Source organism: Monodelphis domestica, chromosome 5 (genome assembly GCF_027887165.1).
Source record: "Monodelphis domestica isolate mMonDom1 chromosome 5, mMonDom1.pri, whole genome shotgun sequence".
Taxonomy (NCBI): Eukaryota; Metazoa; Chordata; class Mammalia; order Didelphimorphia; family Didelphidae; genus Monodelphis; species Monodelphis domestica.
The window spans coordinates 226,424,207-226,709,909 of record NC_077231.1 but is presented as its reverse complement, the minus strand read 5'-3'; the positions used below and the strand labels follow the sequence as shown (position 1 = coordinate 226,709,909).

Genomic DNA, 285,703 nt, shown 5'->3' with positions numbered 1-285,703 from the left:
AAATTTGATTCTGTTCCCTATATACTTGAGAAATTAGACCATTATCAGAGAAACTTATTATTAAAATAGTTTTTCTCATTTCCTGCTTTCCTTCTAATTTTGGAGACACTGGTTTTATTAGTTTAAAATGTTTAAATTTCATTTCATCAAAATTGTTAATTTTATCTCTTCTGTTCTTCTTTATCTCTTATAGGATCATAAACTCTTCATTTATACATATGTTTGAAAGACCTTTTCCAGGTGTGCTTAATTTGCTTATGATATCACTCTTTATGTCTAAATTTGTGGGCCCATTTTAGCTTTAACTTGTTATAGGGTGAGAGATGCTGGTTTGTCTCTAGTTTCTGCCAGACTGCTTTCCAATTTTCCCAGCCACTTTTGTCAAACTGTGTGTTCTTGTCCCCCAAACTTACATCTTTGGGTTATGAAAATTCTAGATCACTGTTGTAATTTATTTTTGTATACTGTGTACCTAATCTGGGAATAAGCTTTCAATACACAAAGATCCTTGACATGCTATATCTATTCTACTGCAATCAATACTGGATCATTTACATTGGAGGCACAAATTTCTAAGAAACAAAAATCTTATTCATATATACTTAATTTTAAAGAGTATCAAACTTTAGAGACCAGATATAATGAAAGCATCAATTAAGGTTACACCTGCCACTGTAATATTTATTGGGAAAGGAAATAGGATTGGAAAAATGGGGGATAATGGGAGGTTTGTATGGGGTATGGAGGAGTTAAGGGGAGAGAGGGAATACTGCTTGGTGATGCAAGGGAGGGTGATGCCCGCTGCTGAGAGGAAACAGCAGGGGTCCAATAAGGACGGTTTGTCCTGGAATGACTGACCTGAAGTTCAGCTCCCTCTATGACCAGAAAAGATAGTCCACTTATCTGACTGTGAATTCAAATAATATAAAGTTTAATAACCAGTTGGGATTGGAGTTTTTTTTCAGCTTCAGACCTAAGGCCAGGCCCCAGAGGCTGGCGGAGTGTTCTCCCACTCTTTATCAGTCCAGTTTTGTCTTTTAGAATCTTAGCAGTAGACAGAAAGCAAACAAGCTTCTGACCTTCAGAAGCCTATGTCTTCCAACTGAACCAAGAAGAGCATGCCACTCCAGACTGAGCTGACCAAGCTCCTCTCTCCTCCAACACCCGGAAGCCAGTCCCACCCCAGCAGGAAGGAAGTGCTAGTCACAAGACCCAACTGCCACTCCCAGTGGCACAGTCCCACAAACTGTCAGTCTAATTTCCTTTCCACACCACAAATTTTCAGTTGATTTTAAGTATGAAAGAAAATGGAATCAAGAAACAATGAAAATTATCTAGGCAAATAGGATATTAACCAATAACTATGGGCATGAATCTTCCCAGAGGATATTGGTGGGAGAATTGCTTTAGTTTCTTTCTCAACAGAAAATCAAAGACCTTTTGATGGAAATGATTATAGCTTTTCTCTTTGAGGATTCTAATTATGAAATCTTCATTCAGAATTTTTAGGAGGAGAAAGAAACTTCACAACCACACAAAGATCCTAACATGGAGGAAAAGGTCTTAATTATTAATTATAGCTGGGTATAATATGGCTATATATAAATGTATATATCTACTCATGTGCTTTCCAGCAAACAATAGTAATTCATTCATTTTATTCCCCAGAGGAAGGGTATGTCAGCTTGGGCTCCAATGGCATAGCCTTCAAGAACCCAAGGGTCAACATGTCATGCTGGGACCTCTATACAAGGCTTTATCAAATCATCTATAAAACCTAGTCATCATTCTTCTTTCTTGCTTGCCTCCTACAGATCCAAATAATAGTGGAGGAGACATAAGGAAGCCAGAACTCAGAATTGTCCTCTTGGGGAAAACAGGGTCTGGGAAAAGTGCAACAGCAAATACTCTCCTGGGCAGGAGAGTTTGAATCCAAGTGCTCAGAACAGTCAGTGACCAAAGTCTGCAGGAAGTCCTGGACCAGAAGGAACAAGAGAGACATTTCTGTTATTGATACTCCAGGCATTTTTGACACTGACACCTCAGAGCAAGAAAATTTGAATGAAATAGCTCATTTAATGACACTGTCCTTTCCAGGACCACATGCCCCACTTCTGGTGTTGCAAGTGAGTCATTTCACCCATGAGGAGAAGGCAGCCATTTACAGGCTTTTTAAGATTCTGGGAGTTGAAGCAGTAAAATTTTTGATTGTTGTATTCATTGGGAAATACAGACTAGGAGAAGAAAGCATAGAGGAATTCTTAGGAACCATTCATGACTCATACTTCTGGGAGCTGTGGGAGAAGTGTGAAAATCGATGCTGTGCCTTTGACAATAATGCTAGTGGAGCCCAGAGAGATGCCCAAGTATCAGAACTGATGGTCATGATTCTGAACATGGTACAAGATAATGGGAGCACCCACTACACCAACAAGAGACATGAATTACTGGAAGTGCTCCTCCAGAAGGACAAGGAGACACATCTCCAGTGCTACAAGGGTCTGTGACAGAAAGAAAGAAGAAATCAGACAAAAGTATAAGTGGCAGATAAAAGAGTTAGAGAAGAAATGGGAAGAATTGGAGAAGGAAAATGAACAATATAAAAAGAAAAAAGAAGAATATGAGAAGCAAATGGAAGAATCTGAAAAGGGAAAGCAAAAAATTGATAAGAATCAGAAAGAGTCAGAAGAAGAAAAAGCTGAATCCTGGAAGTATTATTGCAACGCCTGGAGGAAGGATGAGTATCATCAAAGTACACTTTACAAAATTCTGAAGTGTCTTTTGTCCATCGTGATATCAGTTCTTATAAATGCACTTCTCTGGATTTTCTGACAACCAGATTTTCATATCTAGTTTCCACTATGGGCTGCAATGTTCAAGATGCAGAGCTCAGTGGCAGGAAGCCTTCACAAACCATTTATTCCTGACCTTCATTTTCCTAATAAAATTCCAGTTCTTCTCTATGATTACTCATCATTAACCCAACCCTCTGGGATTATTTCCACTTTATCCAACATGTGTCTTCTTTGCACAAAGTTGCCTGCATGTCATCTTTTATATTAGACTGGGAGTTCCTTGAAAGTAAAGACTGTTTTTGCCTTCCTTTATATCCCCATTGCCCACACAAAATAGCCTTTATGTAAATGTTTCTGGGTTTGACTATTTTGTGCTGTGATTTCATTTTCATATGACTGCCCGAGTCCAGTTACACCTGGTTAGACAAAAGGGACTTTCGGGACATCTATGGGTTTCCTCTAACAATTGCTAACAGTAGACAAATCATGCTCCTTGGGGTAAAAAGAGGACTCATTTTATTACCTCAATCCACAGCTACATGGTGACCTAATATTACAACAGCCCCTACTACTATTGAAGAGTAAACAAATACAACAAACTCTCCAAGGACATGGTCAAGTGGACATCTCCTATACCAGTACAACAACTATTTGTTTTCCTTGGATAAGAGACCCTTCAGTTTTGTCTAAAAGGACTTCTACACTTTCACAATTGTAAAAGTATTTAGTACTTAAATGGGAAATATCTTCTCATTTGAATAAGGCCTGCCAGTTCTGTGTTAAATATTCTCCCAGAATCTTTCTCTTTTTTCCTTGGAATGATGGTCCTTAGTCTCAAGCCTAAAACAGAAGGTAAGGGTTTGTAAAAGAAAGAAAAATTGACCAGGTCAAGAAAATGAAATTTTTATCTCTCTTTCACCCTGTCTCTCACCATAGGAACAAGCAAGATAATAAGGAGGTGGTCACATTTTAGGGGGTGAATAATGATATAAATTTATTAGCAGGCAAAGTAATGGGAAAGGGTTACCTGAGTGGAAATTGAACTACATGAGTGGGGAAGTAAGAAATTTTTGGCAAATCATTAAATTTTATTTAACATCATTTATGTGCCAAAACATCAACAGAAATTTTAGTGGGGTACATAAAATCATCTAAGACATGGATTAAAAAATTGTAGAATTGAAGGAGGCAAAAAAAGCTTTAAGAGAAGAACTGGAGCAAGAAATAAGATAGATGAGGCATTAGGACCAATGAGAAATGAGGAAATTAAAGGGAAAAGTCGTGTTGTATAAAAATGGAGATTTTGAACCCTAGACTTCAATCCCCAGAAGTCCTTGGTGTTTCCCAGAATTCCCTATAATCTCACCTGAGTCTCCACCTGAGCAAGATCACAATTGGTATCTAACTGGCGATAATGCCTACCTCTTCCTCTTCCATTTGCAACAATGTAGTAAGTAAGTTAAGAACCAGGATTTTTGAATGGGCTATCAGCCATGGGCACGTGGTTATTATTTTGTATCCTTAATCCTTAATAAACCTCATAAAATATAATATTTTATTACTAGACATAATTTAATTTTTACAGTTGGCAATTATGAAACTCAGATTTGATTTGATTGAAATAAATCCCAAATTAAGGATTATCTCTTATTGGGGAAATTATGGTAACAAACAAGGAATAGCCATTTTAAATTTTTGTACTTAGGTTAGCTGAACTTGGTGAGCTTAGAGTAATTCTTGAAATGATTAGGCCTTGTAAAAAATAAAGTTAAATTCTTGAAATTATTGCTTGAGTATTCTGTGTGATATAATTTGATACAGGTATAATGGGAGTGATTTTTAGGATTAGGATAAATCAGATTGTTCTCTACTATTTGTCATAGTGTTTAATTGTGAATTATGAAGTTATATCTGCAGTAGAATTATAATCTGGAACTCTATGTATGTGTGAGTATATGTAATTTGGAGATTAATTTCTTGACTACTTGTGATAGATTTTACAGCAGGGCGAGTTTAACCTCTGGGAGAGAATGTAAGTAAAATTTCTAGGCCTAGCAAACTTTATTAGTGCAACATTAGGTGAAAAATAACAAGTTATTCCTAAACTGTGGTTAGTGAAAGTTGTTGTTTTAAGTGAAATCTTACAGGACTATAATTGATATTAGTCTGAGTCTGATTCCAGGTATGATCATCAGGAATGCTATTGAGCCAACGATTCACAGGACCAGCAACTCTATGAAGGTAACATCTGTGAAATGCAGGTGGAGTCTGTTTTAAGACAGAAGCTGGGTTAGTAACTTTAGCATGTGATATGGTAGGACCATCCTGACTTGACTTTCCTAGAATGACATTTACTCCTGAATGGAAAATATTCCTACTTAGCTGATTCTAAGCCTAGCTTATGGAATTTTTTTCAGTGTTATTGACTATCTCTATGACTCTTGCCAGGAACTGACATAAGACTAGGGGACTATTTCCCCCTTACTATAGCCATGTCCCTCTTTTTCCTTTTATAGCAACTATCTATAATCAGGTGAAAAGATCATTGAAATAAATGGACATAATATTAAATCTTTATATGACAGACTAAAATTGAAACACATCTAAACTACTTGTTTGTAAGATCTAAGCCAGCAATATTAACCTATGGCAAATATGCCAAAAAGGGCACACAGAGTCCTCTCTGGGGGCATGTCTGCAGTCAGCCACCAGAGTTCATTACTAGAAAGCCAGAGGGACTCAGGGCACAACTGTTCTCTTCCCTCTCTCCGTGTACCTGAGGATACTTCTCACTTCACCTGCCCAGAAGCCCAGAAGCCCAGGGGGAACACTTCTTCCCTCCCCTGTCTGGGGTAAGGTGCTGGGGAAGTGGGGGGGTGGGTGGCTCACATGCAACACAGATAGCAGCCAGTTGAGTCTGTGGTGAAAGTGATTTCCATGGTGGGGTTGGGGAGGAGCTAGGTCTGAGGGGACTATAGCTCACAGCATGGCACATAGCTGGAGGGGAGCAGAGCTAAATAGGAATGGAGGACTGTGGCCATTCTCCTCCTCTTCTCCATATTCACCTCTCATCACCCACTTTCCTGCACAGAAGCCCAATGGGAGTGCTTCCTCCCCTATCTGGGGTAAGGGGGGGTGGAGGGCAAGTTGAGGGAGGGTGCAGGACACAATCTTGGTGGGGGGAAGGGCCCAACACTCCATCTCTAAAAGGTTTACTATGATTGATCTAAGCTATCCAACCTAAAATTGTTGTACTAGAAACAACTAAGAAGGTGAGTATTTATTTAGCCTATGAGGATTTATTTTTCATATGCTGTATTTTAAAAATTCCTATATTAGAGAGAATTATTATGTATTCCTATGTTAAGATTTGGGTCAGAGATGCCATCTAGTCTGGTGCTTTTTGCACTTTCTTTGTCTTTGGGAATCCCAAGGCATGCCTTCCTTTTAAACAGAATTTGATTAATAAATGAAGGGAGAAAGGGTTTTTCTGGTCTAAGTGCAAAACCTCACCTGTTAATTTGGGGAAGAGCTGAAGGTCTGATGTACCACCTCTTAATTAGCTATCACCAATTAAAGATGTCTTTGGATATTCAAGGGAGGAGCTGAATAATGAGCTCCTAAAAATCTATTTAGTAGATTGCCTACTCCCAGCACATGTTGTCCCTAGTGTTAAAAGGAGATGTTTATACAGATTGGAAATGGAACAGGGCAAGAGACATGATTGACAGACAGGGAGTTGGAACATTGGAGAGGGGACTTCTGGGAAGGGTACCAACTGACAGAGGTTTGTTTCTGAGCCTTGGAGGGTGAACAGTTTTTCCTGAGCTCTGGATTTTGAATCCCATCTGTTTCCCAGAAGTGTCCTCAGTTGACTTCAATGCCCTTAGTGTCTTTTGTGAAGACTGGAAGCTATCTCCTGATTGTAACAATGAAGGTACTTAACTCTTCCTTTATTGTGATGATTAAATTGTAATCCCCTATCTATTTTTAGATTTTAATCCCCCAAAGTGTTAACTCAGATCTACCCATTTTAATCTACAAAAAAGTAACTAACCACTAAAGGTGCGGACTAACTACAAAAAAGTGTGATATAACCAAAAAAAGGTATAATCTAACCAAAAAATGCGTGAACTAAAGAGTAGGCAGTCCTGGAGAGAGTGTCTGCTGTTATTGGTAGGTGTGAAATTTAGGGAAAGTGGCACAAGAGGAAAAGAGCTTTAAATAGAGGACCACAGAGGCTAGAAGAGATAGATCGAAAAACTCTGACTCGGTGTTGGACTGGAGGATCAGTTTCTCGAGCTTGGAGTGAAGAAGAGTCACTTACTTGGAGGAGAGACTGGAAGACTGATTCTTGAAGAGCCTGGAAGACAGACACTCAGACATGACTATGGAACTTGACCCTGGAGGAGCTGGTGCAGGAGACCTCAGACTGCTTTTCTTTTAGATGGTCACCATAGTGAGTGAAAGGCTGACTTAGTTTCCCTGCCTTTATGGAGGTGTGAACCTCTGAGAAAGGCCCATCATCTCGAAACTCCTTTTCCCCCATTAGAGCCTTAGAATTTCTACCTGGCTCAGAGGTAGCCAGAGTTCTCTCTCTCTCTCTCTCTCTCTCTCTCTCTCTCTCTCTCTCTCTCTCTCTCTCTCTCTCTCTCTCTCCTCCCTCCCTCCCTCCCTCCCTCCCTCCCTCCCTCTCTCTCTCTCTCTCTCTCTCTCTCTCTCTCTCTCTCTCTCTCTCTCTCTCTCTCTCTCTCTCTCTCTCTCTCTCTCTCTCTCCTTAATATCTTCCCTCTATTATAAATAAACTACCATAAATTACATTTTACTTTATTAATTCATTTGGGATTTAGTATCCCTGGTGACCATCAAATCACATATTCAGCACAACCAAATAAATGTAACACTATAAACAATTCTGATTCTCATCTTATCAAGATCTTAGTGGACCAGCTGGACATTTCAGCTTAGCCCAAAAGGGATTGTTCCCTGGAAGACAAGCTGTGTGTCAGTCCTGAAGATAAAGTAACTGCCTCTGTGACAACATATCTTAAAGACTCAAGCTACTATTTAGACATTATTTCAAGATAGTATAGCATAAGAGAAAAGGAAGAATTTGTTTCCAGACTAGTCCCGACTGTTGGCCAAACCAGGGGACTCAAGTCCAGTCTAGACATTTAGCTTAGGGATCTCCTGCTTCCCTTTTTCCCCAATCATTCCCTTGCTAATTATATATTAAAACATCTTTGAATTAATAATCAAATGCAGTCAAATAATACTTAGAAGGTGAAGGGGGTTTGGGGAGACAGAGCTTTAGAAGGGAAACCTTTCTTTAGCCCCAAGTAAAGTCAAAATTTGGGGTGTCTGACACTGTTTTCCCTCTGCAGATCTGTTCAGAGGAAGAGGTCATCTAGGGAAGAACTAGGTAACCTCAAATTTCCTAGCCAACTATTACATCTGTACAGGTGGAAAATTTGCCACGTGCACATTTTTTTTCTCTGTGACAATCTGCTACTCCTTCAAGTTCACCATTAGTGATCTAGGCTGGGATCAGCTCTCTACCCAGATAGGGAAGGAGTTTCCTGGGGGGTTAGTTCACCAGCTCACATAAACTAAACTAAATATCATCAACCAAGGAGTTCTCCTCATTTCCTTTCTTACACTAGTTTTGATGGATAACCATAAAGACCTATATCAGTTATGAAGTGGGCCTAACTAATAAAATTGATATAATCAATAAACTTATATTCTTACCCAAAAATCAGTTTCTTAAGGTAATTTTAATCATAACAGAACTTACTATGTGCCTGCTACTTATTATATATTTGTATATCGGAAGACCTTCAAATATCTTGGAATGCAGAGGAATAATTAAATAGCTGGACAATGATGAGGAAACATGCAAAACCAGGATATAAATCTGCTATTTAGTGAGGTTACATCAGAAACATTTTCTGTTCTGTGTTAAGATAATATTTTATCTGAGAGAAAAATGATTTATTGTCTATTTTTTATTATCTCTAAGACATGTAATTCTACTTAAGATTTCTTATTTGTTATAAAACTAACATTGGTGTATAGGATATATTCTGTAATGCTAATAAATTATACAAGGATTAGGAAAGGATTTAAAAGCAGTAGTAATGAGGTAATATTTAGTTTATTTGAACATGTTTAGTAGCAATTTATTTTACTACAGATAACTTATTTGCCCCTTCCCAAGTCTGTTGTTACATGAAGAGAATAAGCATTTTTTGGATCAGTTCATCTGTGTAACAATGAACCTTGGGCATAGAAGCCGCTTGTTTGCAAAAAAAAAAATGTTATCTATATGCTTATGTGTAAGATTATATCCTTAGCGGTATCTCATCCTTTGAAGGGGGTGAATGGGAAATTAAAAGTGAATAGAGTAAATAATTAGAGTAACAGGTTTTTTAAAAAGATTAGATTACTGCATGTGTCAAATGTAATTATTTCCAATGAGATACAAAGTCATTGAGCATATTCTAATACTAAATTGTAAAAATTAGGTTTATATCAAAATTTTTAACCAAAAGAACTGATGCTAAAGGATAGATCCTTTTATAATCTTATAAATTCTCCCTTCAGTCTGTTATTGGTAGTTGCCAAAGCAAGTGCCTGATTCAGTGAGAGATAAAGAGCATCAGAAAGCATAGGAAATGTAAATTCTCTAGTACAAAGCTTCATAATTGAAATTCCTTATTTACAAGATTAGAACCATAAGGTTTGAGTTGCTCTCACTGTATAACCTACCTATTGGCAAAGCAGAATTTCAATGACTATTAAATTGTATTAAGATATATTTTTCAAGAAATTTTAGAGAGAGACATTACCTATGACCTGGACCAGGAAAATCAGATTTGCCAGAGAAACTGCTCTGAGAAGTAACATGATTCCAGAAAGCTTAAGAAAGGGAAGATGACAGCAACAGAAAATGTCCCCAGAAATCATGAGACTCTGAGTCCTAGATGTAACAGATCGAACAAGGAAGATTGGGGTGCCTATCCTTTTCATTTCTTCCCCATGCACCAATTATTATATTTGTAAAATCTTTGTCTCTTATATAGAGAGTCACCCCGTCATAGCTCTCTGTCGATCCATCATTTTTTAACGTCATGTTAAGAAATACCTAAGCACCACAACCAAACCCCACATGGAATATATAGTACCTTCAGCACCTCATGTATCCTGGTGAGCCAGTCTTGAAATTTATAAATATCATATCTGTAATGATTCATTGGGAATAACTGAAGAGACTCTCCAAGTATCAGAAGGGTGGATGAGAGGATTTATTTTTAATATATTGACTCATTTCTATTTCTGAGGTTTGTATTAAGGCTCAGATTCATCCCTCAGCCTCTGTATTCATTCTTTGCTTCCTAGGAGCTTCAAGGAATGCCCCACTCAATGAATTTCTTCCATTGTAGGATAGATAGGAAAGCAATATTATGAGGTCTATCTTGTTCAGAAAATATAAAACAGCTTAAACCAGGCATGTCTCCTAGCAGCATAACCACTTCTTTGAATCTCTCATTGAGAAACATTGGAGAAGATCACTCTTACTTGGCAGAACTCAGTTTCTCCTTAGACATTGGGGGTATGGGACCAGACATGTGAAATTCCACCATCACTTTAGGAATTGGAGAAGGACTAAGAGTTTGATGTACCCCCTCCTCATTTACTATTTACCAATCAGAAATGTCTTAGTATGTTCCAGGGAAGACTGAATAATGAGCTAAAATGGTATTTATGGATCCCTGAATCTGTAATTGGGGGGGGGGGGGGCTTTGATAACTGAGAGAAATCACTAACCAGTTAAGTCATTGATTATGTCTAGCCTAATCAATAAATTGATTTTCTAACCCAGAAGCCAATCTCTTGGGATTTTTAATCCTCACAGTACATTTCAAAAGTGTACACTGCATATACAGTTCCCAGTCACTTTCTTTTTTTCCCATTTGAATTAGTTTATTTAGTCAATTTAGAACATTATTCCTTGGTTACAATAATCACATTATTTCCCCCCCCCTCCACCCACCCTTCCCACAGTCAACTCACAATTTCATTGGGTATTACTTGTGTCCTTGATCAGAACCTATTGCCATGTTGTTATTTGCACTAGGATGTTCATTTAGTTATGATTACTAGCTGTGTATTTCTCAGCATTTTGATTTCTACTCCTGGTCCTGCCTTTTCTTCTTTCACTATTTCCTTCTACACCAATGTTTGTTTGTAATCAGTTCCCCTAGTTCCCACCCTTATTTTACTTCCCTTTTTATTCCCCCCCCTTATTTTCCCTATAGTCTTTCTAAAACTACCCCCCACTCTCTCCCTCCCTTGTACTTCTCCTTTCCCCACGAGTCCGTTTGTTACCCTTCTACGCCCCTATAGGGTGCAAATCTATTCTCTGCCCCAATGCTTTGGATTGTTCTTCCCGCTGTGGGTCAATTTCAATGCATGTAAGAGTTAAGTATTGCCTATCTCCAACCTCTTTACCATTCCAGTGTATTGATGTTCTCCCCCCTCCCACCATGAGCTTCTTTGTGACAAATAAATTTACCCCCATTTGTTTCTTTTCCCATTTCTTTTAGTATTAACCTCTTTTTTTAGCTCCAGTTGTGTATATATATATATATATAGAGAGAGAGAGAGAGGTGTATGGGGTGCTCAGGGAGGGGTAGTATCTCTGGTATGGAGGGCTTGTCGTGCCCTCCTAGGGCAGCTCTCCAGCCTCTGACCCTCCACCTGACACCCAGCTCTCACTTGTGGCTCCCAGTAGCTGCTAGCATGCGGCAGCGGCCACAACCCGGGCAACGGCTTTGACAGGCCGGCCAAACCTTGTGAGGGTAGCCATCGGGTCCTCGACCTCTGGTGAACCAGGGCTTTGCTCACCCAGCATATGAAGACTGCTTTGGCGGAACAGGCGGAAGAAACCAGTAAGAAGGTTCAATGGCTTAGAGGGCAACGCAGCAAAGCACTGTGGAATGCTCAGGGCGTGTTGGAGCACAAAAGACAACACGGCCATCCAATGCAGCTGAGGAAGTCTCCAGGTGTAACAATTTTTTGTGCCACTGGACCCAGGCTTCCAATGCTGAGAGAGTGGGACTGTCTCTGTGCATCGACTTTTCCACTTAAATCTCCTTCACACACAAGTGTTTTTGTGCACACTCATCTATCCCCACCCTCTTCAAGCCATATGAGGGTACATCACAGATGAAAGCACACAAAGACAATTGTCATTCTTGGTTACCAAGAGACTACTACTATACTATACTACTATATATATACATGTATATGTATTTATGCATGCATATATCTATATACCTATTTATGTCTTGTCCTTTCATCCTAGACAGTTTGTCACTGTTCCCTCTAAGTGTACTTCTTCTAGCTGCCCAGGTGATAATAACAGTTTTTAAGAATTATCAATGACCTCTTTTCTTATAGGGATATATAACATTTTAACTTATTGAGTCTCTTTAAAAAAGGGGGGGGGGTGTTTGTTTTGTTTTGTTTTTCTTTTTTCCCTCTTTTTTAAATTACCGTTTGATGATTCTCTTGAGTTCTGTGCTTGGGCATCAAATTTTCTGTTCAGGCCTGGTCTTTTCTTTACAAATTCTTAGAATTCTTCTATTTTGTTGAATGACCATACTTTCCCTTGTAAGCATATAGTCAGTTTTGCTGGGTAGTTGATTCTTGGTTGTAGACCTAGTTCCCTTGCTTTCTGGAATATCATATTCCATGCCTTTCAGTCCTTCAGTGTGGATGCAGCCAGATCCTGCATTATCCTCACTGTGGTTCCATGGTATCTGAATGACTTCTTCTTGGCAGCTTGTAATATCTTTTCTTTGATCTGATAGTTCTTGAATTTGGCTATAACATTCCTGGGTGTTGTCAGTTGAGGATTAAGTACAGGAGGTGATCTGTGGATTCTTTCAATCTCCACTTTTTCCTCTTGTTCTAGAATATTGGAACAGTTTTCTTGAATAATTTCCTGTAGAATTATGTCTAGGCTTTTTCTTTTGTCATGGTCTTCTGGTAGACCTCTTAAATTCTTAAATTGTCTCTCCTTGAATGATTTTCTAAATCCTCTGTTTTGTGAATGAGATGCTTCATATTTTCCTCAATTTTTTTCATTCTTTTGGTTTTGTTTTATAGTGTCCTGTTGCCTTGTGAGGTCACTTAATTCTAGTTGTTGTATTCTGGTTCTTAAAGACTGGATTTCATTCCTGGCTTTTTGATCATCCTTCTCCTTCTGGTTTGATTTTCTTTGGAGGTCATCTTTCATCCTCTTTACCTTGTCTTTCATCTCCTTTGCCTCATATGTCATCTTGTTTGCCTCATCTTTCATCTCCTTTGCCTCATTTGCCAGCTGGTTTATTTTGACTTTCAGGACATTATTTTCTTGTTTTAGTTCAAGTGTCTTTGTTCCCAGATGACTTATCTTCATTTTTAAGTTCTTTTCCCAATTGTCTTAAACCTCTCTTAATTGTGTTTTGAATTGAATTTTGAGTTCTTCCAAAGCCTGTATCCAATTCACTGGGATTTCTGATTTATCATTTGCTGATCCCTCCCCCTCTGTTCTGTTTGCTCTTTGCTCGTTGCCTGTACAGAAGCTGTATATTGTAATTTCTTTCTTCTTTTTTGGTTGTTTGCTCATATTTATCCCTTCTTTGATCCCCTTATTTGTCTGTGCTCTTGTTCCTCTCATTTTTTTTTGGTTTTGGGGTTTCTGTCAGTCTCCTCTCTTGGAGCTTTGACAGATGATCTCTTGGTGCAGTCTGTGGGGGAGGGTTGTTGGATTTTGAGCTTCCCTGTCCTCTGGAGGCTTTTGATTGGATTAAAGTTCAGCGGTCAGTGAGGGAGGGGTGTTGGACGATAGGATTAAGTTCAGCTGGTTAGGGCTGGGTGTGCTCTGAGGCCAAAACTTCCTGGAAGGCTGGAGCAATATGAAGGATCTCCACAGCTCTGACCAGGCTTCTAGCTCTATGCTCCCTCTCCATCTGCTCCTTTCCCACCATCTGTGTTTGCCACTCTGAGCTTGGCACAACCCTGCCCGCAAGGTACACCCTCCAGACCAGCGCCTTTGCTCGCCTAGAGGTTCTCACTGCCGCTGGAGGTTCAGCACTCTAAATTGGGGGAGGGGGGGTCCTGGGACCTTCCCTCTGCCTTTCCCCTAAAGCTGAGTGTTCTCAAATTCTGGCTTTTGGGGGCATATCTTTTGAATTGAGTCCAGCAGGAGGGTTCCCTTGCTCTTTCTTGTTGTTAGGTTTGATTTTCAGTCCCCTAGGAGTGTTCAGATTGTGATTGGTAAGGAAGGATATTCAGAGGTCTGAACTTCTGCTCCTTCTAGGCCTCCATCTTGACTCTGCCTCTCCCAGTCACTTTCAATCATTTTGTTTAATTCTTGTGTTTCAGTAAAGGCAGTTGGAAAGAAGGATTTACATTTTGTTTTGTTTTGTTAAAACATAATTGATCATTTTAGGTAATAGGTACAATAGAAGAGGGAAGAGCTCAAAGGTAAATTCTTAACCTTGACCAAAGAATAACAAAGACACTCCCATTCACAAACAATTCCCACATAACTCTTAAGCATCAGAGTCTAACTCTACTGTTCCCAACAGATTAAGGCTTGTGGTCTGATAAAAAAGCTTAAGAAGCCCAATTTTACAATAATTCTGTCTTTCAATATGTTATTATAAAATATATGAATGGTTTGGGATTGTGCCTTCAGATAAAGGAAACTCTCTTATACTGGACAGGAAGTGGGAACCTAGTGATGCACTAAAGAAAGTCACACACTTTTTCCTGAGTGGCTTCCAAGAGCTGCCCCAGGTCTTCATGGCATAAACAAAGGTTCATAAAGAAAGCAGAAGAAAATAATGTTGACCTATTTTATTAAGGAAAAATAAGATTAGATCAGTCATATGTATTTTTAACAGAATAAATAGAACATTTGATAAGAAATAAGTATTTGCCCCCTAATGCAAGGCAGGCATGGATCAAGGTCCCTGTTTTTTCCCATTCAGGATCCCAAACACCTGAGCAAGCATTAACTATATATATATATATATATATATATATATGTATGTATGTATGTATTCCCTACAGGAATGAATCAATGAATGTTTGAGCTATGTTGGGAAATTTTCTGTGCCAGGAAACCTTCAATTTGGAGTCTTCCAGTAACAAATTTGTAATTTTATCAATGAATCAATGAATGAATTATTGATCTATGTGGGGGGAATTCTCTGGACCAGAAAGAATGGAACATCATGGAAGAATACTAGTTATCAGGGATCTTATGATCATGGGTCAAAGTTAGGAGGTCAAACTAAAAGCAAAGAAATTAATTACCATGCTAAGAAAATGGCTGATTATAACTTCAACCCTCTAGGCTACAAGTTTAGTTTTCATAATTTTTCAGGCCCAAGTAGAGTATACAGTCCATCAATAGCAACCTACTCCAACATAGGTTAGAGAAGTCAAGCATTTCAGTGGAAAGGATGGTAAAAGAAAAGGTCAATCATTCCAATAAACAAAGAGGAATCTGGAAAAATGTTTGCTATGTAGCAGGCAGAATTATCAGGAGTGGGGACAAGAGGATGTTACTACTTTTACAATACAAAAAGAAGAGCTTTTAGACAAAAGAGGAAGGTCTCTTATCCAAGGACAACAAACAGTCTGTCATAAAAGTGAGGTGCTAGAGGGTGAATTAAATAGCAAGAATTTTCACAGAATGGCTAATCCTACCTCTTCCTCCTCACACAAAAAAGGGGATTGTAATATTCAAAGGAGGTAAGCTTTATTGGCAATGGATAACATTCAGTACTGAGCTATACATACATTTGACAAAGTTTTCATTCACGGTAAAAATTCTGGCAAGCTGTGTCTCCCAGGGACTGTGGTTCAAGTCAATTCTCAGGCACAGGTCTTATTTCTCAGCATCCTATTTCTGATCAGCTATTGTTTCATGCAATAAAATATTTAGGAATATCTATGTTTCATATGTGAAGGTAAAAACTCTTCTTTCTTAACTAGTATTCAGGAAAAAAAAACAGGAAAATCAGAGGAAAAAATAAGCAGAACGTTGACAGAGTTTGAAAACATGGTATGTGCACCTATGGACCTCCCATCTTTACAGAAGTGCAGGTGGAGAGTGCCCTCTTAAATTTTTTCCTTTTGTAATATGCTTGTTCTTCATAATTTTTGGAACATTCACTCCATTCCATTCAATTTCCTTTAATTTTCATAATCACTTTATATGGTTTTCTTGGTTCTACTTACTTTATTCCATAATAGTTTGTGTAGATGTTTCTACATTTGCCCACATTCACCACATTGATCACTTTTTATAGCACAGTAATATCCTATTATATTCATATAGCACAATTTTTAAATCTTTCCTCTATCAAAGGGAATCTATTTTGTTTCTATCCCAACCATCATAAAAAAATGCTGCTATAAATATTTTGTAGTGTGTTGTAGAGAACCATCACACCCCTGCTGTCTGACAGAGTCACAGTCTGGGGAAATGGAGAATGCAAAGCAGCCCCCAGAAAATAAGGCACCCACTGAACCCCCTTCTGTGTGACTTCTCCCTCTAACTTCCCCTACTAATGCAAGTGTTATGACTATTATTCTCTCCCCAATATAGGAGAAATCATATAAGAGCAAGTACTTATAAGGTTAGCACATATATCCTACCTTAATCCTCCCAGATTATTACCCTAAAAGATTACATTCATAGAATTAAAACCTAAAGATTATTACCTATTACCCCCCCCTTCCTTTCCCTCTCCACAGAGTTACATTCACTCCCATTACAAGCCAGGCAAGCCAAGGGCATCAATCACCTTCAGCTCCACTGATTTGTTACATAACAACCAAGCAACCTTGCCAGGTGCCTGAATCAAGCACAAGAAATATACAACTACCTAGTTAGGAAATGTTTTGTTTCTCATCTCCAAAGTAATTGTGATTGATTATGAAAGCTGACCAAAAGTAACAATGATTGCCCTAACTGGTCATCCCTTAGGTCAAGAGGGATTAACCTCCAAATCACCCTGCTCAGGTCATTTATCTTCATCTCTGTTGTAGCAACGTTTCACTGACTATCTCCTTAGGTTTAACATCTGATGTTAGGTTCTATGGAAATATGTATGTTAAAAAATGATTGTGTGCCAGATAAGCATGTACTCACTGAATCTATAAAATAAACCAATCTCTGTCCCATGTCAGAGCACTGTTTTATGCCTATGCACGTAGGATTGAGCACACAGCACCTCTCATCTATTATTGGACTGACTGCACCACCTAGACAGAATGACCCTACCCTCTGAGAGACCGTTGGCTCAGCTCTCAAAGGTGTATGGATAATTTGTTCTTATTAATGGTCTCACTGGACTATATATCCCAAAAAGGGATCTCTAGGTCAAAGAGTATGGTTATTTTAAGTATTTGCATTTATTTGTAGCATTAAAAAGGGCTTTCCAAAATGGCTGTGCAATTCACAGCCCACCAACAATGCACCAATGTGTCTGTTTTCCCACAATCTGCCATCTCTTCTTATCTTTTCCAATTTACAGGATATTAGGTAAAACATCAGGGTTGTTTTGATTTACATTTCTCTTATTATTAGTGATTTGGAGCATTCTTTCATTTAGTGCATACATACTTTATACATGTATGCATGTATATAACTGTTAATTATTTATATATCTTGGAAACCAAAGAGAGTGACTTAATTATATATCTTGGAAACCAAAGCAAGTGACTTTTATGTTTACTGTTATGCTTGGACTTAGTCTATGAATGGACTAATGAGCATGGACTTAGTAAGTTAGTTCAAATTGATTTGTATGCTGTTTTCCTCAAGTTCTTTAATAATATAGGATCTTCCTATATTATAGGATCTTCCTATATTATCAGCAAAAGAGTAGAATAGCAAATTGTCCACTAAATGTCTCTATCAACTCTGGGATACATTTGAGTCTCTGAATAATTTTAACCACACACTGCCTGGTTATGAATTTAAATTAGGGGTTGATATAAAATATGACTCAAAAAAGTTTTTAAAAAAAGAAACAAGAACTATGAAGTTCTGCTTCCATGTTTTCCCAATATCTGGAATCTCTCCATTCAGTCCAAATATCTACCCTAATACCAACAACATTCACAGGCTTCAAGCTGTTATTCAACATACTATAGAGCTTATTAGACATAGTGAAAAGGAAAGGAAAATTAAGCCCTCCTACAGAAAGACTTCCTCTTTCAATCATCTCCCAGAAATCTTTTCATATCCACCAAAAGGAAAGTTATATGTCCAAGAATAAGAGGATACATACAGAGGTACTTGTGTTAATAAGAGTAATCTTGTCCAACATGAGAGTAAAGGAAAGTGATAAACATTGGAGGGTATATGGCAAAATTAGGACACTTTGTTGGTAGAGTTGTGAATTGATCCAACCATTCCAGAGGTCAGTTTAGAACTATGACCAAAGAGTTATAAAATTGTGCATACCCTTTGAATCAGAAAAACTACTATCAGGTCTGTGTCACAAAGATTTTATATACATTTATATAAGGGAAAAGGACTTGTGCATTCAGATAAAGCTTCTTGAGATGAGAGAAGCTTTAAGGTAGGAAGATAGAGGAAGGATAGAAGTTCTGGATACCATGAGGGGGATGGCGGAGCCAAATTAGAGATATGAGGTGGCAGGAATGAGTCAGAAATGCAGGCCTTATTCATTATCAATGAGCCACAGCAAAACTCCGATCAGTGGACTACTCAGAAGGCTTGTACCCGTCCAAAGGTCCAAAGATCCAAACTTAATACCACACAGGTTGGAGAGATGATAGAGAAAAGAAAGTGCCTGGCCGAAGGCCAGGTCCCAGGTGAGAGAGATAGAGAAGGAATGGAATTAAAGATGGAGCTTGGCTAGAGGCCAAGCTCCAGCAAGGACAGACATCGGTGGTAGCTGAGATCCAAGAGGAAGAGAGAGAAGGCGGAGCTTGCTGTGGCTGCTTTTAATGTCTTTGATATGCAAATATACACGATACATAGGGATGATTATCATTGGTTAACAACAAGTTATAGGTGTGGTTTCTCTTAGCCAGGTGAGCACAAAGAAACCTGTTTTCCCGCCTAACCTGGGGGAAGCTGGGGTCAAGGGTCAGAGGCTTTCCTAGCCATGCTCAAGACTGAGCATGCTCTCTTCTAAGCCACTCTGTACACACTAACTGTTTCCCTTGCCCATAGCTAGGGGTGGACTGCTACATCAGAAATATTTATAATAGTCCTTTTGCAGTGGCAAAGAATTAGAAATTGGAGAGATGTCCATCAATTGGCTGAACAAATTGTGGTATTTGATGGTGATGGAATGCTATTATGCTATAAGAAATGATGACTAGGATGATTTCAGAAAGTGCTTGGAATGACCTACATGAACTGATGCAGAGTGAAGGAAGCAGAACCAAGAGAACATTGTACCTTTTTAACAAAGAATTATGAGACTTAACTACTGTCGGCAATACAACGATCCAGGATAGTTTTGAGAGTAAGACAAGGAATGCTATCCAGCTCCAGAGAAAGAACTGTTAGAGTTAGAGTGCAAATCAAAGGACACTGTTTTTCACTTTAACTTATTTGGGTTTTTATTAGAAATTTGGTTTTAGATGAGTATTCTTTTACAATAATGAACAATATAGAAATACTTTTTGTATGATAATACATGTATAGTCCAGATCAAATTGCTTACCTTCTTTGGGAAGGGGGAGAGTGTAATGGGGAAATTTAGGCCTCTGTGAGAGGGTTATGATATTGTAATGGCTAAAATGTGGCTACAAGATTTCTGTAATATTGAACAATGGCCGCCAAGGAATTTACTTATGAAATTCCTAAAATGAACACTCAAGTCAGAATGAAGTTTATGGAGGTTTAATCACAACGGGAGTAGGGAAAAGGAGAGGGAGAGAAGAGAAAAGGGAAAGGGGCTACTCAACCTCTGACCAAGGCAGAGGGAGCTTTAGGCCTAAAGGCCCAGGTGGAAAGAATCAGTCCTTAACTCACGTGACCGATCTGAAGGAAAGCTGTCTGCGGGCGTCCTCTCTCTCCAAGCTCCTAACACCAACTCCCCTCTCGCTCTCTCCACAGGAAGTCCCGCGAATTCCAGAGGCTGTTCCCTACCTCACTTCCTGTGTCTCACAAATCCAATGGTTGGCTCTAGCTTGGCTTAGGACAGCCCAGGTGGGCAGTTAGTTATTTCTGATTTGTCATTGACTAGCACATGCCCGTGTAGTGTGGGTGTGCACCATTTTGGGGTGTTAGACCAAGATGGAGACTTTTAAAATTCACAATCCCCCCTGATGATGATTGGGAGACTAGTCTCCCCAATTGATCACTAAACATAAGCATACTACACCCCAAAAATTTCTAACTATAAGTGTATACAAATTTTTTTCCACTAAAAGGACAATTATAATAGTTGTAAATATGGGGAAATAGAGGAGAGAGAAAGACAGCAAACCAATGTTTTGATGGGCGCATTGACAAAAGCCAATTAGGGGGCAGTCCCCTTTGGCATAAGAGTGTACATTAAAAAATGTTCAATCAACCACACCCCAAGGTTCATTCTGGATCTTCCTGTAGTGAAAAGGTTTAGATATCTTTCTGCAAACAGTTCATTCTCTGGATTCAGTTAGTTAGCAAGCTTCTTCTCTGAAGATTTATCTCGAACAAAATTTAAATCTTGGATTTGATGAAATACAATCCCCCCTGAAGAAAGTGTTGAAAAAAACACTGAGTCCAGCTGAGGATTCAAGTTTTAGTTGTGGGGGTGTGTGAGTTAATCCAAAAGAAAAACAAAACAATATGAAAATAAAATAAAAATTCAAAATCAAAAGAAGAAAAGGGGAAAAATTAAGGGAAAAATATAAACCCTTTATATATACATATCTATATTAAAGAAGAATTCAAAATCAGTATCAAAAATAAAAAAAATCTATGTATACAAAATTTTAGAAAGCAAGAATAAAAAAAAAATTTTTTTTTCCCCCACAGGCCCCTGTATTAGGGTCCAGTTAAGTAATTTCTAATCCCACAAGTCTGTAGGACAGAATGTAGTATATTTTACTTCCCCATTTGCAGCCAAGGCTACAGGAAGTTGCCATACTATAGGAGAGAAAAAAGAGGACCAGATTTTTATTTTATATCTAGGGAAGTGTTATTCCCTCGTCTGATTTTACCTTCGTTCTCAGGAATGGATGGAGCCAGGATGGTAGCCAACCTTAGGTACTTGTCTGTAGGTACTTTTACGAAGAGTGTGGATACAGGGAAGGCCTACATCTTAACGTCTGTCAAGTGTCGCAACCCCGAGTCTCACACTAGGTTCAAGTCCTTAGTATTGGCTTAGAAATGCATTAATTCTTCCTGGATTGGTCTTTTGATTTTTAGACCTGTGAGCTCGTTTGGCATTATCCAGGTTATCTCTGTGCTCCTTTTTTGATCTCGTTCCTAGAATCAGACACAAACATTAATCATAGTCCCACAACAATTATCAATAAATGGCAGGTTCCCATAGTCTAAAGCTGTTTGGGTGCGTATTAATAATAACAACAAGTATATATATTTAAACTAATATTGTAGAATAAAATTAATATTGATCATATGTACCTTAAGTACATAGAAATGAGAAAAAGGGAAAAAATAAAATAATGTAAAAATAATAATAATAATAAAATAAGGAAAAGAGAAAAAAGGAAAAAAGGAAAAAATTAAATTTAGGAATTCAATGTGTCAAAAGCAGAATAAAACAGTTCCACTTGTCAATGTATAGTTATCTCCAATGCATGTATAGGATACAGTCAATCAGTCTCAACAGAAGATGCTCTCTTTACATGAGAGCAGTGAATCCAAGAGTTCTTTTCTCCAACCTTTATAGATGTTGGAGTAGTTAACAATATTTGGAATGGTCCTTCCCATGAAGGTTCAGTTGCTCCAGTACGCTTGAAATTCTTTATATACACGTTGTCTCCTGGGTTCAGGTCGTGAAGTGAGAAGTCTAGTGGTCCAGCTTGTACTGCAGCTCCGGATTCATGTAGCTCACGCACTTTGTGCTGTAATTCCTGTATATAGGAAGCAATAGTAGTATCTCCCCCTAATAGCGATGTATAAGCCGGGGAGAAAGGCTTAGCCTGTATAGGCGGATGTCCAAAAAGCATCTCAAATGGTGAAATATGTAAGTCTCCTCTAGGCCTGCTTCTAAGATAAAATAGGGCCAGAGGGAGAATTTCAGGCCATTTTAAATGGGTCTCAGTGCATAATTTTCCAGTCATAGTTTTAAGTTCTTTATTCATCCTCTCAAATTGGCCTGAGCTCTGGGGATGATATGGAACATGGAATTTTGGAGTTATCCCCAAGCAAGAATATATCTGGTTTAAGACAGAATCGGTAAAATGACTCCCTCTATCGGAGTCAATACGTGCTGGTAGGCCAAAGCGAGGAATAATTTCTTTTAAAAGCACCTTAGCAACAAAAGCTGCTGTGGCTCGGGCTGTAGGAAATGCTTCTGGCCATCTGGTCAGTTGGTCTACTATGACCAAACAAAATTTATATTGTCCAGCCTTTGGCATCGTTATAAAATCTATCTGCAGGTGCTCAAACGGTGTGTAAGCCAGAGGACGTCCACCAAAGGCTTTGCCACGAAAGGCATGTTGGTTATATGCCTGGCAGGTAGGGCAGGATGAACACACTTTAGAGGCTATGGTAGTTATACCAGGGGCTATCCATACTCTCTTAACAGAGTCCACGATGCCCTGGGTACCAAAGTGGCCATTATTATGAACAGATTGGCAAATTTGGTGATAGAAACTTCTAGGGAGCAGGGGTTTTCCTTCAGATGACACCCATACTCCATTAATTTGTTTTGCTTTAAATTTTTGTTTCCATTTTTCCACTTCCTTTTCATTATAGGAGAGTGATAAATTTAAATTATCAGTGGTTGTTAATGTTAAAATTAATCCAGGTCCTTCTATGGCTGCTAGTTTTGCAGCGGCATCTGCTCGGTCATTTCCTCTAGAAACAGGGTCAGAGCCACCTGTATGGGCAGAGCAATGAACTACAGCTAGGGCTTTAGGCAGTTTGAGAGCAGAAAGAACTTCATTAATAATTTCTGCATTAGCTATGGATTTTCCAGCTGAGGTTAAAAATCCTCTCTGGAGCCATAGCATCCCAACTGAGTGACAAATGCCGAAAGCATATCTAGAATCCGTATAAATTGTTGCCTTTTTATCCTTGGCAATTATACAGGCATGTTTCAGAGCTATGAGCTCTGCTCCTTGAGCGCTAATGTTAGAAGGTAGTGAAGCTGACCATTCAGTGGCAAATTCTGAGACTACGGCAGCTCCAGTGTAACGTATGCCATCCCTCATAAAAGAGGAACCATCGGTAAATAAAATCAGATCTGCATTGTCTAAGGGAGTGTACAAGAGATTATCTCGAGGCTTTTCTGCCATGGACACTAATGTTTCACAGTTATGTAGTGGTTCTCCTGAAGTAGGTAAATCTGGAAGCAAGGTGGCAGGGTTAAGAGTTGAACAGCGTTTCAAGGTAATATTTTCACTATTTAATAAGGTTATTTCATACCTTGTAATTCTCTGATCCGAGAATGCCTGTGTTCTATGTTTTACCCATAATGCTTCAATCTCATGTGGGCACATTATTGTTAATGGACATCCCAATACTAAATCAACGGTTTTTGTTACTAGTAAGGCTGTAGCAGCTACTCCTCTAAGGCATGGTGGTGCTCCTGCTGCTACTGGGTCTAGCTGGGCTGAATAATAAGCAACTGGACGCTGAGAAGGCCCCAGAGTCTGAGTTAAAACGCCTGAGGCTACTCCTCTTCGCTCATGTACATACAAAGTAAATGGCTTGTTGTAATCTGGGATGCCTAGAGCAGGGGCAGATAAGATAGCCTTTTTTAGCTCTGATAGAGCTGACAGGTGTTCAGGCTCTAATTTGAGGGGTTCAGGGACTACATCCCTTGTTAGTGCTATAAGAGGTTTAGTAATTTCCCCATAGCAAGGAATCCATTGTCTGCAAAACCCTGTTGCTCCCAGAATTGCTCTTAACTGTTTTTTAGTGGTAGGAGCACTCAATTTTTGAATATTCTCAATTCGCTTGGGAGAAATAGAGCGGGCACCAGCTGTCAGAATGAACCCCAAATATTCTACTTTGGGGAGACACCACTGAACTTTGTCCTTCGAGATCTTATGACCTCTTTTGTGCAATTCCAAAAGAAGGTGTTTGCTATCTTCTTGACATGTTTTTGCATCTGTTGAAGCCAAGAGTAGATCATCTACATATTTGATTAATTTGCTATTTTTAAATGTTATATTGTCTGTGTCTTGGGTCAAAATTTGCTAAAATAAGCTCGGACTTTCGACATAACCCTGTGGCAGCCGACACCAGGTATATTGTGAGCCCTTCCAGGTGAAAGCAAAAATATGCCTGGAGTTCTCATGTATTGGTATGGAAAAGAAAGCTGAACACAAGTCTACTACTGTAAAGTATGTAGCTGTGCTAGGAATAGATGAAATAATAGTATGTATGTTAGAACCTACGGAGTGTCTCTTTATAACGTGATTATTTACTGCCCTTAGATCCTGTATAAATCTATAGATGTGCTTGCCATCGAGCCCTTTTTTTGGTTTTTTAATTGGCAGGATGGGTGTGTTGTATTCAGATTTGCAAGGGATTATTATTCCCTGTTCTATTAATGAGTTAATAACTGGTGTAATACCCTCAATTGCCTCCTTTGAGAGGGGATACTGAGGGATAGAAGGAGGTGGGCTAGATTTAGTTTTTATCTGCACAGGAACAGCAGATTTAAGTAAGCCTACATCAGAAGATGTGGCCCAAAGAGACTCAGGTATATCTTTAGGTATTTCAAAAATGGAAGGCTCTTTTGCATCCTGGTTTTCCGAGAGAAGTACAGGGAGTAATTTTAAAGATTCCTCTGGTACTTCTAATGATAATGAGCCATCTGGGGAGCAGGTTATTGTGGCTCTGAGTTTGCATAGAAGGTCCCTCCCCAGCAAATTTAAAGGGGAGTCAGGCATCAAAAGGAAGGAGTGTTGTACCTCTAGGGGTCCTACAGACACCATTCTAGGAGGAAGTCTTTTAACTCTTTGGGTTATTCCTGATACTCCCATTACATTCTCTGAGCCAATAGAATAACATTGTAAATCAGGTTTTCTCTTTAATACAGACCAGGAAGCTCCGGTGTCTAATAGACAATCATAATAGGTGTTACCCACCTTTAAGGTAACATGGGGTTCATTAGTATGGGGAGGGCAGTGGATAGGGACAACGGGTAGTAGGACATCAGGGTCCGGGAAATCAAAGGTTGTATCCTCTGATTCCTGTGCCCCAGCCCCCCCCCAGGCACCATCATTGTGTTTGGGATATTCCTTGGGCACCCCCCTGAAGGGCACCTCTCTGAGGGTCATTAGTACCTCGAGTAGTTTTTGGACGAGCGCCATTTCTCATATATTGTTGAGTATTATCATTAAAATTTTCTTCAATTTGAGCATTGTCATTAATTTCCCAGTTCCTATTTCTATAATTCTGGTTTCTAAAGTTCTTATTTCTATATTCATTATAGTTATTATTTCTTTTTTTTTTAAATATATTTTATTTGATCATTTCCAAGCATTATTCGTTAAAGACATAGATCATTTTCTTTTCCTCCCCCCCACCCCCCATAGCCGACGCGTAAGTCCACTGGGCATTAGATGTTTTCTTGATTTGAACCCATTGCTTTGTTGATAGTATTTGCATTAGAGTGTTCATTTAAAGTCTATCCTCTGTCATGTCCCCTCAACCTCTGTATTCAGGCAGTTGCTTTTTCTCGGTGTTTCCACTCCCATAGTTTATCCTTTGCTTATGAATGGTGTTTTTTTTCTCCTGGATCCCTGAAAGTTGTTCAGGGACATTACACCGCCCCTAATGGAGAAGTCCATTACGTTCGATTATACCACAGTGTATTAGTCTCTGTGTACAATGTTCTCCTGGTTCTGCTCCTCTCGCTCTGCATCACTTCCTGGAGGTTGTTCCAGTCTCCATGGAACTTCTCCACTTTATTATTCCTTTGAGCACAATAGTATTCCATCACCAACATATACCACAGTTTGTTCAGCCATTCCCCAATTGATGGGCATCCCCTCGTTTTCCAGTTTTGGGCCACCACAAAGAGCGCAGCTATGAATATTTTTGTACAAGTCTTTGTGTCCATTATCTCTTTGGGGTACAGACCCAGCAGTGCTATGGCTGGGTCAAAGGGTAGATATTCTTTTGTCGCCCTTTGGGCATAGTTCCAAATTGCCCTCCAGAATGGTTGGATCAGTTCACAACTCCACCAGCAATGAATTAATGTCCCTACTTTGCCACATCCCCTCCAGCATTCATTACTTTCCTTTGCTGTTATGTTAGCCAATCTGCTAGGTGTGAGGTGATACCTCAGAGTTGTTTTGATTTGCATCTCTCTGATTATAAGAGATGTAGAACACTTCTTCATGTGCTTGTTAATAGTTTTGATTTCTTTATCTGAGAACTGCCTATCCATTTCCCTTGCCCATTTATCAATTGGAGAATGGCTTGATTTTTTGTACAATTGATTTAGCTCATTATAAATATGAGTAATTAAACCTTTGTCAGAGGTTTCTATGAAGATTTTTTCCCAATTTGTTGTTTCCCTTCTGATTTTAGTTATATTGGTTTTGTTTGTACAAAAGCTTTTTAGTTTGATGTAGTCAAAATTATTTATTTTACATTTTGTGATTCTTTCTATATCTTGCTTGGTTTTAAAGCCTTTCCCCTCCCAAAGGTCTGACATGTATACTATTCTGTGTTTACCCAATTTACTTATGGTTTCCTTCTTTATGTTTAAGTCACTCACCCATTTTGAATTTATCTTGGTGTAGGGTGTGAGGTGTTGATCTATTCCTAGTCTCTCCCACACTGTCTTCCAATTTTCCCAGCAGTTTTTATCGAATAGTGGATTTTTGTCCCAAAAGCTGGGATCTTTGGGTTTATCGTATACTGTCTTGCTGAGGTCGTTTTCCCCCAGTCTATTCCACTGATCTTCCTTTCTGTTTCTTAGCCAGTACCAAATTGTTTTGATGACTGCTGCTTTGTAATATAGTTTGAGGTCTGGGACTGCAAGGCCCCCATCATATGTGTTTTTTTTTCATTATTTCCCTGGATATCCTTGATCTTTTGTTCTTCCAAATGAACTTTGTTATGGTTTTTTCTAAATCAGTGAAGAAGTATTTTGGTAGTTCAATGGGTATGGCACTAAATAGATAAATAAGTTTGGGTAGGATGGTCATTTTTATTATATTGGCTCGTCCTATCCATGAGCAGTTAATGTTTTTCCAATTGTTCAAGTCTAGTTTTAGTTGTGTGGCGAGTGTTTTGTAGTTGTGTTCATATAGTTCCTGTGTTTGTCTTGGGAGATAGATTCCTAGGTATTTTATTTTGTCTAAGGTGATTTTGAATGGGATTTCTCTTTCTAGTTCTTGCTGCTGAGCTGTGTTGGAGATATATAGAAAAGCTGATGATTTATGTGGGTTTATTTTGTATCCTGCAACTTTGCTAAAGTTGTTGATTATTTCAATTAGCTTTTTGGTTGAATCTCTAGGATTCTTTAAGTAGACCATCATGTCATCCACAAAGAGTGATAACTTGGTCTCCTCCTTGCCTATTCTGATACCTTCAATTTCTTTATCTTCTCTAATTGCTACTGCTAGTGTTTCTAGTACAATGTCAAATAGTAGAGGTGATAATGGGCATCCTTGTTTCACTCCTGATCTTATTGGGAATGCATCTAGTTTATCCCCATTGCAGATGATATTAGCTGTTGGTTTTAGATATATACTGTTTATTATTTTTAGGAATGACCCTTCTATTCCTATGCTTTCTAGTGTTTTTAATAGGAATGGGTGTTGTATTTTATCAAAGGCTTTTTCTGCATCTATTGAGATAATCATGTGGTTCTTGCTAGTTTGCTTGTTGATGTGGTCAATTATGTGGATGGTTTTCCTAATGTTGAACCAGCCCTGCATCCCTGGTATGAATCCTACTTGATCATGGTGAATGATCCTTCTGATCACTTGCTGGAGTCTTTTTGCTAGTATCCTATTTAAGATTTTTGCATCTATATTCATTAGGGAGATTGGTCTATAGTTTTCTTTCTCTGTTTTTGACCTGCCTGGTTTTGGAATCAGTACCATGTTTGTGTCGTAAAAGGAGTTTGGTAGAACTCCCTCTTTGCTTATTGTGTCAAATAGTTTGTATAGTATTGGGGTTAACTGTTCTCTGAATGTTTGATAGAATTCACAGGTGAATCCATCAGGCCCTGGGGATTTTTTCTTAGGAAGTTCTTTGATGGCTTGATGGATTTCAATTTCTGATATGGGATTATTTAAGAATTCTATTTCCTCTTCTGTTAGTCTAGGCAGTTTGTATTTTTGTATATATTCATCCATTTCTCCTAAATTGGTGTATTTATTGCCATATAATTGGGCAAAGTAATTTCTAATGATTGCCTTAATTTCCTCCTCATTGGAGGTGCTGTCCCCCTTTTCATCTTTAATGCTGTGAATTTGCTTTTCTTCCTTCCTTTTTTTAATTAGATTGACCAGTACTTTGTCTATTTTGTTTGTTTTTTCAAAGTACCAGCTTCTTGTCTTATTTATTAAATCAATAGTTCTATCACTTTCGATTTTATTAATTTCTCCCTTAATTTTTAGGATTTCTAATTTGGTTTTCTGCTGGGGGTTTTTAATTTGATCGCTTTCGAGTTTTTTCAATTGCATTTCCAATTGATTGATCTCTGCTCTCCCTTGTTTGTTAATATGAGCTTTCAGGGATATGAATTTGCCTCTGATTACCGCTTTGGCTGCATCCCAAAAGGTTTGAAAGGATGTTTCGCCATTGTCATTTTCCTTGATGAAATTATTAATTGTTTCTATGATTTCTTCTTTAGCTAAACGGTTTTGGAGTACCATATTGTTTAATTTCCAATTGGTTTTAGATTTGGTTTTCCATGTACCATTACTAATCATTATTTTTATTGCCTTGTGATCTGAGAAGGCTGCATTCATTATTTCTGCTTTTTTGCATTTGTGTGCTATGTTTCTGTGACCTAATGTATGGTCAATTTTTGTGAATGTGCCATGTGGTGCTGAGAAGAAGGTGTATTCCTTTTTATCCCTATTTATTTTTCTCCATATGTCTATTAATTCTAATTTTTCTAAGATTTCATTCACTTCTTTTACCTCTTTCTTATTTATTTTTTGATTTGATTTATCTAAATTTGATAATGGTTGGTTTAAGTCTCCCACTAGTATGGTTTTATTGTCTATTTCTTCCTTCAATTCTCCTAGTTTCTCCATTAGAAATTTGGGTGCTATATTATTTGGTGCATACATGTTGATTAATGATATTTCCTCATTGTCTAGAGTCCCTTTTAACAAAATATAATTACCTTCCCTATCCCTTTTGATCAGGTCTATTTTTGCATTGGCTTTATCAGATATCATGATTACCACTCCTGCCTTCTTTCTATCAGTTGAGGCCCAGAAGGTCTTACTCCATTCTTTAATTCTGACCTTGTGGGTGTCAACCCGCCTCATGTGTGTTTCTTGAAGACAACATATGGTAGGGTTTTGGATTCTAATCCATTCAGCTATTCGTCTACGTTTTATGGGTGAGTTCATCCCATTCACGTTCAAAGTTATGATTGTCATTTGTGGACTCCCTGGCATTTTGATTGCCTTCCCTAATTCTAACCTTTTCTTCTTCGGCTCTACCTTTTAGTCCAGTGATTTACTTTGAATCAGTCCCCCTTGTCCCCTCCCTTGATGTTTCCCTTTTTAGTCCCTCCCTTTTTGTTCCCTCCCCCTCCCCCCTCTCTTTCCCTCCCTTTTTGTTCTCCCTCTCCCCCTCCCCCCCTTGGTTTTCCCTTCTCCTTACCCTTGTTGGGTAAGATAGAATTCAAGATCCCAATGGATCTGGATGTTTTTCCCTCTCAGAGTTGATTTCCCTGAGATTGAGGTTTAAGTAAACCCCCCCCCCTCTTCCTCTCCTTCTTATAGGAGTTTTCTTCCCCTCCCCTTCCCCTGTGAATCTTTGTGTGAGAACCATTATTCTATTTGGTCTTTCTTTACCCCCTATTTATACATTACATTTTCCCCACATATTAGTATACATAGGTTGATATAAATGTAGTCCTTATAGAAGAGAGTTTGAGTAAAAGAAGATAACATTTTTCCCCTTTCCTTAATATTTACCTTTTCAGGTATTCCTTGCTCTTTGATTTTCGGTATCAAACTTTCCACAGAGCTCTGGTCTTTTCTTTGCAAAAAGTTGGAAGTCTTCTATTTTGTTGAATGCCCATACTTTCCCTTGGAAGTATATAGTCAGTTTTGCTGGGTAGCTGATTCTTGGTTGGAGACCCAGCTCTCTGGCCTTTCTGAAGATCATGTTCCATGACTTACGATCATTCAGAGTAGAACTTGCAAGGTCTTGTGTGACCCTGATTGGCATTCCTTTATATCTAAATTGTCTTTTTCTGGCTTCCTGTAGGATTTTTTCTTTTGTTTGATAGCTTTGGAATTTGGCAATTACATTCCTGGGAGTTGTCTTTTGGGGGTTTAGTGTAGAAGGTGTTCTGTGAGCTCTGTCAGTGGATGTATTGCCCCCTTGTTCTAGAATCTCTGGGCAATTTTCTTTGATTATATCTTGTATCACCATGTCCAGTTTGGTGTTTATTTCTGGTTTTTCTGGGAGTCCAATTATTCTTAAATTTTCTCTTCTCCCCCTGTTTTCCAGATCTATCACCTTGTCGGTGAGATATTTTATGTTCTCTTCTAATTTCTTGGTGTTTTGGCTTTGCTTTATTAGTTCTTGCTTTAAAGCCTGGTTTTCTTTTACAGTTTGGTCAAACTGGTTTTGTAGATGCGTGAATTTCTTTTGCATCATTTCCCACTTTTCCTCCCAGAGGGCTTCCATCTTTTTGGTCCTTTCTGATTCAAATTCTTCATGGGTTTGTGGAGAGTTTCTATTTCCTTTGGAGGATTTTGGAGAATTTTCTTGTATATCTTCTTCTATCTGCTCTGTATTTTGTATTTTGGCTCCATAGAATGTGTCCAGAGTCGCCCCTTTCTTCTTATTTTTCTTGGTATTTTGGGGCTTCGGTGCTTCTGTGGAGTTTGTCATCTCTGAACGTGGAGGATTGGCTTTTCTTGTCTTTGTCTGGTGATCAGAGGCTTTAGTCCTGGGCAGATGTTGGTTCTATGAGCGTTCCCTGGGTTAAACTGAATATGCCTCACTGGAACTGGAATGGAAGGGTCGGACCACGAGGCCACACTCTCCCCCTGGCTCGATTTCCGGAAGTTGCCTTCAGAATCGCTGGCCGTGAGGCTGTTTCGTCGGCCTGCGGGGGGATGGGCTGCCGCTTCCCCAAGCTCGGAGAGCACAGACTTTCACTGAGACTTGGATAGCAGGATCCAGCCCGTGAGGCTGTCTTGCCTGCCCTGAGGGTTGCTGTTGTTTTGACCAGCTCTCTGCAGCGGAGGCCCCAGGCAGTAACTTTCACCCGGACCGACCAGCTCTTTGCAGCGGAGGCCCCAGGCAGTAACTTTCACCCGGACCTACCGGCTCTCTGCAGCGGAAGCCCCAGGCAGTAACTTTCACCCGGACTGGGACTTGGGTAGAAGACCCTGAGGGTTGTTGTTCCTCAGACCCTGCTCTCTGAGCCCGGAGCGGCTACCGCTTCCGGGAGCCTTGGACTCTGCGCTCCTACCCCTGAGGTCCGAGGGATCTCGGGTTCTGGCTTTTAAGGGGAGCCGTACCTTTTGAACCGGGTCCAGGTCCAGGAGGAGGGTTCCCAGGGTCTGTGCTGTTGATCGTTTTGAATTTCGGCGCCTTAGGAGCTTCTAGTTTGAGATCGGTCGGGAAGGGTTTTCCGGAGATCTGAACTTCAGCTTTCTCTAAGCCGCCATCTTAACCGGAAGAAGCATAGTTATTATTTCTAAAACTGTTATTAAACTGTGTATTCCTTCCAAACATCTTAAGGAAGGTTCTACATTCCATCATTTTGTGGCCCTTCTTCTCACAGAAGTGGCAAGTAATGGATTGATAATTGGATTTCTGGAGAGGGGCAATTGTCGTTGGTTCATTATCATGCCCACTTTCTAATTTAGTTATCCTATCTATTAAATATCTCATTTTTTTTCTTCATTTCCTCCATGTCATCATTATTTTCTATCTCCTTTTCTTCGTTTCCCTTTAAAACATATATAGCTGTTTTTCGCAATTCTTCAAGGTCCATATCTGACCATCTTGGGCATTGTGTTTTGAAATAATTTTTAATTGCTTTGCAAGAATTGTTTACAAAGATTCTTCTAACTTGTCTTAAACTACTCTCTTTAGTTAAGTCCCAATCTAAGTATCTGTCCACAAACTCGATAATTCTGTCCATAAATCTGGAGGGTGTTTCTTCTTCCTTTTGCTTAATTTTTTCCAGTTCCATCCACTTATCTGTATTGTCTGCACATTCCTTCATGGACGTGAGGATGGCCTCTCTACAACGGTATAGTTGTAGATAATCATCAGGATTGTTATACTCCAATTTGGGATCCTGAGATGGCCAATGTGCTGCATTACGCCCCCGGGTTTTGTTGACATGAGCAATTATTTTATTTTTTTCACGTTCACTTAAAAAAGCCTGTAGTAAGCTCTCAACGTCCTTGTAAGATGGATTATACTGAAAAAATATGTCTCCCATCTTTTTTGTTACTAGAAAAGGATCTTGTTCATATGTGGGGATATTTCGTGTAAATTCATTTATTTCTTGGGGAGTAAACGGTATCCTATGTCTTAAAGTCACCACATCCCCATTTCGTCCTATTTCAGGTACTTCTCTTAGAGGAAACAGGCCTCTAGTTGAATTTTGCACCTGTGGGTCAGTTTGACAAGAACAGGTTTTTCTAGGAGGACAAGATTTCTCTTGCATTGGAATTTGGTTTTCTGTAGGAGAAGGAACATGAGAAGCTGGGATTGCAGGGGAAGGGTTTTGGGGATTAAATTCAGACAAGATTTGCACTGCACGAGAGAAGCAGTCTGTTAACTGGGCTATAGGGAAGGTGCTTTCCATCTCTATTTCAGGGAAGGAAATTTCCTCATTCAAAGGTTCAGAAACAGGTCTGTTTCTGGTAGAGTGGTTGTTTTCCAATTGATCTTGTAAGAGACTTTTTAGATCTTCTAATTGGGCTTGCATTTTATCCTCAATTTTTCTTATTTTTTCATCTCTAAATATAGTATTGAGGATTACAAAAATGACAGTACCTATTAATATAAAAATTTGGAGGTATCCTTCATTCCTCAATGCCCCTACTTCAGCTGCCGTATAATTGTCAAAGAATATAGTAGTCATTTTTATATGTATATTTTGTAATTTCACAAAGCAAGTGGGGAGCAGGGCAAAGCAACAAACAAACTTTCCACAGGCTTTTTCTTTTTACAGTAGGTGGCTCTAAGTCTACAACCCTATACAGGCTAAGGGCCTATTGTATTGTAAATTCTCCTTCTTTACAAAGTGTATGTGGGTGGGTCCCAGCAATCTTCTTTGGCCCTCAGGCTAAAGCCGCTAGGACCATGTGCTATCTTCCTTGAGCAAAGCCCACTTAAATTTTTAAGACTAGAAAGGCCAGGAAACAGAAAAAAAAAATGGGTTTTAAGTTAGCTCCCTAGCTGTATTCAGCTGTTTTTTGCGGGCTAGGAGCTCCTAAGAGCTCCTTCTCCTGAGGTTCCTCGTTGCTTAGTTGATTAGGTAAGCCTGGCCTGCCTCTCAATCTACTGAGCCACCTCCTTAAAGTAAAAGGAGATGGAAATGAGAGACAAAGAGGAGAAGGAAAAAAATCCTGTTGGCCCCAATTTAACTTAAGGGGTAAAGGGAAAAGAGAAAAGGTGTTTTATACTCACCTGTTCTGGCAGCTGTGTCTTTAAGCCAAGGTATTTGGTAACAGGGCTGACGGAGTGAGCAATAAGTGGGTTGAAAAGGCAAGAAAATTCAGGAAATTTATTGAGGTTCTAGAAACCTTCCAAGCACTAAGGCAGGGCCAAGAGCCAGAGGGGGTAGCCGGGGTGGGATTTCTCCCAGGTGATAGTAAGGAGATCAGAAGACTGATAAGGTTCTTTTTCCCGTAGTGGTTAGCCAAAACTGTAATGGGGAAATTTAGGCCTCTGTGAGAGGGTTATGATATTGTAATGGCTAAAATGTGGCTACAAGATTTCTGTAATATTGAACAATGGCCGCCAAGGAATTTACTTATGAAATTCCTAAAATGAACACTCAAGTCAGAATGAAGTTTATGGAGGTTTAATCACAACGGGAGTAGGGAAAAGGAGAGGGAGAGAAGAGAAAAGGGAAAGGGGCTACTCAACCTCTGACCAAGGCAGAGGGAGCTTTAGGCCTAAAGGCCCAGGTGGAAAGAATCAGTCCTTAACTCACGTGACCGATCTGAAGGAAAGCTGTCTGCGGGCGTCCTCTCTCTCCAAGCTCCTAACACCAACTCCCCTCTCGCTCTCTCCACAGGAAGTCCCGCGAATTCCAGAGGCTGTTCCCTACCTCACTTCCTGTGTCTCACAAATCCAATGGTTGGCTCTAGCTTGGCTTAGGACAGCCCAGGTGGGCAGTTAGTTATTTCTGATTTGTCATTGACTAGCACATGCCCGTGTAGTGTGGGTGTGCACCATTTTGGGGTGTTAGACCAAGATGGAGACTTTTAAAATTCACAAGAGAAAGGAGGGAGGGAGGCAAAACTTATGCAGAAATTTATTAGTACATATAATTGGTAAAATAAAATTATCTTTTAAAAAATAAGAGATTATTTGTGTTAATAAAATTAGGTTATTGGATTTTAGAAAAGGAAGTAAATAGGTATAAGAAAATCTATTTCCCTAAGCACAAAAGTAAACACTAAAAAAAGATTCAGAACTACCAGGGATATGCAAAAGAGAATTCTCTTTAAGGAAAAAGACACATAAAGATATGAGGGGAAAAAAACTTTTTCTGACAATTAAAAAATATGTATTGAAATAGGGCAAAGACAGAATGTCAGAAGGAGAATATAAGAAAAGGACATCAATTGCAGTAGCAGGAAACATAGCTGGCATTTTCTGAAGATATAATGCAGAAGTGGATATAATAAAGATCTGGAGAAATTTTGAAAACAAAAGAAAGAAATATAATTAGTAATTTCAGGAAATGAAATAAACATCTACCTAATCTACTGTGAAAAAGAATTTAAACTCTCTTTGTCTATTTTAAGTTAATCAATCAAGAACATAGAATTCCCCTCCTTTCACATTTATTCATTAACACTTAGTTGGTAAGAACCTTTTACTAGAAAAGGAAGACCACAAGCACTGCCCCTCCCTTGGGCAGTGCTAGGCAAATTGGGAGACTGTGATGGATTCTTGAGATATGACAAGGAGAGTTGATGGGTGTAGAAAACTGTATATAATTCGGAGCTTCTGGGACTCTGGGGTTCTAGTGTAGTCTTTTGCCTCATGGGTGAGAGCTCTGGTGAGATTCTTTGAAGTCTTTTGGCTCCTTGGTGGATTGAGCTCTTGGATGGCTCAGTGTCTTTTGAGGCTTCAGATTTCAGCTTCCTGATTTGGACTTTGGATTCTGGTGAAGATTCAGCTTTCTGTCTTAGAGACTTAGGCTGAAGAGGGATGCTTACTTGGTTGAAACTTGCCACCTTGACATGAGAGACAGCCCTTTGTGGCTCAGCCTCTTGGTGGCTGTCTTCCGTTGCTGAAACACCTAGCTAGAGATACTCTTGTGGGCTGGTGAGATTTGCATTCAGATTTGCATTCTCAGTCTGGAGGCACTCCAACGAGGACTTAGGGTATTTTTAGCTTGGCAATATTTTCTACCTCCTTCCCTCCCCCCTTCTTTTACTATCACTATTTTGCTATAATAAAGTTACTAAAGCTACTAACAGTCTCATAACTTAAGATTTAATTTTTATAAATGGCAACCACAATGTTTTAAAATTCTTATATATGTCAAACTGATTTTAATTATTATACTACTAGCAAAACAATGAACTTTATAATGGAAACTATGAATTAGATGCAAAAAGAATTGAGCAAGTCAATAATGTAGATTTCTACTACAGTTTATGGAATATGATAAATAAAAGAGCTAAAGAAAAAAATTAGCTAGCTAAAAAAACTAAAAGTTATCCAAAAGTATATAGAATGGAGTGAGAAAAGTAGGGAATTCATTTTCCAAATACACATGGGAGATCTCTTAGAGCACAAAGAAAATATATTTTGAAGTCTGAAACTTTAAATATGATATTTATCCAGTATAGGAAGTGGACAAGAAAGAACTTCCCAGTGAGGAAACTCCCTCTCTGGGCCAATTGGCATCTTCTCTCCAACTTAGAATTTGAGAGTTGCCTTAAGCATTGACAAAAACCATAACTCTGATGAGGGATCATTGAATTGGAAACAGGAGTACATGGGTGACACATTTTTTAAGTTGAATATGCAGTAACATTTTCTCTGTCAATTTTGAGACAATCAACAAAATAATTTATCAAGTTCTAATTTGTAGCATATTCATACTAGAAATCTAACAATCAGCCCTTGTGAGCAACTTCAAATTTCCTCTTGTAAGGATTATTAGAGGTTTATCCATTTCTAACCCCTCATTTTATAGGTGAGAAAACTAAGACCCAGAGAAATTAAAGGTTTTGCTTTTATTATTTCAGAGATTTTCTGTCAACACAGTATATTCTGATAAGACTGACATCAAAGAAATGGATCCCCAAAGCTTGCTCTCTTCCCCTACTTCTATCCCACCAAAGAATGCTGAGGTTGGCTGCAAACTCTAAATTCAAGGCAAAAGTTCATGGTTATTTTGAAATATGGAAATAATTCCAGACTCCAGTCAGTGGTTAAATTCCATAAATCACTTCCCACTGGGGAGAGAGAACAATTTTTCCTAGTCTGGTATTATGTAAGACACTAAAATCCTGTAAGAAACAGAGAAATCTCTGGGCCATCATTCTGAGCTGAAGAGCCAAACTTTAATTGTGGTAAATGAAAGCTGGAGGCCTCACCACAGCCTGTGGCAAAGACCTCCTTTGGATGTTCAACAGTGGGTTTTACAGGTTTTGAACAGTTAATTAGCATAAGGCAGAAGGTACAGAGGATGTTAAGAAATATGTTATAGTGTTTGGTAACAAGGGTTTGGAACAAACATTTGATACAAAGTCCCAAGTTCCAGTACAAAGTTAAAATAAGAAAAATGAATTAATCCTCCAGAATTCTCATACTACTTCATGGAGGGAGTAGCCCAAAGTAGCCTTTCTTAGCCATGACACTCTGGGGACCCTGAAGAGCATAAACCTTCAAAGGATCCAGCAACATCTGGGCAGGCCCACATTGTTTCATATGATCTCATCAGGTCAGCTGTGCACTCACATTCCAAATGAGCACAGCTTTTTCCTACTGCATGACTTTCAGCTTTCCCAGATAACTACACAGACCTGAAGTTTTTATTCCTCCTACAGAAGCTCTTCATATAGGTAGGTAGTGGCTATAATATTCTAATATACCAAATTATACATGTCCTAATACTTTGGTTAATATTATATTATTATGATCATTATAATTATAATATTTATAATAATAATTATGACAATTCTATTATTATAAGTGACACTAATTGCATCTAATTTTTTCTAAAAATCAGAGTTTCCATTATCTACCTAAAGGATTATATGTGATCAATACTATCAGGACAAATAAGCAATTTTCCTTTCAGTCCAAGGAATACAGAGGAAAATGGGATTACATCATTTGGCTTCACAAGGTTAATTAAACTCAGAATTTATTTTACATTTTAGGGAAATCTAGTTGTTGTTCAGTCATGTCCAACTTTTAGTGACCCCTTTTGGGGTTTTCTTGGCAAAGATACTGGAGTCATTTGCTATGGTTTTTCTCCAGCTCGTTTTACATATGAGGAAACTGAGATAAATAGGATGAAGTGACTCACCCAAGGTCACAGATCTAGGACGTGTCTGAGAGTGGATTTGAACCCATGAAGAGTAATTTTCCTGATTCTGAGCCCAGGGCTCTCTCCACTGCGCCACCTAGGGGCCCCAGAGAATTATAATGGGAAACACTAAAAAGGTGGCTGGGGGAAAAGGGGGGGGAAAACCATGTAAAAAAAAACATAGTTGATGGCAAAAGCTGTTAAATATTCCAAATGAATGTTTAAGGAATTGCAATTTATCTCTTGCTGCCTAAGGCCATCTGGGTAGATGAGGGGTTCTTACCTTTTGTAGGCCCCAAAGGCCCCATTTGAGATCTGGAGTCTCCCAACACCTCAGAAATTCATTGTTTATTTTTTCCCCCACAATTGAAAGAAATGCTTCAATTCAAATGCAGGAAGTTTGGGGAGAGCTTCCCTGGGTAACATAGTCCCTTGCTTATGTACTTTCATTTTCATTTTTTTCATAAGAGGCAAAGAGGAACTTTTAGTCAGCTCTGCTTTAGGGCAGTCCTCATTCACTATAAATTCAGCTCCCTGAATCCCTCTGGAGGCCCCATTTGGAAGAGTGGAAGGGAGAACACTGCTTTTTAAAGGTAAGTGGAGAGAATCTTTCCCTTTCAAGTTCTTAGAATCTGTCCAGAAAGCTCTTGGGGGTCTGTGGGCCCCCCAGGAACAACTTCTCCCTCAACTGTGTAGTCTTTGGAATGTGGCTGACATGGAAACATTTTTTGCACAACTTGGTATGCATGATTGACCTCAAATTGCTAGCCTTCTCAAAGAGGGGGGAAGGATGGGAGGAAGGAAGGAAAGAAATTGGACCTCAAGATTTTTTCAAATGGATGTTTTAAAAAATTACGTCGTCATTGGGAAATAATTAACCAAAAAAAAAATTTTAATGGAATTCTGTGGCCATGCTAGCAATAAAAATAACTTTTGCTATGGGGAGATTTTCTAGGGTGGGGGAAGGACAGAGAACCACCCTGCCCACCAACCTGCCCCCTTTCTTGTTCTCCTTTTACTCTCTGGTTCCTTTTACACCTTGACACAAGACAGGGACCTGGAAGAGCTGCACAAAGCCAAGTTCCACGGTATAAAAAGGAAAAGCTTTCCCTTGGCTTTGGGGTCTGTCCCCAGTCACTAGGATCTTGGCTTCCTGTTTTCAGCTGGAGGTAAAGTGGGGGTGCTTTGGTATTGGAGTCAGAGGACCTAGGTGAGAATGCTAGCTCTGCAGCCCTCCTGAGTTGGGTGATTTGGAGCAGATCACTCACTCCCCCTGGGACCAGTTTGTTAAAGTACTGAATAAGGGGAAATGATCTAGACAGTTCCTTCCAGCGCTCAGTTCTGCTGTCCTCGGCCATCTTGGAGTTTTCATAATTGACAGACAAGTAAATGACTCAGAATCTCCTGGTCTCTGGTTGTTGCTGTCTTCACAGAATCTAGGCCCCCTCCATTTCCACCCTTCTTCTCTCCCCATACATGTCTCTTAAGAAAACAGCATGATAAAAAAGCCTTCTCGAAGATCTTGGTGCAAAACCCAGTTCTGACATTGACTATCTGTGTGGGCCTGGGGAAGTTACTAGCCTTCCCTGGGCCTCAGTTTCTTTAACAGTTTAAATGAAAGAGTTGGATTGGAAAACCTCCAACGGTCTAGATCCACATCATATGACTATCTGCCTGTCTGTCTCTCCCTTTCTCTTTACATTTCCAACCTCTACAGCTTAAAGGTTTGGTTAAATAAAGGACATACAGGAAGCATTTTATCTGGGAAATCATCTCCTCCAGGCTCCTGGGAATTTCAAAGGAGATGTTGAAGTTGGGGGGTGGGGGGAAGACTTCATAAAGCAAGTCCGGACACCCAGAAGTACAACTAATGGAACCAATATTATTTAATAGTAATACATACCTAACTGGTCAGGGCAACGTTCCTAGTGAAAGCTGCACCGGACTGAAGTTACAATGGAGTTTTTATAGGGTGTAAGAGACAAAGCCAGCATTGTTCATTATGAGACATAACCTTGATGGATAGGCAGCCTTATCGTCTAGAAGCTCTATTGGTCAGTGGCGTTTAGGGCACAGGGCATTCCATTGGGTAGCTTATCCAGCACGAAGGGAGTTATTTTCTCCTGGATTCTAACTATTCTGAGCTGGCTGACCTTCCCAGGAAAGCTCAGTTCTGAGTTCTACTTTCCCAGGGGGAAAAGGGAGTCTTCTAGTCAGTGACTTAGTTTACCTCACTTCAATCCCTCCTTTTCTTGTGTGTGGGTGAGTCAAACCCTTGACTCACCTTCAGTGAATATGGAAGGGTGGTGAGACAGTCTGACTGTCTTGTGCATGGGTGGATATAGGACATGAACAATTAATTAATTAAACAGGGGCCAATGAGGAAGCTCAGATTCAGACACTATAGGGCCACCAAGGGCTGTGAGCAAAGTTGTCAGCCAGGGAGACCAGGCAAAAAGGGTGCAGTACCCATGGGTGGCTTGTTGCTTGGTACGCTCCTGGTCGTGAGTTCTACCTCAGAGCACAGCTAGGGAGTTTTGTAGAGCTCCATTCTCCCAGGGCCACACAAAGCACCCTGCTTGAGGACTAGGACGTCCAGCCCTCTTCTCTTTGGAAGTCCCATCTCAGCCAGGGAGGACAAGGATTTCTCTAAGAAATTCACCGAGGTCTCTGAGTCACTGAGGTCCATCCGGGTCAATTTGCTGTGAGAGAGCCGGAAAAGGCTGACTGCCTTGAACCAGGGCAGTCTTCCGTGCCCAGGGCTGCACTATCAGGATTGGGATGAGAACGGTGCCCGGTGGCCCGAACCAAACTAGGGAGGTTGTTATTCAGTGCTTCAAAGCATGCTCTACCCTCTTCACCAGAAGAGTAATAAACCTGGGGAACAATATGGACTAGGATGCATAGCACAGGTTTCCCTGCAGCATCCAGGACTGCAGTGGTCTTGGGGGAAAGGCAAGGTGTAATGCCTATAGTACAAGCAAACCATGTCCCCGGAGGGGCTTTCCAGTACCCGGCCTCTGGGGGATCCACGGGGGATCCACGGGAGATCCTGGGCACACAGGCAAGGGAGAGAGGCTCGGAGCAGGAGCTGCGCTGGCAAGGCAGCCCTCCTTGGGGCCGAGCAGATTTGTCCTGTAAAACAAGCTTTGGAGGGTGCCCTAGTTTCCCGGATGCCATTCCCCGGACCTCAGGAGCCGCTGAAAGGTCTGGGAGGGAAGCCCCCCGGCCCGCTTCTCCGCAGAGTGAGCTCGGGGTTTGTCTGGCTCCCCGAGTCAGGGGTCTCCCGCCCCCAGGCTGTGCAGTGAAAGTTACCAGGCACGTTGCAGGGAGTGGGCCCTGCCGATAGACCAGCATATACATGATCTTTAACCAACCTCAGTTCCCCGGGCATGTCACCGACCAGCCCCGGTAAGAGCCGAGCCTGCAGCCATTCCAGGAGGCTTCATTGTCCTGTCTCAGTTCTCCCTCTACTGGTCGTGGGGTTAAACCTTTGACTAGGTGGCAGGTAAAGGTCTATAGTGAGAGCAAAAGAATTTTCCTGCCTATAGTCCCCCTGAAAAACGGCTACACCCTGGGGGCACAATGTCCCATACCATCCCCCTCCTCCAAATATCTCGGGAAACGGGGGCGATGGTGCCAGTCTTGTGTAGCTTCTTCATAGCTGATAAGGGGCGCAGAATCCCTAGGAGGAGGGGCGAGGGGGCACAGGGTCTCCAGGGCGTGTCTGCAGCGAGTGCTCAGGTCCTGAAGGCTGGGAGACCTGAAGGATGTGTCCAGTAACGGGTACCCTTGACCGGCAGACAGCTCACGAGGGGGGCGTCAGTCCCTAAAGCAGACCTATAGAAACTAGGATCTGGCCCAAACTAGAGCAACAGATGTAGACACAGAGAATTAGTACAATGGAAATTGACATTAAACATTAATATTTGGGTATCCTGGCCAACAGACGTCATCTCCGTAATTCACCGGAGTTGATTCCTAAGTTTCATTTGCAGAATTGACATGTGATGTTTGTGTTAAAGAATATTCCTTTGCAGAGCCCACATTTACATAGCAGCCACAACCCCCTGACTAACAAGATTTCAAAGATGTATTTCTTTCCCCTTGTGATGGAGGAATGATCCAGAGACTGAAGGACAGAGCCTGGAAGCCATGCAAAGGTTTCAATCCACAGCGGGGAATGGTGGAAGAGGCTTGGAAGCTTGAGGGAAGAGGAGATTCCAGGGGGAGACAGTTGGTCTCTATCTTGAGACAGCCAGGGTGACAGGCTGATCAGAGATTTCTCTCCTGAGCCATACAAAATCCCTCATTGAAACTAATCACCATTTCCCCCCAAAATACCAAGAATTGTGGCAGAACCTGAGAAGAATAAGAAGCAGCATAAGATCTCACACAGCTCCTGTGGCACCCTGGGTCTGGACATTGGCTCTGCTGTGACAGACCAGGGGTCACAAACCTGAACCTCTCAGAGAGCAGGCTGGCAAGCCTGAGTCTCTCAACTTCAGAGGGAGGGAAAAAGATATTTTAGACAGACAGGGACTTCCTTACCCTCTTTCCTATGAACTCCAACCTGCAGACATCTTGCTCATCTCACCCCTAATCACAATTTGTTAGAATAAAGTTGTCAGTTACCCCAAATTGGCTTCCTTGTCACATTGGAAGAGGGAGAGAGCTGACTTCTCTCTCTTTCCCCAAGGGAAGAGGTTCACCCAATAAATCAGTTATTAGAGGGGAGTAAAGGCAGGGTTAGTGGAGAGACATATCTGAGGAAGACTGAAGGGGGAAATCCATCTCCCCCTCTTTCTACCTTCTGGGCATGTAATCTACTTTTTCTCCATTGTGCCCAAACCAACCCTTTAATACACTCTAGATCCTAAAGGAAATCCAGAAAGCTTTGGGTTATTTCTTTTCCAAGCACAAAATCCAAACTTTAATGGTGGTAAATCAAGGCTACACATACAATCTATTTATTAATAACTCTGCCTAGTTCTCAAAGTATGTTCCCTAACAATTTGATAATTTCAATTAAACTAATAGGTAATTTGGGGAAATGGAAACTTTTATTTCTACAATTTGCATTATGTGCTGATTATGGGAACTTGTCACTAAAGAGAAAGCAGACAAGGAAAAGATGTCCTCACATCCCAAGGGACACATAGTGAGGGGCTTCACATACAGGCCAAAGCTGTCACTGGCTCATGCCATCATTGTGTCACTGAAGGATTAATAGCCTAGATGATTAGAAAAGGTCCAGTCCAAAGTGAGCCTTGAATTGATTCTGTAACCATCCCAGGACATTTTCTGTTCTTCGTCACTATTAGATCCCAGAAGCCTTCTTTTTCCTTAAAAGACAAGTCTTACCATTACAGCTCAGAGAAATTCTGCTTATCTATCGGCAGCCTAGAAACAAATTTCCATGCCCTCAAACAAAGGTTGATCACTCAGTTATTCCTACATATTTTGACAATAAGGAACAGGAGTGCTGAATTGAGTAGCAAAATAATAAATATAAAGAGTAAATATAAATCAGGGCTGGATCATCTTCCTGGACCTAGGCCATCTCTTCAGACTAAGACAAAGCCATACAGGAATCTCTTTAGTGAAACTTTCCAGAGAAATTCCAGAATCATTTGTGATTTACCAACACCACATACATTAATTTCAGAAGTTATCCCTAAGTCAGGGATCCAGTTATAAGAGCAGAACATCTGTTTTCTTTCATGCTTTCTCACTTTCCCCACTCTCTTTCCTACTCCCTCTCTCTCTCCAAACCTGCATTTTTAAGCTTCATGGACTCCAGAGCAAAGCTCTTCTTTCTTCCATATTCAACATACCTCTGCACCTTCTGAGTTGCTTTTTACCATCATAAAAATAACATTCCATTTGGTATCCCTGCAAGAGTTAATCAAAAACTCTAGTATATGTGCTGCCAAAGCAAGCACTAATCAAAAACTCTAAAGAATCCTTAACTGAAGGATTAGATTATCTTTAGCATAGTGCTCATCCATTATAAATTTTAGGTCATATTAGCATCAATTCACAGCACAGTCATTAATTGTGGGCAAGCACATATACCATTTCCAAATCCTGCCTGTCCCTTGGCTACTGTTAGGTCAATAATTAATCAAAACAACAACTAACATCTGGGGGTCTCTCAAGTTATTTTGCCAAAGTTTGTGTGAGGTAACTCACCGATTACATATTACATAACTGATCTTATTGTTTGGGACCTGGAATGTTTGCATTAAGATTCTATAGCTTCAAGCAAGCCATTTGGTAGGACATGCTGGCAACTTTGTCTTTTGAACATCTCCTTAAACTTCTGAAGTATATAATTAAAATATTGATATTTTAGTCCCCCAGTAACAATGTGAAACAATTATAAGTACTTCTTTCTCCCTCCTGGGTTTAAGGAAGGGGTTAATAGCTTGTAAGCAATTCATCCTAAGACTGCTTGGCTTGATTTAGGTGTTTATTACTTAACAACCTTGTTACTTATCCCTCATTAACAAGTGGGCTTACCACAATTTAAAATTTTGAATATATCAAATCCTTCATAATAATTTACTCTCAGTAGAGTTTAATTTGAACTCCACACTTCCAAATAACTTTAAGTCCTTTAGCAATCTTTCATTATTTAAACAAACTGAAGTCCAAAGTATCTACCCTGACTCCTTTCAATCCTCTGTTTAAAGCGGAATAAAATCTCCAGTTCAGTTTCCTTGTACCTCAAAACATTGCTACATACTGGATTAAATTCCATCAACATTATTCTGATTTATAATTTGTGATGTCTAAATCACACTAGAATTCACCCCTAGGATTTGTTTATTTTATTTTTAATTACTCTTAGTTCTTCTGCCTTCTCCTTTTTACTGTTATTGCAAGTAGAGGAAAGGTACCATAATTAAAAAAAAACCTTCTTGATTTCAGGGCTGGTCAATTTTTTCTTGTTAAGGGCATACAGTTTGCATATGATATATCCTTAATCTATGCAGGTGGAAAACAATTCACTTTATAGTACAAAGGCATGCATGTTTTATATTCCCTCATCATTACTTGGCAATTTGTGTCTGAATATATGTTAATCCCCAGATCATGGATTCCTTCAGATATTCTTAGTCAAATATAACAGTGATTTTAAAAATCCCTTCTATTGTAATATACCAAATTCTTCATTCCTGTATAAAATCCCATGCACAGGTTAACCACTTTAAAAACTTCTTGTGTGTCATATGATCACTTGTTGCTAGTTCTGACAGCACATACATTAAAATAACATCTCATTTGAAAAATCCAAGTTTAAATTCTAGACTAAGTTCTTCTCAACAATATTACAACTTTTTCTGAATGACATTTACATCTACAAGGTAACCAGAACATTCCCTCTCTCTATCAGGCTGGCTATTAATCACCTTTAGACAATTCTTAAATTCACTGAAACCATTATGCATTGCAAGGTGTAACAAAACAAACTTTTAACCATGAGTTTTTGTGTTCAATAAAATCTGGCTAAAATTTCACATTTATCTGACAAACAGTGACCACAATAAATGAAATTACATTGTACTATATCAAAATCATTAGCGAGTTGCATACATCAACCATTAATAAAAAACAAAATTTTAAATGAAAAATTATCTCAAATTGTGGAGTAAACTCTCCCTTTTCTGCTCTGAATTTTTCTGCTTTTGCTCCCTTGGGTGCCCATCCAAGGACAAAAGAGGACAAAATCATGGAACAGGGATTTGCTTGGAAGCTTGCTGCTGGAGCAGGCACAGCTTCTCCCGTGTAGCCTGCTGTGCTGGAGTTTGGAAGGTTTGGAATGTAGGTAGAGGGAGTGGGGAACAGCCACTACGAAGAAATTCCCCTTTGTGAAACTGCATCTTAAACTCTTTTGGCCCCTTCCTTATAATCTTACAGCTAGCCACACAAAAACAAGGGATTCTGCTATTTCCAAGTGTAATGGATGTAAATCCTCCCCCATCCAGGTCCTGCCTGACATAAGGGCAGTTGGGAGGTCATGATTGTTTTTCCCTTCAGCCTGACTTAAATCCTGAGTAGAATTATCATGGGTGCCCTGCCAGGTATGAGATGGTCTAGTTGTGGGAGGGGCCCCTGTTAGGAGAGGGGGTACAGAGGGCTTGATGGGGGCACCAATGCTGAAGACAGAGGGTTTGGAGAAGGGGATGAAGAGGGTGGGAAGTGTGCGGGGAAGGGTGGAGAGGGTGTGGGGGTTTCCTATTGACATAGCGGGGTGGCTCCTCAGGGTCCTCTTGGAGCACAGGAGGAGGAGGCTTGCTTTTTTTCTCATCAGGGAGGCCTGCTCTTATCTTCTTGGGAGAGGTTTGCTCTTTTGTCCTCGGAGACTGAGGTGGCCAGCATAGCAGCCTCTGTTTTAATAGAGTAATTTGACCCCAAAAAGCAGCTTTTCAATTTCTTTGGAGTGTCAGTAAGCAAATCAATCCAAATATCTATGTAGGGGATCTGATCAGGGTGGCCTGGTGTTCCATACACCTTTCTCCAGACCACATAGGCCACAGAGAAATTTGTAGTCCCCTCTGGAGGACATTTAACCCTGAATGAGGGACACTCCAACTCACACAAGGTGGGGAGCATACCAGGGAACTCAAAATCAGCTGCTGCCTTCTTAAACCACTGCAAGTTCTTAAGAATGCATGTTAGGGGGATCTGAGAGTCCAATGATAAGGACTGACCCATTATAAAAAACAAAACAAAGACAAAGACCCAATGTCCCAATGTCCAGGACACAAACTCATATGCCTGTGAACCCAAAACAGTTCCCTGTGATTCTAAAACATGTCTCTTCTTGGAACCAGGGCTCTAGGCTTAGTGCTGTATCCAGCAGCCCACCAGCCTTGACTGGATCCAGATTTCCAAAACAGACCACTGGAGTAAAAACAGATCTCTTAGGGCAATACCAGCACTCCTGGGTACAAACCCTTTGGGGCTCTGAGAGCAGAACCAGAACCAGAGCTCTCAGGTACCAAAACCTCAGAGCATGACAATTTACCAGAAAAGATGGTTCCAATACTTATCAGAATTTTGTCCACAATATCAAATACCAGAACAAGGGGGGAGGGGGGGGCAGAGAAGGTACCATTCACTTCCTTGGATTTCTGATCCAATCCCTTGCAGGAGTTGGAAACTGCATACTCTCCAAGTCCATACTCAGAAACACCCGCGAAATTGGATAAGGGTTCGAGACTCCTTCACAGGCTCTAGCTTAGCAAAAGCTGCCCACATATGATTTGGGTTACAATCCCAGCCGTTTAGCCATATGCTGTGAACCTAGAGATCTCTCCCCCGACTCAAGCACACACACACACACACACACACACACACACACACACACACACACACACACACACACACACTCTGTCTCACAATAGCCCTCTCCGAGGTCCTTACTTCCCAGTCCTGGGCCTCAAGATTTCGACTTCCATCTGAAGTGGGGGACTTCAAAAAGCAAGTCCGGACACCCAGAAGATCAATTAATGGAACCAATATTATTTATTAGTAATATATACCTAACTGACCAGGGCAACCTTCCTAGTGAAAGCTGTACTGGACGTGCTGTTATGACGGAGTTTTTATAGGTCACAAGATACAAAGCAAACAATGTTCATCATGAGACATAATCTTGATGGAGCAGGCAGCCTTATTGTTTAGAAGCTATATTGGTCAGTGGCATGGGGTACAGGGCATTCCATTGTATATCTTGTCCGGCATTAAGGGAATTACTTTCTCATGGATTCTAACTATCCTAAGCTGACTGACCTTCCCAGGAAAGTTCAGTTCTGATTTCTACTTTCCCAGGGGAAAAAGAGATTCTTCTGGTCAATGACTTACTTTACCTCACTTCAATGTCTCTGCTGGATATTAGATAAGAATTCTAAACCTTCCACATGCCACATGAAATTCTAACTACTCCTAAACATTTCATTGCAGGTCTCAAGGGGTTACCCAGGAACAGCACACTGAGGAAGTAAGACCTGTGCCTAAAGATCAGCAGAACACATCCTGTGCTACAGTCCCTGGGAGACCAAGCGTGCCAGAACCCTTTGCTTGAAGGAAAATGATGTCCACTCAATGTAGGTATCACTCTGAACTCCACTCCTGATGAGGTTTTCCTCCTCTGAATGTTCCAACATCAACGAATTCTCTGATAGGGAGAACTGTGGAGGGCCCCCTAATCCCTCCAAATCTCTACTTCTCCCATTCACTCTCTGACATCCTAGAAAATACTAAGAGTTTTCAACATCTGAGAAAATTCCCAATGAACATAGGAAAGGCGACAAGGCAATACCTGCTGTATTTTACCTTACTCATCCATCTCTGCCATGACTGTACCTAACAATCATGTCATTATCCACAATTGTGTATACAGGGGGCCTGAGAGTTAGTGGGAGTCCTCTCATTCATAGAAGTTGTTTTGACAGGAACTTCCAAGCTATGTATTGCTCCTGACCTCAACCAATGACCTAGAATGGACTTAGCTGTCCCCTAGGGCCAGGGGTAGCCTCAGTCCAGGATAGTCCAAGACAGTAATACCATTTTAGACCTGGACGTACCCTGAATGGGCTTCTTGGGTCAGGAGTACAGAATCAGGGCAAAAGCTTCTCTTCCCACTTGAAGAGAATGTTTCGGTTGGGAGGGGATAGCATCAGGAAGCTCAGTAGTTTTCTCCTGAACAATGCCATCAGAGAGAAAGGATAGAGACCTTAATATCTGGCTGTGAGAAATGGCTGAAAAAGCCATTACAACTGAGAATGCTAAATGATAGCTGCAAGGACACCTTCATTCCAGGTAGATGTATACATTTACTCTGAAGGATTATAGGTCCTATTTGGACAAATTGAGTGAATGTTAAAGTAAAACATTTGCATCTAATTTGTAGCATTGAAAAAGAAATATGGACAATTGCTTGACAAGTTGTTGATAGGTCTGGTCCCATTGCAGAAGGAAAATATTTGGTGAGGTTCAGAGTCAGGTCTTTAGTGCAACAGTTTCAGACATTGGGTTCCATTCTTTCAAGCAAGTATAATCAATTTTTCAGGGCTTGGCCATTAGATTTGGAGTTATGAACTAGAGAGGCAAATGATTAATATGTCAAGAGAGAAGTGACCAGAACACTTCTTAGTATTATAAAACTTTTGGACAAGAAGGGGGTTTATTATTTATTTATTTATTTATTTTAAACCCTTACCTTCTGTCTTGGAATCAATACTGTGTATTGGTTCCAAGGCAGAAGAGTGGTAAGGGTTAGGCAATGGCGATTAAGTGACTTGTCCAGGGTCACATAGCTGGGAAGTGTTTGAGACCAGATTTGAACCTAGGACCTCCCGGCTCTAGGCCTGACTCTCAATCCACTGAGTTACCCAGCCACTCCCAAGAAGGGGATTTTATTTTATTTTATTTTATTTTTGAAATTTTTATTTAATTAGTCAATTTAGAACATTTTTCCTTGGATACAAGAAACATGTTCTTTCCCTCCCCTGCCCCCAACCTTTTCCATAGCTGACACACAGTTCCACTGGGTTTTACATGTGTCCTTTATTAAAACCTATTTCCATATTGTTGATGTTTGCAAGGGGATGTTCATTTAGTCTACATCCCCAGCCATATCCCCCTTGACCCATGTAATCAAGCCATTGTTTTTCTTCTTTGTTTCTACTCCCACAGTTTTCCCTCTGAATGTAGATAGTGTTCCTTTTCATACATCCCTCCAAGTTGTTCTGGATCATTGCATTGCCACTAATGGAGAAGTCCATTACGTTTGATTGTACCACAGTGTATCCATCTCTGTATATAATGTTCTCCTGGTTCTGCTCCTTTTACTCTGCATCAATTCCTGGAGATCTTTCCAGTTCACATGGAATTACTCCAGTTCATTATCAAGAAGGAGATTTTAGACTGGTACAGTGTCCTCTTCTAAGGAGGGGAATCTATGGAGAAAATACAATAAAGAAAAGAACATTCCTTGGGGAGGCTGAGAAATCTATTTCTTCTTTATATTTAGGGATATCTCTGCAGAAGTAACTGGAATGCTCCAGTCAGAATATTCCTTTCTCCAATAAACAAGGCTTGAGGCAACCAGACAAATTTTTCCTAGAGGCATAAATGTGTTGCACTGGGTAAAGAGGTGGACCTGGAGTTGAAAAGACAAATTCAAATCCAGCTTCAGATCCTTATAAACTGTGTGACCCTGGGAAAGTGTCTTAATCTCTGTTTGCCTCAATTCATTTATCTGAAAAATGGAGCTCATGATAGTACCCATCATATCATCAGAGATGTGGTATGGCATAGAGTTAACATTTTGGTTAAGAATCCAGGGGTACAATTCTATTTAAGTAACTCAAAATCCATGAGTATTTTCAGCTGCCATGTCACTTTGATGCTCACTGCATTGAGGCCCATGTGGGATGGCCCACTAATACTCCTAGGTTATGAAGGATTTTCTAGTCTTAACTGGTTTTTCCTATATTCACATGTAGTAGTATTCACATCTCTCTAAGGGCAAAGACATTCATCATTGTCTTTGCATCCCCTTTAAGCCTGGTTTTGTTTTGTTTTTTAACCCTTACCTTCCATCTTAGAATCAATATTGTATATTGGTTCTAAGGCTGAAGAGCATTACTGGTTAGGCAATGGGGGTTAAATGACTTGAATCTAGGGCCTCCCCTCTCTAGGCCTGGCTCTCAATCCACTGAGATGCCCAGCTATCCCCTTAAGCCTAGTTCTTGATCAATTTGAATGAATTGAATTTGTCCAGATGACTTTTTTCCCAGCTAAGCAAATAGTTCACTTTCTTGATTCAGGAAGGTAGCAAGTTTCTTATCCTAAAATTACTCTCAAACAAGAAAAATTTTTATAAAACTAGAATTTTATGGCAATTATACAATCCCCCCTGAGGAGGGTATTAACAAACACGCAGATCACCCAGGGATACATGTCTGTGTTACAAGGTATGTGAATCAATTGTAAAAAGGAAGTTAAAAAAGAACAAATAAATGAAAAGAAAAAATCAAAATTAAATAGTATATAAAAATTCTTAGTAAGAGAGAGTAAGTCCATAATGAGTCCTGGAATCAGGGCTCAATGAAGTTATTTATGTCCTTCAATGGTATGTACTTGCCCAATCAGTAGCCAGGACTACAGAAAATTGCCAAACTATGAAAGATGGAAAAGGAACTAGATTTTAGCAGCAAATGGGAAATATTCTCTAGTCTGATTTTACCTTTGCACTTAGGGACAGGGGAGTCATAATGGCAGCTCTACTGAGGTACATTGTCTGAATCTGGCATATTGTCAAACGGCCACTTCCTCAAACCCCAATACAAGTTCTCTGTCTTGGCACAGATTCTCATCTATCCCACAGGGATTGGTTGGTCTCCTTGACCTTGTGCTACTTAACACTGTATAATAGCTCTTTTGTGATCCCTTCTCCTGGAATCAGACAAAATCATTAATCAAAGTCCCATAATATTTAGCAATCAATGGCAGGTTTCTGTAGTCTAAAAGATTTGGGTATGCATTAATATTAGGGCTAATGGATATTGTAAACTTATATTAGCTCAGAATAAAAAAAAACCTTAATATTGGTAATGTGCTTCAAGTATGAAAAGTGTGAGAAAAAAAGAAAATTCAAATATTGTATTGCACATACAAGAAAAAACAATGATAAAAATGGTTTTTAAATCAAAAATATATAGTTCACAATCAATGACACACTATGTTTGCCCAAGGAGAAGCACAATATAAAGGTTTCTCACCCAAAAATGAGATCCATTTCCTTTATAACTTGGCTATGATCCACAGTGTGAGTGCAAATAATTTTTTACCAGGTAACAGCTTTATAAAACAGTAGTATAATAGGTAATGCACATTCAAAGAAGTACCAAAATACCCCAAATCACAAGAGCCCATTAAATGACATTAGCAAACAAACCCACTATCATATAGGATTCACATGAGTTGCTGTGTGACATAAAAAATATATTTTTTTTGAAGCTCATGGATACTTGTTAGAAGTTCTCCAGATCTAGCCAATTGTTCAACCTTGGCTGAGATATTTTTAACAAAGCCTATTACTACCATCATTCCAAAATGTGGCAGAGAAGTCAAGCAGAAAACAAACCTCTGTATTGCTGATTTTGGGGTCTAAACCTTTTGGGTCTAAAATGTCACCAAGAATCTAGATCATTCTGGTGGAAAGGTAGAGTAAGCTGAAGACTTTCAAATATTAAAAAAAAAAATTCAGAAGTCACTAGGCTTCATGGCAAATGCTCCCTCTAATAAGCCCTCTAGAGGTACCCTGCCACCTAGGAAAACCTTACCCCATCCCAGATGAGACTGTAACAGCTGTAAAAGGCATGTCTTTCTATGCCTCATTCATTACATTTTTATAAATGTGGAGATGGGGATCATAATAGTGCTATTCACTTCAACTACTAAATGGACCCTTTACCTTTAGTTACAAACAACTCAAAGATAGGCAAATGATCAGTCAGAAGTAGTGGTGCTCCTAGATATCCTGAAAAATCATTTAAAAAGAATTCACTTAAATTTTTAGGTCATTAGATTCTCCAAAGGTTATATAAACATTGTGACCAGTTTGATGGAGTCCATCCATCATCATCTATGTGACAATTAACAAAGGCAAAAAGGAACAAAAGGCCATTTAGGTAACATGTGACCTCAATGGATCTAGTGACAAACCCAGCATCCATAAGGACCTATGGTTTTGCCATGGAAAAGGGTTTGCACAAGTTGTTTGTGGATTTTTTATAATAGTATTCTCTCTAGTCCAGTAATAGAGGAAGATACAAATAAATGTAATGTAACAGTACATATAGCTAATGGCCAAAATACAGTAACAGAAAGTGACATAGTGTTACAGAATATATTAGATTAAATGAATATATGAACTTAAAAAACAAAATTAAGTCTTAAAACAAACAGCAAATACAATATATGTGACAGGATATAGGCAGTGAATTCAAGAGTCCTTTTCCCTAATTCCAATAGGTGCATTACAGAGACTTCTTCACTATTTGAAGGGGAACAAACTAAAACAATTAGCATTGGAGTCTGAAAAGATAAAAATTCACCTCCAAACTCTTTAAGGTTCCTTTCCCTCCCAAGTATCATCATCCATCTAGATTCCTTGGGTCACACCTTTGGGGTTCTCCATAACCACACTGGAAATAGTGTGGATGAATCACATATTAGGTGTACTGCAGAGACTGGGCAGGCCAAAATGGCAAGGAAGCGTAGGGAAATGATTCTCCCCCCTGAATCTCAGGATTACTTGAGCTAATCACAAGGAAAAGTCCACCAAGGAATAGTAGTAATAAAAGACACCCTAAAACTTTGAGTTATGTGAGCTCTGTAATGCTCTCCCAGAATGGGAGCTGTTTGATATAAACAGGAAACTGGACCATGCTTGCAATTCTACTTATTAAATTGGTTGCAAATCTACTTCCTTTTAGCAGGTGGTGCTAGCCTAGTATGTACTGGCTAGGAGTAAAGACCTCATAAGGCTAGTAGATGGAGACATACCTCAATCAGCCTTTGAATGGAGGGTGGCTGAAAGGCTTTAGCCAGAGGCTAAGTTAGTGAGGAAAAACCAATTTTTTCTTTCTATTTTAGGCACAGTGAAGGTAAAAACTCCTCAAAGCTATTTAGTTGAGCTGGTCTGGGATATCAAAAAGGGTTTAAGTGACTACCACACTTAAGACCCATGTGGGGATTTAGGAAAGCCCTAAAAAAATATCAAATTTCTAGGAGTAAGATAAGGCTAAACTTTCTTAATTCAGCTCAATAATTAATACCTTCTAATAACAAGAAAAAAAATAGCTGAAATTATTAACTTCCTCCAACACTCTGGGATTCTGAGCTGCAAGACGGTAGGTTGTTGGAGGATCAGGGTTGCTACCATCAGGTGAAAGGAGTCAGGAGGGTTAGAGGCTAATTGCTGCTGGAAAAAGACACACACACCTGACTTATCAGGCCACAGTGAACAATGGCTCTCCAGCTGCAAAAGTGGGACTTAGATCTCACCCTTCCACTTCCAAATGATTCTCAGGTGGGCAGTCAGCAGTGGGAGTCATCTGCAGGCTCAGCAAGGACCCCCAGGCAGTTAACAAGGGAGACAGAAGCAGGATGCAGCAGGATGCAGCAGCAGCAGTAGCAGGAGTGGCAGCAACAGTAACAGTAGCAGCTGGAGTTCCCTGGATGGGAGGGGAGGTAGTAGGGGGAAGGAGGTTCAATAAGGCCATAACAGGAGAGAAATGCATTTTTTTTTCAAACCAAGCTACTCACTTAGTAAGGGTCCTAAATTCCAGACTTCTGTTTGCCATGAAAATAGGATTTAAATTAATGTCCAACACTACAAGTATTAATTTTATAAAGTTTATTAGTAATCACTTGAAGTAGAAGGAATAAAAAGAAAATAGAAGTATAAAAACCTAATTATCTAATGAAAGTAAAGCACATGAGCAATAGTCTCCTGGCTCTCACCTCATGCCACCTCCACCAAACCCAATCACAGGAAGAGAGAGCAAAAGGCTGGGCTACACCAAATTTATATCCTCCCTACATCAGCACATAATGTGAGGAGAGTAGAGTGCTGGGAATTGTAGTTCTGGAGTTCTGATTCCAATTACACAGTAGTTTTGTCAAATATTGAGTTCTTGCCCCCAAAGTTTAGATCTTTGGATCTATCAAACCCTAGATTATTATTGTAATTTACTTCTACATACTGCATTCCTGGTCTGAGAATAATACACAAAGATTCTAACAAAAGGAAAATAGATTTACATATTAATATAGGCACAAATATGTGTGTTCTTATTTACATTTTATAATCAATACTGAATCATTTACATTCCTACATAAGGAATGATAGCGCTTGCAGGGGCAAATTTATAAGAATCTAAAATCATATTCACATATACTTAATAAGAAGAGCTATTGAACTACAGAGACCAGACAAAAGTATCAGTTAGAGTTTTGTTGACACTGTCATAAGTTTTCTTTAAGTTGGCTTTAGGGATGAAAGGAAAAGGAATCAAGAAACAGAATAGATGAAGTCCAGACACAGATTGAAACATACCATTCTTCACTTTATTTCCTCCATGAATTTTTCTCTACTGTAAGCAATATATCTCTGTGATATATATATATACTATATATATATATATAGTATATATATATAATGATGAACAGGGAAATATGTATTATATGATAATATATATTCAACTTATATAATATTACTTGCCTTCTGGGAAAATTGAGAAGAGTATGAAGGAGGCATAAAAAAGAGACATGGCTTATGTGAGAATTTGTCTTGGATAGATTTATTATCATTTATTACATATTTATAACAAATATATATTACATTATTATTGTATGTTATAATACATTTAAAAATTAATGTCTATGATTTTTTAAAAAGGAAATACTACAAGAAGACAAATTATTATTTTTCAGTCTTAAAAGAAAGAAGAGTAAAAACATTAACTATAGAATATTGTCCTGACCAGCATCACTGAGAAGCAAGGCCAAAACCCACCCTAATGTTCAAAAGTTCACTGTAACCTCATTTGATTGTCCATGGATCCTCTGGAACTAACATCACCCTGAGATGTTCCTTCTTCTTACATTACTCTTATATAAAACTGACTAGTAATGATAGTCAGGATATAGTTAGGTTGAATTCAAGGCAACAAACATTAATTATGCACCATATGCAAACTACCATGCTAAGCTTTGGAAATACCAAGGCACAAATAAAGTAGAACCTATCTTTTAAAAAAAGAAGAAAAAGGAAAAAGGAAAACTACCTAGGCAAACAGAATAGTAACTAATTAATCGCCCGTCAGTCTTCCCAGAGAGTACTAGAAGGATGGCGTTGGGTTTTTTCTCAAGGGAAAATCAAAGGTCATCTGATGGAGGTGATTATAGCTTTTCTCCAATTATGAAATTCTGATTCAAAATATTAGATAAAAATCTTGACATGGATGAAAAGGCCTCAATTATTAATATAACTGGGTATAATATAACTTTTAAAATATGGACATGAATATATAAGTTCTCCAACAACCAGTACTATTCATTCATTTTATTCCCCAGAGGAAGGGTGGCATTTATAGTAGTACAAGTCTAAGAAACCCCATCTTCTCCCCACTGGCCTTCCAAAATTATCACCTAGTGGTGGTTTCTTTCCTTCTGGAGATGAAGGATCTATGAACTTCACTGGAATAAAAGAGAGCTGGCCCATACTCAAAGCTTATTGAAAGTCTTAGCTTAGATTCCATTGGCATAGACTTCAAGAACCCAAGGGTCAACTCCCAGGTCATATTAGGATTTTTGAACAGGGTTTTATTACAGTCATATAATAAACCCGGTCATTCATTCTCCTTTCTTGCTTGTTTCCTACAGATACCAACAACAAAAGAGGAGACCCAAGGAAGTCAGAACTCAGAATGGTCCTTGTGGGCAAAACAGGGGCTGGGAAAAGTGCCACAGGAAACACCCTCTTGGGGAGGAGAGAATTTAAGTCCAAGTGCTCAGCAGGGTCAGTCACCAAGGTCTGTAGGAAAGCCTGGACCAGTAGGAATGGAAGGAGCATCTCTGTTGTTGATACTCCTGGCATTTTTTACACTGATGCTCCAGAGCAAGAAAATTTGAATGAAATAGCTCATTTCATGGCACTATCCTCTCCAGGACCACATGCTATATTATTGGTGTTACATGTGGGTCCTTTCACTCATGAGGAGAAGACAGCCATTGAAAGTCTTTTTAAGATTCTAGGACCTGAAGCTGTGAAGTTTTTGATCATTTTATTCACTGGAAAAGATAAACTAGAAGACAGTATAGAGGATTACTTAGAAACTATTCAAGACTCATACTTCAAGGACTTGTTGAAGAAGTGTGAAAATCGATGCTGTGCATTTGACAATAATGCTAGTGGAGCCCAGAGAGATGCCCAGGTTTCAAAGCTGATGGCCATGATTGAGAGTATGGTGCAAGATAATGGAAGTACCTATTACACCAATAAGATATATGAATCTGTGGAAGTGCTTCTCCAGAAAGACATGAAGGCACTCCAACAATGTGATCAGGAGCAGTTTGAGAGGAGTATTGAAGAAATCAGGCAGAAATATGAGAAACTAATGGAAGAGTTGAAGCAGAAAAAGCAAATGTGGGAGGAAAAAATGGAAAACTGGGAAAAGAAAATGGAAAACTGGGAAAAGAAAATGAAAAACTGGGAAAATAAAAATGAAAAGTTTGAGAAGCTAAATAAAGAATATGAGAAGGAAAAGGAAGAATATGAGATGGAAAAGAAAAAATATGAGAAGGAAAAGGAAGAATATGAGAAGCAAAAGGAGGAATATGAAAAGCAAAAGAGCAACTTTTCTGATAAAAAAGAGTCAGAAGAAAATGAAAGGTACTGGAGATATTATGAGAATTATCAAAATATCTTTTTAAAGGTTGCAGAGCTAATTGTCCCTTTGATATCTGAATTCATGAAATTGTATTTCAAAAAATAATTTAAGACCTAACAACCAGGATTCTTTTATATCTAGTTTCTGCTATGAACTGAATTCATAAAGACATACAGTTTTGCTTTGTTTTGTTTTGTTTTTAACCCTTACCTTCCATCTTATAATCAATACCAGGTATTAGTTCCAAGGCAGAAGAGTGGTAAGGGCTGGCAATGGGGGTTAAGTGACTTGCCCAGGGTCATACAGCTAGGACGTGGCTGAGGCCAGATTTGAACCTAGGACCTCCCATCTCTGGGCCTGGTTCTCAATCCACTGAGCTACCCAGCTGCCCCCAAGACATACAATTCTTAAAGAATGTAGAGCCCAGTGGCAAGAAGCCTTCCCAAATCATTTATTCTGACTCCCATTTTTCTCATCACCTCCTGAGAATCTTCTAGGATTACCTCATCATTAACCAAACCCCAACCAAAAAATTAGTGTGGAAAAAATGAAATAAAATATAAAGTCAGAGAATTTAAGATTTAGTAGAAGATACAGAGAGATGAAAGATAAAATATGGAGGTTTTTTATCGAATTTTGGGAAAGTCTCAAATATAAGCTATTCCTTATTTTTAAAGCATCCTTTACAGATTTAGAGTCTCAGTTTGGTAATATAAAAATATATTGTATTTAAGTCAGTTTGTTCCACAAACTATCATTTAAAATATTTGGAGATGTGAAAATGAGAAAAAAAAAGTAGAAAAATTTAAGAGACCTAATTACTTATCTTCTCCCCATTGGGAAAAAATTACCCTCCTCTTTTCCCCCTGGCCTTTTTTTTTCCTTTTCTAGACTTCCCCCAGTGGAGACAGGAAGTAGGCAGTGAGGGACAATAACAGAAACAGGAACCTCATGTTCTGGAATTTTGTATTTCTCACCAGTTAGCACTAGTTTAACATAAATTGCAAAATCTGTAGTTTCAGCATTAGTCAAGCATAAATTGCAGACTGTATTAATAATCAGTGGACCATTCTGTATTGTTAACCACCTATTCATATGTTCTATCCAAGGCCATCAGCTTTGTGCTGCTCTGCATTATTATTTACTCAGACTGCGATGCATTTACTTTAGTTCTGAACTGTTAGGCATTATTAATTACCTACAGTCATCATCTGTGGTATTGTATCCCCCTCCCATGTTCTCACCTCCAAATGAAACATTCCAGAAGAGTAGTAATATCTCTCCCACATTGACAAATAATGGCAAGCGGGACAATGGGAGGAACATGTGCACTAAGGACTCTGGTAGTGCAGGGGAACCACCCAAACCTGCACGTGTTCCTTATTCTCTTTCTGATGTCCTCAAAGTGTCAACTCCAAAACCATACCTTTGCCTGAATTTGGCCCTGCCCATTTTCCAGGGTTTTCAGGGCTGTAATGAGAAAAGATGAAGATGTCCCTGGAATGGAAGGTGACAAGCCTCTAGACATTAATAAGTGTGCACCCTGGTCCACAGGGCTATGGGACTGCTATTCCATACCTGGATGGGCTGCTCCACACCTGGAACTACTACTCCATCACACCTTAGGCTACTCTGTTAGTCCCAGGGCTAACCCATCAGCCTCAAGGCTATCTGGTTGGACCCCATTCCACCAGCTATTAGGCTATTTCACCTCCTTAAACCTCTCTTTTTAGTAAAAATTTCTTCTGGATTGAACAGAGTTTTATCCTCCCACCCTTGGGGTCAGACCCCACTACAAACTTGCTGTGTTGGTGGTTTTATTTTGTCACACATACTCTCCCCCAGACTCATTCAACAAAGTTTAGGGACTCCTTGCCTCCAGGATCCACTATAAAATCCTTTACAGCCTTTCATAGAATGGTCCCTTCCTACCTTTCCAGCATTCTTCCACCATCTTCCCCTCCATGAACTCATGAGTGCAGGGACACTGACCTTCTTCTGGTCCCAGCTTTTTCACTGGCTATCAGCCCTGCTTGGAATCATCTCCTTTCTCATTTTAGCCTCCAGACTTCCCTGGTTTCCTCCAAGTTCCTCCAAAGGTGCTAAAATCTCACCTTTTGTAAGAAGCCTTTCCTCATCGCCTTAAGGCAGGTGCCTCAGTGATTATCTCTACCTTACCCAGTGTGTGTCTTGTTTGCACTAAGATGTCTACATGTTGTCTCCTATATTAGACTGAGAGTCCCTTGAAAGCAGGAACTGTCTTTTGCCTTCCTTTGCATCCCCAGTGCTTGGCACAAAGTAGGCTCTAAATAAATATTACTGGATTTGACTATCTTGTCCTGCAATTTCATTTTCATATGGCTGCCCAAGTCCAATTGTACCTGATTAGATAACAGTGACTTTCAGGTCATTGATTTCTCTTGCCTAATAGTTGATGACAATAAACAAGTCGAGCTCCTGGGAGTTAAAAAAAGGACCCACAATCCCTTTGTTTCCTCAACCCTTAACAACATGGTGATCTAATATTAGTTCCCAACTAGTATTGAAGGGAAAGCATATGTAACAAATTCTCCAAGGGCCTGGTCAAGTGGATGGTCGCTCTACCAGTACAACAAATATTTATTTTCCTCAGATAAGAGACTGCAGTTTTGTGTAAAAGGACTTTCACAGTTTTATAATTTTAAAGTATTTTGTCATTTCCCCTTATCTCCTTATATTCCTTGATCAGGAAATGTTTTCTCATTCTGATAAGCCCTGCCAACTATTTCCCATAACCTTCCCTTTTTCCTTTGAATGATCAGTCTTTTCTCTAGATAAGGGTTGCAGGCTGGACTTTTCCCCTAGAGTAAGCTAATCAGGAGCTGTCAAGAGAAGGAAAAAAGAAAGGGAAAAAAATGGAGAGAGAAAGGAGACATTGGAGCATGCTGGTCCCTCCCCCCACAACTTTCCCTCACATCCCAAATCAGCAGTTCCCCTCCTCAAACCTGCTTCCTGGAACTCTGGAGGGATGAAATCGAAAGCAGGAAATTATTTGGGGGGGGGGCAACTTATTTTTGTCGTTTATGATGAGCCTTGAGGAAAAAAAATCGAAAGAAACATAAGTAGGACGGTTCTCCATCCAAGCCTGCCCTGCCTCACAAGGGTACAAATGGCTCCCACTTCCAATCACATTTTATTTTTCCACTTAAAGACTCACCTGAATGATCTAATCCTATTGACCCTGGACAACCTAGCTGACCTTGTCCTTTGTTTTCCTTATGACCCTTTGCTGTCCTGGGACAGCTCTGGAAACCACCCAGGAGAAAGTGAGCAGCCCCCTCAAAGGCATCACTGGGATCCCACCCTCTGCCCATTTATAGAGTTTTCTCTCTCTGAGTGGGACATAATCCCAAGCCATTCATATGTCTCTTGACTACATTTCCAAGGGCAGAATTATTGCATACAGGTGGGGGTTTGGTTACATTGGCACCTTAGTTTTATTTACTTTAGATGCAGAGTACACCCTGTGAAATGCCAGTCTGGGCAAATCAAAAGCCAGAAAGAAGGGTGCCAAGACAAATATTCACAATCTCAGCCATGCAGACCATCCCACCCAGATGGTAGCAACTGAAGAATTAAGAAGCCACTTGATGTAGGTGAAAGAGGGGAATTTAAAGCTGACTTGAAGCTTAACATCCAAAAAACCAAGATCTTGGGAACTGACTCCATCACTTCATTTATCTTTTCCAGATTATATGTCGACATAATTTTTAATATTTTTTGACATTTTTCAATGCACATTCTCTTGCTCTCCCTCCCCAAAAAGGCAGGTAATATGATATAAATTGTAATTATCATACAATACATATTTCCATTCTCTTCATGTTGCCAAACAAGACACATATTGCTTACTCGAGAGAAAAATTCTTGGAGGAAATAAAGTGAAGAATGGTATGTTTCAATCTGCATTTGGACTCTTGTCTGTTCCTTCTATGGAGGTGGATACCCTCTTTTGTCATGAGTCCTTTGGAGTTCTCCTGGGTCCTGCCTTGTTGATAATAGTTAAGTCATCCACATTGACAATCCTACACTATTGTTACGGTGTACGACATTCTGACTCCGCTCTCTTCATTTGTACCAGGGTTTTTTGTGATCTTGTCACAATAGCATTCCATTACAATCATAGACCACAACTTGTTCAGCCTTTCCCTAATTGATGGCTTCCCTTTAGTTTCCAGTTTTGCCGCCACAAAAAGAACTGCTATAAATATTTTGGGGCAGGTGGGTCCTTTTCTCCTATGTCTAATCTCTTTGGGATACAGACCTAGTAGTGGTATTGCTGTGTCAAAGAGTATGCACAGCTCAGAGAGAGCAGGGTGGCTCACAATGCTGGAAGAAACAGAAAAAAAACTGTGTATTATAAGTTTGGAGGAAACATCTACTCCTCAGAAAAAGTAACTTTGGAAACGAAAGCCTGGTTGGTTCTATCTTCAAAGGTGCTTCCATTATTTTAGAGATTTTCTGCCAGCATAGTATGTTCTGATAAGGCTGACATCAGAAAGATGTTTCCCACAGGAACAACTCAGGCCTTTAACACCTCCTGCATTCCCAAACCTTGCACGCTTCCCTTATTTCTAACCTGTCAAAAAATCCTATGATTGGTTATATGGAATGCTTCATGAATGTGTGTCATCTTTGTGTAAGGCCATGCCAGTCTTCTTTGTATTGTTCCAATTTTGGTTTGATATGGCTGAAGCAGGCACTGTAGAGAATATAGAGTTTGGTCAGACATCAAAGAGGCCATGGTCATCCACTGCATCCCAGACCATCACCAGCCATCTGGACTTTTGTCTTGTCACTGGACTTGGATGCCTCTGAAAGAGAGTAAGGCCAACAACTCTGTCCAACTCAGCCTCATTTAATCTAACTCACCTGCAAACCAAGATATCGTTCTGGTGCACCACACTACTTTCTAAAGAGCAATGCCTGTCACAAGAATGGGTCATGATATTTTGTGGTGATAGATATAACGTCCTTATTTCTTACGTTCAGGCCATGCTGAGGACATTGTCTCTGATAGTTTGTCTCTTGTTTTTTAAACCCTTACCTTCTGTCTTAGAACCAATACTAAGTATTGATTCCAAAGCAGAAAAACAGTAAGGGTGAGGCGATTGGGATTAAGAGACCTTCCCAGGGTCACACAGTAGAAAATGTCTAAGAGTATTTTTGAACCCAGGACCTTCCATCTCCAGGTCTCTATCCACTGAGCCACCTCGCTGCCTCACATTCTGTTTTCAAAAACATCCAAAAGTCTGATGATAATCCTGAAGTTTTATCAATGACCCTAACTGACTCCTTTTTCTGTTTTGCAACCTTTAGATTATTTTTTCTCATAACAGCTTTCTGTTACAGTTATGCACAAAATTTGGCACTTAAGCTCATACCACAACCTTCAAGAAGATATGTAAGAAGATGTATTAGAAACCAGTCCAAGGATTTGGAATAACTCGAGTGCAATACTGGAGTCATCCCAAGAGGTCACTCAAAGTCTGAGCTGATGCTTTTAATGTTGGTCAGTCATTTTAAAAGAATTTTTTTCCCTTTAACTTTTCAGCATGAAAAAGTGTTTTCTCCTAGGCTATTTCCTGAGTTCATTGGTAAACCTGATTAAAAGTTGCCAAGAAACTAGAGATCCTGGGTTCAAATCTAGCCTTAGATACTTCCTGGCTATGTGATCCTGGGCAAGTCACTTAACCCAACAGCCCTCTCTGCTCTTTTGCCTTGGAACCAATAAACAATGTTGATTCTAAGAAGGAAGGTAAGGGTTAAAAAATTTTTGCTAAAATGTAATAATTGCTGCATTTATCTTGGTTGCACCCCTACCCCTTGAGATACCACTCTTGAGTGTATTCAAACATCCTAAACAGATCACTGGAGGGTGTTTGTGTTTTTTTTTTTAAACCCTTACCTTCCGTCTTGGAGTCAATACTGTGTATTGGTTCCAAGGCAGAAGAGTGGAAAGGGCTAGGCAATGGGAGTCAAGTGGCTTGCCCAGGGTCACACAGCTAGGAAGTGTCTGGTGACAAATTTGAACCCAGGACCTTCTACCTCCAAGCCTGGCTTTCTATTCACTTAACCACTTTAGCTGCCCCCTACAGTACTAATAAATATGAAATTAATATAAACATGAAACAGATACACTCTCCTCTCCATTTAGATAGATAACATTTCTTTGTTTTCTTTCCTATCCTCAGCCTCTTTTCCATGCTGAGAAATGTTCCCTAGCATCTACCCCTTTCCCCACCCTCAACATGCACAAATAAGGATTTCCACAGCATCCTGTTGGGAAAATTTATTAGCAGAAACACTAATAAGGGAAACAAAGTCTTGAGGCCAAAAAAGAAATAGGTTTATTGAGAGAGAGCCATCGTCACAATAAAGACCAAAGACGCAGAGCCTTAGGAGATGGTCTTTTCTGTGCACAGAAATCTGATGATACAGCGTCAGATTGAAGACAGAAAGTAAAATTAAAGCACCCAAAGGCAGCCCTCCACCCCCTGACTGGTTGTCTTGTGTCCAACATGCAGCAGGGTGTGGTGGACTTGGTAGGAACTTTTGGATGAGAGGCTTAAGGTCAAAGTGCCTGTCAGCAAGATTTGATACTACTCTAAGCTATATTTTTCTTAGCGAATGTTTATAATTTATATGAAGCTAACTATACTTCTTGACTGTTAATGTAAAACTAACAGTTGTGTTATTAAAATAATCATAAAGGCTAATACTATTATGATCATAAAAAGGGGTAGGGGATTCACACTCCCAGGCTGACTGATTTTCAATCCTAAACAGGATTTGCAGTAGATGGCAATCTGCAGCAAGCTCTGTGAGACATCTCCTTTCCTAGGCAATTAGGTTTGGCCCAAGTTGATGGGCTTAGCCCCCACACTCCCATACCATCTCTCCCTCTTCTGGTGATGATGATGAATTGTTTGTCAGCTCCAGGAGGGAGGAGGGAAAAAGGGAAGGAGAAAATATGAATCATATAACTTTGGGAAACTTATGTGGAAATTTGTTATTAAAATAAAAAAAATTAACGTGATGGTGAAAGTTCTACACCCTCTGGAAGCTTCCAAAATGCCATAATTATGTTTTTAAATCTGCCAGAAATCCTCTTGTCCAAAGTAATCCAATGATTGTCACCTGGAACTTTGGGTTACGTGCAGCCAACCCCAGGCTTTAGGTAAGGGCTCAAATTCACCTGTGAGTTCTTTCCTCTTCCTCTTTTTGTTAATCCATATTAAGTAGTTTAGTTTAGAGTCAGATAGTTTTGGGGGTCCTAGAGAAGAGTAGGGAGATATTAGAAGGGCTTGAGAAGACAAGAAGATTGAAGCCCATCAGGGGATGGCATAGATTGGGGGGAGGAACTGTAGCTGGATAGATTTAGGACTGTAATAAACTTGTTTTTAATCATTTTAAGAGTTGTGCTTTACTGGCCTTAGGGAGGTTCTTAGGTGGGTTTTATCATCTCCTATCCATCTAGGAAGGTTCCTTATTTCAATAGACAATTTAAAAAGAAAACAATATGTTTCTTCCCTCACTCTGTATGTGATAGAGAGTTCTTATCTCTCCCTTTACAAGAACCAATCCTACAAAATGTGAATAATTGCACTATAATCAGTTGCCCCAGTGTAAACAGAGAGAAACCTGGGGGAGAAAGGGGTGTTTTTAAGCTTCTCAAGCCAAAGAAACTATTGGGAAAGGAAGGGAACACACTACTGATGCCATAGGGAAAATGGACAACAGTATACAGGCCATATTGACACCAACTGGAATGGAGGATGATTCATGAATTGGAAGAGTAGGATGTATTCCTGCCTCCAGAGAAGGCCAAAGGTGGGGAGAGAGGGAAGGAGAAGGGTCATAAGATAGGAACCAATGCAAGAGAGAGGTTTTAGAGGAGAAGTACACAGATCTGGCACTGTGTTTGAATCATAACATGGGAAGAACCAGTGTCTCATGCAACAAGAAAACTGAAACACTGGGTTCTCTAGTGGGAGAGAGACCACCCACAAAAGCAAAGAACATGAGCAGTGTTATTACTCTGCTGGCAACCGCAAAGAAATACAGGAATGAAGATACTGCTTTTGGGAGCTGGGAAGGTCTGCAGAGGTGACATGGGAAGCATGATCACAATTTATCAGAAGCATTGCTTCCAGAAGTGGGAACCCTCCAGAACTGTAAGTGGCTGAGGCTATTTGGGGCTCTGGGGAAATATCCATCGTCAGGTGGCATTCGATGAGCTCCAATACGAGTTCTATTTGCTCTCCGATTTAAGTTTTGCATGTGTTTGCAAAGAGATGTCAAATGGTGCAATTCCCCATTTTCCTGAGTAAAAGCAAATAGCCAGACACAGGAAAAATCCCCCCAAATGAACCCAGACCTGCTATGGCTACAACTTGGGAGTTTTCTCCAGTGGAAAGCTTTGACTGCTTGACACAGGGTTAACACAGGTCAGAAGAGCAGAAAAGTACAACCTTGTCCAACTTCACCTATGTTAAATGGGCATTAAGACCACTTAGCCTAAGTCACTCCATATTGTAGTCCTATCATTATAACTATAACATCAAATAATATAAAGAGGACAATTTTCACACTTCTTTTGTCTCTAGGAGAAAACCCAAATTCTTCACCCTGGGAATTAAAGTCCTCCATAATCCTGCTCTTATCTGCCTTTCCATGTGTATTTTTCCTCTCCTTCATATAGTCCATATTCCAGTCAAATGACTTACTCTTCTCTGAAATTGACATTCCATCTCTTATTCCTAAGTCCTTCTTCTCCTAGGTGGAACACTCTTCTTCCTCACCACTGCTTCTCGGGATCCTGAGCTTCCTTCAACACTCAACTCAGGTGACACTTTCTCCAGGTGGCCTTCCTTTGAAGGTGTTTTCTCCTTCCTCAGAGGAGAGAAAAAGGGACTGGATCTGTGATTTCATTGGCACAGAGAACTCTCAGCAAGTAAACTCCCTCTACCAATTCAGGCTGGCACCTTTTCTATAACTCAGTCTTAGAAAGTTGCCTAAAGAATTGGAAATCAAAGGGATGACTCTCAAGTGGGAAATGGATGAGGAAGTTGCGGTTGTGATGTAATACTATTGTGTTGTAAGAAATGAGGAAGGGTGTCATGAGTAAAATTCAGCAAAAAATAGACAGAGGCATGTTGCCTCCTAGTAATTTAGCAGTTTTATTAGCAGGGGTACTAACTGTTAATAAAGCAGGTCTAATGATTTGCCTCAGTTTCTAGACAAAGAATTGAAGATGCAACTGCTTTTTTATGGGCATAGAACAAAGAACAGAAGATATGAGAACATCATACAACTGGTTTTAGGGTTGATAGCATCAAGGGGGGGAGCGATCATGAAGGGTTACATTCAGGGAAGGAGTTTACACATAGAGAAATGGGATTAGGACCACCCTTCTCTGTTTTAAGGGAATGCCTTAAGAATCTATAGGACCCAACTGCATCCCAAGGCCATTGATAATGGACAAGGGATAGCAGGCTCACTGGTGCCTAGAAATGAGATTACTTTTAATTGGGCAAAAATGAAGTTAATGATGAACAGGATAAACTCAGAAAGAGCTGGAAAGACCTATATGAACAGATACAGAATGAAATAAGTAGATTCAGGAGAATATTATACATAGTAACTGAAATATTGGGGGGGGGGATCAATTGTGAGAGACTTTGCTACTAAGCAATACAAAGATCCAATATAAGGATTGTATGAAAAAGAATGCTCTCCACCTCCAGAGAAAGAACTGTTGGAGTGGAAAAGCAGATGAAAACATGCGATTTATCACTTGTTTATTTAGGTATATGATTTGGGGATTTGGTTTTATAAGATTATTCACTTACAAAAATGAGTAATATGGAAATGTTTTGTGTATAATCCAGAATGAATAGCTTGTCAGTTCTGGGAGAGGGTAGGGAAGAAGAGAGGGAGACAACATGGATCTTTGGAAAACTTATGTGGAAATTTGTTATTAAAATAAAGATAAAATGTAAAAATAAAATGAGGCTAAGGCAGAACAAGGTCAGCTTGTCTGCTCTCAAGGATAGCACACAGATGTCATAGTTTCTCAGGAGCTGAAGTTATGAGGGATAATAAGCTTCCTTGGCACAAAGTGACTTATAGGAGATGCTAGAGTAACAGTTCCCTTACAGTTAAAGAGTTTTATCTGAATATTGTGGTTCTAAACTTAGCTCAGTTTTTCTTTCACTACAAGTCATTGTAAGCAAGCTAGGTGGCTCTGTGGATCAGGAGACAGGCCTAGAGATAGGGGGTCTTGGGTTCAAATCTTGCCACAGAAGTTTCTTAGCTATGTGACCCTGAGCAAGTCACTTAACCCCCAATGCCTAGCCCTTACTGTTCTTCTGCAGTGGGACCAATACATAGTATTGAATCTAAGATGGAAGTTAAAGGTTTTTATTTTTTAAAGTAATGAATAAGGAGAAAAAACTTGGCATCTATCAGAGAGGAAGACTGGACTTTTTAATTCATACTTCTTCACTCAGACAAAGAAGAGGCTTAGATTTGTCACATAGAATACAAAATATGGTTACAATATGGCTACAGAATAAAGTCAATTACACAGTGAAATAAAATATAAAATCCAGGATCAATAATTAATTCTCACAAGAGGATGGTTTCAGAAAAAACTGGGAAAACATGAACTGATACACAGTGATGTGAACCAGCACAAAATGGCCATTATACAGTCATGGCAATATTGTAACAAAAAATCAACTGTGAAAGACTTAGCTACAATACAATGATCCGAGACAATTCTAAAGGACTCGTGATAAAAAATGCAATCCAATCCCAGGGAGATAACTGATGAACTCTGAGTGCAGATTAAAGCCTATTTTTTCACTTTATTTTTCTTACCTTTTTTTATAGTATGGTTGATATGGAAATGTTTTACATGATTTCATGTGTAGAATGAACATCCCATTGTTTGACCTCTCAATGGATAGGGTAAGAAATGGAGGGAGAGAAATTAGACCTCAGACTGTTTTTTTAAGAATTTAGTACCTTTTAAAAATGGAAAAAAGAGTTTTCCAGTGCACTCCCAGGACCTGTCCAGCTCTACCTCAGAGAGGGTAATTTGCTCAACATCAGCTAATATTAGAGATAGGATTTGATCTCAAATCTTCCTGGCTTTAAGCCTAGATCTCTATTATACCAGGCTGCTTCTCTTCCTCAATTACCTATTATTTAATCATGCATGTAGCTTCCAGTAGAATGTGAGCTCCTTGAGAACAGGGAATGTTTTTGCTTTTCTCCTCAGCACTTGGCACAATACCTGACACATAGTAGGCACTCAGCAAATGCTTGTTGGAGTGATTTGGCAAAAAAAAAAAAAACAGTTCTGAATATCTGCAGAACATAGGAACATGTCGCAGTGACTAGATATGTTCCTCCCCTTCCCAGAGAGATAACAGGGGCATAGGGATGCATGTGAGCAGAGGTCATTGTATCAGCTGTTTTTGTTTCACTTTTTTCTTTGTTACAAGAAGGAACTCCCTAGAGGGGGAGGAATAATATCCAGAAAAGACTGATTAAAAAAAGGTATCAGTCAAATGATTCATGTCCAGATTTATTAAGCATTCATAACATCCACTGCAATAATAATCATTGATCTCTACCACGTACAAGAGAGCCACCATGGGGCACTGGTGATCAAAGTTGTGTTGCACACACCTTTCCAACACTGTCTGCTCATGACTTCTCCAGAACTGCTGAGAAGGAGGAAGGAGAACAAGCCTACCCCCTCCCCAGGGACACACATCAGGTTCTTCCTCTCGGGCCAGGTATGTAGCCACTGGAAGACTGTGGCTATACCAGCTGCTGCTGCTGTCCCTGCTCCATGTGGGCTGCAGCGTTACAGCTCCCAGAATTTCAGCTCCCAGGATGTTTGCCTGTCCTTAGCCAACACCTAGAAGATGGGAAGCTAGGAGGGACCCGGAGAGGTCCTCATGCACAGGCTACGATGCTGCCAGCAAACATCTTGATTTGTCCACCAATCAGATCACTAAACAAAATGGGAGCTAAATGCAATTAATTTAGTTCAGGACAACACAGACCCAGGGGCCAAGTGCAGGGAATCCGAGAGCAGAGGGATGCTCCTGGAGTATAGGTTTAGGGAGGGGAGTGGAAAGCTAGTCAACATCAGGACCAGAAAATGTGGACAACATCCTGCATATTCTATAAATGCCCTTTAAGTGATAAATAATTCATTTCAAGTAGACAAGCAAACCAACAAACAAATAGGAGGACCAAGTCCTTTAGGAGCCAGTTTGGTTCAGGTCCAAAGGACACTGACCTGGGGAGCTAGGTGCTCCGAGTCCTAGCCTTAGACCCATCACAAATTGGGTGTTCATCCAATCAAGTCACAAGTCTGGCTTCTTGAGGTCAGCTTGTTTTTAAAATGAGGAAAAGGGACTAGATAGTGGCTAAGGGCACTCACAAAGTGCTATCTTCCCTAATATTAATTATCCCCTCAGGAAGCTTGAGGCTGTTCCAGGTCTCTATTGCTCAGGACATAAAAAGATCCAGTGATCTATCTCAGGAAGATAGGAAGTTCCCTAGGGCACAGAAACAGGAACATGCCCCTGCTTGGAGGTGGGGGAATGTGCTTTCTCAAGATTTTCAGGGGAGGGGGAGGGAAAATAGCACCTAGGATACTCAATCTCCCATCTGTCTCTTTCTATTCTTCAAATGTCAACTCCAGGCATTTCGTTATATCTATGTGTGTCATCAGCACTCAACTGGAAGGATCCAAGATTCAGGGATGGAAAAGATCCTTAGAGCTCCACTGCCCTCACTTTAAAAAGGAGGACACTGGCTCAGAAAGCTAAGATGACTTCCCTGTGGTAACACAAGAAGTCACCAGCAGAGCCAAATGTTAGCTTCAAATCCAGCCAGATCTCAGATTCTAAATTCAGGGCTCTTTCCACTGTTGTTATTGTTGTTCAATTGTTTCAGTCACATCTGACTCTGTGATACCACTCGGGATTTTCTTGGCAAACATACCGGAATGGTTTGCCATTTCTTTCTCCAGTACATTTTACAGATGAAGAAACTGAGGCAAACGGAGTTAGGTGATTTGCCCAGAGTCATACACTAGCAAGTGTTTGAAGCCAGATTTGAACATAGGAAGAGTCTTCCTGACATCTGACCCAGCATTCTATCCACGGAACCACCTAGCTGCCCCTTTTTACTGTACCACACAATTATTTACAAGTTGTTATGGGAACATTCTCAAGTTTTCCCCTTCTTCCATTTTGTCTCTCAAGCCAGTTTGTGAGGTAGCAGAGAACCCAAGATCATGTCTTCTACATCTTCCAATGTCCCAATTTTAGGGTTCAGCAGCCCACTCAAAGAACTGGGATGGCAGACCAACAGGATAGCCAGCATCTATCTGATCTGGAAGAAAGGGAGCTGAATGTTTTCAAGAACTCTTTGGCTAATGATTAAGAAAAAGCTATGTGCACAAAGGGTGTTGAAGGAACTGTCTTGTTGTTGTTGTTGTTGTTGTTACTCTATAAATGAAGAAATAAAAATGTACTGATCTCTTTCATCTCATTTTCCAGCTTTATTCCAGACCTTTACTCTTTGCCAAAAAATGAGCAAGTTCACTTGACTAGCAGACCAAGGTACATGTGATAATTATACTTATACTTTCCTTAGCAAAGTGACTTTAGCTCTGAAAAGAACATTAACAATTATTTCACATAATTCAGTTTTTACACCAAACCTAGGATTTTCCAAAAAAGAAAGTCACAATCCATCCCCACCCATTCCCATGGCTTGCAATGTCCATAAATTTTACATCAAAGTACGTCACAGAATCATAAAAGGATAATAAAAGTAGTGTGGAAGGGATCTCAATGCAACTTCCTTATTTTACACATAAGGAAAAGCAAGGTTTAGACAGGTCATGACTCATCCAGGAAGATTTCAGGTCTCCACACTCAGGATCCAAGGTACTCTCTAAACTATACTGCCTCTTAGCCAATAAACTCAATCCCAGGCCTTAGGAACATTGGACTAACTCCCTTGGATTAGGAAGGGTCTCTGAACTCAGTAGAATTTGTAGAAACATCACACATTTGGTGAGGGTCTAAGTATGACTGGGGAGAAGCAGGGAGGGAGTGCCAGAAGCCAAGAGTCCTTTGGCTCTGGCCTGCTGAAGAGGTCCACTCCCTCTGGGCCCAGGTCTCCCAGGGAAGATCAAGTCCAATGGGAAGGTCTGAGTCTAAGAGTGACCAAGCAGAAGGGATGAAAGAGTAATACCAAGAACACAGGGATGCAGAAATAGGAGGGCCATCGGGGTTGACTGGGCCTGAAATCAACAGAAGGGCAAGAGGACTGAAGAAGCTGAAAAGACAAAGACAAAAATGGGTGTATAGACATGTGCTTGTTGGTTCTCAAAGCAGCAAAGACAATTGCATTCCTCTCCCATCACTTTTCCCCACCCACCTGGCTCAGGTGCTTCCCTCTCCCAGGTGTTAAATGTTGTGTCTCTTTTCCTACCTCCCACACCACCCATCCTAGGAGAGGAAGCACCCAAGATCAGGGACCTGGAATAGAGCCCCCCTCTGCTATCTAGTGTGCTTCCTTGATCCCCAGACCCAGTAGGGACCTGTCATTAAAAATCCTTCTCTTCCCTTAATTCAGATCAACAAATGTTACTAAGCAACTAACATGTGCTAGGCTCTGTGTAACATGCTACGGGCGCAAAGGCAAAGATCAGAGTCCAAGCTCTCTGGGAATACAACATGGTGATAAGTGAATAGAAAGTCAATACAAATGAATGCAAATTAATTTCCTTCTCTAGTGTAGGGAGGGGAGGGAAGGAGGGAGGGAGATACCTGGGACTTTAATGTAACAAATTAATTTTTAAAAATTAATTTCAAGAATTACTAATAACTGAGAAGGGGAGAGATTGGAGAGGAGGAGGAAAGGTTTCATGTAGGAAGTAGTGCCTGAGCTGTGCTGGGGAAAAAGCTGAGGAGTCAGGAAGTGGAGGTAGAGAGGAAGTGAATCCCAGATATGGAACATTTGTTCTAAGGCAAAAGAAGAGATGGGAAGGAAATCAGGTAGCAGGGAGCAGCTAGGTGGCTCAGTGGATAGAGCACCAGATCTAGAGATGGGAGGTTCAAATGTGACTTCAGATATTTTTGAGCTTTGTGACCCTGAGCAAGACACTTAACCCCCCCCCCCCCTTGCCTAACCCATTGGGTTCTTCTGCCTTGGAATCAATACTTATTGATCCTAAGACAGAAGGTCAAGGTTTTTTAATTTTTTTTTCAAATATCCAACATATGGGGGATGAACTAGAAAGGAAAGAAACTGGTAGCAGGATGGCCAATTAGGAAACTGAACATTAGTTCAATTAGACTGAACATTAGTTTAGAAGTCATGAAGGTCTGAAATAGGATGGCAATGTGAGGGGCGAGAGAAGGGGAAGAAAAAGATGCAAAAAAAGTTCCCAGCCTGGGTGCCACCTACTCTTTACTTGAGATCCTCCTCTCCTCAAATGTTCTCAAGAGTGCCTGCCCTGGACTTCACCTTTGCCTCCAATCACACTACCCCCTGCCTCAGTGTCAATTCTAGTCACTCCTTTATGACAGATTTCCACTCAGCTCAAATAAATTTTTGTTCTCAAAGCAATCTGGAAATCGCTAAACTCTATGAACATGTTGTATTCCCAATCTGACCAAGAGCTCCTTAAGGAGAGAGGGCCAGTGCTGCTCTTTCTCCTCCTGCCCTCAGCACAAAGTACCTTGGACATATGGTTGTTGAACTGGGTTGCCTAGACCAGAGTCTCTGAAAGTCTCAGAAAGCAGGGCTCAAACGGGGTTGTGCTAGAGCCAGCTCACAGGGGCTTTTGAGAGGTCAGAGCATTTATACTTCTAAAAGCAGCAAACACTACAAATCAGAGCTGGATTTGCTCTGTTGATTGCACAAATTTAATCCAATAATAGAGGAAATGCTAACAATGCAGACTGAATTTAAAAATAAGTCCTGCTTTTTAGAAGGTTAGTTTACCAGCACATCCCCGGGTTCCTCAAGCCTACTCTAAACAGTACAGACTTGTTCACTGTGCCAAGGCTTTAATTCTGGGCGGTCCCTTTGGCATGACCCATTACAGACAGCCTAAGGCCAACTCTGCTAATGTGAGAAAGACTATCTATGCTACTCCTCCCTACCTATACCACTCCCTAGTTCCTTCCTCTCCCAAACCTATACTTCTAGTTTGCCTGGGGCCTGTAATAGCCAGCTCTGCTAGGGTTAGAATTTTTGTTGACCTTGCAGTTAAGCAATCCAAATGGAAATGCTTCTCTAGTGACTGCCTGAACCTCACCCTTCAAGCTATGGAGTTCTTGTAAGGGGTTCATAAATTCTAGTGCACACCATGCATTGTCATTTTGAGCTTTCTTTAGCTCCAACAAAATGGGCAATGTGAATTCATTACTATCATATGAAGGCTATCATGTGAATTCATTACTATCATGTGATTGATGTCATGTGAATTAATTACTATCATGTGATTGATGTCATGTGAATTCATTACTATCATGTGAAGGACATCTGAAAAATGTTTGATGTTTAAAAAGGATTCTTATACTAAAAAAAAAAAAAAAAACCCCTGGGAACCAACCCAATGGAGGGCATCCTACAAAAAAGGGACTTCCTTTCTCACTGATCAAAGCCCATGTTTTAGGGGTATCAGACTTCTTTGCCTAGAGAAGGGGAGGGGAGAAACACCTAAAGGGTCTCCTAGTAATACCTACCCTAGTAGTACCTGGGGCAGGTGATGACGGCTGGTCACTCCCACACGAAATTGATATACCAGATGGTCTCGTTATTCAGCATCGGCCCAAACAGAGGATTCAGCTGGGCCAGGATGGTAACCAGCCAGCTACCAGAGACAAAGACGAGAGGATAAGTTTGAAAGGGGTCGGAATCCCACCCCAAACCTTGGACAACAGCCTCCATCTATAAATCATTGCTCCCCTTACATGGATAACTGGCCCACAGGCCAAGCCCATACAAGATTTTGTTCACATTCATGCCAGCACTGACCAAATGAACCGAATGATCCAAAAATGACTTCATAGTTCTTGGCATTCTTTAGCAATCTAAAAACAAAATTGAACGTACAAACTTGAGCTCCAGGCATGAAAGTGAACTTAGACTCAGCTCTACCCCCAAGTAGAGCTATCATTGGACAGTCATTCACCAAAAGCTTATTGAGTGCTTAAGATGCTGCCTGCCACAATGCCAATTTCTGGGCATACAAAAAGAAAAATGAGAGAAGCTTATGTTAAACCACTTCCTTTCCTGGGTCCTCGGTTTCTTCAACTGTAAAATAAAAGAATTGGGCCAGATGCTCTTTAAAGCTCTACATTTGGGACAATGAAGTGGCTCAGTGGATAGAGTGCCAGACCTGAACTCAGTAGAACCTGGGTTCAAATCTGGCCTCAAGACACTTCCTAGTTGTGTGACCCTGGATGAGTCACCTAACTCCAACTGCCTAGCCTTTATGACTCTTCTGCCTTGGCATCAACACTTGTATCTATTCTAGGACAGAAGGTAAGGTTTTTTCAAAAATAAATAAAGTTTTATAATTATAATTCTTCATCTTAAATACAGAGAGTTCAGCTGAGCCAGCTGGTGATGGGCCATCTACTGTAATAGAGAAAAGATAGCTCTTCATTTTTTTTTGTAGATTTGGGGAAAAAAGGTTGTTGCTGGAAATTTGGGAGATTGGGGCTGAGACTAGGAGTTCATCCTTCCACCCTATCCTATTAAATCAAGTTAGGTTTCCTAAAGGAAGGAAATAATACTAGCTCTTTAGAGTTTACTACTTCTCAACCTTGGGAGATAGGTAATAGGTGCCTTACTGACTCCATTTTATAGATGATGAAAACGGAGATAACAGGGGCATTTACATAGTGCTTTAAGATTTTCAAAGTGCTTTGCAAATATTATCTCATTTTACCTTTATACCAACACTAGATGGTAGGAGCTATTGTAATTTTCATTTCACACTTGGATAAACTGAGGCTATAAGAGGTTAAACAAGTTGCCCAGGGTTACACAGCTGATACACATTTAAGCCTGGATATGAATTCAAATCTTCCTCTGGCTCCAGTCCCAGTGTCTCATCCACTTCAACAACTAGCTACCCCAGATCAACTGACTTGTTCCAGAGCATAGCTAATAAGCTGTGGGGACAGGACAAACATACACACAGGTCTTCTGACCTGGGTCCAGGGTTTTTTCCATTTAACCAGAATGCCCAAGAGGAGACAGGTCAGAATTATCCGTGGATGAGAGGTGATGAAACCAAAGCAGTGAGGAAGATGGATGAACTTAGCTTGGTTATTGAACTACATCGACAGGAAAATCCCTATCCCCAATTTAATCAACTCTCAGTACCCAAAGACAGTGCTTTTCCTTAACAATCACTAAGGAATGGGCTTCTTCCCATTTCTCTCATTAAACAGGTTGCTGATAATTACCGCTGTCTCTATTACCCACACCTCACTGTCCTTCCTTAGCAGAGAACTATCTGCTTTATGTAACTCTTTTGCTAATTATTCAGTCAGTATCCAGTTCTTCATGACTCCATTTGGGATTTTCTCAGCCACGATATTGGAGTGGTTCACCTTCTCCTGCTCATTTTGCAGTTGAGGAAACTGAAGCAAAGAGGGTTAAGTGACTTGCCCAGGGTCACACATCTAAGTGTCTGATATGAACTCAGGTCTTCCTGATTCCAGGTCTGATACTCTCTATCCACTGCATCACTAAAAATCTGTGTAAACTGAATTTTTTTAAGCAGATCACTTCCCCACTTGCTTACATTTTAATGTCAAGACCACTTTACTTTTCATTTTGTCCTATTCCTCACTAAAAGCAAGAAAACAATCCATTCAATCCACCTTCCCACTTGCCTCAATATTTACAGATCGATGTCCTCACGATAACAAAATAACAATCACCACCATGATGCCTGGTGTATAGGTAGTCCTTTAAGATTGACACACTGTTTTACATATATTATCTCCTTGAACAGCCCTGGGAGGTAGAGAGGATGATATTATTATTATTCAAGAAACTAAAGGTAGGTAGCAAAGTGGAGAGAGAGCCGGAGCCTGAAGTCAAAAGATCTGAGTTCAAATCTCATCTCAGACATGTAATAAATAGCTGTATAACCCTGAGCAAGTCACTTAATCTCTCAATCTACCTCAGTCTCTTCAATTGTAAAGTGAAGGTAATAATAGCACATACTTTCCAGGGCTGTCGTGAAACTCAAATGAGATAATATCTGTAAAGCATTTGGCCTGGTGCCTGGCATATGGTAGGTATTATAGTAATGCTAACTATTGCAGTACTATTAAAAGTGCCTTTTCCAAAGCAACTCCTGAGAAGTGCCGAAGTCTGGACAAAAACTTGGGCCTCCTAATCACTAGTTCGGTGTATTTTTTACCATATTATGAAGCACTTAGCCCATCAAGCCCTCCAAAAAGTAGTTATTCTATGCTATCCACATCAAGAGAAAGAACTGTTGGGCTAGAAACTCAGCAGGAAAACATTTGATTTATCACTTGTTTATATGGGTATTGAATGTGGAGGTTTGGTTTTTAAAAGATTGTCACAAAAATGAATAATATGGAAATAGGTATTGAGTGATAATACTGGATAACTCAGTGGAATTGCTTGTTGGCTCTGGAAGGGGGGAGGGAAAAGGGGAGGGAGAGAACATGAATCATGTAACCATGGAAAAATACATCACTAAAAATTTTTGTTAAAGTGGTTGTTCTACAAACTACGCCATCCCTAGCAAACAATACTTCCTTCAGGTATGCTCTTTAACTCCCATAATGGTTTTTTGCTGCTTTTTTAAAACCCTTCCTTTCTGTCTTAATATCAATTCTAAGACAGAAAGGCAAGGACTAGGCAACTGGGATTAAGTGACTTGCCCAGGATCACACACAGCGAGGAAGTATCCATTGAGCCACCTAGTTGCCCTCGTTGTTTTGTTGTTTTTGTCTTAAGTTCTTGCTTTCTGTCTTAGTTATATATATATATATTTGAAACCAAGACCTCCCAACTCCAGGCATGGTTCTCTATCCACTGTGCCACCTGGCTGCCCCACTTTCATAATGTTTTAAATGCTCAATAGAAGCGAGTGGGAAATCTGGCAGAGTTGGGGATGTGGGGAAGGGCAGATCAGGAAAAGAAAGGGCTTGGGGACGTACAGTTCCTGGAGTTACTTACAACATGTAACAGCAAACGGCAGTGGTGATCAACATGGTAATGATGACCCTGCAATGAGAGAGAGGAGAGGTCAGAACCAACAGAAGCAGACACATCAAGATCGGACTTGGAGAGGGAAGGGATTCAAGATCCTTGGCGCCAGCCTCCTTCCTCACTGCAGCCCACCAGTCAGGGAGGGCCTGGAAACTGCAGAGGTGGAGCAGGGATGTCCAAAGGAAGACTTAAAGCTGAGAAAGGATTTGTAAACCTGTAGAAATAAGAGTCAGCTCTGGAGTTTGGAATTTAAAGAGAAAAAGGCCATAGAAATAAGAGGCCAGGCAGGAATCTGAAAGATATGTAAGGAAATAGGGGGAGCAGAAGAGACACATGAAGTGCAGTGAATTATTTTACCAAAATCCCAACCAGCTATTTTTGATGTCCACATGGGACACAAGAAAGAGGCCCTTAAAACTCATCAAGGGAGATTTTAATCACAACAGAGAAAAAAAAAACTTCAGATCTATCAATCAATAAACATTTATTACGTGCCTACTATGTACCAGGCACTGTTCTGAGAGATTCTAGAAGGCAAAAGTGATTTGGCCCGAAATAGGTTACAATGAACTGAGGAATCTTCCACTTCACAGGAAATTGGTTCACAGAGAGTTTTTTCTAACAGCTCTGTGAAAAAAGAAAGGCAGGTGTTAAAAATAAGAAAGCTGAAGCCCAGAGAGTGTCAGCTTCTCCAAGGCAACCACTGGATAATTTTTCATTTTTCTGTCCCAAATGATTATAGCATGGCCTTGAACAGAGTCACTTACTTATGGTTTGTCAAGTTTGAAATGCCTCACACAAGGTCACAGAGCCAGCAAAGCAATGGCAAAGCTGGGTCTTCTCCATTATGCTATGATGCCTAAAAGGAGAGTCCCAAAGAGAGTCTGCTTGGTCTGGTCAGAGGTGAGAGGTGGATCTTGCTGGTAGTCTTCTCTTGATTCAGCTCCCCACCTCTCCAATAAAGTCACTTTACAGAAAAATGGCTCATTCTGACTGCTTGTTCTCTTAAATCTTACAGCAGTGACAATCCATCAAGGAGTTAGCAACTTAGCTGTGAGACCCTCAGCAATTTGCTTTTTTTTTATCCCTTTTGTTGTTGCTTTGGATTTTTTTTAAACTTTTACCTTTTTGTCTAAGAAACTAAGTATCCGTTTTAAATCATAAGAGCAGTAAGGGCTAGCAATTGGGGTGAAGTATCTTGCCCAGGGTCACACGGCTGGCTGCCCTAGCTGTTCTGTTGTTGTTTTAACTCTTACTTTCTGTCTTACTAACAACTCTAAGACTCATCACTTTATCCTGTTTGTCTCAGTTTCCTCATCTGTAAAATGAGCTGGGGAACAAAAGGAAAAAACTACCCCACTACCTTGCCAAGAAAATGGGAAATGGGGCCACCAAGAGTTGGACACGGCCAAGGAACACAACAAACATTTTCTCTGCTAAACGAGGCATTCTCCAATGAACTGTAAGCTCCTATTGGGCAGGTTATCCTGTCTTTCAGTTCTCAAACGCTTCCTAGGTGCAGAGCACAATATTAAGCGCACAGCCTTTAGAGCAGGCACCGCGCCTGCCTGCAGGAGGCTGACCGAAGAGACAACCTTTTCCTTTGAATCCATCTCCACAGTTCGTACGCCAGGGATGGGAGCACAGCACCAATTCAATAAATAGTGGCTGAAGTGAAGAAATAGCCCGGAGGTGGGGGCACGTAAAGGCAAACGGGAGCTGGGAGGGGAGGGGAGGGGGAAGGACTTTCAAATGAAGAGATGGCAGGTAAGCGCAAGGATCATGCTTAAAGGCACCAGTGACAACGGAGGGGAACCCGGGGGCCAAGCAGGTACTCGTGAGGGCTGCAGGGCGGCGGGGCTTCTCTTACCCGCGGTTGGGTCCCTTGGGCACGAACCAGGGCCCGGCAATACCGATAAGGCCCCAAAAGGTGGTGAAGATAACCATGGGGACAGCGAAGGAATGAGCTGTCATGGCTGAGCCGGGCTGGAATGTTCGGACCACTGGATGAAATGTTCCGAGATGGATTATAATGTCGGAGGCGGGGATGGAACGCTCAGAGCTTGGGTCAAAGGCCCGGCAGTGGCAATCCGAACCGCTGCGTCAGATTTCTCCGCCTTGGATTAAGCGGACAAATTTAGGTAAACCGAGAGCCCGCAAACGGAAGCCTGCGGAAGCATGCGCAGTAGCCTCCCTCAGCCTCAGGCTGGGCGGGGCCAGGAGGTTTTTAGGACCCAGAAGGATTCCGCTCTTCCCCAAATGCTCACTCGGTTTTCTAAACCCTACCTTGACCCGGATCCAGCACATAAAAACCCAAGTCAGCGATTCCTAGAAATCTATGATATGTGCGTTCTGTATGAGGCAGAAAGGGTTAAAAACAGTCGGTGTCGTCTTCTCCAGTTATAATTAAATTATCTCACCTTTTCTTCCTCCTTTTCACAGAAATCACGCCTCCTTAGCTGGAGGCGACCTCAAAATCATCTTCTCGGACGCTCTAATTTTGCAGACAAGGAAACTAAGGAATGGAGAGATGACTCTGTCTGTTGTTGCACAAGCTAAAGGTAGAAAGAGTAATAGATTTGGACAGAAGATCTAAGTTCGACTCCCAGTTTTGCTACCTGGACAAGATATTTCACCTTTCTAGGTCTCAGTTTCCTCATCTACAAAACGAATGGGTTGGACTAGATCCGGTGATACTACGATAAATGACAGAAGTTGGAATCGAACTCAGATCTTCTGCTATCCAATGTGGTGCTCTCTCCAATGTACCAGCTTTCGCTATTCAGCTATCATTTCAAAATTAATTAACGAATTAAAAAACTTATTAGTAGCCTACTTTGTGTCTATCACTGTGCTCGGTCCTAGTGGAAATAAAAAAAAATTTTTAGATTAAACATGCCCCCAGAGTTCACTTTCAGTCTAGGAGAGGAATAAGACATAAGCACTTGTAACTATTGTTCACAACATTCCGTAGGAACATTAGAAAAACGAATTATCTCGTAGCCTTGGAGAGGAAAGGTTTTTACCAATAGGAGATGGGCGGTGCCTGACCGGGATCTGCTGAAGGCTTCCTGGAAGAGGAAAGGTTTGAATTGAACTTTAAAAAGCCTGTAGCTTTTGCAAAGGTAGAAATGAGAGGGGCAGTATGAAGATCAGCCTCTAGCCCTCCCGACTTCTTTTTACTTTTTGGTACATGTCTAGATAGCCCCGGCTGCAGAAGCACACCAACCATTCAAATTATGCCATCCTAGTCTTTTGCTAAGAAAAAGTACAGAGACAGATTTTGCCATGCTCTAACCTACGTCTTAAGTGTCTCGCATCTTTTCCTCTAAAGTTAGAGAGGACTTTTAACCATTTCTCACTGGCCTCGTTTCCCCGCCTGGGGGCTCAGAGGTGTGGTAAACCGGAAGATGGATGGCCAGTGGGTGTGGTAGTCTCGGGGCTGGGGGCAAGTACTACAAGTCCCACAAGCCACCAGGGAAGAAAGAAGGTAGTAGCAATAGGCGGGAGTCTCCCAGGTCTCCCAACCTGCACAGCCTATTGGTCCACTCGAATAATGAAGCGCATCTCTTGCAAGTGAGATGTTCTTAAATTCAGTCTCCTCCAGCATCTCCTAGTCTGGTCTCGGACTGGATCTCTACTCCTCCCCTCACGTTCATCCTGGACCCAACCCTGCTAATCTCTGCCGGCTGAACCCTTTCCTCCTGCTGGCTGCTTTCCTTCGTCCTCTCCCTCCTCCTGCTTTCTTTTGCTTTCAACCTCTCCATCACCATCCCATTCCACCCCGAGTACGTGTGGTGCGTGAAGGTTTCCCGTCCAGCTTGGCTTGGACCAGCAGGACCCACCGCCGGCCAGTTTCTGGAGCCGAGACAGGCCAGGGTCCAGGCCCCCTGCCTCCAGTGGCACGAGCTTCCAATGTCCCAGCTGCATCGCATGCAGGAGAGCCCTGGCCCAGGGCCGGTCTGGGGCCAGAGCGCAACCCAGGTGCCCAAAAGGCTCTCTCTGCAGGTAGGATTTCCTACCCAACGCTCAGGGCAGTCCCGGGCCCACGAGAAGACCCAGCTTGAAAAGAGAGGCGACTGAGACCAGCTGGGGACTGGGCCCTTCTTCTCTTTGCCTGGCCCTGTTCTCTTGGAGGGGGGGGGGGGGAAGGGGGGATGGGGACTGAGGCTTCTTGACCATTTGGATGGCAGGGAGCCTTAAGGGTGAGAGGAATGAGTGCAGTACCAACTCTGTCCTCTGGATCTTGGGGAACTGGAATCCATCCTCCACTTCTATAGTTTGCATCAGGCTGGTGAGATTGGAATGTGATGGAAAGGATGGCTAGGAGTGAGGGCTTGTGGGGTGAGAAAAGAAACACACCACTGAACTATCTCCATAAGATCCTGGGGTCCAGCTGTTTCCTTGACAATTTTATAACCCACACCAGATTAAAGGGTATTCCAGGCCATTGTATCCTGAAGATTACCCCCAATAAATCATAGAAGCCCATGGGGTAGATGGCCATCCATGTAATGATGCTCTCATTATATCCCAAACACATTCTAAGCTGGAAAACTTCATCTGAAGCCCAAAGAGAATTGAATTCCCTCTTTTCTACAGCTAGATCAGATCTTTTTTTTTTTTTACTTCCCAAGTAGTTAGGATTTGAAAACCATGAGTAGACAGGATGGTCTAGGTGGCCCTGAATGTGGTGGTCCCTACTGATCTATTTCTCTACACTTCCCTTTGCAAGTATGTGTTAAAGTTGAAAATTAGTGTCCAAAGGGAATATTATTTAGGAGTCAGGAGACCTGGTTCTTGTTCTGGCTCTAATATTAACTTTCTGCATAACCTTTCCTTCTCTGGTCCTGTTCCCACATCTGTACAGTGAGAGAGTCAGAATAGATGGCTCCCAGATCCTTTCTGGCTCCAATTTCTAAGAATAATAAAACAGATTGTTAAAATCAGTAGTTGCAACTTTGCCCTTGCAAAACAAAACACTGTACTGAGAGCCCCATGAGATTGTCTTTAAAGCAAGATGCTGACCTACCTGCTATTTTCTCAGGGTCTGAAATCAGCATAACTTGGTAACAGAAAGAATTGCCTCATTCCTGATGTTAGATCTGCCCCCAAATCCCAGTGGGAAAACGTGTCCATTTAGTAAGGAAACACCACTGCACATAGTATGCACTAGGAGCTGTTAGATAGCCAATAGACAGACAGACAGATAGATAGATAGACAGACAGACAGATAGATAGATAGAGAGATAGAGAGATAGATAGAGAGATCAATCGATCGATCGATAGATAGATCGATAGATAGATGTCTATATAGGCATAGGTCTATATTTCTGTCATGCCCCCACCTCAGGGGAATGTAAACTTCTTAAGAACAAGATCTGTTCAATTTGTTATCTTTGTTTATCTAGTGTTTGGCACTTAATAAATGTTATTGAATTGAATTGAAAGCTTATGAAACATTCCATGCTCACAGTCCCCCAAATTTTCCACAATAGGAAGGAGATATATTTTTCTCTTCTCTTCTCCAGGGCAAAGCTTGTTTTTTACAACTACACACTGTTGAGTTTCATTTTATTATTCTTTCCATTTGTATTACTGCAGTCACTATATGTTTTTCTGGTTCTGCTTCCTTTACATCATGTCATTTCATATAAGTCTTCCTGGGTTTCACTGAATTATTCATTCCTTGTGTCCTAACCCACAAGTACATTCCTTCATGTTTTGTACCACAATTTTCAATCCACATTCTCTTATAAGATCTCCCATATTATTCTCCTTATTAAACAAATACTTAGTAAGCATCCTTTATAGGAAATGCTCTGTGAAGGATACAAGGAATTTGTATTCTCATGGAATTTGCTATTTAGTAAGAGAAATCAGGCAGGGGATATGATTATAATGACCCTTGAAACAGCTCTGTGAGGAAAGTGATGCAAATACTATCATCCCATTTTCATAGGAAGAAACTCAGACTCAGAAGAAATAAGAGAATTTGCATCATTAGTTAGTTCCAAACCTGGAACTTCCAGTTCAAGTTCGAGGCTCTTTCAACTAATTCTGCCTCTAGAAAACAAGGTACCATATAATCAGTACAGATGAGAAATCAATAGTAAAGAGAGGTAATGTGGCATAGTAGAATGAACCCAAGATGTTTGAGGCCCGACTGCCACTCACCAGCTGGTAACCACTGACAAGCCATTTAAACTTTCTGGCCCTTGGTGTCCTCATTCATAAAAAGAGGCCAAAAGTACATATTCTGCCTCTAGAGATTACTGAGGTTCTTTGAGTCTGTTTACCCATCTAAAAATTGGGATAAATAATTATTGTATTTATGGCTTCGTAGTATTATTGAGGCTCTCTGTCCTCATCTGTTAAATGGAGGTCATTATATTCTTCTTACTAATTTCACAAAATAATTTTGAGATCGCTATAAATTAGGGTAGGAATTTGTTAACTTTTATATGTGCTGTGGAAACATGCTATTGTTTTGGTTAGAAATTCAAAGAAGGAGCAGGTAGGTAAGAATGTTGATAGAGAGCCAGGTTCAGAATTGAGAGGACCTGGGTTCAAATGTGACCTCGGACACTTCCTATCCATTTGATCCTGGACAAATCACTTGACCTCAACTGCCTAGCCCTTGCCACTCCTCTGTCTTAGAATTGATACTAAGACAGAAAATAAAGGTTGGGGGGGGGGGAAGAGGTTTAGAGAAGAGAAAGTTTGTCATGTACTGAAGTGATCTAGGAAGGCTTTGTGGACAAGAGGGAAATTTTGACCCTAAAGTGTAGGATTATAACCAATAACATGCTCTGTGAGACTGATGACCTGGGTTAGGGGATAGTGCAAAGCCAGGCTGCTTACTCCTTTGAGACCTTAAACATGTCTCTAGGCCTCCATTTTCTCACCCATAAATTGAGGGGATTGGGCTAGATAATTCCTAAAAGTTCATTTTTTTGGCAAAGCTAGGATCTTACTATTCTGAACTTAGAAATCATGGGATAAATTTCTGAGTCTAGTTCCAAAAGAAACTTTGTCCCCATAGGTAAAGGTGGTTACTCGGTATTGTCAGAAGATGTTAAATTAGTGTGTTTCCCATCTTGACTTGGGTTCAAACATAGAATCATTAAATCTACTGCTTCATTTTAGTTAAGTGTAGTAATCAGCTCATTGCAAACTGGCTGATTCTCTTTAAGTAGTCAATATTCTGTTTTAACCTGCAGTTTTCCTAATTTTGCACTAAGGTTTAATGTTATCTCATATTCTTTTGGAAGAATGTAGGTATAAATCCTAAATAAAGCTAGTCCACGGGAGAACAAAGTCATTGCTAGAATCAACTAGCCCAGATCTTTATCCCCTAGGACCCATGAGAACAACCTTCTGCCTACATGAGTCCATGGGCATGTTCTCCATCGTACTTTAACTCACATTGTTTTGAATTCATCCCATTAATGGCCCATTTAAATGAATAGGAATCTTAAAAAAGGAAATAGTTGGCCAGGTGATAAAATTGCTTGCTTTCTAGGAAATCTCATCATTTCATTATAATTCTTGAGCAAAGGATTTAAGAAATGGACTTTGGAAAGAGCCTGGACGAAATAGCTGATTGATGGATGGAAAAGAGCACTGGGGTATAGAAGCTGTTGGCTGCAGTTTCACTGCCAAGGGGACCTGTTGTTATTTGGCACCTTCAGATGAACAATGATTGCTATGAGACTGCTTCTAATTCCACTAGCTGATGATGGTCCATACTACTCTTCATGGTGGAGTTGCCATGACAACCCGCAGTGGGTGTGACCTGATATAACCATCACTTTTATCTATATTCATTGATTGCCTAAAAATAATGGAAGCATAAAGCCTTTACAATAAGAGAGTTAAAGGAGTGGGGAGGGAAAGGTGTGCTGAGCCAAGTTCTGTAGAGAGGCACCTTAAAAATTCAAGTGAATCTTCCTAATTCCCCCCAATCCCTAGGAGCTCCAGGGCCCTTGCAGGGAATTGGAAAGTATGCCTTAGTTGAACCTATGGAGATCCCTGGATATCCTCTCTATGTCCCTAAGGACTTTGTCCAGGGTGCAAGCAGATCAGAGTGGTTGCTGTCATTGCAGATGCCAGTGACATTCGAGGAGGTGGCCGTCTACTTCTCCCAGGAGGAGTGGGCAGTGCTGGACCAACAACAGAAGGAGCTTTACCAGGACGTGATGAGGGGGACCTATGAGTTGGTGACCTCGATGGGTGAGGGCGTTGATTACTTGCTTGGTAGCTGTCCAGTCAGGAATCCCCAGGTGTGTGGGGCCAGGAAGCCTAGAGCCACAAATTTCCTCAGAATCCCTGAAGGCTCATACTGTTCAACAAGCGCGGAAGAGTCTAGCCTTGCCCTCTGCTTGGTTGGGCTTTTTTGCTCCAGGAGATGGGGTGTCGGGGTGGGATTTGGAGCGATCATGAAAAGAATATTGGATTTGGAATCTGACTGCATTCGGGACCATGAGCAACTCAGATAACCGCTCTGAGCCTCAAGAGCATTCTTGTAAAATGGGCGGAGGGTGGATGGTCTGTGAGGTCTCTTACAGCCCTAAATCCTATGACCCTGTGACAGTGCAACCCTCTGCCTTTTATGCAGCCCCTCAGACTCGTGTGCACGCCCTACGATCTTGGTCTTTTCCCGTTGCCCATCCCTGCCAGTCAGCAGCATGTTTCTCATCTGACGCCCTCAGTCCAAGTCTTTCCATTTTAAATGCGTTGCTACAAAAGGTGACACCCCAACTATTACAAATGTGTACTCTGAGTCAGATTTCATAGACAATATCGGAGCCCTAGCGTTCTACCTATGTGATTATAAGACACCCTCAACCAGCTCTCTCGATCCAGGATATCCTGCTGCCAACCCAGATATTATTTGTAAAATTGAACAGGAGGAAGAGCCTTGGACGAGGGACTCCAGAACCACAACGAAGGCTTGAACTGCCCCTGGGGTAAGTCTTGCTTCAGATTCCCACCTTTCAATCACTGCCCAGATCTCTGGTTCTAAGCCTCCTGACTCCATCTAAGCAGTCTGCATTCTCTTTATCAGCATTCATTTCTTTATAAACTTTCTTTCTCCCAAGTGATCCTCCTTCCCAGTTTAGCCTGGGAGCTCCAGGAAGTCCTAGACTGTATCTTTTATATCCTTTGTTGTCCTCCTTTAGACGTTGCAGCAACGAACATTTATTAAGTACCTGCTGTGTACAGAGTACCACACTAGACTTGAAGAAAATACATTCAACCATACACTTTGTTGCTTACTTATTTGTTTAAAGAAATGAAGGCTGTGGTCTTTAACTTTTTTTTTTTTACTTTATCTTCTGTTTTAGAATCAGTACTGTGTATTGGTTCCAAGGTGGAAGAGGGGTTAAGGGCTAGGCCATAGTGACTTGCCCAGGGTCACACAGCTAAGAAGTGTCTAGATCCAGATTTAAACCCAGAACTTCCTGTCTCTAGCTCTGGCTCTCAATCCACTGAGCTATCTCACTTCCGGGCTCTTTCACTTTTAATGAAGTAGCACCAATATCTACTGTATTTAACCAGAGGTTCCAATTTATTTATTTATTGTTTATTTAGAAATGTCCATCTACATTGTTATAGTTACTGCCTCTATTTTTTTTCTCTTGTGCCTCACTTCCTATGTTTTTATATTATTTTTGAAGCAATATAATGTTCCTTTACATCCACTGCCCAGTCATTTGGCCCATAATTTGTTTTCACTTTCTGCTGTTATAAATGGCACTAAGATCTTTGTAAAAATAGGCCTTTTCTTACTGCATTCTCTTCTTGTACCAGCACTCTTGAGGTACTGGCACAAATTGTTTGGCTCCCTGGACCTGATAGTTACAAATCTAAAACTTGACTATGAATGAGCATAGACTCTTGCCACCATTGCTAATTTCCCTTTCACCTTCCAAAAATTCAGTCCAGGATCCAACATCCTCCTCCCTTCTCCATCTTCCTCTGGCTTCAGTCGAGGAGGTCAAAAGAATGAATATATCAGAATGCCAGAGTGACTGCAGGGGACTGTCATAGGTTCCCCCAACTCCCACATACACATATGGCTCCCCCAGAATAACTCTAGGCATCAATATCCACTCAAAACAATAGTTTGCCTTTTCTCTATCCTCAGCCCAAGGACATAATTAGCTCAAAGCAAAGCCATTTATTGACATAGTGGAGTAAGGAAATTTGCAAGGAAACATTCTTCTCATAAGCCTGGGGCACAGATTTCCTCAAATATCCATAGTAGTTGAGAGGAGAGTAAGCTTGAATAAGGATACATCATGACCTGAAGCAGCATGGAAAGATCCATGTGGGAAAGCACGATAGAGTGGAAGATGTGCTCAGAGATGCCCCTTCAGAGCATGCTGTTTCCAAGGATAAAAGGCCCCATGTGTGCCTCCAGTGTGGGAAAGGCTTCAGAAAGGCCCGAAATCTCAAGCAGCATATAAATGGTCACCTGTGGGGACTGTGGCCAGCGCTTCCACCTCAAGCAGATCTTGGTTTCCCACAAGGGGACCCATATCCAGGAGAGACCCTACTGCTGCCCTCAGTGTGGGAAGTGCTTTAGCCAGAAGCACCATCTCAGGAGCCACCACTGAGTCTACACGGGTGAGAGGCCCTTCACTTGCTCCCGGTGCTCCCGATGCTTCAGCAAGAAGCACCATCTGGTCAGCCATCAGCGCATCCACATAGGTGAGCGTCCCTTCACCTGTGTCAGCTGTAGCAAGAGTTTTAAAGACAAGAAGACACTAACTATTTACACACTGGGGAACGGCCATACACCTGCTCTGAATGTGGGAAGGCCTGTAACCAGAAGCAGCACTTGAAGAGCCACCTGAGGGTACACCAGCCAAGGGGCCAAGGACTGCTCCCATCATGCCCAGAAGAAAAGCCTTACCAGTGCAGGGTGTGTGGGAAGGCCTTCTGGGACAACAGGATTATGCTCGCCCACCAAAAGACCCATGATGAAGAGCCGGAAGACTTTCTAGCAATGGGGATTGTGCCGTGCTGAAAGAAGGGACCACTTCTATGAGACATCATCATGGTCAGCCACTAGAAGAGGCAGAGTATGAAGCAGCTTCCAAGAGCCAGCTGAGAAGATGATCAGGGGGTGAGGCCACTTGGGAGTCTCCAGGGGAATCGAATCACTGTAGCTCCTTTCTCTCTCTCTCACAGACAGGATAAGAATGGCTGGCTAACTCACAAGACACCAGATAGGGACCTAATAGCCCCTTTATGAAGTGCCAGCCTCCATGCTAGGGAGGAAGAAATTCTCTCTATGGGTGTGTGTTGAAGGTTTCTACCTTGAGTCAAAGATTAGCAGTCATTGGTGAGACTCTTCTTAAAGAACAGGAAAAAAAAAAGTTCTTCCTCCATGAGAAATTGTCCCTTGAAGAACCTTTTGAAAGTTAAAGAGATCTCCCTGTTCTTTTTTTCCATCATGAGAGAAAAAATGTACTTGAACAAGGTCCAAATAATTCTCTGCTTGCCCTGTCATCTGAGGTCTGGGATGAAAGTAGAGTGATTTATTCTTCTATTTGGAGGGAAAATATTGGGTGGTCCTCCCTGGTCTCCATTAAAAATCCAAATGCACCATCTTTCTTTTCCTGCAGGGCAGCAGTATGGTGTAAAAATTACAGTTAAGGATCTAGAGCCCAAGACTGTTTAGTTCCACCTCCCAGTTCTTCTACTTAACTGATGGTGTGATAGTGGCACAAGTCGCTTAACCTCTCTGAGTCTCTGTTTCCTCATCTGCAAAATGAGGGAATTGGACTAAATGGCCTGTCAGGTCTATGTTAGATTTAAATTAAGTTTTAAGCATTAAATAGTTGTAGATAAGAGAGTGGGAGCCATAAAAATGTGATAATTAAAATGTTTGGGAGCAAGGGAAATATATAACAATTATGACCGCTGAAATATGTTTTCTACTGTGTCCTGGTTTTATATAAATATAAGATAGTCACCAGGGAATATATTCCCAATTTATGAATATGCCCAAGCCAACTGGGTTTTATAGAGAAATTTAATTTATAATACACTGATTAATCAATAGAAAAAGAGAGAAAGTAAGAAAGGAATAAGAATGAAGGCCTCAAGCCAATAAGGCCTAGACCTCAGTCCTAAGAGATAAATCAGTCAGTTGGTTTTATCACTCACCCAAGATCTCTCTAGGTAAGGCTTCTCATGCCAACCTCAGGCTCCACCTTCAAGAGAGCCTCCTTTCAAGAAATGTTCCAGAGAATTCTCCTTCTGACTCCTCCTGAGTTCTCCTTCCACAGCCTCCTTCAAGACCTCTCCAAAAGCTCTCCCTCCAGGACCTCTCTCCTCTCAGACCTCCTTCAGAGCAAGCCTTCTCTCAGGCCTTCAGAGCAAACCTCCCTCTCAGACCTCCTTCAGAGCCACCTCTCCAGTCCTCAGACCCTGCTATCTTTAAGGAAATAATCTAAGTTCCCTCCCCTCAGTTCTCACATCTACCAATCACTGTCCATGTCTCCCCTGTGCCAATGGTGGCTCTAGCTTAACCCAGGACCGCCCAGAGGTCTCTCCCTTTGCACATGTCTGTTGAAGGTCATATTCTCAAATAATTCAATCTTGATCTTTGCTGCAGCCCTTCCTAAATCCTGTTACTCTGAGTAGGGTGGAGATTGTAGTTTCCAAGACCTGGTTCTGTCATTCCAAGTATCTCTATTGTATCAATTCTAAAATCAATCATGACTCAAAGAACTTCCTGTTCTATGCTTAAGCATAGGTCAAAGCCCTTTCCATTGTTTAGCAAAAGGTTTCTGTCCTAAAGTAGTCTTAAGTAGGGAGGAGAAGGACCCTCCCATGCCAAGGAGTTCCACATTCCAACAGAGTTCCCACTATCAGTAGGAAATTTTTTCAAGTATGAAATTTCCCAATGGGGAAATTTCCAACATTCATAAGTCTAAGAAATTTTAAGGTTTACATCTAAATATATGATCCTGTGATCTCAGACCTTTGTGCAGTTGATTCCAGTCCTGTGTCATGAACCTAGAAGGAGGCTTACAGCATTGGCTGATCTTTATTCTGCAATAATAAAGTTTTACCATCCTGCATTTCTAGTTCTCTGCTGTTCCATGAGAGTTCACTGCAAGCCCCCGACATCTCTGATCTTTCTGATTTACTATATTGTTTCCAGGGTAAGGAGGAGACTTTTGAGAGGGGACGTGGTGGTCACAATCCGGTGCAAGACAAAAATTGTTGGATTAGGAGCCAGGAAAATGGAGATCCAGCCTAAGTTCTGCCACAAACAACCTGTGCAACTTGGGGCAGATCACTTTGCTTTTCTGCTGAATGGTTCCTTCCTCTTAGATCTCTTTACTGCTCTCCTTGGTCATCCCTCAGACCCATAGATGGTCCTAGAAGTTAAATGAGCATGGACCAGGCTAGACTGGCTGCTGGGATACCACACTTTTGTAAATTGGAGTAATGTCATGCAATTATAAGACAACTAGACCTGAATTTGAGTTAGCCAAAGAACTGGTTAAGAAAAACTAAGCAAAGAGGGTGGTAAACTGATTTGGGGCCCAGAATCTTTAGCCCAGGGAATCCAAGGGACCACTACACAACAGTACTTCATGATCTCTTTCTTTCCTCCTTTTGCTTCCCCTTTCCTTGTCTCTCGTTTTACACTTCTTTCTTCCTCCCTCCATTACCTTTGCTTATCTCTTCAGTTCCCCTCACCATCCCTGTAACTTACAGGACCAAAGTAACCCTCCCTGGCCACCACTCTCTTTTGTGTTGTCCCTCCCATTAAAATGCAGGTTCTTTAAAGATATACTGTCTCCTTCTGGTATTTGTATTCCCAGCACTTGAGCTCAATATTTGGCTCACATCCCTTTTGTTCATTCCTCCTATTCTCACTTTCATTTTTCTCTCAGTCTTTCTATCTTCTCTCCCTCTTTGTATCCATCTCTTTTTTCCCTTCTGCCTTTCTTTCATTCCCTCTATCCCTTCTCTCTTCTCCCATCCTCCTTCTTCCCATCCCTTTTGTTTCTTTCTCTTCTCCCTCCAACCCCAAACTTCACAATTTGCAACCACTGGGAGACAGAGCAACAGTCAATAGTGGCGAATAGAGGAGGAGGAGGACTCCCCATTTGCTGGAACCTTTGTGAAAGAGAGATCTCTGCCCCAAAGCTCTCTTCCGTTTTCCATCTTCCCTTTCTTTGCTTTTTATTCCTCCTAGTGCTCTCATGCTATCTGGCTGCCTTCTCCTGTGATCAACTCAAATCTCGCACAGTGGGAAAAGTACCAAACTGAGAGTCAGGATATCTAGGTTTCCACTCTAGATCTGTTACTAATTGGCTATTTGACCTACGACGAATCTCAGCCTTTCCAAGCAGGTTTCTGTATTGGCAGAATACAAACGACACCTTCCGTGCCTGCTTCTGGAGACTTATGGTGAACAGTAAACGAGATAATAGTTTATGAAATTTAAAGTACTTTGTAAGTGATAAAGAGCAAGTAAACGGATATTATTATTCTTTGGAACTAACCTTATTTGTCTCTCAGAAATATTTACATTTTAAAGAGGAGCCTGTAAAGGATAAAACCTAACCCAAGAGAATGAGTTACTTATGGAGGAATTTAGGGTATTGAGCTAGGTGAGGAAAGAAATATTTAGGACTTAGGGGAACATCTCAGAACCCCTCACATCACATCCTTCGCTTTCAGATGAAGCCAATTTTGTTCTTATACAGTTCGTTTCCATCCTGTTTCATTCATCCAAAGGCAGTGTGGGACAGTGTAACAATGCCATTTAATCACCTAACATTCCGGGATACTCCATGTTAAATGATTTAAAGAAAACACCTGGAATAACCAGTGTTATTCCAAAGGAACAATGTTTTAAATGTGCAACCCACTGAAAGGTTTTATGGAAACTTTGTGATTGATACAGTGGGACTTGATTATTTAATAATGTTGCTGCAAAATTATATTAGTCAAGGCAAATTTCTGTGTGGTATGGCTTTATATTTTTATTTGGTTTCCCAACAAATATATTGTCCCATAGAGAAGGAAAAAATAGAGTAGGGAAAAAAGCATTTATATAACACTTCCTATGTGCCAAGCACTGTATTATGCACTTTACAAATATCTTATTTGATCATCACAACAACCTTGCAAGGTAAGTGCTATTATTACCCCTATTTTACTTTTGCATAAACTGAGGCAGGCAGAATTTAAGTGACTTGCCCAGGGTCACACAGTATATGTATTCCACTGCACTACCTTGCTGCCTCTATCCACTATCATTCCACAGTTTGTGTCTCAATGTCATCATCTTTCAAAGGGGGTAATTTGGATTGTTGTGAAGAACAAATAGAAGTAATTGATGTGAAAATGTTTCATGAATTTAAAATGCTACACAAGTGTAAGATTTTATTTTTATTTATCTAATCATAAGGCGAGGCTTCCTTAAGCCATCCATATTCTCTTCCTGCAATTCTTGTCTCCATTGGCAGGGTCAGGAATACAAGGGCAAAAAAAAGGCAATAGGAGCTGTGGGAGATGAATAACAGATACGTCCAGTCAACAAGATGACTCTAAAGAGGGACCCCTGGTAGCCATGGTCCAGGGTAGGCAAGAAAAGCAGGCCTGAAGTGTTCTCTTTGTCCTCACTGAGAACAGAATGTGAGGCATAGACTAAGCTCACAGAAAGGAAGTTGAATAATTTATACAAGAAAACTGAGTAACTGAAGACTACTTGACCCTGCCAGGGATGCAAAGATGAGCTAAGCATCATTCTGCACAGAAGCAGGTTGGCCATACTGTCTTTCCAAAGTCACTCCTAGCCTGGCTTGCCTTGAGTTGGTGGGGGCTTCTCACTAACTTTTATCATCTGAGGTGGAATGAGAGCAAGAAGAGTTCAGTTTAGAGTCAGGGGAGTGGAACCAGATGAAGCAATGCCTCTGTGCACATGGTGGATGTTCACTGAGGGTCTGCTAAATAAGCTATAATATGTATATTATATGGACAATACAAATAAGCTATAAAATATAAGGCAGTGGGGCCAGATCACCTCAAAACACCAAATCTGTAATTGGTTAAGTCATGGGGCTTTAAAATTTTAAATGCATTTTTCTCAACCATAAGTATCTCCATTTTATAGATGAGGAAAGTGGAGAGGCAGTGATTGAAAAACATTGGTTCAGGATTCAAAAGACTTGAATGGGTTCACCTCTCACCTTTGATGCTAAGTTTTCTCAAGTGTAAAATGAAGTCTTAAGATAAAATGGCCTTATTTGTATCGTGCCCAAATGGCTATAAAACTGAGCATAAGCTTTGATCCAGTAGTACCACTAGCAGGTTGCTAGTATCAAGGTATCAAAAAAGAAAAAAAAAGGCCAGGGGAAGACCAACTTGTACAAAAATATTTATAGCAACCCTTATTTTGGTGTCAAAGAACTGGAAATTGAAGGAATGTCCATCAACTGGGGAATGACTGGTAGGATATTATTGTGCTGTAAGAAATGATGAACAGGATAATTTCAGAAAGAGCAGGAAAGACCTCCATGAACTGATGCAGAGTGAAATAAGCAGAAGCAGAACATTGTACACAGTAACAGCAATATTGTGGGATGATCAACCGTGAAAGACTGAGCAATGTAATGATCCAGAACAATTCTGAAGAACTTATGGCAAGGAATGATATCCATCTCCAATGAAAGAGCTGAATTTAGAGTTAGAATTCAGATAAAACAAACTATTAAAAAAAATTAAATGGCCTCTAGGGAGGGTCCCTGACAGTTTTAGTTCTACGAAGCTTAGATGATTTGCTCACAGTTATATAATCAGACAATGCTGAAGGCAAGACTTCAACCCAGCGGTCCCCACCACAACTGCCTAGTAGAATAGGTAGCATTGGAAGAAGGACATAAGCTTTACTTGAACATAATGGGGGAACAGCAGCTAATGGACTCTGGGAGAGAGGACTGACTCTATGAGGAGGGAACAGGGCCCACTTATGTTCTGGAGTTTCTGGCTCATACCAAGCCCAATTCTCCCAATACTAATCCCTCCAGAAAATGCCCTCCCCATACTTAAGACCTAAATTCTATTAGTCTAGCTGGACAGGTATAGCTGTCCTTGTGGTGGCTGGAATTAGAGTATTATACACCTGGGCCCTATGAGACCTGGATACCCATTCTAGTAGAAAATATCCTGATTTGGATATTCCTTCCAGAGCCCTAGACTATGGATCTAAACCTCCTCACCATACTCTTGCATTATGTAAGATAGGAGGGGAGATAGTCCACTTTGAGGGAGACAGCAGTCTCTGACAGATCAGCTGCAGAGAGAGTGGGGGAGGAGCAAGAAGAAAAAACTGAAAGTTCCAGGCAAGAACCAGAAGCTTCGAGAAGTCCAACTGACCACTGAGGCACTTCTAGCTAGGAGCCTGTGGAAAGAGGTAGATCTAAGCTGGGAAGAAGCCTGTGTCTCTAGAGATCAACTGTCTCTTTCTGAACCCCTGGATACCTCTCACTCAGCTCTAAATAACAGCAATCAAAAACCATCAGTGGACATTGTGGACTGGGACTTGAAAGAAAGCCATCCACAGAGATCCCCTTCAAAGATCTCGCTCTCTATCTCTCTCCCTTATCTGCTCCTGAACTCCTGTATTCAAGTAGTTAGCTTAGGAGTAGGGACCAAAAGGCAGCTGGCAAAAAGAGGGACCAAGGCTGAGAAAACTTGAACCCCCAGACTTTGGAGGGCCAATTTGCCAGAGGGGACAAATTGTAGGGTTCCCTGTTCACCCATTTCCCTTCTTGATACCCTTACCACTCCTTCCCTGTTTGAACCCAAATAAATCAGTTGTTAATATAGATTTAGGTCGGGGTCAGTTTCTAACAATAGTAAAGGGGACTAAAGATTTGGGGAGGGTCATACCTCTCCTCAAAAGGGTGTTAACCTCTGGATCCCAGTGATCCACTACTGTCAGCCCCAAGGGACTGACATCTCTCCTTGAGAGTGGGGTAGCTCTAAGAGCCTGGAGAAAACTGACAGCTGGTGTCCTGAGGAGACAGAGGCATAGGAACTCATCTTTCCTCTCAAGAATAGATTGGACCTAAAGGGGGGGAATTGTGTCATCTTCCTAAGGCTTCCCCCTCTAGTCTCTTGTCCTCCATCTCCCAGAACCATTCTCTGAAGAGACATACTCCCTCTCTCAAGGAGACAGGACTTGGCTGCCTCTCCCCAAAAGAAAGAAAGGGGAAGAACAATATCTTTGCCCTCTCAACCCCTTTCCCTCTCTCTCTCTCCATCTTCCTTATTCCCTTTAGACCCTACATTTACAATTACTCCCATATACTTAAGAATTCACTAGCTATACCTCTTCTGCCTTTTGCCCATGGCTGTCCATTCTCTCATTCTATTTCCTTCCCTTACCCACAGCCAGGAGTCTTCCTAGTAGGAGGGTATAGAAAGGGTGTTCAGAGCCATTCAGGTCTACCCTCTTGGTGAAAGAGCTAGACTACATAGCCCCCAGGATATAGGTATGCAACATCCTTGTAGATCAGAGTCCCTAGGTAGGGTGGTCTCTGGGTAGGTCAGAGCTTCAGGTAAATATCTCCTCCCACCTCTTTCTTCCCATAGGTTCTACCATGAAATCCTGAGCTGTTGGTCAGGGTGATGGGCTCCAGAAAAAGCCAAAGTCACTCGTGTATGATTTTTAACGTTTGTATGGGACATGCCTTTTTGGAGACAGATTTTGTTCTACTAAATCATAGGCCTTTTTGAAAACTAAACAAAAGATTGTATTATGCCCTAGAACATTAGCTACGTGATTTAGGAAACCCTATAGTCACCCAAAAGAGTTCATTTAACCATCCACTTAGCAAAAACCAAATGGACAAAGAATTTCTGTTTCCCAGACTGATACAGTTGTATGGGTCAACACATAGAGCTGGTCCATCAGCACATATACTGCAGTGGCCCAATGAACTGGGCCGAGAATTGAACAGGAGAAAGAGAGTGAGCTGGATTGCATTTGGGAAATTGCATCGTGCTTTTCATAACCCCAAGCCTCTCACTTTCACAAAAGTTTTTAAATCTATATTTTTAAACTTTATTTTTTCCAGTGATGGGAAAAGGCTTTGGGTAGTCATAGTCTATCATATCTCCCAAAGAACGATGAAGAAGTATATGATGAGTGTGAATGGGCTGTAATATATTACCAAGGAAGAAATGGTGTGCCAGACAGAAGTGTGACTAGAGAAGAAGGTATGCTCATTAAGCAGTGAGATGGAAGGATAACTGAGAGAGCCTCTGTTGGCTTCACTGGCATCAAGAAATTCAAGAAAAGGCCCATCTACATTAGGTGGGTCCCCTTCAAAGGTTTGCAGGAAGACACAGACAAGAACCATACAGGATGAAATATCACAGGAGACTTTCAATCTGCAGTACTGGAGGGGGATGTCCATATCATTGAAAAGAGAGATAAATCAAAGCATCTGAGACATACAAATCTGAGTCAAACAAGATATTTGTAAAAGTGCTTAGTCAGGAGCCACTTGCCATGTATTAGGTGCTCTTCCCCATCCCTATATGCACAGCAGCCCAGGGGCAGTTTTGCAAACTACCATAGGAGGAAGGCTAGATGTCTTGATTAAAAAAAAAAACTGAAAATACACAGATTAGCCCCAGAAATTCCAGGCCACAGTAATCTCACAAAAGAATAACACTTTCTTTGAAGGGGCTACAGTTGTAAATTGCAGTAGATGGCAGTAGCAGCTTGCAAGCAAGGAATTAGTAGTAGCAGTAACTTGCCAAAGACAGTGAACAGCAGCTTTAAAGCATATGGCAACAGCAATGAGCTATAACTGGTTGCTAGGAGACAGGGAGTAGTATTCCATCATCCGAGGGTCAGGAGTTGTCTGAGAAACCTTCCCTCCCCACTGGTAGAGGAAGGTGTGGAAGCTGGCTTCTCTCTAGGTATAGGGGCCAGGGCAGAGATCGAATTTCCCTTGTTCTTTCATTTGCTCTTCTGTTCTAACTACTTTGCTATCTGATTCCTGGTTGCTGCCATCAGTCAGCATTGGAAGGAGAACTGAGCAGCACGTGTGTACCTGAGATTACCCAGTGAACCCCACGATGAACTTGAAGGCTTTGTAGAAGCCCTGCCATACCTGTAAGCAAACTGAGGCTGAGAAGTTAAGTGATTTGCCCAAAATTATATAACAAATGCTAGCATCAGAGGAGAATTCAAGTCCAATATTCTTTCTACTAAGCCACAGCACTAATTCTTCCAAATGCGCCGCAATAGCTACTACATGTGTTACCTTTCCCAAGACTGAAATGTCATTAAAAGAAGTTTCAGGACCTTCGGCCTTGATTTTGATGGTGAAATTTCAGGCCTTGAAACAAGCTAAATGTGGGAGATCTTTTTTTTTTTGGCACTTCTTAGAGAAGTATTATCCCCCAAATCACATTACATAGACTATCAATTTTTAAAAAGGGTAAGACTAACCTCACTGAGGACCAAAGATAAATCAGAAGTCAAGAACAGATCAAACTCTGATCATTGCAACAGCCAACTGTGGCTCCAGGGGCCTCGTGATGAAGTACACTACTGTTCAAGTGATGGATTCAAAACATGTAATGAAACCTACATTTTTAGACAGGGACGGAGGGAATTTGTTTGCTTATCTATGTGTATTTGTTAGGAGTGTTTTTTTTTCTTTAAATTTGGGGGCAAGAAAGAAAATAGATGGCTTGTTCATTGGAAAATTTTTTTAAAAAACCAGAAACTAGGTTTTCCCTCTTCCTTGGCCCTCTCCCACACCTCTACGCATCAACACATAACACAGAGACAAACATATTACTCAACAGACATACACTTCGTACTCAGTCGTTGCATTTTAGGATCTCGTTCCTCCCATCCCTCGTTCCTCCTGAGGAGAGTTAGAACAGGTGAGATGTCAATCTTTCCCACCCAATCCAGGTTAGGACTCTCTGTGAGTAGGCTCGAAGGAAGTTTCATTCCCTACTCTGGGTGGTAGCTTTTTGGGCCTGGAAATGAAGAGCTACAAGGGGCTAAATGCTAGGTTGAGCACTAGAGACCTTGAATGGACTTTCTAATCCCATAACCACAACTGGAAGCCCAGTGACTCCTGATCCTTTCTTCTAGGCAGAACCCAGAACCTCTTCTCCTTGGCCATGTTTTGCGTTCAAAGGTCTTCCTGAATCTGATATGTTTCCACCAAAAACTCTCATTTTTTAGGGATGACATCTACTGAAGATAGAGATAGCAGAGGTGGCAGGGGAGGAGATAATTCAGTGAATTCCTTTCCTGTTTCAACTCCAAACATACCTAAGGGTACAACTTAAACCATTTTCCAACAGATCATTTTTCATCACATCTTTGATGTGGAGATCACTCCAGCCTTCAGCTGCTTCTCTAAGGATTCCCTCCCTTTTGGCCTAGGCACTGACATCATGCTCTTCCTCCTCTTGCTCCCAGGATATGGGAGTGGCAGGATTATCTCACTGGCCTCCTTGTTTTCCTTCTTTTAGATGGAAATTGCTCCTGCCTCTCTTCTTGGGATTTTCCATGGCCACAAACTGGTCCTCTCATGAGAAAACAGCCCTTTTTCTGGTTGGGAGTATGTATCTCGTCACTGTTACAGTTCCTCACTGCCATTCAAGGAGAAGCCTCTGTTCTGGCACTGAAGATGTCTCCCCCCTGGAAGTGACTGAGTTAGTATTAGTGCCACACTCCTGGACTCAGCCCTTCAAAAGCAGAGTGGATCAGGATTCTTAAAGATGGGAGAGTGGTCTGCGCATGTGTTATAGGCCCCTCTAGAAAACCATATGGCTGCAGATAAGGCAATTGCCAGCAGCAGGGGTGGATTGAGGAGGTTTTAAATAAAGCCAGAAACAGTAGGAATGTGAGCTGACAGCACTTGTAAAAGTTTCGGAAAACTCTGAGATTCAAGGAGGAATTCTAGTACCAAGTCTCATAGAAAGTGGGGAGCTGTTCCTAGACGAGGCTGAGTTATTGGACCAAGCAGGATCTCGAGCCAAAGAGCAGCAAAGGGCAAGTTCACTATGTGGAGAATTCACCTTGGATCTTGCCTTTCATGGGCACTGTCATGTGGCCAACTATGCAGCTCTGAGGCTGGGGAAGTGGGAGGGTGGAGTTGACTTTTCACCTTATATTTCTTTCCCCTTTTCTCAGAGTGGAGACGTTAACCAGGGAGGACTACAAATTGGAGTTCTGTTCAGTTTCCTGGAAAGACGGGGTTCCTCATAAGAAAGGCCTAAGTGCTCTAAAAACCCTGCATGCTCTACCATAGGGGGGAGGCCTTACTACAGGAAATGACTGACTAGGTATCTGAGAAGTGGCCCATTAGAAAGGAAAGGGAAATGGTCTTGACTATTTATGGGCTCAACTGTGAGACCTCTGTTTTATAGTCTTATCAAATTAAACAAAACCTATACCAAAAATGAGGTATTTTTATCTCAGTGCTTATCTGGGATCTGAGGATCTTTACCTTTTCTGGAGGCCTAAGATGAGACTGAAGTATTCTCTGGCAGTATCCCTGGGTGAGAGCATCAGCCAAGAGAGTAAGAATATTGGGAAGCTGCCAAGATTTAACTCAGTCCACATAGACTAAAGGCATGAGTTATATTCTGTTGCTGAATATCTGTTATCCCTATGTTTAAATACTTGTCTTTCATAAATCTATAGAGACCCCAGGGCTGGAAGGCGGCTCTGGAGGGAGGCAGAACTTAAAACTTGCTATGACTTGATGACCGGTTACTAAATTCAAGGTAGGTCACCTCTGCTGGGGCAAATAAACTGAGAGCTGGCAATGCTTTTCAGATTAGAAATAAGAAAATCAGTGGAATTAGCTACAAGGCTGGAAAACACGAAAGTTTCATGCTGCCTGTTGGATCAAGGTGGTAAAAGACAGACAGGCTTCAGGGATGCTAGCAGCAGCAATTAAGGCTGAAGGGATTAGGTCAACGTGTAATAAATGAGGGTGAACTTTTCCTGAAGTGTTGAACCAGCTTTAATAGGCAGCTAGTGAACACGTTTCCTGCAAACAAACCCAGAAAGAAAAAAGTCAAAGGGAAGAATAAAATTTCCAGGAGTAGGAGCCAAAAACATCCAGGACAGCTCCCTTCATGGAACAGGTACTATTTCATATTGTATTCCCTGCCTTGCTTTACAAAGTGCTCTGCAGATAGTGGGAATGCAAGTATTAACTGAACTGAATTATGGGACAAGGAAGCAATTTCTTAAATGAAACCATCAAAAAGGAGGAACCATTAAAAAAAAAAGAACAGGTCTGAAGACTGCAGAAGGAATCTTTAGAATTCAGATAGGAAAGTGCTTTTCCAAACCAGAGACAAATGAGCAAGGTAGAACCCAAGAAGGGTTGCTGAGGCAGCTGATAAGATGAAGCAGAGTAGAACCTGGTGTTAGAAATCATTTATGAAGTACCTCCTAGGTGCCAGGCACTGTGCTAAGTGCTTTACAAATATTATCTCATTTGATGATGTCTGGTGTTATGGTGGGAGCTCCAAGTTAATGCTATGATTGTCATAGCCCATCTCAAAAGTGAGGAGCAACTGAGGTAGACAGTGCCTTTCCTGTCTACTCTCTGCCCTCCATTGCCCATGCTTCCATTCTCTCTCCTCCCTACTCCCATAGTCAGGAGCTTTCCTTGGCTGGGAAGGAAAGGAGCAGAAAGGATCATCAGAGCTAGCCAGATCTGTCTCTCTTGGTGAAGGAGCTAGGTTACTTTTATTATATAAGGGGGATACCACTGATATTTCCATTTGGAGGGGCTCTGAAGGAGAAAAAAGGTTTTTTATTAGCTGAAGTATACTGTAGCCTTTTCGCTTTCTTGTTAAAAGTTTATTATGGAAGAGGGGAGGGCTTTTTTTTTCCTATCACAATTCACCCAGAGGAAACAGGCACCTTCAAGTTCTCACCCAAGTATGCTATATGCATTATAAAAAATAGGCAGCCCATGAGAACCAATCACAAACTGCATCCTGAAGAATTGGCATCTCCCCAATCCTCCAAAGAATAGCTCAAAAATGAGAACATGTTGAAACAAGGTTTTGTCTGCAGATGAGCAAAGAAGCTAGCTCCAAGCAGTACTGCCTGCTCTCCACTGAGGTTGGAGCTAGCCCCTCTCGGGATCATCATCCTTTCTGCCACAGAAAATCTTTCCCCTTTACTTATAAGGAACTATAGAGGTTCTCTTCCTTTATAGGTACAGCAAGCCAGAGAACTCTTCTTGAATGAGCTAGAATCTGGGATTTAGAAATCTGGTGTGGCAGCCTTCATCAACAGTGGAGATATAGTTTTTTCAAGGAAGGAGGATTAATCCCTGGCATTCTCATAACCTAAAGCACATACCTGTCTCTGTCTTCTCATCATAATAGCTCATGAGCTCTACTGTTTAAAAAATGTTTCCCTCATAATCTCACTGTGACAAGGGATTGGGGGGATAGTATTATTATTCCCATTGTCCAATAAGAAAACTGAGCTGCAGATGGGTGAGAGAACTTGCCTAGTCACATGACTACCAAGTGGCAGAGCCCAGTAGGACTATCCTTCCTGCCTCTGAGACCAAGAAGCAATTTCTACTACACTCACCTTGACAAAACAATTGAACTCTCTTTGAAGAGTCAGAAAAAGGCCTGAAAAGAATGGGCTAGATCAGGGAGAATGCATATTCTCTGGGACCATCCTTCTTGGTCCTCTGCCTGTCGAAAAGACAGAAAAAGAGTTTTTATTCCAAACAGCTTCCTCTGCCTCCAGTCTTTGTCCATGGAATGTATGGAACTGACACAAACACTGAAAAAGAACTCTGCTTTATTAAGATAGCAAAAGGTTATGAATCAAAGATGTTTTTAGAAACAACAACATTCTGAACATTTCTGAAACAAGGATAGTTGGAAAAGATGAGTCACCTTCCCCTGCTGCCTCCACTTTGTGGCCTCTGGGCTGGGTGGACACTAACATGAGTTGGGTTTCTCTGGCTATCCTTGCCATCATCCCATAAAAGATGTCACTCGGGGCATATGGAAAAGAGAAAGGAAGCAAAATTCCCCTTTCTTTAAGCTCCAATTTTTAGGGCTACTGGTTAGAATACTGGTAACTCATGATAGCTGTAGTGGACACTGGTCATGCAGGAGAAATACAGGAAGATGTATATGCAAAGATATTGAGGTTAAAGGCCTCTTTAAGGATGAGATTAAGGCCTGAAGCCTTATCCAGGGCAAATGTTGACTCCTCCTCACCCATCAGATCAACCTACTATCTGTGATACAAGAGAAACTATCTATTAAATTGAATTTCCAGGTCCCAGCTTTCAATAAAGAGGATGAAAGTCATATTGAAAGTAAACAAGCCCTGAGGCTTTCTCCAAGGCCATTTCGGCCAGAAAATGTTCCATTCTGAGCCCTAGAGCAAAAACTTCCTCAAAGGTCATTTTGCCCTTGGTTAATATTAGTTATAAAATGCCTAGCCGAAAAGGTCTTCCTTCCTTCTGTGATTCTCTCTACATAAAGCTTATGTAATTTATATAATATGTACAATCACTGCTTTTTATAAATAGGATTTTCAGACACTACAGTCTGAGGGCCAACTGGCTTAAAAAGCAAGCAAAGGACAGCCTCTTTCAAAGTGCATCCAAGCAGGATTCAACAATATCTCTCCTTATACAAGATATTCATAGACTTCTCTAGCATGGATTCCATCTCTGATCAAATTCATCTCACAGAGGAACCCCTCTTCAATATTTAGAATCAAATTTACTTCATGCCCTTGTTAGGGCACTTAGAAGACTAAAGCTGGCAAAATGTTCGTGAAGAACAAAGAGCAGAGGACAAAAGGAGGACTCTATTCCCCCAAGGACAGAAGGAATTTTATGGAATGTCTCCCTGGAACTCATGACCACTGGGGACTATGCACATACCAACATACCACCACTACAGACCTGGAGCAGCCACTATTGTCTTCCTCTAATCCATGCCCATTTATTATTTATAATTTCCCAGCTATCCAAATAGATGTGTTAAATCAACATGAATAGATGGAAGGTCTGGCAGCTCTCAATCCAGTTATGCTGGAAAAGGCAGTTCAAATTCCAGAAGACAAGAGACATCCCAAATCCTTGAACTCCTCTGGCTGAATGAGGCATTTTGATTAGGTTCCAAAGGAGAAATGTGGGACAGGAGGTTCCATGCTGCTTAAGAAAAGTGGAATCAAGGCTGAGAGCTTAGTCAGACCCAAAAAATTGTTTCTGCATACTGAATGGCACAAGGTACTAAGGGGTAAATGATCTCAGAAAGACTCCATGTATCTTGGGAATATGGCATAAATCTGTTAGAAAAGGGGCAGTCAAAGGGTGGAAAGAGTCTTAAAAACAGGGAGATTTGTAGTGGACAAAAGACTTACATTTTTAGGTGGATGCTGCCCTTGGTCAGCATTTATAATTAAAAATGGCAATGGATGTAGCACTACTTGTGGTCCTTATTTGAAATAAGATGAGTCCCAGATACATTTATCACTTTCACACTAGTCCCTGTTTCCCAGGAAGGAACATGTGGGAAAGCAGGGATACCCTGGACAGCAAAGGGTAAAGTGATGACAGCATTAGCTACACTCCAACCCTAACCTGGGGAGGTGGGGGAGTGGGGACACACTCGGGCCAAGTTCTTTCCTCCTTTATCAACTCAGTCATACCCATAACACGAATAAGTAAGCAGCCTCCTTGGCATATTTCCCAGTGATCCCTGGGCATAAAGTGCTCATGTACCAAATAGTTTCAATACAGACAGACTTTCCTGTGCTTGAAGTTCTTCCAATTATGAGGGCAAGCCCTGACAAAGTAGTTTCCTAGGGCTTTTAAGGAAGGAAATCATGATAAAAAAAATGTCCCTAAACATTAACCTATAAAGGACTCACTGCTAAGCCTAGTAAGAAGGATGTGGCCCTCTAAGGGCTATAATTCCCTGAGTTTCTAGGTGTAGGGCTCTAGTCAGCCTGCAGCTGATCAGTGCCCAGCAGGAATTTTCAGATGACCTCTATGTAGAAAACCTGTCCCCATGATCCTTGCCTTTTCCCCCAAAGTTGGTTAGGTGTCTCTCTGAGGTAGCCCCTGGTTTTCCTGTTCATGAAAGATCCTTTCTCTGTTGGAACAGTTCTGGGGTCTCTTAGCTGGTATGGAGCATATAAGTTCATTAGGTGAGTTTCTGTCATAATCTTGTGGCATCATGACAGGTTTCCCATAGGAATGTATGGCTGGATCCTGGGACACCACCTCCTCCACATAGACAGTTCTCATGTTCTCATTCCTGAGCTCAGCACCTGATGGGGAAGAAGAAGTTGTAATTAGCCAGAAGGGGAAAACTCACATGAACTCCAAGGCTGGTCTGGTGAAAACCACATAAAGCAACCCTGCTATTACTCTTAGAAAAGTGGGGCTGGCCCCTTGAAGACCTTCTCTAACTCCAGCTGCATTTACTGGTTTCACCATAGCAACACTTCTATTACATGCCATCTGATATCATGTCATCATTTATACATGTACATCTTTAAGAATGTGTATATCCATGCAGGGAAGGATTTGTATCTTTTACTTTTGTACTCCCACAGCACCTAAGCATAGAGCTGATCATATAGGGTATATATTATGGATACTTGACACATACTTAGTGATTATTTTCTTGAATACTAATTCTCCCTCCCACTTATTCTGAAAGAACTTCACCTTCAGCCAACCTCTCCTCCTCACACCTGCACTTTTGGGCTTCTCTTGCTCATTTCCAGGATCAAAAACCTAGAACCTTTGATGCTATTCTAGCCATGGCTCTGAGGCTATCTGAAAGCAGCACTCGGACCCAGTCATACAGTTGACACAACTAATGTCTTAGACCAGGGGTCCCCAAACTTTTTACACAGGGAGCCAGTTTACTGTCCCTCAGACTGTTGGAGGGCCAGACTATTAAAAAAAAACTATAAACAAATCTGTAAACGCTGTCTTGGATAGGGGAGGCTGCAATACTGGCTGCGATGGGCCTGTCACACCTTGCACAGGCCCATCACCGCCACCACTATACTGGGCAGCAGTATACACAGTGCAGAATCCCCTCCCCCAGATAGCTGCTCACCATGCTGACATCTTCCATTGTGCAGCCACATAATCCTTTGCATGGCACCTTGTTCTCATTCAGTTACTCTCAGATCAAGGTGCCACACAAAGGATTATGTCACCGTAAGTAGTACTGTACATGCAGCACCACCACATACAGTGTGCTCCTCTCACTGACCACCAATGAAAGAGGTGCCCCTTCCGGAAGTACAGTGGGGATCGGATAAATGGCCTCAGGGGGCCACATGTTGCCAGTGGGCCATAGTTTGGGGACCCCTGTCTTAGAGGAAAAAGAAGGTAGTTGGAAACAATGAGGAAGGTAGTTTGCAGCATTGTCAGAGAAGGAAACAATTTTTCAGGCTTGGTTTGTGGTCCAATCCCTAAAGAAATCCACTGATCAGGTTAATTAGCCCACAGAAATTTTTAGAGAATAAAGGTTTGGGATGCTGAGATCCTATCACTTGATCTCAGAAGTCTACTACATTTGTCCCTAACTTTTTTTACCTACCTGTATCAGAGTGAGGTGGCACTTGGGCACAAGTGTAGACATGGCTGAAGCGGCGGCCTGAAGAGGTCAGGTACCAATGTTGTATAGCAGGCTGGGGGTCATACTCAGTAACTGCCACACCATTCACTGCTGTCATCATAAGCATGTTGATGACCTCATTGGAGAGCTTGGTCCTCTCATCTGTCTTGATCCTGCTCATGGCACTGAAGCCTCGCTCACAGCAAGAAGTGGAGATGGGCACACAGACCACCACTGCAATGAGCTGGCTCAGCAGAGGGAAGCGGGAATGCTGAGAAAGAGCATTTTTGCATAGCATGGAAAAGGGAAGGTTCTTGGCAATGGTCTTTAGGCCTAGCCACTCATCTAGCAGACCTTCTTCACTGTAGCCTTGTGGAAGGGAGAGTTGAAAATGCTTGGCTAGGTTAAGGATCTCATTATTCCCAAAGTTGATAAGTTCAATGCCATCTGGCCAGGCCATAGTGTCAAATACCTCCATGTTTTTAAACTGAGGTGACCCATTAACGTCAAACCTTTGTTGGAGGTACTCAATCCCAGTTAAAATCACGTTCTCCCTGTCAGCCTGGAACCGCTGTTCAGCCATCTCTATCCTGTCTAAGGGAATGCCATAGAGCTGGCCTTCCTTGAAATTGGTATTGAATTCTTCCTCTTTGGGCCCTGCCTGGCAGCGGAGGGTTTCCAAGGCAATGTACGCCCGTTCTAGGGTGGAGTTTACTTCTGTGATCAATACAATCTCTTTCTGGCACACTTCAGACACAGGCCGAAAGATGCTTAGGAAGTCGAGAAGGAAGTGGCAGAACTTGATGAAATGAAAGCTCATCATCAATTTCAGCATGCCCTTTGCCCTGTGCCCAATCTGGCCCCCAGCTTCTGCCACACTCTGCAAGTGGCTGGCCAGGGCAGGCCAGCTCACAATCAGGGCATTCAGTGTCCGTCTCTTGCTTGCTACCCACCTGATGGCATTCAAGTCTTTGAGGCGCACAATTTCTTGTTCTAGGGCAGCTGCGCCTACCTGTAACTCATTCAGTCTTTTGTTTGAGGACTGGTAAAACTTAAACACAGTCCGGATGTGCCGATCACACTTCTTTACCAAATCAATGTTCCCACAGGCATCCACAACTGCCAAGTGGAGACGGTGAGCCACACAATGGACAGGCAACAGGGGGGGGATGATTTCTTGGAATTTCTCCACCAGACCTCCTTTACAGCTAAGCATGGCTGAACCATCAGTCCCTAGGCCTACTACCCACCCAGGTTTCCGGAATGGTATGTCTAGTTCATCCAGAGCAGAAATTATAGTTTCAAAATAGCCATCCACTGTCTCACTGTAGAGTGGGGCCAGTGTGATGTAAGACTCTTTCACTTCCAACTCTTTGAAGTATCTTATGTAAATGCCCACACATGACTGGTCTGAGGAGTCTGTGGAACTGTCCAACAACATGCTCACACAAGGGGAATGACAGATGTTATCCAGGATCTCCTTCTTCAGTGTCTCAGAGATGTACTTAATGAACTGGGTACAGGCAGTGCGATTTCGATATTTGCCCAAGATCATGGTCCCTGTGCTCTGCAGAAGCTGCAGAACCTTCTCGAAGTCATTTAGTGGCCTTGAGTGGTAAGCAATTGAGTAAGCAGCATTAAAAAAGTGTTCCATGTTTGCCATTAAGTCACTAGAAATTTCTGGCACCACTGGGACAAGGGCAGTCCGGGGTGCATCTTCCTTGACCTCTGCTGTATTGACACAAAGTTTATGGGCTTTGCTGACCTCATGGTACTTTAAAGTCTCCACTTTGAAAGGTCCTGTGTACCCTTTAACTAACCTGGAAGATTTGTCATGGAGGGAAGGGTGCTGTCTGCAAGCTGAGCAAAACAGCGTGTTCTCTTCTGGGTCACTTATCAACCAAGAAAACTGCCCAAACCAAGATTTCTGGATTGACCGGGGTCGGTAAGTCTTCTTGGCTTTCCCAGTCATGTCTCCTTCTGTTTCACCATTGCCAAGACTGGGGCAGGAGTTACAAACTTCTACTGAAGGAAGCAAAGGAAACCTAGCCTCTTCAGTAGAGACCAAGGTATCAACTTCTTTGTTGGTAATCACAGTCTTCTTTTTCCCTTTAGAAAAAGATTAGCATGCCATCAGTTTTGTTATCCTGACCTATACGGAGTCAAGTAAGAGAACTCTCAACTTTTTCCCTAAGACACGCCCCCCCCCCCCCATTGACTCAGAGACCTGTAGAGGAAGTTTCATCCCCTCCCCCTCCTGGATTGCCAACCCAGTTCATCCCATTTTTTGCATGCCAGCACGGTATCTATAGACGTTAATAAAAGGGTGTGGGTGGACCCCACCTGTCTGTACTTCCCTGAGCACCGCAGGTGAGGGGGACAGAGATAATCCTGCAGGATGAGCTACATGTGGTCAGACTTAAGAGTAGGAAAGAGACTTTAAATCTAAGGTTATTTATTTTCTCTATTTCAGTTTATTATTAATAAACTTTATGGAAAATAGGAACTTAGAGATATTCATTTTAATCTAACAGAACCCAAAACAAGAAATGCATCACCTGCCACAAGACCACAGATCATCTTGGTGTTTCCCATGACATTTAAATATCCATTGCGTTCCCCATAGGTTATTTCCCTAGTCTTTATAAATTCTTCCACCTGACTTCCTCATTGTCCACAGCTAAACTAGGGCCAGCTTATCATTTGAACATCAAAACATCACCAAACCCAAAGACAAGCAACTAAATCACAGTCACTGAGCATGCTATTAGCTGAGCTAGCAGCAACTTCATATTTCTGGGCAATTCCATGAAGAGAGGAGGTGCCAGAGTTTGACCTCCATAGAATTCTATGCAGTGTAAGAGATTACTAGTCAGAAGCTAAAAGGCCTACAGATTTCATTTCCTCAGAGATCCCAAGTGACTGATAATAAAAGCTAACATTTAATTATTGCTTTAAGGTTTGCAAAGCACTTCATATATGTTCTCTCATTTGATCTTCATGATGACCCTTTGGAGTAGTGGTATTATTTTCTCTATTTTACAAATGTGGAAACTGAGGATGAGATAGATTAGGTGATTTGTCCTGGATCACACAGTTAAGTTCCTAAGAGGGCTTGAACTAGAGGTCTTCCTGACTCCAAGGCCAGCACTCTTCAGTTATGATTGTGGGAGGAAGGTTCACACTGCTGCAGATGGAGGCCTGGAGCTTTAAGAAAGGCTATATATAGCTCAGATGGTCCCTTTACAGCCTCTTGTTGCTTCCTGCCTGCTTCCTTTCATCAGCTACAAAACCCCTTAAGAAGTACACTGGCCTCAGGACCCTTGCCTTCTACCCAATCCCCCTCCCACAGTTTTTTGAGACGCCTCCCCCCAGCCCTATCCAAAAGTATGTGTAATGCAACAGTTAAAGGTTATGACAGAAGCCCTGAGTGTAAACATCCCAGCCCTATCTTTTTCGGCTCACTTGTTAGGCTCACCTATCAGAGGTTTTTGTTATAATTTTTTTCCCTTTAAATACTGGTTTTGTTTGTACAGAAACTTTTTCCACAGCAACCAAAATTAGAAGGAAAAAATTTTTATAACAAAAGCTTCTGACAAAGGCCTCATTTCTCAAATTTATAAGGAGCTAAATCAATTGTACAAAAAAATCAAGCCATTCCCCAATTGGCAAATGGTCAAGGGACATGAATAGACAGTTTTCAGATAAAGAAATCAAAATGATCAATAAACATATGAAAAAAGTTCTAAATCCCCCCCCATTAGAGAAATGCAAATCAAAACAATGGTGATCACACTTAGCAGATTGGCCAATATGACAGTAAAGGAAAATAATAAATGCTAGAGGGGATGTGGCAAAATTAGGACACTAATGCATTGCTAGTGGAGTTGTGAATTAATCCAGCCATTGTGGAAGGCAATTTGGAACTATGCCCAAAGGGCTTTAAAAGAATGCATGCCATTTGATCCAGCCATACCACTGTTGGGTTTGTATCCCAAAGAGATAATAAGTAAAAATACTTTTACAAAAATATTCATAGCCTTGCTCTTTGTAGTGGCAAAAAATTGGAAAATGAAAGGTTGTCCCTCAATTGGGGAATGGCTGAACAAATTGTGGTATATGATGATGATGGAATACTATTGTGCTATAAGGATTGATGATCTGGAGAATTTCTATATGAACTGGGAGAACCTCCATGAACTGATGCAGAGTGAAATGAGCAGAACCAGGAAAACATTGTACACAGAAAGTAAAACTTGGGGAACAATCCAATGTGATGGACTTTGCTACTAGTAGTAATGCAGTAGGCCAGGATACTCCTGAAGGACTTATGGGAAAGAATGCTAACCACATTGAAAGGAAGAACTATAGGAGCAGAAATGCAAAAGCAAAACATATGGCATCACTTACAATATGTATATATGTATGTGATTTGGGGTTTAGGCTTTTAAAAATCATTATAGCAAAAAACAAATAATATGGAAATAGGTATCAAGTGATAACATTTGTACAACCCAGTGAAATTGCTTGTTGGCTCTGGGAGGGGGGGAAAGGAAAGAAATGAATCATGTAAACATGGAAAAATATTTTAAAATAAATTTTTTTTAAAAAAGACTCACCTGGGGGGCGACCTTTCCCCCACTTTGGTCCATTGGGGTCCTTGATCCAAGGAGCTGCTCTACGTTCCAGCTTTAAGATCAGGTCCGGCTTAGGAGCAGCAGGTCCTGTTCCAAGTAGAGAAAGTCACAATGAAAGAGTACTTCCAAGTAGTTAATCCAGTGACCTCATCTATAGACTCTATGCAAACAAACACCCCAAATGTGTCAAATAACACTTGGCTTTTTGAAAGCAACCTCAACAATGGCCCCATGTTTACAGCTCTTAAGTGTCCATGATATTCAGTCAGAGTAGGAGCAATATAACAGCATATTCTAGGATTCTAAGTAGTTCTTTCTAAACAATGGGATGGCTAGGCCAAATATGATTTCCTCTAACCACGGAGACCCTGGGACACCAACCTTGTTAGCAAGCAGGATCTATAAGAGCTACTGGCAAATTTAAGGCAATACCAAAGGGGAAAAAAAAAACAAAAAAGGAGAGGAAGAGAAAGAAAAGATCAGAAGAAAAAGGGAAAAAAAGGAGAGATAGAAGGAAAGTAATAGAACCATGTCATCAATAACACAAATCCATTTTGGAAATGAGGGTAGAGCTTTCAAAAACTACTCAATCTAATGACTGGAAAAATGACAGAGCAATCACAAGAGTATTTTTATTAAGCACTTATTATATGCCAGGCATTATATTAGGTCCCCTAGAGATACAATACAAGAAATTAGAACATCTTTACTCTCAGGGACCTTAAAATTTTAACTGTGAGATTAATTTAAAGACCTGTGTTGTGAGCCAAGGTGCTTACTGATGAAACAAGGATAGTGTGTGTGTGTGTGTGTGTGTGTGTGTGTGTGTGTGAGAGAGAGAGAGAGAGAGAGAGAAAGAGAGAGAGAGAGAGAGAGAGAGAGAGAGAATGCAAGCACTGTCATCTAGATCTTGTGTCTAGATGTGGATCTAGACCCATGGTGGCAAACCTATGACATACATGCCAGATGGGACACTCAGAGCCCTCTCTGTGGGCATGCATGCCATCACCCCAGCACAGTTTGCCAGAGTTCCTTACTAAAAAGCCAGAGGGATTTGGGGCCAGGCTGCTCCCCTCCTCCTTGCCAAAGGGCATTTCTCATATCAAACATCCCTCTAAAAGAGTCACCATCACTGATCTAGACTTGTCCTTAGGTAGACTGATCTAAGACTTGGCAAGTCCTTTGAGGGAAAAGGACATTAAAGTAGATGAGAAAAGCTCCTGAGGCTCTAGGGAGCTTCCTTGCTGTCCACTTTTAACCCTGCCAACAACTTTTATCTGTTTTTGTCTTCCTGACTTTTGACTACCTTTGGAACTGCTTTTGCCAGCAAGTATTGAAATGTATTTTGGTAAAAGGACTATTTGAACCCTAAGGCTCCAAGTAATCCATTTGGTTTTTTTAAATCATTTTTTTTGCTTTTTTTTTAACTCTTTAACTCTTCTAGGAATTCCTATTGGGCTTGTGTCTATGCTGCATTTCTTCTCTGAGGCTTTGCTTGTAGATATTTTCTAGTTAAGTCTCTTCCTTATGGTGGTTGGTGAACTTCTCTTGTCAGCACAGTAACTGTTACTGGTGAGATTCTTTTTACTATTTGCTCATTTCTCAGCCTATTTCTTGATTTGGGACTTGATATTGGCTCTGGGACTCTGGGTACTTTGAGGCAGAGCAACAGAGAACAGGACGGAGAGGAATGTCTGCCCAAGCTTCTATCCCTTTACATCCTTCTGCAGCTTTCACAGCTCATGCCAAGGCCCTGCAAGCTATTGATATTCCCAAAAGAGTGCAATCCAGGGAAAGACTCTGTTCACTCCCTTTCTATTCTGACCTCTGCAAGTTCCTGACCCAGGCTTGATTTGTTGTTTGTGTGAGACTGCATTTCAGTAAATTGTTGCTTAACAATAGATAAACAATAGTGACCTTATGAACATGAAGATGAATAAATTCATCCCCATTTGTAATCCCTAAAGAACAAAAGCATACATTATCATTTTATAGGTAGTAGTATACAGAGAAAGCTGGAGTATTCAGAAACAAATTGATTAACTTAATTAATTCAGGCAACTTTGATTATATAAGCTGACAATAATAATATACAAACCATATCTTGGTTTCCTCTAAGTTATTTCAAGATTCAAAGGATAAGAAATTAGATTAGAGGTATTCTAATCCAATTTTGTTAGATAGCAGTGGAAAGTTAATATTAAATTGTACCCCTTTAGCCCCCAAAAGGCTTTTGGTTTTAAAACTCTAACAGTTTCATTTTAGGGTTCAAGCTCAGGTTATCACTCCCTGAGATTTTGTTGGGTCCGTCCTTCTTCTGTCTAGATGTACCCATTTATACGTAAACTAGGACTTGATTAGGTGATTAAATCATCTGAGCAGACACCATGCTGGGAAGAGTAGTGAGCTAGGAAGCCATGTAGTGGGGAGGAAGAGAGTGTCTAGGCTTCTGGAGGACTGGTGACATCCTGGGAAGAAGTCTCTTGAGTTCCAATGAGAAACCTCTTGGGATATCCCTCCTCAGGATGTCAGAAGGGATATATATTGGCTTGTGTGACAGGAAGTGGAGGCTTTTTGCCTAGCTGCTCATTCTTTTGCCCCCATCTTCTGGTCACACTGGCTCTCTCTTAGAAGCATGGATCCAGTTGCTGGAACTTGGCCTAGCTCTCTGCTGGCTACACAGCCTTCTCGCCCACCTGCAAGTTCTATGGAGTCTGTTCCAAACTAGAGGAAGCTGTTAAATTTATATTTATGGTTGGACTGGATATTTAATTGGTGGTTGCCAGGGATTTAATTTCTAAATCCCAAAATGAACTACTAAAGTAAAATGGAATTTATGGTAGTTTATTTTTACAATTAGAGGGAAGATATTAAGGAAGAGAGTAAAGGGGAGAGAGAGAGGCAGAGCTCTGGCTTCCTCTGAGTCAGGTAGAAATTCTAAGCTCCAGCCAGAGGAAAGGAGTCTCAAGACAATGGGCCTTTCTCGGAGGTTCACACCTCCAGAAAGGCAAGGAAACTAAGTCAGTCTTTACACTCACCCCAATAACTGTCTAAAAAGAAAGCTGTCTGAGGTCTCCTGCACAAGCTCCCCCAGGGGTCCAATTCCACAACCAAGTGTCTTCACTCCAAGTCTGAGTGTCTGTCTTCCAGTCTCTCCTCCAAGTGACTCTTCTTCCTTCTTTATTCTTAATTGATTTTTGTGTGCCTCTGTTTCCTCTATTTAAAGACCTTTTTCTCTTTTGTGACCTCCTCTAAATTTTTACGTCTACCAATCACAGCAGACGCTCCTCTCCAGGACTGCCCACTCTTTCATACTGGGTCATAGACCTCCCACTCAATGTATGAAATGGGTGTTCACACCTTTTTGTAGTTAGTTCCCACCTTCTTGTGGTTAAAATGGGTAGATCTACTTTAAATACTGAGTTAACATTTGGGGGGATTAAAATCTAAAAATAGACCAGGGATTACAATTTTATCTTCACTATAAAGGAAGAGCTAAGTACCTTCATTGTTACAATCAGGAGATAGCCAAATCCAATCTTCACAGAGCCCATGGCTAGTTAGATTGTAATGAGCAGTCTATTTTTAATAAATTCATATTTTTAAACTAAAAATATAGACTACAGAGAATTTCAACTATCACACAGCCCAATTTAAAAGCAGTACTTCTCTTAACAATTAATACCTTGAACATGTATTCATGTGAGGTTTCATAAGACACAGCTTGAGACACAGACATTATAGCAATGGAAACTACCTAAGTGCCACTTCATATCTTAAAATCCAAATACAATGAAAAAAATATTTTTGATCAAGGTATCAGATGCTCTAGAATAATAACACAAAAGATAGTAGATGATAAGTGAGAAAATGAGGAGCAAAAAAGCCATATTGGACATGTTCATGATGAATGCTAGAATATATATAATTCTATTTTGGGACAGTTCTCATGAAAGTGGGACAAGAATGAATAAGTTATTAGCTGGAGGATTTTTTTTTGTAAAATGAAACCCTATAACAATGACTTGGCTTATCAAAAACCATATATAACACTAGACACATACCAGAAAACTGCAAACTTTTATGCTACTAATTGCTCCTCAAATTATACTGAAGAGACTCATCAGGCAATGAAAAAGCTTCTGCCTAACCAGAAGGCATATTTACCAAATTCAAGTTGGAAAAAACCTCCAAGATTACCTGGTTCAACCTATACCTGAAAAGGAATTAGCTGGACAAATCCCTAAGTGATCATTCAGGCTCTGTTTGAAGACCTCTAATGACAGGACACTTTCACTTATCTCTAGAGGCAGCTCTAAATGTTAGGAAGTTTGTCCTTGTAGAGCAGCAGGTTTCTACTCCAAAGAACTTCCACCCATTGTTCCTAGGTTCTGCCCTCCAGGACAAAATAGGAAACCACCTAATATCTCTTCTACAAGACAGCCCTTCAAATACTTAAAGACGGCTATCACATTTCTAGAGTCCTCTTTCCAAGCCCTGCATACTTATTTAGCATGCTCTCCAGGCCTCTTACCATCGCAGTTATCCCTCATTTATACCCTTTCCAGTTTTTCAACAACTTTCTAAAATGTGCCATCTGAAATTTATAGCATACTTCAGGAGGAAAATGCAATATAATGGAAAGAACACTGATTTTGGAGTCAGAAAACTTGGGGATAAATCCCAATCTCTGTCTCTAGATACTTGACATTAGTCCAAGGAATTTGATCAGGCAACTAGATGGTGTAGTGGATAGAGTGCCAGGCTCTGAATCAGCAGGAGTCATATTTGTGAGGCTATGTGACCCTGGCCAACTCTGTTTCCCTCAGTTTCTTCATCTATAAAAATCAGCTAGAGAAGGAGATAGCAAACCACTTCAATATCTCAGCCACACCCTAAAAAGATCACAAAAAGTTAGAAATAATTGAAAAAAATGACTAAACAACAACAAATTGTTCTAAACTCCAAATTAGAAGAAATCATCAGGGAAAACTGCCTTATATCCTCAAACAAGAGGAGAAAATAGAATTTGAAGGAAACCACTAATCACCTCCTGAAAGAGATCTCAAATCAAAAACTCCCATTACTATTAAAACCAAATTCCAGAACTTCCACACAAAAGAAAAGGTACTACAAGCAGTCAGAAAGAAAGAATTCAAATGTCATGGAACTATTGTCAGGATTACATAAAAACCTAGGAGCTTCTACATCAAAGGACCAAAGGAAATGGAATATGATATTTGAAAAGGCAAAATATCTAAGATTACAACCAAGAATCACATATCCAGCAATAGTGAATATCAATCCTCCAGGTGGAAACACTGACATTTAGTGAAAAAGAGGACTTCCAGAAATTCCTGACAAAAGTCCAGACAAATTAATCCTATTAGTATGGGTCACAGTTTCCTCTCTGTGGCCCAATCCACAAAAAAATCCAAAAAAATTTCAGGCTTGATTAGATGATTTTCAAGTCCCTTTTCAGCTCTAAATCATATTATTTTTAGATGTTAAATGATATCATCTGGGTATTATGCCTCTGTCTCCAGAATCTCAGTCCCTCAGTAATAACTAGGGGCAATGTAAGTTTGTTGTAATTTCTAGAATTCCCTGAAACTGGTATATTCCTAGACTCTCACAGACCTGCTCAGCTATAACTACTTGAAATTAAATCTGGGGACAGATCAACCAAAAGAGTAACAAGGAAGTAGGGAAGAATAGTGGTAAGACAGAGGATAATCTGAGAGTGGGTATGGGGATGGGAGGCATAGCAGCAACCCATACACTAGTTTGTTAGATTTCCAATGTGGGAGAGGAGACAGACCAGAACAATAACCTGATGCGAAGTGAGACATGACAGTTCAAAGGCTAATCCCATAGACAGTCATACTCTAAGAGGGATTGGCCCATACTTCTGAGAGCCCCAGCACTTATGCTGCAAAAAAGGGTTGGAAAAACCAACCCCACTAAGAAAGTACTACTGCAGTGTGACACTGGGAACAGTAGTTATAACTGGCTGTACCCTGAGTCTCTGGAGTACTATTAAGTACAGAAATACACCCCATCTCAACATCCTAAGGCAAAGCCCCACTTGCCACCTTCTATTGGCCAAACTGCTTATCTAGATAATTCTGAACCTCACAGACAGCTTTCCAAAGTCCCAAAACACAAAAAGCAATGGAGGTTGCTGTCAAATATCTTAATTCTTAAAGATAAACAAGAGCCGATGTCATGGCTAGCAGACCAGTCATACTTAACTTATGTTGTTATATGTTAACTATGTTAAGTTGTTCCTTAGAAGGCAAGGCAAACAAGATTCCTGAAAGCTTGGCATAAAAGAGGTATAACAGGGGAAGGGAAAAGAGAAAGAAAAGGAAAAGGGTAAACAGAGGAGCTGCCTCTCTACTAAACAATCAAGGCAGGGAAGCAGAACAATGAAGGGAAGTTGAAGTTGTACAATGGTAGCTATTCAAATCATCTGTAATGGGTGAAGAAAGCATCTCACCCAATTATGAAGCAAATTTATAACAAAATTGTATTTTTACTTTAAAAATTCTATAGGGTACATAATGATCACTTTTTTTGGAATGACTCAATAGCATTTTAGCAGATAGGAAATTTCTGAGCTCAAGCAGAGATGAACATTACACAAACTTAAAAGAATCAACAAAAATTGGATCTTAAAGACCTATGACATTCATCTAAGACAAGTGATTGATTGCCTTAGCAAAGAAATTAAATAAAATACGTTAATCATGATCTAAGTAAATTTATTATAAATAAATACTTGGTAATGTGAGTTACTTTAATGTAACCAAATTATAAAAGTTATCTACATTAATATTAATTAGATAATTATTTACTAGATGCTGAAAACGCATTAAGAGTATAACCATTTAACAAATCACAATTTAGGAGAAACTTACTTTGAGTAATTAAAAAACTATAAGAGAAGACTAAAGCACAAACAAAAATATTCTCAGGCTCTTGGATTTTTCTTGTCCAAAAACTAATGACTCAGAATTGCTGCCTGTCTCCATTATTATGAGGAGCTTTAATGTAAAAAAAAAAAATTCTAATAATCAAAATGATAAATCACTCAAAAATAGGTCACAAAATTTGCTAATGTTTCTCACCTTAGTATAGTTAATAAACAATGTTATAATCTGTCAAAACCATTCAAAAATGCAGACTGACAAATATTCTACTACTTAGAAGTTATCAGACTTCAAAATTAGAGAAAAATTAGAATTTGTAGCATGTCTTTAACAATGTGATGTAATTTCTTAACATTTAAAAGCAAGAGTTTTACAAGTATGGTATGATAGAAAGAACTCTAGATCTATAGTCCAAGGACCTAGGTTTGAATTCTATCTATGTAACTTACTACTTACAGGCAAGTCAATTAACATCTGTGAATCTCAGTTTCTTCATATACAAAATGGGAATTCTGCTCCAAATCACTAATAATAAAAAATCTCAATCAAAACAATGCTAAAGTTTTACTTCATTGCCAGCAAAACCTGCAAAGTACTTAAAAAAGAAGGGAAGAGTTAATATTGGAGGATTTATGGAAAGATGGGCATTAATTGCACTGTTTGTAGAGCCACTGATTCCCATGTTTCTTTCTTTTTTTCTTTTTTTTAAACCCTTACCTTCCGTCTTGGAGTCAATACTGTGTATTGGTTCCAAGGCAGAAGAGTGGTAAGGGCTAGGCAATGGGGGTCAAGTGACTTGCCCAGGGTCACACAGCTAGGAAGTATCTGAAGTCAGATTTGATCTGAGGACCTCCTGTCTCTAGGCCTGGCTCTCAATCCACTGAGCTACCCAGCTGCCCCCTCCCATGTTTCTAGGACATTAATGCTTCTAACTGGGAATAAATTCATATGCTTTCAAAATATGGAAGACAAATTCACCTTATATCTTCAAATTGTTTAAAAAATGGCTATTTTATTGTACCAGTAGAGTTTCATAAGATTATAAAAAAGAGAAAGTTTAAATTTGAAAAACTGATAGTTAATGACGTTGAGTGATTCAAAGACACTGTGTCTAAACTACACAAATATGTAGTGATATTTGAGTCCTACATAAATATATCATAAACAAAAGCAAACTAGATATAATGGACCAAATCTCTGAACAGTAAAGCATTCATATTTAAGTCTCTTACCCAGCAGTACAAAATTCTTGATGGATTCTCTGATGTAAGCCTCAATTCTCAAGAAATTGTTAAAGAAGCTGTATATGTCTGGTACATGCTCTGAGTGGAGAGGTATAAGTATAGGGTGAGAGCCCCAATATAACTCAGACTCACTATGTGAAATTCATTATATTAAAAGCTGCACTGGGTCAGTATCAGTAAATCACTGACACGAGAACAGTTAGGGAAATCATCTATTCTAAATCCTACATTTTACAGATAATTGGACATATTCAAATACTTCCAAATATTACAAAATGTGTATAGCAAAAACTGTTTTGTTCCTAAATTCTGCAAAATTCTATATGGTAAAACAACAAAATTAGAAGCATTTTTACAAATCAAGGGTGTTTGATAGGTTAAGTAAAGTTGTGATACAAGACAAATTATTACAGAATTTTAAAAAAATTCTTCATTTCATATATATATATGTGTGTGTGTGTATATATATATGCACATATATATATATATATGTTAATCATTTCTTAAAATATTAGCTGGCACTTTTTACATTTTGAGAAGGAAAAAAACCCCCAACTACACACTGTAAGAATAGAGGAATCACAGAATTTGAGAAAGAAGAAAATCTCAGGGGTCATATAGTCCAACTAAAGAAGCCAATGGCAGGAATTTCTACTATAACAAATCATCATCCAGGCTATTTGAAGCACTATAAGGAAGGGAATTCCATCACCCTTCAAAGCAGCCCACTCCACTTTAAGGTAGCTCTAATTAGGAAGAGGATTTTCCTGACATGCAACCCAAGCTGGCCTCTGCAGTTTCCTGCTGTTGGATCTGCTTTCTAGGGTCAAACAGAAAAAGCTTAATAATCCCTTTCCTACATGACAGCTTTCACATATTTATCCATAGCTATCATGTCCTTTCTGAGTCTTCTCTTCTCTCGGCTAAACAGGCCTGGTTCTTTCAACCAATTCTCATAGGCCATGAACTCAAGGCCCTTCTCCGCTCTGATTACCCCCTTGGGGCCCTCTGGTTTATCAACATCTTTTTAAATATGAGGCATCCAGACCTGAACATGATACTGTAGAGGAGGTAAGATGAAAGCAGAAGGCAGTGGGAGTCTCATCTTCCTCCATTAGGAAGTTTTGCCCTTCTAAATTCAATCTAAGACTGTATTAATTTGGTTTTTTTTTTTTGGTTACTACATCATACTCATATTAGTTCAGTCCATTAAAACCCCCAGATATTTCAGAGCCACTATCTAGTCATACCTTCCTCATCCTATACTTATGAAGCCAATTTTGTATCCCTATGTGTAAGCCTTCACATTTTCCCTAATTGACATTTATCTAAATAGATTTGGCCTAATGCTCTGGCCTCTCAAGATCCTTTTGATCACTGTGCTAGCTACTCTTACTAGCTTTGTGTCACCTGCAAATGTGACAAGTATCCTATCTACACCTTTATCCAAGGCAATCACTGGAAAAAAAAAAGTACCAAGCACATAGATTTCTGAACTCTTCCACTCATGACCTGCTGCCACACTAACAATGAACCATTAATAAACACACTCTGAGTCTAGCCATCACACCAGGTCTGAATCTATTTGATGATCACCTACTTCATCTCTCTCCATCTTCTACACCATTACAAAATGTCTTCTCAAAAACTTTGATAAAATCTAGGTAAACTTTTGAAACTTAAAATTTTTTAAATGAAAGTTGAAAATTGTTTTTATGTTTTATTAAGAAAATTATGTTTTTATGTTTTATGAAAAATGTTTTATGTAGTTGGGGGAAAATATTAAAAATCAAATCCAGATAAACTACTTCCATAGTGTTCTTATCATCTACTAGTCTAGTAATTTCATCTAAAAATTGCATGGGGTCAATAAGGCACAACCTGTTGCTGAAGAAACCATGCTGGCTCATTGGATCATAACTTCCCTTCCAGGATGAGTGCCAACCATTTCTTTAATAGTCCAGTTTAGGATTTTCCCAGGAATCAAAATCAAATTCAGTGGCCTATAATTTGAGAATTCTGTTCTCTTCCCATTTTATTGAAAATAATGATATTTGTCTTTGCCCAATCTTGTGGTACCTCTCCTATTTTCCATTATCTTTCAAATATAATTGACAGTAACACAGGAATCATGTTTGCCAGTTTTCTCAGGACTTTAGGATGTAGTTCATAAGGGCCTGTTGGCGTGAATTCATAAAGAATAATTAGGTGCCTCTTACTCTTTCTTTAATTATCTTGAGTATCCATCCACTTGTTTGTGAGTCCCTTTTGTTTTGTCATTTTCAATCCAAAAGTCATCCTTCATTACAGAAAAAACAAAAACAAAGAAAAACTAAGCAATTCTCCCCTTCTGTGTATATGCTGTCAGTTATCACCTTATTTAACACAAAGATCCTATCCCTTCTTAACATTCTTGATATGATTTTATAGTCATGTTTACCACGCTAATATTAATCCTCTGGTGCTGGGACTTGCTTCCATCTTGTAAATTTCTTTTTAAAATCTAAGTTAATTGGTTGAATTCCTTCTATACCCACATCACTCTCTTCAGACAAATACCACTTTTCCTGCTCACTGGAATTGTTTCCCATAATTCTTCTGAATTTCATTCTTGAACATGTCCTGTAAACCTCAAAATTTCTTAGACTTATAAATGTTAGAAATTTCACCATTGGGAAATTTCATACTTGAAAAATTTCCTATTGATAGTGGGTCTTGACTATTGGAATGTGAACCCCATTGGCATGGGAGGTTCCTTTTCCTACCTTCTTAAGATTACTTTAGGACAGAAACCTTTTGCTGAACAATGGAAAGGACTTTGACCTATGCTTAAGCATAGAACAGGAATTTCTTTGAGTCATGATTGATTTTAGAATTGATACAATGGAGATACTTGGAATCAATCTCCACCCTATTCAGTCCTAACAGGATTGAGTAAGGGCTGCAGCCTAGATCAAAATTTAATTATTCCAATCTCTACCCTACTCAGGTTAACAGGATTTAGAAAGGGCTGTAGCAAAGGAGCAAAGATTTAATTATTTGAAAATATGACCTTCAACAGACATGTGCAAAGCCTCTGGGTGGTCCTGGGTTAAGCTAGAGCCTCCATTGGCACAGGGAAATTGATGGACAGTGATTGGTAGATGTGAGAACTGAGGGGAGGCAACTTGGAGGGTTTCCTTAAGGATAGGGGGGTCTGAAGACTCGGGGTGGTGGTGGAGAAGTTGGTCGGTGTGGTTGGTGTGTGCTCTGAGAAGCTTGCTCTGAAGGAAGCTGAAAGTGGGGGCCTCTGAGACTGTTTCTCCATTTTGGTCACGTGAGTAATAGGGACTGATCTCTTTTCTTTGCCCCAGCTATCTAAGGGCTTGGGCCTTTTGGCCCAGCCTAAACAGAAGGGGTATTTAAGCCCTATTCCCTTCTCTCCCTTTTTCTCTCTCTCTATCTCTAATTCCTTTCTTACTCCTATTGTAATTAAACTCCATAAAAGATTTACTGCTGATTTGAGTTTTCATTTAGGAATTACATAGCTGAATTCCTTGGCGACCTTAAATTAATATATATCAGTCTTTTAAAGTGATTCCCTTGTCACAGTCCCATCCTTCCAAAGATGACTTTGCCTGAAGCATTTCAGTCCATAGGAGGCAGCTGAGTGAAATAGTGATTACAGAGGAAGATCTGAGTCTAGATCCTGCCTCAGGCACTTGCTGTATGACTTTAGGAAAGTTAATTAATCTCTCTTGTCTCAGTTTTCTCATGTGGAAAATGAAGAGGAAGGCTTCTTAAGGTCCCTTCTATTTCTATGATTAATGATAATTCTGTAACCTATAGCCTACAAACTCAACAATGGCTACTATAAATAAGGCAATATAAAATAAAATGAGACATTCAAAATATTGTCCTTGCTAGATACCCTATTACATTCAGTACAACTTATATATATTAGCTACTAGAGCCTCACAAAGTGTTTTGTTCAAAATAGTGAATTAAAGCAATCCCTGCTTTATGTTTTAGTTCTCTAATTCTGTTAGTTAATACCAGAAAAATACTTTAATTGATTCTAACAAGTAAGATTGTTTTCCTTCCTGAGAGGATACAAGAGCATTAGATTGAAGTGGAGTCTCCAAGGTAGCAAAAAGGAAAAGGATAAAAGAAAGAGGAAGAGCATAAAGAAAGGCAATTTTCATCATCTTTACAAATTTGCTAATGACCAACTCAGTAACACTTATGACCTAGACTACCATAACCTAATAGCAGCAGTAAGAATATCCTCATGTAGCCAACTGCTATTCTGGCCCTGAAATGCTCAAGCCAGTCCCGAGTACAAGAGACCTAAAGCTGAAGGGTTACTGAAGCTCAGCTACTCCAGTGCCTCTGCCAATGAAAGAATAGGAATGGAGAGAGGAAGATGGGCCACTGGAGCCCTTGTGGATTCCTACATCTAATAGTAGTGACCAGAACTCATAGATGATTCTTTACCTAATGAAGCCAGCAGCTCATAATTCATGCGCATCACATCTCTGTACAGCTCTTTCTGCCGCTTGTCTAGCATTGCCCACTCCTCACGGGTGAAATATACTGCCACATCTTCAAACACCACTGGAAGTTCTTCAAACACCACCGGCACCTCCTGAAATAGCCCTTCCTTAGACGGATCCTGGAACAAAGAGCATCTATAGCACTCAGTACCCTGGAGGTTCAAATACCCATTATAACCAGAGGAAGGGACTTATCCAGAAGGGCCCCATGACCACCCTTCTCAGAGAGCATCCCCTGACTCCACCCAAAAGTTCAGCAAAATCCCAGAAACTCCCCAGACTTTTTGAGTAACTAGCTTTTTGGTGTCAGAGATCCCCATCAGGATACCAAATCTGTAATTAAAGTAACCCCTCCCTGAAGCCATGACAGGAAAAAAGAAAGATGGCTATGAAGAATTTGCCTTAAAGAAGCGCATTTTAGTGACACACTCCTGTTTGTAAAATATTGGCAAGTTCCTTCCCAACCATATACTTCCCAAGGTTAGCAGTGAATGAAGCTTTTCCCTTTTCCTCAGAAGCACCTCCCAGGCTTCTCCCCAACCCTTTCAAAATAATTGTACCAAAAATGTGGATCCCAGAGCTATTTTAGAAGAGGTGAACATGAATGGCACAAACACAGGGACCCAGATAAAGAAAGCAAGGCTCAAGCAGAGGCAATCAGAATAGCTCCAAGGCCTTCCCGGAGTTTCTTAACCAGAGGCCAGCTTCTCTTAGGAACTCATCTTCTGCCTGTTTGTGGGTTTCCTTTCAAAGTAAAAATGAAAAGGAGGGAACTGCCTTGGTGCTAAGTAGTCCCTCTCATAAAGAAGCCTCATACTGTGCTAGACATAAAAATTGGACTGAGAACAATGTAAGGATGCTCCCTTCTTGCCTTGCTGTCTTCACTGGTAGAATACCAATGGGATGGATTCTGTGGGAATTTTAAGCCAAGAAAGTTCACTGACATGACTAAAGCTGAAGGGATAAAAGATCAAATAGACTTGGAATTCTTACACTAAAGTTCCATAAACTTTCAACTATACATGTGAGGGAACTTAAGCCCAGAAGCAGAAAAAAACTTGCCCAAGATCCCATGGCTAGTCCACAGCAAAACTGATACTAGCAAGGATGAGAAGTCTCTAGATTCCCAAGCCAGTGCTCTTTCTAGCACATTATAGGGCTTCATGCTCATTTTGGCCCACAATGACAACCACTTTTTGACAAGAATTGGCTTCTTTTTTTCCTTCCCTCTACTCTGCATACATTTTGTATCACTGTTGAGACACTGAATACAAATCCCACACTGACAGGATCACCCATCATTAAGGCAAGTGGAGATGCAAAAAGCTATGTTTTCTCAATACTTTCTAAAACAGTAGCAAGGATACAAAATTAAGAGAACTGGACAGCATGAAAGCTGAAGCAATCTTTCAAAGGGAATCAAACAGTTTTCTATGATACTGGCTTCATGACAATGTTATGAAAGATGAAAAGACAGGGATGTACTCAGGGAATTAATTTTTTTTTTCTAAAACAGCATTCTTCACTTCAAAAATGAGAAAAATTTCAAGACTACCTTTATAAGAAAATCTGGCAACATCTGCCCTTTTTTCATCTAAGGGGCTACACTGTTTTGTTTTAGAAAAGAACACTGCTACAAACTAAACTGAATTTTGCTTGTTAGAATGCCTCTGTCTCTTGCCTACCTCTCCTTCAACCTTCTGCTCATATCTCTGACTTAACTATAATATTAAAATGTCTTTCTTAATGTGTTCATTGAATTTGTTCATGTTAAAATAAATGAGTATAAACCTTTGGCAATTCACTGTTTAAAAGCGTTTCTTTCTAAATGTTGGAGGGACTGTGGCAAAACTGTGGCATTAATGCATTGCTGATGGAGTTGTGAATCAATCCATTCTGGAAGGCAATTTGGAATTATGTGCAAAGGGTTTTAAAAGAATGCCTGCCCTTTGATCCAGCCAAACCACTGCTGGGTTTGTACCCCAAAGAGATAATAGGGGAAAAATACATGTACAAAAATATCTATAGACACCCTCTTCATAGTGGCAAAAAGCTGAAAAATGGGGGGGTGCCCATTGATTGGGGAATGGCTGAACAAATTGTGGTATCTATTGGTGATGGAATACTATTGTGCTGAAAGGAATAATAAACTGGAGGAATCCCACGTGAACTGGAAAGACCTCCAAGAATTAAGGCAGAGTGAAAAGACCAGAACCAGGAGAACACAATCGAATGTAATGGACTTCTCTACTAGCAGCAATGCAATGATCCAGGACAATTCTGAGGGGCTTATGAGAAAAAACTCTATATTGTGATGAAGAATGAACGGTTTGCAAAAAAACTGAGAAGTGCAAACGTCAGAGTGAGTGATTGACAGGAGCATGTGACTAAGAGTCATATGGGAATTCCCAACATAACAATATCCAGAGAAAGAATTATGGGAGTAGAAACCCAAAATAAAAACAAATAACTGATCACATCGTTTGATGGGGATATGATTGGGGATGTTGACTTGATCACTCTACTGCAAATATTAATAATATGAAAATAAGTTTTGAACAATGATACATGTAAAACCCAGTGGAATTTCTTGTCCGATCCAGGAGAGGAGGAAGGAGGAGGAAAAGGAAAAAAACATGAATCATGTAACCATGGAAAAATATTCCAATTTAATTAATTAAATTTTAAAAAGAGAAAATAAAAAAAGTTTCTTTTTAATTGATGTGTCTTTCCATAAAAGATTCACTACCCTACATTAATATTTACTATTCAGACTGACTTCAAGGAATGTTTCTCATGATCCTTCTGGCAACCTTCTTTGAGATTTCCTTCCCTCTACTCTGCATACATCTTGTATGTACAAACTTAAAAAAACAACAACACCTTACCTTTCAGCTTAGAATCTATACTGTGTATTGATTCCAAGGCAGAAGAGTGGTAAGGGCTAGACAATGGGGGGTTAAGTGACTTGCCCAGGGTCACAAAGCTACAGAAGTATTTGGGGCCATATTTGAACCTAGGACTTCTGGTCTCTTGACCTAGCTCTCAATTTACTAAACAACTTGGCCACCCTTTGTGCATATTTTTTTACACACTGTCTCCCCATTAGAATATAAGCTCCTTAAAGATAGGGTTGTTTTTGCTTCTTTGTTTCCCTAGCACTTAAGATAATGCCTAGACATAGTAAGTGTTGAATAAATGCTTATTATCTGATTAAAGATATGAAAAATTATTTAAACATAGTACCTGACAAAAGGACTCTGTGGAGTCATCAAATATAACATTCATGCTTGATGAAGTACAGATGTCATTGATGATATCCTGCCTCACATCTGAAACACAATCCAAGTAGAGGGCTGATGCTGTTCCATTATCAGTAGAGTTTCCAAGTTCAGACCCAGAGTCTGGCAAAAGCTCAACCAAACTGTCATAATCACCCAGGGATCCTGGTGGGTAGAGCATAGGATAATCTGTGTTGAAGAGATGCTCTGCACTGGTCAGCAAATCCTCAGATGTTTCTCTGATGCTCTCAAAACGGGTTGCCCAAACAGGGTCCCTTGCAGCCAAAGCATTAATACAAAACTTGTGGGCTTTGCTCTTTGCATGGTACTTGAGTGTTTCTACCTTGAAAGGTCCTGTGTAACCTTCTATTAACCTAGACCTTTTGTCCCGAACAGATGGGTACTCCCGGCAGGCAGAGCAAAACAGGGCTGTCTGCTCCTCATTCGTGATCAACCATGGAAACTGCTGAAACCAAGACTTCTGGATAGACCGTGGTCTTAATATCTTTCTGACTTTTCCTGTGGAATCATCTTCTACACAGTCACTTACTGCGTGACTGAGGTGGGTTTTTTTCTGTGATGGCAGATACAAGCCAACTTCTCTAGTGGGACCTTGTATGTCAATTTCTCCCATGGATTTCCTTTTGTTTTTTCCTTTAGAAAAGAGATAAAATTAATTTGTTTTTTAAAAAACTTAATTTTTATCTAATAGACTATAAGCTCCTTGAGGGAAGAGATTATTTTTTGTCTTCATATACTCAATACCAAGTACAATGCTTGGCACATAGCAGGCACTTAAATGCTTGAGTTAAATTGATTTACATTGAAATGGACCAGTAGTGAAGGCTAACAGCATCAAATGATCCTGAAAATGGAAGCAACAAATCTTGGTACAGTTGAAAAAGACCCATTTTTTTACTGTATAAGAAGTAGACCAGCATCTGCTCTAATTCTCTTATAAATGAGAATAATTCAGCAGAGAATTCAATGGATCATAAACAAGATTTTCATGCTTGTAAGAGATTAAAGGCCTTTTATTTTAAAGAACAGAAGTATTTGATAGATACCACATCTTTACAAGTTTCACTATATAACACCATGAGCCAGTAATGTTCATATCCACATGACTTAAAAGCCATTTCTAGAGGATAGTTTAGAATCCAGATTTAGGATTTAGAATCATAAAAAGTCAAATTGGGAGAAAATGTAGTAATAATTTAAGCCAATCTACTTGTGAATCTCTTCTGCAGCAACCCTCACAGATGGCTAATCTGACTCTGTTTAAATATTTCCAGTAATAGGTAATTTCCTATGACCCAGGAAAGGCTATTACACTGCTAAACAACTTGATTCATTAGAAAGTTATCTTTATATTGAGCCCAACTCTGCTTCTTTTTCATTTTGATCAGCACTGGCTTCTAATTGGGCCTTCTGGAACAAGATAGGTCAAATCTGATCTCTCTACTACATGACAGCACAACAAACTTTTGAAAACAGCTCTAATAGATACCCCTAGTTTTCTCCTCTCCAAAATAAATACCCCTAGTTCTTCCAACAATTCTTTAGTTGAAGCCTATGTTAGATATCCTTAATCCTTTTCTCATTCATGAACTATTTAATTGGCACCAGATGAAGAGTGGGAAGGAAGAGGGAATATTTATTAATTCATCAATACTTTCCCTAAGTGTTTCAACCAGTCTGTAAACATGTACCTAATCCCCAGAAAATTTAGTATTATTACTGAAGAGTCAATGAAAAAAGCATTGGGAGTTCAGTCATGGAGGAAAAACTAGTCCCCGTGACAATTTAAATCTTAAACAAAAAGTACCAGAATCCTCTGAGTCAACTTCAGACACATATGAAGAAAGTTGGAGGAGGGAATACAAAGAGGGCAATAGTGTGGGCATAAAGGCCCTTTGTGATAGGATTTCTTTAGGGCTCTCTCCTTCAGCACCTTTTTCAAGGAAGAGGCCAATTGTTCAATTCAGAGGAATTTTACTGCTTATGCTATCTCTAGACCTGAAACAATCCTGAAGGGAGAGGTTGCCAAAGGGGAACAAGACAGAAAATGAAGAATTCTTGAAACCAAGCAGTCAACTGTTCCTATACTCTTATCAACATCACTATCATTTACCGTGAGCACCCACAGTATTCTAGGATACAGGAAGGACTCAAAGATATAAGAAATACAATCCTGGCCCTCCAGAAATTTCAAGTTTAATAGTGGAGGCAGAGTAAGCTAAAATAGAAATTAAAGCAGGTATCAGAAACAAATATACAACCAATTATCATATAAAATATATTGTCATTAATGCTTACATGCAGAAATGGGGTCATTTATAAATGAGCTGCTCTATTTGTAAGCTGACTCAAAGGAAATAAAAATTTTGATTCAAGAATTAAGATAATTAAAAGATGCACGTAAAGTTAAAACATTAATTTTTAAAAGCTTCAATTTCACCAACAATAAATTTTTACCTTTTTCACTCAGCTATAAAAATCTTTCTTTAAAATTAATGTAATTAACATACTATTTTAATTCAACTAAATGGATTTTAGATAACTATATATATTACCTAAAATCCCAAATTAATTTCTCTTCCAGACCATCTGTAAATCAGCACATTGGTACAACCACACACACACACACACACACACACACACACACACACACACACACACAGACAATTCTTGAATCCTCAGACTTCTGCAATTATACAATTTTTACATATATAACACATAATATGTACATAATACATGTATGTAATAAGTTGGGGGAAAGACTTTTACATATAATATTTAAACATGTTACATATATATAAAATTGTACAGTTGCTGAAGTCTGAGGATGCAAAAATTGTCTCTTCATATTTAACTCTACAGAAATCTAGCTCCTCAGATCTCTATTGTTCTGACTGGTCTTCAATTAGTTAACTATCAATATATTTGCTGTGATATACAAAGTATTCTGTCAGCAGAAAATCAGAGAGCTTCTTATTTCCACATTACTTAGTGGTATCTCAAGTCCACAGACATGGCTTTAGAATTTACTATGCAACTTGGTAGATATAAGAATCCTTGGGGAAAGTAGGGAGAATTATGTGCCAGGGGAGACCTAGGCCCCCCAACTTTGTTCTTTCTAATCCTCAAGCTCACCATCCTCTTCCAAAAGCAGTCCAAACTTACCCAGGTGACGATTCAAGGGTTTCCTCTGGCCTGAGGCATCTCCCAGCCATGGTTCTACCTCTCTTTCAAGCTTACAGAATAACTCCGGGTTAGCAATAGGGCTTCCTATTCCAGAGAACAGAGAATCACAGTGAGGTCCTGAATTCCAGAGGAATATTGTCTAGAAAGAATATCATGGAAGTTTGAGACATCCTCTGGTAACTGAGACATTTCTTAATGGAGGTAGGAGAGAAGTGGTAACTTTGCTTTATGGCTCAGTAGTCAAGAAAAGGAATGGGGCTTTGAGATGGTTTGTAAGAAGATAAAGAAGGATCACCACTCTGAACAGGAAGGGATCACTAGAACTTGAAATATGTATACAAAGTACACAAAGGCACATAACAAAGTTTTCAGGGGATGTTCTATTCAATACAGATTTATTTAAAAGTATTTTAAAGCTTTTTGTAGTAAAGGCAGTCAATAATCCTAGAGTGGCAGAGATCATTGAGGTGGCACGATATGATAAAGATAAAGCACTGGTCTTTCTCAAGACTATGGCATCCTCATTACTGAAGAAAGACATAAAAGTTGTGTTCATATGTCATTACTGGACTATGATGGGTGAAAATTCCTGATAGTTTAGAAGGGTGAATGTCAGACATAATCTGACAACACATACACTAGACTTTCAGTCCTATTATGCCTATTATGCCTTAGGCATTAGGTATGTAATGACAAAAATGCAACTCCTAAAGTCATTTATATTATATTAGAGGAAATGACATACCCACAGAAAAGTAAATACAAAATGTAAATACTATAAATATGTGGTATTTTCAGAGGAAGGGAGATATGGGGATGGAGGGAACAGAAAAGGCTTTATGTAGGAGATGACACCAGATCAGAGCTTTGGAAGAAGTTAGGGATTCGAAGAGAAAGAAGGGAGAAGGGACTGGACCAAAGCTAGACTGTGAAGGACTTTAAGTGCCAAAGATAGGTATTTTCATTTGATCTGACAAGCAATAGGGAACCACTGAACTTTCTGAATAAAAGAGTAACATGGTCAAAACATTTTAGGCATTTTAGGAACATCACGTTAGCAACTGTATGAAGGATGAAATAGAGAAAGGAAAGATTTGGCGAGATCGTTATAGGAAGATACTGAAACAATTCAGGACAAAGGTGATAATGTAATGAGCATGTGAAAAGATACAAGGGGAAAGACTGGAGTGATCTTGTGGAGGCAGAATCAACAAAGATTTTCCAAGAGTTCTGAGAAATCCTAGAAAGATTCCAAGTCTTAAGATTTTACAGGAGAATTAATTCAAGAACTACGGGATGCAAAATGTCAAAAATTGTTTTTATATTACTGGAAAAATTCATTAATTTTTTGAAAAAAGAATTATGGGATCTTTAGAGCAAGAATCCTTAACCTATTTTGTGTTATGGACCCTTTTGAAAATCTGTTGTAACCTATGTACCTCTTCTCAGAATATTTTTTTCATCAATATTAAATAATTTCAGTTAGAGGTTAGAGATCATAAAAATTTTTCCTTCAAGTTCACAGACCTGTGAAATCTACCCATGGACTTCTCAGGTCTATAGACTCTGGATAAAGAATTCCTTCCCTAGAGAATTTTTAAAACTAACAAAGCAAACACAAATGACAATAAGAAGAAAAGAAACAATATTTCTAATAAGATCAGTATGCCTACACAGGAAATTCATGCACAAATCCAATTTTTAAAGGCTGTATATATAGAACATTGAAGCAGGGATAGGTAATAAAGGATGAATAGTAAATTGTGGCATGATCTTAAGAATAAAGGAGGCTAAACCCAGAAATAACCTGAGGTTTGTACTGAATGCTACAGAAAATAGGCAGCCTTTCTGAAGCTTAGAGATATATGTCTAGATATGTGGAAAATATGGGGGATTTAAAAGACTTCAAGTTCAACAGGAGGAGAAAGTGGAAAATACAGGAGGAATAATTCAGCTAGACATAAGGAAAAGGTTCTAAACATTCTGAACTGTCCAAGAGGCAAATGGATTAACTCATGAAGAAGTGAGCTCTCTATCTCTTACGGTCTTCAAAAGGTACATAGATGAATGACCTCTTCCCAGGGACATTATAAAGGCATGTTCTACTCATTTACACATAGAAAAAGGGTGATCAGAGGGTGGTCTCAGAAGTCCCTGACAGCACTAATATTCTGTGATTTGGCAAATGCCTATTATATATAAAACACTATATATACATATAGACTTCTTCAATGACTAAGGCAAATCCCACCCAGAGTAACAGGTAAAACACAGGAAGAACAACAGAGGAAATGATCAATAATCAAAAAGACTAAAGAAGACAGGCAGTAGTAACTCACATCCTCAGAGGAATAAGCACAAATAAATCAGCTGGTTAACATGGACCCCTTGCTGCATAAGAAGCATTTACAAAACACTTGTGTGTGTGCCTCACACTGTGCTAAGTGCTATGGAAGAGCAAAGAAAAACAAAAATGATTCCTGCCCTTAAGAAACTCACATTTTAATGGGAATAACTATGAAACATGGAAATAACTATATGGAGACAAGATGTGTTCAGAGTAAAATCAAGAGAAAAAATACTGAGGGGTTTAGGGAAGAAGAGAGAGATCAACTGGAGAGGAAGAAGGTAGATTGTGCTGTGTCAAAGGAAACCAGAAAAGTTATGGAATAGGAAAGAGAAGGGAGAATATTCCAGACATGAGGAAGAACAAAAAGAAGAGTAAAAGCAGAGTCACCAACTGGAATGTTGTGTCCAAGGAACAGCAAGTAGAACAATATAACTGGTTCATAAGTGCATAAAGGTCATAAAGTATAAGAAGGCTAGAAAGGTAGAAAGTTATCTGATTGTGAAGGGAGTTAGATTATATCTAGGGCTTAGCACTGTGCCTGGCACACAATAGATGCTTAATAAATGTTTATTGAATTGAATACCTAATCCTGGAGGTAACTGAGAATCCCTGGAAATTATGCAGTAGGAGGGTGACATGATCAGACCTGTACTTTAGGAAAACCACTTTGACAGCTAAGGGAAAGATGGGCTGGAATGGGAAAAGACTTGAAGTAGGGTGCCCAATTAGAAGGTAACTGCAGTATTCTAATTGAGAGGGAATGAAGTTTTCTACAAGGGTGGTGGCTGCATGAGTGGAGAGAAAGGGAGACGAGAGCTCTGAAGGTATATATGACAAGATTTGACAACAGACTGGATATGTGTGGTGAGTGCATGAAAGGAGTTGAGGATGACACTGAGTTTGTGAGCATAGGTATTTGAGAAGATGACCGCATCCTCAACAGTAAACGGAAAATCAGGAAGACAGAAGGATTTGGGGGAAAAGATAATGAGTTCAGTTTTGACATGTTACATTTGAGATACCTAAGGGGCACTCAGTTCAAGAACACCCTGCAAAAGGATGCGGGCTCATGGAGGTCAGGAGAGAGACTAGGACAGGTTGTACAGATCTGGGAATCATCGATATAGAGATGATAACAAACCAGGTAAACTAGAGAACTTAATGTAAGGAATTAAGTTTGATCAAACAGGTATTACTGAGATTTAAGTATAATACAACTTTATTACCAGAAGATGGAGAACAGAATCATCACGGTGGGAAGAACTGGTAGGTGTGTCTGTGTATATATACAGTAATACTAATATTTTATAATTTTATGTAGAATTCATTGTGTGCTGGCTTATCTTGTTATTTTTAAATATATGTGGCCTGTCTTCTTAGCTTCTAAGGATGTTCCTCGGGGGATAGATGATAGGAACTATGTCTCATAATTCTTTGTATTTCCATCACCTAGTATAGTACCCCACCCAGAATAAGTACTGTTGCACAGTGGCCAGAAAGAAAGCTTCTGAGTCAGGAACTGGCTTAGACTCTAGCTCAGTCACTTCACTTTTTAGAGAACCAGGCAACTGTCAAAAGACTCAAAGTTCCAATACAGCTGATGATCTGCACTGATAGAGGGAAGTTCCTTATAATATTACACTCTTTTTTCTTATCTGAAAAAATGGAATTGATGGTCTCTGAGGCCCTTTCTGGCTCCAAAATTCCATATTTGTACAATGTGGTTGAGAGTAAGAGAGGTAGCCAAAGCAGTAGATGTCATGATAAACAATAAGGGAACAGAAGAATGTTCCTTACCCTCTCACTTGCCAAACCCATATGTATTTCAATAAATTGCAAGGTAAGTAACAGCCTAGAAAAGGTTAAGAAATGTTGTCTTCATTATGAGGAAGAAAATTCAAATTCCTACCCAATGGTGACACAAGGTTGTCAGAACCACAGATCTCCTTCTGTTGCTCTCCCAATAGCATCCATTCCTCCTGAAGCAAATATACTGTGATGTCATCAAATGTGACCAGCATCTAGGAACAAAAACACTGACTTCAGCACCCACTCTTTACTCTGCAGTCATGCCTTATTTGTAAATAATATTGCCACTTATCAACTTGAATATCAATTTTATTGAACAGTCTGGTACTAAATGACTGTGAACAGCTTCCAAAAATTTTACCTATCCTTGCTGATCAATTTGCCACCATTGAGAATATCTGAAAGAAAGTGATCCAGACTAAAGCCAAGGGCAGGGGCCTAGGCAGTGACTACTAGAGTATCATGGAGATTAGGCAGTATAGAACAGATAGGAAAGGCCTTGAGGAGGTCATTGCTTAGCTCTAGGCTGGGCCACCTTCTTTCAAATATTCTCAATGGAAGCTGTCTGCAGTCATTTGGTGCAAGATTGTTGAATAAAATAGATATTCAAGTTGATGAGTGAAAATATTGTTTACATAGTTTTAAAAACAAGTCAAGCTGATTTTGTGTGAGTGGCCCATAAAAGTAGCTCTGAACAATATACAAAAGAAATGTCAAGAATCTTTTGATCAAAGGAAGTATTATTAGAATACATCGCTTCTGAAGGGGATGATCATGGAAGATAATATTTATTTGGATATATAAATTTAATTATATTAAAAATCAGTTTACTTATTCCATACTTCATTAATGAGCATTAATTTGCTTTGCAAGCAAGCACCTGGGGCTAGTGAACTGATCTCTCTATTTTATCCTTTCAAAGCTAATGTACAAATTAAAAGAGTATGCCCTTTAATAGAAGCTCAAGAAATAGTAATAATAGTCTATCTCATCTCCAATCTATTCTGCAGAATAACCCCTTCATTGTTCTATTGCTCAAGAATCCTTAATGGAAGGAAATCAAAGTAAGAATCTGAAACTAGAGCTTATGACAGGAAAAGTGGGAACATAATAAGTGAAAAGTTCAAAATGGATAAATTCATAAAAGGAACAAAGAAAAAAAAGGGTTAGCAGAAAACACCATTTGTATACAAACTATCAATGCAAGCAAATTATCTTTCAGGGAAAAAGCAGCAATAGTGGGATGTCCAGAGTTTGTAGATAAAGTAATGGGCCAATCTGCATATCTTAAAAAAGATAACCCAAATACTACTTTGACTTATTCAACATATACTTGTTGAAGTCCTACTATGTTCCAGTCACTGTGTTAATTATGGTGAGGGATGGAAACAGTAATAAGAAAGAGGACTAATGGCCACATGGACAATTCTGCACATAAACATTTTCAGCCACTACACAATTCAATTTCTGGCCTAAACAACTGTTGTATATGTCACAGCAAATGATACTATGGAATTAGAACTGACTTATAAGAGGAAACTGGATAGCTTAAAAAGAAAGAAACCTCATATTAAAACTGGAAAACTATCATGTTAAACATATATTATACGTACATATTTTAATGAACTTAATGTCTAAACATATGGATATATATATATCTTTATGTACATATACATACCCACACATCTATATATACATATCACTTACATACCAACACATGCATCCAAGTGACATTGCTGAATGATTCCTAGATAAGGGATATAAAATTACTATTTTACTAGGATCGTAGATTTTAAAGTTGGAGTTAGAGTTAGAGCAGAAGTCATCTAGTCCAAACCACTCATTTTTATAGATGAAGAAACTGAGGCCTAGCACAGTGAAGTGGCTTATACCAAATCTCATAGGTAATAAATACAAGTGCTGAAATTTGAGCACAAGGTCTCCAACTTTAACTTCAATATTCTTGTTCCTACCAAAGTGCTACTGTTGCTACTGTTAATGATAATATATCACATTGTGCTTTACAATTACAAAATACTAAATGGGAAAGGACCTATTTATACAAAAAATATTTATAGCTGCTTTTTGTGGTGGTAAAGAATTGGAAACTAAAGGGATGTTCATTAACTGAGGAATGGATGAACAAAATGTGGTATATGTTGGTGATGGAAAACTATTGTGCTATAAGGAATGATGAACAGGATGATTTCAGAAAGAACTGGAAAAACCTCCATGAACTAATATAGAGTGAAATAAGCAGAACCAGGAGAACATTGCACACAGTAACAGCGATATTGTGGAATGATCAACTATGATAACTTAGATACTCTCAGCAATACAATGATCCAGGACAATTTTGAGGGTCTTATGAAAAAGAATGCTCTTCACCTCAGAGAAAGAACTGTTGGAATAGGAATGCAGATGAAAACAAATGATTTATCATTTGTTTATTTGGGTATATGTTTGAGGGTTTTAGTTTCACGAGACTGCTCCTTATAAGAATGAAAAATATGAGATAAAATTAATTAATTGAATTGAAAAAATAAACAATTTACAAAGTAACTTATCTCATTTCAGGGGCAGCTAGGTGGCTCAGTAGATAGTGCCAGACCTGGAGTCAAGAGGACCTGGGTTTAAATCTATTCTCAGAAATTCCTAGCTCTGTGACCCTAGGTTTTACTTAACCCCATTTGCCTAGTGCTTGCCCTTCTATCTGAAGAATTGTTACTAGGACAGAAGGCAAGGGTTTAAAAAAATTAGAAATAGTTTAATTGTCAACTGATTATTCAAAATATATATTTGATGTCCAGGGCCTAAAAGAGACTCTCAATTGCCATATTTTTGTTAAAAGTCTGGATTTTAAAAAAACACAGTAGACTCAGATTATGTTTAGAACCAAATATATAGAATTAAATTTTAAACCTTTTAAGGTTACAAAAAGCTGGGAACAAACAATGGCTAATTAGTAAAGACAGGAATGCAAAACTGGGTAAACACTTCCCACTTGCAATTCCTAATAGATAAAGATGTACATTTCAGCTAGCAGTTCACTGGTCCACAGCAGAATCACAGAAAGCTAAAATGTGTTTATCCAACATTCATCTAGAAAACCAACTTATTTAATGCTATTAATATTTTAATTTCAACTCTTTGGGCAAGATGTCAACTAAAGAGTTTTTTACTGAGTTCTACTAAGCTCAGTTTATGTCTAGGTAGCTATTGTCTTCCAAACTATCACAATCATTTGAAATTTCTAAATTCCAAGATCTTCCATTTCTTGATGATCCAGTCACAAAAAGAGCTGGAGCAAGTCCTTAAACATTTAACAAGAAAGCTCGATGACAAAATGGATTTAATGCAAAATGTTACTTTATTTTTTTTAAATACTTGTCGGTCAGCTAGTCACAGAGTTGGAAGGGATATCCTAAAAAAGACTTAGTCTAATCCTAACCCACCTGAAATATGAATTCCCTCTACAACATCCCAAACAAGTAACCATCCAACCTCTGTAAAAAGCCCTCTGGGTAATGGAGAACTCTTCTTGGAGACAGTCCATTTCACTACAGGTCACCTTAGGGGAATTTTCTTCATACTGAACCAAAATCTGCTTCCCTATAGCCCAAATTCTGTGTTTCTGAGTCCAGAAAAGTAAGTATAATTCCTTCTTCACATGACATTTGCTTAAACGTTTGGAAAGCATGACAACAAAAGCAGTGGTATCTTTAATCATGGTTTCTAGTCCCCCTGCCACCCTTCTCTGGATCTATTCCAACTTATCAACATATTTCCTAAAATATGCTGCCAAGATGGAATGCAGTAGTCTAGATAAAGTCCAACTAGGTCACTATAATTTTGTAAATACAGATTATGATTATATTATTTTTGTTTGTCACTTTACACTGCTGCTTCACATTGGTCTTGCAGTCTACCAAAAAAAAAAACAACATCTTTTTCATATAAATTGCTTTCTAACCGAATTTCTCTTGGTCTTATTTGATTTTTTTTTTAAACCCTTACCCTCCATCTTGGAATCAATACTGTGTATCGGTTCCAAGGCAGAAAAACGGTAAGGGCTAGGCAATGGGGGTCAAGTGACTTGCCCAGGGTCACACAGCTGGGAAGTATCTGAGGCCAGATTTAAACCTAGGACCTCCCAGCTCTAGACCTAGCTCTCAATCCACTGAACTACCCAGTTGCACCCAGGAAGGGAATTTTAGACTGGTTCAGTATTCTCTTCTAAGGAGGGGAGTCTATGAAGAAAATACAGCAAAGAAAGGAACATTCCTTGGGGAGGCTGAAAAAGTTTCAGAATAGGAGTTTTATGGAGGTTATTTGTTAATAACTAATTATCACATGTCTTAAAATTAATGTCCATGAGAAAGTATATAGCTTATTCTTTTAAATCAAGTCTTACTTTTTTAAACCCTCACCTTCCATCTTAGAATCAATACTGTGTATTGATTCCAAAGCAGAAGAGCAGTAAGGGCTAGGCAATGGGGGTTAAGTGACTTGCCCAAGGTCACACAGCTGGGAAGGGTCTGAGGTCAAATTTGAACCTAGGACCTCCCATCTCTAGGCCTGGCTCTCAAAACACTGAGCTACCCAACTGCCCCCCTTATTTAATATTTTGACCCAAGAAGTGCTGAAACTTACAATGAGCCCAATTACATTTATTTCATTGTGTATATTGCTTTGGTTCCCAGTTTTATTTCATCCAAAAATCTGATAACTATTTTAATCCACGTTATCAATAAAATCATTCAATAGGACAGAAGCTAGGAAAGAGTTCTAGCCACCTTACTAGAGATTGCCCTTTGGCTCACACAGATCTAAGGCCTGCCTTTGGGAGCCAGTTCAGTAAGCTCCAAACTTTTGTATCATGCATCTGACTTCCTTTATCCAGGCTTATGTTTTTATTGGTGTGGGGCTCCTGATGTGGAAATGCCTACCAATTGAACAGCCACTGTTTTACAACTTAAAGAGTTTTAAGGGGTGCATTGGGGAACTGGGAGGATAAGTACTCCCCCAGAACCACAGAATCAGCATATGTAAGAGGCAAGACTTACCAAAACCAAAAACTTTCTGACTCATACTAATTCTCACACTACAGACTGCTCTATCTGTAACATAAAAATAGGTTGGAAGTCATTAGCATATACCGGGCATTTAAAATATTATGACATGTCCACTTTTTGTTAAAAAAACAGATATCCTACCTTGTTTTTGCATTTTTTACAACGTCTAGGATCTATGAAGTACATAGGCATGGGCTCACTGTTGATCTTGTTTATACTCCCAATCCCAGATTGAGACCCTCCTCATTCAAAACATGTACAGACTATTGTTGCCTCAGCTGCTCTTGTATGTCAGTATACAGGGAGAAGATGTGAAGTGTTTTCATCTGAGCCTTCCTCATGTCATCATGCCTGTGCTGGTAAAAGATCTGTGTCCATGGCAATTATCATAGAATAGGAATTTCCTAGAAAGGATCAGATCTTTGACCTATATATTCTGCCACTGCATCATCAGGGCCTAAAGCTGCCATTTATGAATAGATGGCACTGAAGGGCAACGTTTATCTTATCTTATCTCGACTGAAAACAAAACTATTATTGTCAAGTGGGCTCTAGCTTCCCCAAAAGGGTGTGGAAAAAAAATTTTAATGGGAGAGGTGCTAGTGAATGGAACACCTACAACATTTACCAATAGGCCTCAGGAACTGTTCTTGGTTTGAAGGGCAGCTTACAATGGCATTTCATTTTGCAATCACTTTCACTCATTAACTCTCTGGGATAAAAATTTATTTTCAAAAGATACTGAGAAGGAAGTCTAGTCCAAGGTCAATTTTCGGGTCAATATTAGAGTCAAACATGATATTTATAGCCCTGGGAATTTGTAATTGCTCCTAATAAGGGTGGCAAGGATTCTTTCCACATTCAATCCAATCCAAAAAGCATTGCCCCAGGATATTTTTATTCATTTCCTTCCAGATCCATATGCTACGGAAACATGGAGCTTATATAAACCAAAATAAAAACCAGTTAGACAACAAGGGGTGAAGGTCTAAGTATTAACACTTAAGTATTTATAGTTTTTGATTTAAATTTTTTCTAATATTTTCCTTCCTCATATAAACAACAAAAATCTATGTCTTTGATACAATTCAGGAAGATGGAATTACAAGGTTGAATGCATGGATGGTTTTTTGTTTCTCCAAATTCAAAGGACCATAAATCTAGGGCTAGAAAGGGTCTCAGAAGCCATCTAGTCTAACCCCCTCATTTGCAGATGAAAAAACTAAGAAACAAATGGGTCCTCAATTTGCCCAAGGTCATGTAAGTGGTAAATATTTCTTCATAATCTCTAATAAAGATCTGAGCACATACTAGCTATTCAATAAATGATACCAATACCTGTAGGCTGATCAAGTTCTATTCTGAGTCAATTTGGCAAATAAAATCCAAGAGTGGATTATAAAAGTAAACTATTTAAATTGGTGGTGGGAAAGGGGAGTTTAAGAAGGAAAGTCCCTTAAAATATCTCCCTTTAAGATGTTACAGAATTTCTTTTAGCATCAAGATGAACCATATCATCTATTCTCCCTTCAAAGCAGTCTCTAGGCTTCATCCAACTTTTTAAATACAAACTCTGGTTATATTCTGAGTGTGGGGAGAATGGCAATTCTTTACACCAAGAAAATATTCTTTCAGGAATGAGTAGTGGTAACTTAAGGATAAAATTATTGGCAAAAAGGAGCTGCCAGAGTCCTTTAGAGAACTTGCTTATTATAACCTAGACTGTTCATATGACCCTGAAAAGCTTATTTCTGTCTTTATATCCCCACTTCTCCATTCCCAAAGTAAAGCAGCTCCCTCCATTCTTCCCAAACTCTTCAGCCTCTCCCAAGAGCACTGGGAAGACTAATTTGATCTTTGGAAGGGTTCAAAAGGAGGACATTGAACACAGTACCTTCTGTGGGACCCAAGTGAGCCCCAGATGGTGAAAAGTAGTTTTGATCATCCCTTCTCCCCACCAGACCATCAAGCAACTAACGGGGAAACCTTTCTTCTCTGTGTTCCTAGGATTTAAGAGCTGGAGGGCAGAGGGCTTAACGTTCACTGAATCTAACCTTCTCGAAGTTACACTGCCTCGATTCAGACCTTGGGTCTTCTGAGCCCAAATCCACAGCAACTGTACACTATACCTTAATGTGTCAACTGCCAACATCTTGAAAGGCAGTTTTTTCAAACCCTCTTTCGGGAAGAAATTCTTTCCCATCACCCTGCCTTATCTCCCAAGGGCCTACTTGCCGCCCAGTTCAGCCATCAGGAAAAGGAGATCATGGCAGAAAAGTAGGGTGCTGGGTTAGGTAAACAGACTGACCACTGCCCTAGCTCCCTCTCGTGTCAAGGGTGCTATGGAAAGCTGCGGCAGATCCAGGAGGCAGCAGAGAGCAATATCCCATCAGGCCTGTGGGCGAGCGCTTCCTTACCTGCAAAGCAGGCTCACCCGCCCAGCCAGCCCTGCTAGGGTTTCCCTGAAGTAAGGGAGCTTGCGGGAGGAGGAGTGGGGGATTCCCCGCGCCCCTTCCCGTCCTACCTGCCCTGACTCCCCGGACTCCATGGCCCTGCTGTCCTCAGGCTGCGCCGACCCCTCCACAGGACCCCCTCCCCCAAAATTCTCCCACATCCCCTCTCTTCCTCCCTCCCAGCCCTGAGGCCCGGCCGAGGACTTGTATTCCTCGGAAGCAGAGAGCGCCGGGGAAAGGGGCCCAACCCATAGACTAAGGAAGCAGAGACCCCAGCGTGGGGGAGGAAAATGACCAAGGCCCCGAAGGGGGTACTAGTCTGAAGTGAGCGTCGCACTCAGCGCACAGCTTTACGGCATCTGCCGCGGACTCACGGGAGGCGTAGTCCAGTCGAAGCTGGCTGCCTCAGAAAGCAGCGATTGGCTGCGGCCAAGAGGAATTCTGATTGGACCTAGGGAAGCTCTATTCCCGCCTTCCCCCCAACCCCTCCAATCTCCTTCTCTCCCGGTCTCACTACCGGGTACTATTTTTCGTTCCTAGGTAACCGTCCCCTTCCAACACACACTCTCCCGAAAGGCCACCTTCTGCTCCAATCCAGTGTCCAGGATTGGCCACTGGAAACGCGGAGCCTGTGGGAGGAGAACTTCCTTTTGGTTTGGCACGCCCCTTCCCAGCTTCTGCGTATGTCCTGCTGCTAGGCAACATTCAGCACTCTAATACCAAGGATTGACTTCCCCAACAGCAGCCTGTAAAAATTTGAAAGAGCCGGAAAGGTGTAAAAACTACCCTCTCTTTTTTTGCCCCCTCCTCCCAAACCATTGAGTCCAAGAAAAGCTCAAACTGGAGACTAAATCTCTAATTTATAGAATGCCAGAAGTGGAAACATCTTATTTTACAGACAGGGAAACTGAGGGCCAGGTGTAAAAAATGACTTGCCTAAGGTCACTCATTTAGCTAAGGAACTGGGAATGAGACGGGCTGCTGATAATCCCTTCTTCTTCTCTCCCCTCTTTTGTAAATAATGGTAGTCCATATTTGTATATTTGTAAACATATGTTTATATATGATTTACAGAGTATATACCCCTTAGCAATCTTTTAAGGTTATTGTGTTTCAGTCATTGTCCCACTCTGACACCATTTGGGGTTTTCTTGGCAAAGATAATGGGGTTTGCCATTTCCTTCTCCATATCTTTCCAGATAAGGAAACAGAAAAACAGGATTATGTGACTTGCCCAAGGTCATACAAATAGTATCTGAGGCCAGATTAGAAGTCAGGAAAATTAGTCTTAATTCCAGCTCCCATGATTCACCACCTAACTGCCCTCACTCTACCAATGAGAAAAGTAGGGTGCACAGAGGGATATGGCTTGTTAGGAGTCTCACAGCAGGTTTGTGTTGCTAGGTAGAAATAAGAAGCCCTACTTCTACTATGTTCCTATGACAGAAAAGGATATCTCTCTCTCTCTCTCTCTCTCTCTCTCTCTCTCTCTCTCTCTCTCTCTCTCTCTCTCTCTCTCTCTCTCTCTCTCTCATAACAGTTAACCTCTATTTAGAATTACAGGTAGATACCCTGACTCAGAATAGTAACCTCAATTTACTTTTTTCTGACAAGTCTCCAGTTTGGCACCTGACTGTTTTAACTATGGCATTTCACATATTTCTTTTTCCATGTTAATATTTGATCTTTGTATTTAATACTAAGATTCTATCTCTTTACCTCTTTGCCTATTTTTCCTTTTCCTTTTCTTTTTTAAAGATTAGGTTTGTCTAGCTCACCGAGGCTGAAAGTGCAGTGGCCAATCCCATCATTGATCAGCAATTTGAAATACTGTTTCCAATCTGGGTCACTTTGCTTCTCCTTGGGCAACTGGCCCTGCCTCCCTCTCACTCCTAGAGGGTCACCATACTATGCCAATCTTATTTTGGATACCCAATGAACTTAACCCACTGTAGCCAAGCTCTCCTGAACCTCAAAAGGTCCAGCAGCAGGGCACTGGTCCTAGACTCAGGAAGACCTGAGTTTTAAAAAAAGCTTCAAACACTTTACTAGCTGTGTGACCCTGGCAAATCACTCTACCTCAGTTGTCTTAATTGTAAGATTGGGATAGTAATAATAGCATCTACCTCCCGAGTGTAAGGTATAGAAACTGTGAGGGGTTTTTATAAAAGGTTGGACTGTATTATTAAGAATACAGTCTCCAGGAATTTAATTAATTTCAAAGAGATTTATTTTAACAATTTATTTGTAAAATATAGAAAGAATCAGAGGGAAGATAGGATAATATATCCAGTCTGTGCACTAAGTATTTTGCTCCAAGGACCTGGGGATGCAGGGAGCCTTTCTCAAGACTGTAGGTCTCTCCTGAAGCTAATCTCTTCAGAAATTCCAGGAAATGGGGCAGCTGGGTAGCTTAGTAGATTGAGAGTCAGGCCTAGAGATGAGTGATCCTAGGTTCAAATCTGGCCTCAGACACTTCCTAGCTGTGTGACCCTGAGCAAGTCACTTGACCCTCATTGCCCAGCCCTTACCACTCTTCTGCCTTGGAGCCAATACACAGTATTTACTCCAAGATGGAAGATAAGGGTTAAAAAAAAAAGAAATTCCAGGAAAGGAGTCAATTCTTTTTATTCTCCACTTGTCAGTCCAAAGGGAGAGATTTAAGAACAGTCTCATGAAGTCCAAGGTTTCAGGTTCAATAAGCAGATTCTTCATCAACCTCCAACTCCAACTCAAAACTCCAAAAGAAATGATAGAACTCAGAAGTCCCAAGCACAAAGAACTCCCAAAAAAGACTCACAGGAAGTTACAACTCCTTTTTTAAAGACACTTCTTTTGCATCACTTCCTGTGCCTTCCTCCACTTTTAGGTTTACCAATTACAGCTAAAGCTTTGCTTAGGACTGCCCAGGGGGAAGTCAGTCGATTCTGATTCATCACCCACTATTGCACACATGGGTCACAGACTTCCCCCACTCAGTTGTGAGTGGGGTGTTTACACTTCTCATGATTAAATCTAAAAATGGGCAGGGAGAATTAATTTAATCTTCACACAGGGTTGCTGTAAGGATCAAATGAGATAATCATTGTAAGGTGCTTAGCACTGATATCTAGCTGCCCCCTAAATCTAGTAATTTTGTCAAAAAAGGAAATGAGGTTATTATGATAGGACTTGATGAATACATTCTATTTAAGATCATTTGCTTTTTCACGAGGCTTATATGATATTAAAATCACTTTTAAAGATTGTTATACTATTAATTTATGGCCGCCAAGGAATTTACTTATGACATTCCTAAAATTAAACACTCAAGTCAGAATGGAGGTTTTGTGGTTTTAATCACAACGGGAGTAAGAAAGAAGGAGATCGAGAGAAGGAAAGAGGGGGAAAAGGAAAAAGGTCAATTCAACCTCTGGCAGAGCCAGAGGGAGTTTAGAGAATCAGTCCCTTGACTCTCATGACCAATCTGAAGGAAAGCTGTCTGTGGGTATCCTCCCTGCTAAAGTTCCTAGAAGGAACTGCCCCTCACCCTATCCTCAGGAAGTGATTGAACTCCAGAGGCTGTTCTATAGCTCACTTCCTGTGCCTCACAAGTGCCAATGGTGGCTCAAGCTTGGCTTAGGACAGCCCAGGTGGGCAGTTAGTTATTTCTGATTTGCCATTGACTAGCACATGCCTGTGTAGTGTGGGTGTGCACAATTTTTGGTGCTAGACCAAGCAAGATGGAGATTTAAAAATCACACTTACTAGCAATTCTTTTACCAGCATATCCTGGAATTTTGCTTAGAATTAAAGATCACTATGCTATAATTCAAAAACTCCATGTTCTCTCTTTCTGAAAATCATAATATCCTTTACCCTTCTACACTCATTCCAGTAGTTCTCTCATCCTTTATTATTTATCAAAGATCACATTTATAGTTCAGCAATTATATTTGCCATCATATAGGTAGGAAAAGAACAACAGATGGATGATGAGTTAGGTCCATAATTGAAAAGGATGTATTGTTATTATAATGCAAAGTTTAAATTCTTTTGAGAGTAATTTTAGGATAAGAAACTTGCTACTTCCCCAAATCCATAAAGTAAACTGTTTGGAGAAGGTGCCATGAAGACGCCTGCAGAGACCATACACCGCACCAAAAGATCCAGAATGAACTTTGGGATGTGGTGAATTTGAACCATGGGGGGTTGAATGCATTTGTTTTGAATGTATACTCTTATGCCAAAAGGGACTGCCCCCAATTAGTTTTTTGTAAATATAGCAATCATTGTTTTTGTTTTTTTTTTCACTTTTATTTTCCTTTCATCCCCAAACTATTGTAATTTCCATTTAGAAGCTCCAATATTGTATATACCTCTAGTTTAAGTTATAAGTTGGTTATGTTTAAATGATCCCTTGGAGAGGCTAGTTTCCCAAAGGATCACAGTGGAGATTGTGTAATTAGAATTTTGTACCCTTGGACTTCATCTCCCAGAATCTCTTTCCTTTTGTCCCCATAAGTCCTTACATTGTATAGATAAAATGTTCTGTAATTCTGCCTTCGCTCTCTCTTCTCCTGGGAACACAGTCCAAGTAAACTCCTCTTTACTCAGACTATCGCATTCCTCTACTTCAAGTTATTATTAATAAACCTTATTAAAAATAATACTTTTAGTATTGGATATTAATTTTTAATTTTAAAAGGGAAGGAGGATGGAGGAAGAGATGTATATGGAATATTGTGTGGTGCCTTTTTATAAACCCCCCAAAGCTATCTCCGCCAAAAAATATTCCCATACAAATGTTTTTCCTAGCGATGTTGCCCAGCATCACCTGTAGCTTTCAAACACCATACTCTTTGAAAAATCAACTTACATGACTCAAAAATTGGAGAGACACATGATAGATGGAAATAGTGTGTAGCATATTTCCAGTGCTTATCCATTGTAAACCTTAAAATTTCTTAGACTTATAAATGTTGGAAATTTCACCATTGGGAAATTTCATACTTGGAAAAAATTTCCTACTGATAGTAAGAACTCTATTGGAATGTGAAACCCCTTGGCATGGGAGGATCCTTCTCCTCCCTACTTAAGACTACTTTAGGACAGAAACCTTTTGCTAAACAATGGAAAGGGCTTTGACCTATGCTTAAGCATAGAACAGGAAGTTCTTTGAGTCATGATTGATTTTAGAATTGATACAATAGAGATACTTGGAATGACAGAACCAGGTCTTGGAAAATACAATCTCCACCCTACTTAGAGTAACAGGATTTAGGAAGGGCTGCAGCAAAGATCAAGATTGAATTATTTGAGAATATGACCTTCAACAGACATGTGCAAAGCCACAGACCTCTGGGTGGTCCTGGGTTAAGCTAGAGCCACCATTGGCACAGGAGAGACATGGACAGTGATTGGTAGATGTGAGAACTGAGGGGAGGGGTTTCCTTAAAGATAGCAGGGTCTGAGGACAGAGAGAGAATTCCAGAGGTTTTGCTCTGAGAGTTTTTTGCTCTGGGAGGTTTTGCTCTGAAGGAGGCTGAGAGGAGAGAGGTCCTGGAGGGAGAGCTCCTGGAGAGGTCTTGAAGGAGGCTGTGTGTGGGGTTTTCCTTAATGGACTTCCCTGACCAGCAGGGTCCCACAAGGGAAGGGGCTCACCTTTGTGATGGGACCCGAGGAGAGGTAGGAACCGAGAACCAGGGTGGAAATGAAAGACACCGACAAATCAGTGATTGGATAGGGCAGGCAATCCCTATGATTTTCCTTAAGGCGGAAAATGAGGATAATGGAATACAAGGTGTTTGAGGAGATTAAGATAGAGAATGCAGGCCGAGATGGTTACAGCCTCGGGGAAGGAGAAGGTCAAGAAGAGAGAGACATAGTCATTGAGGAGCCCAGTGGAGCTCCATGGAAGGGAGAAAGGCCAAGAGGAAGTTCATGGGATTGCCTCTGAATTTATTCATGTCCTGCTTGGGCGGTACTCCCAAGGACGTAGTAACCACATCACAAAGTATAGACAATCATGATTGGGTGGTACAATGGAGGGAACACCTTTTGGGCGTGTAGGACATAACCACGCTTTCCCGGGCAAGTCTCCGAACATGTTAATGGACTTGTGTTGGGCAATAGGTCTCGTGATCAGGTCAAGGTTACCTTCACAAACCTTATCGGTAAAGCCTCATGCTTGGAGACACAGTAATCATACAGTCATCTATATTTCATAGATGTGAATATGCTTGGGATGCTACAGCTGTGGAAGGAGAACTCAGGAGGAGTCAGGAGGAGAAGGCTCTGGAAACATTTCTTGAAAGGAGGCTCTCTTGAAGGTGGAGCCTGAGGTTGGCAAGAGAAGCCTTACCTAGACAGATCTTGGGTAAGTGATAAAACCAACTGACTGATTTATTCATTCTTATTCCTTTCTTCCTTTCTCTCTTTTTCTATTGATTAATCAGTGTATTATAAACTAAATTTCTCTATAAAACCCAGTTGGCTTGGGCATATTCATAAATTGGGAATATATTCCCTGGCGACCATCTTATATTTATATAAACCCAAGACACAGTAGAAAACATATTTCAGCCGTCATAATTGTTATATATTTCCCTTGCTCCCAAAACATTTTAATTATCACACCATGCAAGAGAAGTGATGTAAGGCAGAGATATGTCAAACACATAATCCATAGTATTCTTGAGTACCATTTGAGTCAAATTAAAATGTAATTGGGGGGAAGATAGGTAGCTCAGTGAGAGACAGAAGGTTCTGGGTCCAAAATTGACCTCAGACACTTCCTAGCTGTTTGATCCTGGCAAATCACTTAATCCCCGTCACCTATCCCTTAACACTCTTCTGCCTTGTAACCAAAACTCAATATTAATTCTAAGATGGAATTTACTTTTTAAAGATCGGGGAAATGATGAAACACTCAGATTTCAGAAAGTATCTGACCAAGACTTTCATGTTGTCTTTGTAAGAAATGTAAAGATATGGACTAGACAAGTGACGGTGAACCTTTTAGAGACAGAGTGCCACTCACACCTCCTTATCCCAAACAGGGGAGGGAGGAAGTATTTCCATTGAGCTGGTGGGCAGATGAGAGGTATGTGTGGAGAGAGGGAGGAAAGTGGTCCCAGGACTCTACTCCTCTCCAGATATTTGCCATGCTGTGAGCTATCCCCTTCAAACCTAGCTCTTCTCAAACCTACCACAGGAATCACCTGGCTACCATCTACACCACACCCTCATATAGCAGGTGAGCCCCACTCCCCAGCACCTTACCCCAGACAGGTGAGATAGGAAGTGCCCCCATTGGACTGCTAGAAAGAGGGGTGGATAAAGTGAGGAATGTCCTCAGGTAAATGGAGAGGGGGAGGGGGACAGCTCTGCCCTGAATCTCTCTGGCTTTCTAGTAATGAATTCTGGCAGGTGACTACAGTGTGCCCACAGAGAGGGCTCTGTGTGCCATAGGTTTGCTATCACTGGGCTAGACAAAAATATAGTTAGGTTTGGGACTGAATAACCAGCCTTTAAGAGTCACTACAGGTTTAGGGGCAACAGGGAAAATGGAGTATACTCCATGGAAGTGTCCTTGATCCTTTATTAACGACTGAGATAAAGGCATCAATGGCATGCTTCTCAGGTCTGAAAATGATAACAAGCCAGGAGTGATAAATAGCTAATACCTGGAATAAAAAAAATTAGACTCCAAAATGATCTCAAATGTTGGGCTGAATCTAATAAGGTGAAGTACAATAGATGTATTTAAAGTCAGTATACTGAATGAATATATCATATCACAGAGAGATTACATGGCAAGGTACATGGTGTGCTGGCCTTGAAGTCAGAAAACCCTGAACTCAGATTCTACTTCTAATGCTTACTAGATATGTAACCACGGACAAATCATTCTGAGCCTCTGGCACCTCTCTAAGACTAACAGTCTCCTCTTTCTAAATTGAAGGAGTTCCCACTTGGAAATTTCTAAGAAATCACAGTTGACATTTCACAATGTGTTCACATAAAGTCAGATATGGGTTCAAAAAATCAACTTCAAAAATATAAGACATGGGAGACATAACTAGATAAAACTCCTAAAAAAAGATCTGAGAAGAAAAAATAAATGATCTGAGGGTTTTAGTGAATTTTATGTTGAATGAATCAAAATATAATAAAGCATCCAAAAAAGTAAATGTGGTCTTGAGCTTTGTGTTAGGAAAGAAATAATTATACTTCGCTCTAACTATAGCTTCTCTGGAGTGTTGGGTTTATTTCTGGGCATTGCTTTATACAAAGGATCATCTGGAGAAGATCCAGAAAAGGGTGACCTCTTGCCCTCTTTGAGCCCCCCAAAAGGTGCTTAAAATCACCCCATATGAAGATCCAGTTCACAGGCCTGGGGATGTTTAGAGATTAGATTTATGTGTCTTTTTTTAAACTCTTACTTTCTGTATTAGTGACATCTCTAAGACAGAAGGTCAAGGGCTAGGCAATGGAGGTTAAGTGACGTGCCCAGGGTCACACAGCTAGGAAGTATCTCAGGTCAGTTTTGAATATAGGTCCTCTTGACTCAAGATCTGGCTCTCTATACACCTTGCTACCTATTTATCCCTAAATTAGATTTATTTGGCTTATCTCCTGAGAGCAAAACCCAGAGCAATAGGTAAAACTTATAGAGACAAATTTTGGCTCAAGGAAAGTCTTCCTAACAATTTTGCTGTTGTTGTGTCTAACTCTTTATAACTCCATTTGGGTTTTTTTTTTTTGCAATGATACTGGAGTGCTTTGCCATTTCCTTGTTATAAGTAAATACTGATCTGTCCCATATTTGGGAATAGCAGATCCAAGACAAGAGTCTTTATCTTCTGGCTGTAAGTCTAATGGACTTTCCACTTTTAGACTATCTTTTAGGCAGCCAGGGCATGCAGTGGATAGGGAGTTTCAGAAAGACCCGAGTTCAGATCCAAACTCACTTATTATCTTTATGACTCTGGGCAAGTCACATAACTCATCTGCCTCAGTTTTCTTAACTGTAAAATGGGAATCATAATGATGCCTGCCTACTAAGGTTATTGATATAATATTTATAACATTCCTGGCACACAGTAGGCATTTAATACTTGTTTCCTACTCTTTCTTTTCACAAATGAAGAAAATGAAGCCAAAAGAAGACAAATGATGACAGATTTTCCCAAGGTTACATAATTAGTAGTGGATTGTAAACATAAAGAGAGCCAATCTTCCTGTCCTCTAGAAGAAGTAGCTCCTGCCCCAGGGTCCCATCCAAAGCAGAGACCCACCACCTACTTTCCAGAACCCTCAGACAGAGATTCCACACACAAAAGTGCTGCAAACTTGCTTTATTAGAAGATGAGCTACCCCTGTTTATAGCCCCCAAGCCCTTCATGGCTCATATAAAATAAAAACATACATGCAGGCCTGTTGGCTTCATGAGCAAAGGGGGGTAGGCAATATTTTTCCAAGCCCAAATTCGAGAAACATAGTCAAGCAAGGTATATTCCTTCGGCTAAGCTTTGTTTTATGTATGTCTTGAAATGAGGATTGTTGCAAGTCATATTGTTGAAGTCTGTATGTTTCCGACCAGTCCAGTCCCTTCATCGCTTTGATAAATCCCCTCCTATGAATGAGACCCATAGAGAGAAAGAGAGATGCAAAAGAGGGAGGCAAGCAGAGAAGTTGAAAAGGGAGAACAGGGTGGGGAAGGAGACTTTGTTTATTTGGGGGAGGGGGAGGTACGAGTGGATGGGGATAAATAGGGAAAGTTCTCCTAAACCCAGACCTGAACAGCTTCTGCTTTCCTTGCCCTTCCTGTATTCTCTGTACCCCCTATCCCTGGCACATGTTTATCTTTGGATATCAGGAAGGGCCCTCTGGTACAGGCACAAAATCCCAACCAGATCATGAAACTGTCACATCCCCCGGCAACCATCTTCCTCCAACAGACAGATAGACAGACTCTCTCTCTCTCTCTCTCTCTCTCTCTCTCTCTCTCTCTCTCTCTCTCTCTCTCTCTCTCTCTCTCTCTCTCTCTCTCTCCTCTCACCCTGGCAGGCACTGCATTGGCAGCTGTGTATGACAGGAAGTACAACAGGCTCTGTGTCTCCCCCAGGGCAATGCAAATTCAGGATTTGGACTGGATTCACAGGATCCAGGAGGTAGCTACAGCAGTCACACACACTCTGCAGGTATGGCTCCTGGACACAAAAGGAAGGATGCTAAGATAAATAGGAATCAAGTTGGGATGGGGATGGAGGAAGGGATTATGGAAGAGTGTCAACCTTGCTCAGACCTCACACTATCTCTCCTACTCCATCTGCCCACCACTATCCTCCTCACTATTAAAAAAGGAAAAACATAAAGCTGGAGTTGTAACCTCCAATTGACTCCCCCATGGGCATATTTAACCAGGTAGAGGACAAAAAACAACCAACTGAGGAAAGACACCCTTCCTTCATGAAATCTCCTGATGACTACAATCCACACTGATGGTTCAATTAATTGATCATCTTTTATGTACCTAGCTTTGAGCACAGGGAAACACAAGATTAGAAGAGGTCATAGTCCAGTTCTCCAGGGGCCTATAGTCCAGTTGGGAAGAAAATTGTGAAATTGCTAAACTAAAAGTACTTCCCCACCACACACTTCTGGGTTTTTTTTTTTAATGTAAATTTCACTATACACTTAAGGTCTGTGTGAAGTAAATTATTTAGGGGACTTGGATCTCGAGAACCTAGTGGCAAGGCATAGGAGTCACAGAGTCATGTTGGGTGTCTAACAGCCAGAGGCTTGGGCTCAGCCTGGGCATCCTGAGTGTCAATGTGCCAGAGCCAGCAGAGCCAGCAGAATATTGCCTTGGAAGGAGGAATTAGTGGAGTTTAAAAAGCAAGCTTGGGAAGGAGAGTAAGCTTTTTTGCTGCCACCTTTAAACAAAAGGTCTCTACAGCTGCTCCCTCTGCTCCTTATGTGGTGACAAGGCCTGAGCCAGCTAAATGGAAAATAAGATCTATCCCTAAAGTTAGAAAAGCTGCGAGAACTTTCTCTCCCTCCCTCCCTCCATTCCTCTCTCTCTCTCTCTCTCTCTCTCTCTCTCTCTCTCTCTGTCTGTCTCTCTCCTCTCTCTCCTCTCTCTCTCTCTCATCTTATATATCTCTTTGCTAATATATGCTTATAAATATGGTAATAAGCCTCCAGATTAATGTTTATTTATAACAGGTCATTTGGGGAAGACCAGTCCATAGAGAGCAATACTTGTCTCTATATCAGAGCACCTAAAGAACTACCTATATAACTCAGAGGCAAAAGGGATGACCACCAAAGGGGTAAACATTGACATTTAAGCAGTGCTTTAAGATTTACCAAAAATTTTACATACAGTATCTCAATTTAGCCTAGCCTATGAGTTAGGTATTACAAGTATTATTATTTCCATTTTAGACACGAGGAAACTGAGGCTGAGAGAGGTTACAATTTGCACATAAACACAGAGTTAATGTTATAGGCAGAATTCAACTCAAGTTCTCCCTATGCCATGTCTACTAAACCACAAGCCCTAAGTGGGACCAGGCAGCCAACTATCTCATCATAGACTCTCAAAGCTGAAAATCATCTGCTTCACTCCAAGCATCCTTTCTATAACATGTCTGGCAAGTGGTCATTCAGCCTTTGCAGGAAGACTCCAGTGAAAACACTCACTTCCTGCAAAGGCAGCCCATTCTACTTTTGGATGACTTGTATCATTAGAAAGTTTTTCATTGTATCAAGCCTAATTCTGTCTCTGCAGCTTCCATCATTGTTGCTAGTTCTACCATCTGGGTCCAAGAAGAACAGATATAATTCCTCTTCCAAATGAAAGTCCTTCGAATACTTGAAGACACCTTCAGGTTTCTCAAATGTCTTCTCTTCTTCAGGCTGCACATTTTTCCCAATATGAACCTGGCCATCATACTTTGGATATTCTCCAGGGTGTCAAGGTTCTCCCTATAATCTCGTGCCCAGAACATATATGAATGAGAGAGTATTCAAACGGAAAAAGTCAAGGTCAGTGGAGGAACAGGAAGTGGGCAGAGGGGCCAAATGGCAGCCACCGTGCAAACTATATTATTTAGTGAGACAGAGCCTGGAGCCAGTGTCACAAGGAGGGAGTTCAGCAGAAACTTAAAGGCAAAATCAGATGTGACAGCCTGTGAGTGAACATGTCAAAACAAACCAATCAGGGCAGAAAAAAATAGGATGTAATGGGAGAGAATGAAGGGCCTTTGCTCAGGTCAGAGAGATCTTAGACCATAAGATAGTGATGATAATGAAATGAAAACAACTCAACTTTTGAGCACTTTGACATTTGCAGAGCACTTTTCTCACAATAATCTTGTGAGGTAGGCATTGTAAGTATAAAGATGTATATGCATATGTGTGTGTGCCTATGTTATCTATAAAGATTAAATATGTTCATGTCTGCCACACAGTTGCTATGTTCGTTTTGTTCATGTGGAAGCAGGGTTAGAAAGAACAAATTTATTAAGACTCAGAAACATAGAGATTTTTAGGAAAGGAGGAAAGCACCTCATTACAAAAATAGTTTGAGGTCAAATAAAAATCATGAGGGGCAATTTTCCTATTTGGAAAGTCCTTTTCTCCCTCAGGAACCAAGTAGCCAGAGTTGGCTCAGAGAGAGTGGAGGGATTTCTGCAGAGTAAAGGGAAATGATGCCTGAAGCTAGAGGAGGAAGCTGGGGATTAAGTCAGAGACAGATTAGAACTGGTCAGAAAGAGAAATGTAGGTAGGATTGAGCCAGGCTGTCCACAGCTAAGAATCAGGAAGATATTTAAGGGAAGCAACTGAGAAAGTGGCACATGAATTGAGTCCAAAAGGAAGCAGTTACATAGCTCAGTAGATAAAGTGCTGGACCTGGAACCAGGAAGACTTGAATTCAAATCCAGTCATTTAATGGTTTTGTGATCCTGGGCAAGTCATTTAATCTCTGTCTTAATTCACTAGAGAAGGAAATGGTGAACTACTTTTAGTATCTTTGCCAAGAAAATCTCATGGGCAGTACTGGTATTTTATGGTTCGTGAGGTCATGAAGAATCAGACACAACTGAACAAGAACCAAAAGGAAGAGATTTCCCCAAACAAGGTGAAAGTCATACTTTGACCTCAAGAAAGAATAGAAAGAGAGAGATAAGCATAGACTGTTGCTCATCTAGAAGCCATTTAAGACCCAAAGACAGTTTAGTTAGATGCTACTGGAGTTTTCTGACTCTACCTTGTGTGATGGAAATAGCACCAAATCTGGGATCAGAGGTCCTGGGTCCAAATCCCAGCCCTACAATTTATTAGCTAAATGACCTTGGAAGAGTCACCTAGCATCTTTGAGTCTCAGTTTCCTCCTCTGTAAAATAAGGAGGTTAAATAAAGATCCCAGAGGAAAGATGATGAAAAGCAACCCCCCAATCTCTGCTCATAGTAGTGAGATGAGGGCTGATAAAGCAATATAGGTGTTACACAGCCAAATGTGGTCACTCCATCAGATGTCTTTGCTCAGTGGTTTCTCTTTGTCACCAGGGAGTGTTCAATCTGGACAGACAGATGAGACAATTGTGGTATAAAGACAAAGGCAAAACTAAAACACAAATTTAAATGTTTAAAAAATCAAAGGAGAAGTTTGGACTAGAATAGACAAGGATCCTTAACCTTTCTTGTGGTCTAGACCCCTCCAGCAGTCTGTCAAAGCTCAAGGATGCCTTCTCACAATAACATTTTTTAAAATACCCCTTACATTAGAATCAAAACTAAGTATTGGTTCCAAGGCATAAGAGCAGTAAGGGCTAGACAATTGGGGTTAAATGATTTGCCCAGGGTCACACAGCTATAGGAAGTATTTAAGACCTGATTTAAACCCAGGACCTCCCATCTCCACACCTGGCTTTCACTCTATTCAGCCACCTCACTGTCCTTAATATTTTTAAAAAGATAAAATAAAATACACAGGATCCCAAATTAAAACCAATTATATTGAATTCTAACTATCACAATATTACAGAAAACAAGTTCTCAGACCCTAGTTTAAGAACTCTTCTTAAAAAAATCATCTAAGGAGTAATTAGTGCTAGCAGGTGAGACCTAGAGTGAACTAGCTAGAGACCACAAGTGAACAAAGAGCCATGATAACCAGCCCCAGACCTGAAGGATAAGGGAACTTCAAGAGTAGATGGATATGGGGCAGCAAAGTGGCTCAGAGAATAGAGAACCAGGTCTGGAGTTGGGAGGACCTGAATTCAAATCAGGGCTCAGACACTTGCTAACTGTGTGGTCCTGGGCTAGTCACTTAACCCCCATTTGCCTAGTGAAGAATGAATGTTTCTGATTGAAGGAATAATATGTTACCACAGTAGGGAACTGGTTTGGATACTTATTTGGCTGTTGATAAGTATCACAATTCCCTTTTTAGTGAAAGGAAGGAAGTTCACTTCCCCCCACTGGACCAGTATGCATAAAAGCCTTGGGAACTATGTTATAAGAAAATAGTATTTATATTTATTAGAAATCAAGGGAGACTGTGAGGATTAAATAAAAAGAATACCTGACTCTAATTTCTTATACTTCACCCAACCAATCTAAGTCCCTCTCATGAAGGATGCTTCTGTTCTTCTGACTACACTACCAGCTCCCTGTTCTAGCTAGGTTTTCCCTAAAAGCTCACTTATCTACCTGGTTATAATCCTCAGTCTTTAGTTTAGTTGTTTCTCTAAGAAATTGTCTCCAAAAATCTACTAAGAGTGGTCTCAAGATGGCTGAGTCTACCCAAAGCTGGGTCTGACCCTGAGGCAAAAACCCCAGAGACCAACATCCAGGATCTTCAGATAAAACTTCAAACAAGTTGGTAAAAACAGCAGGTATGACTAGATCTTCCTTAAGATGTTCTCCAGTTGAAAAGGAACCTCCAAACTTCCACAAACAGGTGAAGGTAAGGTAGCCCAGGAAAGCTGCACCTTCCTCTTCCAATTCAGGAACAGGAAGTGGCAGTTTCTCCCTCAAACTCCTTCCTTCTCAGTTCTCTGCATTCCAGAATTCCCTCCAGGGTTCCTGGCGTGGGCTCAGCACTTTGGAGATGATTTCCAATCCTCTTAAACTTGCTCTTATCAAAATTCAACTCTTTATAATCTCATTCCTACAGTAGCCATTACCACTTTTCATTTCCCTTCCCATTACTTCAAAAGATCATGGAAGTGAGAGCTGGAGGGGCTTTAGAGACCATCAGATTCAAGCCCCTCATTTTACAAATGAAGGATGAATTGAGTGTGATTTTGTACATCTATAGACATTTTTCTGTGAAGAGGAAAGAACTATTTCTGTGAGAAAAGAAAGAAAGAGGAGGAATGTTGATTAAGTTGTCATTCTGGAAGAATGGAGAATACTAATGTGGTATACCATAAGTTCTTGTCTAGGAATTGGTTGGCAGAGTCAAGTTTGGTGCTTGGCAAGATGTGAAAATCAGTCAGATTTAGGCAAAGCAGGAGAGACAAATCCAAAGGGCTTGCTTCCAAATAGAGATGTCTGTACCTTGAGACATGGGGCCTAGACTGTGCCTGTAAGGAAGGAATATTTTATCCATCTAAGCTCGTCCCAGATATATATTCATGGGCCACATAAGAAGGAACCTTTGGCTGAGATTACCTGAATTCTGTACTAGGTATCTCTGTAACTCTCCAGAGATTATAGCTTTTTACTTCTTTCCATGAATTGCTAATAAGTGTTTTGAAAACCCATTTCAGGGTTGATGTGTTTGGAAGGGAAAAGTGTCTATTGATTTGGCAATATGACAATGGCAAAGGGTACATGTAAAAGGGCTAGACCTTAACATAGCTCTTTTGATCCCCTGATTGCCAGCAATCATTCATTTTAGTTAATGAAAGACCATGATAGAAGAAACAGTGAGATGAACAGGATTTAGTCCAATGTGCCTGTCCCAACATAGGCCAAATGACTTTTTAAAATAATGCTGATTATCCCTATCTTATAACATATCTTCCTTTTTTCCCCTCCAATTTGATAGAAACTTCTCAGAAAAAAGAGAACCTTCTCTTCTTGGATTACTCAAAGCATCTAGCCCAGGGTAGGATGGGTGTAAGTAATCAGTAAAACTAGCTGACTTCATACCATCAATTCTTCCCCCACAGGACCGTGGGGAGTCCATTTCTTGAGTCTTCCCTAAATAATGTTCCTATCCTCTTTCTCCCAGTATCCCACCTTCCCTCCCTCTCTCTTTCTAGAGGATCCTCTGCTCACCTCAGGAATGACGTTAGTGCTGGAAGGACAGTACCCACTACAGTAGCTCACTTCCACCTGGTATAGGTGGCAGGAGCCCTTGGTGATGTTTCGAAGCTCCTTGAGAAGTTTGCAGGACATTGGTGGCTCCTCTGTTAGGAGAAGGGAGGGAGGCAGACAATAGGTATAGAATGAGAGCAGATGGAAGGATGGGGAGAAAGACATAGGATAAGGGCTGGAGTGAGAGGTGAAAAAATCAGAAACCTGACAGGGTCCATCCTCTGTCCCCTACCCTGAAGAACATTGGAGTGCCAGAAGGGTTCAAGGCTAGGATGCCTACACAAGGCCTACTACAGACAGTGCCAACAGAGGAAGGGCTTCTCAGAGACTCAGGTAGGAATCTGTGGCCCTAGTTTCTTTTCTAGTGAGGAGAGGAAAAACTAAACCAGTCCAAAAAGGACTAAAAGGGCTTAGGGAGCTGAAGGAAGGGAAGAAAGGTCCAACATAAAGAGGGGCAGAGCAGGGGGCTCCCCTGAGCATTCACTCTGTACCTAGTGACTCCAGCTGACATACAGGGCAGCAACTCTCTGGCATCCGTACTTTTGTTTCACCCTGTCAGAACAGCCCAGAGACTAGAGTTGGAAAAAGAATCCCATCTCCCAACAACCCCACATCCTGGACTCCTCCCCTCTAAAGAGTGTTCCCTTCCACAGATAAGGGTATCAGATCCTCTTGAGATGCCTCAAGAGGGGAAAAGACAGGAGGCCATCCCTGGTACATGGAGGTGGCAGTACCTGAGCACAGATGATGGGAAGACAATTCTGGGTGCAAAAGCTCCTCCCATCAATGCATCTGCACCATTCACAGTCTTCCTGCCACTCAGTCCCTGGCTGAAAGGAAGCAGATAATTATGGAATGAGAATCTTTTCATCTTTTTTCTTCAAAATACCCTGTGCACTTGGTCCAACCTGTGACCTCCCCAGTATAGGCCAGAGTGAGAGGGACCAGAACAGCAGGAAGAACAGGTCCTGGCATAGAGTTAAGGAGATCATATTTTATAATGGAAAGGAGATGGTACAACTCAGAGCTGCTTTATGACCTTGTTTCTGGGTTGAAGAGTCTATACCAGTGTCCAGGGATGTGGGAGAAAAGGCAAAAAACTGGAGTCAGGGCAGTAGATGGAAGAGAAGCCTGGGAGAAACGGCACTTTCCCATGGTTGGCAGAAGAAGACATCTCACCAAGTAGAAACGTCCATGGTGCCAGCACTCGCAGTGGGCAGCAGTAACACAGGTGCCTGCCTGGCTGCGGTAATGGCCCTTCTGGCATACACAGCCTTCAGTCTGCCCCTTGCTACAGTTGCTCTGAAGTGGATCCTCAGTATACACCTCCTGGCATGTCTTCTCACATGGAATTGGTTCCCCTGGTACCATCTGGTGCCATCTCTCTCCAGGTGGGCACTCTGCTAGAGAACATCACAACTCCCAACATTTCCATTAGCTCTGGACTAGGAATGAATCCCATAGTCCAGGGACATGGAACCCTGAGGCAGGTGTCCCCAGAGGCTTCTATTTTCTCCCATTTTCCCTCAGGTTTCCTGAAGACACCTTGCCCCTATACTCCCTCCCTACACGTCTCTTCCCATCTAAACAGATGGGTTTCCTTACTTTCCCTCATCACACCATACTTACCTCCACCTCCACACATTCTGTTCCCTTTGCCTTACATGCAATTTCCTCCTCTTCTCCACCTGGCCAAGTTCTGCCCATCCAACAAGACTTAGTTGAAGCCTTTCTTCTAGCCCCAGGCTTCTTCCCCTTTTCTCACCTCCTCCACTATCACTATCTATAACACTTATCATAGGTTATCTTCTACTCTTTTGAAATTGTTTCATAATTGTTTCATGGATTTCTGTCTTGTCTCTACAGCTAGATTATGAGCCCCTGAAGAGCAGAAGCATGACTTATAAAAAAGGATTTAGAGGAGTAGGTAGATAGCACAGTGGGTAGAGCATTGGGCTTGGAGTTGGGAGGACCTGGGTTCAAATGTGGCCTCAGACAGTTCCTAGCTGTGTGACCCAGATAAGTCACTTAACCCTGATTGTCTAGTCCTTGCACTCTTTTGTTAGTATCTTAGATTCTTATAATCAATACAAAGACAGAAAGTATTGGCAAGGAAGGAAGGAAGGAAGGAAGGAAGGAAGGAAGGAAGGAAGGAAGGAAGGAAGGAAGGAAGGAAGGAAGGAAGGAAGGAAGGAAGGGGAAGGAATGAAGGAAGGAAGGGGAAGGAAGGAAGGAATGCCCATCATCCTGGGTCCAACACAAGTCTTTGTCCCTCCAGTAAGTTTTCTCATCTGCTTCAGCCCACAATGATCTTTCTCTTCTCTGAAAATCTAGCACAAGCAACTTTGCTCTGGTCCTTTGGCACTCATCACACACTACTCTGTAATCACCCTCTGCCTGTTTCCCATATTGATGTTTTTGCTTCCCAGTTAATCTCTTAGTTGACCAGGAGCCTCCCTCCTTTGTCGTGGTATTCACCACATTATTTATCTAGGCCTGGGCCTATAAGTGGATGCTGATTTTATAAGGGATAAAAAAGAGAACATAGCAGTGCCCTTAACCTCCAGCTTCCAATCTAGTTGAGAAAACCAGACATCCACAGTTAGACAACTGACCACGGCAGGCAGTAAAGAAGTAGCCAGTGCATACTAGATGACATAAGTGTTACAGGAATTGAGGAAGAATTGAAGAGGTCAGTGGTCCCGGGGTGGGTCAGGGAAAATATTAGACCTTGAAGGATGGGTAGAGCATAGGTAAATAACCTAAACAGATCGGGAGAGGAGGTTCAGGGCTCACCTTCACCAAACACCCTCCCGGCCCTCAGTAACTCCCAATGCAGCCCCACTCTTATCCCCACCTCCAGGGATACATGGGGTGGCCAGAGCCCTGGGCATTGGGAAGATGGGGACCTTGGACAAGAATCCTGCCCTTAATAGAGCCCTTGGGACTCAGGGTAAGCCCTGTCTTTGGTTTGGGAGTATGACAGTGGCAGGATCGCTGGGCAGGGGGTATCACTCACCCTGACAGTCACTGCTGGAACAGTTAAAGGATCCTTCAAGGCAGATGCTGGCAGAACAGAACCACAGAGCTCGAACCTGCTGAGCATTCCACTCCACTCCTCCCTCATCCCCCTTCTCCTATCCCATCTCTATCTTCCTTGCCACACCTGTTCTCCTTCCCACCCCCAATTCTACTCAAATGCTCCCAGCTCTTAGACTCCTAGGGACCCTCATCAGTAGGTCTACTTCCTTCTGAACATCCCACTTCATTCCCTTCCCTTCTCCCTCATCCCCTCCCCTCCTGTTCCGTCAGTAGCCTTATTCCCATCCCTCTTCTTCCCCCACCCCTGTTTCTCCCCAATTCTCCTAACTAGTAAGTTTCTGGGTGCCCTCACCAGCGGGTACAGTTCTGGACAAGTAGAGTCCCAGAAGGCAGCTCTTGTGCCTGCTCCTCTGGGGTCAAGAAGAGGGCCCAGGGCAGCGAAAGCTGGGTGCAGGGGCACTCAGCTGGGGGGACACATCTGTCTCTCTGCAGCAACTAAGGTAGAAACACAGCCATGGCTTGGTCCCATGCTCAGGCTGGCTGCCTTCCCACATGATGCTCCCAATCTCAGCCCTTGAGCCACCCTCTGCCCCCTCCCCTTTCCCAGGATTGCCTATCTTCTTCTTACAAGGCCATCTAAGATCTCTGCCCTGAAGAGGCATGCACATATGTTATTCTGGCATGCATGGAATCTCTAAAAAGAAAACCTCCACACATCCCCCTCCAATCTCCACCCCTGCGGCATTCTCACGAGACTCACTTGCCCATCAGGACAACCGCAGCCAGGTTGGCAAGGTAACTGCACACAGAGGGTGCCAGGCTGTAGGTCTGAGCATCTCCTTGGGCATGATGTGGCACAAGGGGTGGCTCTTTGACCAGGAGGGCACTCTGGGGAGGGAAGCAAGGGATGGATCCTGGGATGAATCACAAGATATTTAAAGAACTAGGTTTGGGTCCTCTTCCTGCCTAGAGGGAAAGGAGCACAGAGCTGGGAGTCATGAGGCTTGGGTTTACACTGGCTCTACATGTGGGGATCAGCTGCAAGAACACGGAGCAAGTCATTAAACTTCTCTGTGCCTCAGTTTCTCCAATTCAACAATAAAGATCTCCTACTTTCCCTGCTGATATCTAAGAATTACTGAGACAAAATGAGGTCATAGCTATAAAGGTTATCAGAAAAGTAAACAAAAATCCTCTATAATATAGAAATATAGAATGATATTCCTTGCCTCTTACTCTAAGCACATCTCCTCCCTGTCCTATTAGACTTGGGATGTAGAAGTGATGAATTTTGGCCTCTTATCCCAGCCCCAAACCCCAACTCAGAATCACCTCTGCCCACTTCTGCTTCCCTGAACCCCTTACCTCGGCTGCAGGGCTGAGAGTTGCATGTCCTGCGGAGCCGCGAGGGTGAGAGCAGGGGACATAGTGTCCCCAGAGGTGGGTCCCTCTTCCTTTCTGACATACCTCCACCACAGCTGGCGCTGCAAGCACTCCACTCTGACCACTCACCCAGCAGGCATAAAGCTGAAATACAAGGAACCCTCCATCAATTCCAGCCAAGGATGGCTCCCGGGCATCTTAGGGATGGATGAGAACATGTTCCTTAGTCATGTTACCCAGGTACTGAGAGACCCTCCATGGGCACTCACTTGAGCAGGACTCAGAATTGCATTCTTCTATCTGCTTCATGTCCTGGACTTGGCATGAGAACCCCTGGAGACTATCTTGGAGACAGCTCTGGTGCCTCTCTCTGGTACCTCTGCCACAAGAGGCTGAGCAGTCGCTCCAGGCTGACCAGGGCCCAAAGGCCAGGCACCCATAAGGTGTGCATGCCAAAGACCCATTGACACAGGTACTATGGAAAGATACAGATCCACCAGGAAGGAAGGCCACTGCATTTCCCCTTTTCTGACTCTTCTCCACATCCCATCTCTCTCACCCACCCATCCCCAGAGGCTCCAGGCCCAGTGCTGACAAATTCTTAGCAACTCACTTTCTAAAAGAAACAAACAAAAAAAGCACACAGCATTCTTTTAATTTGCATCGTTCACCTTTTCTCCATAATTTTCCTGCGTAGGTAATCAACAAAATAACAAATCAGACCTTGATTTGTAGCGTTTGCTGATTTCCAAGGTATAAACGGTCATGCTGAAATTTTAGCCATTAGCTTCCTAGAGTCATTTCTAACCAGCTTTAGCTCACCCCTGGTTCTAGGTCAACCTCCCTCCTAGCACCACGACCATCCCTGTACCAGTTATGGCAGTCCAACTGTAGCTCCCCATCTGGGCCCAGCTCCCAAGTGGCATTGGGGCTGGGGAGGCCACAACGGCAAGAAGCTATAGGTACACAATGGCCATCCTGAAGCAGTTGGCCGGGGGGACAACGACAGCCTGAGTGGGAAACAAGATATGAGAGGTGAGGGAAGGGGCTGGGATTGTGGATCACACACACACACCTCACTTTTAGGATAACCAAAGAAAGTATAAAATATTTGCCAGGATTCATACAAAATATAAGTGAATATGGGGGCAGCTGGGTAGCTCAGTGGATTGAGAGCCAGGCCTAGAGATGGGAGATCCTAGGTTCAAACCTGGCCTCAGCCACTTCCTAGTTGAGTGACCCTGGGCAAGTCACTTGACCCCCATTGCCTAGCCCTTACCACTTCTGCCTTGGAGCCAATACACAGTATTGACTCCAAGATGGAAGGTAAGAGTTTTTTTAAAATACACACACACACACACACACACACACACACACACACACACACACACACACACACACATATGTGTGTGTGTGTGAATATAATTGCAAAACACTCCACAAATAGAGAAAGATATAGATACTGGGAGGGATATTGGTTGCTCATGAGTGGGCCAAGTCAATATGGAGACAACAATACTACCTGAGTTAATTTACTTATTCAGTGCTATACCAACCAAACTACCAAAAGATTAATCTATAGAACTAGAAAAAATAACAAAATTCATCTGGAGAAGCAAAAGATCAAGAAAAAAAGGAGAAAAGAAAGGATGCTAGCATGACCAAATCTCAAACTATATTTCAAAAGAATAATCATCAAAATAATTTGGTGCTTGGGTAATTAACATCAACATAGATCAGTGGAACAGATTAGGTATCCAGTATGCAAAAGCAAATGAGCAGCACAGCCTACTGTTTGAAAAATCCCAAAAGTTTGCTATTGGGGCAAGAACTCAGTGTTCAATAAGAACTATCAAAAGCTGGAAAGCAGTCTGGCAGAAACTGGGGATGGACAACCCCCTGTAGCTAATACACAGTGGTTCTCCATTGCCTACAATAATGTTTCTGAAACTATTTTGGAAATTGGAATTCTGGAACTAGAAATTCATTGGTGGAATCAAAAAATGCTTTTCTAAGGAAAAAACTCCCACTGCTTCCTTGAGCCACTACCTTGATAAAAGAGGGTTGGGATAATTTTGAAGCAAAATAGAGGAAATGAAATTTATTTTCAAATAGGAAGTCTTATTGCATGGCTGAGGACCTCAAACCATGATGTTAGCCAGATAGCATTAGCCTCTAGCCTGATCTTTCATCCAAAAATAAAAAGCTGACTGGAGGGCAGGGTTATACCTGGGCTGCAGGGACCTTGCAGACACTGCACTCTGTTCCAAAGGTCAACACAGCTTCGGGGACACTGGTTGGCACAATCAGCTGTTGGCACTGTACCTCGGGCCTCACAGCTCTCCCCTGGGACACAAAAGATGTGCATTGGGAAGCAGGCAGAGCAAATAGAACCTTTATTTTATCCCTCCCCCAATCTCTCCATTTTATCACTCTTTCCTTCTGTGGTCCCTCACTTTGCACTCCCTTCATTCTTTCATTCTGACTTGCCCACTGGTCCTTTTTTTTTTTTTAGAGATGGGAAGGGGAAAGAAACAAACATTTATTGAACACCTACTATGCGCCAGTTACTGTGCTAACTGCTAATTGCTTTACACATATTATCTCTTTTGACCTCACGCCAACCCTGTGAGGTAGGTGCTCTTATTATCTTCATTTTACAGATGAGGAAATAGGCCAACAAAGGTCAAGCATTGGGCAGCCCTCTTCTCCCTGTTACAAGCTTCTGTCTTAAATCTCTGGGGTTCATGGAACAGGAGGGTTACCTGGGCAGGGAGCAGTGTTGCAGCTTTCTGTCTGAGCCCAGGGTCCTTGGCATCTTTCTCCGGCAAGACCCCTGGCCTTCCGCCAACGTAGCCGAAACCCCCCACTACAGGATATTTGACATGGGCTCCAAGAGCCCCAGGTTTCCCACTGGCAAGAGTCTAGGTGAGCAAAGAGAGAGAGATTACTGGGGAATACGTGGTCAGGGGAAGAGATGAGGGTTTATTTCTCATCCCTAGCTCCCTATTCCCTAAAAGAAGGCTTTCCCTATGCCAAGGCTTTCCTTGGTTTCCCTCTGGAGACGATAGCTGCTTCTAGGGAGGAGCGGGCATGGCTTGCCCATGTTCAGTTGGCAACTGAAGATGCTCCTCACCCAACAGGCAGGAGGGAAAAGGAAGGAGAGGAGAGGGAGCTCAAGCCTCCCTCCTGGCTCCCTCCTGTGGTTTTTCACTTTCTAGGTCCCCTGTCCCTCCTCCTGTCACCTCTGCAGACTTCAGGGTCAGGGCAGAGGCGTTGCTGGCTCAGAGGGGCAGTGCAGAACTGTGAATCCCCAGCCCAAGGCTTTCCCGTCTCAGGATCCAGGCAAATCCGGTAGCGATGCTGCTCGGAGGCCAGCAGAGGGGAATCAGCAGGCACAGGAGAGGGTCCCTCCGGAGGTCTGTGCTCCCTCAGGGCACTCTGCCAGGTGGGAGCCAGAACAGGAAGCGGCACACAAGGCCCACAGGGAGACCACTCTGACCACCCACTCAGGGGTAGAAGACCTGGGGGAAGAGCAGAGGGACGGAGAATGCAGGCCTGTCTCCCACAAGCCGTGCTTCCCCCAGAGGGATGCCTTCACTCTAATGGAAATCACAGGACCCACGTATGAAGGAGACGGGAGAGTAAGGGAACAGGAGGCACGAGGAGATGTGGCGTGTGAGCCACGGAAGACTAGCCCGGCAGATCTGGGGCAATGAGGAGAAGGAGATGGAATTACCTTGGCAGTTACGACTGGAACACTGCAATTGCCCATCCTGGCAGACACTGTAGAGAGGGCATTTTCTGGTGGGTGGGAGAACTGAGCCTGGATGATCCTAGGTGTCAGGGGAGGGGATGCCCCTGGGGAGTGTGGTGGGGAAAATGGAAAGAGAGCCAGAGTCCTGGGAACTCGTGCGGCTGGGATGAAGGAAGAAGGATACACCCAGGGGTCCAAACTCCAGGACACCCCGCCCTATGCCCAGGTTTCCTGGGCCTTTTTTCCATCTGTTCTGCCAAGGTTAGATAAATGGCCCTCCTTGGCCCTACTTCCCCTCACCCCTTTCTTGTCCATAGATCTTGAGCCTAGATGAGGAGCCCGGCTCTCCCATCTCAGCCCCAGATTCTCCTTGGATCCCTGTCTCTGTTCCATCTCCCTACATCACTTACCACTCCTTGCAGCCCAGGCGCAGGTGTTCTCCAGGAGCCAAAGCCTGGGGCTCCCCAACGCCACTGCTGGGGCCCAAGAGACAGTGACACTGCTCGGGAGGGACACAGCCCCCTGCCTGCTCAAGCAGTCCCTGGAAGAGAGAGAAAAAAGGGTTGGGAACTGGACTCAGAATCCCATTCTGTCCCACACTGCTTGTCTTCCAAATAAGATCTAGCAGTGTTTCAAAGGGGCTTTCTAGAGATAATGGCAATATTGATGTCTAACCCAGCCGTTACTTGGAGGAATTTCATGTGGAAACTCAACGGTAGGAATTTCAGGCCATGAAGAAAGTCAAGAAAATGCTGTGACAGACTGGGTGTCATGGGGAGGGGAAGAAGTTCTCGTGTCATCCCTTATATCCCACTGGATAGGTGGCTATCTACTCCACTGCTGTGGAGCAATAATAATGACAAGAACAGCTAGCCTTGATATAGTCCTTCAAGGCTTGCATAGATAGCATTTTGTATATATTTTCTCATTTGAGCATCACATCAACCTTGGGAGGTAGATGCCATTTTTAATACCCATTTTACAGATGAGGAAACTAAGGTTGAGAGGGATTAGGTCACTTGCCCAAGGTCCCACAGCTAATAAGTGAGGCAAGATTTGAATTCTGGTCTTCCTCATTCCAAGCCCAGTACTTTATCTACTGTTCCACCTATCTGCCTGTATAACAAAAGTAAGAACTTATATTTATATAAAGCATGAGGATTTATAAAGTGCCTTCATCACAGTAGCCTTAAGATGTGCCCTCTCTTGAGGCAGCTAAGTTGCACAGTGAATAGAGCACCAGTGGAGATGGGAGGTCTTGGGTTCAGACATTCCTTAGTTGTGTGACCCTGGGCAAGTCACTTAACCCCAATTACCTACCCCCTGACAGCTTTTCTGCCTTGGAACGGATACTAGGATAGAAGTTAAGGATTTTTTTTAAAAAGACATGTCCTCCCTCCCTCCCCAGAGATATGTTCTCCCTGCTGCCTTTTTTCCCCTCACCTTGGGACAGTAGCAGCCAGGCTGGCAGGGAGCCAAGTCTTGGCAAAGACCAGGATGCTGATGGGTGGCACAGAGCCCAGCACAAGGGGAGCCACATGTCTGGAACTCAAAAGGTGGCTCACAGCTCTCCTCTGCAGGGAAAAGTTAGAGAAGCAGCCACCTGGAGAGCAGCACCTCCTCACCCTTGCCCCAAAGCATCATCCAAGAGCATTTCTGTATTGGCCATGTGTAGCCCAAAGGAGGGATTCCAATGAATGAGGACCATGGAAGAACCCTTGCAGGTGGGAAAGTAATAGGTTGGGGAAGCCTTGCTTTAGGTCCCTGGGAGGAGGCTGCTACCCAACGTGGCTGAGACAGTTGCTGATCTTGAGGCACTGATGGTTCCATAGGAAGAATGTGATTAACCCACATAATGGAAGAGTTCTGCCCCAACTCCCACATAAACCCACTATACCAGGGAAGGATTTGAGGGAGTGAATGATGCGTTAAGATTATGCACTGATAAACCAAGGAGGCTGCAGAGGAAGAGGAGGAGGTGGGAGGGTAAGAATGTTTCCATTTGACTTGAAGTCTAGAAATGGGAGAAAACTTGCTAGAGATCAGAGACCCAAAGTTCTGGAACTTTGCCTGGCTATAACAGAGGATGGTGATAGGAGAACAACAACAGGTAGGCATGAGCTCATCATCATCATCACTATAATAATATTTGTAACAATATTCACAATTATTGTTAATATATTATAGAACAATAATTATAAGTAGTGTTAGCTATAATTATACTTGTTAATATTAATAATCATTATTAATATATTATTCTAGAACAATGATTATATACAATATTCACCATAATGTTTATTGATATTCATAATAATTAATATATTATAGAATTGTAATTACAATTAATATTCACTATAATAATGTTTGTATTCATATTCAAAATAATTGTTAATATATTATAAGACAATAATTATAAGTGAGATTCACTATAATAATGTTTGTATTAATATTCACAATTATTGTTAATATGATACTATAAGACTATAATTATAAGTAATATTCACTATAATAATGTGTGTATTAATATTCACAATTATTGTTAATATAATGTTATAGGACAATAATTATAAGCAATATAATATAAGCAACATAATAAGGTTTGTATTGATATTCATATTCATTGTACATATTAACACATGTTATATAATATAATAATTAAATTGTAAATAGTTGTAATGCTTGTTTTTTATTAATATTTATTATTAATGTAACTATTATGTCACATTATGGTTGTATATAATATAAATATAAATATGATTATGATTAATAGTTATCTTAATGATACTATTCCATAATAATCACTCCTGTTTATAAAGACTTTAAGATTTACAACCTGCTCTCCTCATGGTCCTATGCATTAGATAATGCAGATATTTTCATTCCCATTCCTCAACTAAGGAAACTGAGTTTAAGAGTGGTTAGAGGACTTGTTTCAGGATCAGTTAGTAAGTATCAGAGCCAGGATTTGAATCCAGGTCTTCTGATTCCAAGGATCCTTTCCATCACCCCACAGTGGCCTTTCCATATCACACCTACCATGAGGAGATGGAGCAATAGATCAAGAGGGCTGTCCGGTGGGGAAAGGCTAGCTGCAGAGGGCTCTGGCCAGAAATGGGATTTTTCTCCTTTGGAACCTGGAGCCTGCCTAGTGGCAGCAGCAAGCAGGACAAAAGGGAAACTAATCTCCATTAATCAGGTTCCTGGATCCTTCCTCCCTTGATTCTCAATGCACCCCAGGAGCCTATTTCTCACCAGAACAATTTCTGGGGTGGCAGGGCCGGAAGTGGCCATCCAGGCGGGTGCAGGGGGTCCCCTGGCCAGCACCCCTGGAGCCTGGAGCCTGGTGTCGGTATCGCTGCTGGACTAGCACCTGGCAGGAACAGACCGTCCAGCTGCTCCAGCTGGTCCACATACACTCCTCTAGGAGAGACAATGAAAACAGGGGTCTGACAGGCACTTCTTCCAGTGGCCCCCCCAGAAAGAACCTCCCCGTCTTTGCTCCCCAAGTCCAACCACAGCAAGAGAGGGGGCACTTGTAAGAAAGGATGGGATATTCAGAGGGAGCTTTGGCCACTGCTGGCAGGGCTCCCTTCCCATGCTTTACAGCTACACAAATTTACACAAATACTGCTATATCCCACCAGGGAGCAAAAAAAAAAGTCTCTAGAGGGCAAAGAGGGAAAAAAATAAAGTAAAAATAAAATAACAATAATTAGAAAGTCTGGAGTTTTCACTATTTTTTTAATTAACTACTTCAGTGGAAATCACTTTTCCTGAAAACCTTTTATCTACCCTCTTTTCCTCCCTCTCCTTCCTCCATCTTCATCACTAGGAAGAAAAGAGATTAATTCGTCTTGGGATCATTGATCCGGAGCTGGAAAGGACCTTTGAAATAATTTCATCCAATCCCTCATTTTACAGACAAGGAAACTTTGTCTAAATCCACACAAACAGTATGGAATTTGAGCTCCAGTCCTCTGACCCGAAATCCTAAATGCTCTTTCTTTTTTTTTTTCTTAACTCTTATCTTCTGCCTTAGTAGTGATCCTACGACAGAAGGGAGGCAAGGGCCAGGCAGTTGGGGTAACGTGACTTTCCCAGGGTCCCACAGCTAGGAAGTGTCTGAGGCTAGATGGGAACCCAGGTCCTCCCAACTCCTGGTCTGGCACTTTATCCACCGGGTTATCTTTCTTCTCTACCACGTCGCTTCTCTAGCCTTACCCTGGCAGGGTCCCGAATAACAGGCACGGGTGTCCAGGTGGGGTGTGGTGCCATTGCAGGAGGGGGCACGTCCATTGGGAAGGCAGGGACAGTAGCTGGACCGGGAGGTAAGGCCAGGGCCACAGCTTCGGGAGCAAGGTCCCCACGGCTGCCAGGAGCAGGGCGCAGGCAGCTCTGGGCAATGCTGCTGCCCACAAGGCTGAGCTTGGGTATCTGGGCCTGGGCAAGGCAGCCCCCCATGCTGGGGGGGTGGGTCGAGGCAGGCTCTCGTTCGAACCTGGTCTGCGCCCCCACAGGAAACTGGACAATCTGACCAAGGGGACCACGGTGTCCAAGCCCCAGGCACTGTAAACACAGGGGCCAGAGGGGAGAGGAGCCAGGACTGTGATGGGGGAAGTGGTCAGAGAGGTCACTGCTTTCAGGGTGTAGGAGTTGAATGGGGGCTCCAAGGGGTTTCTGGAGATCTCAGCCTCTTTGGGCCCTAAAGGCCAGAGGGACAAATGAATAGCAATGAGGGCAGAGTGGGAGCCAACTATGGTAGGAGGGAAAGAATGGACCTGGGCAGGGCTGGTAGGGGGAGTAGCTATAGAAGGGGGGGCAGAAAGGGGCAAAAGTGGGAGCGGGGCAGGAATTGGGGCTTTTGGACCTGCACATTCGATGTCCTGGCAAATGATGCCCTCTGGGGTGCAGGAGCTGGAGGTAGGAAATAGAGACTTTAGTCCCTGGAAAGCATAGCTAGAAATGGCTTGTGAGGTCCCAACTCCTCTCCCCAAGCATTTCTCCTAGCTCACTGCTTCCCATACCCTGTAATGCTGTCATTGCCAGGCCCTTGCCCAATGGGCCAGCCTCACATCCACCCCCAGCCGGGTCAGCGGTGCCCACTGTGGCCTTAGACTCACCACTGCTGGCACTCTCCTTGTAGCCAACTGTCCCCGAGAGCCTGGAGGTGGCTGCCATGTGGACACAGAGGTGGGCACAGAGGCTGTGGGCAGGGCTTACTCTGCGACTGCTCCTCCCGGCACTCAGGGGCCCATGAACCAGATGTGGATGACCTGGATGGGGTGGAGAGGAAGAGAAGAGAGAGCCATGGAACCCCAGGGACCCTCTCCTAGCACACCTGAGAGAGTGGTATCTTGACAAGCGACAAGGAGCTAAGGCACAGGGATGCCAGTGAGAGGCCAGGAAGGTTAGGCTATGATGGGAAGGCACAGAATGGAAAGAGAAGATGCTGGGAGAGGGAAAGGTGAGAGAAAGGAGAAGGAAGAAAGAAAAGAAAAAGAAGAACCAGAAGAATGCCAACTAACCTTTAAAATAAACCCAAAGGACTTCCGGTTAAGATGGCGGCTTAGAGAAAGCTAAAGCTCAGATCTCCGGAAAACCCTTCCCGACCGATCTCAAACTATAAGCTCCTAAGGCGCCGAAATTCAAAACGATCAACAGCACAGACCCTGGGAACCCTCCTCCTGGACCTGGACCCGGTTCAAAAGGTACGGCTCCCCTCAAAAGCCAGAACCCGAGATCACTTGGACCTCAGGGGTAGGAGCACAGAGTCCAAGGCTCCCGGAAGCCGCAGCCCAGCCGGGCTCAGAGAGCAGAACTCTCAGGGCCTTCTACCCGAGTCCCAGTGAAAGTTACTGCCTGGGGCTTCCGCTGCAGAGAGCTGGTCTAAACAACAGCAACCCTCAGGGTGGGCAAGACAGCCTCACGGGCTGGATCCTGCTATCCAAGTCTCAGTGAAAGTCCTTGCCCTAGAGCTTGGGAAAGCTGCAGCCCATCCCCCCGCAGGCCGACGAAACAGCCTCACGGCCAGCGATTCTGAAGGCAACTTCCGGAAAGCAACGTGGTTCGACCCTTCCATTCCAGTTCCAGTGAGGCATATTCAGTTTAACCCAGGGAAAGCTCATAGAACCATCTGCCCAGGACTAAAGCCTCTGATCACCAGACAGAGATAAGAAAAGCTAATCCTCCACATTCAGAGATGACAAACTCCACAGAAGCACAGAAGCCCCAAAATACCAAGAAAAATAAGAAGAAAGGGGCGACTTTGGACACATTCTATGGAGCCAAAATACAAAATACAGAGCAGATAGAAGAAGATATACAAGAAAATTCTCCAAAATCTTCCAAAGGAAATAGAAACTCTCCACAAACCCATGAAGAATTTGAATCAGAAATGACCAAAAAGATGGAAGCCCTCTGGGAGGAAAAGTGGGAAATAATGCAAAAGAAATTCATGCATCTACAAAACCAGTTTGACCAAACTGTAAAAGAAAACCAGGCTTTAAAGCAAGAACTAATAAAGCAAAGCCAAAACACCAAGAAATTAGAAGAGAACATAAAATATCTCACCGACAAGGTGATAGATCTGGAAAATAGAGGGAGAAGAGAAAATTTAAGAATAATTGGACTCCCAGAAAAGCCAGAAATAAACACCAAACTGGACATGGTGATACAAGATATAATCAAAGAAAATTGCCCAGAGATTCTAGAACAAGGGGGCAATACAGCCACTGACAGAGCTCACAGAACACCTTCTACACTAAACCCCCAAAAGACAACTCCCAGGAATGTAATTGCCAAATTCCAAAGCTATCAAACAAAAGAAAAAATCCTACAGGAAGCCAGAAAAAGACAATTTAGATATAAAGGAATGCCAATCAGGGTCACACAAGACCTTGCAAGTTCTACTCTGAATGATCGTAAGGCATGGAACATGATCTTCAGAAAGGCAAGAGAGCTGGGTCTCCAACCAAGAATCAGCTACCCAGCAAAACTGACTATATACTTCCAAGGGAAAGTATGGGCATTCAACAAAATAGAAGACTTCCAACTTTTTGCAAAGAAAAGACCAGAGCTCTGTGGAAAGTTTGATACCGAAAATCAAAGAGCAAGGAATACCTGAAAAGGTAAATATTAAGGAAAGGGGAAAAATGTTATCTTCTTCTTTTACTCAAACTCTCTTCTATAAGGACTACATTTATATCAATCTATGTATACTAACATATGGGGAAAATGTAATGTATAAATAGGGGGTAAAGAAAGACCAAATAGAATAATGGTTCTCACACAAAGATTCACATGGGAAGGGGAGGGGAAGAAAACTCCTATAAGAAGGAGAGGAAGAGAGGGGGGGGGGGTTACTTAAACCTCAATCTCAGGGAAATCAACTCTGAGAGGGAAAAACATCCAGATCCATTGGGATCTTGAATTCTATCTTACCCAACAAGGGTAAGGAGAAGGGAAAACCAAGGGGGGGAAGGGGAGAGGGAGAACAAAAAGGGAGGGAAAGAGAGGGGGGAGGGGGAGGGAAGAAAAAGGGAGGGACTAAAAAGGGAAACATCAAGGGAGGGGACAAGGGGCACTGATTCAAAGTAAATCACTGGACTAAAAGGTAGAGCCGAAGAAGAAAAGGTTAGAATTAGGGAAGGCAATCAAAATGCCAGGGAGTCCACAAATGACAATCATAACTTTGAACGTGAATGGGATGAACTCACCCATAAAACGTAGACGAATAGCAGAATGGATTAGAATCCAAAACCCTACCATATGTTGTCTTCAAGAAACACACATGAGGCGGGTTGACACCCACAAGGTCAGAATTAAAGGATGGAGTAAGACCTTCTGGGCCTCAACTGATAGAAAGAAGGCAGGAGTGGTAATCATGATATCTGATAAAGCCAATGCAAAAATAGACCTGATCAAAAGGGATAGGGAAGGTAATTATATTTTGTTAAAAGGGACTCTAGACAACGAGGAAATATCATTAATCAACATGTATGCACCAAATAATATAGCACCCAAATTTCTAATGGAGAAACTAGGAGAATTGAAGGAAGAAATAGACAATAAAACCATACTAGTGGGAGACTTAAACCAACCATTATCAAATTTAGATAAATCAAATCAAAAAATAAATAAGAAAGAGGTAAAAGAAGTGAATGAAATCTTAGAAAAATTAGAATTAATAGACATATAGAGAAAAATAAATAGGGATAAAAAGGAATACACCTTCTTCTCAGCACCACATGGCACATTCACAAAAATTGACCATACATTAGGTCACAGAAACATAGCACACAAATGCAGAAAAGCAGAAATAATGAATGCAGCCTTCTCAGATCACAAGGCAATAAAAATAATGATTAGTAATGGTACATGGAAAACCAAATCTAAAACCAATTGGAAATTAAACAATATGATACTCCAAAACCGTTTAGTTAAAGAAGAAATCATAGAAACAATTAATAATTTCATCAAGGAAAATGACAATGGCGAAACATCCTTTCAAACCTTTTGGGATGCAGCCAAAGCGGTAATCAGAGGCAAATTCATATCCCTGAAAGCTTATATTAACAAACAAGGGAGAGCAGAGATCAATCAATTGGAAATGCAATTGAAAAAACTCGAAAGCGATCAAATTAAAAACCCCCAGCAGAAAACCAAATTAGAAATCCTAAAAATTAAGGGAGAAATTAATAAAATCGAAAGTGATAGAACTATTGATTTAATAAATGAGACAAGAAGCTGGTACTTTGAAAAAACAAACAAAATAGACAAAGTACTGGTCAATCTAATTAAAAAAAGGAAGGAAGAAAAGCAAATTCACAGCATTAAAGATGAAAAGGGGGACAGCACCTCCAATGAGGAGGAAATTAAGGCAATCATTAGAAATTACTTTGCCCAATTATATGGCAACAAATACACCAATTTAGGAGAAATGGATGAATATATACAAAAATACAAACTGCCTAGACTAACAGAAGAGGAAATAGAATTCTTAAATAATCCCATATCAGAAATTGAAATCCATCAAGCCATCAAAGAACTTCCTAAGAAAAAATCCCCAGGGCCTGATGGATTCACCTGTGAATTCTATCAAACATTCAGAGAACAGTTAACCCCAATACTATACAAACTATTTGACATAATAAGCAAAGAGGGAGTTCTACCAAACTCCTTTTACGACACAAACATGGTACTGATTCCAAAACCAGGCAGGTCAAAAACAGAGAAAGAAAACTATAGGCCAATCTCCCTAATGAATATAGATGCAAAAATCTTAAATAGGATACTAGCAAAAAGACTCCAGCAAGTGATCAGAAGGATCATTCACCATGATCAAGTAGGATTCATACCAGGGATGCAGGGCTGGTTCAACATTAGGAAAACCATCCACATAATTGACCACATCAACAAACAAACTAGCAAGAACCACATGATTATCTCAATAGATGCAGAAAAAGCCTTTGATAAAATACAACACCCATTCCTATTAAAAACACTAGAAAGCATAGGAATAGAAGGGTCATTCCTAAAAATAATAAACAGTATATATCTAAAACCAACAGCTAATATCATCTGCAATGGGGATAAACTAGATGCATTCCCAATAAGATCAGGAGTGAAACAAGGATGCCCATTATCACCCCTACTATTTGACATTGTACTAGAAACACTAGCAGTAGCAATTAGAGAAGATAAAGAAATTAAAGGCATCAAAATAGGCAAGGAGGAGACCAAGTTATCACTCTTTGCGGATGACATGATGGTCTACTTAAAGAATCCTAGAGATTCAACCAAAAAGCTAATTGAAATAATCAACAACTTTAGCAAAGTTGCAGGATACAAAATAAACCCACATAAATCATCAGCTTTTCTATATATCTCCAACACAGCTCAGCAGCAAGAACTAGAAAGAGAAATCCCATTCAAAATCACCTTAGACAAAATAAAATACCTAGGAATCTATCTCCCAAGACAAACACAGGAACTATATGAACACAACTACAAAACACTCGCCACACAACTAAAACTAGACCTGAACAAATGGAAAAACATTAACTGCTCATGGATAGGACGAGCCAATATAATAAAAATGACCATCCTACCCAAACTTATTTATCTGTTTAGTGCCATACCCATTGAACTACCAAAATACTTCTTCACTGATTTAGAAAAAACCATAACAAAGTTCATTTGGAAGAACAAAAGATCAAGGATATCCAGGGAAATAATGAAAAAAAACACATACGATGGGGGCCTTGCAGTCCCTGACCTAAAACTATATTACAAAGCAGCAGTCATCAAAACAATTTGGTACTGGCTAAGAAACAGAAAGGAAGATCAGTGGAATAGACTGGGGGAAAGCGACCTCAGCAAGACAGTATATGATAAACCCAAAGATCCCAGCTTTTGGGACAAAAATCCACTATTCGATAAAAACTGCTGGGAAAATTGGAAGACAGTGTGGGAAAGACTAGGAATAGATCAACACCTCACACCCTACACCAAGATAAATTCAAAATGGGTGAGTGACTTAAACATAAAGAAGGAAACCATAAGTAAATTGGGTAAACACAGAATAGCATACATGTCAGACCTTTGGGAGGGGAAAGGCTTTAAAACCAAGCAAGATATAGAAAGAATCACAAAATGTAAAATAAATAATTTTGACTACATCAAACTAAAAAGCTTTTGTACAAACAAAACCAATATAACTAAAATCAGAAGGGAAACAACAAATTGGGAAAAAATCTTCATAGAAACCTCTGACAAAGGTTTAATTACTCATATTTATAATGAGCTAAATCAATTGTACAAAAAATCAAGCCATTCTCCAATTGATAAATGGGCAAGGGACATGGATAGGCAGTTCTCAGATAAAGAAATCAAAACTATTAACAAGCACATGAAGAAGTGCTCTACATCTCTTATAATCAGAGAGATGCAAATCAAAACAACTCTGAGGTATCACCTCACACCTAGCAGATTGGCTAACATTACAGCAAAGGAAAGTAATGAATGCTGGAGGGGATGTGGCAAAGTAGGGACATTAATTCATTGCTGGTGGAGTTGTGAATTGATCCAACCATTCTGGAGGGCAATTTGGAACTATGCCCAAAGGGCGACAAAAGAATATCTACCCTTTGACCCAGCCATAGCACTGCTGGGTCTGTACCCCAAAGAGATAATGGACAAAAAGACTTGTACAAAAATATTCATAGCTGCGCTCTTTGTGGTGGCTAAAAACTGGAAAACGAGGGGAAGCCCATCAATTGGGGAATGGCTGAACAAACTGTGGTATATGTTGGTGATGGAATACTATTGTGCTAAAAGGAATAATAAAGTGGAGAAGTTCCATGGAGACTGGAACAACCTCCAGGAAGTGATGCAGAGCGAGAGGAGCAGAACCAGGAGAACATTGTACACAGAGACTAATACACTGTGGTATAATCGAACGTAATGGACTTCTCCATTAGTGGCGGTGTAATGTCGCTGAACAACTTACAGGGATCCAGGAGAAAAAAACACCATTCATAAGCAAAGGATAAACTATGGGAGTGGAAACACCAAGGAAAAGCAACTGCCTGAATACAGAGGTTGAGGGGACATGACAGAGGACAGACTCTAAATGAACACTCTAGTGCAAATACTATCAACAAAGCAATGGGTTCAAATCAAGAAAACATCTAATGCCCAGTGGATTTACGCGTCGGCTATGGGGGGTGGGAGGGAGGAAAAGAAAATGATCTATGTCTTTAACGAATAATGCTTGGAAATGATCAAATAAAATATATTTTAAAAAAAATAAAAAAATAAAAAAAATAAAAAAAATAAACCCAAAGGAAAACAGCAGGGCAGAAGGGGACCCAGACAGCAAGGCAATACTAGCACTAGTGCACTTAATGTCATCTATATTTTTAAAGTGAGCAGTATGGAAAAGACTCATAATTCCACATACTATCCCCATTTGGGTGCCTTCTTCTTATAGGGAAATGTCTGTATTTATTGATGATTTTCTAGTTTAATATGAAAGAAAGAGAAACTTCATAAAGGGGTGATAATTCAGAAAAGGAAACAAGATTGAGTAGGGGAAGGGGGGACAGAGTTCAAGTCGAAGAAAACAGACAGCATCATAGAGAGAAAAGGAGGCTATGGGAAGAGGGAGACACAGTGGAGGAGAGAGAAAAATGAGAGGGAGAGAGACATTGACTGACAAGAGAGAAAGAGGCATCGAGTGATAGAAATCAAAGAGAGAAACGTTGGAAAGAAACATTGGGAGAGAGAAACAAGAAAGGACCTTATTGTAAAAAATAGACTCAAATACAGGACTACAATCCCCACAAGCCTTTGCTCCAATTCCCCAAAATGCTTTGTAATCTCATGGGAATTCTGAGGTGGGCCGAGATCGAGGAAGGATTTAAGCTGGTGGCAAAGGTTTTTGGGCGCTCTCTTTTTTTGGACTTCCGTTTTGGAGCAGATGCATCTCTTCTGTGATGTGAGGTTATCTGGCCTAGGCCTCTGGCCTAGGCACGTATTTTTTCTTATTCTGTATTTTCTTTAATCTTTAACCTTTAATAAACATCTAAAAAATATAATACTCCTTGCAGAGAGAAACTAATTTCTACCTGCCTCAGTCTCCCCATATTCCCTAATTTTAATCTTTACATTATAGATCCCTTCTTGTGGTTCTTAGAGGATATGCTGAGTTCAGTTTCAACAGACATACTGTGGCATTTCAGATGTTATGGGAGATTTTTTTTTAATTATATATATATAAATATATATATATATATATATGTTTGCCAATTACATATAATAAATTTCCACATAAATTTTTGGAAGTTATATGATCCAAATTATCTTCTTCCCTTCTTCCCTCCCTGCTCCCAGAGCTGGCAAGCAGTTCAATCTGGGTTATACATATATTATCACACAAAACATATTTCATTATGGGAGATTTTTTTAAAACCTAAAAATCATTTTGTTTAATATTTATTTATCCTACATATATAATCTGATAAGTATATTGTTCATGAAGTAATCAAATCATTCCTATTACACTTATACACTAAGTTCTAGACACCCTAGACCTAGACCTTTTAAAGTACAGACCTAGAGATGGGAGGTCCTAGGTTCAAATTTGACCTCAGATATTTCCCAGCTGTGTGACCCTGGGCAAGTCACTTAACACCCATTGCCTAGCCCTTTCCACTCTTCTGTCTTGGAACCAAAGCATAGTATGGATTCTAAGATAGAAGGTAAGGGTTTAAAATGTATATTAAAAAAATAAAAAAGTACTCAACAAAAACAACTGCTACCATATTTTCACTGATTTATCTTGACCCCTTCATTTTATGAATAAGAAAATTGAAGCCCAGAAAAGTCAGGATTTGCCTACGGTCACAGAAGTAGCATGTAGCATATCCGGAATCTAAACCAAATTTGTTGGGGGGAAAGGAACACAACTGGCAAAGGGAAACATCAGAGGAGAAAGACACGAGAGGAAAGATATCAGGAACACAAAAATGTCAGGAGGAGATAGAGATATCAGGGGACCAGAGGAAGAGAAACATTAGGAGAAATGGAGCTGGAGACTCTCTCCCCATGGAAGGGATCCAGAGGGTTGAAGAGAGAAAAAGAAAGTGCCAGGAAAGCAATGTTTCACCTGAAACGGCTCTGCTGTCCTCCTTGCCCGCAGGAATGACTACAAGGTGACCAAGCTGACCAGCGGCTCCAGGCACAATAAGCAGGCGGTGGGCATAACTGGGTGGTGCAGGACAGTTGCCCTGCCTGGCATGTGCAGTTATTGCAGTCATCCTGATGCTGGCTCCCTGGTGCCCAGCTGTACCCATGAGCATCTGTGCACTCACAGTGCCCAACGGGCACACATGCTCCATCTTGCTCCAGGAACCCTAGAGGAGAGAGAAGGAAGAAGAATACTGCCCACCTGTTGAACAGCGGGAATCTGGCACTGGACAGAGGGAACAGAAGCCTCCAATCTCCAATAGCCCACCTCCATTTAGTCAACTACTTCATACGCACCCTCCAAGCAGCGACAGCCTTGTTTGCAAACCGAGCCATCCTGGCAAACAATGCCTTCCTGGAGGTCTGAACAGTGGTGTGGACAACGGTTGGCACAGTCTGTGACCTTCATGCCTGGTGGGCAGCCTTTCTCTAAAGATAACCACAGGCAAAGTAAGGTGGAGTCTGAGCTCGTGTTGAAGCTTTCTCCCTTCCCCTTCCCAGTATATCTATAATGCCCACCATGAGGGCACTTGGGGATGCTTGTAGGGGCATAGGGAGACCTCATCTCTTCATTCTATGCCATGCCTCATTCCAATGAAACTATAAGCTCCCTGAGGACAAGGACTCCATCTAACATTTCTATACATTCCCTACAATGCCTAGCATAGGTTTAAGCATAATATAGATTCTCAACTTATATTTATTGTTTGTTTGGCAATGGATGGTTCAAATGCCATTGCTAGGATACCTGAAGTTTCCCTAGCTCTCTCCCTTTGCTTTAACAAGGTATTGACCACCATACAGCAGAAAAAAAGCCTTTAAAGTCAGGAAACCTAGGTCCTAATCCCCATCAGCCTTCAATTCTCATAGTAGCCATCCTAGTTCATCTCTTTTTGCTTAGCATATTATGATAGGGGGTAGCTAGGTGGCTCGGTGGATGGAGAGCCTGGCCTGGAGGTGGGAGGGCCTTTCAGACACTTCCTAGCTGTGGTACCCTGAGCAAGTCATTTAACCCCCATTGCCTAGCCCTTAGCCTTCTCTGTCTGCCTTGGCACCAATGCACAGTATTGATTCTAAGATAGAAGATAAGGGTATATGTATTTGTATATATACATATATATATATATATATATATCTTTCCAGCTTCATCTTCTACTTTCCATTTCTATGCTCTAGTCCAACTAAACCATGTTCCAGTTCTAGTTCTGCCCTCTTCAGTCCCAATGCCTTTATTTAGGCCATTCTCCACACCTGAAGGGACCCCTCCCCACCCACCCATCCCTATCTGCTGAAGTCTCTCCCATACTTTAAGACCCAACTCTCCTGCTGCCTCCTGTCTGAAGCCTTTCTTGATCCTCCCCAGGTAAATGGCATCTCAAAGACTGTGTGCTATAATTGGCATCAAAAAGAAATTCCTCATACACTTCCCAGGCATGTCTCAGCCTCAGTTTCCTCATCTGCAAATGAGATGGTTGGACTAGCTGGCTTCTAAGATCCCTTCCAGCTCTAAATCTATGATCCTATGATCAGGGCTCTTTGCCTGGACTGCCTCTTCACAGGGATCTCAATTTCCCTCCCGTCCAACTAATTCGTATACAGGTCTTTCACCTTCTAGGACTGAAGGGACAAGGGCTGGGCCTGTAATTTCAGTAGGATAGAGAATCTCTTCTGCAAAAGTGAGCTGATGTCTTCTCCAGGCAACTTCTTGTCTGCCTAGACCACTGGCATTATACTCAAATAGAAATGATTCCCTGCTGCTTATTGGCTTAGAAAACCATGACTTCACATTATAGATGTTGTACTGCATTTTTATTTTGTGAACTATTTCCCAATTATGTTTTAATCTGGTTCAGGGCAGCTGGCTGCACATTTGACCTCTCTAGCCCGGACCACTGAAAGTGTCATATATAGGCCTTGACTCAGATCTCCCTGGCTTCAGCACCAGAGAGCTGTCCACTCTAGCACAAGCTGCCTCTCCTTGGAATGAACATTTCTTGAATGAAGGGGTCCTTATCAAATCTAACTTGGCCTCTCCAAAGGGAAGTCCAGTAGAATCTGGGTCCAGCTCTACTTACATTCCAATCAAACCCACTACCAGTTATATTGGGAGACAGGGAGCCTTTGGAGATATCATCCCTCTTGATAATTCTCCCTTCCCTGGATTATTTTGCCACCTCTGTTTCTCTTTCCAGTGCTTGCTTCAAAGTAAGATTATGTGAGGAGGGCTGCTGGGTGGCTGCTGGGTGGTTCAGTGGATTGAGTCAGGTCCAGAGATGAGGAGGTCCCAGGTTCAAATGTGACCTCAGACACTTCCTAGTGGTGTGGCCCTAGCCAAGTCACTTAACCCCCATTGCCTAGCCCTCACCACTCTTCTGCCTTAGAACCAATACCCAGTATTGATTCTAAGACAGAAGGTAAGGGTTTTTAAAAAAAAGCTTTGTCTTCTCCCACTGTTTCATTGGGAAATAAAACAAAAGCCTCTGCTTTAAAACAATGAGTTCTGGCAGTAGGAAGAGGAGTAGGGTCCCCCAGAAAGAAAATCCAAGATGGAGGTTCCAACCAAGGACAGAAAAGCATTCCAGATGTTAGAAGACATGCCCTGGGACCTTCCTGCCAATTTCCTCATCTGCCCAAGGAAGACCATAATCCCAGCCTAGCCATTCTCTCTTCGTGGAATTTTCATGGGGCATAAACAAGCTCACACATGGTAAAACTATTGTCGAAGTATAAATCTCCATATAAACATATTTTAGTAGTTGGGTTTTTTAAACCCTTACCTTCTGTCTTGCAATTCATACTAAGTATTGGTTCCAGGGCAGAAGAGCAGTAAGGGTTAGGCAATTAAGGTTAAGCAACTTACTCAGGGTAAGTCACATAGCTAAGAAGCATCTGAGATCAGAGTCCAGCATGTCCTGTCTCTAGGCCTGGCTCTCTATCCACTGAGCCACCCAGATACCCCTATTCTCGGTAGTATTGACATTGTGTTGATGATTTATTTCACTTTTAATAGGATCCATGACTTCATTGATATTGGGAACTCCTGGTGGGAAAACTTCCCTTCCTGGGGTACTGAGGAGTTAAATGACTTGCACAGGGTGACACAGCTAAAACAAATCCAAGGCACTTGAATCCAAGTCTTCCTGAATTTAAGCCAGTGCTCTATTCACTAGGCTGCACTGCCTCTCTAGAATTTAATTATTGTTCATAATGCTAACAGTTGACAATTACCAGGTACTTCTATGGTTTCCCAAGTGCTTCATATTTACTGTCTCATTTTGGTCGATGTTGTTACCTTACCGCAAGGTTCAGGGTTACAGAGCCGGACCCGATGCTGCTCCCCAGAACAGGGGGCACCCCCATTCTTGGGTGGGGGACGAGTACAGCTCCGGCTCCTTAGTGAGCGACCTCCTCCACAGCTCCGGTCACACCAGGACCAGGGGCTCCAGTGGGACCAGCCTCCAGCCACTGTAGAGGTAAAAGAACCCTCGAGGATATGAAGGGGGTCAGTTTCCACATAGTCATAATCACCCTCCAACTCCTCCTACTTGCCAAGAGTTTCATCAGGTAGAATCTTGCTCTAGATAAGAAACTTTGGGGCCCTCAGAGAGCCAGGAGGTATCCTGGGACCAAGGAAATGGTGTGAGCATGTTACTGACCCCAGGCAGAAACCCAGGACAGGAATGGGGAAAAAACTGAGGATGGACATTTCACCCAGCCATGGCCCCCAGGTTCCCTGACCCCTTGCTTTATTCCTGAGATGCTACAGCTCCTCACGGTGCCCCTTTCTCCCTCATACAGTAACCTCTTACCTGGGCATGCCCGCAGGTTACAGAATCGGTGCTCCTGGTAGGCAGTAAGAATGCCAGGGCACCAGTGCCCACCAGGCCCAGGAGGGTAGTATGCCCGCAGGCGACGCTGCTGGCCCACACCACAGCTCCGGGAGCAGGGGGCCCAAGGAGCCCATTCTGTCCAGGAGCAGTTGCCACCAGTGCAGCCTGAGCCAGGGCACAAGGGCATGGCTAGAGAGGGAGGGAGGAGCACAAAGACATACACAGAGCCAGATGAGTGATGGGACACGAAACAGGGCAATGCCACAGCTGGACCAGTCCCCACTCTCCCATCCTCTCCTCATCCCATTGGATGGGTCTCCCCAGCTCAAACCAGCATCCTCACCGCAAGATGACACACCACCAGGTCTAGGTTCAGGGGTCACACTATAATCCCAATGAGGAGTCTGGAGATGGGGGTTCCCATACAGGCTTTGCTGCCGATTTGCTGGATTGCCTAGGGCAATTCAGCTGTATCTCTCTGGGCCTTAGTTTTCCCTTCTGTCGAATAGGGATAATAACCCATCTTCAGAGGCATTTCGAGAAGATAAAGTTTAGAGGATGCTTTAAAGAGTACATCATAGAGCAACTAGTTGGCTCCGTGGATAGAGAGTCAAGCCTGGAGACAGGAGGCTCCAATGTGGCCTCCAATACTTCCTAGCTGTGGGAGCCTCAGTGAATCACTTAACTCCAATGTTAGCCCTGACCACTTTTCTGCCCTGGAACCAACACTTAGTATCAATTCTAAGACAGAAGGTAAGGATTAAAAAAAAAAACAGCATTGTACATTAGGGTATGAACAAGCTGTCTGGTTTCCCTTGTCCGGGGTCTGGGATTGGATGCCCTGTGCTGGGGGGATCCAGGACATGGCTAGTTACCTGTACAAAGGGGCAAGTTGCAAGGTCGCTCCTGGGTGGATTCCCCACCGGTGCAATTGGCCAGGCAGTGGCGGCTCCGGCCACGAAGGGCTGGATGGGCTGGATCTGTGCAGCTTTGGGAGCAGGGGGACCAAGGGGACCACGTGCCCCAGCCACCTGGTGGGGTAGAGGGTCAGTCCGAATAGGGGCATAGGCCCTGGGCTTCTCAGTCAGGGAGGGGAAAGAATTTAAGGATGTCCTCACTCCAGAAGAGAAGTGATGAGAGAAGGGGCTTACAGTAGATGGAAGATAGGGATATGGGGTCAAAGAACTGAGGCCAGATCATACCTGGAAAGACTGTCGCTGGCACCACTGTGGACCCTTCAGCTTCTGCAGAGAGAGGAAATATCAACACAGGCAATGACAGGGGGATGTGAAGGCAGATAACCGGAGAGGAAGAAACAAAGAAAACAAGGGAAAGTCAGAGGTTGGAGAAAAGCAAAGAGGTCAAGAATAAATGGACAGAGGAAGACAGAATTCTGATCCCTGATTTGTCCCTCCACCATCTTCTCCTTCCCTTCCCACTCACCAGGACAGTCAGGGCTGAGACAGTATTCCAGGTCCTGGAGGGGTCCTTGGCAGTCCTGGCCACCATGGGCAGGTTTGGGGTGGGCACACTTCCGAGTGCGGGTGCGGGTGCCCATTCCCCCACAGGAGCGGGAGCAGGGCCCCCACTGACTCCAGGGAGTAAAGCCCCCAGGCACAGGGCAGTGCATGAGGGAGCAGGTGAACTGCCCATGGACACAGGAACTAGGAGAAAGAAGGAGGACATGGGGAGATTGGTAGAGACTGGATAAAGCAACCTAGCTGGGGTGCCTGATCAGGAGGCAGACAGATAAATAACCCCAAGCTGCCTGGTCCTCCTTCACCTTCCCCCACTGGTCCCTGGCTTTATTTTTCTCCTACCATTCAGGCCCTTCTTCCTTCAATTCCTCCATCTCCCCTATTCCCCCAACCCTCCTAACCTTGCCTCTCCTAAGCTAGGGTTCCAGGATCTCCCTTCTTTTCCCAGGCCATCTCACCAGTTGCTGCAACCCATTCTGAGGGTCTGGCCAGAATCCAGCTCAGCTCCAGGACCCAGGAGCTGTCCCGTCTCACCCAAGGAGGGCTGAAGTGCCCTGGAATGTGGGCTATGAGCTTCCAACTCCTGCAGCAGGGATACAGTCAGGACACATGGACATTCCTGAGGAAACAGGTGGGAGAAGTACAATCAGCCTGAGTGGGGAAATCAGGGACCTAGGCAGGGGCTGTGTCCGAGGAAAGCTGAAGGAAGACCAGAGAAATGCAAAAATCTCATAGCTGGAGGAGACCTCAGAAGCTCTCCCATCCAAACTGTAACTGGATCCTCTCTACCACACATAATGAACAACAAAGATAATTACTATTATAGCTCTAACATTTTTATATCACCTACTATGTGCAAGACATTATGTTAAGTGCTTTATAATTTTCTCATTTGATCCTCACAAAACCTCTGGGAGGTAGGCATTTTTTATTATTCTTTCCATTTATAGTTGAGGAAACTGAGGCAGCCAGCAGTTAAGTAACTTGCCCAGGAACACACAGCTATTTAAAGATCTGAAGTTGGGAGGACCTGGGTTCAAAATGGATCTCGAATACTTCCTAGCTGTGTGATCCTGGGCAAATCATTTAAACCCACTTACTTAGCCCTTGAACCTCTCTATCTTAGAGTTGTTAATGTTAGAAAGGAAGGGTTTAAAATTAAAATTAATAGCAAGGACCAAAGACAGATTCCAGAAGCACACCATTATAGCCATACTTCCAGATATCCAGTGATATCCAACCATGAACAACCCCTCTTTGGGCTCAACCATTCAACCTTTCTAAGTCCCCCTAATTATACTATCATCTAGTCCCATCTCTCCACCATGTTCATAAGAAGAGAAGAAAAGATTGTCCCAAAAGGAAAATTAAGTCAGGCAGGTAGGATCTGTTCTTGAAGTCACGTGGATTCTTTGTGAGGGATATTTCCTTTTTTAAATGTTTTTAATAATAATTTCTGGAATTATTTTCAGGAGTGGAATTCAAGCTCACTGGTTGGAGTTGATGGACTCTTTTCCTCTTTTTAAATCAAGCCATTTGCCTCTCTCTATTTCTATATTTATAAATATAGGTATATTTATATATATTTCAAAGATCAGTGAGGGCAGATCAGTGATTGCCCATTGGTTCTTTCAATACTTTGGATCAACTTGGACACCAAAAGCTTAGAGACACGGGTTTGAATCCTTGCTCTATTTGCTACCTGGGTGATCTTGGGGAAGTCAGCCGAAGCCTCTAAGCCTCATAAGTTTCCTCATTTATAAAGCAAGAGAGGCAGGCAATTTAATCCCTAAGGTTCTAATTCTAGGCAGTACATAGGATAGAGCACAGGACATGGAGTCAGGAAGATTTTAATTCAAATCCAAGCTCAGACACGTATAGGTGTGGGACCCTGGGCAAGTCACATAACCTCTGCCTCAGTTTCCTCAGCTGTAAAATGAGGATAATACTAGCATCTGCCTCACTGGGTGGTTGTGAGGATCAAATGAGATAATATTTATAATGAGTTTAGTACCTGGCACTATGTCTGGCACATAGTAGGCCCTTTAAAATGCTTATTTCCTTCATTCTTACTTTCCTTCCTCCCTTCCTTCTTTCTCCTTCTTCAGGGACAGATAGGACAAAAGGACAATGTTTTTTCCCAACACCTATCAGCCCCAATAATTGACTAGTGAGTGAACATAGAAGTAGATCAAAGAGGGGCCAGTTTGGTGGCTCAGTGGATTGAGAGCCAGGCCTAGAGACTAGGGGTCTAGGGAGTTCAAATCTGGCCTCAGACACTTCCTAGCTGTGTGACCCTGGGCAAGTCACTTAACCCCTGTTGCCTAGCCCTTATTGCTCTTCTGTCTATCTTGGAACTAATACTAATTGGTTCTAAGATAGAAGATGAAGATTTTAAAAGAGAGAATTAGATCAAAGAATAAAAGGCAGGGTCTATGCTCAAACCAGGAAGAAATCAAGCAGTGGAAAACATGGGATAATAATATATTTTTTAAATTGCAATAATGATCTCAGCTCTGATTTTATGTAGTGCTTTACAGTTTCCCAGGCATTTTACAAAATGGCAGCCATGTATATAGCACATGAAAACTTCCAAAGCTTTTTGCAGAAGTTATCTCATTTAATGTCTTGAAGCCTTTCTCTAATTCAGAGGGCTCAATGGCTGGCCATCAGCAGGTCCCTATGGGACAGTCCGAAGCCACCCTGGACTCCTTGGGGCCCTGGCAGGAATGCACCTCTCCCCTTGTATGAGCCAAGGCCCAGTAAGAATATATTGCCTTAAAATAGGTCTGGATCAATAACACATGTTGCTCATTGGCTATGGGAGAGGGGAGGGTGGAGGGGAGGGAAAGAACATGCATCATGTAACCATGGAAAAATATTCTTAAATAAATACATGAATTTTTTAAAAGAATATATTCCCTTAGTAATTTCAAGTTTAATAATATGCTTTCTTCCAAACAGGCCCTATGCATTAAAGTATATGATATACTTAATGTATATTAACATATATATAAACATAAATGTATATATAAGTATGTGCTAAAGTATATTATTATTTCTGTTTCAGAATATCATTATCCTTGTTTTACAGATGAGGAAACTGAGGTAGACAGAGGTACAATGACTTGCCCAGGGTCACACAGCTAGTCTAAGACCAGATTTGCACATCTTTTTTTTTAAAAAGATCTTGTATTTTATTGTATTTTCCCCCAATTGCATATAGAGGCAATTTTTAACAGTTGTTTTCTGACATTTTCGAATTGAAATTCTCTCTCTCCCTCTTTCTACTCTCCCCTCCCAAGAGGACAAGCAATTTGAATTAGGTTATATCTGTGCTTTCATGCAATACATATTTTCACATTCATTATGTTGCAAAAGGAAACACAAATCACACATACAAGAAAAAAAATTCATGAAGGAAATAAAGTAAAAAATGGTGTGTTTCCATCTGCATTTGGACTCCATCATGATCCCAAGTCTTATGGACTCTAAGCCCAAGGTTCCACCATTGCTCCACCTTGCTGTCTCTAAAGCCTGGGTGCAAGCTTGAGGGACACATAGCTAGGTGGAGTGGGAAAAAGCTGGGCTTTCTCCAGCCTGGTGCTTTAGAAAGAGCACTGGATTCCAGGTCAGAGGGTCTGCTCTTCACTACTCAGGGGACCTTCCTCTCCTTGGGTGTCGATTTTCTCATCAATCAACCAATGGAACAATCAACATTTATTAAGCCAGGCACTGTGCTAAGTGTTGGGGATACAAAAAGAGGCAAAAAATATCAATCATATGGAAATAGGTCTTGATCAATGATACATGTAAAACTCAGTGGAATTGCTCTTTGGCTACGGGGGGGGGGGGGGAGAGGAGAGGGAAAGAACATGAATCATGTAACCATGGAAAAATATTCTAAATTAATTAATTAAATAAAAAATTTCAATTAAAAAATTAAAACAAAAACAAAAAGAGGCAAAAGACACCTGTAAAATGAGAGTGAATCTTTTTTTTTTTTAACCACACTTCTGTCACAGTATCAGTTCTAAGACAGAAGAACAGCAAAGGATAGGCAATCATGGTTAAGTGACTTGCCCAGGGTCACACAGCTAGGTAGTGAACCCAGGACCTCCTGACTCCAAGCCTAGAGCTTTATCCGCTGTGATACCTAGCTGCCCCAAGAGGGTGAACTCTGTCCCTAAAGCAGGGTTCCCTCAAGGAGTCTATGGATAGATGTCAGGTAGATCTCTAGGTTAGGAGAAAGAAAATCACACCTTTACTTTCATTAACTTCTAACTGAAATTTAGCATTTCCTTTAATCATGGAAGTACATTATTAGGACACGGGGTCCATATATTGGTTCACTAGATTGACTAAGGGGTCCAAGACATAAATAAAGGATAAGAGTTCTCACTCAAAAGAATACTAAGTGGGGGCAGCCAGGTTGCTCAGTGGATGGTGAGCCAGACTTCGAGGTCTGGGTTCAAATCTAGCTTCAGATGCTTCCTAACTGTGTGATCCTGGACAAGTCACTTAACCCCATGGCCAAGTCTTCTGCCTTGGAACCAGTATGTGGTATTGATTCTAAAATGGAAGGCAAGGATTTAAAAATGGTTTAAAAAAAAAAGGTACCAAATTAGCTATAAGGCTGTGTTCCTGATCCACAGTGGGTCAGGGGAAAGACTTCCCAGGCAGAAGCCTAGGGTGGTAGCTGCAAACAGTTCCAGAGGAATGGGCTCATTCCCAGCGGAGGGGAGGGGGCAGAGAGAGGATTGTCCCAGGAGGCTTCTCTCACCTCCGGCAGCAGCCAGCAGCCTGGGATGAGGAGAGTCTGTCCCGGCAGGCATCTGCCCACGGAACCAGGGCTAACTAGACAAAGGCAAGTGACCCCATCTTTGGACAGGGTGCATTTCCGAGGAGCCTGCATTGTAAGGAGAATCAGCTCTGGGGGTGAGGTGAGGCGATGCCCAGGGAGGGGGTAAGCGCTGACCCGTAAGCAGGTGGAGCCGTGCTGAAAGGTTCCCGGCGGACAGCGGCAACCTTCCTCGCAGCCGTCCGAAAAGCAGTCCACCAGCCGGCTGACGTGGGCACAGGAGAAGGGGCAGCCTTCGTCCGTTTCACACTCCCGGAAGAGCCTTCCAGCCGGGCAGCCTGCTTCTGTGGGAGGGCAAACGTCTCAGCACGTACGTTCTCCTCCTTGCTCCCCGAGGCCACCTCGGCACTGAGCCGCGCATCTCTGGCCATGCTCATGCCAGAGCTCGCTCCCATCCCGGTACTCGTGCCCATTTCGGTGCCCGTCCTTAGCCCTAACGCAGGCTCGATGCTCCTCACAGCACTGGGCACGAAGCTTTTCTTCACATAGTAAGGAAGGATAAATGCATTCTTCCTCATTCCTGATCGCTCGCCCTGGGGCGGCATGTTCTCTTCTATCAGAAGGGAGGTGATCCCGCCCCCCTTTTGTCCCTACAGCTACCTCTGACCAGACTCCCTCCTCCCTCGGAGGATGGCTGAGCCCCGGTTTCAAAGTCTTCTTCCCAAGGGGCAGGTATGGGTCAAGCATTCATTCCCAAAGCAGAAGGGGGAGATGAAAGGCAGTGATGGAGGATGGAGGAGGGCCTCGTGAGGAGCTGGGCACTCACCTCTGCAGACCTGGGTATGGCAGGTCCGGCTCTGGCGGGCAGGGCCCAGGCATGGGGGGCGGGCACAGGCCCGGGAGCGTAGCTGCTCTCCCCCTCCACAGGACACACTGCAAGCTTCCCAGGGGCCCCATGGGGCCCATCCCCCAGGGCCTGGACAGCTGGGCACCTCCTGGCACTGCAGTATGCCCTCCACGCAGGTACTGGGGAGATAGGGAAGAAGGGGAATAGATTCAATGGGCCCATGTCATCCTCCCCAGCTAGCTCTGTGTCCCATTCCATTCTTTTCCCAAATTCCGTCCCCTCCCTCTTAGTCCTGCCCCCCCCCCCACCTCACCAGTTATCACAAGGACCCATCAGAGTCTCTCCCGGCTCCAGACTCTCCCAAGAGCTGACCCCGGACTCTGCCAAACGGCTTCTGTTCTCAGCAATCCCTAGGGAGAAGAGCACCCTAGAAAACATATTCCTTTGCCCCACCCACCCCATTCCCCCGGGAATGTTTAATTTATCTGTTTTCTCCCAACCCCTTTCTCCAGCGGGGTTCCCCTCACCCTAGATGGGGGGCACCTAACCCCTGAAGCAAACCATACAAAAAAAGGAGAAATGAAGGCCTGGGACCCTTAGGTGGCTCTTCTTCCCTCTCTCCCTCCCACCCTACTTTATTCCCTATTTGTAATCTTGGTTGAGAGGGTGAGAGAGAGCTTTTGTGGGAGGGAATGAGCAAGGCACAGGAGTAACTGACCCATGGCTTTGGGCTGGTACTGGCAGCGGCAGAGGGCATGAGGCACACAGAGCCCATCTTGGGAGAGTTGGCCAAGTGGACATCCACAAGAAGGGTGGCAATCAGACAGGCCAGAATGGCACACATTCCCTGGGGACAGGTCCTGGCAGGATCGGGGGCAGGGCTTCCCACAAGGGAGAAGGTGCTGACCACCCCCACAGTCTACAAGGGAAAGAAGAAGAGAATAAAGGGACCACTACTCCTCACTGGAGGGGAAGAAGGGGAAAGACTGATCCTAGGACAGAGAGAGAAATACTTGGGGGCAGGAGAAGAGGTCACCGGTGAGAGAAAAAGGGGCAAAGGACAGAAATGAGGAATGATGGACATGAAATGTAGGTTTCCCCTTGGGTCTTCACCTGGGCAGTGTGTAGAGTTGTCTTGGCAAGGCTGGCTCTCCCGGTACTCCCCAGGACAAGGCCGGCCCCCAATCTCTGCAGGGGGATGGGTACATTCCCTTCTCCGAGATGATTCCCCAGTGCAAGCATCACAAGAAGACCATGGTCCCCACGGGCTCCAGCCACCATCCACTGTGCCAGGGGAACAAAGATGTCCATGGCATCATCAGGGGGCATCATTATGGCCATTGTAGGTGCCAGATATATCAGGACTAGGGGTTCAGGGCCCTGTTGGAAGGAAGGAGGATCTGGGACACCTATGGGACCCCACCCGGGAAAATACCTGGACAAGTGGTGAGGCTGGGACAGGGCTCCCGCTGAAGTTGTGTGCCTGCTTCACCAACCTCCCCTGGGCATGGAGCCCCTCCAGCCCGAGGAGAGGAGCAGGCGCAGGTCCGGGATCTGGCACGATTCTCTCCCTGACATGGCAGGGTGCATGGCGTCCATTCAGACCAAGTGCACCAGCCTCCAGGCACTGTGAAGGAAAAACAGGAGCAGAAGGGGAGAAAAAAAATACTGCAAAGAACCCTAAATTTGGAATTTAAAAACAGAGATTCAAATAGGGCTCTACAACCCCACTACCTGTATAAATTCCTAAACCTCTGGGCCTCAGTATACCCATCTGTAAAATGAGAGACTTTAAGACCTCTTCCAGTTCTAACCACTATGAGATGGGGATCACAAGATTCATATCGCCTTCCAGGACCAATGGCTGAACCCCTTCTTCTCTTATCCTTCTGAGTCTTCTTTCCCCCTAAACAAGGCACTTACCTGGGCAAGGCAGGTTAGTACAATTCAGCTTCCCTTCCATGCAGGTGCTAAGAGAGAGAGAGACAGACAGACAGACAGACAGACAGAGACAGAGAGACAGAGAGACAAAGACAGAGACAGAGACAGAGACAGAGACAGAGACAGACAGACAGAGACAGAGAGAGAGAGAAAAAACAGCTCATATCAAAGCCATCACCCACACAAGGATTTGCCCCAGGGTGTCAACACTGAATGCCCCTAAGGAATTCCCCCTCCTACCCTACCAGGAAGGGGCACAGCCATCCCCTAGGCACTCTCTGGAGGACTGAATGACTGACCCTGCTCAATCCCTGTCCTGCCCCCATCTCCACCTCTTCCATCTCCCTCCATATAGACAGGGAGTCCTCCCAGGGCCTTGAATCTTATTTCAGTGGTTTCCAGCCTGTTCCTGAGCGTTTCTTTTGCTTAATTAAGTTCAAAAACCTGAAAAACCAATAAATGGCACCACCACGTGGCTCTTCCTAGAAATGACTCCTCTTCCAGTATCAGAAAGTGGGAGTTCCCTCCCACTTCTCATTTAAAAATACAAATAAATGAGTTATTTCGCCTGCCCACTACTTCACTGTGTGGCCTTGGGAAGGCCACTTACCTCCTACAAATCTCAGTGTCTTCTTGTGCCACCTGGGAATGATAACTGCATGGGGTTGTTTTGAGCATTGAATGAGAGAAATGAGACATGCAAAGTCTTTGAAAAATACGTTCTACCCAGAGCTAATGCTCCGTGAACGTCCATGAGATGTGGCGCGACAGTACTATCACCGCGCTCTCCTCCTGGCCCAGGCCCCAGCCCTCACCAGTGATTGCAGCCATCCGGTCGGGTCAATACGGAGCCCAGTTGATGCCTCTTTCCTGTCAGCAAGTCGAGGCAATCACAATAGCTTGGATCCACACATGCAGTTCCATCTGTGCTCAGCACCTGGCCCCGAGGGCAGTAACAGCCCGGCTGGCAGTGCCACACACAGTGCTGGGGGCACAGGAGATGGAAGAGGTCATGGATCAGCAGGGATACAGGGAAGGGAAAGGAGAATGGTGAGAGGAGGCAGACCCCAGGCATGAAGGCAGACACAGGTGTGGGCTAGGAACCCATCATGGGGACAGGTGGAGGCCTTGTCGGTGATGAATGGGGCTGTGAGAAGAAGGGAAGAAAGGCAGGAAGAGCAGGAAAGAGAATGGAAAGGAAAGGGGGAAAGGTTTGGGTAGGGGGTGGAGAAATCTGGACCTGGGATTTCATGATATGGGGAATTCCCCCTGTAAAAACCCCTTCTACCAATGCACCTGGGAGTCTATACCTTGTAATCTTGGGAAAAGAGAATGGAAAAGGAAGGGGCGAAGAGCTTAGGGAATGGAGGAATCTGGACCTGAGATTTCATGGTTCGGAAAACTTCTTGTATAGAAACTCTCTACCAATGCACATGGAGTCTGTGCCTTATGATCTTGGGCAGCTAAATGGCTCAGTGGATAGAGCCTTGGGCTTGGAGACAGCAAGAACTGTGTTCAGATGGCCTTGAATATGTATTAGTTGTGTGATCCTGGGCAAGTCACTTAACCTCTCTTAGCCTTAATCCACTGGAGAAGAAAATGAGAACCACTCTAGAATATTTGCCAAGAAAATCCCATGGAAGAGTGGACTACAGCTAGTTAGCTCAGTGAATTGAGAGCCAGGCCTAGAGATGGAGGTCCTAGATCCAAATCCTAGCTGTGTAACCCTTGGCAAGTCATTTAACCTCTACTGCCTAGCCCTTACCACTCTTCTGCCTTGGAACTAATACTCATATTGGTTCTTAAATAGAAGGAAAGAGTTTTTTAAAAAAGGAAAAAGAAAACCCAATGGACAGTATTGGCATTCTATGGCCTACCAAATCACAGAGTCAGACACGACTGAACAACAACCCTGTAATCTTAGGAAGTTGTGTGGGACACTAAAAGATTGATTAGGTGACATGGCCAAGGTCACCCAGACAGTGTGTGAGAGAAAGGACCAAATCCAAGTCTTTCTGACTGCTACGTTTTGATCCACTATGTGCACTACCTCTGCAACAAACATATTTCTATATTATATTCTACATTGCTAAATATAGTCAATATGTTGGTTGGTTTTGTTAATATTTTTTCTCCTTTTTCTATTTTGATCTTTATTGAAAGAGAAAGCTCATGAGACAGGAAGGGGAGGCATATTCAGAAATGAATGTGATGGATAATCAAGAGGCATCCATAAAAAATTTTAAATAAAAATAAATTGCATCCCCTTTGTTGTATAAGCATGGGGATTTTTTTCTTTGAATTTTGTTTTCAGGTCTACATTCTCTCCCTCCTACCTTTCCCCTCCCTGCACCTAGAGAAGGCAAGGGAGGGCCTTATTACAAACACAGAATCGGCAAAACAAATTCCTGCAATGGACACAGGTTTGCCTATTTCTTAAAAAAGGAAAACAGTAAGCCTCTCTGCTTTTTAAAGGGTGACAATTAGAACAGTAAGTGGGAGAGAATGTTTCTCCATTTTGAGAAAAGGCATAAAGTAGAGAGCCTGGGAGAATGTTAGTTGGATGGGGTGTAAGGATCTCTTCAATGGGAAAAGCCAGAAGATATTTACCAAAAGCAAACCTAACAAGGCTCTAGAGATGGAATGGATGTTGGCCACCACCCAATCCAATCCTTTCATTTAACAGTTGAGGTAACTACACTAAGAACAGAGAGTGGGAAGGCCCAGTACCATAGTTGGAGAAGGTCGCAAGCTTACGCTGAAGAGGTATATATAATAACTGTGGTTTTCAATCCAAAAGTCAATGAACCCAGGAGATGGGAAGAAGTAAGGACTGAAATGATGAGGGACCTGTGCTGATGATTTCAATGAGAAGTCAGAGAAGATCCCAAAGAAGGAAAAATTATTTGCCTGCAGAGACCAGAGGGCAAGGTCTAGGTGGAGCCTATAGGCAAGAATACCAGGCATTTTTATATCCACAACATTATCTCAGCTAAGACACACAACAACCCTGCATGATTATCTCCAGTTTGCAGATCTAGGACCTGAGATTTAGAAAAGTTAAATTAAAACTTGCCTGTGATCAAGCTAGTGTCAGAGGCAAGATTTGAACCTACATCTCCCTGACTGCTAGCCTCAATCTGCTACAGCATGCTGCCTCTTTACACCCGTCATAAGACTAGGAAAGGAGCTCTGAATTGGACAGATGCTGAAATGTCTTTAGGCGATTCTGATTGACTAAGACCATGTTGGCAAACCTATGGTACGTGTGCTGGAGGGTGCTGCTCTCTTCCGTCTCCACCACACCTGAGGACATTTCTCCCATCACCTACTCTTCTGCCCAGCAGCCCAATAGGAGTGCTTTCCCCTTCCCCTGTCTGGGGTAAGACAGGGAGCTCACATGAGGTGTGAGGGTGTAGTTTGGGTACTTGGTCTCTAAAAGGTTTGCCATCACTGGTAAGACGCAGATCCAAAGAGATCCAATTTCTTATAACTATTGACCACCACTGAACCCTTCAAGAGCCAACAGCTTTCCCCTGAAGTTGTAACAAGAACTCTAAGGTGGGACCATAGTCAGTCAGTCAACAACATTTATTAAGGGTCTTCTACATGCCAGGAACATTGTAGGGCAGCTAGGTAGCTCAATGGATAGAGAGCCAGGCCTGGAATCTGGAAGATTTGAGTTCGAATCCAGCCTTTGACACTTTCTGGCTATGTGACCCCAGGAAGTCATTTAACCCTGTTTGCCTCAGTTTCCTCATCTGTAAAATGAGCTAGAGAAGAAAATGACAAGCCACTCCAGTATCTTTGCCAAGGAAACCCCTAATGGGGAGTCAGACACAACCTAAATGACTACTCAACAACAACAACAACCATGTACCGGGCATAGTTCTAAGGACTAGCCTACAAAGAAAGGTAAAAGCATGGGCTCTTTCCTCAAGAAGCTCACATTATAATGGAAAAGACAACATGAAGACAATTACCCCTATACAAAACATACACATGCTGTAAATGGAAGGCACAGGCCTCACTCGCCATCCAAAAGATCACTTGGCAGAAGGAAAACACTTGGTTTTTCACTTGTTTATGTGGGTATTGGATGTGGAGGTTTGGTTTTTAAAAGATTATCACAAAAATGAATAATATAGAAATAGGTATTGAGTGATAATACTTGTATAAACCAGTGGAATCGCTTGTTGGCTCTGGGAGTGGGGAGGGAAAAAGGGAGGGAGAGAACATGAATCATGTAACCATGAAAAAATACTTAAATTAAAATTAAAATTAAACAATAAATTTTATTTTAAAATTAAATTTAATTATAAATTAAATTTAAAAATATAACAAAAGGTTGCTTGGATTATTTCTAGATAGATCTGACCCTAAGGGTGGCTTGAGTCCATCTGACTACTCAAGAGGAGCAGAAGTAGAGAAATGGACGGCCCATCTTTTGTCCCCATGACTCTCTTCATGCTGACTTTCTTTGCTGGGTCATCCACAATCCCCTAAAGTGTGTGTTCATGATCTAAGAGGCACGGATAGACAATTCAGCCAAACAGTGGCTTCAGAGGCTGATCCTGGACTGAGAAGGCTGTCAGAACTATTTAGAAACCTAAGCTGTGAGTCTGAGAGGCAGCACGCTAAAGAAGATTGGGGACAAGATGTGAAGTCAGGAAGATTCGGGTTTGAATTCTGCCTCAGACACCAATTAGCTGTGTGTCCATCAGCAAGTTACTTAGCTTCTCTGGGTCTCCATTTCTCCATCTATAAAATAAGGGGGGATTGGACTCAATGACTCCTAGGTTACTTTCCAATTTTTAAAGCTATGTTCCCACAGTCTTTGGAATAGTTTGTCTTTCATTTGGACCCATAAAACTTCCTCTCCCAGATCTCTCAGTCTATGTCCCCGACATTGGGGATAAGAATGAAGAAATCTGGTTTTCAGGACTAGTCATTCCTAGCATTTGTGTGACCATAAATAAGTCCCTTGGCCTCTGTGAGTTTGGGTTTCATTATCAGTGAATGGCAACTTGCACTGCCAACCTCACACGGTCATGGTAAGCACAGTCCAGAGCTCTGTAAACCTTAAAAAGCCCTTTGAAAAATATCAGTGGATCCCATCTCCTTGCTCATCTACACTACCCTGGGCCTGGAAGAGCCTGGAAGAGGTGGACGAGGAAACAGGGAGGTAGAGACCCCAGAGGCAGCTTCTTGGAAGCAAGAAAGACCACTGAGGACTAGGGATAAAGTAGTGCATTAAGGGAAGACCAGAAAGTCAGGGCTGGGCATGTTTCAGCACATTCAGATCCAGATGCTAAGAATGGGGGAGCCCCTCAAGGCAAGGGTGAAGGCCAGAAGAAGAGCAGAGACAGGGAGAAGAGGGAACTTCACTCACCGCAAGGTCATCACAGGACCTGGGGCAGGGAGGGCCACAGGCATGGAAGTCAGCCCCAGGGATAGTGCTGCAGTTGGACACTGAGGATACAGAGCGAGTCATGAGCCCCCTCTTACCTTCAGTAAGCCCTCTCGACCCTCTCAGGGGCCCAGGACTCTCCCCTTTTTAGCTCAGAGACAATCCTTCCCCTTCCTCTCCCAGAAGTGGATAGGTACCTGGGCATGGCAGTGCCTGGCAGGTTTCCCCCTGAGCATGAGGCCCCTCACAGTAGTCACCCAGGCCCTGAGGCACGGGTTGGTCACAGAGCCGGCTCCGGCTCCGAAGGCCTCCCCCACAGGTCCGACTGCAGGCTGACCACGGGCCCCAGGGGCTCCAGCCTCCTGAACCTGGGAGGGAGAACAGAGAAGGTTTCTTAGAGAGGATGGAGAGCCAGGAAGATATATATATATATATGCTGGGTAAACAGGGGTCACCAAAGCAGGAGTAGTCAATGTTTATTGGCCCACCTCTAGAGCCACAGGGCTATTGTTATGTTATGTTATGTTATGTTATGTTATGTTATGTTATGTTATGTTATGTTATGTTATGTTATGTTATGTTATGTTATGTTATGTTATGTTATGTTATGTTATGTTATGTTAGATTAGATAGATAGATTTTTAAGTGGAGGCTGTTAAAGAGGACAGGGGGCTCTGGAAGGAACCCAGAAGACACCAGGCCTCACGGTCACAGAGGGGCAGGCTACAGGGCTCCTCTTCGGCCTCCGGCCCACGGCAAAGAGAGGAGGGGGAAGTTGTTGAGAGAAGCGGCGTGATGCTGGAAGGTCCCAGGTGGGGAGACCCGGGGCAGAAGCGATGCCGGTGGCGCCGGGCAGGCCCACAAGAAGCCGAGCACTCGCTCCACGGGGTCCACAGTGACCAGGTGGCTTGAGCTGATGAAGAAAGAGGGCATTGGCCTTAATGGTCCTGGTGGGGTGAAGGTGCTAAAAATGCCTCCTGGGCAAAAAGCAGATATTCTATTTCTCAACTTCTACTCAACCTTCCCAACCCCATGGGCACTTCTGGTGTTCAGCATAGGGCCTGGCACACAGTGGGTGCTTAATCAATGTTTATTGACTCACGAATGACTGTGGCCCCACCTTCAGAATCACAAGGTCAAGGAGTGTTAGAAGGGGAAGATGGCAGAGAACGTTAGCCTCATCTAGCCCACCCCCCTCCTTCTGGCAGGTTCCCTTCTCCTCCTCGCCCTCTCCGAGTCAGAGTGGGGAAGGTCTGTGCTTGCCCTCTTCACACGGCCGGGAGGTACAGTTGGTGATGAGCCCAGAGACACAGGAGCTGCGAAGAAAGAGGGAAGAAAGTGTAAGCAGGTGTCGGTGGACAGAGGGTGAGAGGTTCAGATGAGAATGGCCCAGTCCCTGGCCAGGCCCTTTGCCCATTCCCTGCCTTTGCTGTCATGCCCTTGGCCGTGGAAAGAGAGACTGGGGGAAACCAAGAACCCCGAGGGCTCCTGGAGAGAGAGAAAGAGAGGCCTCACCAATTCTCGCACGGCCGGAGGACAAGGCTGCCAGCGGGATAAAGACGCCCACCATAGGCACAAGGGCAGTCCTGGGGAGGCACACACACGTTGTTCTGAAATAAACAGGCTCAAAATAAGAATAGATCTAGTTAAAAGATATAGGTCATTACATCCTGATAAAAGGCAGTCTAGACAATGAGGAAGTATCAGGACTCATCCTGTATGCACCAAATGGTATCGCATCCCAATTTCTGAAGGAGAAACTAGCAGAGCTCAAAGATGAAATAGACAGTGAAATAAACAGGCTCTTTGGCACCTTCCCAGCTTCTGGCCTAGCCTGACCTACCTTTGTTCCATTCCACTATGGAATATATATATATATATATTGGCCCCCAGACCCTGGGTTTCTAACCTACCTAAACTCCCCTACCCCAACCATCTCCCCTTTGCCCTCTCCTACCTCCAGACCCAAGATCTCACCACTTCTCTCTCTCCAAATACATCTTACTTCAAGCCCCACCTCTTCCAAGAACTCTTTCCTGACCAATTCCAGCTCTACCTGCTGCTTTCTACCATTCTATAACTACTGTCCGTGTCTATGTCTTTGGTTACCCAAGATTAAATAAAACTCCGAACGGTCGCAGACCACTCGGTCCTTCTTTGTCTTGTCTTTCCTAGAGATCCAAACCCAGCAAATGTTGATTGCCAACTTGGAATCTAAGAACTATTTTAAAGCTGCAAGGAACCTTAGCAAACATCTTGCCTATATTCCTTATTTTATAGATAAGGGAACCTCCAGAGAAATGAAGTCACTTGTTCTGTGATCTAAGATAAGAACTCAGATCATCTTAGGTCTAGCCCCATGATCTTTCTTTCCTTTTTTTTTTAATCAACTTTTCCTTACCTTCTGTCTTAGCATCAGTTCTAAGACAGAAGAGCATCAAGGGCTAGGCAATGGAGGTTAAATAACTTGCCCAGGAAGGGTCTAAGACCAGATTTAAACCTTCCCAACTCCAGGTCTGGTGCTCTAGCTGCCTTCCCAGTGATCTTTCCATTATTCCATGCTTCCTTCTACTTAACCTCCTCTTACCCCTCTCCCTTTAGCAGCTCAGCTCCTCCTCACCTCCTGGGCCATCTCTCTCCTCTCTTTTCCCCTCCTCTATTTAAGTGTTCCCTGGTCCCCCATGTCTCAATGCCCCAGGAAGGAGTACTCACCAGCAAGAGGGTCCCTGGGGGACAATAGCAGCCAGGGTGGCAGCTCCCATTGGCACCTTCCTGGCCATTGAGCTCTGCACAGGAGGCCGGGCCCTCACTACAGTTGTGCCATTGCTTTCCCTCTGGACAGACTCCAGGTGCTGGCCCTGGGCATAGAAAATGGCCTGCGTGAGTATTTCCAAAAATAGGTCTTGACTTTGATGAAATCTGTCCATTTTCCTCATCAGGGGCCCTTCTACCCAAGCTCTAGAGATGGGAAGAGCGGCCTGGGGTGACTGGAGATGAAGAGGCCTCGCCTAGGTGGTGACTCTGGAGATGAAGAGGTCTTACCTAGGTGGTGATGAGGGAGACATCCAGAGGGAAGAAGGGATTATTGGGGGGGAGGGAAAAAGGGGAGTAGGTAGCAATAACTGCCCAAGTCTCCAACCCTTCAAATCCAAGATGGCCCTCACCAGAACAAGGCTGCAGGCCACAGGTAGAGAAGTCAATGGGGCTCTGTGGGGCCTTGCCACGGGTACGATTCCTATAGCCTCCACCGCAGGGTACTGAGCAAGGAGACCATGGCCCCCATGCCACCCCAGGACCTAGAGAGAGGAGGAGAATGGCGCCGGTCTTCCTCCTGAGTGTGACTCACGGATTCCCGGGGTGAGTCACCTCTTCCCCTGCCAGGGCTCACTACTATTACATTGCAGGTAATAATAAATAAATAAACGAATGAATGAATGAATGAATAAACAAATAGACAAATAAATAAATGAATGAATGAATAGATAAATAAATGAATGATTTAATTAATTAATTAATTAATAAAATAAATAATAACTCTCAGGTGCCAAGGCTTGTAAGTTCCCTCTCAATTTCTCAAGGGGAATGAATCCCTTTGGAAGTCAAAGCTGTCCCACGCCTGGATTTAGAATTGGAGGAGACCTTAGAGATCAAATAGTCTCATGTGGAGGTTTTATGGAGGAGAAAAATGAGACCCAGAAGGGAAGTGATCCCCCCCTGCCTCCCCAGCCACTCTCTCTTCTCTAGGGAAGGCTTCTGGGAAAGGTCTCCTGGAAGCCATCGACTCTCAGGACCTTCCAGGGGACTTTTAGGGTTGACCCTGGAGTCTCCAGAGTAGGTTCCTTAGGAGGAATCGCTTAAGAATGTCTTGAGGGAAATCTAAAGGAATCTTGGCAAGGGAGTGCCTCCTGGGGAATGACTTCTAGGATCCTGGGTGTCTTTCTCACCCCGACATGGCTGCAGGCTGCAGAATTCAGCCTCTACACTGGGACCCTCACACTCAGCCCCTCCAAAGGCAGCTGGGGGTGCCGTGCCTGCCCGGAAACGCCGGCGTAGACCCACATTACAACTTCGGCTACAAGAGCTCCATGGGGTCCAGGGGCTCCATCCACAGGCCACTGTCAAGGCAGGAAGATTAAGAGTTGTATTCCCAGAGAAAAGAAATACAGAAGAAAATTAACTGCTTGATCACATGGGTCAATGGGTATATGATTGGGGTTATAAACCCCAAATGATCACCATAGTGCAAATATCAATAATAGGGAAATAGGTCTTGATCAATAACACATGTAAAACCCAGTGAAATTTTGCATTGCCTATGGGAGGGGAGTGGGAAGAGGGGGAGGAAAGAACATGATTCATGTAACCATGGAAAAAATATTTTAAATTAATTAATTAAATAAAATTTTCTAAAACTTAAAAAAAAAAAAACACTTTTATTCCCAGGGCCGCTAAGTGGTTTAATGGATAGAAAGCAAGGCCTGGAGAAAGGAAGTCTTGGTTTCAAATCTGATTTCAGATACTTCTGAATCCTGTGACCCTGGGCAAATCACTAACCCCCACTGCCTAGTCCTTACCACTCCTCTGCCTTCGAACCACTCTATAGTATTGATTCTAAAATGAAAGGTAAGGGTTAAAAAAAAAAAGTTATATTCCTGGGACAGCTGGATGGCATAGTGGGTAAAGCACCAGATCTGGAATTGGGAAAACCTGAGTTCAAATCTAACCTTGGACACCTCCTAGCTGTGTGACCCTGGGCAAATCACTTAACCCCAACTGCCTCACCTAGAATTTCCTTTCTGTCTTAGATTTGTTAGTGAGCTAGAAAATAAAGGTTAAAAAGAAGTTACATTCCCATTCCCCCACTCTACCTCAATCCTTAAATAATGATTAAGTCACACTCTTATAGGGGGAGGGATGATACTTTAAACATGGCAGCATCCTTTATTTGCCGCCTACGACCACCATCTCTACCTCAACAGTAAAGATAAAGAATGCAGAGGTACCTGGGCAAGACTCTGAGCTGCACTCCATCTCTCCGGAAATGCATGTGCTAGAGAAGAAGAAAGGAGGCCAAATGAGACCCAGCCTAGCCCCCAATAAATGCTTATTTCCTTCCCTTCCCCTTCCTCAAATAATCTAAATGTTACCTAAAAGTGGCCTGCTCTACGGAAGGTGTGGGAAGGGTTCCTGCCTTCTAGACCTAGAGGCCCATGCCTCGTCCCCTCTTAGTCAATTAAAAGGAAAGAGACTGTTCTCTACACGATTCAAGGTTAACCTGGTATTGAATTCTTCTGATTTTTAGGTAATAGAAACACTGTCATAGTTACCTATTTTTATTGCCTTATCTTCCCTAGCTAGGACAGGGAAGGGCGGGTTGGAATGGCAGTACCATCACAAATCCTGGGTTACAATCAGAATACTTTCTGTTTGGCCTAGAGGAAGGTGGAGGACTGGAAAACAGGCCAATGAGTTTCATCCAGAACACCCAAATGGCTGAAACCCTTGGCAGAGATGGGACCATTTTCTGGCATACAAAACATCATGTCTTCATGGGGAAGAGGGAGATGGAGAGAAGAAATGAACATATGGACATATCCTCAAAACACACACCGAGATTGGGTCACTGGAGAAATTTTGTCTAAATGGAAGGCTTTTCAAAGGAATTTTTAACCTGTGAACTATGAATTTTAAAAAAATTATTTTGATAGTTCTTTCAACATAATTGGATTCTTTCATAATCTTTTGTATCTTATTTTCTTTACTTAAATCCATTATTCTGGCCATGCAGTGATCAAGAGCAATCCCATGGAACCTATCCCTATCTAGAGAAAGAACTAGAGAAAGAAAGTAGAAATGCAAAAGGAAAACATATGAGTTATTGCTTGGTTATATGGGTATATGATTTGGGGGTTTGGTTTTAAAGATTTGGTTTTAAAGATTACTCTTACATATATGAATAATATGGAAATAAGTTTTGGGCAATAATCCATATATAAGCCAGTGGAATTGCTTGTCAGCTCCAGGAGGGGGTAGGGAAGAGAGGAGGGAGAGAACATGAATCATTGTAACCATGGAAAAATATTCTAAAAAAATATAAATTTTTTAAAAAAGGAAAAAAACACATTATTCTGAGAAGGGATTCAATAGGCTTCACCAGACTGCCAGAGGGGTCCAGGACACTGGAAAGATTAAGGACTCCAGTTTTAGAAAAACATAAATATGCCAAGTTTAAGACTGAAGAATTTTTCTCCATTCATACTTCTAATTACCTATATAGGTATATTATTTCTGAATTCTCTTTTTTTCCCTTTCAAATAAGTTCCACAATGTTACACACACACACATAGTTTTTTGGTAGCATGTATCAACTGAGGTCAAAAAGGAAAGCTCCTAAAATCAGGCATCTCTTTATGACAATAGCACAAGCAAAGAAAGAGGGCTGAGGCAATTAGGAATGACTATGGCAGATCCCTGAGCCTAGAAATCCAAGAAACACTAGTACAGGGAGGTCCAAAAGTCTCTGTGCCCTGAGCGGATCGTCAGAAAATAGATGAAGGTAAACGCCCTGGGCCAAGCAACAGGATCCCTTGGACTGGTTCTGGAATCTTCCAGGAGAGCTAAATTGATTCGTACTGGACTACAGTCCTGGGATAAAGCCTTTACACTCCTACATTACCTAACGTGCCTTCTGAGATTTTGCCCTTCACCAATTCCCTATGCTCACCCTTTAATGCCTTGTTGGCTCTGGACAATGGTCACCTACCAATTGTTACAGGAGTCAAGGCTGGCCACAGCCCCAGGCGGATAGAGCTGCCCTTGAAGCTGGCAGGGGCACTGACTAAGGGGCATGCAGCTGGCGTTGTGCAGAAAGAGGCCAGGGGGGCAGGTGCAGCCAGGACCACAGGTTCCCTTGCATTCCACACCTGGGTCTTGTGCCAAGCACAGGCGTGGGCATGGCCCTCCCTCCTGCTGACATTGCTCCTTGGAGTAGAACACCATGCCTTCAGGACAATGGGCTAGCACCAAGGAGAAAGAAAAGGAGAGTTACCCACTATCAAGACTCCATCAGTGGGCACTGGGCCCTGTGCCTAAGGGGAGGGGACATCATCTTCTGGCTTTTCCCAGGGGTCTAAGACACCTTAGGTCTTTGTCCTAGCCCTTTGGAAGTGAGCCAGATAGTCTTCTCTTGGGTAAAAGGTGAAGAAAATTGGGACAGCTTATTTGGTTGGGAGAAGCATCTGCCTAAAGATTAGGAAGTAGACAGTGGCAATCCATCTGAACAGTGCAGGATGGGTGGGTAGAGTCCCAAGTGGCAGTGTTGACATGTTTGCTAGGCTAGGTCTGGCCACAGTTGGGTGATGGGAAAGGTTGAGGAAGAGATAGGGTGTCTATACCTGAACAGGGCTGGGTGTGACAGTCTCGGGTCTGGCTGTGGGGCCCCTGGCACTCAGGACTCCCAGAAAGTGCACCAGAGCACCTACGGCCACGGGTTTGAATGCCTCCATCACAGTCAGCTGAGCAAGAGGACCATGGGGCCCAAGGGGTCCAGACACTAGACACTGTCAGGAAGGAAAACGTTAGCTCCAGGGAAGACGTAGTCAGGGATACAGGAGAGGCTACAGAGATTTGGACAGGAACACATAGATGAACATAGAAATGGTAGGATGGACACAAAGAAAAGATAGGACAACTTTGGAGAGTCAGAACTCCTTCCCTCTCTTCCCATCATGACCCTGTTCTCTCTGAGGATAGAAGCAGGAGACTCCTGATCTGGGCACCAGGGACAGTGATTGGGAAACCTCTGAGCATCATGCCACTTCCCTGGCTACATAGTGAGGCTGTCATGTGCTGACCCTGCCTAGGAGGCACCCCCTTAGCATCAGTGCTCCCTTTATCCTTCTCCCATCAGATGTATTCTCCTCTTCTCCCCCACTCCCATCCCTGTGCCAAGGACATCAGAAGGCACCTGGACATGGAGGGAGGCTGCAGAGCTCTTCTTCAGAGGGCTCCCCAGGGCAGACCACCCCCTCGGATGTGGGGCAGAGACGAGAGCGGTGTCGCCAGACAGGAGGTCCTCCTGGGGCAGAGCAGCTTTGGGAACAAGAGGACCAAGTTGTCCAGGGAGTCCAGGCTAGAAGCTCTGTGAAAAAAAGAGGGAAGGGACCATGGTGAGGAGGGTCAAGTGAAGGGAGGGAAGTCGTGGGAAGTTTAGATAGAGGAAGCTTCAGGGTTCTGCAAGGTCGAGGAAAAGTCAAGGGGGGTTGAGAGAACCAGGGAGGACATTCCTTCAGCTTCCGTCCTCTGCTGTCTGCTCTCTCTCCCTTGGCCATCAGATGAAGTAATGTTTATAAAATGTATAACTGAAAAACTGCACTAACATCCTCCTGCTGTCCCAATTTTCTGCAGCACTTCTCCAATAAATAATAAAAAAGGAAGGTAACCTTGTAAGAAGCAGCTACTATTTCTAAGGGCAGTATAGTATAATGGATGGAGAGCTAGCCTCAAGAAGACCTGGGTTTAAGTACTGCCTCTGACACATACTGGCTGTGTGACTTTGGACAAAGCACCCAATCCCTTCCATGTCCCAGCCAACTCTCTAAAACTATAAGATATGGAAGAAAGGGATTAAGCATTTAGTAAGTGGCTACTACATGCCAAGCACCATGCTAAGGACTTTACAAATGTCTCATTTGATCTTCACGACAACCCTTGAGGTAGCTGCTATTAGCCCCATTTTACAGTTGAGGCAAAGAGGTTAAATGACTTACCCAAGGTCACACAGCTGGTGTCTGAAGCTGTATTTGAACTCCTCTTGATTCTAAGCCCAACATTCTATGTACTTTGCCATTTAGCTAGAAAAGATACTGACCTGCATTGGCAGAGGGGCATTGTCCCCTCATCCAGGAGCTCTCTATACCAACAAATCAAGATCCTGTCCCTCTCTCCTATTACTGTAATTGGCCACCTCAATCACTCTCAGCACTCCAGCCATCACCTCTAGGCAGATGATCCCCAAGTCTCCATCCCCGCTGCCAACTAGATATTCTTCCCTCCTGCATGACCCACCCTCCAAGACGTCCCAACTGGCACCTTAAACTCAACTTAGCCCAAACCCAACAAACATACCTCCCTCCCTTCCAGAAGTGCTCCTCTTCCTCCTTCCTTATGCCTGACAAGAACGTCCCCATGTTCCCAAAGTTGGAACTTCCCAGGCTTCTTGGAACCCTCTTTCTCCTTCATCCCCCATATCCCCTCAGTCACTAAGCCTTCACAACCTCCCTCAGAACTTTGCTTTGCTTTCCTGTCACAGCCCTCGTCCAGACCAGATCCCTTCAGTCCTAGACCAGTATATGGCCTCCTAAGTGCTTTCCATCAAGGCTCTCTTTCCTCTCCTCTCCAGAGGCAGTGTGGTACAATGGGAAGAGTACTGAGACCCCTATTACCAGAATATTTTCAGCAGCTCTTCTTGTCCTAGCAAAGAATGGGAAACACTGGGGAAATGCCTGGACAGATTGTGGCACATAGACGCAATGGAATGAGATTGGCCATCTCCCCCCATCTCTGACGTTACCAGTACCACAGTCCGTGTGACAGGTCTGAACCTCCTGCCCATTTCCCTCACAAGGGGCACCTCCAGAAGATGCTGCTGGGTTGGAAGGAGACCTGCATAGAGAGGGAGAAGGGAAAGGACAGGCTACAACACCCCCATGGCATCCCCTCTTCTTTCCTTCTCTCCACACCTCCTGCCTTCTCGTGTCTTTATGTCCCTTCCAGCCCTCCATGCTGCTGAGATCAGAGGTTCCTCTCTCTTTGCCCAGAATTTCTCTTCAGCCCAGCTCATTCTGTTCTTCCTACCTCCCTCTCCCTCCCTTCTCAACCTTCCCCTCTCAGCCCCCACTGTCCTCCATCCCTACCCCCAACCCACTCTTCTCTCCTCACCTTGACCCACACTCCTCTCCTTTGCTCTCAGCTCTCCCGTCCTCTGCTCTCATTTCTTTCTGCCTTCATTCATCCCATTCACTCTCCTCCTTCTTCTCACTCTCCCCATCCCCATTCATCATTCTCCATCTTCCTTCTCTTTCCCTATTCTCCACCCCACCTCCCACAAACACTCTCACAGACACACACACACACACACACACACACACACACACACACACACACACACACCTGAATCTGGCCCGGGTTCCAGGGCCGCAGGAGTGGTCACAGGGGCCCCAAGAGGACCATGCTGACCAGCCACAGGGCACAGGACAGTCCCCAGCCTCACAGTGAAGATCTCCGTCTTCACAGACACTAGAAGGAGACAGCAGAGGAGTCAGAAATAAGAAGTAAGCAGATGAGAATTTCCCTCATCCAGGACTTGGAGATGCCAACCTTGGCCTGATCTCTTCTCCAAGCCCATGAGGTACCTTTCTCTGTGCTCCTCCGATGAGCCAAGTACACACTCACCACTGGCTGCAGTTGTCCAGCAGGAAGGATTCCTTGGGCAGTTTAACCTCTGTGCCCACTGGGCAGGGGCACTGGGAGAGCGTCAGACACTGACCATCATAGAGAAGGAGTCCAGGGGGGCATCGGCAACCTAGGGGTGAGGAAAATGATCAGAAATGGGAATCAATAGAAAAATAGGTGGTTCTGTCATTTTTCCATCACAGCTGACTCTTCATGACTCCACTTGGAGTTTTCTTAGCAAAGTTACTATAGTGGTTTGCCATTTCTTTTTCCAGCTCATTTTACAGACGAAAAAACAGAGGCAAATAGGGTTGTAACTTGTCCAAGGTCTTGAACTCGAGAAAAGAAGTCTTCCTGATTCCAGCCATGGCACTCTGTCCACTTTGCCACCAGCTGCCCAAAATAGGGGGAAGAGAGAACTAGAGAATTTGAGGGTAGAATGGAAATAGGATGGGAGAAGAAAGGTCAGCTCTAAGCAGCCAGCTAGATGTGTCCGGCTACATCCACTCCCTGCCCACTCCCTCCCCAGGCAGGCCCACCTTACCCTCCATGCAGTGTGTGCTACAGTTCCTCTTGGCTTCAGGGTCCTGGCAGGAGGGGGGGCACCGGGGCACCAGGTGCTGCTGGCACTGCTCAGCACTCACATACACAAGATCTGGGCCACAATCTAAGAAGCAGATGATTATGGAATCAAAGAATGAACACTGAAACAACCCCAGCTACCCGGACTTCCTAGCAGCTCAGCAGTGCATCCGCTGGTACCTGTACCACCCCTGCAGGGCTGCAGGCCACAGGGTAGGCTCTCCTGTGCTGTCCCAGGGCAAGGAGCACCCCCATTCTTGGGTGGGGGATCCGTGCAGCTACGCCAACGTCCCTGTTGGCCTCCCCCACAGGATGCGCTGCAGGGGCCCCAGGGACCCCATGAAGTCCAAGCACCGGGCACTGCAGAGAAAGGGGAGATATGTCAGTAAACTGCCGGAGATTCCCTTGGCATGGCAGAAGTGGGGGAGCTGGAAGGAAAGGGAAAGGAAGAAGCGTTTATCTAGTACCTACTCTGTGCCAGGCTGTGTGCCAAGCACTTTACAAATAGGTCCTCATCTGAGAAGACAGGTGCCAACTGGGATTTGTAGCCATAGCCATTCTGGTGGGCAGTGCCAAGGGCTGGGGATGGCACATTCATGCTGCCCACAGGGCATACAGGGGCAGGGAACCCTCTCACTAAGGCGCTCTGGACGGTGGCCCCCCAACAGAAGGATAAGAGGGAGACCATCTGGGAAGCCTGAATAAAGAAGGGCTCAGCAGCATTGATCTGTGTGTGCTCCCAGGCTTTAGACAAATGGCGGCAGAGTCAGGACTCCTCTGCAAACTACCCCTGGGATCCATGTCAGCTGCCTTTAACCATTCACATTCCCCTGCACGTAACAAGTACTTTCTTCACAATTAGCCTCACGAGGAAAGAATTTTGTGAGTTAGTCATTTCCATCGTGTCCAACTCTTCAGGACCCCATTTGGGGTTTTCTTGGCAACAATCCTGGAGTGATTCGCCATTTCCTTCTCCGGCTCATTTTACAGATGAGGAAACTGAGGCAAAAGGGGTTAAGTGACTTGTCCAGGAGAGCAAGGCCAAGCCTCACCTAAGTAGCAGAAACTCAATAAATGTTTGCTGTTGTTTTTGCAGCTCTGGGCAAATGGGACTTTAACAAAAGAACCTGGGAGGGAGAGAACCCGAGAGGGGAAGGCAGACGTTCCACAAGGGTGAATCAGGGCTCCCCTTGTTTCACCCTCATTTCTCCCCTTTCTCAACAGTAAATACACAGAAAAAAACTAGGATAGGGAGGGAGGCCCATAAAGGGCAAAGAGGAATGAGCTGCTTGAAAACTGTCTTCTAGAACTACGTCGAGGCCAGGGTACCCTCTGGCGGACGTTTTTGGTGGTGACAGAAAATGGAGAAAGGCATAAAAGATCTTTCTCTGAGCTCCACAAGAAAAGGAATTCCCCAAGCTGACCAGGAGAGAGAGAGATATGGTGGGGTTACCAAGAGTCCTATCCTCTAGAATTCCTAGTTCGGGAGCCTCCTAAAAGGGACATTTTTCCTGGTGAGATCCTGGATCCCGAGGGCTTCTGGGTGATACTGAGCAAGTTATTTCCCCTCTCTGGACCTCGGTTTCTCCATCTGTAAATTGAAGGGTTTGTGCTCCCTTCCAGTCACAGATCCTCTGTACTCTGAGTGGAAGAAGGCTCATGACCCGGGGCTTCCTCAGCTGCCAGGAATTTCCTTCCTGGGAGTCCTCATACCAGGATTACCTGGGCAGGCCTGCAAGAAACAGGAGCGACTCTGGAAATCTTCTTGAGGGCAGCCACCACCAAGCAAGGGAGCTCGAAGCAGGGCCCTCCGCTGGAAAGTCACCCCCAAACCACAGCTTCTACTGCAGCTGCTCCAGCCAGACCAGGGTGCCAACAGGCAGTCCACTACAGGACAGAGGAGGAACCAGGACAGGATTAGAACTCTTAGAACTCAGCAGCATCTGGTGGGGAAAGGACGTACGGATGTGGGCATCAGGGAAAGGAAGGAAGGGTAATATCAAGAGGTGCCTGAGCAGGGGTAGCCCCTCCCCACTGGGCTGAGAGATGCCAGGGTGCTGAAGGCTTCCCTACCACAGCCATCCTCATCAGAGCCATCCTGGCAGTCAGGGTGCAGGTCACAGCGAAGGTCAGCAGGGAGACATTCACCACTGCGGCAGCTCAACTGCTTTGGGGAACAGACAGCCACAAGGGCTGGCAAGGTGGGCTGTGTGGCCGTGGGCACCGCAAAAGGAGACGGTTTCGCTGTCCATGAAGCAAAGTGGGGAAGGAGAGAGGTTATCTGTTTGCATTTTTGCTAATGGTTCCCACCTCCTCGGCTAAATTTCCAACTCATTCGGCATGGGCAGACTGAAACAAGACTTTGGACCAGAAAAATTCTCTTGGCTAAGGCTCAGCCCGGCTTCCTCACTATGTGCTAAAGTGTATGTTTGAGTGAGTGAGTGAATGAATGAATGAATGAATGAATGAATGAATGAATGAATGAATGAATGAAAAGGGATCTGGTAAGCTCTTACTACTCTAATGTAATAGAGAAACACCTCAGAAAAGGGAATGATGTTTTTCTTGGTCAACACTGACTCTGAATGTGTTTAGAGTTTAGAGTTCTGATTGTGGTTTTTTCTGAGAGGCTACAAAAGGGGGTTTGAACCATCAGTCCATGAACCTCCAACAGGTCAGTGGATAGATTCCACAATCAAGGAGAAGCAGAAGAAGAACCTTTATTTTCACTAACTTGTTGAAGTTTAGCATTTCCTCCAATTATTTAAAATTATTCAATTCAATTTTTTTAAACCCTTACCTTCTATCTTAGAATCAATACTGAGTGTTGGTTCTAAGGCAGAAGAGTGATAAGGGCTAGGTAATGGGGGTTAAGTGACTTGCCCAGAGCTAGGAAGTGTCTGAGGTCAAATTTGAACCCAGGACCTCCCATCTCTGGTTCTGACTCTCAATCCACTGAGTCACTCAGCTGCCCCCTCAATTATTTTTTAAATTATTCTGAGCAATTTGTCCAAATGTGTCATCAGACTGCCAAAGAAAGATATATCCTCACACAAAAAGTTAAGAATCCTTAGGCAAAGGCTTAAAAAAAGAACCTATTATATACAACAGAGCAGTCTCTCCATGAACCTTATACTTTTACAGGCCAGTGAACCCATGGATACTCTCTTCTGGACTGGCCAAATTCTTGCTACTCTTTGTCCTAACTGGATGAGCTCTAGGCATCCCTTCTCCTAACTGGGCAGCATCTCTGCTCTTCTGATGCCAATAATCAGGAAAATTATAAGTATCAACTCCTCTCATGATTGGATGGTTTCTGGACACCCTTCTTCTTACTGGTCAGTCTCTGGGTACCTGTGAGAGGTGGCCCAGTATAAGGACCCAGAAAGGTTTTCCCCTCGAGTTACCAGATGAGAGAGGACTAAGGTGAAAAGGTGGCTACAACAGATGACCACTCGGCATCTCAGGTTTACACTCCAGCATCCTCCATCCTACACAGACAATGCTCTGCCTTTCAGGGCTGCCCTTTTTGTCTTCTGGGAAGCCCAAATCCTCTCCTCAGACTTGACCTTCCTATTGGTTGAGAAATAACTTATCTGGGTAACTCCCCTATACTGGCTTCAGTCTAATGAAAAGAAAAAGATCTTGACCTGAGCAGTAAACTCTGCTTATGGCTTTCTGCTGCCATCCTCTGGACGCTGGTTGCTATGACTTCTCAGAACCTCAGTTTCCTCTCATGGTTTAAAAAAAGATAATCAGGAGTTTAAAACTGGGACTTAAGAAGTCATCTAGTCCAACCCTTCATTTGACAGATGGCCCTGAGAAATAAAGACTTGCTCAAGGTCACATGGAGAATAAGTGTCAGAGCTGGGATTCAAAGCCAGGTCCTCTGACTATAAATCTAGCATTTTTCTATTGTCCCATGAAAGCCAAAAGATTTAGATAGATTTGGAAGCCTCCCATCCACTTCTTAATTAATCTCTTACGATTGGGCTTCTGACTCCCTTAAATTCCTTTCCAAAGTTAACAATAATGTCTTAAATGCTAACTCCAATGACTTTTTTTTCTCAGTTGTCATTCTGTTAGATCTCTTTTGACATCCTGATTTCCCTGAATGCTCTCTCCTTTCCTCATCTTCTTTAGAGTTGTTGTTGTTGCTGTTGCTGTTGTTGTTGTTGTTGAAGTCCTCCTTCTACCTCTCTGCCTGCTCTTCTTGGTCTTCTCTGCTGGAACATCATCCTGCTCCCATTTTTCAAGTGTGGTCTCCCCAGACTCCCCACCAAGGCTCTCTTCTAGACCCTCTTCTATTCTCTCTACACTCTTCCTTAGTAACTTCTATCATCATCCCTATGCAAGTGTCTTCCAAGTCCAAATATCTTACCTGAATTTCCTGAATTTTAGTCCCACATCAAAGATCTACTAGATTATCTCCACTCAGATCCTCCTTAGGCATGTCAAAGTTAACATGTCCAAAACGAAATTCATTTTCTTTTTTCCCAAAACCTGTCCCTACTCCAAATTTTTCCCCTTCTGCTGAGGTCTTGTCCATTCTTCTGCTCACCCAGATTTATAGCCTTAGAGTCACCCCATAACTTTTCCATGTATATTGGCCTCCTTCCCCAAAGCCTGCCAGGTGCCAAGTATCATTGGTTCTGGCTTGCATCTTTCCCCCTTCTCTCTACTCACATTTGCCCTAGGTCAGACCTTCATCACTGGACTGGACTGGACTATTGTAATAGCCTCCTACTTGGTCTTCCCATCTCCAGGCTCTCTCCTTTCCCATCTATCTTCCATATAGCTCCAAATTAATATTCCTAAAACATAAATCTATCCAGGTCACTCCCTTCCTCAAGCATCTCCAATGGCTTCATAGTCATTAAAGTAGCTTTAATCTTTAATAGCTTCTAATATTAAATACAACATTCTTAGCCTAGAAATTAAAGCCCTTCACAGTACAGCTCCCACCTACATTGAGCATCTTATTTCACTGTATGCTTCTCTCGCATGTTCTCCATTGTGGTCAAACTGGCCTGCTGGCTAGTTATTTATTCCCTGTACCTGATCATCTGGCTCCCACCTCTTTGTCTTTACACAAGCCACCTGTCCCTTACACCTGGAAAGGACTCCCCTCTCACTTGGGTCTCTGAGAATTTCTAGCTTCAAAGCTCAGGCAGAAACGATCTCATTAATCTTTGTATATTCTAGGCAAAGGCTTCTCTGTGTACATTTTGGGTTCCCTCCAGTAGAATATAAGCTCCCTGAGAGCAGAAACTATTTGAATTTTGTCACCGACTTCCACCTAAGGAGGCACTTGGGAAATATGGAATTGAATTGGGTTCAAATGACTTGTCCCAAGCCAGATAGTAAATAAGAGCTACAGCTGTAATTCAATCATCAGACTTCTTACATCAAATCTAGAACTGTTTTCATCATACCTCTCTGGTCCCTTCCAGGACTAACACTCATCGAGTCTATTGTTTTAGGAGAGCTTCCCTGAATATCTTATGACTATGGTTAACCCTTTCACCTTCCAGGCTTTCTCAAAATCTGCTATGGTACAGAGCATCTGGGGAAAAGGGCTTCATTCAATGAATAATTGAGTCAAGAAGAATTCAAATCTGGCCATAGACATTAACGAGCTGTTGACCCTGAACAAGTCATTTAAACTCTTTATCTTAGTTTCCTAATTTGTAAAGTAGGGATAATAGTAGTCCCTGATTCCCAGGGTCGTTGTGAAAATAAAATGAGATGATAACTGTAACACCCTTGACACATAGTAGGCATTATGTAAATGTTAGTTATTATCATCGTTATCCTGGAGACATTTTATAAGCCAGTTTGCCAAACCCCTTCCACATGTGGCTTCTTTTTATCTAGCTAGCCTGTCCCAATCTGGATCATTTGCCATCCTCTATCTCTGAAAGGCAAAAATGGGAAAATAACTTCTGACCTTCCTTCCCAACCCTACACTAGCCTACAAATGCATTCATTGATTCAATAATCATTTAAGTGCCTACTATGTGCAGATAAGCCATGGTACCTACCTTCAGGGAGTCTGCCGTCTAGTACTAGTCATGGGGTCTGAGGTTTTGAAAAAAAATTATTTTCTGCCTGTTCCCAAGTCCCAGCCCTTGCCCCCCAGTCTTCCATGCTCACCACAGTGCTGTTCATCAGAGCCATCGAGACAGTCCTCTTGCCCATCACACACCTGCTTGGGGTCCACACAACCAAGGAACTCACAAGGAACTTGGTCCGGGCTGCACAGTACTGGAGGGAAGGGAGGCCACTGGGGAGTGCTTGAACCTGTGAGCATCGTGTCAATCCCACTCACTCTTAGAACAGAGGCCACTTGCTCCCACCCTCCCTGAATCTCTAGTTCCCTTCCCCATCCTCCATCCAAGGTCTCAGGCAGGTCAGGTGCCCAGCTTGTCCCCATCTTCACCCTTCCTCCCACCTTGTCATCTTGGAGCAGGTGGGGTCCTGGCATCAGGAGTCAGGAATCCCAGGTTCTAGTCTTGGCTTTGCCACTTACCAACTGTGAGACTTTGGACAAGTCATCTAACTTCTCAGAGCCTCCATTTCCTCCCCTAAGGAATTGGAATAATGCCTACACACTGCTTATTGTGATGAATGAATGAGATTATGTCTCTGAAAGAGCTTCTTAAACACAAACTTGAGCCATGGTTATCACGATGTCTACGGCCATCATCAGGGATTATTATTACCTATGGCAGGCAACGGATGTGGGGTGAGATCAGTCACTGCTGCAATTTCTGGCTGAAGAATCTGTGCCGTGGGTGGGAAGGAGGTGAGGGGTTCAAGCAATGGTTCCTCCTTTGTACTCAGGTAGGGAGATTCAGAGGCTGGAAAAGTGCCCTCTGGGAGGCCTGGTTCTGTCCCAGTGGTAAACAAAGACCAGAGTTTTGCTGGGCTGGAATCTCTACAAGGAAATGCTTACACACAAGGAAGAAGGCCACTGGTTTGGTAGCTAGATTGCTCAAAGGCTAGAACACTAGTCTGGAATTAGGAAGATCTGAATTCAAATTTAATCTCAGATACGTATAGGCTGTTTGACCTTGGACAAATCACTTTACTTATTTGCCTCAGTTTCCTCATCTATAAAATGAGGATAATAATAACACATTCCTCCCCAGGTTGTTGTGTTAAATAAAATAAGATAATAATTGTAAAGGGCTTCCTTAGAACACTATATGCATACACTATTAGTATTATTGTGGTGGTGGGTTATTTCCTTTCTATAAGGTAAATAAATCATATCTCAGCTTCTTTCCTATCATACAGTCTGACATAGAAATAGGCAAACTGGGTGGGAGTGGAGTCTATTAGGTAAGGCCTTACCTTCCAAAGAGTTTTTAAAAATTTTTTTTTTTAATTTATGGGATTTGGTACCCAGAGGAGTTTGAATGACAGGCTTGTTTCAACAGAAGAAAGGAGATATTTCCCCAAGTTTTTGTCTTAATTTATGCCTTACCCTTTCCCCTGGTACCCAAAGAATGGAGGCACCAAACCTGGATTCAGGAAGGCCTGGGTTCAAATCCAACCTCAGACTTTTAGGAGCTATGTGAGTCTATGCAACATAACTTCTCTCATTTTCTTCTATAAAAATGAGGGTAACAGAGGCATCTATCCCACAGGACTATGGTGAAAAGTGAATGAAATCTTGTATGTCAATCACTTGGACCAACAAAGCATCAGAAATGCTTTTCCCCTTCCCCTTTGTTTCTAGTCTTTTATAGGAAAGAGAATTTCCTGAAGGAATGTGGGGGAAGATGGATTTGGGAATGAAGATCATGTCATAAACAAAAGGAATAAAGTATTTGAAGTCTTTTTTTAGAAACCACTCTGACACAAGTTAGAAGTCATTATTACCTAGCGGGGCGATGGGTGACCCCTGTCCAGGACGCCAGGCTTCAGGATCCAGGGGACCCTAGAAAGAAAAAGAGTTCAACCCCAAACCCCGGCTGACTCCAGTTCTCCCACTGCCCACGTGTCCTGGAGCTGGGGTGTCTCCACCACTCCTTTTCCAATCAGAGGCTCCAGGGAGCATCCTCCCTGTCTCATCATCAGCTTCACCCCCTGCCCGGCCACTTTCCCTTCTTACATATTCATGGATGCTTCTGTCACCGACCTGGCAAATGTGTGAAAAGTATCCAACTTGAGTCAGGCAACAACACTGCCTCGGGCCACCTCTGACGGGCAGACACTCTGCCCTTGGGGTGGGGGGCCCAGGAAAATTAGGGAGCCCAAGGTCTGCTGTCCCCCAGGATCTAGATTCTTCCTCCTCTGAACGAGTTTTATACTTCTCTACTACCTTTTCAACACTAAAATACACACACACACACACACACACACACACACACACAAGCAGATGTGGTTGTTGTTCTTATTCAGTCATTTCACTTGTGTTTGACTCTTCATGACTTCATCTGGGTTTTTCTGGGCAAAGATACTAGAATGGTTTGTCATTTCCTCCTCCAGTTCATTTTACAGATGAGGAAACTGAGGCAATCAGGAGTGACTTGTCTAGGGTCACAAAGCTAGTAAGCATCTAAGACTGTATTTGCACTCAGATCTTCTTGACACCAGGCCCCACACTCAATCCACTGCACCACCTTAGGGTGATATATATATATGTATATAGATATATGTGTTTAGGTATGTCTATGTATATGCTCACACATATCCATATATGTATATGCAGACATATATTGCACTGCATAAGTTTATATCTACATATGTTCATGTGAATTTAATGTATGTATTTATATATGTGTGTGTCTATAGCTTTATATATGTCCTGTGTATGTACACCTGTTTCTGTGTGTGTTTAGATGCTTAAATAGATAGGAGAGAACTTTGCACCTGAAACCAGACAACCTGATTTGGGTTCTGGATCTATGACTTATTGCCTCTGTAACTTTGGGCAAGTCATTTCCTTATTTATAAACCAAGGAGGCTGATCCAAGGGATTTCTAAGGCCTTTTATAGTTCTGTAATCAATCTGTGATCTTGTCTCCTGAGCCAAACTGCAAGCTCCCCTCAGGAAGGGAAAGAAGAAGAGAAGAAAGGTAGAGAAGGAAGGAAAGAGGGAAAGAGGGAAGGAAGGAAGGAAGGAAGGAAGGAAGGAAGGAAGGAAGGAAGGAAGGAAGGAAGGAAGGAAGGAAGGAAGGAAGGGAGGAAGGAAGGAAGGAAGGAAGGAAGGAAGGAAGGAAGGAAGGAAGGAAGGAAGGAAGAAGGAAGGAAGGAAGGAAGGAAGGAAGGAAGGAAGGAAGGAAGGAAGGAAGGAAGGAAGGAAGGGAGGGAGGGAGGGAGGGAGGGAGGGAGGGAGGGAGGAAATCCAGGACCTAAAAACAGAAGAGACCACAAGGAGGCACTGGGGTGTGCTGGGACCATTTCCAAGAAGCTCCCAAGATGTGACTGTTAAATTTTCAGTATAAGCATTTACTCTTCCAGATCCAGCAAAACACTACAAATCAGAGCTTGGCTTATTTCTTTGTCAATTGTTCATATTGAAGAAAGTGATGGAGAAGATGTTAACAATACAGCTTAAACTTAAAAGTGTGTCTCTCATCTTCAGAAGGCTGGTTGTTAAACATTTACCAGCACACCCCTGGGTTAAATTAACTGTAAAAGATGCAGTCATGCCAGATGATCTCTTTAGAAAGCTCCTCGCAGTCCCTGGGATGAGTCAGAAAGAAAACAATGTAGACAGGATGAAGGATGATGGGACATGCCTCTGGGTGACCTTGAAAAGTCAGTTCCGGTGAGTCCAGGAGAGAGACTTGAAGAAGAGCCCAGCAGCTGACAGGATATACAGAAGGACAGAGCTAGAAGAAGGAAGGCCAGAGGAAGCCAATTGGAGCTGAGGGAGTAGAGATGTAGGCAGAGAAGTAGGGACATTGGGACCGAGATTGTTCTGCTGAGGCAGCATCCTGGGGGAGGATGCAGGCTATCTGTGTGACCTGGTGACCTTGGAGGAAGTCAGCCGCTCTGAGCCCCACTTTCCTCACATGTAAAATGAGGGCGATGGGCTAGATCACCTGTTGCTTGCTTTCTGGCTCTAACTATGAATCTATGATCTTAGCTCAAGCCTGGGAGGAAAAGAGAAATATTTACATATCATCTACTGTGTTCCAGGCACTGTACTGTCTTACTAATATTATCTTATTTGATCCTCGCAACAACCCTGGAAGGTAGGTGCTATTATTATCATTCCCATTTTCCAGTTGAAGAATCTGAGAAAGAGAAGTGAAATGACTTCCCCAGTGTCACAAAGCTGGTAGGTATCTAAGGCTGGATCTGAATTCAGGTCTTCCTGACTCCAGGCCCAATGCTCTAGCCATTGTATTACCAGCTGCCTCAGCTATCAGTGACTGTAGAGCAGAGTAGAGACAGGTAAAGAGGTGATCAGGAAGAGCTAACCAAGGAAAGCTTCCTGGAGGAGAGGAATATGGATGGGCACAGGAGGCTACATGAGAACATTCTTCCCTTCTCTTTCTCACACTGTCCCCATCATTACCTCTAGCTTTTTGACTTCTCACCTCCTTTGTCCAAGGAGTGGGTTGCAGGAGGTGGGCAGGAAAAACTGATGTGGTTTGATCTCTGGGTCTGAAAGGAATTAAGGAACCTCGAATCAGACCTTCTAGTCCACAGCCTCCATCTTAGAGTCCTCCATTCTTTTTCCTATGAACTGTGCCCCAGGCAATATGGCAGGACTCCATCCATGGGAGATGGATAGAGAATGGTCACTGTTTCCAAGAATCGAACAAAAGCCCTAGATATTATAGAGAGTCCTCATCTATAGCAAGGAGGATTGACCTACAAGATTTCTAAAGAGCCCTCTAGAGATATCCTGTCCATCTTGTATTCACTGTATTCAACAGCTTGATAACTTAAAGTCCACAGAGACCTCGCAATGCCAATGGGCAGAGTGGCAGTGCCTGTGCCATCCCTGGAAATTCCTGTGGTTGGGAGGGATCACAGTGCCCACACTATACCTGACAGTACTTGAAAGGAAGGTGGCACAGTCCTCTTCATCAGAGCCATCTCCACAGTCTCCAATGCCATTGCATATGGCCTCCGGTGAGATACACACACCATTGGCACAAAGGAACTCATTTCCTGGACATGGTGGCACCATTGGGATGGAAACTGCAGGACAGACATAAGGAAGGAAGCCTTGCTAGGGTTCCAGTCAATGATGGATTCTTCCCTTATTCTTCCCCCTATCCACACCCCACACACATACACACTCCTCCATACCTGGATCACAGCCCAACAGCTCCACCCTCATGAAGATGCTGTGCTGAAAGTCATGGGGTAATACTCGGACATGCTGGGCTTGTACCACCCGACCAAACATCCTCACTGCAGGTGCAGAGTCATCCCAGTTCCCTGGGAACAGCTGTTAGAGTGAAGAAAGGGGGAGTAGGCACTCAGAACCATCACAGGTGACATAGGGCCCCCTGACTCTAATAATAAAATTAAAAATAATAATAATAAATTCCCTCTTCATAGAATATTCTATCTTCTGGCACTCATAGAAACCTAAATCTCTGGAAGATATCACAGCCCCAGGCCACCTTCTCCAGTTTGGATTACTCCTTTTCTCATGACTCTTCTACCCTGAAGCACGGGGTCAGTAGGAAAAGTCAACCTGCTCCTTGCTCCTCCTGCCTTTTCCAGGGCCTTCCCTGGTCATCATCACTCCATAACCCCTGGACTCGAGATCCCACCCATCTCTTAGCATCGCTTGACCCAGATCCTTGTTACCATAATAGACTGGTCACTCTTCTCTTTCTCAAAGACTTCAGTATCTGTCTCCCAGGCTTCCTCATCACTCCATCCTATCCTCATGCTTGGAGACTTCAATAAAGATATTAATAATACCCTGGTATCCAAGTAGCACTTCTTGACCTTTCCATACCATTTCACCACCAATTCCCCCTAGACCTTCTTTCCTCTCTGTGGCTGCTCCTTCACAGAGTTCCTTGATAGGTCATTATCCATGTCCTAATCCCTAATCATAGGTGTTCCCAAAGCTCCGTACTAGACCATCGTCTCACTCCCTCCATGATCTCAGCAGCTCCCATGGGTTCAATTATCTCTATATAAATCTATTTATCTAGCCCTAGTCTCTGTCCCAAGCTCATCACCAGCTGTCGACTGGCCATTTCTAACTGGATGTCCCACAGGCATCTCAAATTCAACATGTCCAAAATGAAATCCATTCCCAACAAACCTACCTTTCTTCCCAACTTCCCTATTTCTGTTGAGGATACCTACCATCCTTGTAGTTAATCATGCTTATCAGCCTCAGGGTTACTCCTCTCCCCTGGTAATTAGTTGCCAATTCTTATAGACTCATTATCTCTCTCCCATCTTTCCCATCACATGGCTACCTGGTTGAGACGCTCACCACCTCTCACCTGAACTATTGCCATAGGCTCCTAATTGATGTCCTAGCCTTAGTTCTCTCTCTCTAGATCCTCCACCCAACTGCCAAGGTGGTATTCCTTACTAGGGCACAGTTCTGACCATGATACTCCCTGCTTTAGAAAAGCTCCATTGGCCCCTTAGTGTCTCTACTATAAAACGCCAACTCTTTTGTTTGGCATTAAAAATCCTTCACGAATTGACTCCAGCCCACTTTGACAGACTTATTACACGTCCCTCCCTCTCTGCTCTCGAAAAAGCAGCCAAACTGAACTGCTTGCTGTTCCTCGTGCGTGACATTCCATCTTTCCTCTCTGTATCAACAGTCAGCTGCTAAATCCAATGACCTTTTCCCAGTCCTCATCCTCCTTGATTGTCTACAATTTATGGAGCTGCTCATCAGCCTCTCCTCATGGGTGCTCTATACTGCTGGGGTTTCTGGGACATCACTCACTCTTCCTGCCTGCTCAATGGCTCTTTGCTGGTCTCTTCCTAGTTCATTATGCATCTCCCACCTCCCCACCCATGGGTGTCCCCTAAAGCCTCATTCCGGACATGGTACTCTCTTCCTTCTTTCTCTTAATGACCTCAGCAACTCCTGTGGGTTCTGTTATCATCTTCACACAGAGAACCGTAGAAATAATAACTATCCCTACACATATATTTTATATGTAAATATCAATCCAGGAGACATCTAGCATGCAACTGATAATAGGGGCCTGAAGCTCAGAAAAAAAGATTAGAATTGGAATATAAATATATGAAATAAGGCTGGAAAGTTTACACACACATGCATGCATGCATACTTTTGGAGAGGGATTGAACCTGTGACCTCATGGGTATAGGCTGAGGAAACTCCCTTTATCAAGGAGAGTCATCACTTGTTCTTCAACTTGTAGACTTCAAAAGTTGCCTAAAGGTACTGGGAGGCAGGACTTGAACCTTCCTCTTCCTGCCTCAAAGGCTGACCCTCTATCAATCATGCCAACCAACCTCTTATTACATAAGCAGATCTGTGTATATGTATACATACACATATACCCATACATACAGCCATGTTGTTGCTGTTCAGTTATTCCAATTGTGTCCAACTCTTTGTGACTCCATTTAGGGTTTTCTCTGCAAAGATGCTGGAGTAGTTTGCCATTTCCTTCTCCAGTGGATTAAGGCAAACAGAATTAAGTGACTTGCTCAGGGTCTGAGGCAGGATTTAAACTCAAGTCTTCCTGACTCCAAGCTCAGAGCTCTATCCATTGTGCAACATCTCTGCCTCTCTACATACACATACCTACATACATACATACATCTATATATACACATTCCTTATTTATTTCTTGAACTCCAGTTCCCAATAACCTATGTCTGCTGGACATATCTACCTGGATGTTCACTGGCATCCCAAATTTAGCATGTCCAAAATGTTCATCTTAATCTTTCTACTTAAATTCCTTCCAGATTTCCCTATCCCTTTTGATGGCAGTGCCATCATCCCCAGTGCCCAATTCCAACAATGCCTCCTGCCTCTCCTTCACTCTAGCTAGACAGTCGATAGATTAGGAGATCTGGCCAATTCAATTTCCCATCATTTCTTGCATCTATCTCCATTCATTTACAATCACCACCCTAATTTATCAGTGCTCCCTGGACGATTGGAATAGTTTCTAATTAGTCTCTGTTTCCAGTCTCTTTGCTTTCCATTCTCCATACAGCTGCCCACATAATACTCCTAAGGCACAAGTCTGACAATTTCACTCCTCTCTGAAAACTTTTAATGGCTCCCCATTCATTATCTCTCAAATAAAATATAGATTCTTCAACCCGACACATAATGATCTCAATGATTTCAATCCAACCTACCCTCTCACCCTCTTTTCCTATTACTACCCTTCACAAACTCCAGGTTCCAACCAAACTAGGCTGGTATGGAGATCGTTCCTCAAATCCACATTCCATTTCCCACCTCCATACATTTCCACAAACTGTCCCCCATCTCCAATATACTTCTTCCTCACCTCTTCCCTTTAACTTCCTTCAAAGCCCAGCTCAAGTGCTCTATCCTACATGAAACCTACCCTGATCTCCTCCCTATTATTAATGCTCTCTCTCCTTGGATTGTTTCATTTTTATATTTGTAGATTCCCAACCCCTATCAGGGTACTTGTATAGAGAAGGTGTTTAATAAATGTTTATCTAGCTGGCCACCCCAGTGCTTGGTAATTTGTTCCTTTTCTGAAGTCCTTTAGCACTCAAAGGTTATCTATATCACTGTTTGGTTGCTTACCATTTCTAGCCTTTCTTTCCTCTCCCTATCTCCCACCCAAATATTATTTGTAAATAAATTGTAAGGTTCTGAAGGACAAGAATCATTCCCCACAGTGCTTTGACCAGGGCTGCATCTCTCTCTCTTTTTTTAAACCCTTATTTCCCATCTTAGAATCAATACTGTGTATTGGTTCCAAGGCAGAAAAGCAGTAAGAGCTAGGCAATGGGATTAAGGGACTTGCCCGGGATCACACAGCTAGGAAGTGTCTGAGGTCACATTTGAACTCAAGACCTCCTATCTCCAGGCTTGGCTCTCAATCCACCAAGGCATCTAACTGCCATCTGGCTGCGTATCCCTTAAGGGAATCAGTAATCTTTAGAAATTGAATGGTGGCAGTTAAACTAACTGGGTAAGCAAGCCAAAAGTAGGTGAGGAATGAAGGACCTAAAGTGAGGGTACCTTGGGTGGAGACAGAATGCCTGGCAGAGTCTCATGGTAGTCATGCCAATGATGCCCATCAATGCTGAACTGGAGTGAAAAACTGGTAACATAGGCATCAGAGGAGCCAGCACCCTGGATTATGATACCTGTAGAGACCAAGGAGAAATCTGAACATCCAAGTCCCCAGCCACCCTCTATGCTCTCCCAGAAGACTCCCCCCACTCCTGCCCCCACCTCTGTGCCTATTCCCCTTCCCTTACAACCTCATCCATTCCCCAACTCCTAGGATCCTCTTTCTGGACTTGTGACCCCAATCCTTGCTCTTATACCCTCTTCAGACCTTGTCCTTCCCCTAAGATCTGTCCCTCCCTCCGGACAGTCCTCCTTCCCTGGAACCACTGACCAGTGAGGTTTCGGGGCCTTAGCAAGTCTATCTGAAGAAAAGGAGGCTGGATGTGTAGCTCAGCATAGGCGTCTTCACTGGGACTCCAGCCCTGAGGCTCCAGTCCCAACACCAAGGACCCCAAGCGACCAGCCCAGGCAGGATGTTCAGGATGTTCGGATGATGCCCTCAGACTGCTGGTAGGGAGTCTTGACAAGCCCAGTGGGGAGTAGCAGGGGTCTGGGAGAAGGGAGAGTTATTGGATGGAGAAAAGTCCAGGGGGCTGGCACAAAGGTACCAGAGAGAATCGGGCATAAGACAGATGGCAGAAACATTCAGAGGAAAAGGGGAAAGTGAGGGAGAAGGGGGAACAGAATGGAAGACATGATGGGGTCTGGGCTACACAGCACTGAGAGACCCTAATCTGAAGCACACTGCGAGTCCAAGAGAACCAAGAGAAGGACCATGGGAGCAGTCACACCATGAATATCCAAACCCAAAGCAGACTCACTCCAGCATCCTCAATACTCAGCATTCCCATGAAGAACCAGACACTAATCCCAGGCAGCCTGACCCTAGTTCCCATCCCCTGGAAATCCTCTTGCCTCTCCCACAAAGGCATCTGGCCTTTACCTCCAGGTGCAGGTAATGGGTAGGTAGGAAGAGTAGGTTCTGGTTGGAGACTAGGTGGACGTGATGGAGTGGCCGTAGGGACAGCTGTCCTATTCTCTCCTAGCAGGGAAGAAGAAACCTGAGAATTAGGATGGAGACATCTCAAGGCCTCCAGGTCCTAAGGTCACACAGAGACGTCTAGAGCTGGACAGGACCTTACAGGTCATCTAATCCAACTCCCATATTTTACAGATGGGGGAAAAATGAGATGATGAAACCTATTCACAATCACCCAGGAATCTCAGATCTCACAAAATCTAGTGTTCTTTCCATTATACTATGCCCTATCCAATGCTCAGGGAACTTTGCCCCTGGATACAGTTTCTGTTTCTCAAAGCATTGTCATTTCCATGACCAGATTCTCATAAAAAGCCTGGAGAAGTTATTTTCCCTATTTTACAGATGAAAAAACTGAGGTCAAAAGAAGTAAATGACTTGTCCAAGGTCATACAGCTAGTCAGCTGGAACTATCTAGAATTTTTTGGACCAGGTTTAGGAACAAAATCCCATTCTTGAAAATAATCACATCACCACTTCACCTCTGTCTACCTGCTACTTGTTTTTTTTTTTTTCCTCACTAATTTTTTGCCTGGGTTTTAAGTCAGTCAAGGGGGTATATCTGGCATTTCCTCTTAAATTAATAGAAATACTAAATATCTCATTAATTTGTAAATTAGCGCTAAGGAAAGAAAGCTTTGCCCTGAAAAGCTATGACCAAAATAAGAACATTTGCACTAAGGCAGAGACAAGCTCCAAACTGCTAACATTCTGTGGATTTGCACACTCACCTTATCCAACAAAGTGGGCTAAGACTGATCCAAATGAACGAGAAGGGGGGGAGAGCCAGAATTTTTGTACATGCTATAGAATGATCTCTCTCATGTCTTTCCTCTTTAGTTTTCCACTGCAATTATTTTTCAAAATAAACCCTCAGTGGTTTGTGGGTGTGAATTCCCAAGCAAAGATGGAAAGGGGGATCTAGTGGTATTCCCCTCAGCAGAAAAGGAAAGGAGTTGCACTCTCTGATCCTAGTCTTTCTCTAGTCAAAATGAGAGTAGTAATGATGGGAGCCCAGAAGCCAAGGAAATCTGGGAGTGGTTCTAAGTCTGGGAGAAGTTGCTACATGTAGACATTTCCTTCCTTGCCCAGGATTCTTCCATAGAACCCAGATCTCCAGAGTTCCCAGCCAGTCTTTCTTATCCATACTCTAATGCTTCTCTGAGGACTGGGTAGGGAGAAGGGCTCTCTTCACCCAGAGTCCTTTCCCAGACCCTCACCTCACTCCCATCCTCAAATTCTCCTCTATAACCCCATCTACACCCCAGTCCAACTCACCAATAGGAATACAGTGGCAACATGACTCTCCCTTTCCCTCCACTAGCATCCAACCCTGTGGAGAAAAAATAGGGAAATCCTCTAAAACCCACCAGGCTCATAGGATCATAGATGCAAAGTTGGAAGGAAGCTCTTGTTGCGTTGTTTTTCAACCATGCCCAATTCTTCATGACCCCATTTGGGGGTTTATCTTGGCAGACATACTGGAGCAGTTTGTCATTTCCTTCTCCAATTCTTTTTATGGATGAGGAAATGGAGGCAAATAAGGTTAAATGACTTGTTCAGAGTCACATAGCTAGTAAGTGTCTGAGGCTACATTCAAACTCAGGAAGATGAATGACCCTTCCTGACTCCAGGTCCAGTACTCTACCACTGTACCATCCTCAAGGGCCATCTATTCCAATCTTCTTCTTTTATAGATAAGGAAATTTCCTTCCCCTTCTCCTTCTCCTTCTCCATCCCTTTCAACCATCCTTCACCAAACCCCAGACCTCCATCCCCTTTTTCCCTCCTGCCAGCCTTCACTTTCCCCATCCTGGTTTCTACCCAAACATCTCTTCCCTCCTTCCTCCCAGATAATGCCAGCCTTTCCCTGCCCTCACCTGTGGGCAGGCTCCCAGAGAACAGTAAGGAGAACACTGAACTGTGTGATTGAGCAGACACTGGCACACCTGGCATGTGCCCCAACGCCAGCGCTCCCCCACTCTGTGTGTGTCCCCCTGGTGCTCACATTCCTCACAGGGCTCTGTTTGACACCTGGTTGGGGAAAGAAAGGAAAAGACAAAGATTCACAAAGCCGAGTGGGCTTCTCTACCCTAAGGACTCTGGGCCAGTTTCAGGAAAGAAGGAACAAATCATCCTGGATCCCAGCCGACCCTGAAGGAACAGCATGCAAATAGAACCAAATACAAAACATGCAAACGAGCCCAAGAGTTCTCTCTTCCCTTCACCATCTTTCAGCCCTGCCTCCTCTCACTCCATTCTGCCTAAAAAGATCCTCTCTTTATCTTTCTGGTTTTCTCCTGATGGACCACAAAACAGAATCAAAGCTGGACTAAAGATAAACACTCTCATCCTAGGAGCATAGGTTTAGCCTTAGATGGACAGAATGATGCCTGGCCCCAGCTTTATTGAGATTTGTCCATAGACTAATGCATGCCCTGAGCTGGAATCTCAGGCGACCATGAACTTAAAACAGGAGACCCATAATCCTTTTGGGGGAGGAGACAGAGAAATGGGACCCCAAGTTGGTTTTTGAGTTCTAGTATTTGGGAGCTCCCCTAGTTGTGGATACTATAAACCCAGTGCCTTGATGGCGTTGTGTTTTGGGTGGCCATATATATATTTTTAATTAATTTGTTTGTTTGTTTGTTTGTTTATTCTCCTTTGGCTCTTCTTTGGAATTCCATGGAATTCTTCCCCTGCTGGCTCATGTGGTTCCATCTGCTTCTCTTGGGTCCATTTTCATTACCTTTCATATGTGCTCTGCTTTCTGACCATTTCTCTTGATTACAATAAAGAAGCCCCAGCGTTTGAGGGGACGCCTCCAGGATTTCCCTACATTTGGAAGGTTCCGGTATCTGGAGGTGTGGAAATGTCTGGGTGCCTGGGGTATGATGTTTTCAGGACGGCCATAGACCTGGACAGGAAGGGGTTACCTTCTGGCCTTTCGGTAGATGCCTCGGCACTGCTGACCACGTCCTAGGTGGCTGGGGTTGTTGGGGCTCCGGAAGGACCACTGGATGCTCTGGCTCCCACAGGGGCCCAGACACTCAGCCCATGGGGACCAGGATGACCAGCCACAGTTCACTAAGGATTGGTTCACAAGGGGTGAGGATAAAGGGCTCAAAATCAGGAGGAGTCAGAAAAGGAAGGTCCCAGGGTCAAGGGAAGGGAGAATGCTTTGGATTCTAGGGTAGAGGGTCCTACGAGGAAATCCCAGGGTGATGGGAGAGGCGCCAGGTTCCCAATGGCCTTAGGGGCCCTGAGGTGAGGGGTCAGCAGTGGCACAGGGAGCAATCATTCTGGGCCCGTCTCACCTGCACAATCAGGATTAAGCTGGCATCGACGTAGCCGGCCACCCTGACACGTACAGAGCCGGCAATTGATCTTGACCCGCTGCCCTGGCCAATAGCGAGCACCTTCCACCAAGCAAGGGCACTGCCGGGGCCACACACACCGTCCCTCCATGCCCAGCACCTGTCCTTCGGGGCACCAACAACCTGAGGGATGGGTAGGCACAGAAGGAGCCTGAAGACAAGGGCCAGAGAGCAGGATGAAGTGCCCCAAGTCCCTGGCCCTTGGTCACAGTACCTGGGCTGCAGGGCTGCTCAGGTGGGCACTTGGCCTGGCTAGAGATGTCAGCACAGGTGAGAGGGCAAGGGGCACAGGGCTGGAGCACCAGCTCTCCTGGGCATGAGGTGACATTGGGGCAGCCATCCTGTGAGCAGGTCTCTGGTCAAAAGCAAAAATAAGAAGCCATTGAGGATGGAAAAACACCAAGGAACACGTGCCCTTTCTCCCAGTTAAATGTCCCATAAAAATGATAATAATTATAATAATCCATATTTCTATAGTGGATTCCTCATAAGGAATCTAGAGGAGAGTTAGTTTAAAAAAAATGTTTAATAATGACCTTCCATCTTAGAATCAATACTAAGCACTGGTTTGAAGCAGAAAAGCAGTAATAACTAGGCCATTGGGGTTAAGTGACTTGCCCAGGGTCACTCAGCTAGGAAGTGTCTGAGGCCAATTTTGAACCCAGAACTTCCTATTTCCAGGCCTGGTTCTCTCTCCACTGGGTCACCTGGCTTCTCCTAGCCCAGTATTTTTATCCCCATTTGCAATTAAAGAAATAGCTTAAGTCATTTGCTGTTGGTCAGAATTAATCAGTATCAGAGCTAGATTTTGAGCCCAGGTCTCCTAAGCAAAAGCTCAGTCCTCTTACTATAATGCCCTCCATGTCTTAACTCCATCCATTATCCCACTGGCACCTCCCTGTCCCTTAGGTGGGCACTCACTAGTCTGCAGGGTGCTGTGGGGACCTCCAGGCAATGTGGCACAGGTCCGGCCGCCATTTTGGGGTGGGTGGCAGACCCGGTGTCTAGCCACAACCCCCCTGCATGGCTCCGAGCATTCAGACCAAGGGGACCAGTCACCCCAGACACCATCCTCTGCGAGAAGGGAGAGAGGTGAGGATAATGAAGGAGTGGGAGCAGAAAGAGGGCTAAGATTAATAATACGGAAATGGGTCTTGATCAATGATACTTGTAAAACCCAATGGAATTGCGCATTGGCTACGGGAGATGGGGAGGGAGGAGAGGAGGGAAAGAACACGAATCATGGAGCCATGGAAAAATATTCTAGAGTAATTAATTAAAATTTTTAAAAAACTTAAAAAAAGAAAGGGCTAAGAATAAGGAAATTGGGATCAGGGAGAGGAGGGAAGTGAGCCAACAAAGGAGGAGAGAAGAGGGAAGGGCACAGCAGACAGACAAAGGAGAGGGAGTTCCAATCAGGGACCCAAAGGCCTCTTCCCTTGGCTTAGCTGAACCCCTCTCTCTCCATTAGATGTCCAGACTCCCTCCTTATTCCTCCAGGGCTCACACTCACCAGGGCAGGCAGTAGTGAAGCAAGCACGGTCTTGGTGTTCCGGGCCTACACAACGCTGAAGCACGGGGGGACTAGAGGGAGAGCAGCGGCGACTCCGACCCTGCACCCCAGCCCCGCAGGTCTGGCTGCAGAGCCCCCAGGGAGCCCAGGGTCCCCATGTGGCACAGCCCTGCTCCTCAGGGGACGGCCTCAGCTTGCAGTCAGGCTGTCCATTGCACACCTGAGGGGGAAGGGAGTTGGAGAAGGGAAGGGGACAAGAAGGGCAGAAGGTGGAAGATCCGCGTAGAGGTCAGAGAGGAGGCAGGAGTGGCCGGAGTCACCCACTACACCCGACTCTCACCTGCTGAAAGCTGATGCAGTGGCCATCTGGGCAGGAATATTCAGGGCAAGGAACCCCCGTCTTGTTAGGAGTGGTGGGGAATGGCAGCCTCTCTGGGAAGGGAACGAAGGCGAGGGTCGAGAAGCAAGGGAGCAAAAGAGAGAGGATGGGGTGCAGGAAAGCCTCCCTCTTCTCCTTGCCATCCCCTCTCCCACGAGCACTCGGGCCTCCTCCCCAGAAGCCCTTCTGGGCCTCCGGAGTCGGAAGGAGGAGGGATTAGGGATGGAGGAACCCATACCACAGTTCAGCTCATCTTCACCCTCTGGGCACTCAGGGATTCCATCACAGAGCCGAGTCAGTGGCAGGCACAGTCGGGGAGCTGAGCCACAGGGGAAAAGCCCGGGGCACGGTGGCAGCTGGGTAGAGCCTGTGGGCACAGAGCCAGTTTCCATACTGTTCACCCAAGCTCAGAGTAGGAGAGAGTCAGGTCCAAAGCTAGAGCACTGGACTCAAGGGGTAGATCTGAGGCTGAGACCCGGAAGACCCCTCTCTGGAGCCCACCTTTGAGCCACTGACCCAACCAGAAAAGCTGAAGAAACTGGGGGCAAGGAGGCTGGATGGTGCCAGGACAGAGGCCGCCCCCTAAGGAAGAATGGAGTGACGAGGCATCTTGATTGTGGATGAAGCCTTTGGGTAGTGGTTAGAGTTCCTGGGGGTCAGGGGAGCAGGCCGCTCACCACAGGCGTCCACGCTTTCATCAGAGCCATCTGGGCACTGGGCAGTCCCATCACAGAGCTGCTGGTAGGGTATACAGTGGAGACTGAGGGCACAGAGCATGTGATGCGGGGGGCAGGGCTGCCCGCAGTCCAGCTCATCGGTGCCATCCTGGCAGTCCTCCTCGTGGTCACAGTGCCAACCCCGAGGCACACACTCCCCACTGCCACAGCTGAACTCGTATTGACCGCAAGGAGGCTCTATGAACAGAAAACAACCTATAATTAATTTCCCCTAGTTCACTTGTGTGAATCTTAGCCCCGTCTAACTAGGCGGTCATCTCCTCAAGGAAAAGAACGCTATCTTCCCATTTTATGTAAGAAAAAGACTGGACTGGGAACTAGGACTCCTGTGTTCACTTTCTGGCTCTGATACTTGACAACTCACATCTCCTCCAAAGGCTACCTCGTGAAGAAAAAAGATGGAAACTGTATTGAACTAAATGACCCATAAATTCCCTTCTGGCTCCCACCTTCTGTGGTCTAACGCCTCTGGGCCTCTGTTTCTTCCCTTGTAAAATGAGGGGTTGAACCAGGGGACTTCTAACGGCCTTTCCAGCTCTAGGTCTATGGTCCCATGATGACACGAAGCTCCCTAAAGCACGGATCACGTCCCTCTGATGTTCAACAACCTGCAAAGGCTTGCTCCCCACAGCCAAATTCCAAAGTCCCCAGTCAGACTGAGAACTCTCCCCTTTCTCCTCTCCTGCCAGAGCAGTCTCATCATGCCTCATCACCCACCATCACTGACGTACCATTCCCACCTACCCTGTTCAGCTTTCTTTTTTTAAACCTTTTCCTTCTTTCTTAGAAGAATACTAAAATATTTATTTAGCTACTAAATATTGGTTCTAAGGCAGAAGAGCAGTAATGTCCAGGCAATAGAGGTTAAGTGACTTGACTTGGGTCACACAGCTAGGATATGTCTGGAGTCACATTCGAACTCAGGACAACCCATCTCTAGGCTTGGTTTCTATCTACTGAGCCACCTAGGTGCCTCCCTTACTATTCATTTTAATATCCTGTGCACAGCTGGGACTTAGAACCAGATTTTGAGCCCAAAGTGGGAGGTTCTGTTTCTCTTAGACGTTCCTTTTTCCTCCAGCAAGTCTAGCATAGGGCCAGCTCTACCACAGGATGTCAGCAAAGGTATTGATTGAGTCAGTCTGGGAGGCCTAGGGGGCCCTGGGGTTGGGGGTAGGGTGAAGGCTGGGATCATAGGCCTGCCATCTCGGTGCAGCCCAGGCTCTCACTTCAGGAGCAGCAAAGTTTAGTGGAAAGAAAATTAAATTGAGAGCCTGGAGATGGGTTCTAGTCCTGTATCTTCCACTAATTAGTAGAACCACAGAATAACAGAACTGAAAGGGACTTAGAGATTATTTCATCCAAGGATTCTAACCTAGAACTCATATTTTAAAAATGTACATATGTATACATATATACATATATATATATACATATATATATATATATATAAAAACTCCTTTCTCTTTTGAGATTCTCCAATGTGGCTTAAGCCCCTAATCATGGCCCCCGCCTTCCCCAGACCCCCACACCAGGACTGCTGCCTCTGATTAGAGGGGTGTGTGTAGATATATATTCATATATATTACATATTGATAATAATTTCATATTGTTGGTTTCCTTTATAATCCCATGTAGCTTATTTGTTGCATTTATGAGTATTTGATTCAATTTATGTATTTAAAAACATTACTCTGAGAAGGGTCTAGAGGAGTCACCAAATTGCCAAAGGGATCCATGATGCAAAAAAAAGGTCATGAATCTCTAACCCTGTGATGGTGAACCTTTTAGAGACTGAGTGCCCAAACAGCAGCTTTCACCCCCATGTGAGCCCCCCCCACCGCCTTACTCCAGAGGGCTCCTGGGCAGAGGGGCAGGTAATGTGAGAAATGTCCTCAGGTACACTCAGAAAATGGGAAGGGAGAAGCCCCATCTGGCACGCTCTAGCACATGTGCCATAGGTTTGCCAAAATGGCTCTAACCTAATCCAGCTGAGGCCCAGAGATGGGAAGTGAATTGCCCATTGGGGTTGTGGGGCTAATCAAGAACAGGGATAAAGTTCTAATCCACTTCTGACTTCAATTTCAGGAGTCTTGTCACAACTTCATTTCCTTAATTATCCAATAGGAATGTTACCATCTCTCCTGCCTAGTTTATAGGAAAAGCAAGAGGATCAAGGGAGATTATAAATAGACAATATCCTGGAAAAGCTGTAGCTACTACATAAATGCAACTCTGATTCTATTCATATGCATCATAATTCTAAGTGATTTTATTATCATGGCACCCCTACAACCTGTTTCTCATCTGAGCTTCCCCAATGTGGCCAAGCCCCCCAATCACAGACCCCCTTACCAGGGCTGCTGCTTCTGACTGGAGAAGTTGGTCCAGTCTCCAGGGTGGCCATGGAGGGGCCAGTTGGAGTGCTGGCAGGGGGAATAGGGAGAGGGGGAGAGGGGCAGTATCTGGGTCCCTCATCTGCCCCATCTGCACAGTCCCAGGCCCCATCACACAACTGAGAAGCTCCAACGCAGGTTCCATCCAAGCAGGGCACCTCTCCAGGGCCACAGTTTTCCCATCCTGTGGCCAAAGAAAGAAAGAGCTAGCACCTGGGAAACTTCCCTTTCTGCCCATTCAGTTCATACTATGTGTGGGCCTCTGAATATATTCTCTCTGAGGCAAAAGAATGACCTCTAAGGAGCCTCTGAAGAACATTACATACTTACATAAAGGCTACCAACCTTCAGGTGGGCATCATAGGAAAAGTAAACCTGGCAGGATCTTGTGCTGATTTGGGACAGACAGTGGAACAGATGATGCCCACAGGAAAAAATAGGACCTAATGGATGGGCACCTAGGGTAGCAAGTAGGATGTGCCCAATGGAATGGAACCCAAGGGATGGAAAAATAAAACGTACCCAGGCAGGACTCTTCATCAGCACCATCTGAACAGTCAGGATGCCCATCACAAAGCTGGGCCAGGGGCAGGCATTGCCCATCAGCACAGGGCAGGAATCCCTCAGGGCATGGGCAGCCATGCTCATCTGCCCCGTCTCCACAGTCATCCCGCCCATCGCAGAGCAGTGAGGAGGGCAGACATCGGCCATCACCGCAGGAGAACTGCCCCTCTCCACAGCCCAGAGGGGCACAGCCTGCACACAGAAGGGTGCTGAGATCTCAAGGCTTCTGAGAAAAGGTTCCCCAGCCCTCCTCCAGGAAAGACCGTAGCCCTATCCACTCCTAATGGAACAGCAGCGCCCTCTCGGCCATACATATACATATATTTTAAATACACACACACAGTAGGGCTAACTCCTAAACTGGCACTCCTTAGGGGTGGAAACACGCAGGGGAGACGGAATGTGTACTGCAGATGTAAGCCCACATATCCACTCAGACACTCACACAGACTTAGACTCATGCGGACCCAGACCCAGACTAACCCTCCTCATCAGAGCCATCTCCACAGTCCTCCTGGTTGTCGCACAGCCACTCCCGGGGCACACAGTACCCACTCTCTTGGCACGGGACGTCTCCCTCGGCACACTGGAGAAGCATCTCCTCACACGGGGAACCTGCTTCCCCACAGCTCCACTCTCCTGCTCGGCATGTGCTAGGGAAGGAGGTGGGAGAGGAGCACAGATTCCAGATGGGCACGAGGGCTCCATTTGTGCCCCGTGCCCGTTACACCCCGCTCCTCCCGCTGCCCCCCTAGACTCACCAGTTCCCACAGTCCCTCTGCAGCAAGGTTCCCAGTGGGAAGAAGTTACCTCTCCACTCACAGGGACAGGCAGCTGGCTCCAAACAGACACCACCTGAAGGTAAAGATGGGATAAAGGAGAAACCCCTTGAAGGCTCTCGATCTTCCCTAGCCAGCCTGGGTTCAGGGAGCAGACAGGGCTGGACGAACATTTGCCCAAAGTCATTACCGCCCATGCCCGTCCCTGGCACGACGGCTACCCGTGCTCAGAGCTCCCCACGCTCTGATTATCCGCCCCTCTTCCCACCCGAGGGGCCCATCTCTTCTGCCCTATCCTCCACATCCTACATACCGTGCAGCAGAGTGCCCTCAGGACAGAAGCATCCCTCCACACAGGGCACAGCCTGGCAATGCCACGCAGACTCAGCGCCAGGGTGTTGGCAGGTGGGGGGGCAGACAGGACCACAGGCTTCATAGGCCTGACCCCCTTCACACTGGACAGCTGCAGAGATCAGTGGAAGGCTTGGTTAGGAGTAGTCCAGGGTCATGAGGACCTGCGGGCACTAGGCGGGCCTTGGGATCTGGAGGCATTGGGTAATGTGGGCACAACAGGCATGGGCACTTGGAAATGAACACTGGGACGAAACAGTAGGGGTTCTTAAGCAATGCTAGTAGGAGGCGAGGAGATGAAGAGATGAGAGGCAGGAATGGGCAAAAGGCACTCACGGCAGAGGTCCTGGCTTCGCCAATGCATGTGATGCCCACGGCGGGCACACTCCTCCGCGTAGGCAGCAATCGCCGAACAAAGACACTCACAGTCACCTCCTGAGTCGCAGCTGCGGGAAGGTGGGTCTCAGCACCCGCTCCCCAGCCTGCATCTGCTCTTCCCACCCCAAATGTCAGCCCTTCCTTACCCGCAGGCATCATACACGCACCACTCGTAATGCTGCTGGGGGGGCACCTCCACATGGCAGGGGGCAAAGAGCGGCTGGAGCAGCACGCCGCAGCGGGCCCGGGCCCAGCCCACCCGGTGGGCGTTCACCTGAGGGAAGCAGAGGGGAGGACCCAGGTGGGTGCTCCCCATGGACGCTTCCCCTTGGCCCGCCCTTTCCTCTCTCATCGCTTCCCTCCCACAGATCCATGTCTCCTCTACCGTGCAGGGGTGAGGCATGTCTCCAAGGCTTGGCTCGGGGCACAGGAGGCTAAGTCGCCAGGAGTGGGCAGCCAGTTCAGCTGTGGGCTCCAGGACCCCCTGGCGGCTCCGAAGATCATTGGCCGCGTCACCATCAAAGTCCCCACACAGCCCGGCCACACGCCCCCGGAACTGGGGATCCAGCTGGACCATAACCCGAGTGCCTGGCAGGGGGAGGGGAGAGAGGCTTTAAGAAACCAGCAGTCTGCTCTTTATGGGGACAGGAGAGAAATGGCGGGAAGTCACGGAGAAGCGGGTTCAAGTCTCCCCTCTGACAAGGGGGGGGGCCCAGGTGTGACTGCAGGCCAGTTCTTACTGCTTCTGAGCCTTCAGCCAGTCAGTAAGACATCCACTAAGCCAAACAGCAGTGGTGCTCTTCCTGGCATCAATGAAACCCAAAGGTACCACCAAGTGTACCGTCTTGGGTTATCATTGTGGTTTTGTTTAATGGAGGTGGGTTAGGTTACTTGACCACAGAAAGTTCCAGACTTCCCCCAAGAAAGGAGGCCCAGAAGCAAGGGATTGCCTTTAGGGCGCAAAACGGGACTTTTGCAAAGGGCGCCGGGGGCAGAGATTCCTCAAAATGTGTTTGAGGACAACAGCTCGGCTTGGGGTCCTAGCTAAGCCCCCCAAGGAAGTCCTGCTGGCTAGAAAACTATGGGGAAGGATGGAGAGTCTGGAGTCCGCGGTCAGGGTCCTAGCCTTCATCTCGGCCAGAAATGGGAAGGCGATGCAAAGGTTCAAGTTCTTTTCTATACCAGAGTGAAGGGAGGTCGCCCCAAATGAGACTGACAATTGGGGTTCGAGTGAAGGTTAAGGCCTGACCTCCATCCCAGAGCAAGGAAAAACCAAGGCGAGCGGTGAGCAGCAAGGAGAGGCCCACTTGTCTCAGGCTCAGCCCAGGTCCTGTGTAAATCTTGGGAGGCCGCACACTCACTCCATTCACTGTCACTGCCCGACCTGCAGGAGTAGAAGCGTCAGGAACACCAAGGAGGCCACCCTGGCTCATCTCTGGGCTCCCTGGCCTCCCTGCCTTCCCAAACGGGGGAGTTTTAGTGCCTGTGATGTAACCGAGACAACCCAGAGCCCAACTAGAGCCAGGCGAGAGTAGAGAGGAGCCAAGCCCAGCGTCTCTCCATCCTGCCCAGACCACCCCTCTCCCTGGCAGTGTCCACTCTCTGCTCCGGCCGCCCTCTCCTCAGGAAGCGTTTGTCCACCCAGCGGCTCCTCCCGTTCCCCGACCCCGGGCACCTCTGAGCATCTGCACGATGGTCTTCCCCAGCCGAATGGTTAGGGCCTTGGTGCAGGTGAGGCCGCTGGTCCCACAGGGCAGGTTCTGAGCAGAGACCGAGAAACTCCCATCCACCCCTCGAACCAGCAGGTACTCGCAGGTCCCAGGGAAGGTGAATGCCAAGCCATCAAACGTCACATAGTGAGGGGCACCCGAAGCGTGGCACCGTCCACTGCATGGGTGACCTGTGCACCGCCACTGTCGGCCCTGGCACACACTGAAATGGGGGAAGGCAGAAGGGATCAGCGGGAGAGCGGGGGATCAGAGGGACGAGGGTCGCTCCCCTTAAGGGCGCAGGGTCAGGGGCACAGGCAGCTATGCTACTGACCTAGGAACATTAGAGCGTGTTGGGTCAGAAACTGAGGCTGGTCAGAGAGACTCAGAGAGTCCCCCAACATGTCCTTGGGGCTACCTCGGGTAGTTTTGGGAACCCCTAGCCCCAACCTACCCATTGTGTAATTAGAATCTGCTCCCCAGGACTCTAATTCCCAGCATCCCACATTCTTCTCACATTATGCCTTTATGTTTTGGCAATAAAGTTTGTGTGTGATCCCACCCTTCTCTCTTTTCATGGGAATGCGGGAAAACTACTATTTACTCAGGCTTTTACTTTTTTTTTTATTCCTTTTACTTCAAGTGATTATTAATAAATCTTATAAAATATAATAGTTGGAGTTATTGGATATTGATTTTAATCTTATTTGCATGCTATTTCCCTTTTAATTTATGAGTTCTTCAAGAGGAATCAATCAATTAATCAATAAACATTTATTAAGTAACTACTATGTCCTAAACGATAAGGATGCAAAAAGAGCCAAAGACAGTCCTTGCCCTCAAGGAGCTTGAAATCTAATAAGAGCAGGAATTATTGTATATACAGCACTTAGCCCAGAGCCTGGCATATTGCTGTTGTTAAGTCATGTCCAACCCTTCATGACCCCCATTTGGGGTTTTCTTGGCAAAGATACTGGAACGGCTTGTTATTTCCTTCTCCAACTCATTTTACAGATGAGGAAACTGAGGCTAGTGTGATAAAGTGACTTTCCCAGGGTCACGCCGCCAGTAGGTGTTAGAAGCTGGATCTGAATGTAGGTCTTCCTAATTCCAGACCCGGCTCTCTATCCACTGCACCACATAGATGCCCCCTGGTACACAGTAGTTGCTTAATAAATGTTTATTGACCCACTGCCTAAGCCAACCAGAAACAAGCAACCCTATTCATAGGCAAAGTCAGATGCCCAGTTATTGGATGGCAAAGGCTGAGGTCACAAGATTGGGAAGGGACAGAGACCAGGTCTTACCAAGTATTGCAGTCCTCCTGGATCGTTGAGTTGGGTGGGTAGAGCTGCCCACTGTGTCTGCAGGGGCACAGTTCAGGGGGCACACAGTGTTCATCCTGGGCAGGATGGAAGAAAAGAGGAAGATCAGGGAATATCTACCAGTCAACCCTATTTATTCCTCCTGGGAAGCAGAGAGTGAATGGCATGGATGATGTCCTAGAGCCAGACCGGCACCAACCCCAGAGCACCTTCCTCTGGACCCACCTTACTCACCAGCAGGACAGTGCCTGGAGGGCAAACACAGCCGTCCGAAGTATCCCTGGGACAGGAGACGTTGACCCTGGGACTGTCACAGGTGAGGAGGCAGGAGCCTGGGGAATATATTTGTCCTCCAGGGCAGAACGCTATTTCTGGAGCACAATGGTGAGCCGTGCAGTTCCAGATGCCTCTGTCCTGGCACACACTGACCAAAGGGAATGAGAGTCGAATTCCCTATCTCAATCCTCTGCCACTTCCCACTCTCACCCAGGCATCTGAGTCTTCCAGTCTTTATTGCAGGAACCCAAATCTCTGACATTGGTCAAGGAGAGACAGAAATCCAGAACCCAGCTTTGGCTTTGGAGATCCCAGTATTCAGCCCCTTCCTAGACAAGACTGAAAGGTTACAGGGCACCCCACATCCCCACATAGTATTCAGAGATACCCTTCATTCATTTGTTAAATAAACAGAGCCCTAAACACGAGCTAGGTGGTACAGTGGGAAAAGTGCTAGGCTTAGAGTGAGGAAGACTTGGGTTCAAATTCAAACTCGGACACTTCCTAGCCTTGGGACTGTGGGCAAGTCGAATAAGAATAATAACAGCACTTCACTCCCAGGGTTTTTGTGAGGATTCAATGAAATAGTATTTGTAAATTATCTGGTATAAATAATATTTGTAAAGTGCACAGTGTCTGGTACATAGTACAAATTTAATAAATGCTTGTTCCTTTGTCCCCCTTTGGATCCTTAATAGCTGATATTTATATTCTCTTGGGGCAATTAGTTGGCATAGTGAATAGAGTTGTATTGGACAGCAGAGTCAGAAAGAACTGAATTCAAATCCAGCCTCAAACACTTCCCAGCTATGGGATCCTGGAAAGTCACTTAACCTTGTTTGCCTCCGTTTCCTCATCTGTAAAATGAAATAGAAAGGGACATAGCAAACTACTGTAGTACCTTGCCAAGGAGATCCCAAATAGGGTCACAAATTGTTGGATGCAACCAAAATGACTGAACAATGACAACAATCTCTATGTAGGTGACTCCCGTATCAGTGTATCCAGCCCATCTATCTCTTCCCAAGGCTTCAACTGAGAGTGCTTGTGGTTGACGATGAGATCAAAGGTATGACCGGTCCTGCTTGGGGCTGAGCTAGAGTGAAAGGTCATGGAAGAGGGGGAGCTTCATAATGGGTGAAGTCAGCATATTTGAGAAGAGAGGACATTCTTGTGAATAATGGCGCCAACCTCAAGTGGAAGGACAAGAGTTGGAATGTCAAACAGGGTAGTGAGCCAACAAAAGAAGTCACCAGGATAAAGGCAGCTGGTTATATCTGGATGGAAGGAACCTCAAAAGAGGGGGGTTGTGATGGCGGCAGATGGAGGGTTGGAAAGGAGCAGTGGGGAGCAGGAAGTATGCTTCCTCACCTTCTGGCCCAGGGGTGTGTGTGTGTGTGTGTGTGTGTGTGTGTGTGTGTGAATGGGGAAGTATCAGGAAGGGAACTTGAGAGATTGGGGCATCCAGTGATTGAAGATAATGGAAGCCCAAGATTCTCTTATCTTCTGGCATGAGTCAGGTTTCCATGATGGAAAAATGATATCCCAAAGAGATCAAAGGAAAAGGAAAAGGACCCACATATATAAAAATATTTTTAGTAGCTCTTCTTGAGGTGGCAAAGAACTGGGAGTGTCCCTCAACTGGAGAATGGCTGGACAGATTATGGTGTACGAATGTCATAAAATATTATTATGTGGTAAGAAATGAGGAAAGGGGAGGTTTTCATGAAAGCTGGGAAGACTTGAATGAACTAATGCAGAGTGAAATAGACCCAGAAGAATAATTGATCCACTATAAAGATTATCAACTTTGAAAGACTTAAGAACTCTGACTGATTCAATGAACAACTACCGTTTCTGAGGGCATGAAACATTCTAACTGCCTCGCAACAGGGAAGTGATGGACACATGTTGCAGAATGAGACTTTTTGAGGGGGGCCAGTCAATGTGGGAATTGTTTTTGCTATACAATGCATAGTCATTACAGGGATTTTGTTTTTCTTTTAAATGGGAGATGGGTGAGAAATAAAGAAAATAAATGTTTGTTAACTGAATAATAATAATGGTTTATATTCATATAGCAACTAAGTGCCAGGTGCTATCCTGAGTACTTTACAATCATTTTTTAAACCCTTACCTTCTGTCCTAGTATCAGCTCTAAGATAGAAAAGTGGTAAGCAGTAGACAATCAGAGTTAAGTGGTTTGCCCAAGATCACATGGTTAGGAAGTATCTGAGACCAGATTTGAGCCCAGATCTCCAGATTTCAGGCCTGGTACTCTCTCTCTCTCTCTCTCTCTCTCTCTCTCTCTCTCTCTCTCTATATATATATATATATATATATATATATATATATATATATATATATATATACCCAGCTGCCCCAATTTATAATTATTATTTCATTTAATCCTTACAGTAACCCTGAAAGAGAGGTGCTATTATTATCCCCATTTTACAGATGAGGAAACTGAGGCAAATAGCATTTAAGTGACTTGTCCAGGGTCACACAGTAAGTGTCTGAGGCAGAATTTGTATTGAAGTCTTCTTGACTCTAGACTAAGTACAATCCTCTGTGCCACCTAGCTTGTTTGGCCAAAAAATATATATATACACACAAATATATATATATATATATATATATGTATGTATGTATATGTGTGTATGTGTATATGTATATGTGAAAACAGAGATAGACTGAGAAGAGATCTAATAAAAGGACAACTTGTTAGCAATAGAACAGAGTTTCCAGAGGTCACGTTGAGAGGAGAGCACAGATAGAGAGAGGAATATGTTGTGGATGGCTGAAATAAATGGAGAGAAGAGTCCAAAGGAAGAGTGGACAGGGAGAAAAGAGGCAATTGATCCCAGGAGAGTAGATGGTCACCACCCTTCTCAGGACTAAGGGAACTGAGCCCAGACCTGAGAGAGGATGCTGATTTGAATGGGGAGGGTCAGATAAGGGATTAAGCATCCTCAAAGCTCTGAACTTGGGCTAGGCTAAATCAATTCAGGAGTACAGTATTTCACCAAAGCCTCTCTATCTCAACAACAACAACAATAACTAGCATTTGTGTGGTGCTTTAAAGCTCGCAAAGTGCTTTACAAATATCATCTCAGGTCCTCACAACAACTGTGGGAATTATTAGCCCCACTTTAGAGAGAAGGAAACTGAGATCTCTGCCTCTCTCCATTAAGTAATCTGCCCTGGGTCATGCAGCTAGTATATATGCCCAAGGCAGGAGTCACACTCATGTCCAAGTCTATTTACATTCCACCTCATTTTTAATATATATGATATTTTGTTTTATATATTTATATATATAATATTGTAAAATTTAAAATTATATCTCAAATTTAAAAATAATATATTTAAGGGATTTATTAAAATGATCATTAGAAATCAAGGAATAAAGAGGATACAAAATAAAAACCACATTCCCATGGCTGATTAGCCATTTCAAAATCCCCACCTGACCACCATCACTGCTGGCTGCATGCCAAAAAGAGGGCATGGGAGGAGTTACAGCCAGTTAAATACCAATAATGTGATCTCAATGACATGGAGACACAGGAGAGATTATAGGGAATTTTGGGAAATACTAAGGACTTCTGGGGAATGAAGTTAAAGATTCAAAATCTCTGCCTCTGAACCTTTTCTTATGCCATTCTTTCTGCCTAGAATGCCCTCCCTACTTTGCCTTATTTAATTCTTAATTTTTCTTCAAGGCATAGTTGGAAGTATTATGTAATATATAATGTTTTAAGCTTGATAAAGTACTTAAATAAGTTTTATTTGAGTCTAATGTGGATCCTATATTATCATTAGGAAAAGGGTTATTATCTTCCCTATGTAACCAAAGCCAAAACAGAGACTTGGCAAGGGTAAGTCATTTGCCCGAGGTGACATAACTCATTAAGTTGTGAAGTAGCTGGCTCATTTTAATACACCATGTTGTCTCCACAAATAATCCCAATCCTCAAACATCCTCCAACAATCACAACCCAAACTAAAGAGTTCCTGAAGCCACCCTTGACCATGGTGATCCAGGTGTCTGGATCCTTCATCCCAGTCCCTCATCTGCCTTAAACTTTGGTGCCATAAATCTGGCACCATTGGCAAATAGTTTGGAGCCTATCCTGGCCCCCTTGTTCCCCGTATCCCACCCTGAAGGCCTCTCTTACTTTGATCCCTCTCACCCCCAGCCTCCCTTCACTCCAACCTTTGTCCTCGGTTCTCAGTCCTCACCAGCGATTGCATCCCTGCAAAGTAATGCTGCCTGGAGGATGGTGCCGGGTTCCCAGCTGGCAGGGACACAGACTAGGGGGCACACACTGGCTCTCATGATCCCACAGCAGGCCAGAGGGACAGTTACAGCCAGCCACGCAGCCCACGAATTCCCCACAGGCCTCCAGTTCTCCACATCTCCGATCACACACGGGGGCACATTCCTGGTATTCTTGGCCAGCTGGACACACGACAGCTAAGGAGGGATATGGACACCAGTCAGGAGCAGGCTCATGGAAGAACCTCAAATGCCGTTCTTCCCCTGTTCTCCATCTGGGGAGATTCTGGGGAGATGACCAATGGAGAGCAAAGGTTGTTCTGGGGAAGGCCAGAGATCACTGTGAAAGGTTAGTCCTCCTAGTGGAGACGGTGGACTCCACTGAGGAGAAATGGGAAGGGAGAAAGACAGGGACTCACGGCACAGAGTCTGGTTCCTCCAAGGGCTGAGCACCCCCTCCTGGGCACAGTGGCGGGCATAGGCAGCTAGCACAGGACACAGGCAATCATGACCCAGGGCACAGCTGCACACTGCTGATAGGCACCGTAGCTGGTAAGGCTCTTGTTCCACTAGCCCGTGGCATTGCTGGGACATAACGAGGAGAGGGGTCAGGGGCTGAGCCACTACTCTTTCCCACCATCCCAACTGATGCCTGGGTCCATGGTGCTTGGGGTACCTGGAAGGCTGGGCCTTGGAGAATGGCACAAGCGGCTTCTGCATAGGGACGGCGCTGGGCATGGGTGCTGCAGGGATTCAGGGGGATAAGAGTATCCCCCAAACGGCAGGCACTGTCCCCACTCCGCTGGAACTTGCTGGCAAAGGCAGCTACGCTGGATTCCACATCGCCGGCAGGTGTCAGGAAGTCATCTTGCTGGTTCCAAGTGAAGGTTCCACACATCCCCCTTACCTGCGACCGCCCACAGGAAGAGGCAAGTCGGCACAAACCCTTCCATCCATCCTCCCCTTCCCCAGAAGTCCCTCACTCTCAGAACATGACATTTCAGAGCTGGGAGGGAGATCGGAAGCCATCTAACCCAACTGTAACTAAACAAAAATTCCCTGTAGACCCACCTGAAAAATGACCACTTCTATTTAAATACCTTCCTCGATGGTGGAAACCACCTACAACAAGCCACGGAACTTCAGGTCCATTCCAATGGTTAGGAAGGTTTTCCTTACAAGCCAAAATCCAGTTCCCACCCACTATTTCCAGTTCTCCTCCATTTGAACAGCTCAGATTCTCTTCAACAAAAGAGTCCCTTGGAAGAGTGCCAGATTTGGAATCAAAGGATCTAGATTCAAATCCAGACTCTACTACTTAATACTATATCGCCTTAGACAAGTCATCTTCTCTCCCAGTATCTTCTTCATATATAAAATGAGGGATGACCTCGAATGTCTCTTCCATCTCTAAGTCTATCATTCCTAAGTCTTCTCTCATCCAGGCTAAATATTCCCAAATCTTTCTTCATAGGTCAGCCTCCAGGACCTCATCATCCTGGTCAATCCACCTTTGGATTCATTTCTGTTTGTCAAAGCTCATCTTAAAATGTGGTATCACCAGAGAGCCAGACCTGGAGGCAGGAGGTCCTGGGTTCAAATCTGACCTCAGATGCTTCCTACCTACATGACTGAGCAAGTAGCTTAACCCCACTTGACCATCCCTTACCGCCTTGGAGTTGAGACTTAGTATAGATTCCAAGACAGAAGATAAGGTTTGTTTGGGGGTCTTTTTTAAATGTGGTATCTCCCCCATGGGAGTCGAGCATCTCGCCCTCTCACCCAAACACACCCGGTGGGCATAGAGGGGTTCCAAGGTAATGTATGCAGCGGGTTCAAGCACACCCCAGAGGAGCCAGACCCCGGGTCCATGAAGCAGGAGGAAGGTGGAGGAGGCACGGTGGACACGGAGGCCCCCAGGCTCAGCCCAAGGCAATGCCACCTCTTCCCTGCCAACCAGCACTGCCCCTGTGGACAAAGAGAGGATGGTTGGGGGCAAGAGGCTCCCTGTGACACAGACACGGGAAGGGAAGTGTGTGGCGTGCCAGGGCACAGGGGGGGGGGTTAAGAAGGGAGGATTCTAAGGAGAGAGGGAGTCGTGGGGCTAAGGAATGGTCTGGAGATATGAAGATCTGACGTCAGCTCTAGGGGTACCGGAGTCCCGGAGCTGGACATAGGCTTCACCCCGGGTGACAGAGATGGCACGGAGGCAGCTGCCAGTCTCACAGGCCCCATGCTCCAATTCTATCAGCAGTTGCCCCTTCAAATAATCCTAGGGCAGACAAAAGAATGAAGAGTAGCTCCACAGGTCTCTCTGTTTCCTCCTCAGGCCAGAGTTTCCATGACCCAAGCCCAGGAAGGAGGCTCTAGCTGTGCCCACCTACCCAACCCAAACTGGCATGATAAACCCCTCACCACAGCCGGCAGACAGAGGCCATTTCTAGAAAATATTGGCCAAACCACCACCCTCTCCCAGGAATTTCTTTCCCTTTCAATCCCCCCCCATGCCCACCTGCACCAGGTTGTACCGACAGCCCCCAACACCCTGGAAGAAGAAACTTCGCCCATCGAAGGTGACGTAGTGCCCATCCCCACCCACTGCACATTCAGCTGGGCATGGCTTCTGGGAACAGTGCCAACGGCCTTCCAGGCACACACTAAGGCAGGGAGGAGAAGGTTATATCAACAACCATATTCCAGGAGAAGGTAGGAACAGAGCTGGGGGGAGCCCCTTCCACCTTTCCATTCCTCCCTAGGACTCTAGGACTGAACCTAGAGTCAGAAAATCCTGTCTCGGATATTTCCAACCTGCCTAACCCTGGACGAGGCCCTTCACCTCTCCATCCTCAGTTTCCTCTTCTGTAAAATGGGGATAATAATAGCACCTACCTGATAGGGTTGTTGTAAGGTCCAAATGAGATCATCTATGTAAAGTACTTGGCAAACCTTAAAATGTTCTCCAAATGTAATTATTATGACTGTGAATGTGGCTCCTCCCATTAAGGTTCTGAAGCCACTCCGGACAAACCAAGGGTCCCCGTGGGGAGATCAGAGGTCACTCTGAAGGCACCCCAAAGCAGACATGTGAGGGGAGTGGCTGATCTGGAGAAACAAGGGGCCTGACACGGAAGGAAGTGTCTGAGCAGGGAAAAGTTCATTTGGGTAGAAACGTAAGATGCCAGAGGTTGAAAGAAAGAGGTCAAGCGATGGGTCAGCGCCCCTAACCTGTAAGCCTTGAGGGCGGGTTGGGAGGGGAGGAGACGGTGCCCAGGGGCTCACCATGGATTGCACAGCTGGTGCACCGTGCTGCCCGGGGAATAGCGTTGGCGGTGGTGGTAGCAAGGGCACTGAGTGGCAGGGACACAGAGGTCGTTGTCCCTGTAAAGTCCTGGTGGGCATTCACAGCCACTCACGCACTCTCGTCGACACTGGCCCTCCTCGCCTTCACCCACTGCACCACAGCTGGGCGGGCAGGATGACACGCAGTCTGAGTAGAGCTGTCCTCCTGGGCAAAGGCGCTCTGCGGGAGCAGATTAGGAGGTGACGCAAGTCCCCGAACCAGGAACAATCCCAGAGCCAGAAGCAACAGTGGGACGTGTCGGAGCTGAAACATGCCTAGAATGGGCACGCTGATGCCCAGATGACAACGGTCCAAGCTGGGTCTACCTATTCAATGATGGCCACATGAAAGATATTCATGGAATAGAGGAGGCCAAATGGGCAAAAGGCCCTCTGTGGTCTAGCCCTGGCAGTGCCCAGTGCGGCATGGCCCAGAGCAGGCCTACCAGAGCTCCCAGGTATAGCCCAATGCCTCTGGGATTGGGTCAGTGCTGTAGGGCATGGAGATGGAGCTATAAGAAAAGAATAGGCGCAATACCACAGAAGCCAGGCGTCCGCCAAGGGATGAAGATACCGTGCTGGGCACAGTCACGGGCATAGCTGGCAAACGTAGCACACACAGCCTCTTGCCTCTCCGCCTGTCCACCACTAGCCGAGCAGTAGGCAAAGAGGCAAGCGTCGTGGAACCCACTGGGAGGAATCTGTGAGAAGACGACTCACCGTCAAGGTGGCCCTTGATTCCGTCCCTCGCCGCTCTCCCCAGGCCCTCAGCCATTCCCTTTCTGGTCCTCAGCCTCTACTCCCCAGTTCAGAGAATCATGTAACATCGGAGCTGGAAGGCCCAGGGGAAATGGCTAGTCCAAACCTCTCACAGAGCCGAGATGGAGAGGGAAAGCCTAGAGGCACGATGATCTTCCCAAGGACCCAAAGGGAGAAGTAAACCCAGAATGAATGGGTCGGTGCTCTTTCCTCTAGCCCAGGGCTCCTTTCCTGCTTGGGGTCAGATTGTTTTAACTGAAGTGCACAAGTATTTAAGTGTTGCCCACCATGCAGTGCTGGCCTTCAAGGAGATCCTCCTGCTGAAAGCCTCAAAGTAAGGGAAGTCCTCGCCTCACCATTAGGGGAACCCCTTTTCCAGGGCAGGAGAGAGGGGACAGAAAAAGGCAGAAGTGTAAGGATCCTCTGGGACCAGCTAAGCCAGTGCCCAAGGAAGGAGGGAAAGGGATAGCATATTAGAATCAGGAAGACATGGCTTCAAGATCCTGACTAGGGGCACCTAGGTGGCTCAGTGGATAGAGCACCAGGTCCAGAGAAGGGAAGACCTGAGTTCAAATTTGAACAAGTTATTTTAATCCATTTGCTTAATCCTTGCCCTTCTGTCTTAGAGTTGTTACTAGGACAAAAAATAAGAATAAAAAAAAATACCTTAATGAGATGAGCTTGGAGATCCTGAGTTCAAATCTGACCTCAGACATGATCCTGGGCAAGTCATTTAACCCCCACTGCCTAGCCTTTACCACTCCTCTACTTTGGAACCCATTCCAAGTATTGAAACTAAGACAGGAGGTAAGGGCTTTTTAAAAACATCTTCCTAGTTGTGGGACCCTGGGCAAATCACTTAAGCTCACTGAGCTTCAGTTTCCCCATCTGTAAAAGGGTGAGTGAAGATGATGATGATAATTATCGTGACAGTCATGATGGTTCTCTTGTTAACCTCCAAACCCTATCTGCTACTCCCTCCCCAGCCTTCCCCTGAGGACTGCCACTCCAGGCACCTGGGCATGACATTCTCTGAAGACACCGTCCAGCAGCGGGTGGCAGATGTCTTGAGCTTCAGCCTGCAGCACCCCTGCACCCACGCCAGCCCCTTGATCTCCAGTAGAACCCTTGCATCCTGGAGCCACTTCCATTGCATCTAGGCATCCAGGCTAGGGAAGAAGGTGAGGTTGGGGTGGGGGGAGAACTTTTGAATGAGGCCTAAGAACTCCAATCTCTCTCCCAAGCATCCCACCCCAGCATTCCAGAACTGCTCAAAATGTGAGGAGATGACAAAATGGAGAGGATGATTAGGAAGGAGAAACTTCAAGGGATGACAAAGGAGCCAGGAACAGAAAGACTTTCAGTTAATGGGCCAAGCATCTGGTCTGTTAGTCAGCTAGCTAACTCGGGGTTCCAATAGCCAGCCACTCTGTGGCTCAGCACCAGGTACTTTAGACCCCACTGGTTGCAGAACTCATGCCTGGAGCACCTGTTAGATTCAACACCAGAACCCAAAACCTGCTGCTGCTATCAAGAGTGGGGCTGGGGGACAGAAGATTGTGTCAGGATTCTAGAGAGCAAGAGAAGGATGTGGGGCAGGAGGGAGAGGGTTCTGGAGAAATGGGGGCGATGATGTCCCAAGAGCTAGGCTGATGGCCCAAGGATACAGAGGGAAATGGTGGAGGGAAGAGAATGGAGGGTCAAGGATAAGTGAAGACTCACCTCTGAGTCAGGGGACTTCCAGGAATTACCAAATGTAGCAGCTAATACAGCCTGCCCCCCATCAGGATCCAGAAAATCATCTGTGGGAATTTAAGGAGGGAGCCTCAGCCTCCAGCTTTATCTCCATCTCTCCCCTCCAACACACACACACATTTCTTCTATCATGGAACCCCTTACCCTCAGGCCGACCATTATAGAGGCCGCAGAGTCCTCGAGTCTGCCCTTGGAGCTCATGGTCAACAGTGAGTGAGATAGAACCAGCCCTGTCCATCCTCACCACCACACCCAGACCACCAGACAGCACCGACCAGTCCCCTGGCCACTGTAGGCTCAGCCCTAGTTAAGGGAGGCAAAGAGAGAGGTGGTTAACTCAATCTCCCTCCTTGTCCATTCCTGGTTTTGCAAAGACAGATTTAGGAAAGCATTTCATTCTAGAGAACATATCTCTAGTCCCTGATACTTTTAGGAGCAGCCTCTTCTGGTGAAGAGTATTGCCATTAACTAGAACTAGTCATGTCAACTTTTCTGGCCTCAGTTTCCTCATTTGGTAAATGGGGTTGGTTGATTAGTTATTGTCCTTCATATCCAAAAAGGATCAAAATGGCATGGCCTGTGATGTGATGTCTTTGGGCTCGAATATAAATTGGATTTAAGTGAGGCAGAGTTTCACAAAGTCATCAACCTCACTCTCACTTCCAAAGTCATCCAAGTCTGGGGGCAAGACAAAAGTGAAGCTGACCCAGGATGCAGTGGATGACCTTGGCATCTTCCATGTATGACCTAGCTCTATGCCCTCCACAGTGCCTTCTTCAACTATTTCATGGCCATTGAAACAAAGTCTTCTCATCCATCCCTTCTACAAGGGGAAGCTTGGCGTAGATATCCCTTTCACTCACCAATAGGTAACCTTTGGTTACCTAGTTTTAAAAGGGCTAAACCCGATAAAAGGGGAGGTTAGATTTGGAGATCCCTCTCATTTCTAACAGTCTAGGGCTCCTCACCGTACTTTCTTATCTGCCATACTTTTATCTCTTCAAAATATCCCTGTGCCATAGGCAGAGTAGGCATTATTATCTCCATTTAACAGCAGAGGAACCTGAGGTCCAGAGAGTTTACTAACTTATCCAATGTCACACAGTAAATAGCAGCAAAAGTCAAGAGCCCTCACTCCCAACACACTAGTCTTTCAGCTGTTCTGGGGAGGGGGGGAGAGGAAGCACCTTAGCCCTTGGCTTACCCATTCTTTAGTCTTTGGGTCCCTTAAATTCCCAAGAAGTTGCCCATTCTTTAGCTGGGCAAATGAGGGCTCACCACCAGAGAGTTACATCTTTCTCTTCCCCCAGGGGCAGCACTTACCATGCTGTAGTAGGGGCTCCCCCTCTGGCACTGGCACTCCGTTCACTGAAACTCTGGAGCCCTGGAACAGCACCTCATCCTGGCCCATCAGAACACGGACCGTCTTGGAGCAAGAGGAGAGAGGGAGTAGACATTCATTCAATCAACATTTAATGATAATAATAATGATGGCGATGGTGATGATGATGATAATTTTGTTGTTGTTAAGTCATTTTCAGTCCTATCTGACTCTTTGTGACTCCATTTGAGGTTTTCTTGATAGAGAAACTGGAGTGGTTTGCCATTTCCTTCTCCAGCTCATTTTATAGATGAAGAAACTGAGGTAAACAAGGTTAAGTGGCCTGCCTAAGAGGACACAGCTAGTAAGTGTCTGGGTCTGGACTTGAATTCACGATGATGAATCTTCCCAACTCTAGGCTCTATCCACTGTACCATCTAGCTGCCCAATAATGATAATGACAGCATTTATATAGAGCTCAACAACAACAAACTGTACCAGGTACTGTGCTAAGCACTTTACAAATATAGTCTCATTTGTTCCTGGTAATGACTTTGGGAGGTAGGGGCTATTATTATTCCCATTTTACAGCTAAGGAAACTGAGGCAGACAGCAGTTAAGTGACTTGCCCAAGATCACACAAATAGTCAGTGTCTGAGGATGGATTTGAACTTGGTTCTTCCTGATTCCAGACCTATAGCTCTTTGCTGTAAGGTACTCCCAGCTGCATTTAAGAAAGTCATATTAAACAGCTTCTGAATCATGGACCCAGAGATAGAAAGGACTTCAAAGGCTCTAGTTCAATCCCTGCCCACATTTTACAGATGAGGAAATTAAGGCCCACAGAGAACAATGATTTACCCGAAGTCACACAGGTAAAAATCATCAGGGTTTGAACCCTGGTCCTTTGCCTCCAGTGTTGCTGTTTTTCCCACTGTTCCACACTGCCCCTACTTTATAGTATCACTGTAGAAGGCTCTGGGAGAGAGTCAGAAGCTTCATTCCCTGAGCTTACATTTTCATGTTGACATGACACAAACACAGACTCCACACACACACACCTGAGATTGCCCAACAAATGCTTTGGATAGTTACGAAACAAAGTGCTAAGGGAGATCTGAGGGGAAATGGCATTAGCAACAGAGGGATGAGTGGGGTGGAGACCTGACATCGTGGGTAGGAACTCAGCTAGCAGAGGGAGCAGGGAAGACATTCCCAGCATAAAGGACCAGATGAGCAAAACCGCAGAGAAGAAAGAGTGGGAGGGAAACGGGGGTCAGAGCAGAGGATAGTTCAGCTCAACTGGTCATGGAGGGAGGAAATATGAAGATAAGAGGGTAAAGGTAAGATGGCACCAGACTAGGAAAGCTTCTGAATACCAAGTGGAGAAGATCAAAGTTTACTCCATAGGCAACAGGGAGCTGCTACAGGTTTTTAGGCAGAAGAATGACCCAACCAACCAAGGGTAAGAAGGGGGGATTCTTGAAGCAGCTAGGTGATATAGTAGAAAGAGCACCACACATAGAGTCAGGAGGACCTCAATGCAAATCTGGACTCAGATACTTCCTAGAAGTGTGACCCTGGGCAAGTCACTTAATCCTGTTCACTTAGCCTGTACCCTTCTGTCTTAGAGTTGTTACTAAAACAGAAAGCATGGGGAAGGAAGGAAGGAAGGAAGGAAGGAAGGAAGGAAGGAAGGAAGGAAGGAAGGAAGGAAGGAAGGAAGGAAGGAAGGAAGGAAGGAAGGAAGGAAGGAAGAGAGAGAGAGAGAGAGAGAGAGAGAGAAACAAAGAAGGAAAAAAAGAATGAATGAATTCTTGTCATATACTGTATGAGATAAAAGAGACAATAGAGAAGGGATGATCTGCAAGTGGGGTATTTTACAATAGTCTAGAGAAGTGGTAATGGGACCATGTCCTGGGGGGGAGACAAAAGAAACAAAGAAGTATGGATGGCACCAGTGGGAGATCCAATTTTGGGGATATCCTTTAGGCAGGGAAATGAAGGTTCAGATCTAAGGAAAGATGTCAAGGATTGGAGATAATAAATTTGGAAGTCATCCATAGAGTGCAAGGTGTTCTTAACCTGAGGTCTAGAAACGTATCCTGTCACTATTTTGATAACTGTATTTCAATATAATTGGCTTCCCTTGTAAGCTAATGTGATTTATTTTATGCATTTAACAGCATTATTCTGAGATGCTTTCACCAGACTACCAAAGAGGTCCCTCACATACTTTCACTAGGAACTCCCTGAGTAGAGTAGGGGCAGCTAGGTGGCACAGTGGATAGAGCATTGAGCTTGGCATCAGAAAGACTCATCTTCCTTAATTCAAACCTGGCCTCAGACACTTCCTAGCCGTGTGACCCTGGGCAACTCACTTAGCTCCCTTTGCTTCAGATCCTCACTGTAAAATGAGCTGGAAAAGGAAATGGCAAACCACCTCAGTATCTTTGCCAAGAAAACCCCAAATGGGGTCATGAAGAGTCAGACAGGACTGGACAGGACTGAACACGCCAGAAGTAGTAGTTGAAGCCAAGGGAGAGAACATAGAAAGAAGCGGGTCAAGGGTAGACCTTTTGAGGAGCACATATGTTAATAGAGCAGGAGGGGGTGAGGAGTGGGGAACAATGGATTGAGAGCCAGACCTAGAGATGGGAGGTCCTGGGTTCAAATGTGCCCTCAGATGCTTCCTAGCTGTGTGACCCTGAGCAAGTCACTTAACCTGCATTGTCTAGCCCTTTACATTCTTCTGCCTTGGGATTCATACGCAATACTTATTCTAAGACAGAAGGTAAGGGTTCTTTAAAAAAAATGAAAAAAAGAAAGCAAAATGGATCTGAAAAAGCAAAGGAGACAGGAAAGAAGCACTTAGAAAGTGCTAGATTCTAGCAACTCTAAAGGCAATAAAGTATCCAGGAGGAGGATACATCAAAAGTTATAGCCAGGTCAAGGAAGATGAAAGCAGGGGGAAAAGGTCATTTGACTTTAATAAGGATGAGGTGAGGGAGCAATCTTGGAGTGAGGATGGTGTGGGCAGGCTCCTCTTCTAACCTTGTCCTGACCCACCTCTGGGTCTGCCTCCCTCTAGCCTTGGCCCGCCCCACTCCAACCCCTCACCGGCTGGCAGTGATCAGGCCGAGGGCAGCGCTCGCCAGGAAGGAGGTAAACAGCCCAGGTGGCCTCGGCATCTCCCGCCAGCAGGTAGGTGCATCGGCCCAGGAAGTGGTAGTGATGCCCGTCAAAGGTCCGGTAGTGGAAGCCTGACCAAGTGGTACAGGTGGCTGAGAGGCCCCGTCGCTGGCTCCGGAGGTGGCCCACGATGCCAGGAGAGGGCTGTAAGAGGGCTGGGGATGGATGATTGCCTGGAGAAAATGATGCACCTTAAGCACAGGTGTGGGAAGGCAGAGAGCAAGGATGTGGGGTGGGAGAGCAGTCCTTAAGTTACCTCTTGGGGCAGGAGGGTAGAAAAGGTGGGCCTGCATTCTATAGGTAAGTGGAGGGATAGTGACACCCTTGAGACCAGGGAATGGACACTGGCTCACCCATCCCAGAGTATGCGTGTTGGGAGGAAACCCACCTGTTACAGGCCAGGAAGAACAAGTGAGGCAATGTTCAGAACTATCATTCCACCAGCTGCGCCCCCAGGGCTGAGCACAACACTCTTCTAAGCTGCCTACTGAGGCATTCAATAAATCTGGTCCTACTTGGCATTGCCATGTGGCAAAACAGTGGTCCTTGGTGCCAGGACCTGCAGAAGAAATCGTGGCTGGCCGGGAGAGAATAACTGGGCAAAGGATGGGGCTCAGGCGGCAGATATTTGACTTGGATCTGGCCAGCCAACCCTTGGAGATGTACACCCTCATCCACCGATTCTCTCTGGTCTGGACCCCACTTCTCCTGATATGTCTTTCTGACATGGGCTCTTTCATATCTGTACCTTTTAACAGATAGATGCTGGACAGCCTTACCTAGAGTGCAATGGGGACCTCTCCAGCCTGGGCAACAGGCCCTCACAGTCCGGTTCCAGGCTACCAGTCGTATATCAGGAGGCCTGGATTATAGAGGGTTAGGAGGGTTAATGTATTTCATTTTTCTTAGGCCCGTGGGGAAGGAGACTTCATGGTTTCATAGGGATGGGTCTAGAAAATGCAAGTGCTTCTTGGGAATGGGCCCCGCTCAATATCTCCACAATTTTCCTGTCCTTCCAATCTTTCTCATATACCATTCTTGTGTTCTACTCACTCTAGGCCCACATCTCTCACCCTCAGACACCCTCTACCACCTAGTTGTACATAGATTTTAAAAAAGAGAGAAGTTTGAGGTTGATGAATGATGGATACTTAAAATAGCATCTCTCTCTTTTTGTGTTTCTCATTCCCTCCCTCCCTCTCTCTCTCCCTCTCTTTTTGTCCCCCTGTCTCTCTCCCTGTCCCTCTCTCTCTTCCTTTGTCTCTCTCTTTCCCTCTCCCTCTCTCTTTTTGTCCCTCTGTGTCTCTGTCTGTCTCCCTCTGTCTGTCTCTCTCCCTCTCTCTTTTTGTCCCTCTATCTCGGTCTCAGTCTTTGTCTGTCTGTCTCTATCACTCTCTGTCTATCACTATCACTCTCTCTCTATGCCTCAATCCCTGTCTCTGTTCCCTTTCTCCCTCTCTGTCTCTCTCTTTCCCTCTCCCTCTCTCTTTTTGTCCCTCTGTCTCCCTCTGTCTCTGTCTCTCTCTCTTTTTGTCCCTCTGTCTCTGTCTGTCCCTGTCTATCTCTCCCTCTCTCTTTTTGTCCCTCTGTCTCAGTCTTTGCCTCTATCACTATCTCTGTTTGTCTGTCTATCACTATCACTCTCTCGCTGCCTCTATCCCTGTCTCTGTTCCCTTTCTCCCCCTCTCTGTCTATTTCCCTCTCCCTCTCCCTCCCTCTTTTTGTTCCTCTGTCTCAGTCTCTGTCTATCAATCTCTGTCTGTCTGTCTATCACCATCACTTTCTCTGTCTGTCTCTATCACTGTCTCTGTTCCCCTTCTCTCTCTCTCTGTTTTTCTCTTTCCCTCTTTCTCTGTCTCTCTGTCTCTCTGTTTCTCTGTCTCTGTCTATCACTGTCTCTGTCTATCACCATCACTTTCTCTGTCTGTCTCTATCACTGTCTCTGTTCCCCTTCTTCCTCTCTCTCAGTCTTTCTCTTTCCCTCTTTCTCTGTCTCTCTGTCTTTCTCTTTCCCTCTTCCTCTGTCTCTGTCTCTCTTTTTCTCTGTCTATAACTGTCTCTGTCAGTCTGTCTATCACTATCACACACTCTCTCTCTCTCTCTCTCTCTCTCTCTCTCACACACACACACACACACACACACACACACACACACACACACACACACACACCTATCTTCTCTTCTCAACCATGGCTCCTGATGTCATTTATTCTCCTCTACTTCAGTCATACCACCCTATGCTCCTTCACATCTTTCCTGCTCCCCTGAGCACTCTTCCCAGGACACATACCTGTCATCTCCCCAGACCCCATGGCCTATGCCCAATTTCTCCCCCTTCCCTGTCTCACTTGTAGACTGGGCAGAGAGTAGGAGTTGAGGAGCTTGTGAGCCTGCTTCTGGCCAGGTCGAGCTGCCAGCCCCGATGAACATAATGGTAGAGACTGCTACAGGCCACCAGCTCTTCCTGCCGAGGAGTCACCACCTCCTCTGCCTGGACAGTCTCTGTCTGCTGGCACCACCTCCTGCCCCACAGATAGAAGAGAAGCAGTTGGTACCACAGGACCCCCAATCTAACTTTCCCAAGGATGTCCATCCACAATGCCCCTCTGCCACCTTAGCAGGGAAGATCAAATTAGTAAGAAGGGGGGAAAAGATGCAGACAGCACAACAAAGGGCAGGGGGGCAAAAGAAAGGAATTGGGTTGTCTGGGGGGTCATGAAATCAGAGCTGAGGGGATGTCAAGGAACTGAGGCAGGAGGAAAGAACCTTTCATCTCCTGCTCTACTCTGCAAACTGTAACCCCAATCTACATGGGGGTAGGAGGGTCGGGTGAAAAGGGTTACAGAAGAGAGAGAGTGACTTCAAGCACTTGGGAGGCGCTGAGAGCAAGTCTTACCCATCAGCCCAGGCCCAAATTGCCCAGAAGCAGAGCAGGGCTGGGAGCAGCATGGTACCTGATCTTCCTGAGATGGCCTGCAAAAGACAATAGGAAACATATGGAGGGAAAGAGGAGCTAAGACCCTGAGAACTGCTAGATAGATGAGCAGATTCAATGGACCCTTACCTCTGATCTCAAGGCCATTGCCTACCTCCCCTGAAATCCCAGCTTGTCTATCTGTCTGTCTGTGCGGGCACCCTCTCCTCTACCTCTCCTGTCTCCCAGATCACTCGCCAGAATTCCTTTCCAGGTTGGTCAGAAAGTGTTAGAGCCCTTGGAGCTAAGGAGGCCTTTATTCTCATCTCAGCCCCGCCTCCCCTGCAGCATCTGAGCAGTCCCAGATTGGACCTGACCCCTAGATACCACCAGAGGCCAGCAACTGACAACTCATCCTGGAAACTGTCTCTCCCATCTGTTTTTCTACCTCCCAGTGAGTGTGTGTGTGTGTGTGTGTGTGTGTGTGTGTGTGTGTGTGTGAGAGAGAGAGAGAGAGAGAGAGAGAGAGAGAGAGAGAGAGAGAGAAGGAGGGAGGAAGGGAGTCTGCAAAATATGTATTATAACCACATAAAGGCATAGACACCACAACAGTATGAAGTCCACATTATTGTCTTTTTCTAATAAAAAAAAAAGACATCTATTCGCCCTGCTGAGGCTTTGGTTGTTTTTACTCTTGTGAGGTTAGGCAGTTTTAATAAAGGGTTTTTTATGCAGTATTTTTATTTTTCAAAACAGTATATATTCAGCCCATCTTCCACATTCTACATAGCTCTCCCCATTGCCCCAGTAAAGCCTTCTTCTTTATGATCTGCCCAGCTCCACCCCCAAAAAAAGAGATTGACTGCCTGTGCGTTAGTGTCCAGATATGAGGGGGAAAGTGAATGTATGCATGACAATATGCTCGTGTGTATGTGTGTGTCTGTCTGAGCTGGCCTGTGCCTCCCTGGTATAAGGGTATCTCTCAGAGAAACCCTCAATAGAAGCTGGTACGTTTGAGGGGAGTTTACTAGGGCCACCAAGACAGAAAGAGTAGGAGCTGAGAGGGGAAAGGAGAAACAACTGGGGGCCAGAGGGAGTGGGGGGCTCTATTGAGAACAGACTTCTAGTCCACAAGGAAGCATCCTGGGTCCAGCTGAGATGAGCCGGATGGGATGATCCAAAGATCCGGGTTGGGAAGGGGGAGGAACTGGGAGGTAAATCCTGGCTACATCCTGGTTACCAATCACCCACTCATGGATGCCAAAGGCTAGAAGATGGCCTTGGACTTAAACTCAACCTCTGGCCTCCCCACTCCCCTCCTCCAAAGCCTGAGGCAGCAATCCAAGAATTCTCCATCATTTTCCTGCCCAATAACAAGTTCTGAATGGAGAGGAACCAGGCTGGTTCTGGGGCTTGAGGAGAGAAGGAAAGGGGGCAGGGGGAGGAGGATAAAACCAGCATCTCATCCCTAGAGACCAATCCAGGGATTGATTCTTAGTTACCTTCAGGCCTTCTACCAGCCTGGATCAGAAGCATGAACCCCACTGGATGCCCTAAGGACAATTTAGGATTAGGCCACAAAAACACATATTTCTAGGCACAGGTACTCCTAATTAGTGTGGATAGCCTGTTTATGTGTTATAGTTTCTCTCGTTATGTTGTATCTCTTTCTGTCTCTGTCCCTCTGTTTCTCTCTCTCTCTCTCTCTCTCTCTCTTTCTCACAGACATACATGCACACATTCTCAGCATCTCTCCCCTCCCTTCTCTAATGAAAAGGGCCATAAGATATCAGAGCTTACAGTGAAGAAAACAATACAGGACTTGGTGTCAAGACCCAGGCTTCGATCTTAGCTCTGTTCCCTGTTGTAATTCCCTGTATGATCTTTGGAAAGTCACTTCACTCTCTTCCTTTTGCTTTCTATAAAATAAGGGGGTTTTAGCTGCTCTCTCTCTGTCTCTCTCTCTCTCTCTGTCTCTCTCTCTCTCTCTATCTCTCTCACACACACACACACACACACACACACACACACACATTCCCAGTATATGCTACTCCAATGTCTCTCTCATACACATTCACCCAGTCACCAAAGTCATCTCTAGGGTATAATGAGCAGGCAGAATATTGACTCAAGAAGGCAATAATTAAGGGAGTAGGAGACAGTCCCATTGGTTGTCTCAAAAAAAAAAAAAGACATAAGGTTCCGATTCAATTTAATAAACATTTATTTAACAACTGTTATAGGCAAGACACTGTGCTAGGAGCTGGGGTTACAAAGGTGGGAAAATGGCACAGCTCCTGAGCTTAAGGGACTTATAGTTTATTGGTAGGAATAACAAATGAACAAGATGATAAAAAATAAAATGTGAAAAATACAAAGTACTCTGAGGCATCTGGGTAGATAAGAGAACTAGGCCCACAGTTGGGAAGAGTTGAGTTCAAACCTAACCTCAGACTCACTTGCTGTATACCCCTCAGCAAGTCACAACCTATGTTTGCCTCAGTTTCCTCAAATGTAAAATGATGATAATAATAGCCCCTACCTTCTAAGGCTGTTGTGAGGATCAAATGAGATAATGTTTGTAAAGTGTTTAACACAGGATCTGGCACATAGTAAGTGATTAATAAGTGGTTATTTCTCTCTCTGCTTCCTTCTAAGAAATTTAAGGAGAGGAAATTGTACTTCTCCTGAGAGGGAAGCCCTCCAGCAACTGAGCTGGCTTTGAAGGAAGGGATTTCAATACATGGAGATTGGGAGGAAACACATTTCAGGTCAGGGTGGACCCTTACATATAGGTCAAAGCAAATTAGAAGATGAGTCAGGTTTGGCCAGGGAACTGAGGACACGAAACAGATTTGTGTGCAATATGACTAGAAACAGATAGATCATAGGGTCTTAGATTTAAAGTTGGGAAAGAGCTGGAAGGTCATTTAGTTCAATTATCTTGATTTTTAAATAAGAAGAAACTGAGGTCTGGAAAAGTTAGATCACTTGACCATGGTCACACAGGCAGTAAGTAGCAGAGCTGAAATTCAAACATCATGGCCTTTGACACCATCTCTATATTTCCATTGTACAAAATATTCTCCCTTAACGTTGGCCCTATATTGCATTGAGTTTTGAAGGACAGGTTAAGGAATTTTTCCTCATCATCAAATGGGATATTTATAAAGTGCTTATCGAGGTGCCTGGCACTTAACAAGTTTTCCCTTCCCTTCCCTTCCCTTCCCCTTTAGGCTACTGGCTCTATGGAAGTGGTTATTTAAGTTTTTTGAATAGAGTAAGAGCCTGATCTGATACATGCATTAGGAATGTTATTTTTTCTGCAGAAAAAGATCGATCAGAGATGAGAGGGAGGAAGATATAAAGGTCCATAGGAAAGAGAACCTGAATAGAAATGTTGGCCAAGTGAGCAAAAAGTAGGAGACAGGAAAGGTTCATGGAGAGGTATTTCAGTGGCAGAGACAAAGTGTTTTCTTTTCAACATTCCTATGGATGGTGGAAGTATGGCCAGGCAAACATATGACACATGAACTAGACTCTGGGTGAAGAAATCTGGACACCAGTCATGGCTCTGTCACTTACTAACTGGATGACCTCCAGCTAAGTCAACTCATCTTAATATACTTAACTGTACAATGAAGAGATTGGATTAGATGGCTTTTAGGGTCCCTTGTGCTTCTAACTTTGTGGAGTTTTTTTGTTTGTTTTTTAACCAGATCATCCTACACACAACTGCGAAAGTGATTTTCTTAAAGCACAAGTCTTGACAAAGTTACCAATAAACTTCAGTGACTCCCTATTTCTCTAGTATATATATATATATATATATATATATATATATATATATAATGTTTATATGCTTATATTTAACCCCTTTGTTTAGTATTTTGAGCCCTTCAAACCAGGTCCCTCCTTTGGCTTTCAGTCCTTACCCTCCACATATCATGTTCTGGCCATACTGGACTAGTTGCTGTTGCAGCATCTCCCATTTACCTCTGTACTTTTGCACTGGCTGTCCTCCATGCCTGGAATGCTCTCCCTCCTCACCTCCACCTCTTTTTGGCTTTCTTCAGGCTTTAACTCAAGTTCCACATGCGACATGAAGACTACTGAACTTTTCTCTGGCCCCTACCTGCTAGTGTACCCTCCCTCCCCAATACTGCCTAGTATTCATTTTATATATGGGCTGTATAAGTTTGCCCAGGTGTACCTTGTCTGCCGCCCCTTGAGGGCAGGAACTCTTTTCATTTTTACCCTGTATCCTCAGTTTAGCATGCCTGATCCACAGTAAACAACTGATAATTCATGTCGACTGATTGATTCACTGGTGGGAAAGTTTCAGTGTGAAAATCCCCTCCATAGAAGCTGATCAGCAACTCATCTGTAAATTTTAGTCCTAGAAAATTACCTGTGGGTACTGAGAACTTAAGTGACTCTCCCACAGTCTCACAACTAGCATGTATCAAAGGCAAGACTTGAATCCAAGTCCTGATGTCAAGGCTGATCCTTTATTCCAAAAGTGCCACTCTGATGATTGTTCCCATTTAAGAGACAAGCAAAATGAGACAGGCTTGTAGGTGCTCAAGTAGCTAGTAAACATAGGTCTTTTGACTTTCTGAGGATCACTGCACTGGGATCCTGCTTTTTCTGACTATACATATATGTAAAAATCCACCCACTAAAAGGCCCCGCCTCAACAAGATCCTTAAAATAGAGGACTCCTTCTCCCTCTTTCACGCCCTTCCGGCACTGCTCATTCCTCCCTCCCAGGTTGATGTAACTTTTTCCCCTTCCAGATTGCTCTGGACCCTGATTTCACCTGTATCAACCTTGAGGGAGGAGGCTGGGGCGGGGAGAGAGAAGTAGGAGTGCAGTCAGTGGGACTTGTCCTGTCGGGTCCATTCACTAGGGAACTGTTACATCCTTTCCTATTGCTGGTCTCGGGCCCAGAAAACTCTCCCAGGGCAGGAACTAGGGGGCGGGAAACTGGGGCCAGAACCCCAAACAATCCTAGAGAGGGCAGAGTAGTCCAGGGACTGGCTGGGCCCGAGGGAATTGGAGGGGGGGGGAGGAGAGGGGGACACTTGTTAGACTGGAGGCATGCATTTCAGGCAGGTGCCACGAAGCGGCCGGAGGGACGGGTTTAAATTCGGCAACCTGCAACACAGGTAGATTCCAACCCAGCCCTACTGCTGGACAAGAGGCATGGACGGCTGCGGCTGCAGGAACATCCAGGCCGCTGGTTCAGACTGAGGGCCCTGCTAGTCCCACAGAGGGTGGGAGTTTCCTCACCTCCCTACTCTAAAGTTAGTCTAACCATGCCCCCACACCCCAATTCCCATTCCCTGCCCAAGCTCCTTTCCTGCCTCGCCAGAAGGCCCCGCCCCCAGTCCCCTCCCCTAAGTGCCCTCCCAAGCCCCACCCCCAAAGTGTACACACACACACACACACACACACACACACACACACTCTCTCCCTCCCTCCCTCCCTCCCTCCTCCTCCGGACCCCGCCCCCAACCTTCTTCCTGACCAGTTACTGGACTGGGCAAACTGGGGTGGGGAGGTGCCGAGACCTCAGTTACCCGAAGCGGTCAGGTGCCCCCTCCTCCTCTAGAGACTCCGGGGTCCAGTTGCCAGTGCCCATCCCTCTGGGAAAAGAGAGAGGGCTGGGGAGACAGAAGGGTGAGACCGGAGGCGAGTGGACGGTCCGGCCAGAGGAAGGACTGGAAGTGACAGAATGGGTAGAGGGCACTGACCAGGGCGGGTGGAGCCAGCTGGGAGAAACGGGGTCCTCAGCTTCCCAGAAAGATACAGAACAGACCAGTTAAAACACCCACAAAGTCACATACACAAAAGGACAGGCAACTGTGGAAGGACAGACATCCACTCCTCTCTCCCTCCCTCTCTCCCTGTCCCTCCCCCATCCCTCCCTCTCTCTTCTCTCTCTCCCCCTCCTTCTCTGTCTCTCCCTCTCTCCTCCCTCCCTCCTTCTCACCCTCTCTCCCTCCCTCCAAGCTCCTAACAGTGCCCTCTCACATCCCCTTTCCCTCCTCCTCCACCCCCCCAGGGGCCTTCCACCTTTTGCCCTGGCTCCTCCTTCAATGGCTCCCTAGCGCCCCTCCCTTCTAGTCCCCCATGCCCTTCCTCCCCAGCTCTCCTCCTTCCCTCCCCCTTCTTTTCCCCTCCTCCTTTTTCCCCTCCTCCCTTCTCCCCCTCTTTCCTTTTCTCTCCCCCTCCTATCTCCCCCCCCCATCCCTTTTCTCCCACTTACCATCGCCCATTCTAGGTCCTCTTATCACCTCTCCCCCAATAATTCCCTTCCCCGTCTAGGTCCTCCAAGACCCTTCCGCCCCATCCCTAACCCCCTGCCCCTCCCCTTGAAGTGCCAAACCCTCCTTCCCTTCCTTTTCGGTCCCTAACATCGTACCCCCCCTTCTCCCTCCCCATCCCTCTGCCTTGCCCCTTCCCTCCCCTCTGTATCCGTAACCCTTTGCCCCTTCCCTTTAACTCTCTAACCCCCTGCCCTGCCCCTCCCCTCCCCTCTCCTCCCTTCCCCGGACTTCTTTTCCTCCCCCTCCCTCTCCCTTCTTCCCCTCCCTCTCCGCCCTGACTCTCCCTCTCCTGACTCGGGGAAGTTTCAGAGCCATCAGTCTGTCCGTCTGTATGTCCGTCGGTGAGACCGCAGCACAGCTGCAGGCAGCGGGCGCCATTGCGCGCGGAGCGGAGGGGAGCGGGGAACCCCGGACGCCTGGGTCCGGGGAACGTCTGCTCGCGGCTGTCCCGCCAGGTAAGGAGAGAGGCAGTGCAACGGGCGGCTCGGTCCGCCTTCCCCCCACTAGAGACACACACACGCACAACACACATTCACACACACACACACACACACACACACACACACACACGCACGCACATACTGATGACAGCTCCTGGGGGTGGGGGCTGCTTGCAGAGGAGTGGGGGACGGGTTTCTGACAGGGAGGAGGAAGGGTGTCAGGGAAGTGGGTGTCTGAGGAAGAAGGGCAAGGAATGGGAGAGGAGAAGGAAGGTGGGGACCCGGGTCTAAGCAAAAGGTGAAGGGTGGAGGGGGGCTGGGGTCTGAGGGAAGAGAAGGAAGTAGGAGCTGGGAGCTGAGGAAAGGGGGAAGGGGAGAGGGGTTCAGAAGGAGAGAAAGAGGGAGGGAATATGAGAAGAGGGGAGGGGGATAGGATGGGGGAGAGGTCTGAGGTGGGAGGGGCAAGGTATTAAAGAAAGAGATGGGTGGGGAGGGGATAGAGAGGAGGGGGCTTGAGGGGGGAGGACAGGGCACCGAAAAGGATGATCTAAGTGGGAAGAAGAGAGAATCAAGGGTGTCTTGGGGGAGGGGCGGGGAATGGGGGGAAAAGAGGGAAGGGTGTCCCCTGGGGGAGAGGCAGGGAATAGAGGTGTGTCAGAGAGGAGGAAGAGTGTGGGGGAAGGGAGAAGGAAAGGTATTGAGGGGTGGGGGCAAAGGAAAAATTCAGAAGCTAGAGAGGAGGGGGAAGAATCTGGAGGGGGAGGGTCTCTTAAGGTGGAGGGGTGGGGCAGGAGGGAGTTTGGGATCGAGTGGGAGGGGGGCAGGGATCTGGAGAGAGGGGGTGGAAGGGTGGGGTCTCAAGAGAGGAAGCAGAGATTCTAGAAGAGAAAGAGGAGGAGGGCTGTTCTTAGGGGAGGGGGAGCCCGAAGTCGGAGGAAGGCTGGGACGGGGAGGGCAGGTTTCTGGAGGGACTGGTTGAGGCTAGGGAGGAGAGGGTTAGAGGAGAGAGGCAAATCCCGCTTGGGGAAAAGGGAAAAAGTGAAGGAGGAGGGCCAAGAGAAAGGAAAGGGTGGGGCACAGGGGGCATCTATAAAAGGGGGGGTCTGGAAAGGAAGAAAGCACCAACCCCCCAAGGTTAGAGCAAATGAAGGAAACTGGAGAGAGCAGGGAGAAAGAAAGCAGGAAGGGGGAGGGGAAGAGCCTGTCTCTGGGAGGAGGTGGGGAAGGGAAGAGTAGGGCAGGAAGGGGTAAGGGAGGTAGGGAGGGGGCCAAGGAGGGGAAGGGGCAAAACAGAGGGAGAGAACTGAGAGGGGGAGGGGAGGAGGAAGAACGCCAGAGGAGAGGAAGGGGGAACTAGGGGGAAGGGAGAGGAGAGGAAATCAGAGAGGGGAGGAAAAGAGGGAAGGGGGAGGGGAGCAGGGTGTAGATGGAGAGGTGGAGAAGCTGGGAGAAGAGAACAGAGTAAGAGAAGGGGGAGGGAGGGGGAGGAGCAGGGGGAGGGGAGAGGAGGAAGGAAAAAGGGAGGGGGAGAGGAAGAGATGGCGGGGGAGGGGAGACAGAAGACAGTAGAAGCTGGTTGGGGGGGGGGGGAGAGAAGAGAGAGCAGAGGCAGGGGATGGGGACCAGAAGGGGAAGGGAAAGGCTGGCTTGGGGTGGTGGGGGAGGGGAGGGAGTAGAGCCACCAGAGACATAAAAAAAGGGAGAGGGTCAGGGGGAGGAGGAGGGAGCCAGAAGGGCTGGTGGAGGCCAGGAGGGGTGGAGGAGGCTGGGGAGGAGCAGGAAGGGGAGGGGAGAGGGAAGAGCAGAGGGGGGCCCACAAGGGGTAGGCCAGGCCAGCCCATAAGCCAGCCAGCCAGCCAGCCAGCCAGCCAGCCAGCCAGCCGGCAGGCAGGCAGGCCGGCAGGCAAGCAGGCAGGCAGGCAGCCTGAGAGGAGGGGCAGAGGGAGGAGGAGCTGGGGGGAGCCAGCCAGATTCGGGAGAAGGGAGGGAGAGTGAGCAGGAAAGGGGGGAGGAGGGGAGGGGCAGAGGAGCAGAGGAAAAGCAGCCAGAAAGATTAGAGAAGGGGGAGGGGAGGGGAGGGGAGGGGAGGGGAAGGATTGCCGAGAGAAGGGAAGGGGGAAGGGAAATGAACCAGCCGGGCTGGGGAGGGGGAGGAAGCAAAGAAAGGGGAGGGGAATATTCCCTGTCACTGGGGGAGAGGAGGAGGAGGGGCAGACGGCTCTTTGGTTTTGGGGTTGAGGCTGGATCGCAGGATTTGGGCTGGGAAAGGAAGCTAGAGCCATCTCACCCACCAAGAAGACCCTATTCAGAGCCTAGGAGGGAGGGATCTACCCCTCCCCCAATTGTGGTTACCCCTCCCCCCACCACCACTTGCCCAATAGGACCCAAGAGCTCCCCCCTCCCTCCCACTAGGCTCCTATTTCACTAGCTTCCAGTGACAGCTGGTAGGGAGCCTGAGCTCCCCATCTCCTCAGAATACTACACACATACACACACTCTCTCTCTCACTGTCTCTTTCTCTCTCTTCCCCCCTTCCTCTCTCCCCCACCCCCAGGCCCTGAGGAGTCTCTTCTCACCCTGGGATTGAGGATGGGGTGGGGGAGCAGCCCTGCAGAGGCCACCAGAACATCCCAGAGGGAGGAGCAGCCTAACCAAGTCCCGGGGACTCAGCAAGCCACCTCACAGAATCCCTTTCGCTGTGCCTCAGTTTCCCCCAAGCTATGCCCCAGAAAGAACTCCTTGGGCATTTCCACGGAGATGAAGCTGTGGTAGGAGGCCACCCTCCTGGAGCTGTGTGATGCCCCCCTGAGGGCAGGGCAGTCAGGAAAGCCCTCTGAATGCCAAACTTCCCTGGATGGCAGCAACTGCCAGGGGAAGGGCTAGGGCTCCTGTGAGCTGGAAGGGCACCTTTCAGAGCCTTCCGAGGGTGCAGGTGGCTTTCTCATGAAATCACTGCACTATTACTAGCTCAGCCGCGTGCTGAGCCCTGTGCCGCACCCCACACTTGCACGGACGTACACTGACATCTTCCGGACCCCAGTAAACACCCCACACTGGCCTTGTCCGCCCTGATGGACAGGAAGGGAAGGGAAGGGGGGAAGGCACAGGGAGGAGCTCACTCAGGCAGCCCAGAGACCTGCCACTCCGAGGCACAGCAGGGACTTGAGTTGGGGGAGATAGTAGTGATGTCCATTCATTTGTGTGGCAGGTTACCCTCCAGGCCAGCCAGAGATGGCCCCACAAATTGAGCCTGGAGACAGGCCCCATGAGGCCCAGGAGCAGACAGCCCCCTCGGGGGGAGAAGGGCCCCCAGGTGCCTACTCAGGTAAGAAGGGCAGGGGCTTGGGCATAAGGCACTGGGAGGAAGGGGAGGGAGGGAGTGGAAGTGAAGAGTGGTTCAGGGAACAGGATCTGATACCCTGATTCTGCCCGTTGGTTTGCCTTAGAGCTGGGGCTCCAGTGATTCTTAGGCACCCCAAAGTCCTCTCTTTACCTGGAGCTTCCCTTGAGCCCTAAAGGACCCTCTTTGCTCAGTGCTTGAAACCAGTGGTTTAGTCATTTAAAGTCTGATCTGGCCAGACCGGCCAGGCTGATTCATTATTCAGTCTTGCTAAAGATCTTAGCTAGATTGGTATTCATGGTCCAGTGGAAAGGGCACTGGATTTGAATCCTGGCTCTGCAACCTACAGCCTGGGAGACCTAGTCATTGGCTCTCCTGGATAGCAAACCAATGTCCTCATAAGTAAAATGATGGTGTTGGACTAGGACTTTAAGGTCCCTCCCAGTTCTAAATCTCCGAACCTATGAGCTTTGTCCCTGACATCCCCACTACTTTTTAGAGTCAGCCAGAGAGGTCCAAAGGCCTCTCACCCTCACACCATCCCGATCTCCTGTAGTCCTCACTACACAAAGTCAAATAGAACCTGTCGTCTTCCAGGGACTCTGGTTCCCAAGCCTGAAGATGTTTTCCAGAGTGAACAAGGGGAGGAACAGAATATGGCAGAACCAGGAGTTGAACCCCAAAAAACAGAGCCTGAGAGCTCCTGCCCAGGTAAGCTGAGCCCCCCCTTCTCTTCAACCTTTTCTGGTAACCCAGAATTAAATTCTCCATATACTTATATTTCTCTAGAAAAGATCATGGATTAAAGGGCATTGACCCTAAAGAAAAAAAGTGTAAGAAAACCCTGAACATTGCCCTGGGATCCCCTGAGGCCATCTCCAACAAATCTTTTCCTCCCTGGCTGCTTGCTCTCAGAGACCTTACAATCTAGGGGAGTGGAAAGTAATATGAGGGGGGCAGCATCTTGCCAAGTAAGAAAGCAAATAAATCCAACAGGAATTCAAAGGGATATTACATTATTTTGATGTAGAGGGGAGCTGGTTTTTTAGTGCCATTTATTCATTACACACTTGCTGAATATTTATTGCTAAGGTTCTCTACTCAGCATGATCTACATACCCACACTCACACTCACACCCACCCAGAGCTTCAGTTAGTGGGCAGCTGGCATTGGCTCCTAACTCTCTTTCCTCAAGTCCAGTCATTCCCCAAGTCCTCTTTCCCCTTCCTACTGCCATCATCCTTCTGTCTGTGGGGCACCTCTTCTTTCATTCAACAAAACTACCTCTGCCTAATACTGGATCACACTGAGTGTCTCACTAAGTAATGTGAAGGATGCAAGGACAAGCAACAGACTGGATCTTTGCCCTCCAGAAGCTTGAATATAGCCTGAGTGAAAAGAGAGAGAGAGGGAGAAAAAGTTAATACGATTCAGCAGCACAATAAATGACCCATCAAAAAAATGGAAGGCAGATTTCAGAAGGAGATTGTTCTGTATGCCATAGGAAGGCGCTGAATGTTTTTTAATAAACAAGTGACAATTAAAAATCATTTTAGGAAGAGTAATTCAGTGGCTCTTTGGGGGTAGATAATCTATACATGCAACAGTCAATTCAATTCAATGAATATTTAGGAAAGGGAGTAAGCATTTATATAGTTCCTACTGTGTGCTATGCCCTTGACAAATGTTCTCTCATTTGGTCCTCACAATTTTGCATGGTAGGTGCTATTATTATCCCCATTTTACAGATGAGAAACTGAGGCAGAGGTGGTGACGTGCCTAGAGTCACATAGCCAGTAAGTGTCTAAGGATTGAATCCGGGTTTTACGAATAAATTTCTACTCTGCAAAGCACTGTTTGAAGTATGGGAACACAAAGGAGCCCCCCAACTCAACCCCCCCCAAAAGCCAGTATCTGACTAGCCTATATGAGGAAGGGAATCATACTCAGGATTCATATTTTTCTTTAACGTTTACAAAGAACTTTATCCATGTTTGAGCCTCTCAACAACCCAGATAATGAAACAAAATCTGAAGAGGCTAAGCAAATTATCCAGGAATATGCATCCTCAGAGACTAGTTTTGAATACAGGTCTTTCCCACCTCTTGGGCTAGCAAACTGTGACACCAGGAAAAATGAGACAAAGAGTCCCAGAGTATTTCTAGAGACAGTGAGGACTAGCAGGTAAGAAGATCACAAAAAACTTCTTTATCATCCCCAGACTTCTTATCTGGAGACCAAATAAACCCAATGTGTCCTCATGGAAGAAACATATTTCTAAAAAAACACTTCTTCTTGTATTACTAAAACAGAAAGTAAAGGTTTAAAAGGGTGGAGGGAAAGCTAGATAACACAGTGGATAGAGCTCCAGGTCTGAATTGGGAAGGACCAGGGTTCATCAAATCTGGCCTCAGATACTTCCTTGCCATGTGACCTTGGGCAAGTCACTTAACCCCAATTGTCTAACTCTTGCCCTTCTTAGAGTTATTACTAAGATAAAAAATAATGGTTTAAAAAAAAGGCTTCCTAGAGAGGTAACACCTCTGTTGAGCCTTGAAGGAAGATATTCTGAAAGATCGAGATGAAAAGGGTGATAAGTAACAAAAAGACTTGGGCTTGGACTAGGGTGATAGCAATAGGCACAGGAAAGACAAGGAATAAGGTGAAATAATAATAATAATAATAAATAACATTTATATAGCTTTTACTATGTGCCCAGCAATAACATATTACAAATGAAAAATAATAACTATTAAGTACTTTATTATTACTATTTAATTTGATCCTCACAACAATCCTGGAATGCAGGTTATTATTATATATTTTCTAAACACTTACTTTCTGTCTTGGTAACAAATCTAAGACCGAAGGGCAAGGGTGAGGTAATTGGGGGTTAAGTGGCTTGCCCAAGGACACATAGCTAGGAAGTATCTAAGTTCATATTTGAACCCAGGACCTCCCATCTCTGGGCCTGGTGCTCTATCCACCGAGCCGACTAGCTGCCCCCAAAATCATCAGAACTTAGTGAGGGCAGATGAAAAAAACAGGGAGCTCCCAGGTTACAAGCCTGAATAAATGACGGAAAGGTGATCCCTTTTACAGAAATAGAAGGTTAGGAAGGGACGAGTAGGTTTTTCAGTAAAGATAAAGACAGGACATAACAGGTGGAAATGTCAGAGAAGCCACAGAAGCACAATAATGTAGTGTCAGAGATGCCAAGGGAGAAGAGTTCCAAGAAGAGGAGGTCATCTGTGTCAGATGCTACAGATAGGTCAAGAGAACGAGGACTAAAAAAAGGACACTGGATTTGTCGATGACTTCATTGGTGACTATGTGAAGAATAGTTTTGTTAGAAAGGGTGAAGGGGTTAGAATGGGGTAGTGTTTCAGGAGAAATCGGTGGTGACAGAGAAGAGGCACATAGTATTGACAACTCTTTGGAAAAGTCAGTCTGTAGCCTATATTCAGAAGGCTAGTGAGTATCAGAACGGTGTTTCTGGTCCTTACCACTGAAAAGGACCTCAGAGACCACCTAATCAAGTAGCTTCTAACCTGAGGGACACACACACACACACACACACACACACACACACACTTTGAGAGAAGGGATGTGAAATAGGACTAGAAATATATCAATGATCTCTTTAAATGATCCAGGATAATGAATAAGTAACCATCCCTTCTAAGGACATCATAAATGTCTTGTGCATCCGTGTGATTCTTTTCCAAATGTACACAGGTTTGGCTATGATTATTTAAATAGAAATTCGTTTAAGAGCAATACAAATGTCTCTGACATCAGGACTCAGATGGATGCACTTCATTGACTCCTCTTGCTCCAAGAATGAGGAGCTATTTGGGGGCCCTGGGTGGGGGGGTCTCCTGTCTAGAATACCGGCCCTGGAGTCAGGAAAACCCGAATTCAAATCTGAATTCAGACACATTACCCTGTGACCCCGGGCAAGTCACTTAATCTAGCTGTCTCAGTCTTCTCAAATTGAAAAGTGGAGATCGTTTTAGCATCTGCTTCCCAGGGTGGTTGTGAAGATCAAATGCGGGCAGTATTCGTCAAAGCAGTGTCCTTAAGTACTTATTCCCTGCCTACCCTCAGTAGAGAGAGTAGGCAGGCTGGAGGTGCAGAAAAAGGCAGCCCTGCAAACCTCAATGAATTAGTGAATTCTCTTGTTACAAGAAGAGATGCTGTGAGTTGGGAGCGGTGGGGGCAGACTCCTGGGAGTGAGAACAATGTAAAAGCAATCAAGAAAACGTCCAAAAAGAAAGAGAAGTCTGTCTGAAAGAAAGTCTCAGTCCCATTCCTTCTTCATTTTCTAGAAGACTGGATGATCCGAAAAGTGAAGGTGGAGGATGAGGACATGGGAGAGGAAGAGGAGGTGGTGTGGCCCCAACACCTCCCCCAGTTACTTCCCAGCGGCCCCTTCCTGCCCGCCGACCTGGGACCCCTGGCGGCTGTGGCCACAGCTTGTAAGCTGGAGCCTGGAGCGCCTCCGGCGCCTCTGAGTGGCTTGGCTCTAGCATCCTGGCCCCAGGTCCTGGAGAAACCCTACGGCTGCGGTGAGTGCGAACGGCGCTTCCGGGACCAGCTGACCCTTCGGCTGCACCAGAGGCTGCACCGGGGCGAGGGCCCGTGTGCCTGCCCAGACTGTGGCCGGAGCTTCTCGCAGCGCACCCATCTGCTGGCCCACCTGCGCAGCCACCGCGGCGAGCGCCCCTTTCCGTGCCCGGAGTGCGGCAAGCGCTTCAGCAAGAAGGCTCACCTGACCCGCCACCTCCGCACGCACACCGGGGAGAGGCCCTACCCTTGCGAAGAATGCGGGAAGCGTTTCAGCCAGAAAATCCACCTGGGCTCGCACCAGAAAACGCACACTGGCGAGAGGCCCTTCCCCTGCGCCGAGTGCGAGAAGCGCTTTCGCAAGAAGACGCACCTAATCCGCCACCAGCGCATCCACACAGGGGAGCGTCCCTACCAGTGCACCGAGTGCGGCCGCAGCTTCACGCACAAGCAGCACCTAGTGCGCCACCGGCGAGTGCACGCGGCGGCGGCGGCGGCGGCGGCAGCAGCAGCCGCAGCAGCGGCGGCAGCTGGGGCGGCCGCTGCAGGCCCTGCCCCGCCTCCCCCTCCCCAGCCCCCGGCCACTGACCCCTTGTGCCAAGAGGCTTCCACAGCCCCTCCAGAGCCCAGGGCCTTCGCGTGCGCGGACTGCGGAAAGGACTTCGGCTGGAAGAAGAACCTGGCCTCGCACCAGCGGGTGCACCGTGGGAACCGCCCCTTCGGGTTTTCTGAGCGCCCGCGGGGTCAGGGTGAGCGGTGCCCTCCCGGGGCAGCTGGGGCGGCTGCAGCGGCAGCAGTGGCTGTGGCAGCGGCGGCGGCGGCGGCCCACACTGCCATCAAGGCCTTTGCCTGCACTCACTGCGGGAAAAGCTTCAGTCAGCGGCCGGGGCTGGTGGCTCACCAGCGGACCCATGCCGGCGAGCGGCCCTTCCGCTGTCCAGACTGTGGGCGCGGCTTCTCCCACGGGCAGCACCTGACCAGGCACCGCCGTGTGCACACGGGCGAACGACCCTTTGCCTGTACCCAGTGTGGCCGTCGGTTCGGCTCCCGCCCCAACCTTGCTGCCCACACCAAGGTGCATAGCGGCGCCAGGCCCTTTGCGTGTGCCCAGTGCGGTCGGGGCTTTAGCCGTAAGTCACACCTGGGTCGTCACCAGGCAGTGCACACTGGGAGCCGTCCGCATGCCTGTACAGTCTGCTCTCGTTGCTTCAGTTCTAAGACCAATCTGATTCGCCATCAGGCAGTCCACACCGGCTCTCGCCCCTTTCCCTGCACGCAGTGTGGCAAGAGCTTCAGCAGAAAGACCCACCTGGCCCGGCACCAGCGCACCCACGGAGAAATCACTCATCTTGACCCCAACCTAGCAAGCCCAGCCTGGCCTGTCCCCACAGTGCCTACCCCAACTCCACTTTTCCTGTAAATGGAGCAGATGGGATCACCCAGGTCTCTTCGGGGCCCTCTCTCACCTAACTGCAGGTCAGGCCCCTTGTGGTTTCTATCTCCATCCTCCATGACCAAGGCTGCTCTCCCTTTTTGCTGCTCAGAGCCCACCCCCTCTCCCTTGTCCTCCCTCAGTTTTCAGCATATCCCCTCTGCTCCATGTTAGCTCCTGCATCCACTCGCCTCCCCACCACTCTCCTTTGAGAACACCCTATCTGAGGGTGGATGACCAAGAGAGAATCCTAAGCAGACCCTATAGGGAGGGGTATAGACTGAATGAACTCCGAGGTTCTTCACTGTCTGGAACATTCTTCTTCAAAGTGGACCCTTGGGTTGGGGGTGGGTGGGTGGAGATGTGTTAAATGACCAAAGGAGAATAGAGGTCCAAGCTGGACCAGATGGGGAGGGAATGAAGAACTGAATACGCCTACAGCTTGCTGTTCTATGCCTTCTTCCCTACCCTTCAAAGTGGAAGACTCTCCTCTCCCCCTCAAGAAAGGGGGATTTCTGTTCCAAGAAGAGGGGAGGATAGTCACCTATGTATTTAATGTGTCATTAAAAATAAAACCTGAACGCTTTGGGGGCTGTAAGAGTGGTGGGTGCTGGGGCTTTCATGCCTCAGCCAATCAAGAGGTGGGGGAGTGGAGCCATTTATCCCATAGCTAACTCCATGGGCTTCTCCTGACCTCCTCTGTGAGGCTTGGGGTTCTCAGATAAATGGCATTTTCCTCACAAAACACTTAAGAGTCAAGTAGGGCAAAGTAGTCCCTTCACTCACCCGAGCACTTACTCTGTCCCCCTCTATTCTAGTAGAAAGCAAGAGTGATCCAGTCACTTAGCAAGATCTTAGCATCTGAAATTTGCTTTCTTACAAAGACCACATAGTGGCCCCTTGCTTTAGCTGAGGAGTTGGCCAGCTTTTCTTCTCAATCCTCTTTTAGCAGAAGGTAAAGGTTAAGAAGATGGGGGATGCAGAGGGAGAGTCTGCATGGATCTAGGAGGCCCTCACATCTGTGAATGCAGCAGCATCAATTAGTTATCTGAGTTCTGTACCTTGGGTCTCTGTTCCCCATCCTGGAAGTCTTCCAGGGCCCTCCCCGCCCCCCAACCTCTGACCCATTTTTACCACCCACAACTCTAGCTTGCTGCACAGCACCAAGGAAGTAGGAGGAAGTACCTGTTGTTTCCTGCCCAAGGGTCCCAAACGCTTGCTCCTTCTACATGGGCAGGGCTCACTCCCAGAGCCTTTGCTTCTCAGAGAAAGGGATTTGGAGCTGACTGGGTCTGACTGGAGCAGAAAGGATGTTGGGTGAACTTTTACAGGGTATGAGTACAAAATAACAGGAATGATATTGGAACAAGCACAGAAGATTTTGGATACTTGGGAATACCATTACCTTCAAGTAGACCCTATGGGAGCTGCGCGCGCGTGCACACACAGAGAGAGAGAGAGAGAGAGAGAGAGAGAGAGAGAGAGAGAGAGAGAGAGAGAGTAAAGACCTAGAACTCAAAGTAACTTCAGAAGTCCAATCTCCTCCTTTTGTAGATGAAGTTGAATAACTTGCCTGAGGTCCAGCAGGTAAGAAGAGACAGGCAGGATTTGAACTAGATTCTCCAGAGCCAATGCTTTCAGCACTGTACAACCATACCTCCTGAATAACCTCAAGGTTTGTATATCTTCCACCTCTGAGGATCCATGTAGTTTGTTTCTTTTTTTCAAACCAAAAAAATCTTTTGAAGCTACCCCTCATGAACAAAGTAAATGATCAAACTAGGTAAGTTTTTTGTATGGGGAGGAGGTGGACTTTGTTTTTGTAATCAACAAGATATTGGTATAAAGCTTGGAGACCCTTTTTCTCCTGTAGGTCCTAAATTGGCACTGAAGAGGGGTTTCAGTCTTTTAAGTGAAGGCAGCATTGCTGGCATAGATTTGTAATCCCAAAGTAACAACCTTAAGCTCAGATTTGTATGTATAAATTCTGATATGTCTGTTAAAGACATGCCAAGTATTAGGGAAAGATTAACAGACTTGGTGTCTGGAAGACCTGGGTTCAAATCCTCTGACACTAGTTGTATAAGCAAATCACTTTCAATCTAAGGCAACTCTTAAAGCAGCAAGTATGGTGGTCAATGCTGGACCTGGAGTCAAGATGGCCTCAGTTCAAATCCCAACTCAGACACTTCATAGCCATGGGACCCTGAGAAAGTCTGAAAACTGTCTCCAAAACCCTTTCAAATTCTCTTATGTCCATTTGCCCCACTCCTGGGTTTGCTTAGTTCTGGATCAGGCCCCTATCAGCAAAGTGAATTGAATGTAAGTGTCCTGGGAGCAGTTTGGGTACTTAGTGGAACCAGACCTAGAGATGGGAGGTCTTGGATTCAAATGTGGCCTCAAACACTTCCTACCTGTGTGACCCTGGGTAAGTCACTTAACCCCCATTGCCTACCACTTACTGTTCTGCCTTTGAACCAATATACAATATTGATTCTAAAAGGGAAGGGAAGGGCTTTAGAAAATAAAGTAAATGTCCAAATATTGATAACCCAGAGAACTTTTCCTACATCCTATTGCCTAGATTTATAGTATTTGTCCCATGACAAATTTTGCTCTGTTGCTCATAAAAATTTAATTTAGTCCTAACCACTCCAACAATTCAACCACCTTTTCCAGAGCCCAAGTGCTCCCCCTCCCTCATCTTCCTGGAAGTCAATGCATATTCAACTTCACAGCTTCTCCAAGGGCAAGCCACCCACCCCTATTCTGGGAGAAGAACTTGGGGAGAGTGGAAGAATATTTTTCCTACTTTCTTCCCAAACAGAGCCCCAGAAATAGGCAGCAAGGTCACAGCCGCTTATCTATGTGAAGGCTCTGTTTCTCTGATAGTAAGAGACATGCCTATCATGGGTAGGCTGGAGGGTGGGTATAGTGGCTAACCAAAAGGACTATGTCTAGAGTCAGGGCCTCAGGACTAAAATAGATCGACTTGGTCCTGTTTAATGGCATAAACCTGAGCCATGAAATTTAGTGGCCCAACATACCAGACCCCTCTATGAATCAGGGCTTATATGCCCTCTTCAATTTAGAGGAAGAGAAACAGGCAAATGATTACCTAACCAGCTTATATCAGGGACTTAGTCAAAAGAAGAACCAAAACCACTAACAACCAAGAAACACTTGTAGGGGATATGCTGAGCCAAATCTGGATCTTCTCCAATCTAGCTCTGGACAACATGAGCTGATGCTGAGGATTCCTAACCCCACATGATTCTGTAATATTCTCAGAAAGAAAAGGCAAATTTGAAAGAGTATGCTAAACTCAAAAGACTAAACCAGAAAAAATTCTTTAAGGGGCAGCTAAATAGTATAGTGGATAGAAAGCCAGACCTGGAATGGAAGGACTTGGGTTCGGATCTTGCCTCAGATATTTCCTGGCTTAACATAGCCCCAATTGCCTAGCCCCTGCTACTCTTGTATCTTAGAATTCATACTAAGACAGAAGGTAAGGATTTATAAATATATTTTTTTTTAAGAATTGGAATGTGACTGTGAGCAAGTCACTTAACCCCAATTGCTTAGCCCTTATCAATCTTCTGCCTTGAAATGGTTTTAAAAAAAGAAAAGAATTGGAATTCAAAACCCAGCTTCCTCCTAATTCCTCAGTTAACTTACAGTCTAGTTGGGGAGACACACAGGGTAGGACAAGCACACTATCTTCCTTTAGTGTCTATGTTTCCATCAAGAGGCAACACAATATAAGGGGAGAGAACGTTGACCTTGACTCAGAAAGTCTAGGGTGGAAGTCCAGCCTCTGTCCAATACCTACTAGCTAACTGACCATGGACAAGTCTTTTCTGACCCATATGGTTCTCTAACAATGTTGCACAGGAGAGACAGATCTGACTTCCTGAAGGCAATTTCCAGATTAGGAATTCTTTATATCAATAAAATCATAAATCTAGAACTAAAAACAATGTGTCTACTTCTCTACTACCTAGCAAGGGGGAAACAAAAAAACAAGTAGACAATATGATCCCTGTCTTCAAACAGCTTAGATTCCAGTTGAGGGAAATGAGGCTGAAACTATGGAAACTGAAAAGTATGACATGTATAGAATGCAGTGCTGGAGTCAGGAGATGTGGGTTTGAATCCCACCTCAGACAGTTTCTAGTTGTGTTAACTTTCATAAGTCGCTTTATCTCTAAGCTTTAATTCTTTCATTAGTAAAATGGATGGAGATAATAATGGTGCCTACCTCACAGGGTTTTATGAAGATTATATGAGATAATGTATATAGAGCACTTTTCAAATCCTAAAAGCATTATATATATATTTGAATTAGTATTACAGAATAATCTACGGTCTACTGTTCAATTCAATTGGTGTCTAATGTGTATAAAGAACTGTGCTAGGTCTCGGGAATGTTGTTATTCATCTTTCATTTTCAAAGATCAGTGACATCACTGGGTGATGTCTTGACTTGTGCATGAACTGGATTTAAGTGAGGCAGAGTTCTACAAAGTCATCAGCCTCACTGTCTCTTCCAGAGTCATCAAAGTCCAGTGATGGGCCAGAGTAGAGTAGATGACTTTGGCATCTTCAATGTCTCACCAAGCTTCCACCACCTTCATGGCCATGGGAACAAATTGTTCTCACATGCCTATTCCACTGGGGGGGTAGTCTTCCCATGCTCACAATAGACATTCCCCTAATTCACCAACAGGTTCCTGGCCAATCCATTACCTGCCTTAGCCCATCTGCCAAAATGGTTTATCAGGGTGTGGCTGCTGTATATACTACAGTATCTTGGAGCCACAGGTGAGAATTGAGTGCCAGGTAGACACCAAAGGTGGATGAGCAGCCCCAAACAGGACTTGACAAGTCCTCACCACACTGGTGCTAGTCCTCCCTGAACATCCATACACCTCAGGACTTGGGAATACATTGTTGAAAAACAGTGAATTCCCTGCCTTGGAGGAACTTACAGGTTCCTCAAAGGGTTAAGATAAGAACAATTATTCAGTCAACAAGCATTTATTAAGTACTTTCTATGTGCCAACCACTAGGCTAAATTCTGGGAGAACAAAGTCAAAGGTAAAATAGACCCCATCATCAAACAGGAGAAAGTATATGATCGGCAAAGCTGTTGATACATATACATGCCATATGATTACTAAGTGGTTCTGGGAGGGAGAATACAAGCAGCTAGGAGAATCAAGAAAGGTTTTACTTAGAAGATCACACTTCGGCTGGGTTTTAAAGGAAACTGGGGGTTCTTTAAGGTGAAGGTAAGGAAAGAACGTAATCCAGATATGGGGAAGTCAGTGCAAAAACATGGTAGAATGTGCCAAGGTCATCGGACAGAAAATTTTTAACAAAGTAACATTTGAAGAGAACGTTAGAAGGAGAGGTCCCTTTCAGCTTCCTGGAAGAGTCAGCACCTGAGCTAGATCTGAAAGGAAGCATTCATTCCCTAGAGAGATAAAGAAGTACATCCCAGGCTCCCGGATGGCTTTGAAAAAGAAAGTACAAGAATTAGAAGATAGCTAGTAGTCCAATTTGGTGAGAATGGAGTGCATAATTGGGGCAAATGTGAACTAAGACTTTGAAACGAGGTTTATCTACAATTTTCGCAGGACCATTGATCTATCCTCACATACTTAGTAAATGTGTTATACATGAAGCACTAAGTTAATTGTTATAGAAGGTAAAAAAAGAAATAATACAGTTTCTACATTCAAAAACCATAGACTCTAGTTAAGGAATTAAGATAAAAGATAAGTACCACAGCAGTAGATGATAGCATGCCCAATGAATGGAATAATAGTTCAAGAGAAAGAAAAATTACGATGAAGTAGAGGGATTTAGGAGGCCTCAGAAGTGGTGGAAGCTGAAATGGACTTTATGAGATGAGAGATGAGTAGTTTTTAATTACGAAGGTCCCAAAGCCCATCTCTCCTCATTGATGGTACCCTTCATGAGGATGGGTGGTGGGAAAGGTCAGATTTCTTGGGAGTTCCTCTTCAAGTTTGGTTTGCTTCAGGGGCTTCTGGCTTCTAGCTTTGAGAAAAAAGATGGATGATGCCAACCTCACTTTAGGCTTGATGACCTTGTTTTATGGAACTCCCAAATTTATCTTTGTCCCTTGGGAACTTGCCTGCAAGGAACTCCCAGATTGACCCTTGTCTTAAACTGAACAAGAAATCTTAAAGTACTCAATGATCTCAGTCTAGAAAAAAATTAGTGGATTTAATAAGATCTTTATTTTTTTTAATCCCTTAACTTCGGTCTTGGAATTAATACTGTGTATGATTCCAAGGCAGAAGAGTGGTAAGGGCTAGGAAATGGGGGTTAAGTGACTTGCCCAGGGTCAAACATCTGGGAAGTGTCTGAGGCTACATTTGAACCTAGGACCTCCCATTTCTAGGCCTGGCTCTCAATCCACTGACCTACCCAGCTGCCCCCTTAATCAAATCTTAAGTACCCTTTTGTCTTGGAAATTTCTCCCAAGGTATCTGGGCTTCTCTCAGGTAGTCAAGCCTCTGGCTGGAATCCTCCATCTATTGTCATGTAAGCCAATCAATTGTCTTTCCTTTCCTTTATTCCCCAAAAGGTATATAAGAGCCCAAGTTGTTCCAGAGGTAGTGTTCCCAGAGCTAGTCTCTGTGTGGTATTTTGTGTATGATTCTTATGTGGTGGCCCTTAAGAGCATTGTCTTCCTTGTCCTGATTGAAGACTTGTTCTTTCTAACTACTTTGGTGGTTCTGTATTTTCCAAGGTTGACAGGCTGCTAAAGGAAAAGACTCTATAAAGATATGAGAGGAGCTGGCAGTCTCCATCATGTCCCTATCTGTAGCTACTCTAGGGAATTAGAAGAATTTCCCCTTGGGTGAGATCTGAGACTCTCTCTTGGGTGAGTTAAGTTACCTTGCTCCCAAAAGTAGAAGTCCTTATATTTTCATATGTATTCCTTTTTTTACTTCATTTTGCCACCTATTTAGATAAATGGGTTTCTTGACTAAGTGTTATATGTATTCATTGTGGAACTAGTATATGGTGGGAAAGAGGTCAAGACTTGAATATTAAGCTTGAGATCCTTCTTCTCCCTAATAGTGAAACAAGTCAGAAATTAGATCATCAACCCACTACTTAGACAACTAGATTGTCTGACTATTAGGTTAATGCTCTAGACCAGTGATGGTAAACCTTTTAGAGACAGAGTACCAGACCCCAGTCTGACCTTGCCCTCCAGCCCACCCCACTAACCCCAGACAGGAGAGAGAGGAAGTACTCTCATTAGACTGCTGAGCAGAGGGATGGGTGATGAGAGGCACCTGTGGAGAGGAGGAGAAAAGTGGCCCCAGTGCTTCACTCCCCTTCAGCTCTGCTCCCCTCCAGCTATGTGCCACACTGTGAGCTATGCTCCCCTAAAACCTAGCTTCCCTTCAATCTCACCACAGGAAACCCCTCACCACAAACTCAATAGGCTGTTGTCTTCAATAGACCCTTACACAGCATGTGAGCCCCCTCTCTTACCCCACCCCACCCTCACCTTACCCCAGACAGAGAAGGGAAGAAGCACTCCCTTTGGGCTGTTGGGCAGAGGGGAGGGGGAAGTAAAGAATGACCTCAGATGCATGGAGAGGGGGAGGATTATAGCCCCACCCTGAGTCCAACTGCAGGTGTACCCACAAAAAGGGCATGCAAAGACCTTTTTGGCACAAGTTCCATAGATTCACCATCATGGCTCTAGATCATTATTTAAGTGATCAGATAAACATAATTCTAACCTGGCACCACCTATCTCTGAGGACAGTAAAGTGATCAAGCCATCTAGCCCTAACTTCCTGCTTTTTCTACCATAACCCCCAGGAAACTAAAGTCTCCCTCAGGGAAGAGGAGATGGGAAAAAAATTTAGAGGTGTCTATTCTGCTTTCCTTAGAGCCACATAAGAACACCCTCATGCTCTAGATGAGGAGTTAGCCTCAACATTTGTTCTGCAAAGAACTCCTGTAGCAAAGGTGTGGAAGTCAGAATGCAAAAGGCATAGTTAAAAAATGAGTAGGTCTCTGGTTAAAATGGAGCATCCACTAAGAGTGCAGTGAGAGATAAGGTTGGAAAGGTAAATTAGAACCAGATTGTATACCATCAGTAAGGATTTATCAAGTGCTTATTTTTTGCTAGGCACTTTGCTAAGCCTACAAAGAATAGATAGACCCTGCCTGGAAGGAGCCCATAATCTAATGATGGAGTGACAATATGAAAATTGCAAACAAGATATAAAAAGCACAAATTGGAGATAATCAACAGAGGGAAGGCACTGGCATTTGCCGGAACCAGGAAAGGCTTCTCACTGAAGGTAGGATTTTCACTAGAACTCAAAGGAAGCCAGAAAAGCCAAGAGTCAGAGATGAGGAAGGAAGAGAATTCCAAGCATGAGGAATAGCCAGTAAAAAATGCCCAGAGCCTGAAATTAGATTGTCTTTTGAGAGGAACAGCAAGGAGGTCAATGTCACTGAATCACAGCGTATACACAGGATTCCCCAATTGACAAATGGTCAAAGGATCTGAACGGTCAGTTCATATTGAATTGAGAGAGAGAGACTGAAGGCTGAGAGATCAATTAGGACAAAGCAAAATAAAGGTCTGAATTATTATACAGGACTTTGTGGATCAAATGATATAACTGTTTCTAAATTACTTTGCAAAGGTAAAAGTTCTGTGAAATACAATTTGACAAACATTAATTACAGATATCCTATGTGAAAAAGCTAACCTGAGGATTCAGCATTGCAGAATAGATGCTGTTTTTAGCTTTTTTTTTTTAAATAAACTCTTGCCTTCTGCCTTAGAATCAATACTGTGTAAGCTGTAAGCAGTAAGTGCTAGGCAATCGAGGTTAAGTGACTTGCCTAGGATCACACAGCTAGGACGTATCTGAGATCAAATTTGAACCCAGGACCTCTCATCTCTGGGCCTGACTCTCAATCCACTAAGCCACCCAGCAGCCCCCTTTAGCTATTATTATTGATAAAGTTTCCCTCATTAGAAATTCCCTATACAAATGAATGGGACAGTTAGGTGGAGCTGTGGACAGAGTGCTGGACCTAGACTTAGAAAGACAACTTCCTGAGTTCAAATCTGGTTTCAGACATTTACTAGCTATGTGACCCCTGTCCCAGTCATTTAACCCTGTTTGCCTCAGTTCCTCATCCAGAATGAGTTGGAAAAGGAAATGAAAGACTGGTCCAGTATCTTTGCCCAAAAAAACCCCAAACAGGCTCATAAAGAGTCAGTGACAACTGGACAACAAATACAAATGAACTCACTAATGTGGTTCCCCCAGTCTGTTCAAGGCTCTAAGCTGGGGATAGAAAGATGAAAACAAACAAACAACAAAAACCCAGCCCTTGCTCCTCTCTCTCAAAGAACTTACAAAGCACTAAGGAAGAGAGGACATTGCACACAGGGTATCCTCACCATTACTAGGGGAGTTGGTACTGCTCCGGAGAGTTAGCCTGGAGAAGAGCCATGGGTGGGGTGAAGGTATGAGCATATGACAGCTGTCTTTAAGTATTTGAAAGGTCATCATGTGGAAGGATTAATTTATTTTGCAATGGGTAGACTTTGGTGAAGAGGAAAATTTAGGGCTGATGTCAGGGAAAACTTCCTGAGCTTCGAGCCATCGAAAAGGAGAGCAGACTGCCTTTAGAGGGGCCAGGCTTCTGTCAGAGACCAAACAACTGCTTGTCAGGTGTGTTCCAGAGTGGATTCTGGTCGAGGATGGGCTAAACCAGTGGTTGCTGAGATTCCTCCCCGACTCTCAAATTCTAGGAAACTGTGAGATGCCTGGCAGCTAGCTGAAGCTCCTCTGGGTGGCTCAGGACCGTCGCCCACTGCTGCGGATGTTGGCATTGCCTTGAAGAGAACACAGCCTTTCTTAAGGAAGCTGTTTGGCCCAACCAAGGGGAGCTCCTGGAGGTGCACAAAGAACCTATGGGCCAGGGAAAGGGTAGCATCCTCCCACCCACACCCCACACCTCCCCAATGTGTTCCCACAAGCAGGGAGGAGTCTCCGATTTAAGGAACCAAACTCTTTTCCTGGAGACCCAAGAAAAGTCACAGTCAGGTCTGGCTTCTGTACAGCCTGGAGTAGATTCTAATTTGTCCTGACTGTGATGATGTTACATAATGATATTACATAACCACATTACATAAATCACAGCCCTGCATATTGAAGGAGACCCTTGCTGCCTCACTGCCTAGTCTGGCACTAGACACCCAGTGAGAGGGTCAGGAAGTGCCCTTTGGCAAAGCAGTTGATATTTCCCAGCCCCGAAGCTGACCTGCACTGATTCTGGGTCTTAAGAAAGACTATTTGCTTTAAGTTTCTTGTGACTTCAGGGCAGGTTTTCCATCTGTACCCCCAATGTTTCCTTTTTGCCCATTTTAATTCAACCCTCCGTTCCCTCCCAGGGATTCCTGATGCCCATTCCAATGTCCATCTTTCTTCCATATCAACTCTTATTCTCAGGAAGTGTTCCTGTCTCAGTCATTTCAGCTTTCAAGTGGAATCCTTCAGTGTGAATGTAGCTTCCTAAGCTCAAAGATCTTAAAGTTTCTTTCTTTCTCTTCCTTCCTTCTTTCCTTTCTTTTTTCTCTCTTTCTTTCTTTTTTCCTTCCTTCTTTCTTTTTTCCTTCCTTCCTTCTTTCTTTCTTCCATTCTTCCTTCCTTCCTTTCTCTCTCTCTCTCTCTCTCTCTCTCTCTCTCTCTCTCTCTCTCTCTCTCTCTCTCTCTCTCTGTCCCTCTCTCTCTCTCTCTCCTTTCTTTCTTTCTTTTTAAATTTTCCTCCCTCTTTGAACCTCTTTAGCTCCCAGCTTCTCACCTTCCAAGTCTTCTCCCATCCTGGAGCCCTTCTCTCTGCACCTTGCCCCCATCACACCCCCCTGCTCTCCTGGAATATGCTGCCTGCCCTGCCTAGCTCCACTCGCTTGGATGTTTCCCTTGACCCCACTCCGCTGGAGTGTCTGCCTCCTTCACCCCACTCTTTTCAGCCTCACCTTCTTCGAGTTTAGTTTAAGGGTGTGACCTCTTGCCTCTCCTTGAACTCTGTCTTAAACAACCTGGCTCTCCACTCCTCCATTCCCTTTGGTCACTTTAGGGGAGCCTTTTGATTGGCCAAGAGGTGGAAGATTAACAACAGGGAGGGGCTGGAAGAGATGTTAAATGTTTTGTCAAGCTCAGTAATTTTGCACTTATCCTTGCAGTCTCTACCCTGAATTCCCAAAGAAGAGTTTGCTTTGAAAGATGTGACTGAGTCTACTGCTGAGGACAGGATGGAGAAGGGCTATTACTCAGGTAGAGCAAAAACAAAACATCTAGAGCAAATGCAGGAATCCCAGAAGCTCAGTGTCTGAAGGAGAAAAAAACCACCAAGGCTCCTTTGGATATTTTGAAATTTTGAGCTGATTTCCATGTTGCACAAACAATGTGCCACGATGACTGAGCATGCAGAAACAGAATTTGGTGTGTTAGTTAAATCCAGTTTACACCAAAGTTAATGCAGGGCAAACTTATCATTTTATTCAACAAATATTTACCAAGCTTCCACTCCTCTTTAAGCTCTGGTGAAGGTAATAACCAAAAACAAAGAAGCAGTTTGGTAGGTGTTCAGGGAGATAGGGTACTACATGGAGGCAGAAAGACCTGACTTCAAATCTAGCGTCAGACACTTTCTAGCTCTGTGACCCCAGGAAATTCACTTGATCTCTTGTTTGCCTCAGTTTTCTCATCTGTAAAATGGGGATGACAATAATAGTGCCCACCTCTCAAGGTTGTTGTGAGGAACAAATGAGATAATATTTGTAAAGCACTTAGCAGTGCCTGGCACATAGTAGTTCTATATAAATGCTAGTTGTTATTGCTATTATTATTAAGTAGTCATTGCCTTCAAGGAGCTTCCATTATGAAGGGGAGGAAGATATAATATGTCCACAAATAATGTAAAACATTAAAAAGAACTTTAGAAACTGGTGGGATTAGGGAAGATTTCATAGAGGAGATAGCATCTGAGCCAAGTCCTGAAGAAAGATAAAGATTCTGAAAGACAGAAATGAAGAAAGATTTCTTCACGGCATGAAGTATAGCCTGCAACAATGTACTGAGGTAGGAAATGGGATATTAGGTCCAGGGAACGGCTAATTATTCAGTTTGTCTAGAACACAGAACCTGTGAAAGAGCAGGAGTATGAAATAAGGCTGAAATGGTAGACTGGAGTCAGATTGTGATAACCCTTAAATGACAGACTAAAAGAGTTTGTATTTTATCCTAAAGGCAGTGG

The 285,703-nt window shown here is 43.5% G+C and overlaps 5 protein-coding genes and 1 non-coding gene across 12 annotated transcripts; 2 read left to right on the top strand and 4 right to left on the bottom strand.

Moving 5' to 3' along the window:
• Positions 1 to 37,336: 37,336 nt before the first annotated feature.
• Positions 37,337 to 57,615, top strand: LOC107648932 (GTPase IMAP family member 4-like). 2 transcript variants are annotated; one of them, XM_056799866.1, is made up of 4 exons: positions 37,337 to 37,487; positions 38,426 to 38,550; positions 47,933 to 48,075; positions 56,429 to 57,615. In XM_056799866.1, exons 3-4 carry the CDS (start codon positions 48,060 to 48,062, stop codon positions 57,538 to 57,540), a joined length of 1,128 nt encoding a protein of 375 aa, XP_056655844.1. In that variant the 5' UTR covers positions 37,337 to 37,487; positions 38,426 to 38,550; positions 47,933 to 48,059; the 3' UTR covers positions 57,541 to 57,615. The 2 variants fall into 2 exon arrangements, with proteins under 2 accessions (XP_056655844.1, XP_056655845.1); XM_056799867.1 differs by lacking the exon at positions 38,426 to 38,550 and having other exon boundaries at positions 37,371 to 37,487.
• ATP6V0E2 (ATPase H+ transporting V0 subunit e2) lies at positions 50,850 to 80,117 on the bottom strand. 3 transcript variants are annotated; one of them, XM_056799868.1, is made up of 4 exons: positions 79,673 to 79,994; positions 77,770 to 77,817; positions 74,288 to 74,404; positions 50,850 to 62,288 (listed from the first exon to the last, which is right to left on the bottom strand). In XM_056799868.1, the coding sequence occupies exons 1-3, from the start codon at positions 79,774 to 79,776 to the stop codon at positions 74,311 to 74,313; spliced, it is 246 nt and encodes an 81-aa protein (XP_056655846.1). In that variant the 5' UTR covers positions 79,777 to 79,994; the 3' UTR covers positions 50,850 to 62,288; positions 74,288 to 74,310. The 3 variants fall into 3 exon arrangements, with proteins under 3 accessions (XP_056655846.1, XP_007504621.1, XP_001363569.1); XM_007504559.3 differs by lacking the exon at positions 50,850 to 62,288 and adding an exon at positions 67,944 to 71,856 and having other exon boundaries at positions 74,277 to 74,404; positions 79,673 to 80,117; XM_001363532.4 differs by lacking the exon at positions 50,850 to 62,288 and adding an exon at positions 67,944 to 71,856 and having other exon boundaries at positions 79,673 to 80,000.
• On the bottom strand, positions 62,075 to 62,177 carry LOC130454814 (U6 spliceosomal RNA). The gene has a single exon (XR_008912612.1). It is a non-coding gene; the product is annotated as a U6 spliceosomal RNA (small nuclear RNA).
• A 22,551-nt stretch (positions 80,118 to 102,668) lies between the features above and the next one.
• Positions 102,669 to 142,386, bottom strand: ZNF862 (zinc finger protein 862). Of its 2 annotated transcripts, XM_056799865.1 has the most exons (9): positions 142,092 to 142,386; positions 134,593 to 134,704; positions 130,313 to 130,417; positions 127,092 to 127,780; positions 123,787 to 123,964; positions 111,114 to 111,218; positions 106,477 to 108,603; positions 104,934 to 105,184; positions 102,669 to 104,060 (listed from the first exon to the last, which is right to left on the bottom strand). In XM_056799865.1, exons 1-8 carry the CDS (start codon positions 142,179 to 142,181, stop codon positions 104,952 to 104,954), a joined length of 3,639 nt encoding a protein of 1,212 aa, XP_056655843.1. In that variant the 5' UTR covers positions 142,182 to 142,386; the 3' UTR covers positions 102,669 to 104,060; positions 104,934 to 104,951. The 2 variants fall into 2 exon arrangements, with proteins under 2 accessions (XP_056655843.1, XP_007504619.1); XM_007504557.3 differs by having other exon boundaries at positions 102,669 to 105,184.
• An 8,961-nt stretch (positions 142,387 to 151,347) lies between these two features.
• SSPOP (SCO-spondin) lies at positions 151,348 to 257,700 on the bottom strand. Its single transcript, XM_056800664.1, has 102 exons — positions 257,221 to 257,700; positions 256,673 to 256,846; positions 255,104 to 255,186; positions 254,713 to 254,883; positions 254,253 to 254,497; positions 251,135 to 251,237; positions 249,956 to 250,114; positions 249,779 to 249,858; positions 249,073 to 249,225; positions 247,836 to 247,998; positions 247,238 to 247,478; positions 246,471 to 246,615; positions 246,113 to 246,230; positions 245,751 to 245,926; positions 244,635 to 244,865; positions 244,378 to 244,543; positions 243,922 to 244,156; positions 239,632 to 239,821; positions 239,380 to 239,474; positions 238,039 to 238,295; positions 237,613 to 237,747; positions 236,749 to 236,951; positions 236,510 to 236,637; positions 236,322 to 236,431; positions 235,948 to 236,097; positions 235,617 to 235,710; positions 235,339 to 235,508; positions 234,814 to 235,047; positions 234,251 to 234,475; positions 231,836 to 232,072; positions 231,120 to 231,211; positions 230,780 to 230,999; positions 230,188 to 230,340; positions 229,481 to 229,621; positions 229,207 to 229,389; positions 228,826 to 228,976; positions 227,770 to 227,923; positions 227,168 to 227,222; positions 225,794 to 225,892; positions 225,182 to 225,400; positions 224,797 to 224,924; positions 220,902 to 221,043; positions 220,637 to 220,790; positions 219,935 to 220,247; positions 215,775 to 216,111; positions 211,692 to 211,862; positions 211,341 to 211,505; positions 209,799 to 209,978; positions 209,581 to 209,703; positions 209,037 to 209,166; positions 208,755 to 208,880; positions 208,156 to 208,247; positions 206,551 to 206,724; positions 205,979 to 206,143; positions 205,348 to 205,600; positions 203,588 to 203,634; positions 202,529 to 202,699; positions 201,749 to 201,880; positions 201,297 to 201,442; positions 200,100 to 200,194; positions 199,848 to 199,900; positions 199,291 to 199,497; positions 198,782 to 198,952; positions 198,567 to 198,646; positions 193,990 to 194,159; positions 193,157 to 193,203; positions 192,669 to 192,860; positions 192,347 to 192,517; positions 191,952 to 192,152; positions 191,547 to 191,643; positions 191,213 to 191,412; positions 190,564 to 190,730; positions 186,044 to 186,204; positions 185,551 to 185,771; positions 185,310 to 185,351; positions 184,983 to 185,138; positions 184,087 to 184,296; positions 183,575 to 183,742; positions 180,575 to 180,706; positions 180,198 to 180,444; positions 171,649 to 171,801; positions 171,396 to 171,442; positions 170,750 to 171,094; positions 169,781 to 169,948; positions 167,972 to 168,102; positions 166,939 to 167,069; positions 166,511 to 166,557; positions 166,017 to 166,295; positions 165,537 to 165,695; positions 165,001 to 165,117; positions 163,643 to 163,781; positions 163,041 to 163,246; positions 162,754 to 162,915; positions 162,149 to 162,276; positions 161,741 to 161,883; positions 161,366 to 161,412; positions 159,526 to 159,746; positions 159,081 to 159,176; positions 158,838 to 158,898; positions 158,308 to 158,438; positions 152,066 to 152,216; positions 151,348 to 151,639 (listed from the first exon to the last, which is right to left on the bottom strand). Exons 1-102 carry the CDS (start codon positions 257,271 to 257,273, stop codon positions 151,617 to 151,619), a joined length of 15,813 nt encoding a protein of 5,270 aa, XP_056656642.1. The 5' UTR covers positions 257,274 to 257,700; the 3' UTR covers positions 151,348 to 151,616.
• A 5,574-nt stretch (positions 257,701 to 263,274) lies between these two features.
• On the top strand, positions 263,275 to 273,941 carry ZNF467 (zinc finger protein 467). 3 transcript variants are annotated; one of them, XM_056799863.1, is made up of 4 exons: positions 263,275 to 264,028; positions 267,222 to 267,338; positions 267,951 to 268,064; positions 271,686 to 273,941. In XM_056799863.1, exons 1-4 carry the CDS (start codon positions 263,905 to 263,907, stop codon positions 273,341 to 273,343), a joined length of 2,013 nt encoding a protein of 670 aa, XP_056655841.1. In that variant the 5' UTR covers positions 263,275 to 263,904; the 3' UTR covers positions 273,344 to 273,941. The 3 variants fall into 3 exon arrangements, with proteins under 3 accessions (XP_056655841.1, XP_056655842.1, XP_007504617.1); XM_056799864.1 differs by lacking the exon at positions 263,275 to 264,028 and adding an exon at positions 264,095 to 264,311; XM_007504555.3 differs by lacking the exon at positions 263,275 to 264,028 and adding an exon at positions 266,192 to 266,781.
• Positions 273,942 to 285,703: the final 11,762 nt, after the last annotated feature.

What these genes read in the sequence shown, in the direction of transcription:
- ATP6V0E2 (XM_007504559.3), bottom strand. Translation starts at nt 79,776, where the DNA reads ATGACAGCTCATTCCTTCGCTGTCCCCATGGTTATCTTCACCACCTTT. An exon ending in CCCAAGGGACCCAACCGCGG is followed by an intron (nt 77,818 to 79,672) that starts GTAAGAGAAGCC and finishes CTCTCATTGCAG; the next exon opens with GGTCATCATTACCATGTTGA. An exon ending in GCCGTTTGCTGTTACATGTT is followed by an intron (nt 74,405 to 77,769) that starts GTAAGTAACTCC and finishes TGTCTCTGGTAG; the next exon opens with CTGGCTGGTTACCATCCTGG.
- SSPOP (XM_056800664.1), bottom strand. Translation starts at nt 257,273, where the DNA reads ATGCTGCTCCCAGCCCTGCTCTGCTTCTGGGCAATTTGGGCCTGGGCT. An exon ending in GCGAAGCCAGGACCTCTGCC is followed by an intron (nt 236,098 to 236,321) that starts GTGAGTGCCTTT and finishes TGATCTCTGCAG; the next exon opens with CTGTCCAGTGTGAAGGGGGT. An exon ending in AGTCAGAAGCAGCAGCCCTG is followed by an intron (nt 232,073 to 234,250) that starts GTAAGGGGGTCT and finishes TTCTGTTCATAG; the next exon opens with AGCCTCCTTGCGGTCAATAC.
- ZNF467 (XM_056799863.1), top strand. Translation starts at nt 263,905, where the DNA reads ATGTCCGTCGGTGAGACCGCAGCACAGCTGCAGGCAGCGGGCGCCATT. An exon ending in GCCCCCAGGTGCCTACTCAG is followed by an intron (nt 267,339 to 267,950) that starts GTAAGAAGGGCA and finishes GTCGTCTTCCAG; the next exon opens with GGACTCTGGTTCCCAAGCCT. An exon ending in GCCTGAGAGCTCCTGCCCAG is followed by an intron (nt 268,065 to 271,685) that starts GTAAGCTGAGCC and finishes TTCATTTTCTAG; the next exon opens with AAGACTGGATGATCCGAAAA.
- ZNF862 (XM_007504557.3), bottom strand. Translation starts at nt 142,181, where the DNA reads ATGTGGGAGAATTTTGGGGGAGGGGGTCCTGTGGAGGGGTCGGCGCAG. An exon ending in AGTCCGGGGAGTCAGGGCAG is followed by an intron (nt 134,705 to 142,091) that starts GTAGGACGGGAA and finishes TTTTGTTCCTAG; the next exon opens with ATGCTGGTCACATTTGATGA. An exon ending in GGGGAAAGGTCGCCCCCCAG is followed by an intron (nt 108,604 to 111,113) that starts GTGAGTCTTTTT and finishes CTTTTTCTAAAG; the next exon opens with GGAAAAAGAAGACTGTGATT.